This window comes from Zootoca vivipara, chromosome 13, assembly GCF_963506605.1.
Source record: "Zootoca vivipara chromosome 13, rZooViv1.1, whole genome shotgun sequence".
Classification (NCBI taxonomy): domain Eukaryota; kingdom Metazoa; phylum Chordata; class Lepidosauria; order Squamata; family Lacertidae; genus Zootoca; species Zootoca vivipara.
This window is the reverse complement of record NC_083288.1, coordinates 4,144,629-4,404,078: the sequence shown is the minus strand read 5'-3', so window position 1 is coordinate 4,404,078 and position 259,450 is coordinate 4,144,629. Positions and strand designations below refer to the sequence as shown.

At 44.7% G+C, this 259,450-nt stretch overlaps 3 protein-coding genes and 1 long non-coding RNA gene across 7 annotated transcripts; 1 reads left to right on the top strand and 3 right to left on the bottom strand.

Annotated features, from left to right (window-relative positions):
- Nucleotides 1-25,792: 25,792 nt before the first annotated feature.
- Nucleotides 25,793-90,560, bottom strand: DDC (dopa decarboxylase). 2 transcript variants are annotated; one of them, XM_035134977.2, is made up of 14 exons: nucleotides 90,403-90,560; nucleotides 76,477-76,693; nucleotides 71,259-71,372; nucleotides 70,541-70,660; nucleotides 67,336-67,470; nucleotides 65,195-65,338; nucleotides 60,620-60,686; nucleotides 58,727-58,821; nucleotides 55,716-55,783; nucleotides 54,395-54,471; nucleotides 41,044-41,063; nucleotides 40,698-40,796; nucleotides 35,417-35,518; nucleotides 25,793-30,399 (listed from the first exon to the last, which is right to left on the bottom strand). In XM_035134977.2, exons 2-14 carry the CDS (start codon nucleotides 76,675-76,677, stop codon nucleotides 30,193-30,195), a joined length of 1,449 nt encoding a protein of 482 aa, XP_034990868.1. In that variant the 5' UTR covers nucleotides 76,678-76,693; nucleotides 90,403-90,560; the 3' UTR covers nucleotides 25,793-30,192. The 2 variants fall into 2 exon arrangements, with proteins under 2 accessions (XP_034990868.1, XP_034990869.1); XM_035134978.2 differs by lacking the exon at nucleotides 90,403-90,560 and adding an exon at nucleotides 81,618-85,335.
- Nucleotides 90,561-105,995: 15,435 nt separating this feature from the next.
- Nucleotides 105,996-172,869, bottom strand: LOC132593090 (band 4.1-like protein 4B). The gene is made up of 10 exons (XM_060282065.1): nucleotides 172,856-172,869; nucleotides 167,767-167,957; nucleotides 163,141-163,247; nucleotides 159,828-159,956; nucleotides 156,372-156,439; nucleotides 148,656-148,760; nucleotides 143,108-143,228; nucleotides 140,047-140,124; nucleotides 111,746-111,912; nucleotides 105,996-107,957 (listed from the first exon to the last, which is right to left on the bottom strand). The coding sequence occupies exons 1-10, from the start codon at nucleotides 172,867-172,869 to the stop codon at nucleotides 107,888-107,890; spliced, it is 1,050 nt and encodes a 349-aa protein (XP_060138048.1). The 3' UTR covers nucleotides 105,996-107,887.
- A 4,412-nt stretch (nucleotides 172,870-177,281) lies between these two features.
- On the bottom strand, nucleotides 177,282-251,618 carry LOC118094226 (band 4.1-like protein 4B). Of its 3 annotated transcripts, none has more exons than XM_060282167.1 (16): nucleotides 251,438-251,618; nucleotides 205,555-205,659; nucleotides 201,278-201,320; nucleotides 199,657-199,735; nucleotides 195,634-195,678; nucleotides 192,009-192,061; nucleotides 190,678-190,798; nucleotides 189,317-189,404; nucleotides 189,058-189,146; nucleotides 188,787-188,856; nucleotides 188,461-188,630; nucleotides 186,819-186,928; nucleotides 185,635-185,665; nucleotides 184,867-184,900; nucleotides 181,556-181,623; nucleotides 177,282-178,759 (listed from the first exon to the last, which is right to left on the bottom strand). In XM_060282167.1, exons 1-16 carry the CDS (start codon nucleotides 251,588-251,590, stop codon nucleotides 178,612-178,614), a joined length of 1,407 nt encoding a protein of 468 aa, XP_060138150.1. In that variant the 5' UTR covers nucleotides 251,591-251,618; the 3' UTR covers nucleotides 177,282-178,611. The 3 variants fall into 3 exon arrangements, with proteins under 3 accessions (XP_060138150.1, XP_034990289.1, XP_060138151.1); XM_035134398.2 differs by lacking the exon at nucleotides 251,438-251,618 and adding an exon at nucleotides 250,690-251,422; XM_060282168.1 differs by lacking the exon at nucleotides 251,438-251,618 and adding an exon at nucleotides 232,776-246,488.
- On the top strand, nucleotides 250,516-254,589 carry LOC118094227 (uncharacterized). Its single transcript, XR_004693741.2, has 3 exons — nucleotides 250,516-250,566; nucleotides 251,954-252,090; nucleotides 253,503-254,589. It is a non-coding gene; the product is annotated as an uncharacterized LOC118094227 (long non-coding RNA).
- Nucleotides 254,590-259,450: the final 4,861 nt, after the last annotated feature.

The following is a 259,450-nucleotide window of genomic DNA, read 5'->3' as shown; positions in this document are numbered from 1 at the left end:
ACTGACATTTAGAGGCAATTAAGAGAGACTATTCAAAGGCCAGCAACAGCCAGCAATTTTGCTGCTGGTTTCAACAAGAAGCAACCCACATTTCCACATCGGCTTCTAGCTATTATTATTTTTAAAGTCCTCATGGAAGCTTATAAGGGGTTTTAGTGTGAATTTTGCACTAATATATGCATTTTCCTGCACACTTCACTCTAGTGTATGCATTTTTTTTGTACACGTGTGGATTTTGCAGGCTGGCTGTGTTTGGGTTCGCATATGGTTTCAGAAAGTGGATGACTTCCGGTGAGCTGCGGACATGGCAGGGAGCGCGAAACGACCTCTCTGGAGGAGCTTCGAGTGTGACGGGGGATAGCGGGTTCCGCAAAGGCTTAGCGGACCCGTAAACTCAGGGGGCGCTACCCTGAAGCTCGGGGTACCCAGCGGCGTCCAGTGCCGCTCTCCTCTCTTTCGGAAAGTGCACATTGGGTAGGTTTGCCTTTAAATGCAAACTGACTCAAATTTCTCTGCCGTCCCTATGCATGACTAGCACTGCAGCTGGAGGAAGGGGTGGCACATGGAAAAAAAGCTCTTGCTTATATAAAGCTAGCATCTCTTTTTCTTTTATACGCTACATTTCTATGCATAGCATTTTGTTTTGTTCAGATGTGACCAGTATGTGCCGTCTGAAGTGGTACAATCCAGCTAGGCTCCACTATATGATTTTGAGACATACCTTTGGGAAGCATAAAGCCAGACATAAAGTCAACTGACTGCTGGGGTCAATTCGGCTTCAGGGTACCAGGATTTTATGATGGGTGCTCTTGGAGCACAGTCCTGTCTCTAATGTGATTGGTTAACTGATCAGAGATGTGCCATCAACTTTTAACTATTTGATTTGTAAGGTGGACCTCAGCAGAGGATTTCACGCATTTGGCCATGGGACCGAGTGTGCGTGTAAAGCATCTTGCACAAGAGACAGTATTCTTTGGCCACCGCCATTGCTCAAACTCCCTGCATATGTGATTTTTTTAAATCACAGCTGTGGTCTACAGAAAGCTGCTACCTACAGAGGTTACATAATGCCTACACAGCAACTCTAGAAACAAACCCCATAACTTTAGCAAGATGCTTAAAATTCTGATTTTCAAAGAGCAATGACTTAATAAAGCTCCTGTGAATGTAAACATTGCCTCACTATTAGCCATGCAGTCAGACTCGGAAGCTTCTACATTTTGTGGGGACTCAGCATTTAAGAGGAGCACTTTGCACATGCTCAGAATCTCGGCTCAAACAAAACAAGGAATGTAGGGAAACAGAAAATGGGCTTCCTTTGTTCTGTAGAGCCAAGACAATGGAATCACTGAACCAGGAGTTCAGATGCTGTAAGAAGAAACACTCCACAGATGAGTATTCTGCCCTATTCTATGATTAACATCATGTCTGTGTGGCGGTTATTTGGACATATAATATTACTCACAATATTTGCTCATCACTGTAAGTACTACATATACCGACGAACAAGGTTTATAAAATACAGTAATTAATGAACAATGTTCACGTAACAACCCTAAAGTGCAACTAACACAGCATGCCTATGTGACAACCGGCAGGACTGGGCAGTTGAACAAGTCGACTTGCCCTTGCTCTGCTCCCAAGGCCTGTGGATCTCGGTGCGTTTTCAGCTGTCACCCGAAGTGTTGAAGTGGGAGGGAGTTCCGTAAGTGAGGTTCCACTCCTGAAAAGGCTCTCCTATATGTGTCATGGCCCCACAGGCCACACTCAAGGAAAAAGCCACCACCAGAGCCTCCCAGGAAGATTTTAAAGCCTTGACGTGGTCAATGCTGGGGGAAAGGGGAAGAGACACTCCTTAAAGGACTTGGGCCTTAAGGGCATTTGTGCTCTAGTCCCAGCACCTTGAAGAGGGTCCAACAGCTCACTGGGAGCCAGCGCCGTCTCTTCAGGATCATTATAATGTAGCCCCACCTTGCCCCAGAGGCAGGGCCAGCCCACTCATGAGGTAAGGTAAGGTGACTGCCTAAGGTAGCAGGGATCCAGGCAGGTAGCAGATTTGACCTCCGGGGAATGCATTGCGCACTGTCATCGCCACAGGGGCAACATCCACTGGGGCACGCTCCTTGGAGGCTAGGCCACATTGGCCAATTGGAGGCACTGCTGGTATCTGCCCACCCGCGCTCCCAATTTCAATATTTATTCTGCCCCCCTCCCAATAATGATGTAGATTTTCATTCACCCCTTAGAATCATAGAGCTGGAAGAGACCACAAGGGCCATCCAGTCCAACCCCCTGCTAAGCAGGAAACACCATCAAAGCATTCCTGACAGATGGCTGTCAAGCCTCTGCTTAAAGACCTCCAAAGAAGGAGACTCCACCACACTTCTTGGCAGCAAATTCCACTGTCGAACAGCTCTTACTGTCAGGAAGTTCTTCCTAATGTTTAGGTGGAAGCTTCTTTCTTGTAGTTTGAATCCATTGCTCCGTGTCCTCTTCTCTGGAGCAGCAGAAAACAACCCTTCACCCTCTTTCACCCAGCCTTCCCTTCTTTCTGGAAGGCTGGGTAACCAATTTGCGGTTCACCTCAGGAGCCAAAATGTATTGGGCTGGCCCTGTCCAGAGGCAATGGCATTCTGCACCAGACAGTCTACAGAAGCCCATTGCAATAATCCAACCGGGAGCTTATCCGAGAACTCACTCCAGCAGCCAAGTTTTCCCAGCCCAATAACAGCTGTAGCTGCTGAAGCAGTCAAAGCAGCAATGGCACTTTTCACTCAGTGACACTGGAATCTGGGAGTACCCCCCCCAAACTCTGTAGCTGTTCCCCATATCCAGAACAGGCTGTCTAGTCAATTCTCTGACCAAATAATCAGCTCCTCGTCTTACTCAGGACCATCAATGTCCCTAGTCCAGCACTTGTCTTGCACAGCATCCCCTAATTCGGATGGTATGGAGAGGCAGAGTTGGGTGCCACATGCATATGGCATGCATGTGGCACAGCACTCCAATCTACGTCCCCGGTGATGCCTCCCAAGGGTTTCTTAAAGATGCTAAATAGTGTGGGGAAAGAATGGGCTCCTGTGTATCCCCAGAGGACAACTGCCATGGGGCCAAGCAGACGTCCTCCCATGCTGCTCTCTGTTAGCAGCCCCTGCAGACAGGGGCAGAACCGTTGCCACTCCGAATCCACAGAAACACCGCAGGAGGAAGCTGGTCAAGGCCATCGAAGGTTGTAGAGAGGTCAAGGGAAATAAACAAGTGCTGCCTACCAAAGATGAACTGAGGTGAATTGGGCTTTACCAGATCTGCCTCGACTGAGGGGTCTAGGTCAGCTCGGACACCCACGGCTTTGCCCTCAAGCTGCTCCTCCGAGGGGCCTGCTGTTTCTGCCCCCAGGGTGGACCTTATCGGTGGACCTTATCGGTCCATTTTCCACCTGGAAGACCTCTTGCAAGGCAGCCCACTACATGGGCACAAAGATGGCAGAGAGAAAAGGTTTCTTTGCTGCCACCACTGCCACACAGTAGTAGGCACATAAAACTATTAGAAACAGTCAGATAAAATCATTACGCAAAGGCAGGTTCCTCTTCTCAGGATCTTGGAGTTATAGAAACTCCCAGAAGCTCTGGGAGGTGCCCTGAACGTTTATCTTTCCCAGCCATACTTTAAGGCTCATGGATAGCAGAAGGCAGCCGGCAGAGTTGTTCCAGCTGCAAATCTCACAAACCAAGACCGTCCTGTCCCTTGGGAGAAAAGTGAAGGTTCTGGTTTGTAAGCAGCTCAGAAAAAAAGAAAATGGGGAGAGAGAAAAAACACCTCGCAGCAGATCACAGGCTTGGGCTGGCCGGGTGAGGAAGTTAATCAGCTTCGTGCAGCCTGTTCGGGATGAGGCCCAGCAGATGGTTAGTCTCTGAAATGGCAAAACGGGAAGCAGATGTGGGCTCTGCTTCTCCCCATGCATAACTGGGAACCAGCCGGTTGGGGAGGAAATTTGCATAACAGGGATAATTTGGTATCAAAACTACCCCCTTGAAATGATCTGCATGGATCTGGGTGTAGTCAACGCTTTTCACTTCTTGTTTTCCAGTGTCTGAGTCTGGCCAGATTGAATTTTCATTTTCAGCCTACCTAAAGCTAACTAGGTTTAGGGAATCTACTGCTTGCAAATATAAAACTGCCCTCAGTCAGGAGAACAAGCATCCCAGCAGTAGGTGAACTAAAATTCAACCAGATAGAAACTTGCTGTCATTTACCTGCCATCTTTAGCAAAGTGGGCAAGAGGGAACGGGGTCAAGGGAGGGGTCAAGATGGCTCCCCAGCATGCCCTGCCCCTCTTCATTGCAGCTGCAAGCATTTGTTGCGGGTGTCTCTTGTAACAGCAGTCTGGCATAGGTTGTGGACATGATCTGTTCCGGGGTGCCGTTCGCACCCCGAAAAGTCCGTAACCAGAGCGGGGCATCTGCACATGTGCGAAGCGCAATAGAGCACTTTTGCGCATGCACGAACTGCACAGAACGCACCTGTGCATGTGCGAACCGCGTAGAACGCTTCTGCATGTGTGCGCGCAGCGAAACCCGGAAGTAAACACTTCTGTGTTTGCTGCATTCTTAACCCAAAAAAACCACAACATGAATCGTTCGCAAGAAGAGGTATGACTGTATTAGATGCCAGTCTAATTGCTGAGAATGATTAGAGAATGATTAGAGATAAATTCATAACCCCTCTCGCATTTGTTCAGGCCTTAGAATTCCTTAGGCAAAGCAATTGTAAATCTATAGCCTGGGGAACTTGAAATTAGGGAGGGGGCGCGAGAGAGAGACTGTAACACCTCGATTAGATTTTATGGCCTAGCTCTTAGATGACTGAATAATATTCTGGCTATTCAAAGCAGAAGAAATGTACTGGAAGTGTAGAAAATGCAAGGAAGATGTACCGCAGCGGAAAATTGGGTGGGAAATTAAAGTCTCATATGTAGCAGCAGCAGTGGCCTGAGGACTGCCTCTCTGCCCCACCCTGCCCCTTACGGGCCTGTTCAAATATCTTAGTGTTCACTTCAACATCTTTTAAAAACCCAAATAAATACTGCGCTTTCTGAGGAAATAACTCCAAAGCACTGGGTTTGGTTAAGACCACTAACTTGCAACAGAACAAATAAGGAACAAGTAATTTGTACAAATGCTGATAGTTGGAAAAAAGGAAAAAAGAAACCCAAGATAAGCTGCGGGGAAGGAGGTGGGATTTCCAGAAAATAGGGAAGAACCTGCTATACCCTGCCTGTCAGGTTCTGCAGGATTTGGAGAAAAAACAGCAAGAGGATAGGAAAAAATAGCCGACCACTTTCCCCTTTGCTACTGCTTGTTTTAAAACTGCTTGCCTAATTTCCTTTAAAATTAAAGAAATGCTCCAATTTAAAATCCATGAATTCTCTCTCTCTCTCTCTCTCTCTCTCTCTCTCTCTCTCTCTCTCTCTCTCTCTCTCTCTCTCTCTCTCTCTCTCACACACACACACACACACACACACACACACACACACACACACACACAAAACAACCTAGTTAACTTTCTAGAAACCTCAAAAGAAGGAGAATCTGGAAAGGATGCCTTTCTGAAAGTAAGTAGGCCCCTGGTCCAGGGGGGCTGGCTGGCTGGATAGATATATCAGTTTGAGTTCTCTCTGTTTCTTGCTTTCCCTATTTTAAATTCAGTTCGCTACATTTCTGCAACAATTAACTTTTTTTAAAAAAAAACATATGCAAATTCATCCATTTGAATTTCTCCTGATAAACATATTTTCGTAGGCAGTTTGTACTACTGCACAAGTGTGCAAGCAATTTCCCTTAAACTAATACATTTTTATATGTTGCTTTCACTAATATACCCATTTTATGCAGGGTTGCCATATTTCAAGAGGTAAAAAACTGGACACAAAAAGTTGTTGAACTTATTTAGGGCACTGGCCCCTCTGCCGCCGCCGCCGCTGAGACCAAACCATCCACACCACAGCCAGAACCACCTGCGCACAATTTTATTATTTTATGTTATTTTTTAAACCCAAAATCAGGACATTTGCTTTAAAATGTAAAAACCTCCTTGGATGGGTATGTAAGACCCCCAAAAGAGGACATATCTGGGAATTCCTAGACTCGATGTAGGGACGCAACCCCTCAAGGACCGCCTCTTACATATGAACTGCCCAGGACCCTGAGATCATCTTCTGAATTCCTTCTTCATGTGACTCCTCCTCGAAAGAGTGGCAACACCAGTACGGGCTATTTCTGCAGTAGCTCCCCGTTTGTGGGTTTGTGGGTTGTTTTTGTATTTATTTTTATTATATGCTAGCTGTACCAGGCCACACGTTGCTGTGGCCCTATGTGTTAAAGTGAAAAGAAAGGAAAGCGAAAGTTTACCAGGTGGTGGGGATGAGGTTAGGCGAGGCCCAGCCTGCATTTCTGGGTGTTGGTGTATGAGGTGAGGAGTGGGGAGGCCCATCCTGTCTCCCAGGGTATCTGTTGTCCTCTCCCCCCCCCCCGCGGCTATGGTTCTGGAATGGTGAGGTAGGAGGAGGAGGAGGAGGAGGAGTTGGGGGCAGGAGTCTGGAAATATTGTTTTATATTGTTTTAGAGTGTTCTATAGGATCTTTTCCTTTGGCGTCCAACAGATGGCACTATTGCTGCACAAATGGATATTGCATCTGTTCCTTTGACGACCACTGGAGGGAGCTATTTTTTACCCAAAATCATGTTGTTATCTGTGACAGGTGTGACACCTGTGTAATCTAAGCTTATACAAACACTCACATATTGGAGTGGAACGTTGTGTCCAAATTTCAACGCGATTAGTCAAGCAAGTTTCGGAGAAAAGTGGTCGTCCGCGAACATGGAACTTTTACATATATATATATATATATATATATATATATATATATATATATATATATATAATGTTTTTATATTGTGATTTTATGTTGTAACCTTGAGGCCTGTTGTTTTTATATTGTGATTTTATGTTGTAACCTTGAGTCCAATGACTGGCATCCACTGAGTTCACAAACAAGATTGTGACAGGGCTTGATAAATCTGTTCCAGAAGGGGCAGGGAAGAGAATACGGGAAGTTCTGTGTTGTGTTTATAATTTGTTAGAAATCAATAAAAATGTTATTTTAAACAAATCTGGAGAGAACTAGAAAAGAACTAGAAACACTTGTGGGTTATTGCATCAGTTTATGTCACATAATTTTTGTTTCTGAATTTCCTTAGTGTTCTTCCTGTTTGCTTATACAGATACTTAAGGACATCAGTTATTTCCATCTCTCTCTCTCTCACCTCCAGCTCTCGACTTGATGACTCTACAATTCTATGATTCTATGATTCTGTTTTCATGTTAGAACACACACTGGGGAAAAGCAAGTGTTTATTTACTCTTAGGGACACTTATTTAAGTTCCAGCACAAATTTATTTGGGAAAATATCTCCACCTGGTGGCAGACTATTCAAAAATCTTACAATGACCCTTCAATACTGCCATTAAGGAAAAATTCTTATTATTATCATCATTATTATTATTACTACCACTACATTGGGACAGCAAAAGTGAAAATAATTATATATGAACTTCTCCCTAAACTCATCAGAATACCTTGTAGGCAAAACACTGGGGAGTTTTGTGGCACTTTAAAGATAGCTGCTACTGAGGTCAGCAATCTGACCTCTTGGTTGAATAGCCCACCAAAAGAAGAGAAAAGAATGCATTAAAAATGGAGAGTAAAATACATGCATATCTAATCCATCCAGGTATCTATATATCTATATCTATATTGATATCTATGACTGCCATTTTAAAAACCATTTTGAAGGTAAAAGGTAATAAGATAATAATAAGAAAATGTGGTAATAATTAAATGTGGATATCACGGTTTCCTTTATGTGTATTTATAAAGGTAAAGGTACCCCTGACCATTAGGTCCAGTCGTGGACGACTCTGGGGTTGCGGCGCTCATCTCGCTTTACTGGCCAAGGGAGCCGGCGTACAGCTTCCAGGTCATGTGGCCAGCATGACAAAGCCGCTTCTGGCGAACCAGAGCAGCATACAGAAATGCAGTTTACCTTCCTGCTGGAGTGGTACCTATTAATCTACTTGCGCTTTGATGTGCTATCGAACTGCTGGGTGGGCAGGAGCAGGGACCGAACAACGGGAGCTCATCCCCGTCGCGGGGATTCGAACCACCAAGCTTCTGATCAGCAAGCCCTAGGCTCTGTGGTACAAAAAAAGGTAGCCATGCTGGTCCAGTAGCACCTTAGAGTTTGTTATTGGTATAAGCTTTCGTGTGCATGCACACTTCTTCACTGAAACACTGAAACAGAACAAAATAATAATAATCCTTCCAGTCCCACCTTAGAGACCAGGTGCTACTGGATGGATTTTTTTTATTTTGTTTCGACTACAGCTGGCCAACACGGCTACCTACCTGCAACTGAAACAGAAGTCACCAGACCCTTATATATAGTGAGAGGGTGGGGTGGGGTTTATCCCCAGGAGGGTAGTAGGAGATGGGTTAGAAACCTTGCTTTTTTCCTGTAGGACTAATTGCAGCTGTTAACAGTCGTCAACAGGTTTTCCATGCCCATTGAGTCAATCTCCCATCTCCTACTACCCTTCTGAGAAAAACCCCGCCCCACCCTCCCACTATACATAAGGGTCTGGTGACTTCTGTTTCAGTGTAGCTGAAGAAGTGTGCATGCACACGAAAGCTCATACCAATGACAAACTTAGTTGGTCTCTAAGGATCCAAGAACTGGCGATTTGAGGACATTGTATGTTGACATCTGTCATCTTGAAGCCTATAAGTTTTCTTTAACAAACATTAGGCACCAGTTATACTGTAGTTTCTAATAACTTAATTTGAGTGATACTGGAATAGCTTTAGTATGCGGCTAAATGTCTTTTTACTTTGTGATTTAATTTAATGCTCTTTTAAAAAGTATTTTTATATCTAATTCTTACTTTACGTTGCACTTATTAGGGATATCACCTGAATAAAGGCATTATTTGATCCGGTGAGTATCAGTTGTTGAAATGTGCATTAATTTCCCTATGAGATAAAATAATACTTCTGCAGGAAACAAGCTTGCTTTCAGGTGATGCTTACATGCCTACGCAGTCAGGGACCCTCTGCCATCCAGCACTTTTGTAAGTTTCCCATACTAAAATAAGTATTACGAAAAAAGAATCTACTATTTACACAGGAGTACCTTTTAATCTATGGGACGTGAGTGGTGCTGTGGGTTAAACCACAGAGCCTAGGGCTTGCCGATCAGAAGGTTGGCAGTTCGAATCCCCGCGATGGGGTGAGCTCCCGTTGCTCAGTCCCAGCTCCTGCCAACCTAGCAGTTCGAAAGCATGTCAAAGTGCAAGTAGATAAATAGGTACCACTCCGGTGGGAAGATAAACAGCGTTTCCGTGCGCTGCTCCGGTGGGAAGATAAACAGCGTTTCCGTGCGCTGCTCTGGTTCGCCAGAAGCGGCTAAGTCATGCTGGCCACATGACCCGGAAGCTGTCTGCAGACAAAGGCCGGCTCCCTCGGCCTATAGAGCGAGATGAGCGCGGAACCCCAGAGTTGTCTGCAACTGGACCTATTGGTCAGAGGTACCTTTACCTTTACCTACCTTTTAATCTATTCATCAATGGCAATTATAGTTAGGAATGCAGTAACCAGATTGCCAAATTCAAATGAATATAGCAGTAATGAAAAGATAGCTGTCCCTGACACCGTTTTCCTGTCAAACTCTACCTTCAACGGCTTCATCACAGGAAAAAAATTCATCATGTACTCTCTAATTTGGGGCAATCGTTTTCACATTTCAAAATCCAGAAACCCAAGAGTCTTTGTAAAATTTACGCTGAATGCTATTGTGGAAATGAACACTTGTTTTTAGATGCCAAGTACTGTTTTTAAAAATGAACATTAAATTGTATTTGATGAAACAAATTTTACTGTTTCAGATTCATTTTTTAAAATTGTCCCCATTGCCTTTGAGTTTTTAATGGTTTTTTTAATCATTAGAGTGATGGTCATTATCATCCTATAAAGTTTTATGTTTGTTCCCTTTGAACTCTGTGGTATAGTTCTTTTAAATGGAAATACAGATGGTTTTGAAATATGCTGGCACATTGGCACAATGTAAGCTAAATCAGATATGGAAAACCCAGGATGAAAATGAAAATATTTTCCACAACTTTAATTGCTAATGAAGGCTTACCCTTCCAAGGCTGCAGAAATTATTTACTACAATTTAGGAGAAAAGTAGTGTGGGTGAGACTGTATTTGATGTTTCTGAACTAAACAGAGGACGAGGGTTCTGCATTTCTTATCACTAAGTTCAATCAGCCAAAAACAATAAATAAGGTGTGTCTATTTTTGCATCTACTGAACATATCCATTAAAGTAGATTTATCTGCATCATTTGCCTTAAATTGCGGTCATGCCCAACTTTGTTGCAATTGTGTATATTTTGTGGAATTATGTTATATTTTGTTTGGGGTGGCATTTTAATAGGAATTATGGAATTTGTGTGTGTGTGCGCGCACACACACACACATGCACATTTTAGACAGTCACTTCTGCTCTATCATGTTTCCATCAATTTTCAGCAATTTCTGGACTTTTACAGGATGATGGGGAAAATATTCATATTGCCTGAATGTTAATGAAAGAAACAAATATCTGAGAAGGCAATTTTACTCTAAACAACCCATTATTATATTTTACTCCATGAGCAAAATACCTTTATGGAAAGTGTCACAGTGGCCGGAGCGGACTACTTCAGAGTAACGACGCTACGCAGCTCTGCATTTTATTTTTTTATTGGTGCTGCGTATTTACAGTGCTGAAGTCATGCTATTTACACGGAGTGATGTGATCAGTCGGTTTCAGAACCTCCTAATGGCTTTTGGCGCGTCTTTCTCCAACACAAAAGCTTTGGCAGACCCATCCTCTTTCCCCTCCTCTTTCTGCGTAGTTCTGGCGTTGGGGGGATGGGTCTCCCTCCCTTATTCGCCCCTTCCTGTCCCGCCTGGGACCCTGGCTCCTCTACCTTGCCTGAGCCTCGGACCCGACTTCCTGCTTCCCTACTGGAATCGGAACTCTCTCTGCTTTCCCCTGTGCTCGGTGATTGGCTTGAACTCAGGAGGGGAGGGACTTCGCGATATCCCCTGTCCCTCACATCCACCCCCCTCCCAAGCTCTCCTTCACCCCTCCCCAGGTCCCCCCCAGGTGTCGGTGACGACTGGAAGCCTAAGAACTCAGTGCTTTCCGAGCCCGTTGGTGTGAACACCTCCCCCCAGTCCTGCAAGCCCCCCCCTTCCGCCTGGGAGGATGGGAATCCCAAAAAGTCCGTGGCGTCAGAGCTGGTGGGGGTAAAAATGTTCTGCCAATCTGCTCCTTCCTCTGACTGGGTGGATCTCGGTGACACCCATACCTCATCCTCTGGTTCCTCAAACTCCGCTTCCCAGCGCCATGGTGAACTGCTCTCCCGTGCTTCCTCCCCCTCCCCCTCCCTTTCCATGTGCCAGGGCTTGGGTCTATGGGGAAAGAGGGCGTGAAATTCTTCTACCAGGAATTCCTCCTGTATCTGAGTGGCTGGGACCCATTCATTCTGGGACGGTGGAGCATCCTCCCATGCCATGAGGTACTCCAGTCCCCCCACCCCCCACCTTGAATCCAGGATGGCCGTGGCCTCATTGAGTTGCTCCCTGCCTTCCCTCTCCCCCCCTCCCTCAGGGGTTTGTTCGCTGCCTCGGAGCCTGCTGCTTTCCCTGTACGGCGACAGCAGCGATCTATGAAACACAGGGTGCACCCTCATGTCCTCTGGCAGTGCCAGCCTGTATGCCACCGGGTTGACCTGTTGCGTGACCGTGAAGGGGCCCAACCTTCTGGGCGCCAGCTTTTTGCATCGCCCTCTGATGGGAAGGCCCTCCGAGGACAACCACACTTTGTCCCCCACCCTAATGACCTCCCCCGGTCGCCTGTGGCGATCTGCCCCCTTCTTGTACGCTTCCTTGGCTCTCTCCAAGTGTTCTCTGAGCTGCTGGTGCACCGTCTCCAGTTCCTCTGCCCAATCCTCAGCCTGTGGGCCCTCCTCCTCCTCCTCCCCCTCCCTCTCTGGGAAAGATCTGAGGTCACGCCCGTAATTGGCCTTAAAGGGCGACACCCCTGTGGAGACGTGCACCGCATTGTTGTAGGCAAATTCTGCCAGTGGCAGGCGATCCACCCAGTCCGTTTGCCGCTGGCTGACGTAGCATCTCAGGTACTGCTGCAGAATGGCGTTGACCCTCTCCGCCTGTCCATTGGTCTGCGGGTGTCTAGCCGTCGACAAGCTGACCTCCACCTGCAGGAGGTTCATGAGCCGCCGCCAGAACCTGGAAACAAATTGGCGGCCACGATCCGAAATAACCCTTAAAGGTAATCCATGCAGTCTGAATACGTGATCCACAAACAGTTTGGCTGTCTCTTCTGCAGAGACCGCCCTGGCACACGGTATAAAGTGGCACATTTTGGACATGAGGTCCACCACCACCAACACTGCGGTCTTGCCCCTGGACGACGGCAGGTCTGTGATGAAGTCCATGGACACTACTTCCCACGGCCTGTGCGGTGTGGCTAAGGGCTCCAGCAAACCTGCTGGTGGCGCTCTGACCACCTTTGCCCGCTGGCAGGTGTCACAGCCCCTTACATAATCCCTCACATCCTCCCGCACCCCTGGCCACCAGAAGTGTCTCATGACTAGGTGAGTGGTTTTATCCCTCCCAAAATGACCCGCCGTTGGGTTGTCGTGCATCTGCTTGAGGACCGTACGTCTAAGCTGGGTGGTGGGCAGGTACAGTGCACCCTTGTAGAAAAGCAGTCCCCTGCGTTCTGCAAAGTCGTTTGCCTGCTCCCCCCCCTCAGTTCTCTGAAGATGCGGTTGGCAAAGTCATCCGCTGCCGTCAGTGCTGTGAGTTCTGCCTCGCTCACCACTGCTGCTCCGCAGGACCAAGCTGACGGGGGGAAGATGTGCCTGGGTGCCGGTGGCGCCTCCTCCTCCATGTACTCTGGCTTGCGGGAGAGGGCATCCGCCCTGACATTCTGCTCTCCCGGGATGTAGTGTATGGAGAAGTTGAAGTTCGAGAAGAACTCTGCCCACCGTATCTGCCGCTGGTTGAGCACCCTGGCAGTTCTCCAGAACTCCAGGTTCTTGTGGTCTGTGCACACCTGGATGGGGTGCTTGGCGCCCACCAGGAAGTGTCTCCAGTGCTGGAACGCGGCGTGGATCGCAAGAAGTTCCCGATCAAACACCGTGTAGTTTCGCTCTGGCTGGGTCAACTTCCTGGAGAAGAAGGCACAGGGTCTCCACTCTCTGTTGGCGTCCAGTTGCAACAAAATGGCGCCCACAGCTTTATCAGAAGCATCTGTCTCCACGCGTAGGGGCGCGTCCTGAACCACGTGGAACAGGTTCTGGTCTGAGGCGAACACCCTCTTGAGGCTTTCGAACGCTGCTTGCGCCTCTGGTGTCCACCTGAACTTCTGCTTGCCTCTCAGGCAGTCAGTGATGGGAGCCGTAACGCGAGAGAAGTTCTTGATGAACTTCCTGTAGAAGTTGGCGAAGCCTAGTAGGCGTTGGGCATCTTTGCGCGTCCTGGGGCTGTGCCAGTCCAGGATGGCCTGCACCTTGTCCTTGTCCATCGCCAGCCCCTTGTCTGACAGCTTGTAGCCTAGGAAGTCCACCTCCTTGGTGTGAAACTTGCACTTCTCCAGCTTCACATACAGGTGGTTCTCCTTCAGGCGCTGCAAAACCTCCCTGACATCCTTCACATGCTGCACTGGGTCATCGGAGTAGATAAGGATGTCATCCAGGAAGACCAAGCATTTCCTGAAAAGGAGGGACCCCAGGACGTGGTGCATGAAGGCCTGGAAGCATGCTGAGCCCCCTTGCAACCCGAAGGGCATCACCAGATATTCAAAAGAGCCCAGAGGCGTGAACATCGTGGTTTTCCATTCATCGCCTTCCCGGATCCTGATCAAGTTGTACGCCCCCCTCAGGTCTAGCTTGGTGAAAATCTTGCCCCTGCGTGCCGCTGTCAGGAGATCATCCACTCTGGGCATGGGGAAAGCCACTGGCTCTGTCACTGAATTCAGTCGTCTAAAATCCACCACCAGACGGCGCTGGTGCGTGTCTTTCTTGTCCACCCAGAAGACCGGGCTGCCCCCTGCTGCCTTGCTTTCTCTGATGAACCCCCGCTTGAGGTTCTTGTCGATGAAAGCGCGCAGATCCTCCAGTTCCTGGTCTGACATGGCGTACAGCTTGGCTGGGGGTATAGTTGCCCCTGGCACCAGGTTGATCTGGCAGTCAAAAGGCCTGTGTGGGGGTAGGTGGTCGGACTCCGCTTCGCTGAAGACCTCCTGCAGGTCCCAGTACGGCTTGGGTATCGCCTCACCCCCTTTGATGTGCATGGTGGCCACCGTGGCTATCGGAGGCCCCTCCCCTGGTTGGTGCTGCATGCAATGTTCCAGGCAAAAGTCCGATCCAAAAGTGATGCATCTCTGGTGCCAACTGATGGAGGGGTCGTGGCGCGCCAGCCAGCTCATGCCCAAGACGATGGGGGGGTCTGAGATGGTGGTGACGTTGAATGCCAGTGTCTCTGAGTGCCTTCCCACCGTCATTCTCATGGGGGGGGTTTGATGCGTGATGGCCCCTCCCAGCAGCTCTCTGCCGTCAATGGTTGCCACGTGCAGAGGAAAATCCAGCTGCAGAAGCTGGATCTGGTGCTCTTCTGCAAAGTTTCTCGAGAAGAAGTTCGCTGACGCCCCACTGTCAATTAGGGCGAGGACCGTCAGGGGATAGCCATTTGGGAGCGTGAGCGTCACTTCTAGAACCACTCCTGCTCTGGGAGGGGTGGGCTGGCTCTGCTCCTCTCTGTGCGGGTGGGTGGGCTGGGGCTGTTGTCTGCTGACTGTGCCTGGCTGCTGCCCCTTGTCTCCTGCAGCCAGGCTTTCCCGTTTCCCTGCTGTGGTGCTGCGTCAGTGGGGGAGGGCACAACCGTTCCCGCCTTTCCTTGCCACTCCCTGCGATGTGGGCAGTCTCTGACGAGATGCTGGGGGGAGTTGCAGAGAAAGCAATTCCCACCCCTTCCCTCCTTGCGTCTTGGCGCCGCTGGGGTTTGAAAAGCCCGCGCGCGCGCGCTATCAATCTGCATGGGTTCCTGGTCCTGACTGGCCCCAGGCGTGGCTTGAAAGGGTTGTTGGGGGAGTGGCTTTTCCTGCGACCGTGGGAACCAAGCCCGCTTTGCGCGCGTTGCTTGCTTGTCGCTCCACCGGGATTCCTGTCTCACCCCCACCGCCAAAGCCGCTTTGCTCAGCTGATCCATATTACTGGGCTTTGGACCTCTCGAGAGCTCATCCTTCACCTCCTCATGCAACCCCAAGTAGAACGCCGCTTGCATTGGGGGTGACTCGAGTTCCCACCCCAATCTGTGCACCAGCATGGTGAATTTCGCCCAATACGCGCGAACTGTCATATTTCCTTGGCGTAAATTATGAAGTTCCTCCTTAGTCTGGTCCATATGACTATCGGACGAATACATCGTTTTCAAACCTTCTAGAAATAGTTTGACATTCTTCATGCAAGGATTCTTTGTTGCGATTAACGGTCTTAGCCACTCCCTGGCTGCCCCGGTAAGGTGCTCCACAATAAACGCTACCCTGTGCTCATCATCAGGGAACTCAGCGTGGTGCAGCTCAAGAGCATACACAATCTCAGTCTCAAAGCCCTGATATTCCCTCGGGTCTCCATTGAACTTGCTTACTAGCGTCCCGGCTCTCCTTCCTCGCAGCACTTGGACTTGGGGTGCCCCTCCCGCCTTGTTTTTCTCTGCATCCAGCTTGTTTTGGAGGTCTACCGCCACCGCCCTTAATTCCTGCTCTCTTTCCTGTAGCGCTCTCACCTGTTCCGCAAGTTGTAGCCGGTCGTCCTGGACCTTCCTAGTCTCTTCTTTAGCTGCCTTCAATTCCCCCTGCGCCTGCAGCGACAGCTGCTGCAGTTCTTGCTGGGCTTGCTCCGCGATCTGCCGCCATTTCTCCGCCTCTGACACGCTCATCCCGGCAACTCCAAAGTAGCCCAAAAAAGGATTAGGAGGTTGCTGTCACAGTGGCCGGAGCGGACTACTTCAGAGTAACGATGCTACGCAGCTCTGCATTTTATTTTTTTATTGGTGCTGCGTATTTACAGTGCTGAAGTCATGCTATTTACACGGAGTGATGTGATCAGTCGGTTTCAGAACCTCCTAATGGCTTTTGGCGCGTCTTTCTCCAACACAAAAGCTTTGGCAGACCCATCCTCTTTCCCCTCCTCTTTCTGCGTAGTTCTGGCGTTGGGGGGATGGGTCTCCCTCCCTTATTCGCCCCTTCCTGTCCCGCCTGGGACCCTGGCTCCTCTACCTTGCCTGAGCCTCGGACCCGACTTCCTGCTTCCCTACTGGAATCGGAACTCTCTCTGCTTTCCCCTGTGCTCGGTGATTGGCTTGAACTCAGGAGGGGAGGGACTTCGCGATATCCCCTGTCCCTCACAGAAAGGTAAAAAAATACTGAAATAAAGTTTCAGCCAAGAACTTGAAAATACTCCATACAATTCTTTACTTCTACTTTGAGCAGCAGATACTGCTTTGTGCCATATTACAAACTGATCTTCTATACCCCTGAATTTCAAAAGAGGTTTGTGGGGTGTACATGGAATGGGATGGTCATCAGAAAGAAATGCCACCACTTCACTGTGTGTGTAAAAATAGTCCTACAGTTCTCTGGATCCAAGTCAGTGATCCCTGCAGAAGTATAAGTGGATTCAAAGGGACAAACTCTGTAAAAGGTGTTCATTTTGTAAATATGTATTCAGTACTGTATGTCTCTATTTTTGCCAGTATAATGAACACTGTTTGCTTTTTCAGTAGAAAAATATTATTATTTTATATTGTTATAAGTTTGGGAGGAGGGAACCCCTGTTAAACCCAAGTAATTAATGAATATCAGAATCTAGCTTATATTTGGAGCATTGAATGGAAGATTCCAGGCCAGTGGAAAATGCAGGTGAAGCTTCCTTTCTAAGCCAGGGCCCCACCGAGGCAATAACATGACAAAAGGGGTTGATGACAATGTCGAGAGGAATCCTTGGGCCTGGGCTCACAACTGTTGCCAAGGTGAAGGGGGGCAGGCTGTGCCCCCAGGAAAATGTGCCTCCAGGTAGCTAGACTTGGGATAGCAGATGGATGGGGAGGAGTTGCTTGGAGCAGGGGTTTGCTGCAAACAAGAAAGGAGAACCAAGGTCAGAACCATCTGGGCAGGCTGGCTGGGAGAGATGCCTTGGACCTCAGGGAACAAGCCCCTCTTGAGATGACCAGGCCGTAAGAGCTGGACTCCCTGCATGCCTACTATAACACTCTCCACCGAGTCTTGATTCTCACAGGAACACAGACCTGGCTGAGCCCCTGGAACCCCCTGGAGTCTTGCCACAGCTTATCAGAGATTGGGGGCGGCATGCAACTTTTGTAACAACACAATACAACATATGTACCCCACCTTTTCTCCCTGCCAGTTTTATCCTGCCACAGATGTGGAAATTATGGGTCTCTAACAGGGTTGCCAAGGGACGCAGGTGGCGCTGTGGGTTAAACCACAGAGCCTAAGGCTTGTTGATCAGAAGGTCGGTGGTTCGAATCCCTACAATGGGGTGAGCTCCCGTTGCTCGGTCCCAGCTCCTGCCAACCTAGCAGTTTGAAAGCACCTCAAAGTGCAAGTAGATAGATAAATAGGTACTGCTACAGCGGGAAAGTAAACAGCGTTTCCGTGCGCTGCTCTGGTTTGCCAGAAGCAGCTTTGTCATGCTGGCCACATGACCTGGAAGCTGTATGCCGGCTCCCTCGGCCAATAATGCGAGATGAGCGCCACAACCCCAGAGTCGGTCACGACTGGACCTAATGGTCAGGGGTCCCTTTACCTTTACCTTTAACAGGGTTGCCACCTCCTAGCCAATGGTTTTCAACCCGTGTGCTGTGGCACCCTGGGGTGCTTTGAAGGATGGCCTCTGTCCCTCTTTCCTTCCATCCCTCCTCTGATGCCCCCTTGCTTCTCTGCCTCCCCAAGGCTTGCACAGCTGTTTGTTGCAGTGGCCCTGGCTATAAGCGCTGCGGGCGAATGGTGCCCCTGGGAAGCTCCTCTCTTTGGGGTGGGTAGCAGCTGTCCAGAGGACTCCCAAGGAGAGAGGAGAGGAGAGGAGGCTGAGGGAAAACTCCACAAGGGAGGGTGCTTGAAAAAGGGTGAGAGGCTGCCCGCTCTGCAAGCAATGGGTGACATAACCGGGCTCCTGAACCCCACAGGGGATGTACCGTGTTTCTCCGAAAATAAGCCATACCCCGAAAATAAGCCAGCATGTGTTTTTTTTGAGGAAAAATAAATATAAGAAGGTGTCTTATTTTTGGAGAAACATGGTAGTTGGTCAAGGGAGCCACTGACTCAAAAAGGTTGAAAACCTAGGCCCTTTTGGGGGCCCCAATATTTTTGAAGAGGGGGCTGCCCTCCAATGTTCAAATAGGGTGGAGGAGGCCAAGCATGGAGCTGAGCTCAGTGCAGCTTCAGTGGTCGGCTTCTCCTCCTCCTCCTCCTCCTCCTCCTCCTCCTCCTCCTCCTCCTCGCTCCCAACAAAATATAATAACACAATGAGACGTCAACCACTAACAGCTTCCCTATGCAGAGCTGGGTGGCCATCTATCAGGGATTCTTTAGCTGCAAACCCTCCAAATGCCCCTATTTTCCAGGGGTGTCCCTGATTTAGAGAAGCTGCCCCAGTTTCTGATTTGATCCTGGAATGCCCCACTTTTCCTTAGGATGTCCCTATTTCCATTGGAGAAATGTTGGAATGGATGGAGGTATCCAACCCTCTTGCCATCTGAAGGCAATCCTGTATAGAGAAGGGTTTTTTTATTGTTTAATGTTTTATTATGCTTTTTATATACATTGGAAGCTGCCTAAAGTGGCTGGGGCAACCCTGGGGTAGAAAAAGAAAAATGATCATTATGGAATGGGACGTCCCTATTTCCATTGGAGAAATGTTGGAGGGTATGTAGCTGCGATTCCTGCATTGCAGAGGGTTGGACTAGATGTCCATTGGGATCCCTTCCAACTCTACAATTCTATGTTTCCTGTTTTGACCACAGTTCTCATCTGCCACACTTTCAACTTCCACGTTGGCCTGATAGGTCAGTAGAGGTGCTGCCCCCTTTCAGCGTGGTGTAAGAGGCCCCTGCCATGGACGCAGGCCTTGGCCATTGGGAAGGACGGCACTACCTGGCTCTAGAGTCCCTCTCCCACTCTGGAACTTCGGGTCTCCTTGGCAGGTGGGTCCTGCTTTACAGTCTGAGAACAGCTGCGTACAATTGTTGGCTTATGCTACTGCTCCCTTGAGGAATGAGTTCTAAAATCCACCCACCAGTGGATTTGCAGAGGGCACGGGTATTCTATGTACACAAGGCAGAAATGAAAGTTTTATGAAGCCATTTGGGTAGCTGGTTCAGCATAACTGAAACATTCAAAAGCAACTAAGTTTATGTCATGTGCTGCCAGAAAGTAAGAATCTTCTAGAAAAGAAATAGCACTTTCACTGAAAATGCTGATTAAGGAAAAAAAACTCGATTTTGTCCTCTTTTTTTAATGCACACATTATCAGGGTTGTATCCACTATATATTTTTGAAGATGTTTATCCCTTTGTCTTTTTTATGTATTTGGATACATCTTAAGATATTGTCACCAAATTTTGCATGCTGGTTCCCACAGTGAAGAAGCCAGATGTTTCATCTATGTTTGGATACAATTGGATGCCGCTTTTGAATCATAGAATTGCAGAGTTGGAAAGGACTTTACAAAACTGCACTGCCCCCTCCCCTTTCGTAGCATTCCCTAGCAACAATGTCCACTTTCTTCTAGCCTTAAATAATAGCTTTTCTCCTGTGCTTGTTTTACTATTATTATCATTATTGATTAAATTTGTACACTGCCCTTTACCCACAAGTCTCAGGGTGGTTCACGGGATATAATCACAATATAAAAACGCAAAATACATAATCAAAATAGAAACAAAAACAACACAGTAGTGCCCCCATCACATTTTAAATGGGCAATGGGTGTCAATCAGTCAAATGCCCTGGAGAGAGCATTCCACAGATGGGGAGCCACTGCAGAAAAGGCCTGTTCTCGTGTGGCCACGCTCCTGACCTCTGGAGAAGGAGGCACATGAAGAAGGAACTCAGCTGGTGATCTCAGGGTCCAGGTAGGATCATAGAAAAAGATGCTGTGGATACTAAGACCCAGAAGGGGTTTCTCAAAAACCATCTTATTAGACAGGTGGCCACCTGTCATGGATGCTTCCTGCACTGCGGGGGTTGGAGTCCCTTCCAAATCTACGATTCCATGATTCCCCTTAACTCGTGTTTGATTCCAAGTGCCGAAACAATTCAGGTACGTTGAAGTATGCGTTGGAGATTTTGAAGCATTATCAAGATCCTGAAAAACAATAGATTGTACTTGCTCAGGTCTGGTGACTGAAATGTGAATAGCAGGCATCCCCAAACTGTGGCCCTCCAGATGTTTTGGCCTACAACTCCCATGATCCCTAGCTAACAGGACCAGTGGTCAGGGATGATGGGAACTGTAGTTCAAAACATCTGGAGGGCCGAAGTTTGGGGATGCCTGGTGAATAGACTGAAAGCTGCAGGTGAGGCCTAGAGAAGCCTCTTAAGAAGATGGAGTCACATCAGGCCCTCAAAGTCCATTTGGGTTTTTTAGACAAGGAGATCTGCTTCCTTGTCCGTTAGGGAGTGGGGCTCCTTTGACACCAGATGACTCATGATCTGCTCTCTGGCAGAAGCCTCTGGAAGCCTCTGCAGTTTCTCCTGCCTGTGCCCACCAGAGTTGTCGTTTCACAGTTTTTAAACCAGGCGCTCCGTGTGCAATGCATTTGCTTTGGCCACCCTTTGAGGCATTTGCCTTCTGTATTAATTGACTGGTTAGGAATGAAAGCAGAAAATGTATTACTACTTTCTTCTCCGAACAAAATCCCCACCCCCAGTTGCCCATCCTTTCAGAGAAAACAGATGGGGGGCTCATCCAGACTTTCATTTGTCCCATGATTTCTAGGCGTAGGTTTGAGAAGCTTTTCTTTTTGTCCTGGGGGGGGGGAACCCACAGTTTACTGCTGAATTGAAACAATCGTCCATTGGGTTTTCTGCAAATTTATGTTTGTTTCAATTCAGCAATAAAGAACAGGTTTTGTCAGGGAAAGTGGCAAGAACAATAAAACCACAATCCTCTCAGAAGTGTGCCTAGAAATCTTGAGACAAATGGAAGTGTGAATGAGCTCCGAGTGAAAGATGGCGGATTTTGCCTCAAACTAGACTTACTCATGGATCTCCAGGCACTTTTAAATGCTGATACTTTATTTCTAAATATTGGGGTTACATGACAGGTAATAGCAGATTCACTTTTGGGCACAGTTGAAAAATAATGTGCAACTCCTGCCTTGGTTGATAAATTTCGATAAAATTTCACAGCTGGGGTTCTCCCAAGGACATCTACACTCTGATTTATGCAATTCAATGAGCCAGCCACAAACACAGATTCTGCAACCACCACTGCAGAGAGTGAGTTTGGGAAGATTTGAAGCACCAAAGGCAATGACTTTGTTATCAATGCTTCCATCTCCCTGCGCCACCAGACAGCTCTGAAACTTTTTGCCAGGCCCAGCCAACACTTACACTCACACCGTACTTTAATTCCATCACATTATTCATTGTCAAAGCAGATTGCCACTTATCACTGTCATTTTCCTGACATCTTGCCAAAGTAAAAATGTTTATAACATAGTTATTCAAGCCAGCCTCTGCGTTGCTGTCAGAGTCAATAACTGTAGAGCATTTTTCTGCATGGCTTGAACAGGTTGGCTGCACAAACCTGGGAGATCGCTAAGTTTGCCCATGCATAATGCATGCATGAAATCTGTGCACAAGACACATCTGCCTTCTGTCTTGGTGTACAGGTGCCAAAGGTAATTTTTCTGCCATTCACTCAGGTATCTGCCACTGGGGCTACTGGGCTGCATGACATACAGAGAAATGGGGCTACTGGACTGCATGACATACAGAGACAAATATTCAAATGAAAAGGGGGAAAGTTTGCTTTTCACATTAAGTTCAGACTAGGGAAGAGGCAGTCAAAATGACCCCTTATTTGTCCGTCGTAATGTACCGCAATTGACAAATAATTCTGATATTTCAGATTACTGTAGCGTGCTCTACTTGGGGCTGCCCTTGAAAAGTGCTCAGAAACTTCAATTGGCTCACACAGCTGCAATCCCATTGCTGACCAGGGCTGGCTAGAGGGAGCAGGCGACTCCCTTGCCAGGACAACTTTGGAGGGGCCTTTCTTGTGACCCCACCACCCTCCCATGCATGCTGGGTGGGGATGCGGGAGACGGCCTTCTTGGTGGTGGCTGCTCCCAGGCAATTTTGGAACTGCTTCCCAAGAGAAGCGAGACAAGCTCCCCCTTTGTTTTCCTTCTGCCAGCAGGTGAAGACTCAGGGCCGTCTTAAGCGCCCCTCGCTGGGTGGGGATGCGGGAGACGGCCTTCTTGGTGGTGGCTGCTCCCAGGCAATTTTGGAACTGCTTCCCAAGAGAAGCGAGACAAGCTCCCCCTTTGTTTTCCTTCTGCCAGCAGGTGAAGACTCAGGGCCGTCTTAAGCGCCCCTCGCGCCGTGGTGCGCCGGATCTCTCCGGCGCCCTCCCGCCCCGTTTCCCAGCGCGGTGGGCGGGTGGCCAGGCACAGCGTGATCCCTCTGGCACCCTCCTGCCCCGTTTCCCAGCGCGGTGGGCGGGTGGGCACAGCTCGCGGCACCCTCCTGGCAGGCCGGTGCCATGGTGCCCTGCGCCACCCAGCCTATACGTAGGGCCGGCCCTGGGAAGACTTTCTTGTTATAACGGGCTTTGGGGGAGTGACTGCTTTAAATGAGAGGGCTGGTGCTGTATACAGTGGTACTGGGTCGCAGTTTGTAACCCGAAAAGTTCGTAACCCGAAACCGCCATTTTGTGCATGCGCAAAGCGCTATTTTTGCGCTTTGCGCATGCGCAAATGCGTGCGGCGCTTCTGCGCACGCGCGCGGGGCGAAAATACTTCCGGGTCTGCGCAGTTCGTAACCCGAGGTGTTCACAACCCGAGGTACGACTGTATATACACACATATACACATACGGTATATACATATATATATACTTTTAATTCTTTCAATGTTTAATTGTTTATAATGCTCCCCCCATGTTTTTAGCTGTTGTTATTATTATCACCATCATCTGTAAGCCATCTTGAGTCCCAATTAGGGGAAAAGGTGGGGAATGAATGAATGAATGAATAATGTGCAGTAAGCTCACAACTTACAAACATTTTGTTTGTGTGCATTCAGCTTTACGTGCATGGCTAAAAATGTAAAATTAAATTTGTATTAAATTAAAAGGGCTCTGGTTTCCAGGAAAAAATGACTTTGGCAATCCCACCCACTAAACCTGATGTGTTTCCACTAGACGTGAATTTGGCTTTGTATGTGATCTCTGGAACGTAACTCCTGTGTAAGTTGTGGGCTTCCTTAATGTTAAAGTGAAGGTCCTGTTGGTCTCATACCATCTTTCTTCATTGTTGTTGTTTAGTCGTTTAGTCGTGTCCAACTCTTCGTGACCCCATGGACCATAGCACGCCAGGCACTCCTGTCTTGCACTGCCTCCCGCAGTTTGGTCAGACTCATGTTGGTAGCTTCGAGAACACTGCCCAACCATCTCATCCTCTGTCGTCCCCTTCTCCTAGTGCCCTCAATCTTCCCCAACATCAGGGTCTTTTCCAGGGAGTCTTCTCTTCTCATGAGGTGGCCAAAGTATTGGAGCCTCAGCCTCAGAATCTGTCCTTCCAGTGAGCACTCGGGGCTGATTTCCTTCAGAATGGATAGGTTTGATTTTCTTGCAGTCCATGGGACTCTCAAGAGTCTCCTCCAGCACCATAATTCAAAAGCATAAATTCTTCGGATATGGAACAACTGATTGGTTCAAAATTGGGAAATGAGTATGACAAGGTTGTATATTTTCTCCCTGCTTATTTAACTTATGTGGAGAATTCATCATGCGAAAGGCTGGACTGGATGAATCCCAAGCCAGAATTAAGGTTGCTGGAAGTAATATCAACAACCTCAGATATGCAGATGACACAACCTTGATGGCAGAAAGTAAGGAGGAATTAAAGAACCTTTTAATGAGGGTGAAAGAGGAGAGCGCAAAATATGGTCTGAAGCTCAACATCAAAAAAAACCAAGATCATGGCCACTGGTCCCATCGCCTCCTGGCAAATAGAAGGGGAAGAAATGGAGGCAGTGAGAGATTTTACTTTCCTGGGCTCCTTGATCACTGCAGATGGTGACAGCAGTCACGAAATTAAAAGACGCCTGCTTCTTGGGAGAAAAGCAATGACAAACCTAGACAGCATCTTAAAAAGCAGAGACATCACCTTGCCGACAAAGGTCCGTATAGTTAAAGCTATGGTTTTCCCAGTAGTGATGTATGGAAGTGAGAGCTGGACCATAAAGAAGGCTGATCGCCGAAGAATTGATCTTTCTTCATAGACACACACAAAAGATTCCTCCCTCCTTTGTTCTGAAGATTGACCCACTTCCACATTAGCCCAGGTGGGGCTGCAGGAACGATGAACTTGCAGCAGTTCTCATTTTCCTACTCATATTTAAATACTGCCCCTCAATGAAGCCACACTTAGATTCACAAAATGTTTAGGGGTATACGTACTCTTGTGTTTCCCCAGAAAAAAGCACTGTGGGCAAGCTACTACATCACGGCTGGGTTTAAATTCAGGCATGAAATAATTGGTCATTTCCAAAAGATCAAACTTCACTTTTATTCTCTGTTTCATGCATTGCCATCTCCATGTTTGCAACAGTTTTTTGGGGGGGTGGGGTGGGGGTAAAAGTCCTCCAAGGGTGCCATATGCATTATTTTACTGTATAACCCCGGAACTTGTTTATTCATAAATCCTATGAACTTCATTGAAAGTTAGGCTGCAACCCTACACTCGCTTCCAAAGGAGCAGACCCCAATGATCTGAGTGGGATTTACTTCAATAGAAGCCCTTTGGGACGCTTCCGTGAATTCATCCATCTCAAGATCTCTCTTAGCATTTCGGAACAGTCCTAAACCACCCTCCATGATTGAGCGGAGGAGACTGCCCCTTTGGGGATTTCTAGCTTGCTGGACTCAATGCCCTCTTGGACATACACCATTCCCAGTAGCTCCTGCCCTGTCCTCCCTATCGGGTTTGAGATTGCTGCTGGGCCCAGGGCCGGCGCGTCCATTTAGGCAAACTAGGCCATCGCCTAGGGCGCCAAAATGGAGGGGGCGCTGCCCAGCCTGCCCCCCAAACCCCCCAGCCACCGCCCGCCACCCTCGCCTGTGGCTTCGTTTCTTTTTTTCTTCTTCTACCGATGTTGCCGGGCGAGGGGCGGGCTAGCAAGGTGCCACGCTAGTGGCTGACTGGCGTGACGCCCCTCCTCGTTGGCCCGCCCCTCGCCCGGCAACGTCGGGAGAAGAAAAAATAAAAAAGAAGCTGCTGGCCGAGCGAGGCTGCAGCTTCCTTTTTTTCTTCTTCTCCCGCCGTTGCCGGGCGAGGGGCGGGCTAGCCATTCACACTGGGGGGGGGCGCCAGAAGGTGACCTCGCCTAGGGCGCCAAAAACCCTAGCACCGACCCTGGCTGGGCCTAACCACCACCACCAAAGTAAGGGAAAGAGAAGACTCAGCTGACAGCAAAAGGCCCTCCTGTGAAAGGGGAAAAAATGGCCACAAAATTAGATCTAGAACCAAACTCGAATGTAGCTTTGCATTGGTAAGCAAAGCTATGGGCCAGTGTAACAGGGTCCCCTTTCGTTTTATTTCCTCAGCTATGAGCCTATGTATAATAACAACCATTGATTTATTTTTTTAAAAAAACCCAGCCAAACCCCATCAGAACATTGAAAGCAAGAATGAAGAGAGAAATGCAGCCCTACAGCATCAGTTTAATGCAGTCTGGTGTGTTGCCATACACTTTAGCAATACACAATATCATGCACAATAGCAGAATTAACATCTATTTTAAAATATATTAACCAAGAAGGAAGTGCATATATATAATCTCTAGTACACAAATATTATTCTTGTACAAAATGAGGGAACACTGCAATATTAAATCATTTTTCCTCCTTGTACTGTACTTTTGAGGTTTGATTTTCTGCTTAAGTGCATTTATGAAATTACAAAATAACAGCTAACAATACATAATTTCAGCAGTTTTGTGAGGTTTTGCTGAAAAGACACATTGGATCCTGGCTCAGTAACTCTATGAATGAGTGATTATAGGTGGAAAAATAGTGCCAGGCATGTCCAGACATACACATTTTACAAGCAGTGGGTAGGACAATATAAGCACAACAGAGCAGCACTTCACCTATCCACTAAACGAGATTGAATGGAAGAAGCCTTTGCCATATTATATCACTATTGATCGGCTTGTCTCCTCTCCCCCCTGACAGGACTACTGTTACAGGTTTCCTCCTGAATTCCTGCCTGTCAATGCAGCTATAAAACCTCAGGAGACCGGTCAGCAAGAAGAAATAAATAAAATAGCATTTTCTTAAATGGTTGGAACCAGTGGCAACAATTTCACAACAGAGTTCACTAAATAATCAGAGCAGAGAGTTCTTAGGTACCCAGAGCACACAGAAAACTTCAGAAACTTCACATTGCCTTGGCATAAAGCATAATCTACAGCTAATACTGTAAATCAATTATTTCCCTAATTTAGAAATAGAAAGGGAATTCAATGAGATTCTGAATTCTTTCAGATACTGTATAAATTGCAGTTAAAGAAAATGCTCAATGTGATTTATTGTTAAAACCCTGTTGGTATATCAGTGGGGCAAAGAAGATGAGAAAGAACCTCAGAGATGAAACTGTTTATTCTTTTGTCCAGTAAATGTTCACAGGCAATTAATATTATCAGCCATGATAGATGGTGAAATCTGGAATGCCACAATAGCTCTAGGTTATTAAAGATCCATCTGTTGTACAAGTACTATTCTTTTACAATCTGGAGTATACAAATGTCTTTGGTAATGAAAATGTTCTCCCTTGAAATGCTTTTTTTATTCATTTATTATGTTTCTATCCTAGCTTCCCATCAAGGAGACATGCTCAGTTCTCTCTCACCCATTTCTGCACAGGACGCATTTTATTCTCACTGAGAAATAGTGACTAACTAAGGAGTTGAGCCTTCCCTGCCCTCGTCCAACAGCCACACCTCAATGCGACTACTTTATATTGATTATGGTGATTTCTTAACACCAGTACAAAAATGATAGTGGTGATGTAGCCAGGACTTGTTCACAGACAGGAAACACCAGCTGTTAGTCCCAGTACCCTTCAGAGCCAAACATCAGCCCTCAATACTTCAAATACAATGTATTTTAAAATCTCTCCCCCTCCCCTTGTGAAAAAAAAGCTGCCTCTCACCAGATGGGTGAGGCCTCAAAAGCACTGTGTTCCTTTGTTCATTTTTAGAAAGAAAAAAAATCAAGTTGTCTTCATAAATGAGATGCTCTACATATGCTCACATACATCATGTGTGTCCATGTGTTATGTTTCTGCTGTAAGACAGGGAGGTGAGGCACTATACAGATTTTAAAACGTAGCAAACCAAAATACCAATATTTAACAACTTGTATTTACCTAGAGATGGAAATTGGAACACAACGACATGTTTGTTGTTTCTGCTTGAGTTGCACTGCAGGCTTGCTGGATCTTCAGAGGGGATTCTGGGATGTGCTGTGTGCTCTGCACAATCAATCAAGCTCAGCTGGAAGAGCATGAGACTTAATCTCAAGGTTGTGGGTTCAAGCCCCACATGGGCAAAAATATTCCTGCATTCCATGGGGCTGGACTAGAGGAGCCCCTTGCTCCCGTCCAACTTTACAATTCTACAGTTCTACGATTATGTGAATCACTCAATCAACCATTTTATTTGTATGCTGCCTTTCCACAGTTCAAACCATGCTCAAGGCAGCTTAGTCATAAACGATAAATGAAGCATCAAAAAACTGAACAATTCCCACATAAATCATAAGATCCAAAATAAAGATCCAAAAAACAACACCCCCCCCACCCCCCGCAAACAAGGTATCAAAGGCACAGGTGTACTGGTTTCTAATTATTAGAGTTTTGGTGCATTTAGTGATAGAAACTTAAAAGTAAATTAACCATTATTGTGTGCATTGCTTAGCTTAACTAGGGCCTACTTCTCAATGACATAGTAAACTTGTTTCTGGGTTGTATAACTTCCAACTCTAGACAAAGTTTCACATGATTGAAAACTAATTATTTGCACATAGAAAATTAGATACCAAGAAGAACGGTTCTAGACTATTCGTATACTTGCTGTGTGTGTGTGTGTGTGTGTGTGTGTGTGTGTGTGTAGTTTTCTGTGTGGAAATAGCTTTTTGTACGATAGACTATTCAAAACAAGTTAGCCCCACATGCAATTCAGAGAAATACAGCCACAAACCAAGCTTGCTGGTTATTCAGAGTTAAGCACTGAAGAACTTGAGATGGCCACTGGCAACTCCCCATGTATGCAGAGGTTGCATCCTGAGGCACCGTGTGCATCAGTGGGACACATGCCAGGCCGCCCCGTTCCACCCCCGCCCCGTCTCTGTCCTGTGGTGCCCATAACAATGCATGTGTCAGCGGTCGTGTGCATGCCAATCGCGCACAAATGGAGGGGTGCCTGGAGCTACCCAGATACTGAATTGTGAATCAACACAGAAATACACACAAGCACATTTGAGAATTACAACAGCAATCCAGATCAATATTCCAATGAAAGCTACGCAGAAATAAACTTGCTTCACTGTAATATAATTAGAATCAGGGTGTTAGATATATCTGTGTTATTAATACTTTCTTAATTCAGATTTTGTACGTGTCATCAACAGCTTGCTCAATATTAGCAAAACTACCATAATAGCAAATTCGTTTTTTGACATGACTCCAAAGGATGTGTTTATCCAAGAAATGTTCCTGTGTATAACTACCTGTCAATTTGCACCAGGTTTCATATAATCAAAGGGTTCCTTTCACAAAACCAAGGAGGCTGTAGTCACTAGCAAACAAAGATAAAAGACTAGATATTTCTTTCTTTTGGACCAGGAGAAACAGCAAACATTCTGCCGTAAGCAGCAAGCATATGCAGTGATAGATGTGATTCAGGTACATGAGAGGAGCTGGACAAGATTGCCTGTCCAATGAAACAAGGATGACTCCTTCAGGGTAACAATCTTGAAACAACCTAGGAACAATGCAACTCTGAAAATACCCAAAATAAAGTGAGTGATTCAATAGTTCGAAAAAGGGAACAATTAAGTGAACACAAAAAAGAAAAAAAGAAAAAAGTTTTCCATATATTTTTGATTTTCAATCTGAACAGTTATCAGCTTTGATACCATTTCTATTGTTTACTGCCTCCTCTCATATCCTTCACAAAATGATTGTTTATGATTTTTATATAAAAAACACTAAAATTTTAATCTTGTCTGCTTTTCCTGGGTACTGACTCCACCTGCCACAAGCTAAGGGGGTGGCTTAGAAGTGTGGGGCCCACACACTTTTAGGCAAATGCATAGAGGGAACTTTTGTGAGAAATTATTATTAGCCATGATTACTAAATGGAACTGCCAAGTACAGAACCAGTTTATCTTTCTGCATTCCAGACACTGGCAACAAACCACAGGAGGACGCTGTCAGTGCTTGAAAGGCCTCACAGGCATCTAGCTGGCTGGGGCTCTTGGATACAGAATGCTGAGCCATAAGGAACCTGGACTGATCCAGCAAAGCAATGATTAGTGTTTTCATCTACATCCTTCCTGGATTTGGGTTATAGCAGCACAGTTTGATTATGGTAGTTTTGCATGTATCGGTCATGCCAGAAGCGAAATAATTCATCGCTACAGTTTGTCCTTCCTAATTCCTTCAATCTTCAAGTGAATTTTAGCCATTAATCTCGCTGCTTCTGTGCTTTTAGAAGTTCCCCTGCCAACTTTGTAATGTGCTTCCAGGCAAACTGAACATGGGCAGACTCCACTGTGCGGGCACAGACTGCGAAACGCAGCACAAATTTCCCTCTCAGGTTACAGGGAACAAGATGAATCTTCCTGGAATCGTTTATGTTTTTAAGTAGTGCTTCATTCAGTTCATTAGTACCCTAGAATAAAGATAAAACAAGCAAGAGTGGCCATTAACATCACACACGTCATTCTGGTAGCTCTGCCAGGATCATTTTAGGTGGGCAACCTTCAGCCTGCAGATATATGACTCAATTTGGAGTAAGCCACACCCACTTTTATTTACTTTTAGCAACATTTATATGCCGCTTATGCAGACAAAAGTCCTCTAAGCAGTTTACAAAAGGCAACCTAAAATATTCATTAAAAGTACCAAATAAAAACACACATTAAAAACAAGTTTACCTATACAATCAGCCATTTAAAAACAATTATACTTACTAAAATCCCATGTTAAAACTGCATGCTAAAATTACATTCCAGGATAGGCTTAATGTTCATTCTGCTTTGCACAGCCGAGTGACTCAATTTGAAGGTCCCAAATTTAATTACAGATCAGACCTCTTCATCAGATAATGCAGTTTCCAGATTTTGCAATGCAGTTTTAGTGCACAAAATGTATACAAAAAACACATGTTTTATGGTTGAAATGCATTGAAAATATATGTCCGGGGGGGGGGGGGAGGCATACAAAAATGTGTCTTACAGTAGTGTCATCACCAGAAAGTAGTGCTGGCAGATTGTGGCTTTTCATAGAATCATAGAATCATAGAATCATAGAGTTGGAAGAGACCACAAGGGCCATCCAGTCCAACCCCCTGCCAAGCAGGAAACACCATCAAAGCATTCCTGACAGATGGCTGTCAAGCCTCTGCTTAAAGACCTCCAAAGAAGGAGACTCCACCACACTCCTTGGCAGCAAATTCCACTGCCGAACAGCTCTTACTGTCAGGAAGTTCTTCCTAATGTTTAGGTGGAATTTTCTTTCTTGTAGTTTGAATCCGTTGCTCCGTGTCCGCTTCTCTGGAGCAGCAGAAAACAACCGTTCTCCCTCCTCTATATGACGTCCTTTTATATATTTGAACATGGTTATCATATCACCCCTTAACCTTCTCTTCTCCAGGCTAAACATACCCAGCTCCCTAAGCCGTTCCTCATAAGGCATCGTTTCCAGGCCTTTGACCATTTTGGTTGCCCTCTTCTGGACACGTTCCAGCTTATCAGTATCCTTCTTGAACTGTGGTGCCCAGAACTGGACACAATACTCCAGGTGAGGTCTGACCAGAGCAGAATACAGTGGTACTATTACTTCCCTTGATCTAGATGCTATACTCCTATTGATGCAGCCCAGAATTGCATTGGCTTTTTTAGCTGCTGCATCACACTGCTGACTCATGTCAAGTTTGTGGTCAACCAAAACTCCTAGATCCTTTTCACTTGTACTGCTCTCAAGCCAGGTGTCTCCCATCCTGTATTTGTGCCTTTCATTTTTTTTGCCCAAGTGTAGTACTTTACATTTCTCCTTGTTAAAATTCATCTTGTTTGCTTTGGCCCAGTTGTCTAATCTGTTAAGGTCATTCTGAAGTGTGATCCTGTCCTCTAGGGTATTAGCCACCCCTCCCAATTTGGTGTCATCTGCAAACTTGCTCAGGATTCCCTCAAGCCCATCATCCAAGTCATTGATAAAGATGTTGAACAAGACTGGGCCCAAGACAGAACCCTGTGGCACCCCACTAGTCACTACTCTCCAGGATGAGGAGGAGCCATTGATGAGCACCCTTTGGGTTCGGTCAGTAAGCCAGCTACAAATCCACTGAATGGTAGCATTGTCTAGCCCACATTTTACCAGCTTCTTTACAAGAATACCATGGGGCACTTTGTCAAAGGCCTTGCTGAAATCAAGATAGGCTACATCCACAGCGTTCCCTTCATCTACCAGGCTTGTAATTCTGTCAAAAAATGAGATCAGATTAGTCTGACATGACTTATTTTTCAGGAACCCATGCTGACTTTTAGTGATCACAGAGTTTCTTTCTAGGTGCTCACAGACTGTTTGCTTAATGATCTGCTCTAGAATCTTTCCTGGTATTGATGTCAGGCTGACTGGGCGGTAATTGTTTGGGTCCTCTCTTTCCCCCTTTTTGAAAATAGGGACAACATTTGCCCTCCTCCAGTCTGCTGGAACTTCGCCTGTTCTCCAGGAATTTTCAAAGATTATTGCCAGTGGTTCTGAAATCACCTCTGCCAGTTCTTTTAATACTCTTGGATGTAGTTCATCTGGCCCTGGAGACTTGAATACATCTAAACTAGCCAAGTATTCTTGTACTACCTCCTTACTTATGCTGGGCTGTGTTTCCCCTGCTGAATCATCTGCTCCATATTCTTCAGGTCGGGCGTTGTTTTCTTTCTTGGAGAAGACTGAGGCAAAGAAGGCATTGAGGAGTTCTGCCCTTTCTCTGTCCCCTGTTTGCATTTCACCATCTTCTCCTCTGAGTGACCCCACTGTTTCCTTGTTTTTCCTTTTGCTACGGACATACCCATAAAAGCCCTTTTTGTTGCTTTTAACCTCTCTGGCGAGCCTGAGTTCATTCTGTGCTTTAGCTTTTCTGACTTTGTCTCTACACGTGCTGGCTATATGTTTGAATTCCTCTCTGGAGATTTCCCCCCTTTTCCATTTTTTGTACATATCCCTTTTAAATCTTAACTCAGTCAAAAGTTCTTTAGATAGCCAGCCTGGCTTCTTTAGGCACCTTCCATGTTTCCGTCTCATTGGTATTGCCTGAAGTTGTGCTTTTAATATCTCCCTTTTAACAAACTCCCAACCATCATGAACTCCCTTCCCTTTTAGTATTACTGTCCATGGGATTTCACCCAGCGTTTCCCTAAGTTTTCTGAAGTCGGCTTTCTTAAAGTCTAGAATTTGGACCTTAGTATGCTTGGTTGCTCCTTTCCGCTGGATAATAAACTCCAGAAGAGCATGGTCACTCCCACCTAATGATCCTGCCACTTCTACCCCACTAACCAAGTCATCACTATTGGTTAGGACCAGATCTAAAATGGCTGATCCTCTTGTTGCTTCTCCCACTTTCTGGACAATGAAGTTGTCTGCAAGGCCAGTGAGGAATCTGTTCGACCTTATGCTCTTGGCTGAGTTTGACATCCAACAAATATCAGGATAGTTGAAATCCCCCATTACTACTGTCTCACTTCCTTTGGAATGCTTGGCCATCTGTTCCAGGAAGGCATCATCTGTGTCCTCAGTTTGGCTTGGGGATCTATAGTAAACTCCCACAATGAGATCACTGTTGTTTTTCTCTCCCTTAATTTTGACCCAGATACTCTCAATTTGGCTTTGAAGTTTTAAATCCTGGATCTCTTCACAGGTATACATATCCCTAACATATAAAGCTACTCCTCCTCCTTTCCTGTTTGGTCTATTTCTCTTAAATAGATTGTATCCCTCTATTACTACATTCCAATCATGAGACTCATCCCACCAGGTTTCAGTGATGCCTATTATGTCATATTTAGTTTGCTGTACCAAGAGCTCAAGTTCATCTTGTTTATTTCCCATGCTCTGTGCATTAGTATACAGACACTGAAGACCGTTGATCATTCCCCCATGTCTCTTATTTAAGGATATTTTCGTCCCACCACTAGGTCTGCATGCTGCTTGCTCCATTTGGTCCTTGACATTCGGATGATCATCTTCAGCATTTGATAGACTCCTACCTTCAGGACCACTGTCTCCCTCCCCCACATAAGTCAGTTTAAAGCCCTCCTGATGAGGTTTTTGAGTTTCGTGGCAAAAACATTCCTCCCAACTTTTGTGAGGTGCAGTCCATCACTTGCCAGAAGTCCATCTTCAAGAAACTGCAGACCGTGATCTAGGAATCCAAACCGTTCCTGTTTGCACCATTTGCGAAGCCAGTTGTTCACTTCCCCTATTTTTCCCTCTCTCCCTGGGCCATGTCGTTCAACTGGGAGGACAGAAGAGATGACAATTTGTGCATCTAATTGCTTCAACTTCCTGCCCAGAGCCTCATAATCATTTTTGATCTTCTGTAAGCTATGGCTTGCAGTGTCATTGGTTCCCACATGCACCAAAAGGAAGGGGTATTTGTCGGTGGGTTTTATGATTCCTTGCAGCCGTTCTGTTACATCTTTGATCTTGGCCCCAGGTAGACAGCACACCTCTCGAGACATCTTGTCAGGCCCACAGATTACTGCTTCTGTACCCCTCAGTAGGGAATCCCCAATCACCACTACACGCCTCTTCATAGGCTTGGTTGGGATTCTTCCATGTGCTGTCCCTTCCAAGGTTACCTGCATATTCCCAGAGGACTGACTTGGTTGCTCGTCTTCATATTCCTCATCAACTGTGATGAGGGAGAGATCCTCAGGTGGAGTCTGTTTCTCGTCTTCCATGAGCACTTCAAAACGGTTGTGTAATTCTAAGCACTCAGAGCGATCCCTGGGCCTTCTACTTCTATGAGTCACGTTCCTCCATACATCTGGCTGCTGTGTTGGGGAACTGACCTCCTCCTCAGGGAGATCCCCTGTCTCCTCCTTGGTGCAGACAGTGTGCTCTGCTGCATCCAAGAAAAGCTCCAGCTCTTTAATTCTCTGGAGCGTAGATACACGCCCCTGAAGCTGCTGCACCTTCTCTTCCAGAAGGGCAACCTTGTTTTCTAGTAGGGCAACCAACTTGCAATTGTTGCAGGTGTAGCTACCCACATCCTTTGGCAAGAAAACAAACATTGCACAGGAATTGCAGGTGACAACGGTTGTTCCCTCCACCTCCATCTTGAAAACCTTGAGGTCAAGGGAGAAAGAGGAAGAGGCCTAGGTCCCCCCTAACAAACGTGTGAGACTTCCTGCCCTAGATCAAAAAGATGGGTCAAACTGCTCTGACTAGCCCACAGCTAATCACCTGAACTTCCTGACTCACACTTCTAGGTGAAAGGTCACAGCCAGAAACAAACAAGGTCACAGCCAGAAACAAACACCCACACAAGCCTGAAGTCACCCAAATCCAAGAGGCAGCAGCCCTTCTGCTCCTTCCTCAGTCGCTGCACTCCAAGCTCTGACTTTTGAAATTTGAGGCCTCTAAATCGCAACAAATAATATAAGAGCCGGAAATTTCTGCAAGTTTACCTTTAGTCGGAAGCACACCAGTCCCAGAATGACATCAGCACAGATCTCAAATCGATCGTCCTGCAACACCAAGTCCTTAAATTCATGTGCCAGCTTAACATGCTAAAATGATAATGAAAAGTTATAAAACAAAATCCAGCAAAAGAAGCAGAAGCAGAAGAACTGAAAAACTGACATGTTCTTTCTGTGAGATAACCAACTTCATATAACCAACATGTTTAAGTCTCATGAATGCATGAAGGTGATTGAGTGGGTGGTTGCTGAACAACTCCAGGCACGGTGGGAGGATGCGGACCATTTGGATCACTTCCAGTCAGGATTCAGGCCTCATCATGGGACTGAAACTGCTTTGGTCGCAGTGGTTGACGATTTCCGGTGGGCTAGGGACAAAGGTGAGAGCTGTTTCCTAGTTCTGCTGGATCTCTCAGCGGCTTTTGAACCATCGACCATAACATCCTTCTGAACCGTCTAGAGGGGTTGGGAGCTGGGGGCACTGTTATACAGTGGTTCTGCTCCTTCCTCCTGGACCATTTCCAGAAAGTGGTGTTGGGGGATGAATGTTCAGACCCCTGGTCTCTCACTTGTGGGGTGCCTCAGGGTTCCGACCTCCCCCATGATTTTTAACATCAGAAATCGATCATCAGGAGGTTTGGGCTGGGTGTTCATCAGTATGCAGATTATATCCAGCTCTACCTCTCTTTTAAATCAGAACCAGTGAAGGAACTGATTCTCCTGTGTGAGTGTCTGGAGGCGGTTGGCAGCAAACAGAATCCTGACAAGACAGAAGTACTGTTTTGGGGGGACAGGGGGTAAGCTGGAGTGGAGGACTCCCTGGTCCTGAATGGGGCAACTGTCCCCCTGAAGGACCAGGTGCGCAGCCTGGGAGTCATTTTGGATTCACAGCTGTCCATGGAGGCGCAGGTCACTTCTGTGTCCAGGGCAGCTGTTTATCAGCTCCACCTGGTATGCAGGCTGAGTCCCTACCTGCCCATGGACTGTCTCGCCAGAGTGGTGCATGCTCTAGTTATCTCTCGCTTGGACTACTGCAATGCGCTCTACGTGGGGCTACCTTTGAAGGTGACCCGGAAACTACAACTAATCCAGAATGCGGCAACTAGACTGGTGACTGGGAGCAGCCGCCGAGACCATATAACACTGGTCCTGAGAGTCCTGCATTGGCTCCCAGTATATTTCCGAGCACAATTCAAAGTGTTGGTGCTGACCTTTAAAGCTCTAAATGGCCCAGTATACCTGAAGAAACGTCTCCACCCCCATTGTTCAGCCCGGACACTGAGGTCCAGCTCCAAGGGCCTTCTGCTGGTTCCCTCACTGCGGGAAGTGAGGCTACAGGGAACCAGGCTGAGGGCCTTCTTGGTAGTGGTGCCTGCCCTGTGGAACGCCCTCCCATCAGATGTCAAGGAGATAAACAACTATCTGACTTTTAGAAGACATCTGAAGGCAGCCCTATTTAGGGAAGTTTTTTTAATGTTTGATGTTTTATTGTGTTTTTAATATTCTGTTGGAAGCCGCGCAGAGTGGCTGGGGAGACCCGGCTGGATGGATGGGGTATAAATAAAATTATTTATTTATTTATTTATTTATTTATTTATTTATTTATTATTATTTAGTTAATATCATAGAGTAAGCTGTCCTGCCAGGCTTAGCTAAGTCACTCCCCTTCACATTGGGAAGAAGGTAATCAGGCCTATTATTGTACTTCAGTCTACCTGAGAAGCGTAACGTGAGGTCTGAGCTGGTTACACCAATCTCAGACCGCATGCCTCTAACAAGCCTCTCTTGAGTTCCTATAACAATAATTTAGGAACAATAATTTAGGAACTTTCACCACTTTGGAGCTAAACTAACTTTTACTGCCTATGCAACTTTTTCTGAATGCTGTGTGGAAAAGTACATGAACATGACCTTTGAAGAGTTTGTAAGTAAACCACTTTTAACTTCTCAAATGTGTAAATTTTTCTATGTTAGGTGAAGAAGGAAACTTTGGAAGGAACTTAGGAAAGCATATTTTAAAAGTCCAAGAGTCTATACTTTAGGTTTTACTTTGCTACATATTTTGTGATTTTAAATCTCTGCTGGAGTTCTCTCAGTTGCCCGAAACTTGGATTTTAGCATCCAGGAATTATCCTTTTGTGACTATGTGTTTCCTTGCCACCAACCTTTTCTAGCTATCTAGTCCTATCCCCACCCTCCAGTAAGGCTTTAAGATTATTTTCTTGAATGTTGCTGAGGACTGCCAAAAAAATGCCCCTTGGGCTGTTTGTGGGCCATGGGCTGTGGTTTGGACCACCCTGGGCTAGACACATTTTTAGAAGAATTGCATCCGCAGAAGTCTTTGCACAGACTCTGTCACGCATGAATGCATCCTTGGAAGCAGTAGCTACAATGTCAGGATATGGAAACAGGGTCTCACTTTTCACAGGAAGATGACTATGTTCAACAGATCTCAGTGGGATCTGTTGAGGACTGAATAACAGCACAGAATATGGAAATGTCTACAAGATACAAAACTAATTGTCTTCTCTCTCTCTCTCTCTCTCTCTCTCTCTCTCTCTCTCTCTGTGTGTGTGTGTGTACAGTGCTTTTTGTCCTAAAAAAAAGTTTAGGGGTACTCTCATTTTGACTCAAGAAAATCACCATTTTATAGTTCAGATAGGGGGAAATAAATACAGTAAATGGACAAAAATACAAAGATTCACAAAATGTTTAGGGGTATGCACACCCCTGCGCCCCCCCAGAAAAAAGCACAGTGTGTGTGTGTGTGTGTGTGTGTGTGTGTGTGTGTGTGTGTGGTAAATATATTCTGTACCATGTGGTTATTAGTATGTCCCTGCATTGCAGGGGATTGGACTAGATGACCCTCAGAGTCCCTTCCAAACTCTACAATTCCCTGACTCTATGTTGTTTAGCAGGTTCATATGTGGGAAGGTCAGTTCTCACTCAGTATGGCAACCTTTTCGCTATATTTAATTTTTTCCAGAAAGTTAGAACTGTACACTAATCAGGGGCACTGTATCAATTTTTTTGGGGGGGGGGGGGATTCCAAATTGCTACTCAAAACCTCAAATGGCCTCGGCATAGCTTCTATGTTATTAAACTACAAAGGAGAAACTAGATTAAAATGTGGGGCTTTTCTTGCATTATAGCAGCTGTTCTACAGGAAAATAATAGTTCGCTGATGTTTTAAATTGTACCGTAAATCTATTAATCTATATAACAAGTAGTACTGTACTTATTAAAACCACTGGGAGGCGCCAAGAGCTTTGGCTCTTACAATGCTGAACTGAAGTTCTTTCTCTGCAGCTCTGACAAGATACTTTACAGCCCAGACCTCTGTATATTTACTCAGAAGCCACCATAGCTGCCAAGTTTTCCCTTTTCTCGCGAGGAAGCCTATTCAGCATAAGGGGAAATCCCTGTAAAAAAGGGATAACTTGGCAGCTATGAGCCAGTCCCATTTTCTTCAGCGGAATCTAATTTCTAAGCTTATGAACACAGGTGTTGCCTTTAAAAAGTATTGCCTTTTACAAATTAAATATCAAAACCACCCAAAGGTTTGCTGTGTGTGGGCCCTTCAGAATCGTTACTGGTTTTTTTGGTTTTTTTAATAGGAATTTTGTGAACCTGCTCCTTGCCTGCAGGATCCTTACATCAGGCCTAGAAGAGCAGGGCCCAGACTCCAAAAACTGGGTCTGCAGAGTAGGCCCAAAGATCATCGCAGCGTGAGAGGCGGAGGCCACCTCGGCCGTAAGAATGTAGCTGGAAGAAACTGAGATGGCACCAAGGACTGATCTCCATCTCGGCTGCAAGTCTTGTGGGTCCAGCTCCCTCTCCTGTTTTAACTGTTCTAATTGTTTTTAACTTCAGTGTTTTAAATTCAGGGTGGGTGTTGTTTAGTCTGAAGAATGGGCAATTGCAATACAGTGGTGCCTCGCTAGACGAATTTAATTCGTTCCACAGGTCTTTTCTTATAATGAAAAATTCATCTAGCGAATCCCATAGGAATGCATCGAATTTTTTTGAATTTTGTTTTGCCCATAGGAATGCATTAATTGAATTTCAATGCATTCCTATGGGAAACCGTTATTCACTAGTCGAATTTTTCATAAAACAAATTCGTCTAGCGAGGCAATCTCCGCTCGAAAAATCATTTCGTTAAGCGGAAATTTCGTTAAGCAGGGCATTCGTTAAGCGAGGCACCACTGTAGTTCAGGGCAGGGGGAGATGGGGGGGGAGGCCAGGTAAGGGGCACAAGCAGTTGGTGACTGTGCCCTTTGCCAGCCCCTCCTCCAACCTGGGGAACCTCGGGACTGCAGCTACTGTTGTTGAATGCCTGGTTGGCTTGGAGTAAGACCTCTCTCATGCTTGACATCACTGAGACTTGGTGGGTGAGCAGAGTGGGGTTGGTCTCACCCAGCTGTACCCACCTGGGTACTCAGGGCAGACTTGAGGGTCGGGGAGGCGGAGTTGTTGTGGTCTATAGAGATTCATATTCTCTCTCTCTCTCTCTCTCTCTCTCTCTCTCTCTCTCTCTCTCTCTCCTCCCTCCCTCCCTCCCTCCCTCCCTCCCTCCCTCTCCAGTCTCTCTGTCCAGTTGGGGGTAGAATCTAGAGTGTGTGTTCCTGGCATCGGGCAATTAGGACAGCTTAGGGATTCTGCTGGTTTACTGCTCCCTTGCTGCCCAGCAGTCTCCCTGCCTGAGCTGACAGAGCTGGTCCTAGAGGTGGTGTTGAGGACTTGCAGACTGCTGGTTCTGGGGACTTCAACAGGATGAAGAGGAACCGTTAGTGAGCACTCTTTGGGTTCTGTCAGTCAGGGCTGGCTCTAGGTAGACTCCCGGTGGCGCGGTGCGCCAGGGCACTGGGCCGGTAGGCAGGGCGCTGCGCGTCGAAGCCGTGTGGAAACCATGCTGCGCCCTGTGAGGGCGGGGGCGCCATAGCAATCTCCGCCCCTCAGCGCCAGGGCGCCCGACCTGCTCGAGACTGCCCTGCTGTCAGTCAATCAGCTACAATTCCACCTAACAGTTATATCACCTAGTCCATATTGTGCCAGCTTTTCCACAAGAAGATCATGGGGGACTTTGCCAAAAGCCTTACAGAAATCAAGATACACTACATCTACAACATGCCCCTGACCCACCAAGCTTGTACATCTATCACAAAAGGAGAAATGAAATTTGAAAAAAGCCTGTGTTCATCTGTAAAACTCCTTCTCATCTTTTCTTGCCCTTTGAGTATTCAGTGGTAAAATAAAATGTATTCACCTTGCGGATATACTCTTGTAGTCCCTTCACTCCATACATCCGAAACACAAACCACATCTTCAAAGAACGGAACCGACGGCCTAAGGGGATCTGCCAGTGCTGGAGGAGAGATCAAATAAGACTTTTTTTTGATACAGAACAGAATTTGCAACAGAAGAAGAAACTGCCCACACCTTTACAGACTTCACAGTAGAATGCTCAAGAAGCCAAATATGGTGGCTGATTCCAAAGTTCTGAAGGATCAGCACACAGATAGGTGGATAATGAACACCGCTTTTCTCTCCTGAAGCATTCCAACAAGAGTGAGAATTGAAAATATTGTGATGAATTAATGTTCTGTACTTACCCTATAATCTGTAATAAGTCCTGTATGTTGGTGGGGAGAAAAACATATAATGTAATATTATATAAACACACATTCACAACTACAATGTCCTATTATGAGACTGCGGGAAGTGGAATCCTTGGAACCTCTCAGCAGGGAGTGGTTGTGGCGTCCAACTTCTGTAACAATATAAATATATTGCAGGGCACCCATTCCTCTCCTCCATGAACCTAGAATTCAGGAGGGTGGAACTGCCAGGCCACCAGCCACCCATGGGGCCTCCCCACCTGCCTGCGGCCTCCCTGCCTTCCTCCCCCCAATGCTGCAATTAGGCTTCTTAAAATGTCCTTTTCCCCACGCTTGATGTGATGTAAAGAGAACCATTGTTGGGGGGGGGTCACAGCTGTGATCCCCTACTGCAGGCATGGCCAACAGGTACGGTAGATCGGGATCTACCGGTAGATCCCCAGGACGTTTCTGGTAGATCGTGGGTAGATTGTGGGTTCCTTAGTGATCGCCAGCCTAAAAGAAAAGAAAGAGCTCTCCCCCTAAAAAAATACCTGAATAACTCTTGTCTCTCCCCCACAAAAAAGCTCATTAACAGTATGTGTATGACTGTGTTAGTGTGTTGCACAGAATGACTGGATTGCTCCCTGTCCCTCTTGCCTGCCTAGAGCCCCCCGGCTCCTCCTCCCTCATGCCGGCAGAGAGGGAGGGGTATGTGTGAGTTTGCGTGGGTGGGAGGAAAGTGGGAGCCACGACTCACAGAGGGATTTCCCCCCTGTCCCTGTCTCTTTGAGCCACTGGGGAAGAAAGAGAGACAGAGAGAGGTGGATGGGTGCCCCTAGCTGAGGGGGTGGGAGAGAGAGAGAGAGAGGTGGATGGGTGTCCCTAGCTGAGGGGGTGGGGGAGAAAAAGAGAGAGAGAGAGCAACGTTCAAACATGGCAGATGAGCACCTTAAGGATTCCCTGAAGCTGGCCCTGACACAGTACTCGTCTGATATTGAACAGTTGGTTACCAAAATGGTGATGCAGGTGTCACACTAACAATGGATGAAGGCATGTATTTTTTAAGAAATCTTGATAGGTAGGTTAATGGAGTGGGTAAAGGAGTTCGTGCGGCGTACAGTTTTGTGAGTGCTTTTATGCAATTCTCTCCCAATAAATCTCTAAAAGTTTCTGTTGTCCCCCATAAGAAAAGTATTTGGGCAGTGCTCCCCCCAAAAAGGTTACCAAATCTGGTCACCCCCCTTTCCTTCTCCCTAAAAAAATCTCAACAACTTTGAGCCGAACCCCCAAAAATGGGGGTAGATCACCACCAGATTTTGATTCTGAAAGTAGATCACAGCCTCTTGGGAGTTGGCCACCCCTGCCCTACTGAAAATTCCCCCAGCTCTGTGGTTAGGCTTGGGGGGAGAAACTCTTACTTAGCTCCATAAGGCAGGGGTGAAACCAACTTTATTTCACCCGGGTCAAAGGTTTGCATTTGCACACACACACACACACACACACACACACACACACACACACATGACACCCCCTCTGGAAGCTTACCCAGGGCAAACAAAAAACAAAAAACCTGGCTACCCCCCCCCAACTATGACTGCATTAGGAGATTTTCTCAAATCCAAGTGTGGGAGGAGGCATGTTGGGGGGAGGACACTCACAGCTGAGGTTAAGCTTTCCCTTTCCAGCTCTCACTCCCCCTACAAAAAGAAAAACACTCCACCCCCTGCTGGGGGTTCAACCCCCCCCCCACTTATTGGCTCTAAAAGATCATCTTTAAAGCCTAATAGCAGCAAGGGAGGGGTGAGGAACTCAAGGCAGTTCACAGATAAAAATAAGAACAGCTAAAAAGAAAGGGAATAAATAACCGTTTAAAACATTTAGCCATCGATAGAAGTAAAACTGTGTGTGCATATGGTACAGGATTGGATTGGATCTCAATGAACCAGAACTCCAGATAAGCAGCAGGAAAAAAAACATGTTTTCCTCTCTCACTGGTGATGTCAATTTAATGGTTGCAGGGCTTGAGCAAACGTCTGAAGCAACTGGGGATGGATAACTAATTCCATGTTGCCGTAACAGGCCATGTGCCTAATGAGCTACTAGCAACCTCTCAGAAACAAGCATAACGCCACCAGCTATTAGCCCTTGTCACCATGATTATAAGCCTCACTCGTACAGCTCTATCCAGCCCAGATGAACGCAATTAAGGCTGCATATGGGGCATTTATCATACAGCATGAAGGCGAATCCCTCCCTCGCTGCCACCCGACTGCCATCCTTTGGCTGCCAGGAAGTCAAAAACAATCCCCGATTTGAGAATGCAAATTGACACAAAATTACAGCATCATACAAAATATGGATTTCCCCCTCCAGTACAGAGTTGCTTGGCAATTATGGAAGTACACCGTACAAGCAGACAGACAAAAAAGCAACAACAAAACCACCCCACTTTGATTTACCTGCTGGAGCAATGGCTTTCATTATGTCAACTTTGCCAGTTGTAGCCCTCCAATTGCACCTAGAATTTGATTAGGCTCCTGTTGCCACTTCAAAGAAGCTTTCCTGGTTTGGTGTTACTTTCCCAACAAAGAGTACTTTCAAAAGAAGTTGTTATGGCAACTACGAACCCCCAAATTTAATTTGGGATCTCCTCCAAGCCAGTGCCAAACTGTTGCAGTTGGATCCCAAATTTGGGGATTTGTAGTTAAATATGAACCCTGTGTTTGATGTATCATTTGCTCAGTTTGTGGGGTGCTGAAAAACGAGGGGTAAATGCTGCAAAAAACTGCAAAACTTTGGCACAGGTTTGGAGATGACCCCAAATTTGGGTGTTTGTAATTTATTTTCCTTTAAAACATATTTATTGCATGGCTACTGGTCCATCTGGCTCCTTGGTGTATTTTTATAGCACCAGTAAGTGTGCAGGGCACTTTCTGTACCAAGATGGTGGGGCTACCTTTGAAGGTGACCCGGAAACTGCAATTAATCCAGAATGCGGCAGCTAGACTAGTGACTGGGAGTGGCCGCCGGGACCACATAACACTGGTCCTGAGAGATCTACACTGGCTCCCAGTACGTTTCCGAGCACAATTCAAAGTGTTGGTGTTGACCTTTAAAGCCCTAAATGGTCTCGGTCCTGTATACCTGAAGGAGCGTCTCCACCCTCATCATTCAGCCCAGACACTGAGATCCATCACCGAGGGCCTTCTGGCGGTTCTGAGCAAGTTCTGGCTGTCCTGAGCAAGTTTGCAGACGACACCAAATTGGGAGGGCTGGCTAATACCCCAGAGGACAGGATCAAACTTCAAAATGAACTTAACAGATTAGACAACTGGGCCAAAGCAAACAAGATGAATTTTAACAAGGAGAAATGTAAAGTACTACACTTGGGCAAAAAAAAAAAAAAATGAAAGGCACAAATACAGGATGGGTGACACCTGGCTTGAGAGCAGTACATGTGAAAAGGATCTAGAAGTCTTGGTAGACCACAAACTTGACATGAGGCAACAGTGTAATGCAGCAGCTAAAAAAGCCAATGCAATCCTGGGCTGCATCAATAGGAGTATAGAATCTAGATCAAGGGAAGTAATAGTACCACTGTATTCTGCTCTGGTCAGACCTCACCTGGATACAGACAAGCTGGAACGTGTCCAGAAGAGGGCAACCAAAATGGTCAAAGGCCTGGAAACGATGCCTTATGAGGAACGGCTTAGGGAGCTGGGTATGTTTAGCCTGGAGAAGAGAAGGTTAAGGGGTGATATGATAGCCATGTTCAAATATATAAAAGCATGTCATATAGAGGAGGGAGAAAGCCCCATGAATCCCCTAGACGCAATCAAAAAGCAATGGGAGGATGACATAGGATATGAAATAAACCCCACCCAATGGACCTAAATGTGGTCTAAACCCCCCTTCAAATCTTCAATGAAAAGAAAAGAACTCTCCCTGAAACTAACCTACAGGTGGTACCTAACCCCAAGAAAACTAGCACTAATACACCCAGGAACCTCACCAAAATGCTGGAGAGGGTGCACCTCCACAGGAATATACCTCACATGTGGTGGGAATGCCCCAAAATCCAATCATTCTGGACAATAACCATACGAGAAATTTGTAAGATAACTAAGCAAGTGCTAGAAATCCCCCCCAGAACTGGCCTTATTAAACATCTTCCAAGACAACAATGCCCATGCAGAATACAAAGAACTCATAACCCACCTACTGTCAGCAACCAGAAACATCATAACCAGACACTGGAAAGACCTGTCAGGAGCAAACATGGACCAATGGTATCAAGTAGTATGGGAAACAGCCCTACTAGAAAAACTAACCAGTAAGCTGAAAATGACACAGGGACAAACAGAAGAAGACACCTTCACCCCAATATGGTTCCCCTTCATCACTTACACAGCCCAACAAGACAATGACATAAACCCACTGTCAGCATTCAAATCAATATGGTTAAACCCACCCACCCACCCCACTCATGCAAGAAACCAAAGACCACCACAGCCATCCACAAATGAATAATCACACCCTATGCCAATCTCCGACCTCTCTCACCAACAAAGGAACACAAGCAAACAACAGTGAACCCGCATAAACAACGCTGACACTGAATCCCTACATATATCAAGGAAAACAGAAGCATAGGCACCCCACCCCACCCACCTCTCCCCCCTTCTTCCTAATGTCTCAACAAGCAAGATTGATGTGTAACAATGGAAAAAATATGAGACACTGCATTACCTTTGTAAACCAAGAAAATCCTCAATAAAAATTATTTTTAAAAATATAGAGAGAGAGAGGAGAGAGAAAGATTGTTTTCTGCTGCTCCAGAGAAGCGGACAAGGAGCAATGGATTCAAACTACAAGAAAGAAGATTCCACCTAAACATTAGGAAGAACTTCCTGACAGTAAGAGCTGTTCGGCAGTGGAATTTGCTGCCAAGGAGTGTGGTGGAGTCTCCTTCTTTGGAGGTCTTTAAGCAGAGGCTTGACAGGCATATGTCAAGAATGCTTTGATGGTGTTTCCTGCTTGGCAGGGGGTTGGACTGGGTGGCCCTTGTGGTCTCTTCCAATCCTATGATTTTATGATTCTGTGATTCTATGGTTCCCTCATTGCGAGAGGTGAGGTTACAGGGAACCAGACAGAGGGCCTTCTCGGTAGTGGCACCCGCCCTGTGGAACACCCTCCCAGCAGATGTCAAGGCAACAAGCAATTATTTTACTTTTAGAAGACAACTGAAGGCAGCCCTGTTTAGGGAAGTTCTTAATGTTTGATGCTGTACTGATTTTAATATTCGGTTGGAAGCCACCCAGAGTGGCTGGGGAAACCCAGCCAGATGGGCGGGGTTTAAATAATAAATTATTATTATTATTATTATTATTATTATTATTATTATTATTATTGCTTTAAGTCTAAAGTTAGGCAAAAAGGGGGTAGCAAGAGAGGACGTGAGAGAGGAAGGCCAGCAAAAGAAGTGGGAGCAAGTGCATGTGCGAAGGCTTCATTTCAGCTGAAGAGGAGAACTAAGAGGCAAGACGAACGTCTTTTTCAGGTTACAGGTAGGTAGCCGTGTTGGTCTGGATCGAAGTAAAATAAAAAAATTCCTTCAGTAGCACCTTAAAGACCAACTAAGTTTTTATTTTGGTATGAGCTTTCGTGTGCATGCACACTTCTTCAGATACAGTGAAATGGAAGTTTCCAGGCACTTATGTAGAGAAGGGGTGGGGAGGGGTGGGGATGGGGAGGGGGGATCACTCAGAAGGGTGGTGGAAATGGGTGATTGACTGACTGATAGCTGTTGATGACCGCAAACGACTGCAAATGGTTTTGCATGAAAAAGCAAGGGTTGAGATGGCTGAAGATCGCTTATCATGTATAATGAGATAAGAACCCGATATCTCTGTTCAAACCAGGTCCCTCCATGGTTTTGAGCTTGGTGATAAGTTGCAATTCAGCAACTTCTCTTTCCAGTCTATTTCTGAAATTCTTTTGTAGTAAGACAGCTACTTTGAGATCTTGTATAGAATGTCCTGGGAGATTGAAATGTTCTCCTACTGGTTTTTCTGTCTTCTGGTTCCTGATGTCAGATTTATGTCCATTTATCCTTTGGCGTAGGGTTTGGCCTGTTTGTCCAATATAGAGAGCTGAAGGGCACTGTTGGCATTTGATGGCATACACAATGTTAGAGGATGAGCAATTAAATAGTCCTGAGATGGTATGTTGGATGTTGTTGGGGCCAGTAATGGTGTTGTCTGGGTGTATGTGGCAGCAAAGTTGGCATCTGGGTTTATTGCAGGCTCTGGTACCAGTGTCCATATTAAGTCTGGTGGTTGTATTATTGTGGGTGAGGAGTTGTTTAAGATTGGGTGGCTGTCTGTAGGCAATGAAAGGTCTTCCTCCCAGAGCTTGAGAAAGGGAGCGGTCATTGTCCAGGAGAGGCTGTAGATCTCTGATGATGCGTTGTACTGTTTTAGCTTGGGAGCTGTATGTGATGACTAGTGGTGTTCTGTTATTTTCTTTTTTGGGTCTGTCTTGCAGCAGGTTCTCTCTAGGTATCTGTCTGGCTCTGTTGATCTGTTGTTTAACTTCATCAGGTGGATATTTTAGTTCTAAAAAGGTTTGCTGTAGATCTCTTAGGTGAGATTCTCTGTCTGTAGAGTTGGAACAGATGCGGTTGTAACGTAAGGCCTGGCTGTATACGATGGATTGTTTGGTATGTTTGGGATGGTAGCTAGAAGCATGTAGATATGTTTGTCGGTCAGTTGGTTTTCTGTATAAGGTGGTGTCTATACGTCCATCCTGTATTTTTATAGTAGTGTCCAAAAAATGTATTTCTTGCATAGATTGGTTCATTGTTAGGTTGATGGTGGGGTGAAAGTCATTGAATGTCTGGTGGAAGGTTTCCAGGGTCTGTTGTCCATGTGTCCAGATAATAAAAATATCGTCAATGTATCGCAGGTACAGGAGAGGTTTGAGTGGGTAGGAGTTAAGGAAACGTTGTTCTAAATCTGCCATGAAGATGTTGGCATACTGTGGGGCCATGCGGGTGCCCATGGCTGTGCCGCTGATCTGGAGGAACAGGTCATCACCAAATTTGAAGTGGTTGTGGGTAAGGACAAAGTGGCAGAGTTTGGTAGCAAAGTCCGCTGTGGTTTTATCTGAAATGGTGTTCCTTATGGCTTGTAAACCATCATTGTGTGGGATGTTGGTATATAGAGATTCCACATCCATATACCAACATCTCTATATACCAACATCCCACACAACATCCCACAAATCTGCACATTCCAAAGCAATGTAAGAACCAAAACAGAACCAGCCTTCAAAATTCACATTTATCAATTTTTTCACTGCAGTTCTCTATCCATAGAGTCTTTACAAAAATGCAGGTTAGAATAAAATGTGCCTAAAAATGAAAATAATAGTGAAAAGAGTATACAAAATTGGGAGAAATTGCTTGCAAAAATACCTTCATTAATAAACACATGTTTAATGTAGTTTTAAGAGAAATTCACACAAAAACACTAAAGGCTTGGTTTCCAGACACTTGATCACCTTGGTCGCCCTCCTTTACACACCCTTCCAGTTTGTCAATATCCTTCTTAAATGCAATAAATGTTGTAAACTTCAAAATCATATCCAGCTCTTCTTCTCACTCCAGAAAACCTATCACTGTTCTGTGTCACCCACACTTAGAGGGTCCACCAAAAAACCCAAAGTGAGTTGAATCCTTGCTCTTGTATTGAAATAATGTAAATGACACACCTTATTATAATTATTGCCAATCACTGGACAGAAAAAAGGCAAATATACTTTTAGAATAGCCTTTGGCGGTGAAGCAGAAGGTAATCAGTTATCATATGGGGGAAAGCTAAGCGGCCATGCCTTGAGGCTGTGCTCTGCTGCTGTGCTTTTTAACATTTTCATTAATGACCTGTTAAGAGGAAATTAACCATCAAATTGCAAGTGATTTTGTTATTCAAGAGAACAAATTGCTGATTCTCTGAGAACCTGCGCAATAAAAGCCCTGCTGCACAGATAACAATCAATGAAATGGCTGGTCAGCATATCAATTGAGCTCAACCTGGAATAGACTGGTTTCTGTTTTGCATGGCCTACTTAGTTTTTACTGGAACCCCCGAACCCCGTAGTCCTCTGAACCTGGTTGAAATTTACAAGGTGCAGACTTGAAATCCCTGAAGGTTCAGGTCATAATCTATGCTAGGATCCCAAATTTGCATTCCCACTGAAGAACATCAGAAGAACCTTTGATGAGCCCAGTGTTCATGTCGGCTCCTTTTCTTTGGAGTTGTCATCTTTTGTCCGCTCAATTTTTATGAAGCACCCAATTGATGTCACTTTCCTCCTCTTACATTCCAGAGAGTTTTGTGCTCTCCTCCTGTGTTTTTCAGGCCTAATCTAAAGCAATTCCTTTGTATGAAAATTCAGTCTGTGTATGGTCAGAACACGAGTGAAACTTTGAAAGGCTTCTGTGTCCTGAATTCAGCACTTCTTGTTTCATTGCTTCCTGATCAGTTTGATCAGAGGATGAGTAAATAATAGCCTATTAATTACCCTTCAAGTAGCCATTTTTAATTTCCCCAGTGTTAGTTTCTGTTCCCAAAGTGGGGAGGATTAATTCCCAGTTTCCGTTCATTTTTGCCATTATTTTTTCTCCATTTGTTTTATAGTAAAATGAGACTACTTCACAACTAAAAATTGAAAGAAATTACCAGTGGGAATTAGCTATTAAAGCATCTCCTCTGCAAATAAGTAAAAGGTAAAGTTGTTGGGTAATATGACAACTTATTGTTACAAAAGATAGGTGCACCCACACTCTCTGCTGAGTGATAGCAAGATTCCAGGGTGTTCCAGCATCTGTGTTCCTTTGGAGAATTGACACGACGGAGACTGTCTTAGCTTTGAGAAATACAGTTTATTCACCTATTTACACCTTCAGTCTGCATGGAGGGAGTCCAGATCCTACAACCTGGTCATTTCAAGAGGGGCTTGTCCCCACAGCAGCACAATCCTAGAGTCCAAGGCATTTCTCCCAGTCATCTCTGCAGCCAGCCTGCCCAAGATGGATCTAAGGCTGGATCTACACTGATCTGCAAAAACACTATTAAAGGCTATTTTTTTAAAAAAACAAGTTTTTTAAAATCGTATTTTTCAAAAATGCAATTTCCCATTGCCAATGGATCACTGTTCTACAGCGCCCTCTGGTATTACAGTTTTATAATGCATTTTTAAGGTTATAACCAACCAATGTAGATTCACACTGGTCTTCCTCCTCCTCCTCCTCCTCCTCCTCCTCCTCCTCCTCCTTCTTCCCAGAAACCCTTGCTCAAGACTCCCATTTCCTGTCATCTCAAACATACATACACCATCACCTTTGCAACATCTGTCTCCCCAGTCTATCAACACCTTTTGTCATGTTAACAGATTTGCTCTTTGCTAGGCCAGCCAGGCTGGTTTGCATAAGCCAGCCCATGGACTCCTTGTCTGCCACAGTTCTGAAGCTTGTACTTTCATCCATATTCCAAGTAACCAAAATCCTACATTTATTAATTTATAGGGTTTAGGAGGGGTCTCCCCCAAATCTATAACATTATTAAGAGTTTGAGTGGAGCCCTCATTTTAATCCTGCTTCCAGCTGAGTTCAGAAAAGCCATACTTTAGCAGCACTAAAGGGTTCTAGGATGGAAGGAACCTGAATGTAGCATTCCTTGTGAGAATCCCAGCCACAGATGAACAGTAGCTGCTCCACTACTGTCTCGGAGTCTACCTTCTGCCCATCCTGAGCTGAAATGCTTCAAGAAAGATGTTGGAAACATCACTGCTGGCTCATTCTAGCCATCACTGAAATGGACTGAGCCTGTCGTGAAGGCAATAGACTTGTTCATGGTAGAGGAAATGCTACAGAAAGAGAATGAGCAGAAATATGAGGCCTACTGTAAACAGATAAGGACATTAGCAGAAGTAATGTAATAACCTGCAGTTTCATAAGAGTATATCTTTAAAGTAGATAAATAAAAGAATAAGTTAAGTTTATTTAGAATATGCAGGAAATGTAAAAAATAAATTTAAGGAACTTCAGAAAGAGGAGGAAGGAAGACAAGTTTTGAAAGGTTAGGATGATTGTAAAACTATTGAAATGTATATAAATGAAAATCATAAATAAAATAAAAATAAAATATGAGGCCTACTGTTTCTCATTGCTATCCTGGCAATTGTTATTCATCTAGCAACAGGAGCTGCATGTGCAGTACCTGAACATATCAGCGCTGTGTTCACCCCAACAAGATTTTTTCCTACTTTCTGTTGTGCCTGTTGTATATTATGTCAAAGGATTTTATATCTGTACTAGCTGACCCGGCCACACATAGCTGTGGTTCTTTCCTGTGATCCCCACCCCACCCTGTCCCGGTCCATGACGTATCCTGCCCCTCCTCCCTGCACCCCGGCTCATCCCTGTGTTTCGGTAAGATACCCTTCCCTCTGTTGTCCCTGGGGACTGTTGGCCCCTCCCCCATGTATCTCCATACCTTGGCCCCCACCCTTGGAGAAGGAACTGTTAGGTTCTGGGTTCTATTTCCCAGCATGCACTTTTGTCTGAGCCCTCTGTTGTCCCTGTGGAGTGTTGGCCCCTACCCCCGGTATCATCCTACATTGGCCCCCACCCATAGCTGCCAAGTCTCCCGTATTCCCCGGGAAACCCCCGTTTTTCCAGCTGTTCCCAGCCGAAGAAACGGAATTTTTTGTTTTTTCCCAGTTTATTGTGGCGCGGTGGCCATTTTGGAGCTGGGCAGAGCATGCTCAGAAGCAACTTTTGATGCTGCTTTGCCCAGTTCCAAAATGGCTGCAGCGCAACTTCTGGTGTGGCGGCCATTTTGGAACAGGGCAGAGCAGCATCAAAAGTAGCTTCTGAGCATGCTCTGCCCAGTTCCAAAATGGCGGCAGCGCTACTTCCGGTCTGCTATTTCCGGTCCAGTCCCTTATTTCTCAGGCCCGAACTTGACAGCTATGTTTGGAGAAGGAACTGTCAGTTTCTGGGTTCCAATTCCCAGTATTTACTTTTGTGTGAGCCCTCTATTGTCCCCTCCCCCCTGTATCTCCATACATTGGCCCCTGTGCACGCATCATGAACATTTCTATATATTTAGATTAAGGATTGGGGGTGATGATGCGCCCTGGGACCCAGAGAACTACTTTTAAAATCCTGACCGGGGGGGGGGGGTCAAATAGCGAAGCCCCACAGCCCTGTAGCAACAGACAGGCCCAGACAGAAGGAGGGGGATCATATGGGCCACTTGGCGCGGGCCTCCGAATCCAAAGGGGGCCTTGGTCAGCATATTCACAATCAGTAAAATGAAAAACGTAACAAAAGGGTTAACAACAGGGTCACATTATCTACCTGGCCCCGGCCTCTGTCTGGCCCTGCAAGGGCCTGGCAACAGAAGGTGCGTTCTGAAGCAACCGAGTTGTTCAGTTCCATAAAAAAACCCAGGAAGTGGCAAGGGGAAGGTAGGGGATTGTAAATCGAGGGGGTTGGAATTGGGCACTGCAAATATCTGAGGACTTAAACTGGGGAGAGAAAGTGCATGGTTGTTGTTTTTTTTTAAAAAAGACGCAGAGCGTTGCATTCAGTCGTAGTAATTGTGAAATGGAGGGTAATAGCCCCCCTTCAGATCCCCCTGAGCCTCAGAGTCCCCCTGAGTCGAGGCGAGATACTGTGGAGAGGGCAGGTTTCATCCCTGTGTCTCCCCTCCACCCTGTTCTGACCCATTACGTATCCCTGCCTTCTATTCATTGGACCTTGTTGCTGGAAAAGGCCTGTTTTCAGTTGAAACAAAATAAAAATATTCCTTCCAGCAGCACCTTAAAGACCAACTAAGGTGCTGCTGGAAGGAATTTTTTATTTTGTTTTGACTACGTCAGACGTTGTGGCTAATCCCTGTGACTGCCCCCACGTGTCCCGATCCATGATCTATTCTGTTTGTCCCCCGCCCCTCCGTGACCGGCGTATCTCATGACGTTCTGAAGGATGGTATTTATTTTTGTCTTGTGGTTATTTGGTGGGGGTTTGGGGGGGTAGTGGTGCTAAATTGTAAAGTAAAAACTCCTTGCCGTGCCCCCAAGTGCGATGCTGTGGGTTATCCCCCTCCCCGGGCCTAGTGGAGGCCTGGAAGCCTGACAGAAGCCTAGGGGTGTGATAATGGCCGCCTTGCTGGTTTCAGTTGCTTGGTTGATGATGATGTCATTTGGTTTGTGGGTGTGGCTTAGATTTCACAGGAAGGGAGGGGGTGTACTGTGGGAGGAATTCCACTTGAGGGCGCTGTTTGAGTTGGTGGAAAACCAGGTCTGTACCTGTGCTATTTGAGGGATTCTTGCCCCCAACAACGCGCGGGGAGTGGCCTGGATCGTTGTGTCAAAATTTCAGGACGATCGGTCAAGCAGTTACGGAGAAAAGTGGAACCTGGATTTTCACGATTTTTACATTTTTATATATATAGATTACCATTGTATGCATTTGCATTAGGGTAAAGTAACTGCCTTTTGGTTACAGAAGGTACAGCTGCTATTGGTTCATTTAAGCTGCTGTATTTGGATCCTCTGTCTTATTGGTTTCCTCCAAAAGGCAGCACTGTGATTGCCTGATATTGTTCCCTCCAAAATGTATCCCTTTCTAGCTAGTCCCCCGTCCCTATAAATGTAGCTTTCCTCTCCTCAGAGCTCAGTCTTGTTTGCTTTAATAAAGAAGTGTTACTAGAGAACTGTCTACAGCATATTATGTCAAGAGTGCTGAAATCACGAACCGCACGTCACAACAGTGCCATCATTCACCACCTGGGCAGGGGGGTGATTCCAGGCTTCACTCTCTCAACAACAGGCAATCAAACCTGACCGGAACAATGAGCAATTGGTCAAATGAGCTGCTTGGCTGCTCAAGAGAGTCCTACAGTTTGCAACAAAACATATCCCCATGTAATGTACTCTCGGAATCAAAACATTCATCGCTTCACTTCTCCCTTAACATACCCTATCCACCCTTTTTCTGCATCGCGGACATCTTCTGATTCTTTCAAGAGTGACAGTGGTCATTTTAATCCTTGTTATTGACTGAACACAAAATCAGAGAGTCGGCCTGCCCCCCTTTGTCAATTTCTTTGGACACTTGTAAAATTAGGCAATTTTCTGAACTCATGAAAAGTTGATTTACATACTTGGCTAACACGTATTTTGAAGAAAAAATGGGAATCTCTTGAAATACTGCGCTGAAAGTATTTGAACTGAAACAAACTGTGACAGCCAAAAGCTATTTTCAAGTTAGGGAAAAGATAAAATATTTTACCTGATTCTTGATGGTCGTGCTTCAGATAAACAGGATCTATTTTAAAGGCACAGGTTAAATCTGTTCTCTTCTTCACCCTGAAAAAATATTGACTTTGGATTATTTGCCATTGCATTACCAGCTACTTCTGTCTTGATTAAAATATATAAAAGCTTTGATTGCAGGTTAAAATTTGACCCCTCATTAATTTATGTGAAACAGAAGGACCCAATTCATATGCAAGTCATACAAGCACGAGCTGCTTTTCTTCTTGTGTCAGATTTGATTAACGTAGAATTTAACCTAATGAAACATCATTTTTTTCCAACTACTTTGTATCTGAAACTAGCATATACTTTTCCTAGATTTCCTTTCAAATTCATTTCAAGTGTAATAAACCTTGGTAGCACAATGCCGCACAATATGTGCGCTGTTCCTGAGTAATTTCATTAAACTAACAGCGCTAACATCACCGCTACCACATTTCTTCAAAAGAAGTTAAAAAACCCGTCTTGGAAGAAACAGAGATGAGCAATAGCTATGGAAGTGCTATACGTCTGAAGCACATTCAAAGCAAGTTATTTCCCTCAGAGAATTCTGGGCACTGTAGTTTACCTCTCACAGTCACAATTCCAAGCAACCTTAAACAAGTTCCAGTGCCTAGAATTATTTGAGAGGAAAATGTGTTTAGAATGTGCTTTAAAAGAGTAGTGAATTCACAGCCCTGGTCCACACATCACATTACATTGTGATGTTAATGAGGAGTAAGAAACAGGACCTGGCTGCAGGGCCGTCCCTAGGCCCAGGCTGGGTGGCACAAGGTGCCAGGGCACCTGCGGAAGGGGCGCTGAACACTGGAGTCTGCCTCCGCGCGCCTCTGCTGTTGAGCGGCTTCAGGCAGCTCTCTGGAGGCGCGTGGGGAACACGAGCCTGGGGCCGCCTGAACAGCTGAGAGGCGCAGTGCGGCGGCCCCAGGCTCGCGCTCCCCGCGTGCCTCCGGAGCTTCGCAAGGTGAGTGTGAGCCTGGGGCTGCCTTCTCTGTGCCTCTCAGTTTTTGAGCGGCTTCAGGCCGCTCTGCGGAGGCACGCAGGGAGCGCGAGCCTGGGGCTGTCTCCTCCGCGCCTCTCAGCGCCCCTCCTGCCCGCCTCACTCACGGGGGGCGCCGGAGGGATCTTGGCACCAGGGCGCCAGATATGGTTAAGATGGCCCTGCCTGGCTGAACCTCTTGACTTAGTTCCTTTGATTATCTGCAGAATATATTATGGCTTGAGCCAAAGGTTTGTTCATTAAATAATGGTTTAACATTACATGCAAACTCTTCATTTTTGCACTTCATACTTACCACATAGTAGAACAGTCAAAATTTACTAAGAGCCATTTGTGTGGGTTGAAGTTAAATGAATCTGCAAACTGAAAGGATTAAAAAAAACCATCAGGAAAATTATTACAACCACTAGATCAATATTTCTAGCTTGACAGCCTTGGCAGATTTTCCAGTGTGTCTGTGAGGTGCTTTCATCAATTATTGGGATATTTAGAGAATTCTGGTGAAGTTCAACAGCAACATTCACAGACAGGGATTTTGAAGAACAACTCCCTTACTACCATAAGAGTTTTTGCTGGATGGGATGGTGAAGTGCTTTTCATATTCTGAAGGTTTTATTTAGGATTCTATTCATCAATTTCAAAGTACAATACAATCACTTCTTATGTGCATTTAACTTGTGCAATTTCAACCTTGCACGATATACGATGCATCAAAGCGGAGACCTAGTGGAGAAGCTTAAGAAATTAGGAATTCACTCTGCAATTCTGGATTTGGGGAACAACCATGGAGAAAAATGGTTGAAATTGCACAAGTTTAAAGTTTTCCCAGTGCAGAGAGAGATTTTAAGCTCTCCACTCAGTGCACAGGCTCTGGGATGCTCTCGCAAGATCTCTCAGGTGTGTCCGAGTTCCCATGAGATCTCGTGATCATCCCCCCAAGCTTCCAGAGCCAGCATGTTGTGCAGGCTTGGCCTGACAAGAAAAACAGAGAGCTTAAAAGTCCTTACTGTGCCAAGAAAACCCAGACAAAAAGAGCTTTTAAGGTCTCTGCCTTGCTTGGGGGGCAAGGCCTGCTCAGCATGGATGCTTGTAGGGAGGCCGTCCCAAGGGTTGAGTATACGTGTTATACATTTTATCCCATTCTGTAGCGCCACACACCAGATTAGGCTGAATCCTGAACCAAATCAGGCCAATCTGAATTAGGCCAAGGGATCCGGGTTTTGCCTGACTTAGGTGGAGGCAATCCTGGATCACCTCAGGTTGGGTCACGGCACCCATAATGATCTGGGGTTGTCAGGGGCCACATGGCAAGGAGAGGCAGGCACTGGGCAGGAAGAAAGAAAGCTTGTCCTGGAAGCAAAAAAAGCAGCAGATTCCAAGATGAAATCCTCCTCTCACCAATCCTGCAGGCTTCCCTCCTGCCTTAATGAGCCACCTCGACCAACAGAGTTGCAGCTTCCCCCCCCCCCCCCCCGCCTTCAAATGAGCAAGCCTTTCCACATGTGGCAGAGGAAGCTGAAAGAAACTACCCATTCTGCGAAGTTAACAAATAATAATGTAGGTTGATTTTGTGGTTTCTGAAAGCATATGAAGAAAAATGGCGCTTTGCAACACCAGTTTATTTCTGTTTAGCCAATTGCAATCGCACCAGCTTCTCCATTTGCATACAGGCCTTTTGTGAAGAAGTATTGTGCTGTGGAGGGGGAAGGAGGGGAGGCCATATGGCTAGAGGGAGGCCATCTATTTAGACTTGTTGAATGGTTGCCACACTGACGCTTGAAACACCATGGAAGTGATGATTCATTTCCTTCAGGAGCCAGTGAAACCTGCACAGGAAATTACAGCAAGCTTTGCTGATAAAAACGAGAAAGGAGGGTGCTTTATTGGCTAGGGCTTTTGTGCTTCTTTTCATTTATTAGCTCTTACACATTGGCATTATTTAGGGACATTCAGCAAACAGTAATATTTTCCCCCTTTAATGTCAAGGAAGACCAGGAGTTTATCTGACAGTCTGGAAAAGAGACTCAGGAAATTGCATTGCCCTTATCTAAGGATGCACATGAAACGCAGCCCAGCATTACTGAAAAAATGAAAAGTCACCTATCATTTATACAGTTCGTGAAACAGAATGCCCTTTGGTAATTCTGCACATACTATTCAGCTTCCCTGTTCTGCATTTGGAATGTATTCTCCTGTGGTTTTCAAAACAGATGCAGATGGGGAAAGCGGTCACTAAATGATCATGTTGTTTCAGATAATTGCTTGAAAATATTTCCATAGCTACTCAAGATGGAAAGGCAAGCTTCCCCATCTCCCTTCTCCAAGCAGAGGGAGGTTCAGAGGAGACAGTCCAGCAAGAGGGCAGGGAAAGTCTTCCTTTGCTTTTTTGCCAGTCTTTTTATTTGCAACAATTACAGTGGTAGCTAAGAAGCGGCAGGCGGTGACAGCAAAAAGGCAGAATACTGTAAGTGTCAGCAACTGAGTCCAACAGTCTCAGAGCTGACAACGGCGGCTTCTTCTACCCAAACCAGTAATCCAGCCGCTGTCTCAAATCAATGTCTGTTTCATGCACAATGGCTCTTCCTTTACTTCTCACCCTTCCTCTCATTTTGTCGCCCCCCCCCCAATCTGTCAAAATGCAGTTTGCAAGCTCTTTGGCTCCCTTGCAGGTGCCATGTGTAGCTTAACAGCAATAGGGACTCCACGCACCCTCTACAAATTGTACTTCTAGGAGACATTCAAGATTCCCTATGCAACTGACCAGGACCATGTTTAAAGGAGCCTTTGTAATTTGTTTCTTCCAGCTTTAAGAAGAGCATCAGCTACAGCCAAGAGGTTGTTGCCCCCCCTTCCCTGTTCACCCTCCAAGGTTACCATATAATATAACATAACAATATAATATTTGAATAGGGTGTAGATACACAACATCCAATATGCTTAGACCTCAAATAACAAAGCTGATCCACAAGTTTTATCTGGAAGACCGATTGCATAATTCAGGTGTGTGTACTCTGGACTTTAACACTATGGTCATAAAGGGAAAGGGAAAGGACCCCAAGGTACTGGCACAACAGGTGCACCAGGGCAGGAAGGTGTGATCTTAATATACATAGAGGCCGGGAGGCAGAATACCAGGGTATTTTAGCTGCATAAGGAAGAGAAAAATACGGAAGCAAAACTTCGCCAAGCCACCCATTCATCCACTGCATCAGACATGTGCATGATGATAAAAGTGGTAAAATCAGGTTATTAGCAGCTAAAGATTCTGCCTGGATTTCATTTTGAGTTTTCATTGCTATTGCTTACCTCCACTCCATTGAGAAGGTGGCGGAATTCAGGGCAGACGAATGAGCTCCCAGCATAGGCTGCGTCAACATGCATCCAAATATTCTCCTCATTGCCTAGAAGGTGGAGAATCATAGGAACCATTTTTAATAACTCACCTAACTGAACAATCAGTAATGTGGGTAGGGCTGGGTTTCAGGTTTCTAAATGTCTTTTTTAAAAAAAAAAAAAGTATTTCTATATAACGCAGCTAATCTAAAACGCTGCAATGTTCTAAAGGACACATGCTAATTCTAGAGGGTGATCAAAATGGTTAGGAAGTGCAGCAACAGGCCAGCTGTGAGCACAGAGTCATCTTGTGACAATAGCTTATGCCACCTGTCACAGGGGATGCGTTGCGACTACTCTAGAGTAACGACTCTCCAGACCTTTGCCTTTTCATGCTTTTATTAAGTGCAGGCTATTTACAGTGCTAGAGCTATACAGGATACATCCTCTCAGTCTGACCCAGAACCCTGGAATGGCGCGCTCCGCGTCTTCTTCCAACATAAGAGTCTGGGCACCCCAAATCTCCTCCCCCGTTCCCTCCTGCGTAATTCCTGTCCCACGTGCAGCAGGGGCTCTCCTATGCTGCCAGAGCCCCGTCTCCTCCTTCCTCCTTCCTCACTGGACTCTTCCCCCCTCCCCGCTGGCGCTACTGCTGGTGGAGGAGCTGCTCCTCAGGATGGGGGGGGGCTCTCTGTACCCTTTCCCCCTCACACCACCCAAGATTCATGGACTAATTTTCAAGGTGCTACAAAACTCTAATCTTTTTCTGCAACAGAATATCACATTAAAAAGTCGGGGGGGGGGAACCAGTCTTGTTATAAAATAAATACTTTTCCTGTGTTTTTCCAAGTTTGTTTTTAGTCAGTAAGTGGCTTTGAAGGCCTTATGTGGAACTGTGAACTATAAACTGTGATCCTGTGACAGAATGGGAGAAGGCAGAGACTCCAGATAACTATCTTACTTTATTGATTTATGTTAAAGTTACAGAATCCCAAATAAACCAAGCTTTTTTAGTCCTCTGTGGGAGAGCTTCTCATGGGCATAAGATTAAGGGTTAACACACATCCATAGCAAGCACAAGTCATAACTGCAGCAAAAGATCCTAAACCTCTCAGCAGTGTGCATATGAACATACATGAGTGTTGCCATAGCTGCCAAGTTATCCCTTTTTTAAAGGGATTTTCCCTTATGCTGAATAGGCTTCCTCGCGAGAAAAGGGAAAACTTGGCAGCCTGTGAATCCAGGTAAAGGTAAAGGGACCCCTGACCATTAGGTCCAGTTGTGACCAACTGGGGTTGCAGCACTCATCTCGGGTTATTGGCCGAGGGAGCCGGCGTACAGCTTCCTGGTCATGTGGCCAGCATGACAAAGCCACTTCTGGCGAACCAGAGCAGCACACAGAAACGTCGTTTACCTTCCCACCAGAGCAGTACCTATTTATCTACTTGCACTTTGACGTGCTTTCAAACTGCTAGGTTGGCAGGAGCAAGGACCGAGCGGTGGGAGCTCTCTCCGTCGCGGGGATTCAAACCGCCGACCTTCTGACCGGTAAGCCCTAGGCTCTGTGGTTTAACCCACAGCGCCACCCAGGTACACACTTGCAATAGAACAGGAAGGAGCTAACTCAGGGACTTTTTTCAGAGAAGAGGCAGGTCTCCAGGGTAATAGTTTCATTCTGCTCCCAGATGGAACAGGTTTGACAACATACTAAATTCAAACAAACCCAGTTTGTTTATTTGTTTAGTTAAACAATATGAACACATCTCACTGAAAGTATTTAATGATGTGACAAGTGAAATTTATTGGAATTTAAATGGTAGCAATATTTTCCCAACTCTGAGACAAAATAAATAATTGTTGACTTACAAATAGGACCCAGTTCTGACAGTTTGTCAAAGGAGCAGCATGTTGTGGTTCCAAGTGTTGCACAAAACTATGGGACCAAAAACAAAAAGCAGTAGCAGCAACAACATCAACAAAATAAATCTAATTGAAGAAGAGAATCAGCAATCAACACACCAAAACGAAAACTTTCAGCATTCTTTGAGAAGGTACAAGATTAGCTACATAGAACTAATACGAACTACAGTAATTTCATGCAGCATTTCTCAATACAAAATCTGAGGATCTTGAGTGTGCACGCATTTGTGCATGTTTGGGAGTAGTGGTGGTATTTTCAGCTAAAACAAGTCCAGACTGGCTCCATATTAAGTACAACAACAAATCTTTATTGCGGTCAAAGAGAACGAGTTAAAACAATCCATAAGTCAGATATAAGATTAGAAATTTAAATTATGTTAAAAGATTAAAATCCACTTCAAGGAATTAAAATTTACATATGAAGTTAGAATTTAGAATTTTAGAATTTTAAATTAATGAATCTCTACAGCCTATTGACATTAAGAACAGCATTCCTTCCAGGGTTAAACTTCAATTCTCAGTCACTGGTCATTGTTGACACCACGGCCTGTCTTACTCTTGTCGCAATAAAACAAAATTTTGCAAGAGGCCTGGTGATATCCAAATCTTTATCAGCGAGGAGGTGCCTGATATAAGCCTCCTCTGAGCAACCAGGCAATTTCCCCAACGGCGGTTCGATCAGTTCTTTTCTTGTGTCACAGTACAGTGGGCAGTATAAGAGGACGTGCCCGATGGATTCAATCTTATTACAATCACATGGGCACAATCTTTGATTGATTGGTATATTATGATATATGCCCTCTAAAAGTGCTGAGGGGATAGCATTAAAACGAGCCCTGGAAAATGCCCAACGATGTTTAGAGTTATCTAGTGACTTAAGGTAATTTGCTGGTTGGAGTCTTTGGGAATCATAAAGAGATCTGTAAATTATGGAGAGTTGGTTAAAATCATTTTGGGTTTCTGTGTCCCTAATTTGTTCTTTAATTATGTTCTTGGCTCCTCCCAATTCCAAACTTAAAAGATACTCTGGAGAGAGACCATATGTGGATAATTTTCTTAGAATGCCCTTCCACCAGTTTGTTTGGAATTTATCAAGGAGCATCAGGGGGAGCAGCCCAACTGAAGTCTTATTAAGTCTTAGCCAAGTGTACAGAGTGACTAGCCACACTTTGGCTTCGATCCTATATAGGCCCGCTTCTAGTCGCAAAACAGCATTTGGGACACATTTCGGGGTTTGAAAAATTGACCTGAGAAATCCTGATTGAATTCTTTCATAAGGGTCCAAATTAGAGAGGGGGACAAATTGTGCACCATATAATAATTGTGCTGTAGGTCTTGCAACAAATAGTTTAATAGCTTGATTGAAATTTCCTCCCTTAGCTCGGTGAAATCTTAGGATTGCTGACGTGCTTTTTTGTGCTGTGTAGGAGGTGTAGTTAATGTGGGCAGTTTTCTTGCTTGAAGCTTGGAAGACAACTCCTAGATATTTAAAGCATGTCACTTGTTCAATGTCTTGCTTATCTATGCGCCATCTGTAAGTTTTCCTTTTGTTAGGGAAGACCGTGATTTTTGTTTTTTGATAATTGTTAATTGCTCCTCCTTGCAGTATTGCGCTAGTTTCTTGAGAGCTCTTTGGAGGCCGATCTGTGTCTGGGACAAGATAACAGCATCATCTGCATAAAGCAGGATAGGCAACCTTTTGTCTGCTAGTTTTGGGGCATGTATATCTGCCCCTTGAAGATGTGCAATGAGGGAGTTTATATAGATATTAAAAAGGGGGCAATATGCATGCTTGTTTGATTCCCTTAGCTGTTCTAATTGGATTGGAGAGTTGACCTGCCCGGTTACATCTTACTCAGAGTCTTGTGTTGCTATAGAATTTAGATATTAACAGCAGCAGACGATGGTCTATTGTTGACTTTCTGAGTTTGTCCCATAAGCGAGTTCTTGAGATAGAATCAAAAGCTGCTTTAAAGTCTACGAATGCTGCAAATAAATGGGGATTATGTTGGGTCATGTATTTTTCAGCCAGATGTTGCAAAATCAAAGAGTGATCTATTGTGGATCTCCCCTGCCTGTGCATCATCGAGTATGTTCTCATTTTCAATCCAGTCACAGAGTTTCCCACTAAGATGTCTAGCATATAATTTGCTTATTATATCCAGAGGCAGTGATGTCATTTGGAGCCGTTTGGGCAGCTGAGAACTATCTCAGGTGTTAGAGCACCTGAGCAGCAGGTCTGTTCTGTTGTGCAGCTGTCTGCCTCAGAGTTAGTCCATCTCTGACAGTTTTTGTCTTAGATACAAATCTATGTAAGATGTATCATTAACATAAGAAACACCTCCCTGCCTTGTATATTTGACCCACCAAGTGCAAGTACAGGCAGCCCCCATTCACGTGCATTCATTGTATGTTAATATTTTGTTGGAAGCCGCCCAGATGGGCAGGGTATAAATAATACTTTATTATTATTATTCAATCTGTGTGCGACCATATATACGCACATTGTACCAAACCCAGAAGTGACTCAGAAACATCATAAAAACATCACTGAAACATCACTAAGAGGGCAGAGCGGGGCGGAACGGGGTGTTTTCAGGCTTTTTCAATGGTTTTCAATTATATGTGATTTCACCAATGTGTGCGGTGCCCTGGAACATAACCCCCAGATAAATGGGGGGGCTGCCTGCACACAGCGTAAAAGTTATTTGTTATTTAAACTTTAAAAGACAGCGTCTTGTGTAATTTTTGTAGGAAGGGAACAAACCAAAGGGTTAAACAACTCAGTCTCTTCCTTTCCGTAGCTCGCTAAATGGGACCGAGAATCTAATTCCCACATTCCTCTGAGGAGACTCCCAACTGGGGCCAGGCTGAAACCTGACATTCAATGAACTATTTTTATTGCTTTTGTTGCTGCTTCTTGGTTTGGCATAGTCTCTTTTCCTGCCCAACTGTCATCTCCGCTCAAACAGGTTTTGTATAATGCTCCAACAAGTTTACTCGCTAGAGATGACAAAGGGGCAAAGGATTTGGCCCAGCAGTGGCTCTACCATGTCTCTTCAGTGTCCTGCTCCAGTCATGGGACCCCCCTCCTCAGAGAGGCTTGCCTAGAACCTACGTTGTGGTCTTTCAATGCCAGATAAAGACTTTTTCATTTCCCCAGGCTTTTCAATCTCTTCATTTTTATGAATTTTAAATGACTCATAGACCCTTTGGATGGCTCTGAAGATCAGATCTTTCATTAATGGTGTCCGTTTTTTGAAATGGTGGTTATCTTCTACTGCTGGTTTTATGCTCCCTTAGATTTTATGGGTTTATGGTTTTATTTTTTTTAATAAAACTGAAAGCTGCCCAGAAAACCTTAGTTATTGGACGACATAAATACTAGGGCTGTGTACAGACCACTTGTTCTGCCCTGTGGCTTCAATCCGGGTTGGCAGCAAGCAGGTCAACCCACCCCAGATCCAGTCCCAAATTAATTCAGGAAGTTTGGTTAATATTTAATTTTATATATATATATAGAGGCCCTAATTTAACACAGGGCCAAGAGGAGGGCAGAGGAAAGAGAAGTTGCATTTTCTTCTCCCTCCCCCCACCGAGAGCAAAGGAGGTGAATTATGTGGGGTGCTGCTTTGCAAGTGGGTTTCCTGTAGGGAAAGATTCTGGTTAGTGAGGAGCGAGCTTAACCGTTCTATCAATCATTCTATCAAATTAAACATTCAATGTTCAATTGTTTTTAATGACTGTTTTCCCTGTGTTTTAGTGGTTCTTTATTTTTATCTGTAAGCTGCCTTGAGTGTCTGTCAGGGGAAAAGGTCGGTTATAAACACATCATCAACAACAACAATAACCATGAATCGAAATTTGGGTAGCACTCGGAGCCAAATCCTGGCTTAGTTCATGGGCACAAAAAGGACCAGGGAGCAGCAACATGGCTGTGACCTCCTCTCCAGGAGTCTACACTCCTGGTAGGCCAAACCAGACCAGACACTGATTTCAGTGGAAACAGCTACTGTAGATCCAAATTAAAGCTAAATGCAGTAACACACACGCCTCAAGAAGGAGCTCAGGCTTTAGGCCTTATCACAAGAGATGAAGCTCAGCTATACTTCATTCTCCTGGATGCCTTTCCTGTGACCTTGTGTGTGACCTTGAAGCTCCTTTTATCCATAGCCAAAAGCTAAAAAACATCTGTTGTCCTGGGAGGGGGGAGGTTGTTTTTTTTATGCCGAGTCTGTAGCAGCCAATGACTCTAACCCAATTTGTAACCCGTATTACAACATTGTAATCACATCAGGAGCAGGGACAGGTTGCCTCTTGCAAATACAGCTGGCAACTTAGAGGGGGCCCTGAGCTTGCTTTTCTTCAAATGGCAGCATGACATAGAGCGCTGCTGCTCTCCTTCTGGGTGCTGTTAAAGGCACAGAGAAGCAGGCCAGTTCCCGGGTTGGCAACCCTAGTTGTCTACTTAATTCATTGGGCATTACAGCCATTAACTAACATTGAGCTCTCAGAACTTACAAAGAATGGAATGAGGCCAGCGGCTTTATCTTTGTCTACAGCTTTCCTTAGGGCTGACCCACGTACAGCGAATGTGTCATCTGTGGGGAGCAGCTTGATTTGAACTCCAGCAATCAAGCCATCCTTTTCAACCGATGAATGAGCCTGCAATTAAATGGGAGAAAATGTGTCTTTAAAACATATTTGCATACAAAGCTTAGTTTATTGGATTTACTTATTCCTTCACACAAGTGTTTGTTCTTATTGCTAAAATTAACTAACTAACTAACTTACTAATTAATTAATTAAAAAAGGGAAGAGCCATCACACACAAAACATGTTAAAGTTTAAACATGCAAGAACTGGAAGTCTCATGAAATACCAACAGTTGATGAGTGGCAGATGAATATGATGGAGTATATGGAATTGGCTGAGATGACCGGAAGAATCCGCAACCGGGGAGAAGAAGCGACAGAAGAATGGAAAGATTTTAAATTGTATTAATAAAAAATATGCTAAAGTTGTTTATTAAGACCAGATATAGGATATAAAGAAGCTGTGGAATTAGAGATTAAGTAAATTAGATAGATGTACAATAATTTCAGAAACTGTTATTAAAATGTTTTGGAAATTGCTAAATTTTAAATTGGCAAGGATGCGTAGCGGGTGGGAACCCGAGGAGGTCCCTATAGTCAATGTGAAAAGATCAGGATTAGGTATCTAAATTTTGTGCTTTTCTTTTCCTTTTCTCTCTTTTTTTCTATATCTTTGTTATATGTTTGTATTGTTTTGTATTGCTGTATTATTTTTCATTATTGTAAATCCAATAAAAATTTAATATAAAAAATAAAAATGCAGAACACAACACCTCTTTTAAAAAGAAGACAGGCAAATAAATCCAAGTCTCAGTCTCCCATCTGCAGCATAAGTTAGTCATGCTTGCAACTTCAATAGGTCTACTCTGAGTAGGATACAACCCCAAAATACTAGCTGGAGATGCTCCGAGGAGGCGGCCTAAAAGGGGCAAGTGGATCTGCCTCAGATGGAGCAAACACGTGACAAGTGAGAAACTGGAGTACAGACACACATGTCCTTCTTCCAAACATTGTTAAGGAAGCACGCAACCATATTCAGAGAGAAAGAAAGCAATCCCGTTTATCATATTTTTGAATTCTCCTAAACCATCTTACCTTTGCTAAACCTGATATTTATCCTTAGGTTGGATTTTCTGTCTCTTCTTTTGGATTACTGAGTCACCCAGTTATGAACTTAATGCAGAAGAAGCTGTGAGCTCAGCAACAGGCTGCCTTAAAAGGTCAGAAACATCTTAAGGCAAATCCTTGTGCAGACAAAAGAAAAATCCCCTGACCTTCAGCAGGCGAGTATGACTGTCATCCCTTATTGAGGATCAGGCATTTACAATCCCAAGTTGGGGGGGGGGGCAGGTGTACTTGATTTCAAGCTGCGTGGCTGGGACTGCCCAGGAGGAATTCAGAGAACAGGAGAAAAGCTTCGTTGCATACATAACGGTCCTGTTTCTGTGACCTTAAACCTTATATCTCCCCTTCATCAGCTTCTTTTTCTACCAGAAAAGAGTAGGTAATTTCGCACACTTGTTTAAAAGTATGCTTGTCCATTCCCAAGGAGCCACTTCAAAAGTGGATAATAATAATAATAATAATAATAATAATAATAATAATAATATCTTTATTATGGCCATAGACCAGCAAAAAAGAAAAAGGAAACCAATAATACATAAAATAGAAGTCACAATGCAGCCATTTTGGAACTGGGCAGAGCAGCATCAAAAGTCGCTTCTGAGCATGCTCCGCCCAGTTCCAAAATGGTCGCCGTGCCAGAATAAACCGGGGAAAAAACGTTTTTTCAGCTAAGAACAGGCTGGAAAAACAGGGATTTCCCGGAGAATACGGGAGACTTGGCAGCTATGAAAGGGTGCCTGTACTTTTTGCTTCATAACTTTATTTTTAGCAGGCACAAAAACTATATCTTTATTTGTATGTCTATGTATCTATGTCTACTCTATATGAAAGCTCAGGGTCTAGGGCCCCTGCCTAGAGGTGCCACTGAAGCTCTTTGCAGGCGCTACGGCAGCTGCAGGTGCTGGGCTGGTGATTCCCGCTCCAGAGTGTCTCAATACTCACTTGGTCCGAGGTATAAGCCACCAGCCGGCCAATGATGTCTCCCTGAGTCAGCGTTCCATTTCCTGATTGTGCCCGATGGATCGCTTTGCTTCTAGCTGCAAGCAGCGCAACCAAGGTAGCTTCGCTGGCCGTGCCCTGCAGTAAAGGAGAGAGAGGCTCAGTTGGGCAGGACAAGCCAATGGAAAGTGATCCAGGACAGTGACTGAAGATCCACTGAGCTGAAGAGAACATGTTGAAGATTTAGGGTGCTGCAAGCCAGGGGAAAGGAAGCACAGCGAGGAGTCTCTCATTAAACAGGCATTACTCATGGAAAACAATTTAGAAACAGAGGAAGCTGCCCTCTACTAGGCCAGACCACAGGCCCTCCATACTTAGTATTATTATTATTAAATTTATACCCTGCCTTTTTTTCCCTGACGGGGACTCAAGGCAGCTTACAGATAGAAATAACTGCTAAAAACATGGGAATAATTTAAAAAAAAACAATTAAACACAGATTGAATTAAAACCAGTGCAATTTTTCAAGAAAAAGAGGTGCCTGAACTCACCATGAACACCTCCCTTGTTTTCATATAATGGCCCATCTGGCTTAGCACTGTCTACACCAGGCTTCCTCAACCTCGGCCCTCCAGATGTTTTGAGACTACAATTTCCATCATCCCTGACCACTGGTCCTGCTAGCTGGGACTCATGGGAGTTGTAGGCCAAAAACATCTGGAGGGCCGAGGTTGAGGAACTCTGGCCTACACTGACTGGCAACAATGGCTCTCCCAGGATGCCATTGTAGATGGAACCTGGGACCTTCCACTAGTGCCTTTCTGACACAAAGACATACATTCCTTTTCCACTATGGATTCTGCTAACCTTTGTGGTCTAGCAGCATTCAGAATAGCATTTCACATCACCCCCAGTCTCTGCTGAATGGCAGCAAGATTCCAGGAGGTTCCAGGCACTCACCCAGGGCTGTGTTTCTGTGGGGAAATCAAGGTGCAGCAGAGTTTGCTGTGTATTAGAAATATGGTTTATTCACACTTTCAAACCTGAATTTATGGAGAGAGAGTTCGCAGCATTTACTTCCCAAGAGGGGCTTGTCCTTCCCAGCAGCCCAGTCTTGGACTCAGGCACATCCTCTCTCTCTGCAACGCCTGCTCCAGGCAGCCAGCCGGCATGACTGCTGCCCTTCTGTCCCCGCATGAGGTTGTGCCCACTTCCTGCTCCTTCTCCCCCAAATCCCTTTCTCCCCAAACCTCTGCTGGAATTTTCCTGTGGTGACATCATGATCCCTCTACACCTGGCAGAGCCTGGGGACATTAGGAGTGTTATTCCCAGCCCTTGCTCAGCTCAGGAGTTTACTCAAACTCTGACCATCCACTGAATGTTGATATCATGGGGAGTCTGTCCCCCACTCAAATTCACAACATTAGGAATTCCTTCTCTCTGCTGCAGGCGTCTGGCTTGCTGACTGGTGCTCTGGTTTAGATAGGGTTGCCAGACTCAATAGAGGTCAGGACTTCTGTGCCTTTAATTGCCCTGCTCCCTTTTGAGTCTGGAAACCTTAAAGAGAAACCAGCAGACCCTTTGTTTAATTTCCAAGCAAAGTTGTCTGCCGCTTTCTCTTTAAGGTTTCCAGACTCAAAAGAGAGCAGGGCAATTAAAGGCACAGAAGTCCTGTCCTCTATTGAGTCTGGCAACCCTAGGTCTAGAGGGAAAGCACCTACACCAGTTCCAGGAGGAGAAGGCCAACAGGCGTAGAGACAAGGAACACTTTAAATGTAGTTAAAGTTAAGCATTTTTGAACACTATTGATTTCAGAGGCCATTAATCACTTGCCTAAATCCCTCCCATTGAAATCAGTGGGCCTTAGCTGTGTAATTATGGCTGGATCAGGCCTCTATAAAATGTGGGGAAACTGAGGAGCCCCCATTGAATGCGCTGCTGGGAAAGATGGTTTTTATGACACACATACTAAGCAAGCTGCCTATTATACTGTTTACTTCACAGCAAGCAAACAAAGGTTACCATGGGGATGAGCAGCCTCAAGAGGCGACAGAAGCATTGGTGAGTCAAACAGAGCCCCAAGCGGAAATTTTCTTTCGTCTTTGGATTTTTCAAGTGTCACCTTTGAGGCAGCAATATAATTCCCTATTGATTTGGTCCTTTAAGGGTAATTAAGCACCCATTTCCACAGGCCAATATTGCAATATTCATTTAAGATTGGCAGTCTAATATAAAGCCCATCTCCGCCATGTTCTTTCTTGTTTTTACCATTATTGACACACGAATGAGGCAAGAAGACCAACACTACAAATTGCTTCATCTCCAGCAGCAGCACAGATATCACCCACTCTCAGTGCCCCCAAATTATAGTCCATCAAGAATTGTCAGCTTAAAAGGGCAGCATTTCCCATTGGCAAATAGACATAATTGCTCATTGGTCCTCAGCACAAAACTGGGGCTATGGTGGAGTGAAGTAAAACAACATTTGCACCCTACATGTAAAAGCAATTCATCCTGACATTAGGCTTCAGCAGCTAGCAAGTGTTCAAGCAGTTATTCCAGATTTAACACAGTGGAATTGGAGGCAAGGTCTGTGCTGGTCTGTACATTCTAGAATTCCAATTAGCCATGAAAAGGGGCAAAGTCATTACAACCAGTATTATTTTTCTAGAAAAGATGGTTCACATGGGCATAGTGTCTGCATTCCTCAGATATCAGACGATGACTTGAAAGCGTGATGGCATGTCTTCTGCACCTTTGTGGGGAACCAGTGCTGGATGAGAGTCCCATGGACTGCAAGAAGATCAACCCTATCCATTCTGAAGGAAATCAGCCCTGAGTGCTCACTGGAAGGACAGATCGTGAAGCTGAGGCTCCAATAGTTTGGCCACCTCATGAGAAGAGAAGACTCCCTGGAAATGACCCTGATGCTGGGAAAGATTGAGGGCATTAGGAGAAGGGGACGACAGAGGACGAGATGGTTGGACAGTGTTCTCGAAGCTATGAACATGAGTTTGACCAAACTGCGGGAGGCAGTGCAAGACAGAAGTGCCTCGCGTGCTATGGTCCATGGGGTCACGAAGAGTCGGACACGACTGAACGACTAAACAACAAAATATTTTAAAAATCAAAGATCCATATCAGTTTCAATCCAGTTTGAACAGAACATACACCATTCAGGAACTAAGACCACAAGCTTCCATCTTACCTGGATCACTCCACCCCCCTCTCCATCCTTCTCGGCCAGAAATGATGGTGGCAAGTTGATCATCTTCCCTAGCCAGTCCAGCATAACTGTCTCCAGCTCTGTGCAAGCTGGGCTTGATGCCTAGAATAGAGAAATGTGGTAAAAAGAAACTACAGGAGTGTGGTAGCTTCTCCTCAATATTTAAACAAAGAGTTATATAATACAGGAAACCCACAACTATAGCATCCCTGATAGATGGCCACACATCTCTGCTATAAAAGTTTATCATGAAGCAAAGTCCAGCGCCTTCCAAGGCAGTCTGTTCAACTGTCAAACAGCGTAAGCCCTATCCTCTGGAGCAACAGAAAATGAATCTGCTCCATCATATGACAGTCCTTTAAATGTTTGAAGATGGCTATTCTATTACGTCACTTCTTAATCATCTTTTCTCCAAGCTAAACTTCTTCAATCTTAATCTGTGTGTTTTAAAATATTTATATATCTCTGTATTAAAACAAAAGCAAAAACCTGAAGTGGTTCACAACAGTAAAACGCAAAACACTTGGGTCTCCAGGCCATGGATGTGGGAGGCATTGCTAGTGGGTGATAATTAGGAACACAAATAATTGGGTGTGTGGTTGGCATATGGACTGCAGGGTGAATTGCCTGCCTGGTGCGAAGGCTGCGGATGTCGCCCGTCCCCTAGGTAGCCCAGCAGAGAGGGGTGGAGCGCACTTACCCATGTAAACCCAATGCACCCTATGCCCCCAGAGAGCATGTCAGCCAGAAGAGCTGGGAAGGAGTTGGCCGTTGGGTAGTAGGCAAAGAAGTAGGGGCTGTGCCAGTGAGTCACCTGCCGGAAAAACCAGAAGCAGGCATACATCAGGGAAAGAAGCTGGAGTGAAGAATTGTTTTATTTATTAGATTTCTATGCCTCCCTTCATCCAAGGATCACGGGTTTTTACAGTTTAAAAACAAATACGTAAGTTAACAACAAACAGAACAATACAAAACAAAACACAGGCCCTTGATTGTTTAATCAGCCAATAGTCTGGAAGAAGGAGATTCTCAGATGAAGATTACAGAGTCTGGGTTGGTTCATATCTATATCATCTATATCTATATCTATCTTATATTGCCTATAAATTGATAAAATAATAATAATAATAATAATAATAATAATAATACTTTTTTATTTATACCCCGCCCCTCCCAGTTCAGAAACCTGGGCTGAGGGCAGCTAACAACAAATTTTAAACACTTAATTGTAATACAACATAAAAGCAGCATAAAAGCATGGATAACAATAGAATTCAAAAATCAAAACTCAATTTGGGTGAAATCCATCCAATAAACATTAGATAGTCACCAGGGCTAGCTGGCTAAATTAGGCCTACTTGGGCCAGCAAGGAGGCCAGGGGAGAATTAGCTGTGGGGTCCCAGAGCAGGTAATCTTCATAAAATGGGGAGGGAGGAAGAGAAGGGAAATAAAAGACCAGGCTTAATTCAAATTAAAGGCCAGGCGGAATAGCTCTGTCTTACAGGCCTGGCAGAAGGAGGTTAAATCCTGTAGGGCCCTAGTCTCATGGGACAGAGCATTCCACCAGGTTGGAGCCATCACTGAAAAGGCCCTGGCTCTGGTGGAGGATAATCTGACTTTCCTAGGGCCCAGGACCTCTAAACTATGGTTATTCAGGACCTTAAGGTCCTCTGTAGGGCATACCAGGAGAGGCGGTCCCATAAATATGAGGGCCCTAAGCCACAAAGGGCTTTAAAAGTCAAAACCAGCACCTTGAACCTGACCATATACTCCACTGGGAGCCAGTGCAGCTGGTAAAGCACTGGGTGAATATGCTCCCATGGCAGGGACCCCGTGAGGAGCCTCGCTGCAGCATTCTGCACCTGCTGGAGTTTCTGGGACAGTTTCAAGGGCAGCCCCACATAGAGTGAATTACAGTAGTCAAGCCTGGAGGTGACCATCGCATGGATCACTGTGGCCAGATTGGGGCAGGAGAGGTAAGGGACCAACTGCTTAATGCGGCGAAGATGGAAAAATGTCGCCTTAGCTGTCGTTGTAACCTGCACCTCCATGGAAAGGGAGACGTCAAGGATTACACCCAGACTCTTAACGGAAGGCACTGGCACTAATTGGGCCCCTGCAAGAGAAGGGAGTTGGTCCCTCATATGCCATCCCGACCCAGACAGAGGACCTCTGTCTTCAAAGGATTTAGTTTCAATTGGCTCCCACGAAACCATCCAGCCACAGCCTCCAAGCATCTGGTCAGTGTGTCCGGGGTTGAGTTCGTGTGGCCATCCATCAGCAGATAGAGTTGAGTGTCATCAGCATATTGATGACAACCCAGCCCAAAGCTCCAGACAATCCTGGCAAGGGGGCACATAAAGATGTTAAAAGGCATTGGGGAGAGGATTGTGCCCTGTGGCACTCCACACACCAAGGAATGGCACGACAACATCTCCCTCCCTCTGTCCCTGACCAGAGATAAAAGAGCATAGCCATTGTCGGGCTGTGCCCTGTACCCCCACGTCGGCGAGGCGGTGGTCCAGAAGATCATGATCGACCATGTCAAAGGCTGCTGACAAATCTAAGATAATCAGCAGTCACGACCCGCCTCAATCCAGTTGTCTACAGAGATCATCCGTTAGCGACCAGAGCCGTCTCGGTCCCGAAACCAGGACAGACAGTGGTACCTCTACTTACGAATTTAATGCGTTCCGAACGCACATTCGTAAGTCGAAAAAATTTGTAAGTCAAATCCCATTGGAATGCATTGGGAGAAAAAATACGTAAGTTGAAGCAACCCTATCTAAAAATTCGTAAGTAGAAAAAATCCTATCTAAACCGCATCCAAGATGGCTGACGGAGCTCCATTCGTAAATAGAAACATTCGTAAGTAGAGGTACCACTGTAGATCTAAAGCCAATGTTTCCTCCCGAAACCTGCCAAGCTGTTCAGCAACAGCACTCTCAATTATCTTACCCAGATATGGAAGATTCGAAACTGGGTGGCAATTGGATAGATCTAAAGGATCTAATGAAGTTTTCTTTAAGAGCGGACACACCACTGCTTCCTTCAGCTCCCCTGGGAAGCTGACAATTGAGTTTATGTGGTGCTGGGTATAATAGCTCTGTGATGAGTGAACTACAGTTCCCATGATCCTTTGGGGGAAATCATGTGCTACAAATGTATGCTGTAAAGGTAAAGGTAAAGGGACCCCTGACCGTTAAGTCCTCATCTCTAAAAATCCCTCCCTCCAGGTGCTGCAAATACATCCTTTCTTTATCTCAGTTTGAAACCAGAAATGCAAAACAAACTCTACAAATTGCTATACGAAGTGCATTTGGTGCTTCTGGGGAGAAGATCTTCACTCTGATATTTAAATGAAAAGGGCAGTTATTACAAAGAAATCCGGGAAATGTCAAGGGCTTGAGAAATGGAGAGGCGGCTGACCACAGACCCTTATGAGGCACACTGAGGCTTTGGATGAGGCAGCAAGAAGCTGTTTATCTTGATCAGCCTGTGCAATAATACTTTAGTCAGTGACACATTCTGAAGAGATTAATCAAATGTGACCCTCCTTCAGGCTATTTCAGGATGAAGCAAAAGAGAGCAGTCTGCAAAGAGGCGGATTATGGAGAAAGTCAAAGGGACAATCACTTTCACACTCATTGGCTCTGACACCAGCTCAGCACAGATGGCATTTTCTATATTGGAGTTGGGGGAGAGGCTGGGTTTGTGCCCGCTGACCCTCCCTTTCCTTAATTTACCTGCTTTCCATTCACTGAAGATCATATCTAGTAGTGGATGATTTACGGATTTTCCAGTCTAGACATTGCCTTTTTCTAGTACTGGATCACAAAATTGGAGAATGGCAGATTTTATGTGCTGAGGCAATTTCTACAGATGTGGAAGAGCCATTCCTATATGGACAAGTCTCTACTGATCAGAATTATTGCCTCAAGAACTTTGTTACAGCTATTTAAAAATTAATTCATATTGGATTTGTCCACATTTGTTAATCCACTTTCCGCCCTTCAAATTAGACTGAAGTAGACCACACTTACATGTGGATGTTTTTTGCCATTGTTGCATGTGAATGGTTTAACTTATTTTCCCCAACATTCCCCCTTGATTTTACTACAAAGGTGGCCATGTAGCCATTCTCTTAATTTGTCAACAAAATTGGATGTAAGGGGACACCTGTTTGTAGAAATATTGAGGCCCATATTTCCCACAGTGGTAGCACCATAGTGACCTAGAGATTAGTTGCATGGATAAAGTCCCGCTGCACAGAATAAAAGCATTCTGGATCTTCAAAGCCTTGGGAAACTTTTATATTGTGATTTGTATTCTGCCATGTCTAGGTTTCAGACATTTTTATACCACAGATATATTTGCAAACTCTGCAAAGTCTTCCATTTTTCTGCTGTGGATAATCTTAGCTATATTACCATTTTTTATTGCAGTCTTTGAGTAGGGCTAACCCACATACAGTATATTGAATTTGTAAATAAGGAACTACTTTCACATTTGTACCAGCAGATACGAATTTTGTACAGGTTCCCTTTCATAGCTGCCAAGCCTCCCGTTTCCCCCGGGAAATTCCCATTTTTCCAGCTGTCCCCAGCTGAAAAAATGGATTTTTTTGTTTTTCCCCAGTTTATTCTGGCGCAGTGGCCATTTTGAAACTGGGCGGAGCATGCTCAGAAGCAACTTTTGATGCTGCTCTGCCCAGTTCCAAAATGGCTGCAGCGCGACTTCTGGTGCGGTGGCCATTTTGGAACTGGGCACAGCGGCATCAAAAGTCACTTCTGAGCATGCTCCGCCCAGTTCCAAAATGGCCGTTGCGTTACTTCCGGTATGCTACTTTCGGCCCGGTCCCTTATTTTTCAGAGAGGAACTTGGCAGGTATGTTCCCTTTTCTGTTTGTCCTTGCCTTCTGATTTCATACTCTCCAACATTTCTCAGATGACAATAGGGATATCCTATTCTAATAATAATAATATTACACTCTCCCACCTGACTGGGTTGCCCCAGCCACTCTGGGTGGCTTCCAACATGTTTAAAAACATAACAAAACATTAAACATGAAAAAACCTCCCTATAGAGGGCTGTCTTCAGTTGTCTTCTAAAGGTTGTACAGTTACTCATCTCCTTGGCTTGGGGTTGGCATATCTCCACACCCTCCAACATTTCTCCTATGGAGGTAGGGACTTCCTAAGGAACAGTGGGACATTCCGGGATCAAATCAGAAACCGGGATGGCTTCTGTAAATCTGGGACTGTTCCTGGAAAACAGGGACCACTTGTGATTTGTTAATATTATTATGCTGATTGAGGACCAACGAGTCATGTGCACGGATAGCAATGCACACACCTTGGGCGTTCTCTTGTTTTTAAATTCCCAGCCCAGGAAGTGTGCAAAAGCACAGAGTCAGGCAATTGTAAATACTCAGCACACTATGCTTGTGTAGTTTTCTGGTTTGGGACATATCTGAGGGAACTACACACACAGAGAGAGAGAGAGAGAGAGAGAGAGAGAGAGAGAGAGAGAGCGCTACAGTCGTCCATTCAGGATCATGCCAGCTATAGTCATGGGCATAATTGGAAAAGAGGTTAAAGCATTGGGGAAGTAGTGAATTTGGAAAGGGAAGTAACAGAGAGTGACAACTGATCTACCCACCCAAAACCACCACAGCTAATTGTCTGAGGCTCCAGGTGGAGTGGTTCGTTCGGGGCCTGATTTCTCCCAATTTAACAGATTATCCCAGTGTTGGGTAAACTTAAATTTACAGCAGGAAAGCATCGGGACTGCTGTCTGAGGCTGACGTCACATGTACTACACAAATTAAATGGGAATGCAAACAGCTGTAAACACACAGTAAACCTCTCATGTAGACAAACCCATTCTTTAAAGCTCATCTGTAGTTTAATATTACCCCAGGCATAATGATATTTTCAACATCTTTAAGGATATCTTCAAATCTCTCAGGTTCTTCAGGAGCAGAATCTGGGATGTGGGGCCTCAGGTAGCCAGGCTCCACATCAGGATAGACCTGTCTTTTCTCTATCGTCTCCAGGTAATCTGCAATATAGTCCACCATTTCTTTTCCTCTTTTTCGGAACTCTGTAGAATCCATGTCAAGATTTCAGACTCTAAAAGAAACAAATTGGCATTTTTTAAAAATTGCACACCTGAAATTGGCCAATTTCCCTCATAAGTGAAGTCTGATGCATACAAAAACCGGGTTGTCAACCATTGAAAAAGACAACAACAAAAATTATCCCAGGGCAGAGCCCGGCATCAAAAGGAATGGAGTCAGAAATGTGAAAGCTTTTAGGGAAATTTACAAAGGAAAAACCGAGGAGAGGGGTTGAATTAAAAAAATATTCAGTGCAATATAGTCTCATTCAAAACAACAAGTTGTATACTTTTTAAAGTAATGGGGTCCCCCCCGGTAGTATTACAGTCAATCATACTGCTGCAATAGTTCTTGGTCAAGGTTCTAGTGCTCATGCAATTCAGTCACTCAGAAGTAAATCCTGCCCTGTTGGAATCCCAGAGACAGCTACCTCCTTCACGCAGTTCTGGGGCTTTAAAGAAATGGGTTGCTCGCTATATCTAGATGATGCACAGAAAGATAAGCGGACACGGAACAATGGATTCAAACTACAAGAAAGAAGATTCCACCTAAACATTAGGAAGAACTTCCTGACAAAATAAAAAAATTCCTTCAGTAGCACCTTAAAGACCAACTAAGTTTATATTTTGGTATGAGCTTTCGTGTGCATGCACACTTCTTCAGATACACGCCCAAAACCACCACATTAAGTGTATCTGAAGAAGTGTGCATGCACACGAAAGCTCATACCAAAATATAAACTTAGTTGGTCTTTAAGGTGCTACTGAAGGAATTTTTTTATTTTGATTCGACTCAGACCAACACGGCTACCTACCTGTAACTAGAACTTCCTGACAGTAAGAGCTGTTCGGCAGTGGAATTTGCTGCCAAGGAGTGTAGTGGAGTCTCCTTCTTTGGAGGTCTTTAAGCAGAGGCTTGACAGGCATATGTCAAGAATGCTTTGATGGTGTTTCCTGCTTGGCAGGGGGTTGAACTGGATGGCCCTTGTGGTCTCTTCCAACTCTATGATTCTATGATTCTAGATAACTTAATTACAAATGTGGATAATTTATGTAGAAATCATTCTCAATTTACTATTATTTTATGTTCCATTTGTTAAATCAGATAACTCTTTTAGATTGTGAGTGGTTACACACACACACACACACAAAATTTATTTAATAAAATTTATATAATGTTTGATTGGAAAAAGCACACACCTCAAAGCAGTTTACAAAAAGAATTAAAGAATAAAAGTATTGGCAAAAAGAGTAAAAAAATAACCATTAGAAAAATTAAAATCAGCAATAAACTAAAAGCAAACACAAATCAGTCTCCTACCTATCTGGGTAGGTTGGTCTAAAAACAATAATGTTTTTTGCTGGCGCCATGATATCAACAGGCAGGGAGTTCCAAAGCATAGGTGCTGCAACACTTAAAAGTTGATTTCTTGGGCACGTAGAATGGGTATAATGTAACAGTGCCAAAGTGTGTGGGTGACTGAAAAGGGATATTGTTGCACGGTCAGGCGGAGTCCCCCAAAACCCTAGGCAACCCCCGAGCGGAATAACGACACCAGACAACGTTCTATGGGATTAAAATTGGCCACAACTTTATTAAGCATTCGGATGTAGGGAGACCTTGGCTCAGGCATTGGCCGTTTATCCTTCCCAGCCCCCTTCCCAGCTGGGGGTCTGGGTAATTTCCGGGTTATCCAGCATATGTGGGGGTTGGGCCAGCTCTGGAGAACGTATGTTCAAGCTGATAGCCCGCCCCCATTTTCACCGCCGCTGGAGGGGGAGGGCAATGAAGACCTCTGGGCGTATGGTCAATGCCTCCCCCCTAGACCCCTTTAACGGGAACCCTGGTATTTCCACTGCAATGGGGGCGGGGTCACCTCCCCACGCCCCCCCATTTTGGTAAATGACAAAAGGATTCTGCCCAAGGCTTTGGCTGCTTCCCAGGTATGTCTCGCCTTCTGCTGTGTGCACTGGGTGGTTACCTCCTCCTACCTGTCCAAGCCCCCCTGGCAACACCTTTCCCAGCTGGATTGGACACCTGGCTGTGTGGGCGGAGACCACAGGTATCCAACCCGGGAAGGTGGTGCCAGCCTCTGAACTGCTGAGGGCTGTCCCAGGGCTCCCAGGGGCTGCGCGCGACCGCGCAAAATGTGCACCCCTTTTTATATGGGAAACGGTCATTGCTCTGGAGTTCTTTGGCTTCAAACCCCACTGAATCCTGGAACTGTTCCTGCAGCAAGGGCATTGTGAGTTTTGCAGAGGAAGCGGGGTAAGGTGCAGTAAAGCCCTTTGGGATTTTATGAATTAGTGGCATATAAACAAAGGAACTAAACTTTGGGGCATTCGTTTGTACTCAAACACCTATGCTCAATCAGCCTATCTAGATGTGTAAATAAAGCTTGTATCACAAAATACCAATAAGTCTTCAGTGACCTTTCAAAGGAACTGGGCTACACATAACAACATTAATATGGAAGAACTAGTGTCATTCAGCCCGTTAAAAAACGGGTGCTAGAACATACTGGTATGTGAGAGGAGTGGCGGGGCTGCGGCCTTCCTTCCCTTTAGCAGTGGGCGCTCCGCTGAGCCCATCTGGGCAGCGGGCGCCCAGGAGAAGGCCGTGATGCGGCCTGTTTAAGGGGCGGCAGCGCGTGGGAGGGCTGGCTGGCCCACCCTCGGCCACCGCTTCCTCAAGGGTGCTCCGCTGAGCCCATCTGGGCAGCGGGCGCCCAGGAGAAGGAAGCGATTCGGCCTGTTTCGGTGGCGGCAGCGTGGGGGAGGCGGCTGGCCCCTCCCACGGCCGCCGCTTCGTCGGGATGCTCCGCTGAGCCCTGCCGGGCAGCGGGCACCCAGGAGAAGGCTGTGATTTGGCCTCTTTCTGCGGCGGCACGTGGGGGGCTGGCTGGCTGGCCCCCCGCGCGCCGCCACCACCGAAACAGGCCGAATGGCAGCCTTCTCCCAGGCGTCCGCTCACTCGCACAGATCGTGCTCGCTCACACGGGGAGCGGCGGTTGGCTGCCACAAGTAGGTAAACCGTAGGCAGAGGGGTTGGGGGGGAGAGCGCGCATGTGCGTTCGCGTCTAATCCCTGTGTCTGTGGGGCACATGCGCAGTAGCGCGGACACAGGAACTGGACGCAGAGACACTTGCACATTATTATATAGGATGGGCCTGTGGCCTGAGTGAAACCATCAGTTGGGTCAACTATCCCATCCCTGGGGCCAGCTAGAAATGTATTAGAATGCTAGAACTGTACAAAGTGAATAGACACTTCAGTCCCATCTTTTAGAAAGTTAAGAACAAGAATAACTAGCCAAGTATTCAATGCAATTCAAGATTGCATTGAATGTATATATGAAAGTTAAAAATCATCTTGAAAACAATATGGCTAACACAAATTATCCATTCTGAAGGAAATCAGCCCTGAGTGCTCACTGGAAGGACAGATCGTGAAGCTGAGGCTCCAATACTTTGGCCACCTCATGAGAAGAGAAGACTCCCTGGAAAAGACCCTGATGTTGGGAAAGATGGAGGGCACCAGGAGAAGGGGACGACAGAGGACAAGATGGTTGGACAGTGTTCTCGAAGCTACGGACATGAGTTTGACCAAACTGCGGGAGGCAGTGCAAGACGTGCCTGGTGTGCTATGGTCCATGGGGTCACAAAGAGTCGGACACGACTAAATGACTAAACAATAACAACAACAACACAAATTACACTGAAAGGTCTAATGGGAAAAACATATCTACTTTTGCTTTAGATGTGCAGGGGTTTAACCATATTCAAAGAGAGAAACTGAAATGGAGTAAATATCTTCATTTAGAGTATTTAAATGGTGAAATGTGATTGGAAACCTGATTAACATTAATATGAAAGTAAACTTACAAAACATAGCTCCATTGGTACTTGATTCTCCTAAAATCAAAGCATGCCTATTCTTCCGCAGCATGCTAATTCTTGGTGATCTCATCTACTGTCTGGACATCTCATGTACTTTTATTGACATTCTTTGGAAGCAAATTTTGGAAGATAAGGCAGGTGCTCCTGAAATATAGTGCTACTGGAATATTTAACAGATTCTATGGCATATGAAAATCCTGAATTAGTAATTTGCTTACTAACAACTGCAAAAATATGAGATGCTTTTTACTGGAAATAACTGAGCCAGAATCAGATTTAAACAAGTGGTAAATAAACCAGGTCTGGGCTGTAACTGACTGAGCTACTGTAACAGAAGAGAGCCAAAGAACAGACACATTAGGACAGATTTGCTGGGGAATTAATTTCATTTACTATGCACCGAAAGAGTACATTTCAAGATCAAATACAACTTTATGCATTATTTTCCCTTTTGAATTCAATAACTATACTACATAATAATCTTGTTTGTTTTTAATGATTTAATACAATTTAACAAAAATCATTTAAAATAACTGGCGGGGTTATGCCCTACATTAATACTAACAAAAATACTAATAAAGTTTGCTGAAACTTTGTATTTTGTCCTGTCATTTTCATTTAAATAAGAATGGGTTCTTCTTCAGTTCCTATAGAATGGCTCCTTTAAGATCTGTTGCTTATTTCTAATAATTAAGTGCCTGTTTGAGCCACTTTATTGACTGTCAATGCAGCTAACTAGTATATTTGCTTTAACACAGAGACTGAGTTACATGAACAGTATTTATATTTTGATCCCAAAATATTATGCTGAAGACACATGTTTGCAGTAGTTTCATGTAATGATAGGATCAACACCTTTCAAGTCTATTTTGTCATATTATGCAACCTCAAAGAGACATGTGCATGCCAGGTGTATCAAAAACACCATGACAATTTTGACATGTTAATAAAAAATATTAATTGATATGTGTATCTGCACACACATGCATGTGTGCCATTTCTATACTACTTAAGCTAGAAAGTTAGGACTTTTACTTACTGTTGGTGAGATTTTGTCCTTCTCTCTCTCTGTCTCTCTCTCTCCCGTCTGCTTTCTTTGTGACAGTTATAAAGACCAGAGGATGCAGTTGCTAGTTTATATCTACAGTATCCACTTTCCATGAGCCAATCAGAGGGTAGTGCTTTGCATTTTAACATTCTGCATGTCACACTCTCCCCTCCCTCTCCGCATCCATTCATTCACAAACACTACTTTAAACATCTCTTGAAAACACTGCTAAATGCAGTACGGTATTCACCCTAATATCAAGAAGATTTCATTACTATTGAAGCCACTACAGCAATTTTTATTTACACATCCGTGCTACAATTATTGAAGTAAACATTTGGCACTGACGGAGTTTTGTTACAGTATGTCTAGAATATGCCTCGCCGAGCTTTGCTGGGTACACATCAGTGAAAGGCCAATCTGTGTACACAGGATTAATGCATGCAGTGAGCTTTAGGAGAGCTGCTTTTAATACATGTGTGTGGAAGAACTGAAAGCAACCAGCCAACAAAGGCCATACAACCCTCAACTCGAAAAAGCATTCTTGAAATACATTGTGGGCGTGTTTTCTCTATTATTTATAGGGTTACAAATTCCAGTTAACTTGCTTTATCACTGGCACAGAGGAGGGGGTAGGTTTGGATGGATTATGCCTGAAATAATCACTTCAAGGTTTACTTAAGGATGCTTATCAAGTACTTTGACCTGCAAGAAAGCTAGTGCTGTGAAAATTGTCAGGAGGAGATGAAGAAAACTATGAAGAGGCAGCATGGTGTAGTGGACAGAGTGATGGGTTGCCAGGATTCTTGAAGGTGCAGACATGTGCATAAATTGTATGGTGTGTATGTGCTAGCAGCTCTTGCAGTTTGGGTGAATTAGATTAGAATAATCACTTACAATTTCTGGAGTCTTTGGGGTTCAAAGGCTTTATTCATGCAGGAACTATTTACAGGATGAGCGGAGATGTGAGAGAGAAAATAGCGGATATCTTGTCTCAACAAGTTGGGAGAGAGCAACAAAATGCACCAGCATTTAAGGGTGAAGTTTATTTTGACAGAGAGCTACAATCAACATCCTTCTTAAACTGTGGTGCCACAAGACTCCATGTGTGGTCTCACCAAGGCAGAATAGAGTACTACTATTATTTCCCTTGACCTGAACAATATATTTTTGTTGATGCAGCCTAGAATAGCATTTTTAAAATAAAAAAGATTTGCTGCTACATCACACTGTGGACTCATGTTCAGCTTGTGGTCTATTAATATCCCTAGATCCATTTCACATGGACTACTGGCAAGCCAGGTGTCTCCCATATTATATTTGTGCAGCTGGTTCTTCCTGCCTAAGTGTAGAACCTGACATTTGGCCCTACTGGATCCTGTTCTCCAATCTATTAAGGTCATCTTGAATCCCAAGTCTCTCTCCTGCGGCATCAGCTACCCCTCCCAGTTTGGTGTCATAAACTGAAGCGAACTTTCCCATTGAAAGTAATGGAAAGTGGATTAATCCGTTCCAGACAGTCCACGGAGTACTTAAACTGAAGCGTTCATAAACCGAAGCAAACTTTCCCATTGAAAGTAATGGAAAGTGGATTAATCCGTTCCAGACGGTTCCGCGGAGTACTTAAACTGAAATGTTCATAAACTGAAGCATGGGTGTAATTGAGTCCGGAAGTCTGTTCATAAACTGAAGCGTTCATAAACTGAAGCGAACTTTCCCATTGAAAGTAATGGAAAATGAATTAATCTGTTCCAGATGGGTCCGCGGCGTTCATAAACTGAAAATTCATAAACCGAGGTGTTCATAAACCGAGGTTCCACTGTACATACATATCTATGTATCTATCTATCTATGCTGGGTCTTAGTAATCAGCATCCTTTTCTAAGTGTTCACAGACCAACTGTTTAATTATCTGTTTGAGGACCTTTCCTGGTATCGACATCAAGATGACCAGTCAGTAGTTTATGTGGTCTTCTTTTCCCCCTTTCTTTTTTGGGGGTCTGGGGGGTCTCATCTACCCATGGTCAACCCTCCAAGGGCTGCTTGTTGAAGTGCAACAGTGAGCATGGCCTTTCTTTCTTTCTTTTTAAGGATAAATGTGGGGTCTTAGAGGATCACAGAAAAATATTTCGGCATCACAGCATTGTATCAGGGACCTATAGGAGCAATTAGCTTTTTAAAAAAATACATTTTAATTTTTAAAACTAAATAAAACTTGGAAACTTTTTGGGAGGGGCTCAAACTGCAGGCTACAGTGACACCCATAATTATAAAACATTAAAAATATTGTCTGCTCTAGGCTTCTAGCTGTGATGTTTTGTTTAGTGTTCTATGTTTTTTGGAATGCCAAGTGAGTCTATGAAGTATTTTACAGAACAATATAATTTAAAAGCATTATATGTTTGGACAAGACTATAAAGGTTGCAGCATAGATTATGTAATTTATATTGTGCTATGCTTTGGTATAAGTGTATACGTATTCTGATGATTTTGTAGGTACTGTATCTCAGTTCAGCCATTTACTGTTTCTCTCAAGCTCCTACCGTTATATGGCAATGGAAGCATAAGTTCAGGGCATCATTTTGGATGCCATCTTGAACTGTGGGCTTCCAGTTCCATAATCAGTTTGTGAGTGGTGATGTTCAGATTAATCATTGTTAAATTAGTCTGGATAAGTGGCTGTCCCTTATTAATTGTTCTTTTTTTCTGTAATGAAAACACACACACACAATTTTAATTTGGAATTGGTGACAGAATTACATTTTCTTTCAACAGTCATCCCTCTTTTGATGTGATCCCAGTTGATCTAATTTTAGATTACCTGTTATTGAGAAAACAAAGAGGAAATTGGGTCCCCTGAGCTAAGCTCATGTATGTATAATGAAGGCAGAAAATCCTTTTTCATGTGGTAAAAAGACCAAAAAGAAAATTCAGATTTAACATACTCAACAGTTGCAAAGATCAAAGGATCATAGACTTTTCAGAGTGAATGAACTACAAATAAATCTGAAAGTGTAATGTGCCAGCAAAAGGAGTAGCAAAACCTCAATGGCAGATACAGGGAACCATTTGACATAGTTCCTACTTGCCATGGATCTTGACTTTTCTCTTTCATTTAAGGCAGACTGAGCACAGCTCTTAATATTGTGCTGCCAAGCCTCTGGGCAGGCTGCCTGCAGGCTGCAAAGAAGAGCACAGGGTCCAGCAAAGTCCTGCTTGAGGCAGGTGGCCCTTTTCTTCCCCACTAACCAAGACCTGGATAGACTGAAGCTAGAAATGTGTAAGCCCCATTCATTCATTCATTCATTTTACTGCCCTTCATCCTAAGATCACAGGATGCTTTAGAGTATAAAAACATAAAATAACAATAACATGAAAAAACACAATGAAATAATGACCCCCCTGATTCAGTGATGATTCTGACTGGGAGATTCAGAGTGGGAGGCTCTGGTGTGTGTATAAAATAGCAGTGTAATTAAGGTGAATGCATAAAAAAGGTAAAGGGACCCCTGACCATTAGGTCCAGTCGTGACCGACTCTGGGGTTGCACGCTCATCTCGCATTATTGGCCGACGGAGCCAGCGTATAGCTTCCAGGTCATGTGGCCAGCATGACAAAGCCGCTTCTGGCAAACCAGAGCAGCACATGGAAACGCCGTTTACCTTCCCGCTGTAGCGGTTCCTATTTATCTACTTGCATTTTGACGTGCTTTCGAACTGCTAGGTTGGCAGGAGCTGGGACCGAGCAACGGGAGCTCACCCCGTCACAGGGATTCGAACCGCCAACCTTCCAATCAGATAAAGATAAAGATAAAGATAAAGCTGAAACCACACACATACGACCCTTGCTTATTATTTCTGTTTGCTAAATTAATTGCATTATACCACATGTCTCATATTTCGTTGTGCTAGGGATTTTCAGATAAATGTTATCTGTGGTGGCAGCAGGAATAAAGGGGAATTATTGACATGCCCATCCAAAACCTAGCTCAGAGCTGTACAAATTGCTCAGAGTAGGAAGGTGGGGCAGGGGAGAGCCAGAGGACCTCAGAGAGGGGCAGGTTGGGGATGCTGGTACAACAGGCACCAACTCAGTTCAGATCATTTTGGAACTGATCTAACCCGATTCAGACCTGGAATCAAAAACAAAATTCAGAAAACCCCATCTTTAGTTCTCCCACTGATTTGCTTCCCCAGAAGTCAGGGAAGTTCACCCTATTTTTTAAAAAAATTGTGGTACTGTAGATATACCGGTATTTTGAAACACAGGGCAAACAGCTAGCCACTTAAGATTCAGGCAAAAAACACATCATGGGGAAAACAGGATTATAAAAGGAATCTTGACAAGTAAAAATCATGCTGAAAATCCCAGCTGAATACATGTAATTTCCAACAAGCATGTTAAGGGAAACATTGCTAAATTATTAAATGTTTTTGTTTTGTTTTTTTTGCCTTAGCTGTTAGAACTGAAGAAGGGATAGTAGATGGATACCAACATTAAATATACATTTCCTAGAGGAATGAAAGAATACTGACACCGTACTGGATCATGCCTGGAGAAGAGACGCAAGTGCAGAATGGGAAGGAAGCAAAAACAAATCAAGAATGGAGCGTACAACAGAGCAGAAACTGAATTTTGGAAGAAACATTTCAAGTAACAGCCAAAGAGAGAGAAAATATCCCAGATGTGTGATGTACTTTCAAGAGCTGTACACCAATTCTGGACATATCCCAGATCCTGCATTGCAAGAGCATAATATGCCATCTAGTCCAGCATCCTGTTCTCCCAACCTGATACCTGGTGAAACTGGGAAGCAGAACATGAGCACAAGAGCAGCTCCCCCCCCCCCTCATGAGTTCCAGTGACTGGTCTTCAGACCCATTGCCGCCTCCAATTGCAGAAGCAGAGCACAGCCATCCTGGCTAGGAGCCATCGATAGTCCTCTCCTCCTCCATGAATTTGCCTTATCCTCTGTTGAGGCCATCCAAGTTGGTGGTCATCACTGCAAGTTCCACTGTTTGACTATGTGCTGCATGAAGAAGCATGAGAACAAATAAACTGAGTCTGAATCCTGGCAAGATGGAGGCACTTTGGGTGAGTGGCTCCTGTGTCTGAGAAATTTGCCAGTTGCCGACCCTAGATGGAGGTTGCACTCTCCTTGAAGGAGCATGTAAGCTTCGGTGGGTGTATCTGGATCCAACACCCGTTCCTGGACCAGGAAAATTTGATCACAGTAATCCAGTCACTGGTAACTTCAAGACTTGAATACACTCTGTGTGGCGATTCCCTTGCACTTGGCAGCATATCACACCATTGTCCAGAGATCTGCAATGACCGCAATTGGTTACCGGGCCAATTTCAAGGTGTTGCTGTTACTAGATAAAGCTCTTCAAAACTTTGGACCAGTCTAACTGAAAGGTCACCCCTAAATGCCCATACCACCACTTCAATCTGCAGGACGGGCACATAATGTCTGTTCCACACCTGCAAAGAATTGATCCTTCCGTAGTGCAAGGTAATCTTGGGTTAAACAGAGAATGAAATTCAGGCACACACGCATCCCACTCTCACACTGATTGCCACAAAATGAATAAATAAATAGAGTGGCCTTCCCTCACTTGGGGCTGCTGCCTGAGCGAGGGAAGGAGGCTGATCTCCCCATCTGCTCTGCTGCTCTGCTGCACGGCACACCCTGGAGGCAGGCTGGCTCAGAACAGGCAGGTCAGCTGCCCCGAGTGATTTTCAGGGTGAGTCTCTCTCTCTCTGTGTGTGTCCTCTTGCACATCCTCCTTTTTAAAGAGGGGTGTTCCTCACTCTACATGATTTCACTTACGCATGCGGGGTAACCCCCATGAATGTGGGGGAAGCCAGTGTAAGGATGCTCAAGAGTGACAAGAGTCAACTTATAGGCCATGTGCACAATGCTCACTGGCCCTGCGTTGCTCAGCCTCTAATAAATGTAGCCCATATCTGAATTCTATAGCATTATGGAAGAGCAGCTTCGTTATATTTAAATGTTTTGGCATCTAGGACTCTTTATGGCAGATTTGCCAAAGTTTCCTTTAATGATAGGCAGTGTCCTTGCAACCACTAGAGAGCTTGTAACAGTCCAGATTTTATCGAGGGGTCAGAGAACACAAAATTTATATAAGGCAATTCGATAGTTGATCCTTAAGAAACGGTTCTAAATAACTTTCTTGAGAGGTCTAATAAACCTATTACTCAACATATCTAGTTCTAGTATCTTTGAGACCTCCTGGCTTGCTACCTGTAATCACCAATAATTGGTGGCTGTGAAGTGTACTTTACTACAATCATTCAGCCATTAAATAAACATTTTATTGATTGAACCAGTTGGTTGATAAAGAAAGGCAAATGTAGCAGACATTGTAATGCCATCAAGCTTAGATGTTAACTACCAGTAAGACTGACAGGAATGGCATGTGTCTTTTGAGCTATGGTTTAATTTAAAGATTATTTGGTCAGCAGAAATCTGTATGTTTGTTGCACGAATATATGCCAATATGCTTCTTCCTGCAACCTCACTTACTTACAAGCCGACCTGTGTTATTTTGTGATAGCTTGGGGTATAAGAAATGCCAGGCCTTTGTTTCCTTTTTCCTATTCTCTGGGTGAATAAAGCAGGCCATGTTTATTCATAACACTACCATGTTTGCTTCTCTGTGTTATCATTCCCCTGCACAGACAGAGGAACTGGAAGAAATTTACTGCAAACTTACAAGAGGTAGAGACAGTTGTTATTAATCAAAGAACATGTGATTTATTATTGAAACAATTTTTAAAAAAAGCAGGTGCCATTTCATTTATTTGGCTACCAATGTGATGCAGGTAAAAGGTAAAGGACCCCTGGATGGTTAAGTCCAGTCAAAGGCGACTATGGGGTGCAGCGCTCATCTTGCATTCAGGCCTAGGGAGCTGACGTTTGTCCGCAGACAGCTTTCCGGGTCATGTGGCCAGCATGACTAAGCCGCTTCTGGTGCAACAGGACACCGTGATGGAAGCCAGAGCACAGCACGGAAACACCGTTTACCTTCCTGCCGCCGCAGTACCTATTTATCTACTTGCACTTTGATGTGCTTTCAAACTGCTAGGTTGGCAGGAGCTGGGACAGAGCAATGGGAGCTCACCCCGTCACAGGGATTCGAACCGCCAACCTTCCAATCACCAAGCCCAAGAGGCTTGGTGGTTTAGACCACAGTGCCACCCGCTCCCCAAAACCAATGTGATGTGTATGAATATAGTATCCTTTAGAGCTTGTGCATGCCTGTTGCACAAGCTTTCCATAAAAATCATATACCTGTATGTTTGTAACAGCAAGGCACTAAAATGGCAAGAATGTGTATGTTAGGACTTTAAACCTAAGACGCTGGCAAAGTAGCAAGGTCATGTGATTTAAGTTAAGTTGTTAAGTTGTTAAGGTGCTCAGTATATATAGAGTGTTTGTTTTGTTTGCTTGTGGGGTGTGGAGCAGTCATGTCTGAAAGCACTGGAGGTATTTCTGTTATCTGTCTGCAGTAAACCTGTCTGTAGAAAGTTGGGCTTCCATGGGTCGTTTCTGCTGCAAAGCTACAAGAAGAATCCAGCCGCTGTGCTAAATGCTCTGCAAAGAGAACGGTTTCTGGTCTGCGCAGTGCAAGCGTTTTACTGGACCAAAGCAGAAAACCTCTTAGTGTATTTATTTATTTTTCAGCCCACCTTTCCTTTAAGGAGTGCTGTGTGTCATACATGGATCTTTAAAAATACAAGCTTAAAATGCACCATCATGCTGTGTCTTTATCAGAATACTACAAAAATCAATGCATACCAAAAGGCTCCGACTTTATTCTTAGACACAGAGAAGTTTAAACAGAAATAAGTAGGCATTATGAATAAATGCTCCAAAGATTTATTGCTCTTAGTTATAGACAAGGTCACCCAAGAGGAACAGAGATTGGAACTAGAGATTGCGAATTGGAGAAGAGTTTAAAGCAGGCATCCCCAAACTTCGGCCCTCCAGATGTTTTGGACTACAATTCCCATCATCCCTGACCACTGGTCCTGTTATCTAGGGATCATGGGAGTTGTCGGCCAAAACATCTGGAGGGCCGCAGTTTGGGGATGCCTGGTTTAAAGCATAGCTGTCAAGTTCTCCCTTTTTAAAAGGGAAATTCCCTTATGCTGAATAGGCTTCCTCGCGAGAAAAGGGAAAACTTGACAGCTATGGTTTAAAGGGACAGGTAGACAGGTGTTTGGCAAAATAATATCACAGACATTGAGGAACGACTCAGGAAATTTCAAGATAAGGTCAGGGCTTATAAAACCAAGAAGTTCAGCCATGATAATTTGGAGTCCAATGTATATGCATGGTTCAGCCAAGGCATTCAGATTAAGAAAAAAGTGTCATGGAGGGATGATAGCCTGAGTCTTTTCAATATTGCATTGGGACATTCAGTTACATTATACATTTGTTATATACAGAGTTGTGTTTGACAAGAAAGCAGGCAGGCAAACAAACAAACAGGGATGATCAATCCCTCACAAATATATGGATCATTTAAATCATTATAGATTAGTGTTTTCCAAAGATTTGATTTTAAAAAGGCAAACATGTTCAAGAAAGCAGCATTTATTAAGCATGCTCTGATCATGCAAAACAGTAGCCTTGAAAACATGGGATCAAACTAGTTGATTACAACAGTGCAGAGTTTACACTTTTCAAAAGCCTGGTACAAAGGTTAAGATTCCCAGTCCTGTAACACGTTCGTTTTTTACTTACTTTTTTCTTTCAACTTTCAGGTGTTTTGAATAAAGTAGATAGCACCATGCAGAGTCCTGGAGCCACAAACAAGCCGATTCAAGAAAATAAGATTTCCAATGGGCAGTAAGACCAAGTTGTTTTACTCTATCAATCTCATCCACAACGAAGCACACCAATCATTAACCTCTGCCACATGCAGAAACTCCTCCCTCCCCAACCACATTCTCCCATTCCTTCAAATCATTTGATCTGCTGTGCCTACAAGAAACGTGGCTTATAGATGCAAATGATATTCAACTGCAAGGTTTTAAAATAGTGGTTCTTCCAGCTTTTAAACAGATGTACAAATGGGTATGGGAGGGAAGGTCTGGCCTCCCACCTTTCTAGGGATAAGCAAATAGACATAAAAGATAGGCACCTAACAGATAATGAATATATTCAGGCAGTATTAGCAAATATTCCTAATTCTAATCCAGTTGGCTGCTTAAATGTCTACATGTCTCCTAAATCTACAAATCACCATTCTAAGTAGGTCTGGTGTGATTTCTAATTAGCATTACAATATAGAACATCGAGGAACTATTTCCAGAAGTACTGCTGCGGGGGGGGGGGGGGGGAGGCACTTTAATACCCAAATTGATGAAAATAATGTGGAGATGAGTAAAATTGGGGTTTTTAAACCCGCCCCCACTTCACTATCTTAATATTTTCTTTTAAAAAAAAGAGAAATAGCTCTTTGTGAAGAAAACATCTTTCACCCCAGGTGCAGGCCACAAGGTGCTTTGTCAAATCACAGAATCCTAGAGTTGGAAGAGACCACAAGGGCCATCCAGTCCAACCCCCTGCCAAGCAGGAAACACCATCAAAGCATCCTTGACATATGCCTGTCAAGCCTCTGCTTAAAGACCTCCAAAGGAGACTCAAGTGTGTCCTTCTTTAAAAAATGCTGAACGTCTTTTCCTAAGAGTAGACCGGCGATGTGTTCAACAGCCGAGGACCAGCACATGAAGTGATGGCAGATGGGGCTGGGCATTTGGAAAAGAGGAGCAGGCAACTCAACTACTCCTCTACCCTCCCCCTCCCCTCTGTGTTTCCTCTGCAAACCGCTTCACACAACAGGAAGTTCCAAGGCGTGAGGGGCAGCCAAAGGAGTAAAAAAAGACCAAAAGGTGGAGGGAGAGAATGCAGAGCTCAATGGGCAGATTCTTATGCACCACCCCCACCCCCACCCCACCCCCGGGTATGTCATGGGGAACCCCCTGGTGTCTCCAAAATGTGCAAATCCAAGTGAATACTAAAAAAGAGCTGAAGAATTCCAGAACTGATCCTGAGGTAAGTAAAAACGATGCAACAATGCCATTTTGCGGGGAGGGAGGGAGGGAGAGAAAGGCATAAACCCTTTTCCTCTTGGCTAGCTAGCTTGTTTTTTAAAAACAGGAATCCCACCTGAGATTTCTTCTCCTCCTCTGTCCCAAACTGCATTTGCTCAAACCCCCAAACCCCAAAACTAAACTCATGAGCCAAACTTTGTCTAACACCTTGTGTAGCTATTCATAACTATTGTGAAGTATGGGAGCTCCCTCTGTTGAGCAAATGAAGGCAGAGCAGGACAGCAAAAGGAGAAGACGCCTCTGCAGTCTGCTCTCGATGGGGTTACCCTCCCTCTGAAGGAGCAGCCATGTCTTTTGGGGATCCTCCTGGATCCTTTGCTGTCTCTTGAGGCTCAGGTTGCCTCAGTGGCCCAGAGTGCCTTCCATCAGCTTCAGCTGGTGGCCCAGCTGCGCCCTTATCTGGACAGGGACAGCCTATTGATGTCTATGATCTGGTAACCTCAAGGGTAGATTACTGCAAAGCATTATGAAGCCCATTACGCTCATAAAGTGTAGTGGGGGTTGCGGACGAGCTCAAAAGAAATCTGGCAGGGGGTGGGCTGTAGTTAGGCTGAGTCATGGGGCGTGCCATTGATTTGATTGACAGCAGCATTTTACTTAACGCCCATGTTACTTTCGTTTCCCCTCACTCTCGGCAAGCCTTCGAATCTCCTGCCCACCCGCCACTGCTTTTAGGCTTAATCGACACTGCTTGCCCATTCGCGGGGGTCGCCTGTATTCAGGGGCCCAGTATGAATTTTGCCACTTGGCTGATTGGCTGTTGCCATTTGGTTTTTGCCTACTGACAAGCAATTTGTCACAACTTGTTAGGTTGGCCGTTAGGCTTTGGTTAAAAATTGGTATAGGAGGGGCATGGCATAAAAATGCCTACCCCCCCCTTACTTGCTCCTTATAGAAGCATTCCGTTAAAGGAATCCTGGGGCTCAGGGACTCTAGTCCATTCATCCTGCCATAGGCAAGGATGGTGCGGCCATTACAGAGCCGAGCCTTGGGGAACACTCCTTGGGGGAGGAGAATGCCTGTGAACAGTACCTCCAATCCCTTGGGGTGTTTACTTGACTTACCTACCATTGGGTAAGTCGGAGCTGGTCCTGACCCAAAGGGGTCAGATGGAAATGGTCCTGTCCCTTAGAGTGGACAGATGGATTAACCAAAGCCTAAGCCAACACTCAGAATTAAAATGTATTTTGAATAAAGTTGTGGCCAAAATAATGCCAAAAACCCAAACCTAAAATATCGTGTCAGTTGTGAGTTATTTTGGGATTTCTGGGAGCTTTGTCACGCAAGTAGGGCTGCCTCTGAAGACTGTTCTGAAGCTTCAGCTGCTGCAGAATTCAGCGGTTGCTCACCAGGGCAAGACAGTTTGAGGATATTGCACAATCCTGGTCCAACTGCACTGGCTGCCAATTAGCTTCCGGGCCTAATTCAAAGTGCTGGTTTTGACCTATAAAGCCTTACACAACTCAGGACCGCAGTACCTCAAGGACTGCCTCTCCCCGTATCTATCTACCTGGACCCTGAGGTCATCTTCTGAAGCCCTTCTTCATGTGCCTCCTCCACAAGAGTTCCAGAGGGTGGCCAAACTAGAATTGGTCTTTTCTGCAGTGGCCCCCTGTCTGTTGAATGCTCTCCCCAGGGAGGTTCGGCTGGCACCTTCATTATACACCTTTAGGTGCCAGGCGAAAACTTTCCTTTTTAACCAGGTCTTTGGGTGATTGACATCTGATGCCCTTTTAAAATATTTTGTGAAGTGGGGATTGTGTTTTTATTTTGATTATGTATTTTGTGTTTCTTATATTCTGATTTTATGTTGTGAACTGCTCTGATTCTACAGTTATAACGTGGTATACAAATTTAATAAATCATCATCATTTTGAGCTGCTGTTTCAACACTTCTCCTGTGATATGTATCTTGGGTAGGGCTGGGCAATAGATCAATATTTTGCCCAAAACAGGTTTGAAGTCCATAGGGGGAAGTGGGGCAGATTTATGTAACAAAAATTAGTCAAATAATAAATAAAATTGGCTTGATGCATGACATAACTAATCAATATTATAATAGCAATAAAAAAGAACCATTAAAGTTAGAAGATAATGAGAATATAATGACTTCAGTAAAAAATGGGTTTTGTATCATTCTGTCCCACCAACAGGGCACTTTGATACAAAGCGTAAATTGTATGAGAATGGTAATTATTTGCAAAAAATTAATGAAAAAAACATTTTTTATTGTGAGAGATCATAATCAGCCTTACAATTTGTTACTTAAAATCTGTGTTTCAGTTCCCATAGAGTTTGGAAGGGGGGCTGGCTGGGGACAGAGTCAAAGCTCACTTTCCCTTGAAAATATGAAACTAATATGGATTTTAAAAGTTGGCCTAATAAAGGTATGGCCCTAATATGTACTATGGAGGAAATTGAATCCCTTTTATTTCCCGTACAAAAGCCTCCAGATCTGCAATTAAGACACTCTGGAGCAGGCATCCCCAAACTGCGGCCCTCCAGATGTTTTGGCCTTCAACTCCCATGATTCCTAGCTAAGAGGACCAGTGGTCAGGGATGATGGGAATTGTAGTCCAAAACATCTGGAAGGCTGAAGTTTGGGGATGTCTGCTCTGGAGGCACTCTTGTGCCTACAAGTTTCATCTGCTGCTGCTGTTATATCTTTTATACCCCTAACAGGACTCAAGGCAGCTTGCAGATAAAAACATAGGGCGGAGGAATCATTAAAAAATAATTAAACATTAATAGAATTAAAACTACATATGACAAACGCCGGCTACCTCGGCCAGTAAAGCGAGATGAGTGCCGCAACCCCAGAGTTGTTCGCCACTGGACTTAGCTGCCAGGGGTCCTTTACCTTACAATTAATTAATTAATTAATTAATTAATTATACTGCGCTATGCCCATAGGTCTCAGGGTGGTTGACAACACAAAGTTACACCACAAAATAATTAGAATAATTAAAACAATGAACAATACTAATGTATACAAACTAATAAAAAATACACTCCCCAACCAAAGCCCCTAGCCCACCAATACAAATTCCAAAATCCAAATTAACATACAGTCGCACTCTGGAAGTTGAACAAAATCCGTTCTGGAAATCTGTTAGACTTCTGAAAACGTTCAGAAACAAAAGCGCAGCTTCCAATTGGCTGCATGAGTGTCCAGCAGCCAATCGGAAGCCGCACTGGACATTCAGCTTCTGAAAATCGTTCAGAAACCAGAACACTCACTTCCCGGTTTCGATCGTTCAGGAGCCGATTTGTTCAGGAACCAAGGTGTTTACGATGCAAGGTACGACTGTATAACAATTACCAAAATTCAAATTAACATTTAGAAACAATTTAAAACAACCCCAGCACCCAAATAAAACAATGCCCACCCGAGTTTAAACACCCACACCCCGGTTAAAACAGCTACCTGGATGCTCGGATAATTTCTATATAGAATGGCTTCTTTCCGACACTAACTCTAATGTGTCAGCGAAGGTAACCAAATTCTGTGCTAAAAAATTCGGTCTAATCTAATTAGCAGTGTCCAAATATCTTCAGAACATCTTCAGGACTAGCTAAAGAGGACCCAGTGTAGTCTACCTCCCTAAGTAGTAACACTCCTTTTAATCAGTTTTCTTTTAAACAATTGTTAAAACCTATATTTATTGCCTATTTTTACTGTTTTTCTTTTATTGTTTTATGTATTGCATATTTATGTGTGCTGGTCAAGAACCGTAATCAATCAATCAATCAATCAATCAATACAGTGGTACCTCGGGTTACAAACAGTTCTGCTTACAAATGCTTCGGGTTACAAACTCCACAAACCCGGAAGTACTGTAGATGTCCCTGGTTGCGAACTTTGCCCTGGGATACGAAAGCAATCCACTTCTGGGGCCGCGGGAGGCCTATGTAGGGAATGCGTGACTCGGGTTAAGAACGCTTCGGGTTAAGAATGGACTTCTGGGACGAATTAAGTTCGTAACCCGAGGTACCACTTTAATGGGTGGTTCGTGGGGGTGGTCACTGTCCTCAGGATTGCAGTGAACTGGAGCAAAGATTTAATCTTTCCCCAGCCATTATAGTGGTGACCCTCCCACATGCAGTGCTATTAGCAATGAGAAGAAAGCAAACTATCACCCCCCCCATGATAATTGCTATGTGGGGTATTCATTTTCATTGATATACTGACTGGGGAGGGGAAGATTGAACATCACCCCTGGTATTTAATATTTTAAAAATCCACAGGATGATTGCTAATCTTCGCATTAGCATCTCCTATGTAGGTAAGCCCTTAGCTGTATTTCTTATTTATTGCAGTGGGACTTGCTCAGCGTTAAATTTTTCTGCCCACAATATATATATATATATATATATATATATATATATATATATATATATATAATACAAACAAGACAATGCCATTTGCTCCCACTAGGAGGCAGCACGTAACCAGTGTGAACAGCACAACATAAAGCAAACCAGAACAGTTTCAAAAAACCAGAAAACAGAGAAGCGGAAACCACCCAGAATATTCATTAACATAAATAAAAGACAGTCTAAGGGCTAAATTGGGCCATCACTCCACAGAAAATTTAGCCAACCAAAGGCAGTTGGCCCCATGCACGGAGGAAGAAAACTTTTCTTAATATTGTAAATGAAATAATCATGATGGTTAGGGGAAACAGCTTCTAAGAAGCTTCAGTAAAACAGGATATGAGCATCTTGATGTTGTTGTAAAGGTTGTAAAGGATGTTGTTGTAAAGGGATCCCTGACCATTAGGTTCAGTCGTGACCAACTCTGGGGTTGTAGCGCTCATCTTGTGTTATTGGCCAAGGGAGCCGGCGTACAGCTTCCAGGTCATGTGGCCAGCATGACAAAGCCGCTTCTGGCAAACCAGAGCAGCACATGGAAACACCATTTACCTTCCCGTTGTAGTGGTTCCTATTTATCTACTTGCATTTTGACGTGCTTTTGAACTGCTAGGTGGGCAGGAGCTGGGACCGAGCAACGGGAGCTCACCCCATCACAGGGATTCGAACCGCCGACCTTCTGATCAGCAAGCCCTAGGCTCAGTGGTTTAACCCACAGTGCCACCTGGGTCCCAGGTGGAGAATATCAATTACTGGAAAAGAAAAGAAAACAACCTGTGTTGTGTGTTTTGGGAAAAGGAGTTTAACAAAGCAGTCAGGATTCTGGAGTCCTGCCTCACTATCTAGCACAGGCATCCCCAAACTGCGGCCCTCCAGATGTTTTGGCCTACAACTCCCATGATCCCTAGCTAACAGAACTAGTGGTCAGGGAGGATGGGAATTATAGTCCAAAACATCTGGAAGGCCAAAGTTTGGGGATGCCTGGTCTAGCAGCTTAAGCTGCCTGCTGAGTCCTCTTCAAACAGTAAATAAGCATCTCTTCCCCCTCCTAGCCTTGCAGTGTGGGAAGAAAAGAGTGAGGGGAGGGACTCCTCAGCCTGAGCCAAGAGGCAGCTTAGCACCCTCCTCCCTCCTCCTGAGCTTTGTTGCTGCGCAAGGAGGAGGAATCATAGAATCATAGAGTTGGAAGAGACCACAAGGGCCATCCAGCCCAACCCCCTGCCAAGCAGGAAACACCATCAAAGCATTCTTGACATATGCCTGTCAAGCCTCCGCTTAAAGACCTCCAAAGAAGGAGACTCCACCACACTCCTTGGTAGCAAATTCCACTGCCGAACAGCTCTTACTGTCAGGAAGTTCTTCCTAATGTTTAAGTGGAATCTTCTATCTTGTAGCTTGAATCCATTGCTCCATGTCCGCTTCTCTGGAGCAGCAGAAAACAATCTTTCTCCCTCCTCTATATGACATAAGCCCAGGGCATGCCTAAACCTCAGTTTCAAATCCTAGTTAATAGCAAATCTTGGAAAAGCAAGATACAGGGCTCATCTACACTTCTGCCTGTCCTTCTGCTTTCCCCCAGGGAAACCTCTTTATCACAAATGTCTGTCCGTTTTATAAAGATTGATGTTTGCTCCAATTCAGCAGTAAATAGTGAGTTTCCCAGGGAAAGTGGCTGGACAAACAGATAACTGCTCAGACCTATCCCCAAAAAGCATGGGACAAGTGGGGAAACCTCTTGGGCCCCTGCTTTCAAGGCACAGAAGAAGTGAAGTGTGGGTGAGCTCAAAGTTCAAGTGTTTTTTGCTCTCTTCCCAATTCACCATTTTAAAAAACTAGGGACACTGTATGTGTTTTAAGTTCTTGAAAAAACAAAAACAAAATTGACTTCTGTTATGTGTTTCCCCAGTGTGATGCTGTGATGCCAAAAGGTTTCTTTTTGGTAGCCCCTATAGATGCAACTAACTACTCCCAGGGTCCTTAGCTGTGATGCCAAAATGATTTTATGGCCCCTGCTAGAAACAAGCCAAATGTGTACTTTAAAATATATACAATTGACATGCTTGGCCACTTCCGCTTTTACACTTTGGTCATACCCACTTTGACACGCAGCTTGCAGAAGATATCCCATAGGTCAGCCAGAGAAAGCTTAGCCACCCTGAGTCAAAAGGGATTAGGCTCTTCGCCTACTCACAGTTCAGGTCATAAATGCACTGTGTGCTTATACTATCTGGCTACTGCAGTGCACTTTAAATGAAAGCAGAGGAAGGGAGGATATCTTAACAATGTTCTGTGATAACACTCCAGTTGTGTTATGCCCTGCGGAGTTTAAAGACCCCTGCAAAACAAAACCCCAAAATCACCACCACCAGTGATTGCATTGGACAATGCAGGGGCTGCATTGGGGCAGAGCCATTCTCTCTACACTGGCTTTGCTTCAGTTTGCCTGGATGGCATAGCGGGGTTGGGGGGGGGGCAAAGAGAGCAGCCGTGAAGCTGGGGTTGTGCAGGTCTACCAGTGGGAGTGTCACATTGGTTGCCAGTGTCAAGAGGGTGGCCCCATAACCCCCCACGCCATGGTCTGCTAACTGTACACATTGTGTGTTTCAGATTGTTTTATTACCATAGAATCATAGAGTTGGAAGAGACCACAAGGGCCATCCAGTTCAAACCCCTGCCAAGCAGGAAACACCATCAAAGCATTCTTGACATATGGTTGTCAAGTCTTAAAGACCTCCAAAGAAGGAGACTCCACCACACTCCTTGGCAGCAAAGCTCTTACTGTCAAGAAGTGCTTCCTAATGTTTAGATGGAATCTTCTTTCTTGTAGCTTGAATCCATTGCTCCCTGTCCGCTTCTCTGGAGCAGCAGAAAACAACCTTTCACCCTCTTCCATATGACATCCTTTTATATATTTGAACATGACTATCATATCACCCCCTTAATCGTCTCTTCTCCAGGCTAAACATACTCAGCTCCCTAAGCCGTTCCTCATAAGGCATTGTTTCCAGGCCTTTGACCATTTTGGTTGCCCTCCTCTGGACACGTTCCAGCTTGTCAGTATCCTTCTTGAACTGTGGTGCCAGAACTGGACACAGTACTCCAGGTGAGGTCTGACCAGAGCAGAATACAGTGGTACTATTACTTTCCTTGATCTAGATGCTATACTCCTATTGATGCAGCCCAGAATTGCATTGGCTTTTTTAGCTGCTGCATCACACTGCTAACTCATGTCAAGTTTGTGGTCTACCAAGACTCCTAGATCCTTTTCACATGTACTGCTCTCAAGCTAAATAATTGGGAAAAGGTTCTAGGAAGGCAGATGGGAGATGGCTTTGCCAAACTGTGGGAAAAGGTACTGTAGCTGTGTAAGCTGAAGTCTGTCTTTAAGCCCAACTAACTGCTAGTTCTTCATCTCTTTGTTTTTTAAAAAAGGATACTGCATTTTTCCATAAGAGGAAAAGGTCAGGGAATATACACAGTAGCTTTTTTCAGTGAATAAGGTTTTGCTCTTGTGATATTTCAGATGTATAGCATACTAGCATAATATTGTACAGGGGAGTCTGATGGCATCAACTACTGTTTGGTGGTTGATGCCTTCTTGGTAGAAGGGTCTGTCTGGACTGCAGTGGATGGTATAGTTACAGACTTAAAGGTCAGAGGGGGCACTGACATCTGATACTACCAGCTGCATAGCCTGTTCTGTAGAACCTTCCTACCTCATACTGTAAGGATGAAACAAGCAGTCTTTAAATATTGCTCTGGATTCCTTGGATGAAAGGAAGGATATAAAGTAAATACGCTTATTGGTTGAGATGTTCATTCCTGGTTGTTTTCCGTGCCGTCTGTCTAGGAGGCGCATCATTTTGCTTTTCCCCCCTGACATGACTTGTTTTTCAGAAACCCATGCTGACTTTTAGTGATCACAGAGTTTCTTTCTAGGTGCTCACAGACTGTTTGCTTAATGATCTGCTCTAGAATCTTTCCTGGTATTGATGTCAGGCTGACTGGGCGGTAATTGTTTGGGTCCTCTCTTTCCCCCTTTTTGAAAATAGGGACAACATTTGCCCTCCTCCAGTCTGCTGGAACTTCGCCTCTTCTCCAGGAATTTTCAAAGATTACTGCCAGTGGTTCTGAAATCACCTCTGCCAGTTCTTTTAATACTCTTGGATGTAGTTCATCTGGCCCTGGAGACTTGAATACATCTAAACTAGCCAAGTATTCTTGTACTACCTCCTTACTTATTCTGGGCTGTTTCCCCCCTGCTGAATCATCTGCTCCATATTCTTCAGGTCGGGCATTGTTTTCTTTTTCGGAGAAGACTGAGGCAAAGAAGGTATTGAGGAGTTCTGCCCTTTCTCTGTCCCCTGTTCGCATTTCACCATCTTCTCTTCTAAGTGACCCCACTGTTTCCTTGTTCTCCTTTTGCTACGGACATACTCATAAAAGCCTTTTGTTGCTTTTAACCTCTCTAGGAAGCCCGAGTTCATTCTGTGCTTTAGCTTTTCTGACTCTACACGTGCTGGCTATTTGTTTGAATTCCTCTCTGGTGGTTTCCCCCTTTTTCCATTTTTTTGTACATATCCCTTTTAAATCTTAACTCAGTTAATAGTTCTTTAGATAGCCAGCCTGGCTTCTTTAGGCACCTTCCATGTTTCCGTCTCATTGGTATTGCCTGAAGTTGTGTTTTTAATATCTCCCTTTTAACAAACTCCCAACCATCATGAACCCTTTTAGTATTTCTGTCCATGGGATTTCACCCAGCATTCCCCTAAGTTTTCTGAAGTCGGCTTTCTTAAAGTCTTGAATTTGAGTCTTAGTTTCTTTGGTTGCTCCTTTCCGCTGTATAATAAACTCCAGAAGAGCATGGTCACTCCCACCTAATGATCCTGCCACTTCTACCCCACTAACCAGGTCATCACTATTGGTTAGGATCAGATCTAAAATGGCCGATCCACAGCCCATTCTTCTTTAAAAAGCAGTTCCCCTTCTCCTTGGAGCATTTTGTGTCAGAGTAACCCAGGAGACTCCATATCCCTGCCCTTAAGTAGAAGGAGCTTTGGGGGCCTGACCTGGATCCTAGTGTGGAGGGTAGGTGGGCTTCCAGTTTGAATCAGGCCCTCCAGCAATTTGCATAGGGTGAAAAAGCCAGTTTCATAAATATGTCTTTAAATGTCAACTTTTGGATTTGATTATGCTGTTGTTAGATACCAAAACATGTTTCATGTTCTTAACTATATTTATAGTTTGATGTTCTGCCATCTTATTTCTCGCATTATCTTTGACAACAGCTGTCCTGGATCTCTGCTGACATGATATAATGAGATATTTTAAACCTCACAAGATTCATTGCTGCTCTCTTATTCTAGTGAAATATCAAAGGAATTGAAGCTTTGACATTTGCTTCCATCTGATATGTGGCATCAACTAGACAAGTCACCTTTAATGCAATCTACAAGATTACTCATTTGGCTTTTGTTGCAAATGATAAGTTTTTGAAAAATTCCTATGACTAACACATTATGTGCACTTTCAAGGTCCATTGAGGAGGCTTAGCATCTACAGCTTTAACAGAGAATTTAAGGAGCCTCTTTTAGAAGTTTAGAAATAGTTTATAGCTCATTCAGCCCAGTCTTCAAAGCACCCAATGAGCAGCAATTGTGGCGGAAGTTGTTTGAAAACTGAAGCAATGTATTTTGAAGGGAAACTTATCAGATTAGACTTGCTTCCCACCTGTTGCATTCCTTTCTCTGGAAGATTTAAGAAAGACATTTAAGGGATTTAAGAAGAAGGAACTTGGTTAAGATAGATTTGGTAATACTGCTTGCTAACGAGAAAAAATGAACATATAACAGAAATATCCTTGGTGCATCAAAGTAGAAAATTCAAACCTGACCTGAACTCAAGTGTCCTGATTGATGGCAGAAATGTGTTGCTTAGGAAATGCTGATGTAGATTTGACTTCAGACAGTTCATTGTTTAAGAGTACAGTGGTGCCTCGCTAGACGAATTTAATTCGTTCCACGGGTCTTTTCTTATAATGAAAAATTCGTCTAACGAATCCCATAGGAATGCATTGAAATTTTTTTGATATTTTTTTTTTGCCCATAGGAACGCATTAATTGAATTTCAATGCATTCCTATGGGAAACCGCGATTCGCTAGACGAATTTTTCATAAAACGAATTCGTCTAGCGAGGCAACCTCCGCTCAAAAAATCCTTTCGTTAAGCGGAAATTTCGTTAAGCAGGGCATTCATTAAGCGAGGCACCACTGTAACTTCAAGAGAAAAGAAAGGAACATTTCTGAACTTCAAACAGGTTAAGATTATAATCAGGGAAGAGACATGAAAATGAAGCAAATATTGACCTTAGGTTAATTCAGAACCTGAAACCTGAAGTTGTCCCCACCAGCTGTCTAGCTACAACATTTTGCACCAGCTGGAGCTTTCAGACTAAGCCCAAATGTAGCCCCACATGGAGCACACTATGACATTCAGGTCTTGAGGTTACCAGTGCCTGACTACTGTGGCCATCTACCCCCATCCAAGAATGGCCATAGCTGGCCTACCAGCTGTGGCTGGTAAGAGGTGCTCCTGGTCACCGAAGCTGCATCCAGCAGCAAAGATGGACCCGGAAGCAACTATGAGCCTATTCTTTCAGAGGGACTGCAACCCTATCCAAAATATGCAACTGACCAATTTTCCAGACACAGTGAGGTATTTAAATGCTGTTGGAATCCCTGATGTGAAAACAAATCACTATGAGATTGTTCTTTAATTTTCAGTTCTTTTATTGCAGGCATGAATACAGGAACAGGTAAACAGTTCAGCCACAAAAAAGCCTCCCTCAACGCATGGTCCACGAACATATGCCATAACGTGCTGCTTCTGTTCCAGGCTGGATCAGTTGGTACCATGCTGGTGTAAGTTACCCGGCTCTGCAGCAGAATCTCCCAGAGATGTCTCCCTTCTCCCAACATTCTGGGATTCATGAACAGCACTCAAAATTACAAAACACACATTAGGGGCTGATCTTGCATGCAAAACAACAGATCAGTCTCAATATACTTATTGCAAACTCCTTGAGCATCAGGACATTAAAAAAACGAAACAGCAATATTCCACTGTATAAGTATAAACTCTCTGTTAACCAGGGGAAATAGCAAGAAACATATGAAAATGAGCCTCCAAAAACAAAATACTGTATATATATTTGGCTGGCACATTTAACTTTGTTTTGTTGGTCACATGTAGCTGGGAGGACAATTTTCTCTTAACATAAAATTTAAAACAGAAACCTAATGCCAGAATAATAAGTTTAAAACTTACATGGAGCATATCCTGATGCTGATTTAGAACTTTGCACAAGGTTTACAAAGGCAGTGTCTGTTAATTTCATGAGATCCAATGCTAGACCATACAGGGAAAATTACAGTCCTTTGGCTCCCAGTGAAAATTGGAGAATCCCTTTTACATTGTTTCTCTTGTTGCAACTGTTTTAAACAAATCAAGAAGGTGCACCCCGATTAAGCAAATTCATTAGGGTCTGCCAGTAAAATATTGGGAATATTTTATTTACATAAAAAACACCCCACTCCACCACCTCAAAAACCCCTACCCTGGAATAATAGATTGATCTCATTGTCTTGGATAAGCTGTTATGAAAAAAGCCCTTCTTCATTGAATGAGCATCTTATGACTCATGGCTCATGCAAATATGGATCAGGGTTCAATTATCTATCATGGGCGTAGGGTACTGTGATTTACAGAACAGTGCACCCATTGCCTTGGGACTACTGTAAGCAGCTCTGAATAGTGGTAAGAATATTGGCAAACACCAGGCGATAGAAAATCTGACTATGATATAGTATGCTTACTGTGGGAGGAAACAGAAGCAAACGGAGGTGCATGTACCGTGATTCCCATCCCAGAAACCTGTGGGTGCTCCTGAAACTCTCCAAGATCACAGATTAACAAGCTAACACAAGTCAGATTGTGGGGAGGGAAAAGAAACATGACTTAACAGGAAAATACTGTCCACAATATTTCTAGACTCAAAAAGTCTCCCACAATGAGACAAGTGGAAATGCAATTATTTAAAAAGAAACTGAGCATAGATTTCCAAGCCCTGAGCGTACTTCCAAACAGGCTACATTCAGCCCAGATAAAACTGAACTTGGGCTGTTATAGAGGCCTCAGGGAGTGCAAATTTGCATTAGCTTCCACCAGAGTCCATTCAATATGGGCAAGTCTCCATGGCTCATTGGCACTACTCTTTTGCCAGCCCCAAAGCGGATTCGCCTTGGTGATTCTCAAAGAATGAGCTTTATGACTTGTGATGTATGCAATCAGTCTGTGAGGCATCTGATGTGACATTTGGTCAGTGGGAGCCTCTGTTAGTAACTCAAAACACACTAGACTACATGCAGAATTAAGCCTGCTTGGGTGATAAGGAGTTTCTAGTCTCTAAAAGACTGGAAATGAAAATTTCCCAGTCACTTGTTCAACTCTTTCAGAGCATGTGTAAAAAGATGCGTAATGATAATGTTTTATCAAAACTTCCGTCCTGCAATTTCAGACAGTAAAGTTATTATATACAAGGAGCACAGTGCTTTGGCTGAAGGTCAAATATTTAGCATCTCAGAAAGGCTGTCACTATTGTAATGTTCATTCAGTCTTGGTATTTGTCTGCCAGGCAAATGTGGCTGTTATCCACTAGGCATAGGCCACCAGGGTAGGGTATAGTCCTTCCCCCTTGGGTCATTCCAGATCAAGGGATCCAACATTTTTGCCTCATGCCATCCAATTTTCTGCATAATGTGTACACTTGTTGAATGATCAAAACTAAGTTTAAATCTAAAATTTTAGCTTTTTATCTCATCCCGTTTGTGATTTATAAGGGTTTGAAATTTCAAATATTGAAATTTTTGGACTACACAAAAATCTTAAAAGCTCAGACCAACATTGAGATACATGAAAACTAAAAACACCAATCTCTTCAGAACCTCATGGGCTTTAATATGATATATCACAAGATGGACTTAATTTAAAATTTAAATTTAAGTTACACAATTTTAAAAAGTGATTAAAAATTAATATGATTAACCATTTTTAAAAGATTGTATTCATTACTTAATATTTCTAAGATCTACCTGCAAAACTTCAACTTGGGATCTCAACAGGATCATAACAGAAAAAAATACTTTGTACATACATATCTGCCTCATTGGGTTCTATTTAGGATAAATGGGTCTTCATGCAGTAAAATATAACAGACGAAACAAGACTTTGAACTATAATATCAGTTGCTTCAGGCATTTCTTTAGAAAGTTATGCAATTAAAAGGTATCTGAAACGCTAGTCAGGCTTTTCTTTTTAAAATGTGTTTCAAAGCAGAGTGATAGAATTACTGCTTTGAAAGAATTATTGTTAATTATTGTTAATTATTCATTTCATGATCATTAAAACAAAATCCATATAAAACAAAATTACGTCCCTATAAGGGAGACATGTATGTACAAAATATTTTTTCCAGTGTGATCCTATTGAGATCCCAATATGAAATTTCACAGGTAGATCTTAGAAATATTAAATAATCAATAATCTTAAATCATATTAATTTTAAATCACATTTTAAAATTTTAAATTTTGTAACTTAAACTTTAAATTAAGTCCATCTTGTGACATATTATATTAAAGCCCATGAGATTCTACAGAGATTGGTGTTTTTAGTTTTGAGCTGGCCTGAGCTTTTAAGGTTTTTGTGTAGGCCAAAATGAAATTTCAAACCATAACTCACAAATGGCATGAGATAAAAAGCTAAAAAAAAAGGGGGGGGGAGATTTGAACTTAGTTTGATCATTCAACAAGCGTACAAATTATGCAGAAAATTGGATGACATGAGGGGGGAAAGTTGGAACACTTGATATGGAATGACACCCCCCCCCTATTGTGTGCTTTGTGTAGTAGGAGTAAAGCCTATTTAACAGAGTTCAGACACACAGCAGTTTAATATAGTAAGTGGCAACACCTATTTAATACAGTTCAGGCAAACAGGAGTTTAGGAGACGCTTTACATTACTGGTGCCTATTTTGAAATTTATTCAGGTACCACAAATCACAGAAGCCCTCCCAACACTTATGCCATTTTATTTTTATCACAAGTTCTTCATCAGTAGATTTTCAAAAGATATTCAGTTTTAACTCCTTACCCTAGTGTGAAAGACCTGGACCTGTTCTACTTATTGGCAGTCTCCAAGGTTTGGGTAACCCAGTGCTTGTTGGACTACCAGAATAATTGTTGATGTTAAGAGTACCAAGAAAAAGGGTTATATCTATAACAGAAAAACAGAGTTACCAGACCATATAATGCAAACATTTCTCTAAGTGGTGACTAACGGTAGTTTCAGAATTGAACTACACTTTTAGGCACTGCTTAAAATTGGGAAGACAAAGTTTTCTAAGAAACTTGACCTTTAATAGTGTATGTTCTTTAAGGCCTTAATATTCACCAGCACTTACATACGTGCTTAACTTATATGCATGTAAGAATTTCAAATGTGGTTTTCCACAGAATGTCATGTGATTTCAGAGGAAAGCCTTGCCCTGCCCTCTGCTGTATGTTGTAAAGGCCTTTGGCTATGCACAATAAATTGATTGAAGTTGAAATTTGCATGCAGAAGTTTGCAGGATTAGAATTTCACTTAAAAATCTAATTTTCAATTGTATTTGGTAGGATAACATGGGGATCAATGGAAGCAAACTGGAATAACTGAAAATTGTATTATTTTAATATAAAATTGAATTAACAAGGTTTTTATTTCCTGAAAGTGTAGGTGGGTTTGTGCATTTCCTCCTTATGTGATATTGAAATTTGGAATTTTAAAAAAGCAGCTTTTATTTTTATATGGAAACTAACAGTCCTAGGGTAAGATGGAATCACATCTCCTCCCCACCTTTCCCCTGCAACCATGTAGAAGTATTATATAACAAACAGCCATTATTTGTTTAAAAAACAAAACAAACGAACAGTAAACTCCTGCAATTTTCAGATCTACAAAATGACCTTTTGTATATGCTATCAAAATATTCTGCATAATATTTATCCCTGTGCAATTATTAACATATATACAGAATACTGTTTCTGAATAGAAAGCAATATACACATAGGAGAAATCTAGGAGAAAAAGAACACAGTGTGTGTGTGTGTGTGTGTGTTCCTAAGTGTTCCTCTTCATTCCAGATTTACCAAAAGTTAGCCTCAACTCGATTTTGTAGTTTTTAAAAATCCTAACATTCAGCAGAAATAAAAGACAGTCAGAATCATAGATTGGGATCTGAAGAGATGCTTAGATTCATGGAGGGGCTGATACCAATCCATTCGAGTTCCCTCTTACAAACAGCTCTTGAAACTTCTCTCCATTTGAAAAGCTGTTCGCCATGCGGAAGAGAGAGGGGCTGCTGTCTGAGGTAAAAGATTGAATTCTAAACCCCTTTTTCATGGGGTATAGAACCACTAGTTTCATGGTTCTTTGGATCCTCGCCATAGTAACAAATATACAAAGAAAGTCCTTGAATTAACTCTTTTAGCCAACTGATTAATCCAGGATTGTAATATATCATATTGTAATGATACATTATGTTGCGCACGCACACACACACACGAGCAAAGGAATGTAAACAGACGGAAGGCACAGAAAAGGCCCCAATCCATTCTCTGAACGAGACAGAAGTGAGAAGTTTCATAATTCTGTCATCAGCAGTCTTTTCATCAACTTTTCTCGCTCAAGTTCCCGCCGTAGAGTCTCAGCGCTGTGGAATTAATGAACACACAAAGCAGTTATGGGCAGAAGATGCTGCATATTTCCGTTAAAATAATTAACATTTCAGTAACGCCAACCATAGAGAAAGGTTGCTTTTTGAACATCCTGAAAATATTCCACTGCGTAAGAAGAAATGCGACTGACATTGTGAGTTTAGTAACAACTGCACACTCAATCAAATCTTTCAGTAGCTTCTTTCCCCTGAGGTCTCTTAATGATCTACTGAGCATTAGGATTCACTTGGGATTCTGGCCTCCCCCCCCCCCCCGAATATAACCTCTCACAATCTACCTCTGCAACAGGGCCACCCTTGGCAGGAAAAGAACAAGATTCCTCACCCCTGATGTTCATGATACTTCACAAATAATATAACAGACATGTCCAACAGGTAGATCGTGATCTACCTGTAGATCACTGGACGTCTGCGGTAGATCACTGGTAGAGCATTGGCTCCCCCCCAAAGAAGCTGAACAACTGTGGCTCCCCTAAAAAAAAGCTCAACATTTTACCTCCTCCCTGGAAAAACTCAACAACTTTGACCCAAACCCCCCAAACATGGGCCTTCCTCCTTCCTAAAAGAAGCTCAACAACTTTGACCTGAACCCCCCAAAAGGGGGTAGATCACTGCCAGTTTTTAACTCTGTGAGTAGATCGCAGGCTCTTGGGAGTTGGCCATCCCTGTAATCCTATATAATAATGTCCATGTTGTCCCTGCGTCCAGTTGTCCCGTGTGTCCCTGGGGTACTGCGCATGTACCCCAGAGACACGGGGATTGGACGGAGGGACAACGGCCAACCGCCGCTCCGCCAACCGCCGCTCCGAAGCCCAGTCTCATGCTGGAGGTGCGCGGCGAGGCGGCGGGGGAAAGAAGCGCTCCCCCCGGCAGCCTTGCCGCGCACCTCCGGCATGGGACGGCGCTTCCTCGGCCGAAGCGGCAGCGGGCGCCGAGGGAATCCGGCTTTGGCTTGGCGGCGGCGGGAAGAAGAGGAGGAATTCCTCCTCTTTTTCCCGCCGCCGCCAAGCCAGTCCCCAAGCCGAAGTGCGGCGCGGCGGGGGCTTTTCGCTGTTTGACTTCCCGGAGTGAAGGGGGAGGCAAACGGCGAAAAGCACCCGCCGCGCCGCACTTCAGCTCGGGGACTGGCTTGGCAGCGGCGGGAAGAAGGGGAGGAATTCCTCCCCTTCTTCCCGCCACCGCCAAGCCAGTCCCGGAGCCGAAGTATGGCGTGGCGGGGTTTTTCGCCGTTTGCCTCCCCCTGGGGGGAAGGCAAACGGTGAGAAGCCCCCGCTGCGGGGTTGCCGGCTCTGTCGGGTGGGGGGGAGGGAGAAGCAGAAGATCTGATCGGTCTTCGGCTTCTCCCTTCCCCTGCCCAACAGAGCCGGCATTTGGCTCTGTCAGGTGGGGGAAGGGAGAAGCAGAGGATCGGATTGCTTCTCCCTCCCCCCACCCGACAGAGCCGGCAACCCCGGGATCTGTGCTTTCTGTCGGCGGTGGTGGGAGGGGAACGAACGGAGAGAAAGGGCTGCTTTCTCTCCGTTCGTTCCTCTCCCCTCACCACCAACAGAAAGGGCTGGCGGCGGCGGAGGGAGAGGAAGGAAGGAGGAGAAAGGGCTGCTTTCTCCTCCTTTGTTCCTGTCCCTCTGCCGCCGACAGCAAGGACAGGTCCGCGGCGAGGCGGGGGGGGTGAGAAGCGGGGGGGGTGCTTTGGAGACCTCCGAAGCTCCGGCGCTGCACGAGAGCAGCGTTCTAGCGCCCGTTTCTAAACGGGCTGAATTCCACTAGTATAAGAATGCTTCTAGAAAATGACACAGAAGAAGGAATGACATCACAGCAGAGGTAAACAAAGAAAAATATCTAGCTAGTGCAGTTCTACCGGTAAGTACTTGGCATCAGTTACCATACGCTATGGAGATAAGGATATTGTGCCAGGCAGGTCACAGAAAAGTAAATGAGGTGGCAAGAATTCTGGAAGGCAGTTCCATGGAGGCAGCAGGTGAGAAAAGGTATAGTTTGAGGGGGAGAGAGACCTTAAGTCCCTCAGGTGATGGGAATTGGACAAGCAAACATCACAGGGATATCTGGGTAGAAGAGATGGGACATTTTAAAAGCTAGAATGAGAAATATGAGCAGGAGAGCATTGATACAGATAAGAAATCCATATAAGGATTTAAGGAGGGTTAGAGGAGAAACAAGAAAGGTGTGGCACTAAATTGCAGCTAGAAGTGAGTGGACCAAGGTGAGAAGATGGAAGAAAAGAGAGGCAAAGATTTCAATCGTTTGAGAGTCATTTAGAATGCAAATCAAAGGCGATAGAATACCATCAAATAAATGATGTGCTTAAAGAAGATAGAAAAATAGGTTTTGAGGATAAAAGATCCAAATTTCAAATAGAAGTGCTAGAAGGCAAAACAAAGCTTTTGGCAAAGATGTATGATTTGTTGTTGGAGTGGTATACAAAAGATGAGTTGACAAAAGAAGTGATGATTAAATGGGCAAAAGATTTGGGGCATAATATTGAATATGATGCATGGTTGAAATTATGGAATCAAACTTTAAGATTTACAGCATGTACTGCCTTGAAAGAAAATGTATATAAGATGATGTACAGATGGTATTTAACTCCAGTTAAATTAGCTAAAATGTATAGAATGAGTGACAAAAGTTGCTGGAAATGTAAAGAGAAAGATGGTGAATTTTATCATATGTGGTGGACATGCGAAAAAGTTAAAAGATTTTGGGAAAGTTTATATAACGAATTGAAAAAGATGTTTAGATATACTTTTCCAAAAAAACCAGAAGCATTTTTGTTAGGAATAATGGGAGGAGAGATTAGAAAAGAAGATCAAACACTGTTTATGTATGCAACAACCGCGGCTAGGACTTTGTTAGCCCAAAAATGGAAATTACAGGAATTACCTACAATTGTGGAGTGGCAGACAAAAATGATGGACTATGCTGAACTTGCTAGATTGACATGCAAGATTCGTGACCAGGGGGAGACAAGGTTTCAAAAGGACTGGAGTAAATATGTGGACTATATGGAGAAAAACTGTAGATCATTAAAAACTCTCGCAGGATTAAAATAAACCTTACGAATTGACCAATATGTCAAAAAAGGAACTGCAAAAAAGGGAATTAACAAGAAACCCGCATGAAGGGAGGGGGGGAAGTCATAGCTCGGCGGAGCAAGGTAAAAGATGTGGATATAAGATTTTGTATAAAAGATTGGTTTTGTTAATTTGTTGAATTTGGAAAATTGGAATAAAATGTATTTAAAAAAAAAAATAGAATGCAAATCAAAGGCTTCACCGAGACAGAGAAGAAGGCCTGTACTTTTGTGTAATGTTGTAAAGGGATAAGTTAATATGGGAAAGTGTGGCATGTGTGGGCATTTTGAAGGGTTATTGCTACAGTAAACAATGATTAAATACCCATTTGTATGGAAGAAATCAAGATTTTCATTGACATGGAAACACTCCCCTGATTTAACATCTTCACACTATCCCTTATCAGTTTTCTCAGCTGACAGCTAGGTTGCCGTAGCAACTGAAACATAATTAAGCATGAACATTCTGAAGAAGAGACAATGGCTGATGAGGGCTTGAGCATGTGGGAAGCCCAGGCAAAACAGCAGCACCTTCCCTCTTCCTTCCCTGCCCCCAGGCTCTTGCTTCGCTTCCTCGACCTACATCTGAAAACTGGTCCCATGAGACATGAGACTGGTGAAAGACTTTAGAAAGTAAGCCACATAATACTTCCGTGGAAGGGTTGAACAGTACCTGTCTGCCAGAGAAATTGGTTTGTGAGATGAATAGATGGTCTGCACGGTTGGCGTCGGAAAGGTTCCCACCAGAGACTTTGTCCCAGATGCTGGGGCGACTGGAGATAACATCTTGGGAGATGACTGTACTACACAGCATTGTAGCTTGTTGTCTATGAATTCTGCCTACAAATGAACATAAAAGAAAAAAATAGATATTGCTGCATCTTTCCCCGTTCCCATTTCACCCACACATTCAATATCAGCAATGGTCTTCTAAAAAGGGGGGCAGTGAGATGTCAAAAGGCCATTGAAGAGCCATAATGATTGTGGTGAAGAGGACCATCCATATTTCTAGGCAAAGGTTCCTCGGCATAGTGCACTTGTTGAGGATAAAATTCAAGTTCATTAGTTTTTACAAACCTCTACAGAGTGCTAAGTATAAAGTCTTCCCTAAATTCTGTAATAAGTTCTGACACTTTTAACTGACAATTTTGTCAGGCTTAATACTGATTTCCCCAAACCACCTACTACAATGAACCCTAGGAGTAAGATGCTATGGGTGGTTGTCAGCTACCCTGTTTTACTCAGAGTAGACCCATTGAAATGGAAACATGAGCAAGAGAGGCCCATTGATTTCAATACGGTAGGTCTACTCTGAGTAAACATAGTTGAATACCACACCCTATATCAACATGTAGAATTTGAAATTTTAGACTACTGTAGTGTCTAAGCAGTTCAGATAAACAGTGTCATTTATGGTACGACCTTGGGAATGTATGGGGACAGCATTGAGGTTATGGCCTGGAACGTAAGGTCTGCATGAGGGTTTCTCCCCTGGCCATTGCAACCTGCTTGTTCATCTGCCTCTCAAGTTTGGCCTAGGCAACAGTGGTGCAGAAAAAGAGCAGAAGTTGCTGCTACTACTTCCTTGCTCATTGTCACTCTGCCTGGCAATAGAGGAAGTGGAACAACAATGAGGAAGAGGAGCAACAGCAACCGGTGATCATGGCAGTGAAGAGGTAGACTTGCCAAGAGAGAAGGGCCCTTGGCAGGTGCCTTACCCAAAGGCTTTCTAAAACCCGGATCCAGCAATGCTGCCACTTTTAAGAGCCGGCACCTTGGGGGTAGGGGGAGGATGTGGAGGCGTTCTTGCAGATGGCGCACCCAGGTGACAGCAGCTGAGCTGCAAGCCCAACGGCAGCTTTCCACACCCTTGGCATGCTCAAGAAGTTTCTGCTGTTTTATCTGAACAAGGCCGAGATATTCTCTCTGCTCTTCACACCTTATTCCAAAGTATATCAAATGCTGAAGCTGGCCAATGTCAAAGGAGAGGGAAATCTGAAATTGTGGGGCACATGCACAAACACATAGATACATGCATGGCCAAGCAACCCTTTTGGTCCCAAGGACACATTGGGTGGTGGGGACTCAGCACTCATAGATGTATACCAGGCATCCTCAAACTTTGGCCCTCCAGATGTTTTGGACTACAATTCCCATCACCCCTGACCACTGGTCCTGTTAGCTAGGAATCATGGGAATTGTAGGCCAAAACATCTGGAGGGCCGCAGTTTGGGGATGCCTGATGTATGCAGTACACACATATAAAAGCACACAACACACCTGCTCACCCTTGCAGACACGCGCGCACACACACACACAGAGAAACAAAGGCAGGTGTGCAATGGGCAGGGATATTTTGTGCCTGCCCTGATGACCGGTGCTGGGGAGAGTTTAGGAGTGTGCTGATCCTACCAGCAATCGCATCGCATATCTCCCCTACTCCTCAGCTGATTGGTGCTGGCAATTGCACTTCTCAGCCTGTTTGGTGGGCTGAGGAGAGCATGGTTGCAATGAGAAGGAAGACACCAGGAGAGAGTCATTCCCATGGACATAGCTGCCAAGTTTCCCCTTTTCTTGCGAGGAAGCCTATTCAGCATAAGGGAAAATCCCTTTAAAAAAGGGATAACTTGGCAGCTATGCCCATGGAACTTCCTAACCACGTAAATCACGTTCCCACAGCCAGCCCAAGAGCAGCTCATTAGAGCAGCTGCCTTGCTCTAATGAGAAGCGAGAAACGGATTATGTAGTTCTGGATACTTAGTGATCTGACAGTTATTACAACAAATGTACAGTAATTGCAATTTATGAATTGTTTTCTGAATGTTTCAGAAAAGCCAGCAGCCAGTAACTGTTAAAAAACAACAACCCATCCCAGTTTTTTTTAGTGATCATCTGTGCAATCCCACATATGTGTGCTGTGCAAGCAACATTGTTTGTAGATTTCTAGAGCTAGGTTAGCATTTTGACCAGAAACCCAACTCTACTCTCTATGCATGTGCTCAAGGGGGCATGGGTCCTGTCTTCCTGCTAAGTTCCTAACAGACTGTAGCCCTGGCTATATACGCAAACACAGAGGAAGAGCAGGACAACAGCGCCACCTGCAGCAGGAAAGGAGGGCTTCCAACCAGATGATCAATACTTACAACAAGCCCACCCCGTTTTCAGCTGGGCTACAGAGTTCCCAATCAGGATCCCTTTATGATGACTGTTGTACAGCAAGCAAGTGCAATTTGGGGGAAACAGCCTCCTGGGCCAAACTGGGACATATGCCAAGTCTAATTTGGCCCATTGGCCAGAAGCTCTCCATCCCTGGGTTTGAAGTTCTAGCCATGGAGTCTGAATTTGCTTCATTTATTACACAGGGTCACAGTCTAAATATGGAATATAGTAGGGTAGCAGACTGTCAAAGCAGTCTTTACAAAATGCCACAAAGGCTGCTCCTGGGATTGCCAGGGTGCAGAAATATACAATGGTGGATTCAACACTTCTGAAAGCATATGATATGTTGCCTTGATCCGTCCCCACCCTTAGGTGAAACACACAGGTTCCTTGGTAGGTGGGAAACAGATGCAAAGAGGAACTGTGCGGTTTTTATATTAATAAAGCTGGGCATTAATTTTAGGCGATGTATTGGATTTAACAAGGTCAGCGGAAGCCAAATTGGAAGCCAAACCAGATAGCTTTGCCTAGTGGCTGAAGAAAATGCTCCCTTGGATAATCAAGTTCCATCATAAGATAGAAGAAGATACTCTTTGTCCATTTTGGGATCCTGCTGTTGAATAACTAAACAACAAAAAACAAGCTCAAACTCAGCCAGATGGGCGGGGTATAAATAAATTATTATTATTATTATTATTATTATTATTATTATTATTATTATTAAACCACATCCATTTCATATTTAAGAATCGTGTGATCATTTGAGAAAGCCATCATGCATGTGCAGATTAATGTGCACACACAGATGACAGCTTTGTGAATGGAAATTCGAGGTGGGCTGTTGCAAGGGGACCCCTGCTCCCTCTGCAACGTTGTGCAAATGTGTCTTGAAATGCAGCAGGGAAAAACTGTTTTGCTGTGTTTTAAGCTCCTAATGTCAACATGCCCTCTGTGTCATATAGTGTTCTCATTCTAATCCTTGAGGCCATGCCAGAGTCGATCTAGGCAGATTAAGAGACAAAGCAGGAGAAGAAACCAGGGTGTGTTTTTGCCGCCAGAAAGCAGAGACACCTGAAAAAGAACTATTTAATTTGGGAAAACTGAGCAGCAGAAACATCTAAACACACAAAGAAGAAGTCAGGGTTATAACAGATGAGTCCACATATGAAGTATACCAGGCATCCCCAAAGTGCGGCCCTCCAGATGTTTTGGCCTACAACTCCCATGATCCCTAGCTAACAGAACCAGTGGTCAGGGAAGATGGGAATTGTAGTCCAAAACATCTGGAGGGCCGAAGTTTGGGGGTGCCTGAAGTATACTATAGGATGGGGGGCATCTACAAGCTGCATAACATAACAAGCAGCCAGGTATTGACTTCAGCACGAAGGACAAGATTCTTCTAGCAGATGGAAAATCATAATCACAGAGATTAAGTTGCAACACACCATCAAAGCAGACAGATCCGATTTCCATGAAATACGTCTTCTTTGTCCCAGGCTAAGAGGGAAACCCTCTGTCAGGGAAATGCCTTATTAGCAACTGTCTCATAGTGCAGTGGTCTTCAACCTTGGGCCTCCAGATGTTTTTTGCCTACAACTCCCATGGTCCCTAGCTAGCAGGACCAGTGGTCAGGGATGATGGGAATTGTAGTCTCAAAACATCTGGAGGCCCAAGGTTGAGGACCACTGTCATAGTGCACTCGCTTCCCATATAACTGGACTCAAGGGTGTGTGTTACTTGTTTAGCCATGCTATTGAGACTCTTAATCCTTTATGGCAGGCATCCCCAAACTTCGGCCCTCCAGATGTTTTGGACTACAATTCCCATCATCCCTGACCACTGGTCCTGTTAGCTAGGGATCATGGGAGTTGTAGGCCAAAACATCTGGAGGGCCGCAGTTTGGGGATGCCTGCTTTATGGCCTATGTACCATTATGGGTGCAGCCAGGATTTTTTTTGGGGGGGGGAGGCATTATGCTGGGGGGCAGAACTGAGTTATCTGTGATGGAATTGGTCAGTTAGTTAAGATGAGGGGCAGCTGCCCCCCTGGTTACCATACTGATTTCAGCATTAAGTATTTTGGCAGAAACTATAATCTGAGTTCTTCATGCTCCAGTAAGAGACAGGACAGCTCCCACCAATATTTCAGTATAACCCCTAAAAAAAATGCCCTCCCTAGTTAGGTGCTTTTGCCTCCATCATTATTAATTTTCAGGATGAACTTGTAAACAGCCTTGGCAGCTGAAGAAAAAGTGATTGAGATGCAGTGGGAAAAGGGATATAGAGAATAATCCATGTGAAATTGCAACTGTCAGTAATTAAAGACAAAAAAGGTAAACTGGCTAAGTGGGTATTGATTGGGCTGGAGTTGCCTCCACCACCCTAGAAGCAAGGGAGAAAGACCTAATAAACGCCTGCCTAGTTTGAGCTCTGAGAATGCAGCCACTGTGGGGGTGCAGGATCCACCTTGAGCATAGCTGAGCATAGCTTGGCTTCCCCCTGAAGTGTTAGCCTAGCTCCATGAAGTTCTGGTGACATCATTTGCAGGCACAGAGATAATATGTGAAACTGCTCAGAAGCTATGAAGAAGAACGAGAGGAAGAGCTATTTCCCTCTTTATAAACCCAGTTCTTAAAGGAACATAAGATGAACATAGAAGAAAAAAACTCAGGCTGGTTTTTAAAAATTTGCTCTTTAAGAGCAACAATGTTATAACAATGTTATTACCAAGCTTAAAACCAGGGAGAGACCAGGTCTGAATAAAGACATTGGATTCTTATCTCATTATACATGATAAAGCTATCTTTAGCCATCTCAGCCCTTGCTTTTTCCTCCAAGACCAATTGCAGTCAGTCAATCACCCACTCCCACCACAAGGAGGGAGCAATACCCCTCCCCACCCTCTCACTATATATAAGCATCTGGTGACTTCTGTTTCAGTGTATCTGAAGAAGTGTGCATGCACACGAAAGCTCATACCAATGACAAACTTAGTTGGTCTCTAAGGTGCTGCTGGAAGGAATTTTTTAAAATAATGTTATAAAAGGAAAAACCACAAGAGCTTTTTGTATCAGCCAAAAATGAGACACTTTAAATAAACAAGCATTGAAAGCATATAGACACATATTGGAAACCAAATGTGACTGAGCATGAGAGCAAAACATTCAGACTGGGAAGATGAATTGCAGGATCTGTCCATCCTTTAAGTACAGTTATTTTTAGCAGGGGTTATGAATGCTGTTGAGCATAGAACAATTTGGGTGTTAAGAAAACTGAAAGCGAAAGTCCCCAATTCTGGGCTTCATGTATATTATCATATATGTATACATACCATACATGGTATATGTTTGGCAGCAGCATACCCCCCCCCCCAAGACAATAAGGCTGACAGTCCTTCACTCTAATCCAACCAGGCCTAATTGACTGGTTGGGGCCAAAAGTAGATAGCGTGCCCATTGAGATGTGCATCCAAATCATATTCATTCATTTGATTCGATTTTCATAATTTCTGTCCTGCCACATAAAACACAATTAAAAACAGCACTATTACAGAAAAAGGAACCAAGATAAAACACAGAGCAGCAATATGAGCCAGGTTTAAGCTTTGCTTGAAATTGCAACAATGATAAGCCTTGTGTGATTTAAACGTTCTTTCTCTAGTGCCAGAAAGACACCAGGAAGGCATTTCAAAACTGAGAAGCCACAACTGAAAAAGCCCTTTCATGTGTTCACATCCACCTGAAGTCTAGACTGAAGCCACTGGTGTGTGTATGTGTGTGTGTGTGTGTGTGTGTGTGTGTGTGTGTGTGTGTGTGTGTGAAATGAAGCTCAGAAAGGCCTGGGAAACAAGGTTTTTAGCCAGTGGGCTTATGTGGGAGGTGTCAGTTCTTAAGGTAGTCTGGTTCCAAGGTGTTGAGTACATCTGAGGGCGCATCCCACTGAAAGTAATGCATCTGGATGCAGATCCAAATACGAATGCCATTTTACATTCAGTGGAATATGCATCCTTATCCATATTGTGCCCCAACTAGTCATGCAAAACTGCATGAGGTAGAACAAAACCACCCCATCATGGCATTGGCCCAGGTGCATTTTCTCTTCTGCCCAGAGTGAGCCAGTTGCCCCTGAGGCTGCCCCATAACCACCAATGTATAGTGATGTCTTTGCAGGGGTGCTGACTGTGCAGGGCCCTGGGTCTAAGCACCCACAAATTTTAAACGAAGGGGCTGGGGCCACCCAAGATTCCACTTGTGCATGCCCTGTAGTGTCTGCACGCTACCAGTTTGCCCCACAGCATACATGTGTGACATCAGCATGTCGTGGGGCGTGTGCACACCACATCAGCACACCCCACAGTGTGTGTGTGATGTCGGGGCATGTGCACACCACGTTAGCAGTCCCCTACGATGTGGGCAAGTGACGCCAACATGCCACAGGCCTGCCAATGCCACGCACGCACACTGGGGTGTGCCAACATGGCTCGTGCATGCTGCGGGACATGCCAACATCACTCACACACACCCTGGTGATTTCGGCTTGCCCTGGGCACCCGCTGCTGTGGGGCCAAGGGGGTGTGCCTGTGTCTTTGTGTTCACTATGTGATTCCTGAATGGATGGAATCATGCAGTGAAAAGGTCCTTGCCATTATCTTTCTTAAAAATGGCACCAAAATAGCTGAATGGGGGAGAAACAGGGTTACAAAGAGGTGTGAAAGAGCACAACTTAGCATTTTTTTTTGCAGGCCCTTTTGCACCTTAACCCAGAAGGAGCACATGTCCTCCACCAAAGATACTACCGGTATGAATGGCAATTCTTCCATCCAAATTTCAGCATAGTACTGCCATAAACTGAAGAAAAGAACATGGCCACATGCAGTCATTAGAAATGGCCAAAGTTGAGGAGATGTTGCCCCTTACATTGGACAAGATGGGATTGCGCCTCTATGTTACATATCACAAGTGTGTATCTGTATCTTTCTTCATGGCTGCAGGCTGTTGAAGGAACGGGAAGGGTCTCTGGCAACCACGGCCATAGTCATGTTAATGTTAAATGCAGTTTTTCAGTTGCATTTTCTACTTACAGAAAACTGTGGTAGTGTTGGAAAAGGATCGAAAAAGGGTTTGGATGTAGCAGCAGGGAATGTCTTTATCTTTAAGGAAGATAAAGAGAAAGATGTTACTTTCAGAACACACAAAGAAAAAAACGAAGCGAAGCACTGCAAGCTCCAGCATGATGTCCGACATACCAGAATGGTTTATAACAGCACACAAATTAACTCTCACACCCTGACACACATGCAAAAGCTAAGGGTGGGGATTCAGAGGTTCACAGAAAGAGCAGTTGCCCTGCTTTTATTCATGCAACCTGTTTGAGAATCACTCCTTGAAGTACACATTATGTACGCCACAATTGTAAACAGTTTTGTTCTGCTCAAGAATAATAACAACAATATTTTAACATACCAAGAAGGTCTGCAAATCCTGTCATGCTACAAACCTGTTTTCACTTATTTTAGTTAGGGGGGAAAACAGTGCAGAAGGCAGGTTCTCATAATGCTAGAACTCCTGGCCATCCAAGGAAGCTGAATGTTGGGAAGTTCAGAATGGATAAAAGAAAAGCACTTATTCACATGGCACATAGTTAAACTATGGAACTTGCTGCCACAAGAGGCAGTGATGGCCACCAACCTAGATGGCTTTAAAAATGGATCAGATAACCTCATGGAGGAGAGGGTTCTCCAGGGCTCCTAGCCACAGGGGCCAGACTCTGCCTCCTGGAAGCAGTCATGCTTCTGAATCCCAGTTGCTAGAAACCCCAGTAGGAGACAGTTGTTCTTGTGCATAATGTTCTGCTTGCAGGTTTCCCACAGCTTCTGATTGGTCATTATGAGAACAGAATGCTGGCCTAGGTGGTCCTGCAGGGGCTCTGCTTCCAGTCAGACCTGGAATGGTCCCTTCTCATAAGAGGAAATGTGAGAGAAAGACTTAAAAATGCACATACCTAGCACCATACCATTGTGGTGTTACAAATACAGTGTTTTGCACTGTAGCAAATGACTTCAACCTCAGACAAACTCAAAGATTTATATATCAAAGCTCCTTGACCAGACAGAACATACAGGATTGAGTCTAAGAGCCATAAATCCAGAATAAGGATGCAGTTGGCAGATTTATACATGAACTCCACCCTCACCTGAAAATACAGCTTAAGACATGAAAAAGTGACTCAACACTTTGCTTCAGAGGTGGAGAAGATGAGCCCTCCAGATAGTATTGGACTCCAACTCCCATCAACCCCAGTTGCCATGGCCAATGGTCAGGGAAGATGAGAGTTCTATTCCATCAACATTTGGAGGGACACAGGTTTACATGGCAATTTTGTTTGCCATGAGAACACTGTTGCTATCCCAGTGTTTCCTTAAGTATATAATCTCTGTGCAAGTGCTTAAACAACCCTGATTGGAATGAGGTTCCTAGGTGTATACACACAGAGACTTTATCTACATACATGGTTATTCAGGCTTTGTATGTTTGCTGTAGGAAACAACAGTGTCCCTTCCCCACAGCAAACTTCAACTCAATGCCAACACTTCTTTGAGCACACAGAGATGCCCCAATGCAGCTACATTGGTGAAGATCACCTATTGGGATTAAGAAGGATATTAAATAGGGGCAGGTACCAACCCTTTCAATACTTAAGGGGGGAAGCAAGATTCAGCTCGAAGCACTTTGGAGGCTGTTCAATTTAGCTCGTGTGGAAACAAACCTTTGTTTCTTCCTTTTAATTGTTTAGCAGAATTGCATAGAATTTGCAGGTATCTGCCAAATGTCAAATGAACAGCAGAACTGCTTTCTCGGCAAGGGCAGCCTTCCTGTTTCGGGGTGGTTTAAAAAGGATTCACTTAATCCTTAGTCCTAGAAAGTTAATGGTAAGATTTGAATTAGGAACTCATTGATTCATAGCTTGGAGGGGATTCTCTCTCTGCCACTATTTGACCTTATACAACCTGTTTAATTGCATCCCATGTGAGTTAGCAGTACTGTAGTTGGAATCTCATGTAACACAAGCTCTCTGACATTTTCAGTGCTTTAGTAAAGGTGTTTGAAAATCAGTGCCTGTAGTTTAAATAAACGTGGCCTTTGAAGAAATAAACATACTAAGTAGAAAGTGAATTCAATGAGTTCCTAATTGAAATCTTGCCATTAACTTGATTTTTGAATCTGTAGATAATCCAGACATTTTCTTCGTCGTTCTTTTGAAAGGACAATTTAATTGCAATACATACAATACCTTATTTCTATTGCAATCACCATCTTTTAAACTGATTTATGAGTGGAGGCATACTGAGGGGGCAGACACTGGGAAGTGAGGACACACTCTGAACAAAAAGTGTGTTACCAGCACTACCCCGCAAGAGGTACCCCACCTGAGATGACACTCTTGCAAGGCATTCCTCCAACCTTTCCCCACAGTGCCCGTATTTTCAGATCAGGTGAAATATTATTCAGATCCGAGTGAGCTAACATCCTGTGAGGGACAGGGGATATCGCGAAGTCCCTCCCCTCCTGAGTTCAAGCCCGTCCCCGAGCAAAGGGGAAAGCAGGGAGAGTTCCGATTCCAGTGGGGAAGCAGGAAGTCGTGTCCGAGGCTCAGGCAGGGTAGAGGAGCCAGGGTCCCAGGTGGGACAGGAAGGGGCAAGTAAGGGGGGAAGACCCATCCCCCCAACTCCAGAATTACGCAGGAAGAGGAGGGGCAAGAGGATGGGTCTGCCAAAGCTTTTGTGTTGGAGAAAGACGCGCCAAAAGCCATTAGGAGGTTCTGAAACCGACTGACAACATCGCTCCGTGTAAATAGCAATGACTTGAGCACTGTAAATACGCAGCACCAATAAAAGAATAAAATGCAGAGCTGCGTAGCGTCGTTACTCTGAAGTAGTCCACTCCGGCCACTGTGACAGCAACCTCCTAATCATTTTTGGGCTACTTCGGAGTTGCCGGGATGAGCGTGTCCGAGGCGGAGAAGTGGCGGCAGATCGCTGAGCAAGCCCAGCTAGAACTGCAACAGCTGTCGCTGCAGGCGCAGGGAGAATTGAAGGCAGCTAAAGAGGAGACTAAGAAGGTCCAGGACGACCGGCTACAACTTGCGGAACAGGTGAGAGAGCTCCAGGAAAAAGAGCAGCATTTAAGGGCGGTGGCGGTAGACCTCCAAAACAAGCTGGATGCAGAGAAAAACAAGGCGGGAGGGGCTCCCCAAGTCCAAGTGCTGCCAGGAAGGAGAGCAGGGACCCTTGTAAGCAAGTTCAATGGAGACCCGAAGGAGTTTCAGGGCTTTGAGACTGAGATCGTGTATGCTCTTGAGCTGCACCAGAATGAGTTCCCCGATGATGAGCACAGAGTAGCGTTTATTGTGGAACATCTCACCGGAGCAGCCAGGGAGTGGCTAAGACCATTAATCGCAACCAAGAATCCTTGCATGAAAAATGTCCAACAATTTCTAGAAGGTTTGAGGACGATGTATTCGTCCGATAGTCATTTGGACCAGACTAAGGAGGAACTGCATAATTTACGCCAAGGAAATATGACAGTTCGCGCATATTGGGCGAAATTCACCATGCTGGTGCACAGACTGGGGTGGGTTTTGGATTCGCCTCCCATGCAAGCTGCGTTTTACTTGGGTTTGAGCGAGGAGGTGAAGGATGAACTCTCGAGAGGTCCAAAGCCCAGTACTATGGATCAGCTGAGCAAAGCAGCTCTGGCGGTGGGGGTGAGGCAGGAATCCCGGTGGAACGACAAGCAAGCGACGCGCGCAAAGCGGGCTTGGTTCCCACGGTCGCAGGAGAAGCCACTCCCTCAACAACCCTTTCAAGCCACGCCTGGAGCCAGCCAGGACCAGGAGCCCATGCAGATTGATAGCGCGCGCGCGCGGGCTTTTCAAACCCCAGCGGCGCCAAGACGCAAGGAGGGAAGGGGCGGGAATTGCTTTCTCTGCAACTCACCCCAGCATCTCGTCAGAGACTGCCCACATCGCAGGGAGTGGCAAGGAAAGGCGGGAACGGTGGTGCCCTCCCCCACTGACGCAGCACCACAGCAGGGAAACGGGAAAGCCTGGCTGCAGGAGACAAGGGGCAGCAGCCAGGCACAGTCAGCAGACAACAGCCCCAGCCCGCCCACCCGCACAGAGAGGTGCAGAGCCAGCCCACCCCTCCCAGAGCAGGAGTGGTTCTAGAAGTGACGCTAACGCTCCCAAATGGCTATCCCCTGACGGTCCTCGCCTTAATTGACAGTGGGGCGTCCGCCAACTTCTTCTCGAGAAGCTTTGCAGAAGAGCACCAAATCCAGCTTTTGCAGTTGGATTTTCCTCTGCACGTGGCAACCATTGACGGCAGGGAGCTGCTGGGAGGGGCCATCACACATCAAACCCCCCCCATGAGAATGACGGTGGGAAGGCACTCAGAGACACTGGCGTTCAACGTCACCACCATCTCAGACCCCCCCATCGTCTTGGGCATGAGCTGGCTGGCGCGCCACGACCCCTCCATCAGTTGGCACCAGAGGTGCATCACGTTTGGGTCGGACTTTTGTCTGGAACATTGCATGCAGCACCAACCAGGGGAGGGGCCTCCGATAGCCACGGTGGCCACCATGCATATCAAAGGGGGTGAGGCAATACCCAAGCAGTACTGGGACCTGCAGGAGGTCTTCAGCGAAGCGGAGTCCGACCACCTACCCCCGCACAGGCCTTTTGACTGCCAGATCAACCTGGTGCCAGGGGCGACGATACCCCCAGCCAAGCTGTACGCCATGTCAGACCAGGAGCTGGAGGATCTGCGCGCTTTCATCGACAAGAACCTCAAGCGGGGGTTCATAAGGGAAAGCAAGGCAGCAGGGGGCAGCCCGGTCTTCTGGGTGGACAAGAAAGACACGCAACAGCGCCGTCTTGTGGTGGACTTTAGACGGCTGAATTCGGTGACAGAGCCAGTGGCTTTCCCCATGCCCAGAGTGGATGATCTCCTGACAGCGGCACGCAGGGGCAAGATTTTCACCAAGCTGGACCTAAGGGGGGCGTACAACTTGATCAGGATCCGGGAAGGAGATGAATGGAAAACCACGATGTTCACGCCTCTGGGCTCTTTTGAATATCTGGTGATGCCCTTCGGTTTGCAAGGGGGCTCAGCATGCTTCCAGGCCTTCATGCACCACGTCCTGGGGTCCCTCCTCTTCAGGAAATGCTTGGTCTTCCTAGATGACATCCTTATCTACTCGAATGACCCAGTGCAGCACGTGAAAGATGTCAGAGAGGTGTTGCAACGCCTGAAGGAGAACCACCTGTATGTGAAGCTGGAGAAGTGCAAGTTTCACACCAAAGAGGTGGACTTCCTGGGCTACAAGCTGTCAGACAAGGGGCTGGCGATGGACAAGGACAAGGTGCAGGCCATCCTGGACTGGCACAGCCCCAGGACGCGCAAAGATGCCCAACGCCTACTAGGCTTCGCTAACTTCTACAGGAAGTTCATCAAGAACTTCTCTCGCGTTACGGCTCCCATCACGGACTGCCTGAGAGGCAAGCAGAAGTTCAAGTGGACACCAGAGGCGCAAGCAGCGTTCGAAAGCCTCAAGAGAGTGTTCGCCTCAGACCAAAACCTGTTCCATGTGGTGCAGGACGCGCCCCTACGCATTGAGACAGATGCTTCTGAGAAAGCTGTGGGCGCAATTTTGTTGCAACTGGACGCCAACAGGGAGTGGAGACCCTGTGCCTTCTTCTCCAGGAAGCTGACACAGTCTGAACGCAACTACACAGTGTTTGATAGGGAACTTCTTGCGATCTACGCTGCGTTCCAGCACTGGCGACACTTCCTGGTGGGCGCAAAGCACCCCATCCAGGTGTGCACAGACCACAAGAACCTGGAGTTCTGGAGAACTGCCAGGGTGCTCAACCAGCGGCAGATACGGTGGGCAGAGTTCTTCTCGAACTTCAACTTCTCCATCCACTACATCCCGGGGGAGCAGAATGTCAGGGCGGATGCCCTCTCCCGCAAGCCAGAGTACATGGAGGAGGAGGCGCCACCAGCCCCAAGGCACATTTTCCCCCCGTCGGCATGGTCCTGCGGAGCAGCTGTGGTGAGCGAGGCAGAACTCACAGCACTGACGGCAGCGGATGAATTTGCCAACCGCATCTTCAGAGAACTGAGAGGGGGGAGGGAGCAGGCAAAAGACTTTGCAGAACGCAGAGGGCTGCTTTTCTACAAGGGTGCGCTGTACCTACCCACCACCCAGCTTCGACGTACGGTCCTCAAGCAGATGCACGACAACCCTACAGCGGGGCATTTTGGAAGGGACAAAACCGCTCACCTAGTCATGAGACACTTCTGGTGGCCAGGGGTGCGGGAAGATGTTCGAGACTATGTAAGGGGCTGTACCACCTGCCAGCGGGCGAAGGTGGTCAGAGCAGCGCCACCAGGGTTGCTGGAGCCCTTAGCCACACCACACAGGCCGTGGGAAGTGGTGTCCATGGACTTCATCACAGATCTGCCTTCGTCCAGGGGTAAGACTGCAGTGTTGGTGGTGGTGGACCTCATGTCCAAAATGTGTCACTTTATACCGTGTGCCAGGGCAGTCTCGGCAGAAGAGACAGCCAAACTGTTTGTTGATCACATTTTCAGACTGCATGGATTACCTTTAAGGGTTATTTCGGATCGTGGCCGCCAATTTGTTTCCAGGTTCTGGCGGCGGCTCATGAACCTCCTGCAGGTGGAGGTCAGCTTGTCGACGGCTAGACACCCGCAGACCAACGGACAAGCGGAGAGGGTCAACGCCATTCTGCAGCAGTACCTGAGATGCTACGTCAGCCAGCGGCAAACGGACTGGGTGGATCGCTTGCCACTAGCAGAATTTGCCTACAACAATGCAGTGCACGTCTCCACAGGGGTGTCGCCCTTTAAGGCCAATTACGGGCGCGACCTCAGATCTTTCCCAGAGAGGGAGAGGGAGGAGGAGGAGGAGGAGGGCCCACAGGCTGAGGATTGGGCAGAGGAACTGGAGACGGTGCACCAGCAGCTCAGAGAACACTTGGAGAGGGCCAAGGAAGCGTACAAAAAGGGGGCAGATCGCCACAGGCGACAAGGGGAGGTCATCAGGGTAGGGGACAAGGTGTGGTTGTCCTCGGAGGGCCTTCCCACCAGAGGGAGGTGCAAGAAGCTGGCACCCAAATGGCTGGGCCCCTTCACGGTCACGCAACAGGTCAACCCGGTGGCATACAGGCTGGCACTGCCAGAGGACATGAGGGTGCATCCAGTGTTTCATAGATCGCTGCTGTCGCCGTACAGGGAAAGCAGCAGGCTCAGGGACAGCGAACAAACCCCCGAGGGAGGGGGGGAGAGGGAAAACAGGGAGCAACTCAATGAGGCCACGGCCATCCTGGATTCAAGGTGGGGGGTGGGGGGCCTGGAGTACCTCATGGCATGGGAGGATGCTCCACCGTCCCAGAATGAATGGGTTCCCGCCACTCAGATACAGGAGGAATTCTTGGTGGAAGAATTTCACGCCCTCTTTCCCCACAGACCCAAGCCCTGGCACATGGAAAGGGAGGGGGAGGAGGAGGAGGCACGGGAGAACAGCTCACCATGGCGCTGGGAAGCGGAGTTTGAGGAACCAGAGGATGAGGTATGGGTGTCGCCAAGATCCACCCAGTCAGAGGAAGGAGCAGATTGGCAAAACATTTTTACCCCCACCAGCTCAGACGCCACGGACTTTTTGGGATTCCCGTCCTCCCAGGCGGAAGGGGGGGGCTCGCAGGACTGGGGGGAGGTGTTCACACCAACGGGATCGGAGAGCACCGAGTTTTTAGGCTTCCAGTCGTCACCGACACATGGGGGGGGCCTGGGGAGGGGTGAAGGAGAGCTTGGGAGGGGGGTGGATGTGAGGGACAGGGGATATCGCGAAGTCCCTCCCCTCCTGAGTTCAAGCCCGTCCCCGAGCAAAGGGGAAAGCAGGGAGAGTTCCGATTCCAGTGGGGAAGCAGGAAGTCGTGTCCGAGGCTCAGGCAGGGTAGAGGAGCCAGGGTCCCAGGTGGGACAGGAAGGGGCAAGTAAGGGGGGAAGACCCATCCCCCCAACTCCAGAATTACGCAGGAAGAGGAGGGGCAAGAGGATGGGTCTGCCAAAGCTTTTGTGTTGGAGAAAGACGCGCCAAAAGCCATTAGGAGGTTCTGAAACCGACTGACAACATCGCTCCGTGTAAATAGCAATGACTTGAGCACTGTAAATACGCAGCACCAATAAAAGAATAAAATGCAGAGCTGCGTAGCGTCGTTACTCTGAAGTAGTCCACTCCGGCCACTGTGACACATCCCAATCTGCTTCATCCAATCTGTTCCTTCTCCTCTAAGGATTCACCCTCCCCTGCTGAGATGGACATCAGGTGCACTAGGCGAAAGGAAGCAGCTGAGCCATTAATTCATGCAGAGACCACTCACCTTGATCACGGGAACCACTGATGCAAACATGACATCAGTAATGGAAAGCATGGGAACCATGCTGCAATTATTTTTAATGGATCACATAGCCCAAGACACAGCAATAAATGGCAAAACCCAGCTGTACACATATATAGTCATCCCTCACAGCTGAAATTTCTATGAAGTCAGATGATTGAAGCTTAAATTGCTGGTTTTTTACTGACTTTAGAATAAGAATTGTGGAGGAGCAGGAATAACTTTAAAAGGTAATGTGTCCCATTTAAGGTCTTGTGGGGGAAGTGGAAGAGGCTAAGAGTGTATTTATTAATGGGTCAGTTGGCAACTTGAGGTTGTTACCACTCTGAACAAAGCTTTGGAAAGCATTTCAATATCACAGCCTGTTAAAAGTGACACCCAGGTTTCCTGAAAGATCGTAATCTACCTTTATGAATCTTTCTAGGTGCTAAGATCTTCAGGTGAGAACCTTATCTCTTGCCAGATTACGATCTTTCAGGAAACCTGGGTGTCACTTTTAACAGGCTGTGATATTGAAATGATTTCCAAAGCTTTGTTCAGAGTGGTAACAACCTCAAGTTGCCAACTGACCCATTAATAAGTTATCTCTTGCTTGGACTACTGCAATGTGATCTATGTGGGACTACCTTTGAAGGTGACCCAGAAACTACAACTAATCCAGAATGCGGCAGCTAGACTGGTGACTGGGAGCGGCCGCCGAGACCACATAACACCGGTCTTGAAAGACCTACATTGGCTCCCAGTACATTTCCGAGCACAATTCAAAGTGATGGTGCTGACCTTTAAAGCCCTAAATGGCCTCGGTCCTGGATACCTGGTCTCCACCCCCATCATTCTACCCGGACACTGAGGTCCAGTGCTGAGGGCCTTCTGGCGGTTCCCTCACTGCGAGAAGCAAAGCTACAGGGAACCAGGCAGAGGGCCTTCTCGGTAGTGGTGCCCGCCCTGTGGAATGCCCTCCCATCAGAGGTCGAAGAGATAAACAACTACCAGACCTTTAGAAGACATTTGAAGGCAGCCCTGTTTAGGGAAGCTTTTAATGTTTAATATATTATTATATTTTAATATTCTGTTGGAAGCCACCCAGAGTAGTTGGAGAAACCCAGCCAGATAGGCGGGGTATAAATAAATTATTATTATTATTATTATTATTATTATTATTATTATTATTTATCTCAACATCAGAGGCAGGGTTAATGGTGACACAGAGAGAATCTTTTCTGTGGCTGCTCCCAGATTGTGGAATTGCCTCCCAAGAGAGGTTACAGTGCCTTTCTAAGGACTTTCCCATTCAGAAAGGCCTTTGAAAATCCACTGGGCTCCCATCATGGCAATTGCTGTCTTAATGTTGCTTCTAAATGTGTTCTGTTATGTTTTGACCTGTTATTATTATAACTATGCTTTTAAAATGTTGTAAGCCGCCTTGAGTCCCAACTTTGGAGAAAGGTGGGATAGGTAAAGGGACCCCTGACCATTAGGTCCATTCGTGACCGACTCTCGTGTTGCGCGCTCATCTCGCGTTATTGGCCAAGGGAGCCGGCATACAGCTTCCAGCATGACAAAGCCGCTTCTGGCGAACCAGAGCAGCACACGGAAATGTCGTTTACCTTCCCGCCAGAGCGGTCCCTATTTATTTACCTGCACTTTGACGTGCTTTCGAACTGCTAGGTTGGCAGGAGCTGGGACTGAGCAATGAGAGCTCACCCCGTTGTGGGGATTCGAACCACCGACCTCCTGATCAGCAAGCCCTAGGCTCTGTGGTTTAACCCACAACGCCACCTGCGTCCCTGTAGGATACAAGGTGGGATACAAGTACATTAATTAATTAATTCAAGATTTCTCACTGTTCAGGGAAATGGGGAACATGTGCAACAGTATGTATAAACCATTCTCAGGTTGTAATAGACTTATTGTTTCTGTTTTTTGTCTTGATGAAAATTATGTTTTATGTTTATGATTTTTGTCCTACATAATTGTAACAGTGAGAAGACAGGCAGCATATACTGGATGCAGAGCTGTTGTTTCTCTACTGCAGTAGGAGCAAAAATGCACTTTGGCGTCTTATTCAAAACGTCTGTCTCCTAGAAATTTTTACTACCGTAGGAACCAGAAATTCAGCAGCATTTCTCCCGCCTTTTTTATCAATAAGAAATTAACTTCCACTAATATTTTTCATTGTTGGATGACTCAGTAATGCAGCAGCTGTTGTGGTGGTGCAAGGAGTCATTTCAGAGTCTAGGCAACATGCTAGCATCACCAAACTATTTTGTCTGAGAAATGCACATGCTGGGAAGAAAACCCGTCATCATTCAGTGGACTCCTAAGTACAATAATAACTAATTACAATCAGGAAATGAGAAATCATGGTTACCATGGGTGAGAAAAGAGGATTGCATCTATATTGTATATAAACAGAGCTGGAGATTAGGTATTTAACACACATGTGGATGCATATTTAAAAGCACATTGGACTCCATATCCCATTTAAAGCAATGACCATTTCCCCAACATAAAAGGGGAGACGCATTTTGCGCAGTCACGTGCAGCCCCCCTTGGGATCCCTGAGGCAGTGCTGCAGGTTGGAAGCTGGCACTGCCTACCTGAGGCTGGAGGCTGCAGTCGCCGCCCACTCAGTCAGCCAACTAATCCAGCCAAGGGGAGGCGTGCCAGGGGGATTGGCCAGGTAGGATCAGGTAGGCTTACCAGCACACAAAGAAGAGGAGCCATTCCTGGGAAGCAGCCAACGGATTCAGAGCTTTCCCACCCTCCACTCCCTAATTTTAAGTTTGATTTACAGGTTATTTACTTCCACAGGCTGCTTGCTTTACAGGTTATACTTCCACAGGCGTACACACACGCAGGCGCTGCTACGACCGGTCGCTGTTAAAGGGCTGGAAAGGACTTTCCCTGCATTGGCAGGTTTCGCCTTTCCCGTAGCAATTTGTCACAACTTTGGCGGATGCAGGCCTTGGGCGGAATCCTTTAGTCATCTACATAAAGGGGAGGGGCGTGGGGGCGGTTGAACAGGCTTCCCGTAAACGGGGCACCGGGGGGGGGGCATTTGGCGATGCCAATTGGCTGTTATTGCCCTCCCCTTCCAGCAGCGGCGATTGAGGGGGGCGGGCTATCTGCTTGAACATATGTTCTCCAGAGTTAGCCCAACCCCCACACATGCCGGACAACCCTGTAGATCACCCCACCCCCGGCTGGGGGCTGGGAGGGATATATGCCCAATGCCTGCGCCAAGGTCTTCCTACATCTGAATTTGTAATAAAGTTGTGGCCAATTTTAATCCCATAAAACGTGGTCTTGTGTCATTATTCCGCTCGGGGCTGCCCTGGGGACTGGGGGGGGGGGGACTCCGCCTGACTGCGCAATATCTCTTGGATGTATAGTGGTACCTTGGTTTACGAACTTAATCCGTTCCTGAAGTCCGTTCTTAAACCAAATCCATTCTTAAACCGAGGTGCGCCTTCTCTAGTGAGGCCTCCTGCCACCAGTGCCCTTCCACCATTCGGCTTCCATTCATACACCGAGGTAAAGTTCACAAACCGGAACACTACTTCTAGTTTTGTGGAGTTTGTATACTCAATAGTTGATAAACAGGGCTGTTTCTAAACTGAGGTGCCCCTGTAGTCAGAGTTGCACAGAATCTGTATTATCTTTATATCCATGGCTTCCAACCCAACTAGTAATATGTTTCCATAATCTTGTTTACACATGGAGTGCCTTAGCTGGATTACAAAAATTATATTTAATTTTTGCAATGTCAGTGAATGCAAATTAGCATTGATTCATTTTGCTAGACTTACCATCATTTCCCAAATAAAATGCATTTTCCATTCTTCCATATTATACTTTTCACCACATCATACTGGTTTATCAAGAGACTGGAACGTGCTGTTCTCTCAAGAAATGACTACATACTTTCAATACAAGCATTACCTCCTCCTATTTTCACACATGGGGGGAGGGGACACACACTTACATTTCTAGAGAGAAAACCACAGTAAATGTTCATGGCAATCATTATGTAAGTTAGTACAGTGTGTGGTGTTTGTAGCCAGGGATTTGCGCGTGTCCTGATTCTTAAGGAGCTGAGGGGGTTTGGCATGTCATATGCGATGCCATATGCAATGGCACAGATATCCATCAGATACAGAGCAACAAGCAGCTTTTATAAACTTGAAACCAGAGCTCTAAATCTACAATGGAAGAAAATCCACATTCTGAGACACTGATGTGCATTGATTGTTTTGCTATTACCCATACAGAAGGACAGGATCACACTTCAAAATGACCTTAACAGATTAGACAGCTGGGCCAAAGCAAACAAGATGAATTTTAACAAGGAGAAATGTAAAGTACTACACTTGGGCAAAAAAAAATGAAAGGCACGAATACAGGATGGGAGACACCTGGCTTGAGAGCAGTACATGTGAAAAGGATCTAGGAGTCTTGGTAGACCACAAACTTGACATGAGTTAGCAGTGTGATGCAGCAGCTAAAAAAGCCAATGCAATTCTGGGCTGCATCAATAGGAGTATAGCATCTAGATCAAGGGAAGTAATAGTACCACTGTATTCTGCTCTGGTCAGACCTCACCTGGAGTACTGTGTCCAGTTCTGGGCACCACAGTTCAAGAAGGATACTGACAAGCTGGAACGTGTGCAGAAGAGGGCAACCAAAATGGTCAAAGGCCTGGAAACGATGCCTTATGAGGAACGGCTTAGGGAGCTGGGTATGGTTAGCCTGGAGAAGAGAAGTTTAAGGGGTGATATGATAGCCATGTTCAAATATATGAAAGGATGTCATATGGAGGAGGGAGAAAGATTGTTTTCTGCTGCTCAAGAGAAGCGGACACAGAGCAATGGATTCAAACTTCAAGAAAGAAGATTCCACCTAAACATTAGGAAGAACTTCCTGACAGTAAGAGCTGTTCGGCAGTGGAATTTGCTACCAAGGAGTGTGGTGGAGTCTCCTTCTTTGGAGGTCTTTAAGCAGAGGCTTGACAGCCATATGTCAAGAATGCTTTGGTGGTGTTTCCTGCTTGGCCCTTGTGGTCTCTTCCAACTCTATGATTCTATGATTCTAATTCAGAAGCTGCCATTTTAAAGGATGCTTCATTGGTGAGAGGCACTCCACAGAAACTCCATAGAAAAGATGAAGAAATATGCCGCGACACAAATGAAGCGAGTGAGAATAAGCCTCTATGTTCCAATAATTTTGCTCCCTCCACTTATGGTCCTTTATGATACAGTGGAAGCTTTTATTGAAAAGGGCTGGTAAGGTCTAATTGCCTATTATGCATGGGTGATAGAGTTAGTGTCTGCAGAAAGAGACGGAGAAACAAAGGAATGCATTAGACAAACTGTTTGCAAGGTCAAGAAAGCATTCTATCCATATAATTGTACAATGATGGACCGATACAGTGACGCTGCAGTCAACAGACGTCACTGAAGGGTCGCTTGCTTGCTTTTTTCTAATGAATTTTAAGGGAAGTGAGGAACTCGAGCGTGGTTGATCTCCTTCCTTACCTTTAATCCCACAGATCATGTGGCAGAAAAATGTTTGTTGCCAAGTACACTCTCAACAGGGAGCTGTAATCAATCATTGCTGAGTGTACCTGTATGATGGACTCATTTCAAAACATGTTTGCCTCAGGAGCCACAGAAAAGCTTCCTTTTGATTTTGACTTTTTTAAAAAGGAAAAGCGGCTTCAGAGAGATCAGTTTAGCACATGGGTAGGCAAACTAAGGCCCAGGGGCCAGATCCAGCCCAATCGCCTTCTAAATCTGACCTGCATACGGTCCAGGAATCAGCGTGTTTTTACATGAGTAATGTGTCCTTTTATTTAAAATGCATCTCTGGGTTATTTGTGGGACATAGGAATTCGTTCATTTCCCCCAAAAAAATATAGGCCGCCCCCCCCATAAGGTCTGACGGACAGTGGACCGGCCCCCTGCTGAAAAAGTTTGCTGACCTGCCCCCTGGTTTAGCATGAAGAAATGGCAAGATAGCAATTGGCCCTTTCTGCATCCAAGTGTTTCTGTTCCCCAAACTGTATCCTCAAGCTTTTCTAGAAAAAGTTATGGTAATGAGGATTTTATTTGTACATTTTGCACATACATACAGGCTGTCCCAGGTTCCTTTGGGAGGATATGCTATAAATGGGTGAATGAAGTGGATTGAATCTAAAATGCCCTTTATTAAACAGCCTTGGCCCAGTATACCTGAAGGAGCATCTCCACTCCCATCGCTCAGCCCAGACACTGAGGTCTTCCTCTGAGGGTCTTCTGCTAGTTCCTTCAATGTGAGAAGTCAAGTTACAGGGAACCAGGCAGAGGGCCTTCTTGGCATTAGCGCCCTCCCTGTGGAACACCTCCGCATCAGATGTCAAGGAGATGAAGAATTATGCAACTTTTAGAAGACACCTGAAGGCAGCCCTGTACTGGGAGGTTTTTAACGCTTGATATTTTTATTATGTTTTTAGATATTCTGTAAGCTGCCCAGAGTGGCTGGGGAAACCAAGCCAGACAGGTGGGGTATAAATATAGTGGTACCTCAGGTTGTGGACTCGATCCATTCCAGGGTGTTGTTCGCACCCCGAAAAGTCCACAACCCGAGCGACGCTTTTGCACATGCACGAAAGCGTGATAGAGCACTTCCACACATGCACAACGCGTGCAGAATGCTTCTGCGCATGCGCGAAGCACACAGAACACTTCTGCGCATGTGCGCACGGCGAAACCCGGAAGTAAACACTTCTGGGTCCGCCACGTTCGTAACCTGGAAAAACCCAACCCACAGTGGACACAACATGAGGTATGACTGTGATAAAAATTATTATTATTATTATTATTATTATTATTATTATTATTAGGCTGAAAGCCTTCTCCGCATACAGAAGGGCTGCTTCTGACTTAGCAAAAGAGCACAGTATGATAAAATGGACCAACTCTGTTTTCCGTTTCTGTTCTGCACCAGGAATGGATGACTCCCTCAACATCGCAGGGAAACACAGACAGAGATTAAGAGAATAATGGGGGTAATATCATTCTCTGAATTCCTCTCAGGTTGTGGTAGGAAGAGGCTTTCGCCCGCAGTTTGCCCTGTGGTGTGGCACTCGCTTCCCCATGAAATGCAAGAGCAGGCAAAGCACTGGGTGCAAGAGAACTCTGTCTGCTGCAACCCTGGAAGCAGAGGTTATCATATTAATTGGATTCTAATTGGCTATTGAAGTAAAGGCACGTGCTAGAAGAGATGTGACTACAAATTGTGGGACAATCAGCTGCGTGGATTTAAGATTGGAACTGAGGCAAGATTTCATTCAGTGCCAAAGACGGTTGGGGAGAGGGAAACTCACGGTTTGTTTATTCTAAGTTTTTCTCTACATTTCTCTACATGCCAGAGTGAAGTTGGAGGAAGTGGATTTGTAACTGGCTGACTGACCGAACCCACAGGGTGCTCATCAATGGCTCCTCTTCATCCTGGAGAGAAGTGACTATGATATTCTTGATTTCAGCAAGGCCTTTGACAAGGTGCCCCATGATATTCTTGTAAAGAAGCTAGTAAAATGCGGGCTAGACAATGCTACCATTCAATGGATTTGTAACTGGCTGACTGACCGAACCCAAAGGGTGCTCATCAATGGCTCCTCTTCATCCTGGAGAGAAGTGACTAGTGGGGGTGCCACAGGGCCCAGTCTTGGGCCCAGTCTTATTCAACATCTTTATCAATGACTTGGATGATGGGCTTGAGGGCATCCTGATCAAGTTTGCAGATGACACCAAATTGGGAGGGGTGGCTAATACCCCAGAGGACAGGATCACACTTCAAAATGACCTTAACAGATTAGACAACTGGGCCAAAGCAAACAAGATGAATTTGAACAGGGATAAATGTAAAGTACTACACTTGGACAAAAATAAAAAAATAAAAAATAAATGAAAGGCACAAATACAGGATGGGTGACACCTGGCTTGAGAGCAGTACATGTGAAAAGGATCTAGGAGTCTTGGTAGACCACAAACTTGACATGAGTCAACAGTGTGACGCAGCAGCTAAAAAAAGCCAATGCAATTCTGGGCTGCATCAATAGGTGTATAGCGTCTAGATCAAGGGAAGTAATTGTACCACTGTATTCTGCTCTGGTCAGACCTCACCTAAAATACTGTGTCCAGTTTTGGGCACCACAGTTCAAGATTGATACTGACAAGCTGGAACGTGTCCAGAGGAGGGCAACCAAAATGGTCAAAGGCCTGGAAACAATGCCTTATGAGGAACGGCTTAGGGAGCTGAGCATGTTTAGCTTGGAGAAGAGAAGGTTAAGGGGTGATATGATAGCCATGTTCAAATATATAAAAGGATGTCATATAGAAGAGGGTGAAAGGTTGTTTTCTGCTGCTCCAGAAAAGTGGGCATGGAGCAATGGATTCAAGCTACAAGAAAGAAGATTCCACTTAAACATTAGGAAGAACTTCCTGACAGTAAGAGCTGTTTAACAGTGGAATTTGCTGCCAAGGAGTGTGGTGGAGTCTCCTTCTTTGGAGGTCTTTAAGCTGAGGCTTGACAGCCATCTGTCAGATATGCTTTGATAGTGTTTCCTGCTTGGCCCTTGTGGTCTCTTCCAACTCTATGATTCTAGGATTCTAGGAAGTTGGATTAATATTGAAATTAACAAACAACAATGGAGACTGAGTGTGATTTGAAATGAAGAAAGAGGGAAAAGGGGAGAAGCTCTAGTTTTTGAACAGGTTATGCTGGAAATACAGAGCCGACCCCCACCCCCACCTACACTATTTACAAAGGAAAGGGGGAAAGACTGGGATGACTTAATCTAAAATGAAGGCTAAATCACAGCTGTAAGGATGAGAAAGGAATCTGTGGGCTGCGGAGGAAAAAATAGTGATGTGGAGCCTTTTTCATTAAATTATCTGCAGCTCCATTTGAAACCAGACCACTCTTTCTAGGCTGGGGGGGAGGTGACGAAAAATGGGCTCTAAGAGGCAGTTGTCTGTGTTGAAATATCACAGGGAAACCTTGGGACAACAGTTTCACCCCAAGTCACGATAAGTAACAGCAACTGCAAGATATATCACCATCTGGTCAGAAAGAAACATCATGGAGACAACAATCTTCACACGCAGGAAAGAACAAAGGTAATAGTTAGATTTCCTCACTTGAAGTTTTACAAAGATAAATAATGTTACAACATGAATGGAAATAATTAAGATTGTAGCTGTCGTATAAGGGATTTTCATTGTAACTGGAACTTAACTGAACTTAGTAAGATTTTGGAACGCAGAAAGAAAAGATCAGAAATCCATCAAATCTAGCACATGGGGGGCCACTTTAACTAAAGTGTATCATTTGGTATTTGAATAATTGTATTAATTGGGTATGAATTGGCATTCTTGCAATTGGGCTATTATTGGATTAATGTTGGAAAACTAATAAAAATGTATTTGGCTCTTAAAAAAAGGGCCAACTCTTGGAGTTAGATTTGTCCTAGCTTTTCTGTAAGAGTCTGTAAAATTAGCATGAATGCTATTTGTACAATGCAATTGCATTTTGAAGTCTGGGGCTTTGGAAACACAGGGCTTGCAGTTCAGCTGTGGCAGTGGTGTTATTTGCACTCCCTTGCTTGCATTACTGAGGTATTTTGTATTTTTTATATATACTGTATAATCAAGACAGGCAAAGGGAGATAATGGGTTTGGTGTTTTTTAAAAGAAAAACAACCAACCGTTTTTAAAGCTGTTGTGGAGAAAATGTGTGTGTTTATGGGGGAGTGAAACTTAAGTGGAGTTACTTTTTGGAGTTAACCTCCTTAAGGGCTCCTCCCTGAACTCAGAAGCATTAACAATTATCACCCAGTGGCAAGTGTCCCCTTTTGGGACAAGGTGCTTGAAAGGCATGCTTGGAAAATACTAGTTATCTGGATCCATTTTAGCATGGCTTCAGGCCTGGTTATGGTGTGAAAACTATCTTAGTTGACCTGGCTGGTGACCTTTGTTGGGAGAGACGAGGGAGAGACTGAAGCCCTGTTCATTCTTCTTGACTGCTCGGTGGTTTTCAGTACTGTTAACCAATGTAGATTTCAGGAGCAACTCAGAGAGGTGGGGGTTAGGGGCAGTGTACTTCCAGGGCCGGCCCTACGGCAAGGCTGGGTGGCGCAGGGCGCCAGGGTGCCAGGGTCGCCAGGGGGGGCGTCGCGCTGCTGTGCCCATGGCAGCTACACAGCGGGTGCTGGGATACGGGGCGGCGCGGCGCTGGAGGGATCTTCGCACCACGGCGCCAGGGCACCAGATATGCTTTAGACGGCCCTGTGTACTTCAGTGGTTCTCCTCATAATTCCAGTGCCATTTCCAAGAAAGTAGTATTGGTGGGCCACTGAACAGCATTCTGTCTTGTCCTCTATGCTCTTTAACATCTATCTGAAACAGCTATGAGTGGTCATCGGGAGATCTGGAACAAGGTGCCGCCAATATATGAATGGCATTTAGCTCTCTCTCTCTCTATTCCACCAGAGTCAAGTGAAAGGTTCAGGTACTAGAATGCTTGGAGATGGTGATGGGCTGGCTGGATGTGCACCAATAAAGTGAAAATGAAACTTGGAAAGACAGAGGCATTACGTGTTCTTGTTCTCAAGTGTGGGAGCTATACCAGGCTCACCAGCTAGGGCCCTTCTCTGAGATGAATGTAAGCCATGCTGCAGTCACCTCCAGATTGGTCTGTTGCAATGCACTCTACATGGGACTGCCCTTGAAGGCAATTCATAATTTTCAAATGATCCGAAATGCAGCACCCAGATTACTGGCTGGGGTTCCATCTAGAACTCGTATCATCCTTATTTTAAAGCAGCTGCAGCAGCTGCCAATTCCTTCCTTCCTTCCTTCCTTCCTTCCTTCCTTCCTTCCTTCCTTCCTTCCTTCCCAGAACCCATCTAGCCAGGAAGTCTTCTCCTGGTTTGGGCCCTACAGTCTGGTCTGCACACAATGGGGAAATTAAGAGAAAGTTAGTAAGTGTTGGGCCCCTTGGGCTTAAACTCGAGCACACTTACTGCTGGATGACCTTGTTAAATTAGGTATATACTGCCTTTTGAATATAGAGAAAAATTAAAACAAAATGGCAGTTATCTGGTGAAGGCTTTAAAGAAAAATAAGAGAGGGTGGTGGTCCAAGCGCCTACTCATGCTGCCTCCTCTTATCCCAATTCCCATCATCCACAGCCTTGCAAATGCCATGCCATATCCCCTTCTCTTTAGTCTGTCCATTTGTCTGCATTGCTTTGCTTGCATCATTAGTGTAAGCGTGGATGGTACAAACTATGGGCAGGGGGGGAAGGGTCAGTCAAATGTTGAGTGGAATATACACAGCTCCTTTGATCGTTTGCTCACAAAGTCAAAGTCACTGACTCTCGCAAATGAAACTTGCAGTATTTTGGAACAAAGAACAAGGAACACCGGTCCATGAAATTAATAGGCATTCCAAAAGAGCTGCTTGCAAATACAGACATACCAGAATTGCGTAGTGCAATGCACAGCCTGATGGTATCCCACAGAGGAAATGATTCTAAGTTTAAAAAAAAAGCAGACATTAACAATGTGGCAATTACTACTTGGTCTGGTTGTGAACATGGAGATAGAGGCTGCAAAGATGAAGACATGGTCAAAAGTTGTAGTTTATGGCATTTGTTTTATGAGCACTCACTCTTGACAACATTCTTAATAGCCCAGGATTCTGTCAATATATATTCAAAAGACAATATATATGTGTATGAATTAAATGTGTGACTCCTTCTTACTTTAAAAATAAAGCAAAAAGCAATTGCCTTTAGGGTGTGCATGTGTGTGAGCAAAATCATGAATGCTGTTCACAAAATTATCTTCCCCTGTGCAGTGGTTTAAGTGAAAGCCCCCCCCCTCCCCAGAAGCTATTTTCTCCAGGAGAGAATCTGCCATTGGTGACGAGACTGCTGGGGCAAAGGCAAGTCCAAACCTTAAATTTCAGAACAATCATAGTGTCCTGTTACAAAAAAAGAGAAGTAAATGCATTAAAAAATCAGATCACTAGAATGATACAATTTTCTCCTGGCTTGACAGTATATGAGCACTTGTCAGCAGTTTCTTAAGCTGGTTTCAAATAAATAGGTCAGGAATCAATACAGGTTTAGTCTAATTTATGAAAACCAGAATCACAACAGAACTAAGATAATGATATTGTGTTCTGAATTATTACAACACAAGCATTGTAGCTTTTCCCTGTGCAGATTTAAGAAATTCTCTGAGACTTAACTTCCAGGGCTGCAAAATGAAATCATTTACCATAGGTGTGGCTTCAGTGAAATCCATGAGCAGATCTCCAGGCGCCAAGGCAAATGTACCTCCAGTATCTGTAGGGCTCTGAAGCACAGTAAAAAATTAGGAAGTGTTAATGGAGCTGAAATGTAAAAAAAAATATGTCATTTAAGAAGATGAACTGCAGGAAATCTAAATTCTATATTCACTAGCAGTGTCAGAACCACAACAATGACCGTAAGAAAGGCAGTGCATTTCTCAACTCTTCTTTGGCCTCCCAATTCAGATGCAAAACAAAGCCTAGCTCAGCCACCACAGTCCTCCTTATGCCTGACCCATGCAATACAATGGGGCTGTGGCGTCTTGTGTTAACCCCCATCCAAATATTTCAGTGCTCCTCCTGCTCTTGTATGTGTTGTGGGATAACTTCTTTTTTAAAAAACTGTTTTAAAATTTTATTTTCATGGTACAGAAGATAAATTTCGAGAAAACAATTGTTACTGTACAACAGTAAACAACAAATAACTTGTCCTGATGAAATTACAGACTTTTATCAGGCCATGTGTTAAAGTTTCATTGGATTACTCTAAGATCCTGCCACATTTCCCCATGAGTGCTCGGTGGATTCCTGCCACTGCCTGAAGAATTTACGTATTCAATAAACATTTGCCATATCTTATAAGAGGGGACCCAGGTGGCGCTGCGGGTTAAACCACTGAGCCTAGGGCTTGCCGATCAGAAGGTCGGCGGTTTGAATCCCTGTGATGGGGTGAGCTCCCGCTGCTTGGTCCCAGCTCCTGCCCACCTAGCAGTTCGAAAGCACGTCAAAATGCAAGTAGATAAATAGGAACCGCTACAGTGGGAAGGTAAACGGTGTGTCCATGTGCTGCTCTGGTTTGCCAGAAGCGGCTTTGTCATGCTGGCCACATGACCTGGAAGCTATACGCCGGCTCCCTTGGCCAATAATGCGAGATGAGTGCGCAACCCCAGAGTCGGTCACGACTGGACCTAATGGTCAGGGGTCCCTTTACCTTTACCTTTATAAGAGGAATATGGATTGTGTTTGCCCTTTGCTGCTCTCACTTGGCATGTTAGTTTCTCAGCCAATGCTATTGACCATACACTCTTGTTATACCAACACCGTTTTCCAACACCTGGCTATCTCCATATGGGCAGCAGTCAATAGAAAGGCTCAGAGCTCATCTTTGGAATAATCTTGAGCAGGCAGGATCCTAAGCCCAAGTAGTGCTAGTGCAGGGGACATTTCCATTGTTTTGTTGTATATTCAGCTTATTTCTTTGAAGACGGCATTCCTGAAGGGTTTGATGACGTCACGACACCATCACATATGGAAATATGTACCTTTGACTGGGTATTCCCTCTGACAATTGGGATTGACTTCCTTACATATTTGGGACAGTCTTTCACCGGTGTATAATGCCATTATGCAGAAGTTTTAAAGAGGTTTCCCTTATTTTTGCGGAAACTATTTGCACATCTAGGTCCATTTCCCATGGCATTTTTGTGAACAATATTGCCATATTCTATCCCAAGTTTCTGAGTACTTCCACTTCATCCATCAGTCCCTCCCTGTCAGTGAGGACCAGGTCCAAGATAGATTGTTGCTTCTTCCACCTTCTGGAAAAATGAAATTGTTAGTGAGGCAATGGGGTAATTTATCAAACCTTGCAGAGCTTCGGTTGCAACAGATATTGGGGAAATTGAAGTCCCCTATGATTGCTATTCAAGAGCATAATTCAAAAGCATCAATTCTTCAGTGCCCAGCCTTCTTTATGGTCCAGCTCTCACTTCCATACATCACTACTGGGAAAACCATAGCTTTAACTATACGGACCTTTGTCGGCAAGGTGTTGTCTCTGCTTTTTAAGATGCTGTCTAGGTTTGAATTATGGTGCTGGAGGATGCTCTTGAGAGTCCCATGGACTGCAAGAAGATCAAACTTATCCATTCTGAAGGAAATCAGCCCTGGGTGATCACTGGAAGGACAGATTCTGAAGCTGAGGCTCCAATACTTTGGTCACCTCATGAGAAGAGAAGACTCCCTGGAAAAGACCCTGATGTTGTGAAAGATTGAGGGCACTAGGAGAAGGGGACGACAGAGGACGAGGTGGTTGGACAGTGTTCTCGAAGCCACCAACATGAGTCTGACGAAACTGCAGGAGGGAGTGGAAGACAGGAGTGCCTGGCGTGCTCTGGTCCATGGGGTCACGAAGAGTCGGACACAACTAAATGACTAAACAACAACATGATTGCTATTTCTCTCTTTTTTGAATGTTTGGTAATGTGCTCTAGTAAGGCATCATCCAAGTCTTCAATCTGGATTGGTGGTCTATAGCAGACCCCCACAGTAAGGTCACTGTTGTTTCTCTCTCCTACAATTTTTACCTTTATTTTCTCAATCTGCTTCCCATGCTCCAGGTCAAGGATTTCTTCACAAGTGTACACATCCTTCACATATAATGCTACTCCCCCCCTTCCTGTTTGCCCTATTCCTTTTGAACAGGTTATACCCCTTTCCTCAATCCCTACATTTTAATCATGAGTTCCATCCCACCAAAGTTCACTAATGCCTATCAGGTCATATTTGCCACCCTGAATTAAAAGCTCCAATTCATCTTGCTTGTTTCCCATGCTCTATGCATTTGTGTAGAGACAACTGAAACCATGAGTTGTTCCCTCTAGCTGCTTCCTTCTTGCAGTTTCTTTCCTTTAGCGGGTTTCTGGAGCACCACCTCAGGTTTTTTTTGCATCAGTGAAGCTATTATCCCCAGTACCAACTTGTCTGTTGTCTGTAATGTTCTTTCTCTCCCTCTCAAAATCTAGTTTAAAGATCTCCTGATCAGGCTTGTGAGACTCTTTGCTAGTCAAGTTGAACATGGGACAGAAAGTTGAACTTGCAGGGACTCCTTGGCATTTCAGGCTTGGATTAGGAGAGGGGAGATTTTCAATAACAGCAAGGAATGTGTACCAAATATGCTTATCGAAGGCAACCATGAATTTATGAGTTGCACCCTTACCTGCTGCTGAACCCACATTTTAACCCACCCTTCCAGTTATCTGTATGTACCTTTGCACATGATGGAAAGTGTCCCTCCGAGTTTGTTCTCTGTGACCCAGGAGATGCTGAGGAGAGTGGTGGCGATGCCCCAACTGCTGCTGCAAGCGCTGGAGGAAGGTCATCTTCATCACTGGGTTGTTAAAAGTACAAGAAACTTGGCTCACTACAATATTTTAAAGTACTCCTTTTCATGGGGAGGATAACCCAGGAAGCACTTTCAAAATGTCTACCACTCGTTTCTGCTTGCCTCTTCACTTCTGCTATATTTTCATTTGTGTTTTCCTGAAAAGTGTGTCACACACGCACACACACACACACACACACACACACACACACACACAAAAGTTGCTGGTACAGGAACCTCCTAATGCACATACAGAGTTGTACATATGGGGAGGATGGGTGCTGAGGGTGCTCCGACTGCTGCGTTAGAAAGCATCTACAAACCACAAAACCTTTGAAAAAGCATTTTGTTCAAGAGATTATATCAAAAGACAATATAAAACAGTAAAGCTTCCATATTGGTTGGATTATTTTTATTTTTATTTTGTATTTAAAGCTCCACTTACCATATCTGTAGATTACTGTATATATTTATGGGTGACAAAAATTGAGGTGCTTCCTTTCTGATTCTCACTAAATGCATTAATTATACAGCTATAACATGACTTCAAATGGTTTGGGGAAACCCTTCGAACTCCACCCACCTTGAATACATGAATCCTGCCACATACAAAGCCACTCCTAGCTGTGTCTGATAAGTCTCAATCTCCAACAAAAATCAGGTTTCAGGGGAACCAATAGCTGCTTCCAGTGGGAGTATTTTGTGATTCACATTCAAGAGGCTGGGGAAGCTCTGGCTGCTGCTGTACTGTACTTTCTTTCAGGGCCAAGGGCAGCTCCTGGCTGCCTTCCTTACCCCTCAGAGCACACAATAACCCATTACAACACCCTCTTTCCTAGCTTATTATAAAACAAAAAGACTCTTTTCTGTGTTAATGAGGTGCTATGTTAATGCAAATGGACAGGTTTTAGTTCCTTGACGTTGCTAATCTTTATTTTGCACCAAGGCTGCTGACATTCTTTTAAACTTTCCCCTTCATACGCAGCAGGAATAATTTGGCTTTCTCCCCACTCTTGCTAGGTAAATTTGTTTCCTTGTACTCATTTGTATGGAAGTGGAATTTTCTCATGTGGCTTGCCAGTTGAGTAAATAGTCTCAGTCACTTGAAAATAACAACTGCAGGTTGGAGCAGAATTTTAGTTTCATGCAGTCTGGCTGCAAGCTGGAGTACCAGACATTTGCCCAATTAATTTCCTTTAAAAGAGGATCACCTGCATTTTAACTAAAGGCAAATTTTGTAAAATAATAATAATGAGGGCATGGTCACTGTTTCTTGTATGAGAAACACTCTGTCATGTTCAATAGGTGTGAAGGAAGCTTCAAAAACTTGCATGTTAACACTTAGATTTGCATTCTGCTACTTGTATCAGTCTAATTTTAACTTATATTGAAATATGTTCCTTTTCATACTCATTAGAGAAATATGATTATAACAGATGGCTAGTGAAAATAGTTGTGATGAGCACAAGAATGGCAATTCCAGAATCGTTTTCATTGCAGTTTAAAACAAAGCCAACCATAGGAGCCAACTCTGAGGGGGGCGAGGGGTCTTCATCTCCCAATAAAACATCAGAGGGGGCTGGGGCCCCGAATTTGATGGGCATTGCTATTCAAATGGCGTGCATACACTGTGTCATGCAATTGATTATGTGGGGTGGGGCTCACCTGCCTCCCCCCTAATATTTTATTCAAGCTGGCACCCCTGAAGCCATCATGAGTCTGGAAACTAGTTGCACAGTTTTCGGGATTCTTAATAACATATTGAGGCAAACAATATTACTTCCTTCCATTGTTCGTTTTGTAATTTTTTTAGCAACAAATCATAATAAAATTTCAATCCATTACAAACATTCAGCCCTGTTTAGGGAAGCTTTTAATGTTTGATGGATTTCTGTATTTTAATATTTTGTTGGAAGCCGCCCAGAGTGGCTGGGGGAACCCGGCCTGATGGGCGGGGTATAAATAATAAATTATTATTATTATTATTATTATTATTATTATTATTATTATTTTATTCAAATGCTCCATGTCAAGCCTTAATCCAAAATAAAATAGTACATGTGTAAGTGTGTGTAAGTGGAGACATAACTTTAAACCAATAAACAGATTGCGTCAATGTAACTAGCTTATGTTATTGTTACATTCAAGCAACAGCAGAAGAAAAATATGTTAATGTACCACAAATATACCCTTAACTCAAACCAAAAATGTTGAATGTGTATCTGTAGCTGCTACAATGAATTGTGTTGCTCTAAATGTAATGCATGTACTGGCACTCTTGGCATGCAATAAATACTCCTAATTTTTAGAGCTAAGTCAAAATTCCCCAGAATACATATTTTTTGAGATGTTTCTTTTCCTCCCTCCTCCCCCCTACTAAAAAGCCAAGAAACATCTCCAAATATTCTCCCCCATTCTCCCTCTCTGCCCCGCGATGCCCTGGCAGAACACTACTTGGCTGGAGCTACATTGATCTTATAAACATTATTAAACATAACGTTCTATAACAGAGGTCGGCAACCTCCGGCCCATGAGCCGGATACGGCCCATGGAGGCCATTTATCCGGCCCACGAGCCGCCCGTGAACCGAGCTGCCCGCTCAGCGAGTCCCCCCCCCCCTGCGCTAAACCGGCACGGCACGGGGACTCGCCGAGTGGTGCTGGAAATGGCGTCTGCGCACGCCCAGACGCTGGAAATCGCTTCTGCACAGGCATGATTTCTGGCATCTGCGCAGCCACAGAAGCGATTTCTGGCACTGTGGACATGCGCAGATGCCATTTCCAGCGTTGCGCAGCGCCCGTCCGGCCCATGGACGATGTCTGTGGGAATAATCTGGCCCATGGCTGGATAACCTTGCCAGCACCTGTTCTGTAATGTTTAATGGCAGTTTCCCTTTGCTGGTGGCTTGCTGCTCTGCAGTGCCCTTTGGTGTCACATTTTAATAACACATTTTAAGTTATAAACATTTTACGTTATAAACTTAGATCTGACCTAGGTCTGAGGTATTATGGAGGGTGCAAAATGGAGGTCAGGTAGCCCAGCCAACAAAATAGACAGTTCCACCAAAAAATAAAGATTAAATAAAATAACCTTGGGGTGGGAGGGGGATGACGCTGTACCATGGTTGCTGCTCATGGTGAGCCCCACTGGGAGAAACTGTTGGAGAATGTGGCTGATATGTTCCCTCCCGTTTTTTCTGCGCACAAACAGAGCAATGAATGTTGAGGTGCCATTTGTGCACAGCTGTACATTAATTTCACTGGAATATTCACAAAGAAACTTAGTCTATTTAATCACCATTCACAGCACTCAATTTATTCAAGGATTCTCAGCTCTCGAAATTCTCTTGTCTTGCTTCTAGACCCCAGTAAAAAAAATATCCCCATAAATAGTATTATTTTTCACAGTGGGAAAACGATGCTCATTGAATTATTAAGATGCTTTGCTTAAAGAAAGAAGCTAGTAAGTTAGCAGGTACACAGTTTGCTGCCTGGCTTGCTGTGCACACAGACTCTGATTTATTCTCTCTACTGGACATGCTCAACTGACAGTAATAATCAGGAATAATAATGAGCAGGGGGCTGTGGCAATGGCAATGGCAGGGCATCAGGTGCCAAAAGTGCAAGCTAAGAGTTCGTTTGAATTTAGGGTTTTTGAAGCAAAGCTAATCCAACAGTTCTGGTTGCATTCAGAAAACATTGGCTGCATACAGAACTTTGGGGGTGGGGGGCTGCTTAGCAACCAGGAAGATCCACAGAAAATTCATCCAGTCTATCTTCACAACAATGCTGAGGTGCAGAAGAGGGGGAAAGAAGGGCTTGACCAAGGTCATTCCATAGGCTTCAGAGCTGAGAAGGGATTTGAATGGTGGCGTCACTGTTCCACTCTTTTAAGCAGGGCCATCTCAAGCACCTTTGGCGCCCTGGTGCCATGGTGTGGCGGATCCCTCCGCCGCCCCCCGCTGCCCCGTTTTCCAGCGCGGCGGGTGGGCGGGCTCAGCCGCCGAAGGCACTGCTGCACGGGGGGCGGGCTTGCTGCGCGGCGGAGCGGCCAGTGGGCCAGCAGGCGCGGCTGCGTGGCGCCCCCCCCTGGCGGGCTGGTGTCGTGGCGCCCTGCGCCACCCAGCCTGGCTGTAGAGCCAGCCCTGCTTTTAAGTCAGCACTTTTTCCAAGTGGTTGTGAAACAACCTCAGTGCAAAAAGACTCCTCTAATTTTATCCACTTTTTTATTCCTCTTCCTCTTCTTCTTTGTTTTCCTCACAGCTACCTTCACAGTCTCACTTTTCTCCTCCCTCTCCTATCACTTCTCCCCAACAGCAAAGCAGCACCCAAATGCTCCCGATGCCTAGGTGTTTCCTGAGCCAGGCTGGCCTGTCATGTTTCACCGCCTGAGGCAAAACAGGAATTGCCACCTCCTTCCCTCCCTCTGCTGCTGCCCCCCACTACCATTTCCACTATCACCGCTTTCAATTCACAGAATCATAGAATTATAGAGGTGGAAGGGATCCTGAGGAATATCTAGTTCAGGGACGTCCAGCTCCCAATACACTGTGACCTACTCACAGTATAAAAAAACTGGCAGTGATCTACCCATTGTCATTGGATAGGAACACCCCACGATCTACCAGTGGATCACAATCTACCTGTTGGACATGCCTGATTCTAGTTCAACCCCTGCAATGCTTTGAGGACTGCCAGGGCATGGTGGTGGCAGAAGTAAGGGGGCTGGGGGTGGCCCTGGTTCTTGCCAAACTCAGTGGGAGCTGGAGCACTTTCTCAAAGCATTGCCGCTTGGCTTCTTTGTGGAAAATGGGTTAGTAATGTCACCTGATGGGACACCTCCTTTTCTGCTTCAGAAGTGGTGGGGCGGGCAGAGAGCCACCTCTTGCACTTCCACTGCCTGAGGCAGGCACTTCACCCCCCGTCACGGGTGGGCACAGCTCTGTTTCTGAGGGAAAGGCCTGATTGGGGGGGGGTAACCTCTTGGACTTAGGAGGATGGATTGGGAGAAGGGTGGGAGAGGTGTGGAGGCATGTCTGTGAAAGGAGATAGAAAGAGAAAGAGGAGTGGCAGAGAGTTGAGGGACAGCTCTCCACACTCACTCTCTGACCCCAAAAGGACTTCCCATGGGTCAACCATTGTCACTGCAACAGCATTATTGTGTGATTGATCAATATTGTGTGGTCTTCATAATCAGGACCAGCGGGACATTGCTGACTTCTCATGGCAAGCCTGGAGTTGTCTAGGGGGTGGGGGAAGCAGCCTTGATGAGACTCTTAATTTTGTATTATGCCACATCCCGAGGCTGCCATTTTGCACCCACAGCACTCAAAATGTGCCTACTGAACCGGAGGATTGACAACTCCTGAAATGGACCCATAGGGAAAACACATCTAAAACAGCGTGCAGCAGCCATAATTGGAATTATACTCACAAGCTGTACTGCCTCATCAGTTTCCTCACCCGCGGTGCTTTCACTTCCTGCTTCTCAGGTACACTGCTTGTCTGTGTTGTCTCTGGCCATAAAGGGGCTAGATTTCTAAATGAAGAAGAAGAAAGAAATGAAAAAAATTAAGAAAAGACAACGTTAGGACTTTTGGGAGATGATATTTGCGCGATTTAAATTAAAGTAGGAAGGTAGGTAAAGGTAAAGGTACCCCTGACCATTAGGTCCAGTCATGACTGACTCTGGGGTTGTGGCATTCATCTCGTGTTATTGGCCGAGGGAACTGGCATACAGCTTCCAGGTCATGTGGCCAGCATGACAAAGCCGCTTCTGGCAAACCAGAGCAGCACACGGAAACGCCCTTTACCTTCCCGCCGGAGCGCTCCCTATTTATCTGCTTGCACTTTGACGTGCTTTCGAACTGCTAGGTTGGCAGGAGCTGGGACCAAGCAACGGGAGCTCACCCCGTTGTGGGGATTCGAACCGCCAACCTTCTAATCGACAAGCCCTAGGCTCTGTGGTTTAACCCACAGCACCACCTGCGTCCCAGGTAGGTAGGTAGGTAGGTAGGTAGGTAGGTAGGTAGGTAGGTATCTCAAGTGTTTGTTTGTTTGTTTGTCTGTGTGTGTGTGCGCGCGCGTGTGTGCGTGCGCACCCACACCCTACTATGATTTTATTTAATTGTATGAATGAATTGTTTTCATGAATTTGTTATTGTTTGCTTTATATGCTGTTGTGTTTGTTGTTATAGGCTGCAATGTTTGCTGTATTTTAATGCTATTGTGAATATTGTGAGTTGGTTTGAGCTCACCATTCGTTGTTGGAAAAATGAAATACAAATATTGAATCAACTCAAATCAGCCTCCGAAGATTATCTCTTTTCCTTTCTACACTCCACAGATCCCTCTCTCTCTTCCCAAGAGCATCTTTTTCTCCTCCATCCTAGACCACCGGTGCTCTTCTACCTCTCTTTCTGCCCAAGCGCTTTCCAAAAGCCCACAGCTTGGGAAGCTCACCTCCTCACTTCTCTCTCTCACTCCCAAAACTCAAAGAAAACCCCATGCAGACAGGCAGGTCCATGGAGCAGCTGGGGAAGCCCTCCCCCTCCCCGCCCCCGGTGCTTCTCTCTTCCACACACCCCATATTCAAGGAAACTCCCGGGATTCCCATCACTCCCACTCCCACTAGGCAGACCTATGGTCAGAGGAAAGCCATCTCCACCACATCTCCTCCCTGTATAAAATACTTCATCTCTGCTCCCTGTCACCTCCATCATGCAGAGGGGCAGGTATTGGCTATGCTGCTGCATCTCTGCCCCCCCCCCAATGCTGTAAACGTATTAGTTAATATCCTAGAAGCCATTTCCTGGGAAATCAACCTGGACCAAAGGAATTTAAATTACGAGAGAGGAGATTTCAACTCAACATGTGGAAGAAATTCCTGATCATGTGAGCAACTAGCAACTAGATAACCTTTGAGGTGCCTTCTAACACCAGATTTTACGTAGTTTTAGCAACCAGTTATCATACCATTTCAAGGTGGGTTTTTTTTTTTTAAAGTCATCCAGCTATTCAGTTTCTTACATTGAGTATTACTCCTAGGGTTGCCACCTGTCCTGGATTATACAGGATTGTCCTGCATTTCAATGTAAAATGTTATGTCCTGTATTTCAGGTCTTCTCTCTCTCTCTCTCTCTCTCTCTCCCCCCCCCCCCCCCCGGTTAGGAATCCTCTCAAATACATGTGTTTGAAAGGGTGTGTGAAAGGTCAGGTATTTAAGCTCTGGAAAACAGACAGATTTACAAATTCATGTTTGTGTTGTGTATGTGCATCCTGTTAGGCTGCAATAGATTGTAATGGATTGCTATGAAGTCACTTCAGCACCAAATGAAATGAAACCCCCACCCCCCACTGCCATGCTCTGTCCTGTGTTTTGCCAGAACAAATGTGGCAACCCTACTCCTCCCCACCCCACAAAGGAACACACAAACTAAGATACGGAGACATGTTGTGGAGAAAAGCAAAATACAGATAAACATAACAGAGAAGTCTAGTTTAATTTTGCTATGGTCCAATATATATTCCAAGCTAATGATGTCAGAAGTGCACCTTCTTCTAGATTCATTAAATTGTGAGTTGTTTTTCAAAGCTTCTACAACAGAAATTGCTATTCTGCATGTGACCTACCTACTCTAAAGGTAAAGGGTAAAGGGACCCCTGACCATTAGGTCCAGTCGTGACCGACTCAGGGGTTGCGATGCTCATCTCATGTTATTGGCCAAGGGAGCCGGCGTACAGCTTCCAGGTCATGTGGCCAGCATGACAGCCGCTTCTGGCAAACCAGAGCAGCGCACGGAAACGCCGTTTACCTTCCTGCTGTAGTGGTACCTATTTATCTACTTGCACTTTGATGTGCTTTCGAACTGCTAGGTTGGCAGGACCTGGGACCGAGCAACGGGAGCTCACCCCTTCGCAGGGATTCGACCCGCCGACCTTCTGATCGGCAAGCCCTAGGCTCTGTGGTTTAACCCACAGCGCCACTTGTGTCACCTACTCTGCGGTAGAATATATTTAGATGATAGTTCCATTTATATTTCGCAGACCATTAAAAATGTGTAAGATTCTCCACTGCTAATGAATTTCAAAAGCTCATTCCAGCATTGGGGGGAATCTTTCAGTGCTGTCTGACAGGGCGAGCACATTCAAACAAGTTCATTTAAAGAGAACTCTTAGCTCTCTCTGCATCAGATGTTCAACATACTGGGATATCTGAACAGGAGTAATCATGATATTGTCGGGAGTAAAGCAGCAGCACTTGTTATATCTTACCTGAACCTTGGTGGGGGAGAGAGGGGAATAGACAGAAAGGCAACCTATTCCTCCTCTACTGATTTCTTCTTCAGTGACTACTTGTTGATATGTAGATTGGTTTTTCTCATGGAAAACGCTAGTGAAGCAGCACAAATAAGACTGAACTTTGTTATTTCTTTAGCCGTATTTTTCGCTCCATAAGACGCACTAAGTTTTCAGAGGAGGAAAGGGGGAAAGCCCTGTTTTGGGGGGGATCAGCTCACCGTTGTGCAGCTTCTTTTGCAAAGAGGAAAAGCCCCGTTCTTGAAGGATCAGCTCAAAGTTGTTGAATTTGCTTTGTGTCAGGAGTATGGACAGGAGTCAGGCTCTGGGGCCTGTAGTGCTTTGCAGGACTGGGGCCTGCCTCAGCTTGTGATGGAGAAGCAGGGAGTGGCCACTCAGGTGAGGCCTCAGCTTGTGCTGGAGAGGCAAGGAGTGACCACTCAGGTGAGACCACTTGATATCTCACTGCACCTCTTGGCAGGAGCTGGGAGGGATAAAAGCTCAGCATTTCCTTTCAGCTCTTTGCCACAGCAATGCTATCCCTGCCTGGTTGCATCTGGCCTCTTGCTCCTTGCACCCTTGCCTTGCTCCTTGGACCCTTGTCTTGCCGACGCCTTGCTCCTTGGACCCTCGCCTTTGCCGACGCCTTGATCCTCGACCCTTGGACCTTTGCCTTGCCGACGCCTTGCTCCTTGACTCCCAGACCTTCGCCTCTGCCTTGCTCCTTGACCCTGCAACTGCCTGCTGCTGGACCCTCAACCCTGCACCTGTTCCTGCTTCTACACCACCATCTTGCCTCTGGTCCTGATGTCCTCAGCCAGGGCTTCAACCGCCCGCCGACCGGACCATGACACTTTGCAAAGGGAAAAAATCCTGTTCAACTCACAGTTCTGTAGCTTCTGATAACCTAATCAGCCAGATAATCCAATCAGTGAGTCCCTCCCTCTGCAGAACATTCAACAATGAAGGCCTGGGCAAGGGGGCGGCTGGGAAGGGGGCTAGCGTCCCTTATCTCCCTCCCCGATCTCTTGCAATCAGCTGCTGAGCGGCTCCTTTTCAATACCCCTCTTTCCCTCTTGTTAGCCTTTATCTCTTCCTAAAAAAAAAAAAACTTGATCTGCTTTTTGCCCCTGGGCAATTCGGCTCCAGGGACCACACATTCGCCCCATAAGACGCACAGACATTTCCCCTTACTTTTAAGGAGGAAAAAAGTGTGTCTTATGGAGTGAAAAATATGGTATATACCACCCTTCATAATACTATCTTAGGGTGGTTCACAGACTAATAGGTAGTAGTAGTTTGGGGAAATGGCCTCATAGGCCAGTTTAGACCCCTTAGTGGACCAAGACTGGCCTGTTGTCCAGGGTTTCACCACCCCTGGGTTAAAAAATTTAAAATGAATAATGATAGATACCATCACTGGATAGAAGCTGACTATGCTGAGCCAACAGTTTGTTTTAAAAAGAATATTGCAAGCACATGTTTGAACATTTGGCATTCCAAACAGCCCAGACGGCTGTAAAATGAATGTGTGTGTGTTCCATGAAAGTAGTGGCTCAACAAATGTACCACATGACAAGTGATATTAAAAACAATGACAGTCGGGAAAATCAAAATAGGCTGATCAGAAATGTGGAGCAGCAAATGTTTCCTTTCTTCAACTTCACAGCTTTTGGAGCACATTTCAATCCACACATGCACACATTGGCAGAGGATTTTTATTGCACACATCCAGTAAGGGCAAGGCTCCAGTAAAAGGTAAAGATAAAGGGACCCCTGACCATTAGGTCCAGTCGCAGACAACTCTGGGGTTGCAGCGCTCATCTCGCTTTATTGGCCGAGGGAGCAGGTGTACAGCTTCCAGGTCATGTGGCCAGCATGACTAAGCTGCTTCTGGCGAACCAGAGCAGTGCATGGAAACACCGTTTACCTTCCCCTTTACCTATTTATCTACTTGCACTTTGACATGCTTCCGAACTGCTAGGTTGGCAGGAGCAGGGACTGAACAAGGGGAGTTTACCCCGTCATGGGGATTCGAACTGCCGACCTTCTGATCGGGAAGCCCCATGCTCTGTGGTTTAACCCACAGCGCCACCCACGTCCCAAGGCTCCAGTAGGATTGGTTAATTATCATGATTTATGTATTTGTTCCATTTGAATTTCTCATTCTCCCATTCTCCCAGGAGCCAAAAGAGTGGCATTGTAATTTTATGAATTCTCATATTCCATCCTTTCTCCAAGGGTTTTTGGGCAATATATATGGTTCCTCTTTTTATTCCCTGTGGTAGATTATGTTGGCAGGGAGTGACTGGCACAAGATGATCCAGAAAGCTTTCTGGCAGAGGAGAGATCTGAATACAAATCTCTACCATCTCAATTGTCACAATAACCCTGCAAAATAAATTAGTCTGAGAGAGATTATGTCAGTAACTTAACAAAGGCTATTGAACAACTATTCAAAAGCTATTTTGCAACTCAGTGTGGATTTTAACTTGATATCGAAACCAAACATTCTACTAGCCAGTGCACCACATTAAAAAAAAAATGCCTCAAGAATAATGTTGGCTGGTCTTCCACAGTCCCAGTGTATTGTTATGAATTTGTGGATGCCAGATCCTCCCTTAAATTCCTGGGTCTAGTGTGTGTTGGAGTTTAATCAATGTTTGGAGTATTAAAATAGGCTGCCAGATGCTGAATTTAGCAGTGTCGATATACAGGCCAAACCAGTTTTTCTGTGTTCAGAAAACCCCCTGGCAGAAAAGCCATCATCAGGGAGAACAAAAGGAAGGTAATGAGTGATTTACAAAGCAGATAGCAGAGGGGGGTGAGCCCCCCCCTTTAGAGAGATAGCTAGCAGAGAAAAAGCGTCTGTCTGTTAAACACAAGGGGCTGAGCAGAGGGCCGGTGGTCAGAGCTGATTTCTGCTGCATCCAAGACTGTGGCCATGGGAGAAGCAATGCTATGAGCCCCTCCATCACAGGTGGAGACCTTGTGGTCTCTTCCAACTCTATGATTCTATGATTCTATGATTCTAGGATCAGGTTATAGATGTGGGCGTAAATAAACTGTATATCATAAAGGCAGTCTCTCCACTGTGCCTTACAAACCCTGGAATCTCTTACCACTTAGAGATTGGGGAGGCATGGAAAAGTATATTACACTCTTCCCCCCAAAATAGCCCCAGGTGTATCTCAAATGGGGAGGAGGAAACTGACAGTGGAAGCGTAGCCCTTAGAAGGACCCTCTTTGTACATTGTGAAGAAAGTGGTTATAGCTATATGTACTCTAAGAATTCATAGAATCATAGAATCGTAGAGTTGGAAGAGACCACAAGGGCCATCCAGTCCAACCCCCTGCCAAGCAGGAAACACCATCAAAGCATTCTTGACATATGCCTGTCAAGCCTCTGCTTAAAGACCTCCAAAGAAGGAGACTCCACCACACTCCTTGGTAGCAAATTCCACTGCCGAACAGCTCTTATTATTAACAGCTCTTATTATTAACAGCTCTTATTACAGGTATTATGTTGGAAATGGCCCCAACTATCACTTAAAAGCAACCATTTCCTCATTCCAGCATCAATCTGTTTTCTTTATTGCGCCTAGTCTGTGCCAGATTCTAGCTCTGCCAGATTCTTGTTTTGCCAGAGCTTCATTTACAAGACTCAAATCTGTCTGGAAATCCTATTTCTCCATTTCTGCTTCATCAGTCCAGTATGAATTAGGGTGAAGTACAATGAAGATGTGGCAGTTTCTCCACCTTAAGCCGTTCTCTCCCCACCCTTTGACATAAATAGAAAGCATTCCAACTAGTAATGCATTAATTGACAGCTTCAATTTCTGAAGCAGCTGTTTTTGATTAGGCACTGAAAACACCCCAGTTCTATTGTAGTTAATTATAAAATAGTCATAAACTAATTCCATAATACAAGTGACAGTGACCCGAGGACACAAATTTAGATAAATTTGGTTTGGACCTCTGATTCTTCCAAGTTAGACCTCTCTGGCCCGGGCAGTCAATTAGGGATAGGACACACACACACACACACACACACACACACACACACACACACACACACACTAATTAGATTATATTTACAGGGAGGAGATACAAACACTAACACTGGATATTCTTGAAAACTGGCATGCAGACTGAAGGTGTAAATAGGTGAATAAACCATATTTCTTAAAGCCAGACAGTCTTTGCTGCATCTTCTATTCTATTCTATCTCTACTTGTCAGAGAGAGGGGCAGGCATCTGACTTTTGCAACAATATTCAAGGTTTACATATTGGACCCTAACAAGAGAGATTTCCACCATTTATTTATTTTTTCAAACTGTAGCCCTAAATAATAGGAATACCCCCCCCTTCTCTCTCTGTGTTAGAAAACTTGGGGACGATGGGAAATTAGTTTGCATACCTCCTACAGTGGAAGATTCCTGCCCTTTGTGAAGAACAGTGGTACCTCTACTTACGAATTTAAGGCATTCTGAACGCACATTCGCAAGTCGGAAAAAATTGTAAGTCGAATCCCATAGGAATGCATTGGGAGAAAAAAATTGTAAGCCGAAGCAACCCTATCTAAAAATTCGTAAGTAGAAAAAATCCCATCTAAACCGCATCCAAGATGGCGGACGGAGCTCCGTTAGTAAGTAGAAACATTCGTAAGTAGAGTTATTAGTAAGTAGAGGTACCACTGAACTTGCTTTTGGGGGGAGAGGGAGCATCTAGGACATGAATAGTTGCAACTGTCAACTAGATTTGTATCCTTGATAGGCATGTATTGCATTCTTTGATGATTCCAATAACTTTCATTAGTAATCTCAACCCTACGAATAAGAATCCACAGACCTGACATTAGGGTCCTGCAGGCTGGAAGTGTTAGGAGGATTTGTCAAAGAAGTTTCTTCTTTTCCAACCTGTTGAAAAATAACTGTACTTTAGTACAGTGCAATTTAGTATAGTACGTAGATTCCGTATACAGATACATTTTGCAGTGAGTGCTTACTTTTGAATCAAGGCTAAAACCGTAAAGGTCTTCTCCTGTACTTTCCAATGAGAATATTTTGTAAATGAATCGCCAGAAATCACAATTGTGTTGTGTAACAAGAACTGGGGGCTTTCGAAAATTGTAGGCATATAAATACTTCAAGCAACAATAACTGAGAAGTAGTGATGCCATTAACATTTACCAAAACTATAGCACATCAGAAATATCACACAACGTTATTTTATTTCCAGATAAAATTAGACTCATTTTTGTTTGCATTATTCTTTAGGCAGCCATTCTAGGCCAATCTACAAAACAATAAACTTCTAGTCAGACTCTCACACCCAGCTCATTATACAAATGCAGTGATCTACGGGAGCCTGTGAGGAGCACACAGTGATTGCTGCTAAGCTCATGATCCATTTATGGTCCATTTGCCTTCATGCAGAGGGGCTATTTGTGCTAGCAACATCACTCACATGCCTCCAACTCCCCACAAATCTTCCATGACTGCTTTGGTTTGCAGCCCTCAACTGGAACAAGACCTCATACCACAATACAGTGGTACCTTGGTTCTCAAATGCCTTGGTACTTAAACAACTTGGAACCCAAACGCTGCAAAACCAGAATTAAGTGTTCTGGTTTGTGAACTTTTTTCAGAAGCCGAACGTGCTCTGTTTTGAGTGTTACGCTTCCAATTTGAGCGCTACACTTTCGTTTGAGTGTTATGCTGAGGTCTGTCTGTTGTTGCTATTTATTTTGCATTTTTGTTTTTGTGGCTTTTTGGTTTGTTTTTGAGACTGTGTGGAGCCCAGTTCAGCTACTGATTGATTGATTATTGTGTGACTCCAGTACATTGTTTATTGCTTTCATTTTATGGATCAATGGTCTCGTTAGATAGTAAAATTCATGTTGAATTGCTGTTTTAGGGGTTGTTTTTAAAAGTCTGGAATAGATTGATCCATTTTGCATTACTTTCTATGGGAAAGTGTGCCTTGGTTTTGGAACGCTTTGGTTTTGGAACGGACTTCCAGAATGGATTAAGTTTGAGAACCAAGGTAACACTGTATATAGGCTATGATGAAAGGAAGTTATGGGTGCCATTTTGATGATCCTCACCAAACATACTCTGTCCATTTCAGTCTCACCATACCCCTAGGTTTCTTACATTAGTAGGAATTAACCTTTCCCCGTTTAGACAAACTGAATTAACTGTTACAAACAACAAGGTTTTTCAAGGTAACAGTGATAGTGGTCAGTGTTGCAGATTTCATAATAATGTCTTCCAAGTTAATTTGGGAAAAAATGTGACGGCTGAATATGCTGCTGAATATGCTGCTCTGTGAAGACATACTCCACTCTGACAGGACCAGTTTCTGCAAAAGAGAGGGAACAGAAATAGCTATTCCCAGTGCTTTTTTCCCTTAAAAATGTTTAGGGGTACTCTCATTTTGACTCAAGAAAATCACCATTTTATAGTTCAAATCGATAAAAATAAATACAGTAAATGGACAAAAGTACAAAGATTCACAAAATGTTTAGGGGTATGTGTACCCCTGCGTCCCTCCAGAAAAAAAAAAGCATGGGCTCTTCCTCTAGGAGGAAGGAGCGTCTCCACCCCCATCATTCTGCCTGGACACTGAGGTACAGCTCCGAGGGCCTTCTGGCGGTTCCCTCGTTGCGAGAAGCCAAGTTACAGGGAACCAGGCAGAGGGCCTTTTCAGTAGTGGTGGCCGCCCTGTGGAACACCCTCCCATCAGATGTCAAAGAGAAAAACAACTACCAGATTTTTAGAAGACATCTGAAGGCAGCCCTGTTTAGGGAGGCTTTTAATCTTTAATCGATTATTTTATTCTTCTGTTGGAAGCCTCCCAGAGTGGCTGGGGAAACCCAGCCAGATGGGCGGGGTATAAATAAATTATTATTATTATTATTATTATTATTATTATTATTATTATTATTATTATATTGGCCTTTTATCAAGAAGACAAACATCCCTGTAATGTAGAAGTAGCAGGCTTTTCACCTGGGACATTGAGATCTGGGACTATTGAGGCCTTGCAAGGCAAGCGTTGGTAACACAGTGTCTGAGGAAAATCAATAGCAGGCATCCCCAAACTGCGGCCCTCCATATGTTTTGGCCTACAACTCCCATGATCCCTAGCTAACTGGACCAGTGGTTGGGGAAGATGGGAATTGTAGTCCAAAACATCTGGAGGGCTGAAGTTTGGGGCTGCCTGGCCAAAAGAAACCATATCTTGGAGACCATATCTTTCCTTCTTCATTAAACACCAGCAACCTCCAGCTGATCTCAAGCTGTCACTTAGCTGCAAAAGCTGCCCTGGTTCATCTCTTGCCGTTGCAAACCCCTCCAATTCAGTTAAAGGGCCTGGGTTGAGAAGAGAAGCAAAATAAACTTCTACCTTGCAGAAAAGAGTGGCTCCTCAGAATATGCAAATGGACATTCCCTGATCTAAGCTCTCTTGGTGTTTTGGATAAATGGTGTTTGGGACCATAGGCTTTAATCTTAATATAATTGGATTGGTTTCAATCCTATATTTTGCCAAAGTGATTTATCTTTCATCTGAAATCTGTGCCAAGGTGAAAGAGGGAGAATGGCATAAATCACAGACCAAATATCATAGCTGCCAAGTTTTCCCTTTTCTCGCGAGGAAGCCTATTCAGCATAAGGGAAAATCCCTTAAAAAAAGGATAACTTGGCAGCTATGCCAAATATTTGAAGGCACACCTATTATTTTCCTTGCTATTAAAGAAACACAATGTAAATGTTGCTATTTTTAGGCAACTGCAGTCATGAAAATTGCACCATCCCAAATTATTTGTAACTATGGTAGACTAAGTCCTTAGGCACAGTTGACTATTTCTAACACATTGCTTCTTTTTGGTCTAGGCATCTGTGTCTGTGCAGAAATTGTTTGTGCTACAAATTCAGGCAATGGGGACCAAGGTAAGAAAAGAAATCCAGGCACTAAATGACTTCAGAAAGTAGGGGCTACCACTAGTCCATAACCACATGGGATGAAAATGCCTCCAAAGAAACAACTTTACAGTAAAAGGACTCCCTCCCAACACAAGGCCGCTTTTTCAGCCCACCCCCACCAGCGCTGGAGTGGGCAAGGTTGGAAATGCTGGTTTTGTGCATGCACACACACATACCCCTTTGCACATGTGTGTGTGAGAGAGAAGGTATGTATGAGTGCTTGAATACATGTACACCTTTCCACATGCAGTGAGTGTGCATGCTGTATGTGTGCTGAATGTGCAGTGTGTGGCCTGTGTGTGTAGTGCATACCTACCTGCGGACCCACACGAAAAGCCGCTTCCACCTGAGCCTTCAGGATGTTACATTTAAAGTGGTCAGGTACTGAGGAAGGTGACACGGGAGGAGGATGAAGGCTCTTCTCTGAAGTTTTGCTATCTTCACCCTGTCATCCACAAGAGGACACACATGGCTGAGCAGGGAACATACTGATTTGAGAGAGATGTCTCTTCACTCTACAACCTCTGGTATGTGAAATAAACAATGACAACCTAAAAACACAAATGCTGCCTTAAACAAATGTGGAGGAGACAGGCTACTCTCAACTTATGTAGGGGTTACATTCTAGGGATAGCATGCAAAACCAAAATTGTGTATAGTCAAATCACCTTGGGTCCAATGGTGGGTGGGATTGCCAAAGTCTTTTTTCTCAGGTGCCTGCCCCCACTTTTTAACTTGTGAACCGTGCAAAGCTGAATACGCACAACTTAAATGCACGTCAGTTGTGAGTTACCTGTGCAGATTCATTAATAACTTCTTTATTTAAAAAAAACCCAGTGATCTACTAAAGATGAAATCAATTTATGGTGGGCATGGGGAGGAAGGAGAGGGTTGTGTTTATTCTAGTGATAACAGAAAGGGGGCAACACAGCGGAGGTAACTGGCCAGGCCAGTTAAGGGCAAGAGGATCGAGACTCTCAAGGTGTCCTCCTGCTCCCAGCTCTCTCCATTCCCCACAGTAACCGAGAAGTTATGCCAGGTTGCCCTCAGGTCATGTGCTGTTGCTAAATACCAAGTCTGCCTGTAATAAAACTGCAATTATCCATGATTTCATCTTGGAAGAGGAAGCCAACCTGGATTGCATCACTGAGATTGAATCAGTTCCAGATGTTTCCAAATCAGATCTCAGGACAGCACCAGCGCAGGACATTGGGGGATTCTGTCTTCCTTACCCAACCACCCATCAAATCGCACCTGGATCCCAATATTTCTACGTAGTTTATGGCTCTTGTGGATTACTGTAACATGTTCTACGTGGGGCTGCCTTTGAAAATTGCTTGGAAACTTCAGCTGCCCCAAAGAGCTGAAACCAGATTGTTATAGGGAGCAGACAACTCTCTTGCTACAACAACTCCACTGGCTACTGGTCTGTTTCTGGGCACAATCCAACGTCCTGGCTACAACCTATAAAACCCTACACAGCTTAGGTCCTGCCACCCTCCCAGGCAACTTTGAAACTCCCTCCCTAGAGAAGCTAGACTGGCCCCCTCCTTGTTGTCCATTTGCTAGCTGGTGAAACCTTCTTCCAACAGGCTTTTGGGTGCATTCAATGAGGGGGACTATTATTATTTTTATGATTTATTTTCTATGTTTTTAGCTGTTCTCATTTTATCTGTAAGCCTCCTTGAGTACCTGTGAGGGGAAAAGCGAGGTATAAATATATAATGATGGTGGTAATAATAATAATAATAATAATAATAATAATAGGGACTTGTGGGTAATTCTGTTGGTGTAACCCAACAACCTCCCTTTCTGAGCTGACTGAGGTGGTCTTGGACCTCGTGTTGAGCCCCATCCCTGTGGTGATTAGCAGTGGAGGATATTAACACACTTGCTATTACACTTTTCAGTATGCGCACTGGAGGATTATACTTAAAATGCTTAAAAACTGAGGACATACCCTAGTTTCTAATATTTTATGGTTTTGCTAGGTCCACCATCTATGTAAGCTAGATCATAATATTTAGTCAGTGGAGAAAATGTCAAGAGGGAGGCCTACCCTTTTAATTGGTCAATTTTTCCATTATCTTGCTCTTGCAAGCAAATTTTCTATCAGACATATTGATCTGCAAGCAGGATACTACTGCCCACTAAAATGTCTTAAGAAATTTTAATCTGCTGACTTGGATGAAGCTTAACAGCTGCCACCATCTGTACAATGTTGTAGCCTTAGTGTCCATGTGAAAACCAATCTTTGGCTGCAGGAAAAAAGTGATAGTGGGTGGCGCTGTAGTCTAAACCATAGGTGTCTAGGGCTTGCCGATCAGAAGGTCGGCGGTTCAAATCCCTGCGACAGGGTGAGCTCCCGTTGCTCGGTCTCAGCTTCTGTCAACCTAGACAGTTCGAAAGCACATCAAAGTGCAAGTAGATAAATAGGTACAGCTCCAGCGGGAAGGTAAACGGTGTTTCTGTGCGCTGGTCTGGTTCGCCAGAAGCAGCTTTGTCATGCTGGCCACATGACTTTACACTGTCTCCCTCGGCCAGTAAAGTGAGATGAGCGCTGCAACCCCAGAGTCGTCTGCGACTGGACCTAATGGTCAGGGGTCCCTTTACCTTTACCTTTATAGCTATACATGGGTATGATGTTAGGCTACAATCCAGCAGCTCCCCACCTCTATGGTGCCTTCAGTGCCCTCCCAGGGCTGATTCCCACTAGTGCCCATCTAGCTAATCTATACAGATAGGAAATGCCTATGACATTCTTCCAAACAGAGACCCCACAACAGCTTCCCAAGAGACTTCACCCCTCTTCAACTGTGTTTTTAATAATACTGTACTAGGTGTTGCCTCTTATATGCATATAATAATAGCCAATTCCAATTATCTCTCTTTGTCACAAGGAGTCCTGGTCACAAGAGAGATGGGCAGGCTCAGATTTCAAAGGTTCCCATTGAATTCCATAGGATAAAGCAAATGCCTTGAAATGATGAATGCATCTGAGATTAAGCAAATCTACTAGGGAGCAGGGCTGTGTTCACACTATACATTTAAAACACATTTATCACACACACACACACACACACACACACACACACACACACACACGATTCCTGGGAGCTGTAGTTTGTTTGTTTTTCAATGATACCACCAATAAAGCATAAAATCAAAACAAAATGAACTTAGACTACTGATTGCAATATTGAATTGAATATTAGGTTTGTTAAGGGTGCTGGAAATTGTAGCTCCGAGAGGAGTAAGCAGTTCCCAGGCTTCCTTGCGGAAGACAATGTGTTCTAAATGTATGGTGCATATGCAGTTTACCTTCACCAGGGGGAGGGGCTAACTTCCTATTTAGATATTATTGAATAAGCCTTTTTACTTCCTCCCACATAAATTAATGGCTGCAATTTCTTCCCTGGGGTGGGGAATATAGCACTAAACTTGAGATTGACATTTCAGTGAGGGATAAATGTGCCCAGGGTTCTATGCAGTGCGCACATGCGCACAAGGAAGCTTTACAAACCCATTCCCTGGTCTCTACCTCTAGTCCATCCTTTGACACTCTGCACATTCAAATCCCTGTCACTTTGCTAAGCAAAGAGTTCCAGGCATATCTTCCTGAAACGTACCTTGTTCATGCTGATGTGCAGAGCTGACCAAGGCCCTCCTACTTTCGCAGTCTCCACCTCCATCTTCTTTAAACGGGGAGAAGCATCCTCATAATGCCGGGATACTCCTGGATGTCCAAAATGAGGAAAGAAAACAGCCTGAAAGCAAAGTACAAAAGTCCCGCAAGGAAAACCACTCTACAGATTTCCACGTGTTCTTTTGGTAGATGGTTTCTAAAGTTCAGCTCTTCTTCCCTTTCAGAGCTGCATCTATCTTCCTAAAATGGATGATATAAAGACAACTGTTGCCAACCTAGCAAGGGGCATTATTGCTGTTCCTGGGACTGGTGAATATAACCAGGAGATTCATCTCCTGGTCCTGGGGTCTGTGGCAGTCAGTGGTACTAGGACCTAGACAATGGTACCGTATCTAGGATCACCCTCTTTCTGGGCAAATCTACAGTACAGAGTTGGATAAGTTTTACTGTTTAATCCTTAAAGCACAGTGGGCTGGTTCAGGTGTTTTGAGTAATGGGGGAGCCCGCCTGAGGCAAAACAGAAAGGTGTCTTTGTTGTCCTTCCACTGCAGGCTCACTACCTGGGGTTCTGCTACTGCAGAGGTTTCTAGCAAGATCTCATGGAACTTGCGCAAGATCTTGTGGTATCTCACTGCTGCTACCACACAAACCCAGTGATTGGGGTGGGTGGGACACACCACCCCATGGGATTCTGCCACCCAAGGCAGTTGCTTAACTCTGCCTCATGTCAGGCTGCCCTTAAAGTAAGCCTCTTGCGAGATATGACATAATCCCCATAAACAGCACCATGGAAGTTTCAATTTGTCCCCCATTCTCCCCTCCCCCTCTGTAGTTAATTCGACACCCAGGTCCGATGCTTACTGGCGTAGGAAGCCGCTCGGGCACCTGGAGCGGCAAACATGACACGCACCCAAGGGTGGGGTGTCACTACGTAGCATGCATGTGCAGTGTTGCTACGTATGACGCATCGACGCATGCATCGCTACGTAGCATCGCTGTGCATGCGCGCAACGTAGCAGGGTGCTGGCAGCGCCACTCGCGCTGGCCCCCAAAAGACGGAGCTGGGAGCGGCAGGTGGGCAGGAGGGGATGCTTCTCCCCGCCAGCCTCCAGCCTCCCGGTGAAAAGCTTTGCTCGGCGTGGCGGCGGCTGGCTTGCTCACTCACCTGCTCGGCCGGTGCGCACTTTGCTTCTTCCTTACTGCTGGGCGGAGTCATGGAGGCGAGGGGTGGGCCAGGGAGGCCACACCTCCATGGCTCCACCCAGCAGGAAGAAGCAAAGCGCGCGCCGGCTGAGCAGGTGAGTGAGCAAGCCAGCCGCCACCGCGCCGAGCAAGGCTTTCCACCGGGCGGCGGGGTTTGGCTTGGGAGTCACGGCGGGGTGTGTGTGCACCGAGTGTCACCGCCCTCCATGGTGGCACCTGGGGCGGCCTGCCCCCAATGCACCCCCTTGCTATGCCCCTGCCAATGCTGGGGTAGACTAGGCCAGTGTTTCCCAACCTTGTGCCTCCAGATGTTTTCGGACTACAATTCCCATCATTCCTGACCACTGGTCTTGCTAGCTAGGGATAATGGGAGTTGTAGTCCCAAAACATCTGGAGGCACAAGGTTGGGAAACACTGGACTAGGCAACGAATGCTTCCTCCCTGAAACACTTTTGTGCAGTCACATTGAAACTGCAACTGTTCCAACTTCTTTAATTTTTAGAAAACTTGTATTAACATACAATATAATTTACAACAAATAAAAAATAAAATGCAGAGAACTCATGAACCCTGCAAGAACTCTATTCATATAGTAAATCCTTTAAAGCAGCCAAATCAGTATCTAAGCATACAAAAAATGACTTCGTATCCATATGAAAACATTGCACTTTAAATTTTGCCTTCAAGGATTTAACTGCAATTCAGTAATAGCCTGAGAATGAAGAAAACAAAAATAAACCTATTTTCCCCCAACCTCATGATTTACTCCCATTTTTCAAGTTTTTGCAGAACACCTAGGTTTTCCATACTTCTAGATAAAAAAAGCCTGAATAAGCATACTGTAGGCTAATGCTCCAACCACCGCACAATTGCGCTCATTTCACACGCTAGCAAGGTTATGCTTAAAATTCTACAAGGCAGGCTTAAGCAGTATGTGGACCGAGAACTCCCAGAAGTGCAAGCTGGATTTCGAAGGGGCAGAGGAACCAGAGACCAAATAGCAAACATGTGCTGGATTATGGAGAAAGCTAGAGAGTTCCAGAAAAACGTCTACTTCTGCTTCATTGACTATGCAAAAGCCTTTGACTGCATCGACCACAGAAAACTATGGCAAGTTCTTAAAGAAATGGGAGTGCCTGATCACCTCATCTGTCTCCTGAGAAATCTCTATGTGGGACAAGAAGCTACAGTTAGAACTGGAAATGGAACAACTGACTGGTTCAAAATTGGGAAAGGAGTACGACAAGGTTGTATATTGTCTCCCTGCTTATTTAACTTATATGCAGAATTCATCATGCGAAAGGCTGGACTAGATGAATCCCAAACTGGAATTAAGATTGCTGGAAGAAATATCAACAACCTCAGATATGCAGATGACACAACCTTGATGGCAGAAAGTGAGGAGGAATTACAGAACTTTTTAATGAGGGTGAAAGATGAGAGCGCTAAATATGGTCTGAAGCTCAACATCAAAAAAAACCAAGATCATGGCCACTGGTCCCATCACCTCCTGGCAAATAGAAGGGGAAGAGATGGAGGCAGTGAGAGATTTTACCTTCTTGGGCTCCTTGATCACTGCAGATGGTGACAGCAGTCACGAAATTCAAAGACGCCTGCTTCTTGGGAGAAAAGCAATGACAAACCTAGACAGCATCTTAAAAAGCAGAGACATCACCTTGCCTACAAAGGTCTGTATAGTTAAAGCTATGGTTTTCCATAGCTGGACCATGAAGAAGGCTGATCGCCGAAGAATTGATGCTTTTGAATTATGGTGCTGGAGGACACTCTTGAGAGTCCCATGGACTGCAAGAAGATCAAACCTATCCATTCTGAAGGAAATCAGCCCCAAGTGCTCACTGGAAGGACAGATCGTGAAGCTGAGGCTCCAATACTTTGGCCACCTCATGAGAAGAGAAGACTCCCTGGAAAAGACCCTGATGTTGGGAAAGATTGAGGGCACTAGGAGAAGGGGACGACAGAGGACGAGATGGCTGGGCAGTGTTCTCGAAGCTACGAACATGAGTTTGACCAAACTGCGGGAGGCAGTGCAAGACAGGAGTGCCTGTCGTGCTATGGTCCATGGGGTCACAAAGAGTCGGACATGACTAAACGACTGAAAAACAACAACAGGCTAAGAGCAACATGTATTTTGAAAATGACAATGTCCATTAAGAATATATTAAATTGAGGAGGTGTTCAGAAAGAGATTAGAAGTAAAGTGCAAATAAAAGGGCAAGTATCACAATGCCTTTAATCTACTACTATCAAAACCTTTATTGGGCATTTTACAAACAGAATCACAAGAAAAAGAATCACATTCAAAAGTATTTAAAATGCATACAAAGAGGCAACAGTAAACTGCATATACTAATTGTATGTGTATATATATATATAAATAAAATCTGAAATTTCTTCCTATTAAACTACTCCTTGAGACACTGCTGCCAAAAACTCAGCTACTCCCGCAGTCACCTTATGATCAATGTCAGACAGGCAGAATCCAACATTTCCACCATGCTGCGGTGTCAGAGCACCCAGAAGGGGGGACAACACACGTTCACGCAGCATAATGCCTTTAATCTATGTTGGGGTTGCATAAGAACTTCTGAAGAGCCCCGAAAGATCAAGGCAAAGGCCAATCTAGTCCAGTCCTCTGTTCTCACAACTTGCTGGACAATTTGTGAACAGAACCTCAAGCATTTGGAACTCTGTGTACAGTTCCAGTCTGTATTACTACAAATGAGGTACTGGCCTGGGCTATTATGACAGGCTAATGTGATGGGTACTAATGTTTTTACAACAGAACACTGTAAAGCCAGGATCTTGAGCCAGTAAATACGAATCGAGCTCTTGAACCTCCCATTAGCCCACCCCTTTGACTGATTCAGTCAATCAAATCAATCTGGAATGACAGTTCCCACATTTCAAAAACCTATTTCCAGATCCATTAAGAAGAAAATGTGCACTGAAATTTTTTGAGGGGTACCAGTGAGTCAATAACAAATGTTACTTGGATCTGGAGAAGCTTTTATACATTTCTTCATGGGGAATGGGGCTACGCACTAACAGAAGCAGCCAGATTTTACTACAACCCACATTTTCATAAGCTCTACTTTCTTTAAAGGCAAGGCCCTGTGTAAAGCTTCAGTGAAATGTATAGCTTCCCTCATAAATATATTTCCAGTGCAGGCAAATTTGCTATATAAAAATATACAAAATGGTATTAGCAGTCTGAGTATAACAAAGTGATCTTCTTACGATGTCTGTGACCAAAGGTAGAAGCCCCACCAGCTTTTGGTGCTTACTGTCCCTTATTGCTTGTCTCACTGCAATCTCAGGTTAGAAAGGTCAGCCTTCCATTGCATCCCGCCCTAATGCTGAGACGGAGTTAGTTTAACAGACTTACTGTTTGGACTTTGCATGCCAGCCACGCTGTCCTTGTTGTCAGGAGGAGCAAGTGCCCCATAGTTGGAGTGGTGGTGGTGGTGGTGGAGGTGGAGGTGATGGTGGGGTCTTCCAGGCATTTTTGTAGTTGATGGTGTTCCACCGTTTTCCTCGATATTAAATGGGTGAAGCTCTGCACTGTTCAAAGGGTAGCTGTGAGACACAAGTGTGGGCCCAATGAGAGAATTAAAAAGTGATATTTGAGATGAAAAAACATTAACAAATAATCTATCAAAAAAACAAGCCCGGATATGTACTGCATTAATATCCTGCACTTCCTCCGAGTTCACTTTGTCCAGAACAGCACACTAAGCTCTTAAATTAGTGACCACTAAAATTTGGGGATAAACTATTATATTAATTAAATTATTAATAATATTAATATTAAGATATTAATTAGATACTATTAGATTATTATATGGATGTATATAGACCTCTATTTTTTTATTAAAAAAAAAACCTGGGAGATGTGCTCTTTACTGGCTCTAAATCTCACTTATTTCCTCTAGTAGGTTCAAGCCTTGTCCTTACAGAGATGATGGACCTTTGTGTATGTGTAGTCTGCACCCCTTCAGAGTGCAAATGGTGGTCCAACGACTTAATGTACCTCCATGAAAAGAAAAAAAATAAATCCCTGCAAGCTAGTATACTCAGAATATGGGTGCTGGCATGGTAATTTTCAATGCTGGGAATCTTTCAGTAGATAGCAGTTGTTTGTTCTGGTGAACCCCTAGTGCAAGATTTTGGATTCATGGGTTTATTTGATATTAGTCCTCTTCAGCACATATCTTTAGTTACTCTGGGCTGATTATTCCCCTAACATTTTATATTAAACCCTGTGAGACCCACTTGGGTTTTAAACTGAACAGGATAGCTTAAAAGCTCAATATTTTGGGGAAAAAGCAAGGCTTGGAGTCCCAGCACCCCTGACTCTACCCCTGACTCATTGCCCCCCCCCCAGTCCCCAGGGCAGCCCTGAGCGGAATAATGACACAAGACCACGTTTTATGGGATTAAAATTGGCCACAACTTTATTAAAATTCAGATGTAGGAAGACCTTGGCGCAGGCATTGGGCGTATATCCCTCCCAGCCCCCAACCGGGGTAGGGTGATCTTCAGGGTTGTCCAGCATGAGTGGGGGTTGGGCTAACTCTGGAGAACATATGTTCAAGCAGATAGCCCACCCCCCTCGGTCGCCGCCGCTGGAAGGCGAGGGCAATAACAGCCAATTGGCATTGCCAAATGCCCCCCCTGGTGCCCCGTTTACGAGAACCCTGTTATCGCCGCCGCAATAGGGCAGAGGTCACCGCCCCCATGCCCCTCCCCTTTATGTAAATGACTAAAGGATTCCGCCCAAGGCCTGCATCCGCCAAAGTTGTGACAAATTGCTACGGGAAAGGCAAAACCTGCCAATGCAGGGAAATTCCTTTCCAGCCCTTTAACAGCAGCCGGTCGTAGCAGCGCCTGCGTGCGTGTACGCCTGTGGAGGTAAATAACCTGTAAAGCAAGCAGCCTGTGGAAGTAAATAACCTGTAAAGCAAGCAGCCTGTGGAAATAAATAACCTGTAAATCAAGCATAAAATTAGGGAGTGGAGGGTGGGAAAGCTCTGAATCCGTCGGCTGCTTCCCAGGAATGGCTCCTCTTCTTTGTGTGCAGGTAAGCCTACCTGACCCTACCTGGCCAATCCCCCTGGCACGCCCCCTTCAGCCGGATTGGTCGGCTAACAGAGTGGGCGGCGACTCCAGCCTCCAGCCTCAGGTAGGCAGTGCCAGCTTCCAAACTCCAGAACTGCCTCAGGGATCCCAGGGGGGGGGCTGCACGCGACTGCGCAAAATGCGCCTTCCCTTTCATGTTGGGGAAACGGTCATTCTTACCCCCAGAGGCTTTGGTTATGCCAGTCACACAATCTCCTGTTAAGGTGGCTCAGTCAAAATCACAGGCATAAACCAGGGACTAAGGAGCTGTGTGACCAGCAGTCATTAATTCTGACAGCTACCTGGTTCCTCACCCAATCAAAGGCACAGTTGTAGAAAAGGTTATGAAACAGCGCCCCCTAACAAGGACTACGCAGGTACTGCAGCAGTCAAGGCAAGCTCAGCTAAGGTTTGCAGAGGAACCCTGCGGAGTGTCAGTGAAAGTGTGGAGGAACTTTGCTATTCTGTATCCAGTTTGAATTTTAGTCTCTTTTTAGTAGGAATTTTTAGAAATTAATATAATAATTTTCATCATTCCAACGTTGTTTTACTCAGGGGAAAGATGGCTATCAGAGGAAGGGCTGGAGGAGGAGGAGGAGGAGGAGGAGGAGGAGGAGGAGGAGGAGGAGTTTGGATTTGATATCCCACTTTATCACTACCCGAAGGAGTCTCAAAGCGGCTAACATTCTCCTTTCCCTTCCCACCCACAACAAACACTCTGTGAGGTGAGTGGGGCTGAGAGACTTCAGAGAAGCATGACTAGCCCAAGGTCACCCAGCAGCTGCATGTGAAGGAGCTGGGATGCAAACCCGGTTCACCAGATTACGAGTCCAACGCTCTTAGAGACGAGGCCTAGGTCAGCCAAAATCCCTGAAGTGTGTGGTCACATTCTCACCAACCACACTGCATAGGCGTTAAGTCTCAGCATCCTGTCTCTGGAGTGCCAGACTCAAAACCATTCAGAAAACAATGTCCACTCAGCCTCAGTGTATTGGAATACTGGTCGAGACAAAGGGGGTTATTTGACCGGACATGGGGAGTTGGAGTTCGTGAATATTTTCCTTTGTCTTAACAAGTACAGTGGTACCTCTGGTTACAAACGCTTCGGGTTACAAACTCCACTAACCCAGTAGTAGTATAAAGAAGTTCCTTCCAGTAGCACCTTCGAGACCAACTAAGTTTGTCATTGGTATGAGCTTTCGTGTGCATGCACACTTCTTCAGATACACTGAAACAGAAGTCACCAGATATATAGTGAGAGGGTGGGGAGGGGTATTACTCAGAAGGGTGATGGGAATGGGCAGGTGTGGTAAACCTGTTGACGAAGTAGTACCTCGGGTTGAGAACTTTTCCCCAGGATGAGAACGGAAATTGCACGCCGGTGACACGGTGGCAACGGGAGGCCCCAATAGCGAAAGTGCGTCTCAGGTTAAGAACAGTTTGGGGTTAAGAATGGACCTCCGGAATGAATTAAGTTCGTAACCCAAGGTACCACTGTAACAGGAATGTTGAGTATTTCTGATTGACATGGCATCAGTTTTCAGCCTGGATGCCACTCCTATTTTATGACATGCTTAGGACATATACAGTATATGACTTTTCTAACAAGGTGTTATAGGGAATAGACGTTATCCAGGGAAACGTCTAAAGAAGAGGAGCACACATTGTTTGGGGCTTCTCTCTGCTTCTTCAATGTTGTAGTTTGAGGTCTCCTTGCGACAATAAAAATCAGGCCTCCTGGCCATTGTTTTGCTTCTATTTCTTGACCATCCAAACTAAGCCTGCGTAACTCACTGCAGCACACTAAGGAGATGGAGGCTCTAATAAGATGTCTGAATAATGACTAGGAAGGATACTAAAACAGCTGTTTTTAATTATGTTATTTAAATTTCTGTTCCACCTTTTAAACTAACATTCAAGGTAAAGGTAAAGGGACCCCTGACCATTAGGTCCAGTCGTGACCAACTCTGGGGTTGCAGTGCTCATCTCGTGTTATTGGCCGAGGGAGCCGGCGTACAGCTTCCAGGTCATGTGGCCAGCATGACAAAGCTGCTTCTGGCGAACCAGAGCAGCGCACGGAAACGCCGTTTACCTTCCCGCTGTAGCGGTACCTTTTTATCTACTTGCACTTTGTGCTTCCGAACTGCTAGGTTGGCAGGAGCAGGGACCGAGCAGTGGGAGTTCACCCCGTCACGGGGATTCGAACTGCCGACCTTCTGATCAGCAAGCCCTAGGCTCTGTGGTTTAACCCACAGCACCACCCACGTCCCAATACTCAAGGTTATTATTCCATTCAACCACTAAGGAAAAAAGTGGATGCAAGTACTTTTGAGTGGTATTTAGCAGTTTGAGTGTTTTGCTTAAAACTTGCAGATGAACAGCAAATGTGGGTTGGTAAACCTTTTATGCTGTTCCAGACTTTCTATAACCATTTTTCTTTGCTCATTTCAAAAAGCTTTGCATAAAAGTTTTTCTCCAGATTCTCAGAGCAGTTAGCTAACTTTTACTATTAAATGTTCAATTGTGCATTGAATATGGAATATATTCTATCTATGGTTTAGTTTTGAATTAACCATTTTATGGATGGCCCAGATATCAGCTATATGAGGCATTATTATTATTATTGTTATTATTATTATTATTATTATTATTATTATTAAAGTTAAAGTTATGTAAAGCTGTGCTATAAACCCATTTGACTTGTGTTAAGAATTGTGACAAAAGTGGTTATTCAGAATAAAGCCTGTCCTTTTTATGGGATAGTTTGCATGTATTATTTGTCTTTGTGTGTCTTTTTTTAATGCACAAATGGCATGTTGATGTTTCCACTATTTGTTTCTATTATTTATTCTGAAAAGTTGTTTGTCTGCATTGCATTTAGACCCCTCTTAGATATTGTAACCAAGTTTTGCATGACGGTTTCTGAGATTGAGGAGGTTTTCATTCATCTTGGAGGGGCTGTTTGGATCAGGCGGAAGGTTCGGGGCTCAAAGAGCTAGAGGCCAACAATCCCAGGTGTTTGGAGATGAGTTTCATCCAGACCCCACTAGCTAGAAGTTCTACAAGGGGAGATGTTGCAGTGGGAGAACCAAACCCCAAAGAAGTACTCATGGGGCTGTCATCTCGCCAGCCCAAACCAGCTTCCTCAGAACTGGCTTCTGCACTGCTGGAGTAGCCAACTCCCTTCCATTCCTACTGGCCAGCCTTGCCTACAGGGAAGCACCAGGTGCCAAGCCTGATGCCAAGCCAGAGCAGTCTCCTCCTGTCACGAAGAAATGCCAGCGCTGCTGCAAACACACGGCTCAGGTCCAGCCCACCAGAAGGTGTTTCCCTGTCCAAAGATATGCCCTGCTTACCATGCTAAAGCCATGCCCGCCCCTCTCCTTAACAGCAGGAATCCTAGGTGGGCCAACCATTGAAGGAACATCTTAGCCTGCTGTGTTGACCTCTTGCCTTTCTTATGTACCACACTGATTTGAGTGTTCAAGTTTTTGGCAGGAACTGTAATCTGAATAGGAGTTCTTCATCCAACAGAGGGCAAGACGGTTTGGATAGAATTGGCTGCCATTTTGAATCAAGATGGTGAACTGAACCTTTCAAAACTGCCCTGATTTTTGGTTTCTTAGAATCCTGAGTGATTCCAGGTACAAGGCTGCTAGTAAATTATGTAAGGAAGGTTTATACAATGTAATAATTTTATAGGTGAGGTCTATTACATTTACAGATTCTGCTCCATTACTATTTGTAAATTTCTTCATAAACGGTTCTCAGCTTTTGCGTTTTTTCTGTGGTATCTAAAGTGATAACACATTACGATTGGAATGGTCATTAGGTATAATAGATATACAGTTGGAAACTTTGATCTCTTACACAAGGAAGTGTGATGGCAGTGAATAAATCAGTATTAGAAAGTATGGAAGATTGAAAGAACAATTGCAGTACATGCAATTACTTCTGCAAATGGCTCAATTCATGGTTTGAAAAAACAATGGCTGAAAAGCGAAATGGCTGAAAAATCATTTCAGTCCCTCTACTTAGACATTTTTTAATCAACTACCTTAAACACGAACAGGATCTACCAGGTTATGGGAACAAAATTAAAGTGCAGTCCATCCAATGTGCAGATTTGCCACATTCATCTGCAAACTGATAAAGAAATTCTAACACAATGTTACCTCTTTGCTGCCATGCAAGGCTACACATCCTCAGTCTTTCTATGAAGGCATGAAAACCTTTGGCAAAAGGATCCTCAAATGTATGTTGTGATGTATAGGAAGCACTTCCTGACAGTAAGAGCTTTTTGACAGTGGAATTTGCTGCCAAGGAGTGTGGTGGAGTCTCCTTCCTTGGAGGTCTTTTAAGCAGAGGCTTGACAGCCATCTGTCAGGAATGCTTTGATGGTGTTTCCTGCTTGGCAGAGGGTTGGACTGGATGGCCCTTGTGGTCTCTTCCAACTCTATGATTCTATGCCTCACCTCTTCAGTATAGTATTGGCTCGTTTCACGCCTGTTATGAAACCCATATGTTCTAAATTCATGATGCTTTGCTGCCCTTTCAATACTACACTTCCAAATGAGGTTGTGCAGAATGGTAGCTTCTTGTACCATCACTGCACAGTATGTGCTTTCAAGACATCCATTCTTTGCAGGAGCAACCACAGGTTGACTCCACTCACTTTGAAGGGAAATGGGGGCTTTACAAGGAGATGCCAGGAACTTAACTGTGATACATCTCAGGTTTTATACATGCAGAATCAGCTTGTGCTGGAAGCTGTGTTTCTGGCATTGTGTGCCCTTAAAGTCTTAAAAATTTATCATGAACAAGGTGTGAGATGAAACATTACACACCTTATCTGCCATGTTGGCCATGGAGCAAGAGGAAAAATGACTCCACGTGATATCCCCCCAGTACAATCAAATTTCTACTTCCCTCTGTGCCTGCCCAGCCTTAGCAATAAAACCTCTGTAAAAGGATGGCTAGCATCCTGCAACCCGTATTCCAGAGTGGCTGGGGAAACCCAGCCAGGTGGACAGAGTATAAATAATAAAATTATTATTCTTGTTATTATTATGCAGCTCGGATTGTTGACAGGAACTATGAGGGGAAGCTCTCTCCCTCTCCATGCGGCTCTGGACACTCTGCCAGGCATAGCAGGCACGTTTGCTGAAAGAGGTGAGGCATAGAATCATAGAGTTGGAAGAGGCCACAAGGGCCATCCAGTCCAACCCCCTGCCAAGCAGGAAACACCATCAAAGCATTCCTGACAGATGGCTGTCAAGCCTCTGCTTAAAGACCTCCAAGGAAGGAGACTCCACCACACTCCTTGGCAGCAAATTCCACTGTCAAAAAGCTCTTACTGTCAGGAAGTGCTTCCAAATGTTTAGGTGGAATCTTTTTTCTTGTAGCTTGAATCCATTGCTCTGTGTCCGCTTCTCTAGAGCAGCAGAAAACAACCTTTCACCCTCTTCTATATGACATCCTTTTATATATTTGAAAATGGCTATCACATCACCCCTTAACCTTCTCTCCTCCAGGCTAAACATACCCAGCTCCCTAAGCCATTCCTCACAAGTCATCGTTTCCAGGCCTTTGACCATTTTGGTTGCCCTCCTCTGGACATGTTCCAGCTTGTCAGTATCCTTCTTGAACTGTGGTGCCCAGAACTGGACACAGTATTCCAGGTGAGGTCTGGCCAGAGTGGTACTATTACTTCCCTTGATCTAGATGCTATACTCCTATTGATGCAGCCCAGAATTGCATTGACTTTTTTAGCTGCTGCATCACACTGTTGCCTCATGTCAAGTTTGTGGTATACCAAGACTCCTAGATCCTTTTCACATACAAGCCAGGTGTCACCCATCCAGTATTTGTGCCTTTCATCCCTCCCCCCCCAAGTGTAGTACTTTACATTTTCCCTGTTAAAATTCATCGTTTGCTTTGGCCCAGTTGTCTGATCTGTTAAGGTCATTTTGAAGTGTGATCCTGTCCTCTGGGGTATTAGCCACCCCTCCCAATTTGGTGTCATCTGCAAACTTGCTCAGGATGCCCCCATCATCCAAGTCATTGATAAAGATGTTGAATAAGACTGGGCCCAAGACAGAACCCTGTGGCACCCCACTAGTCACTTCTCTCCAGGATGAAGAGGAGCCATTGATGAGCACCCTTTGGGTTCGGTCAGTCAGCCAGTTACAAATTCACTGAATGGTAGCATTGTCTAGCCCGCATTTTACCAGCTTCTTTACAAGAATATCATGGGGCACCTTGTCAAAGGCCTTGCTGAAATCAAGATATGCTACATCCACAGCGTTCCCTTCATCTACCAGGCTTGTGACTCTGTCAAAAAATGAGATCAGTTTAGTCTGACATGACCTATTTTTCAGAAACCCATGCTGATTTTTAGTGATCACAGCGTTCCTTTCTAGGTGCTCACAGACCGTTTGCTTCATGATCTGCTCTAGAATCTTTCCTGGTATTGATATCAGGCTGACTGGGTGGTAATTGTTTGGGTCCTCTTTCCCCCCCCCCTTTTTGAAAATAGGGACAACATTTGCCCTCCTCAGTAGGGGGGGTGCTCAATAGGGAGGGACCCACTGAGGGGGGAAACAGCAAGCAGAAATCTGAATAATTTAAAAAGCTCTTCAAGAAGGTCTTATAAAACATGGTTCCTATCAGGTGGTGTGTGTGGAAGAGAGAGAGAGAGATCTACCAGGTGGCAAAAGAGTTGCAGAGCCAGGGCTGGTTCTTCTCACAGAGGTGGTAACAAGGCATCGATGGCAGTACCCCTTGGACTGCAGTTGAAGGCTCGTGGGATTGAATACTTCTTTGAACACAATAAAACTGGCAAACCGGGCTGGGCTGAAACTCTTTCTCCTTCTCCTGGGATGCATGTGTAGGAGTTTTCCTCAGCTTGTACGAAGCCCTCTGACTGCAGTCTAATGTGGTAAAGCTTCAGATACCGTTTACAATCTGAGAACTAGACCCGAGTTCTAGCCCAGGAGAACCAAGCTCAGCTCTACTCCTCCCTTAGGTAGGAGGAATGACAGCGGGCATGGCATTTGCTAGCAACACTGGATTGCAGGAAATGCACACTTCCCCTGAGTGAAGCCTTTTGCATGCCATTTGCACAAAGATAGTTCCTAGGCAACCCTTGAAAAATCTTAATTTGGACACTCCCAATCTTATGAGGAACGGCTTAGGGAGCCGGGTATGTTTAGCCTGGAGAAGAGAAGGTTAAGGGGTGATATGACAGCCATGTTCAAATATATGAAAGGATGTCATATGGAGGAGGGAGATTGTTTTCTGCTGCTCCAGCGAAGTGGACACGGAGCAATGGATTCAAACTTCAAGAAAGAAGATTCCACCTAAACATTAGGAAGAACTTCCTGACAGTAAGAGCTGTTCGGCAGTGGAATTTGCTACCAAGGAGTGTGGTGGAGTCTCCTTCTTTGGAGGTCTTTAAGCAGAGGCTTGACAGGCATATGTCAAGAATGCTTTGGTGGTGTTTCCTGCTTGGCAAGGGGTTGGACTGGATGGCCCTTGTGGTCTCTTCCAACTCTATGATTCTATGTGTGTGTTTTCTTTAGAAGACTGGACCTGTTTTCTGTCTGTTGAATACATCTCCCATCTTATTTCCAAGCCACTTTGTGTGCATGTAGTAACCATAAGGTGTCCCCCCCCCCTTAAAAACTAAAATGTATAACAAATGTACTGTGGATGTATGCAATCTTCCTAGTCTGAAGACTAAAAACATGTCCAGAATATAAAAAATGCAAAGACAACAGAAAATATTCATATTTATTTTTTTGTACTCAGCACATACAAAGATCAAAACAAATGTAATAGCATTTGTAAACATACTTTAAATTAAAAAAATTAAACTATCATGTATTTGCTCTCAAGGAGAAGTAGACTTAACCTCATTTATAAAGTTAGATTCTGTAAAATCATATGAACAACACTAGCACTTTAAAATATTCCCCAAATAGCAAGATATTCCTTGTTTCAATCAATTTCAAAAGATCACAGCTTGAAGGCCAAATCAACACGTGAACCAAAGCTGGCACTGTTATCTCCATATTCAAGAAAACCAAAACTATCACAAGTTTAGCCTGTTTTGTTTAAGGAACCTGAGTGTGTAGATAAAGAATGTATATCCAACTTTGTAGAAGCTGAACTTGTTTACCCATATCTCATATCAAAATACATAGGTCTAAACTATCTCTTGGGATGCATTCAGACAGCTGGCTGTCCTTGCATGATGAGCTCAGGATTGAGTCTTAGGTGCTCATATAAACCTTCTCTCTGCTCCCCACACAACCCAATGCAAAAATGAATGACTACAGATAGGAACTGTGGTTGGAATGGAATGTGTGAGCCTGGGACTCCTGAACATGTAGGCCAAATAAATTTGGGACAGAGAAGGAGAAGTAGCACCAGAAGCGTCACCAGGCTAAGGTGGTTTTTCTTTCAGCAGTTTTTCTATCATCTAAAAACACAAGTCTACTGAAAGACAGCACCCACCAGTTATTAAGGCACCATCTTAACACCCGTTCATTACTTTATAAGCTGATCAATAAAATCCAAAGCGTCAGATGCGCTATATAAAAATATATATATAAACTCTAGTGATTTTTGTATAATTGTTAACATGGTGCAAAAACCTATTTGTTTCAGGGATAAACAGATTTTTTAAAAGCATTTCATTATTAGTCATCTGGATCCCTTTATCACTGGCCATTAAGTCATATTTAATAACTACAATTATATTGACTCCTGATTTCAGTATAACTCAAAAGAAAAAAAGCGAAAGACTATCATTGCTGGATTTTATTCATAAATGAAACCACAGAACAGCTGCAACTGTGTGTAAATGAAACAAAACAAACATTAAAGGGCTACAGTAGTGAAAAAATAATGAGAGTTTTACAAACTACCTGCAACATTCCAGAATTTTGGGCATATTTCTTAGCTTTTTCCAAAGTAACGGAACTACAGCTTGCAAGTCTTTGTTTACTACACCTTATGTTCTATGGATTATGACACAATTTTAAAAAACTTATTTGGAATGTAATGAGTATGTGAGATGATGCATAAAGCGAGAGATGGTTCTTTCTCAAAGGGCTGTCATGAGCTTATCCTGATACAACAGGCTCTGGATCCCAACTAAGTTCTTCTGGTTCTGGTCCTGAACATACCACAAATTGCTGTCCTCTCCATTTGGGGATTGTTTCCAACAGAGCCTGTCATCATGATAGGGTGGCCTGAAGCACATGCAGAGTGATGGTGAATGAGAAGCAAAAAGGAAAAACACAGTTATGAATGACAAAATGCATGAGCTGATCACATACATGCAAAATGAGACAACAGTGGGGGACTATATGGATGGAAAGTATTAGCAGGGGGGAAACCTAGGTGGGGAATGAAGAACTGAAACCACAAATGGAGTACAATCCTCTGGAAAGTTCACTAAGTCCCACTTCAATGAATGGGGAGAAACACATTGTCCATCTGTGGAAACCAGGCTGTGCAGAACTCCCCCCCCCCCAAAAAAAGAGGATTATGTGCCATGTTTTTTCCTACATTGCATACACAGACCCTTGCAAAGTGCCATACGAGTATTTATTCTGCCTCATGTATACCACTTAGAAGCTGTTCACCAGGTTTATCTCAGAGATGCGCTCCATGAAGAAAAATGGTGAAGCGGCCCTAAGGGATTTTCAATGCTTGAGAGCTGTTTTGCACATTAATGTAAAAAACAGGTTAGCTGCACACTGAAAATGTGCTGAAATCATGTGTAATGGTCTATGTGCGCATTGTGGGTAATGTGGAAATGCTACCTGAACGTGGGACTCCTTTTTTGTTTTTATTACTTAATTCTATAAAAACATTAAGACATAAGGGAAAAAACACACATTTAGACAAAACACTAAAACATACAACATATAATACAGTACACAAATTACACAATACATTTCTACCAACACTTTTAGAGAAGAACAGAGAAAAACAGAGGGCAGGGCAGCACCCCCCCCCTTTTCCAAGGTTCATTTTTTATGGAACTTCCATTGTTTCCATTTCATACACCAGCTCCCCCCAATTCAGGTATGAGATCCTCACTTTCCACCAATCTGCCTCCAGCACATCCCCTTTTTTTGCCTCTACTGATGTTGGAGGTCTGGTGGTGCTAAGACAAGGTTTCCACAATGGTGGTGATGGCGGGGCTCCCAAACTCAGATCTGCCTCCCTATTCTGTGACCTCTCCCTCCACCCCTGGAGAGAATGATCCAAAACACCCAATGGCCTGTGGGGTACCCTCCCAGAAACAGGGGAACTGTGCAGCCAAAATCTGTATACATGGCATGTACCCATTTCATTTACACCAAGTTCATTTTGTATTTTTTGATGAACTCTAAAAGGCTGTAACTGTAGTCAGCTACTCCAAGGCTGAAAATGTAGCTCTCTCAAAATGACCCATTTTTTTAAAAAAATCAGTACTTGAATTTTTCTTTAAAAAAATATGTCTTCCATAATTAGTTCTTGTTTGTCCATCCAATGGTAGTTTTAATGATATTCAATAAGACTAATGAAGTTTCAGGCTCTCATTTTAATTGAAAAAAATCTCATTAACCATCTTCTGAATTATTTGTGCCACCATTTCCCTTCTCCTATCCTAACTAGATGGTAGATGGTCCATGCTGTTTAATTTTATAATAGTTTTCTCTATCAATAACTGTCTCAGAAAACCAGGATTCCTTTTAAATAAAAATGTCCCATTCTTCGATGGGCATTAAAATCTTTACTAGATTCAGCTTCATTTTTAAAGAAAACAGAATTGTTTGTTTTTAAAATGACAATATGTTTTTGACAGCAACTTTCTCCCTGCAATGTTGCTTCTCAAATTCTGATTTCTCACAAGCCATATTGCATTTTTTTTAAAAAAAATTCTGGCTCTTCAAAAGGAGAGTTGATTCTGCTTTGAGGCCTCCCTTTCCCATTAATGCAGGGTTGGGGAGGCTATTTCAGCCTGGGGGCAAAATTCCCTTCTGAGGGTCAAGTGCCAGTGTTGGCTGGGGCCAGAAAAGCAAATTTTATATTTGCACAGTAAGCTGGTTACTGCACATACACTCACACACCAATCATTCCTCCAGTCAGGTAAATGAGGCATTGGCAGTGCTCAAGGATGATGATGATGATAATAATAATAATAATAATATAATAATAATAATAATAATAATAATAATAATAATAATAATTACTGTAATAATAATAATCAAGTGTTAAAAACAATACAGCATTAAATATCAAAAACTTCCCTAAACAGGGCTGCCTTCAGATGTCTTTTAAAAATAGGATGGCTGCTTATTTCCTTGACATCTGATGGGAGGGCGTTCCACAGGGCAGGATATTTTCCAGCGAGGCAAAAATGCTTGTGGTGTGAAGCCTCATCTGTCCCCCAGGCCTGAGCACCCCCCCCGCGCATTAATGTGTAGTCCTCACATCACACACTTCTCCACACTTGGCATCCAATAAGAAGGGTGATGAGAGGGTTGTGTTATGCACCATTCTCATATCACAGATTTCATAAACAGATTTCATAAAGTCTACTGATTTCTCTTTTTTCTACAGGCTTGGGTAACCCCAAATATAGAGCCAAGTTTTGTTTCTGTGTTGCCATCTCCAAAATCACAGGTGCCTCTGAGAAAAATTCCTTCACATCCCCTCTTTCTCAAATAGCATTTCTTCCCCAGGATTCAAGCTATATACACTATCTCTGCAATCCTTACCTTTAAGACAGGCTAGAATTATTGAGGTGCTGATACTGCAGATGATGGCTGAAAATGAGAACAGTGGTTTGCCTATTCTCATACCGTGAGATCATAGATGAGCTGAGGATTTCCTGGCACTCCGCTCATATGCTTAGCCCCTAAGTGACACCAGATTAGGAGCAATATGTTGTACACACAAACTGTCTTGTTTCCCAACTAGTGAGATCATCCACCCCACCCACCCCAAGACTGAATAACTTTTACAAGCATCTGCACAGAGCAATCACTTACCTTAGATTTACAGGAGGATGTGGGTGCCAGTGTGATTGGCCAGGGTGCATATTTGGGTGATACGGAGGCTGGAAATAAAATATGAACCTAGGTTACTGAAGAATTTGTAACCTTACTTCCGTAAGTTAAAATTTCCACAGCAGCCATTTAAGATGGATGGATGGATGGAAGGAAGGAAGGAAGGAAGGAAGGAAGGAAGGAAGGAAGGTACTGAAACTGCTTTACACACTGGCAGAGAACTTTATAGTTGCCTATAAGGCAAATATTGATTCCAATTCTGAGCAAAAACACATTCAAAAGTTTACTTTGACTTTCGAGGTTCCCTTTCACATGTAGCCTTTGCAACTTCAGAAGCGATTCAGATGTTTCCTTGACTAGGAATAAAGCGGAGAGTCCTGAGATCTAAGAATGAACTGTATCACCTCAGACGCTGGGTGATCATGTTTTGAATGCAAAATAAACAAATTTAAGGCTTCCCTACAACTGGATATAGTAGTAGGGGAATTAGGCAAGAATATTTCTTTCTTCTGTGCTAGTTTTAGATTTGCAGTGGTGGACAGGCATTTTTAACAAAAGTGATTCCCTCTCCTGTAATCTGAAATAGTATAGGCCTTCCGCCTCCTCTGGATTTCACAGTTCTCTTATGCTGTATGTATCAATCCAGTCTGAAATAAACCTAATTCTTTGCTGAAAGTGACACCACTCATACCACACATTTATCGGTCTAGATGCATACTGTACTTCTGATTTGTTGCAGTACTCTAAATGAAACACTGATACTACTTTTGTGGCTAGAGATCTGGTCAGCCATCTATCTCACTAGGCTGCTGGGAACATTTGTCACTTCTCTTTTTTCTGAGTACTTGAGTTTATGTACCTACAGACATCTGTATGTATCGCCACTGCATCCAAAATGGAACCACACAATTGGTAGACCAGGGGTCAGCAACCTTTTTCAGTGGTGGGCCGGTCTAACCTCCCTCAGACCATGTGGTGGGCCGGACTATATTTTGAAGGGGAAAAAAGAACGAATTCCTATTCCCCACAAATAACCCAGAGATACATCTATATATATATAAAATGTTCCCACTGCATGCACGGATGTAACACCCTTCCTCCGTAACCGCTGAACTGAATTGCATCAAATTAGGACACAACGTTCCATGTCCATCAGGGAGGGATATGGCATAGTTTCCCCCCCCCCAAAAAACCCCCACACCTTTCATACCTAAAATAATGATTAAACACAAAAAAGTGGTGCACAAATTAGATGTCACCAGCCAAAGCTCTGAAGACTCCAGCAGCATCCAATAGAAAGGCAAATCTCTGAGGGCGGGGCCAAATCGTTACATCATCAACCACCATCCAACAACCGCCAAAACCGGCCATTCCACACCCAAAGCCCAAGGATGGACCCCAACATCACTACACCCACTGCATGACCAGGCCCTACCCCGACGTCCCCACCACCTCCGCCAAAGCCACAACGGCCATTCCACCCCCAAAGCCCAAGGACGGAAACCACCAAGACAGCCATTACCAGACAAAGGCAAAAAGCCAAACCCAGAGCCACAGCCACAGGACACCACAGCCCACAGCCACAGGACGCAACCCAAAAACACCCCACACACACACACACAAACGCTCACACAACAAGCAACGCAACTAGCCCAAACCCTCATCCGCAATAACCCACAGAGTCAGGCCAGGGCCAAGGAATGGAGGTACAGGGCACAGGCCTTGGCACACATTTACATACTAGCCCAAGCCAAGGCCAACAGACTAGGCCTCGGCTCTACTTTACAGCCTACAGACTAGTTATTCCTGCTGCGCTCACTGGAAGGACAGATCCTGAAGCTGAGGCTCCAATACTTTGGCCACCTCATGAGAAGAGAAGACTCCCTGGAAAAGATCCTGATGTTGGGAAAGATGGAGGGCACAAGGAGAAGGGGATAACAGAGGACGAGATGGTTGGACAGTGTTCTCGAAGCTACGAACATGAGTTTGACCAAACGGCGGGAGGCAGTGGAAGACAGGAGTGGCTGGCGTGCTCTGGTCCATTGGGTCACGAAGAGTCAGACACGACTAAACAACAACAACATTCCTGCTGCACTATGAGACAAGATGATCTACTTTCCGCCTACATGCAGATTCATCACCCACCCGGATGAGCCCAATAACTGTTGTACCATCCGCAAATTTCAAGATCTTAACCAATGGATCAGTTGAGGTGCAGTCATTAGTGTATAGAGAAAACAGCAGTGGGGAGAGCACACACCCCTGGGGAGCACCTGAACTGATGGTATTATTACTTGATGTGATTTTCCCCAGCCTCACCTGCTGCCTCCTGTCCGTTAGAAAGCTGCATATCCATTGACAAACAGAAGCAGGTACATTAAGCTGGAGTAATTTAGAAACCAATTTGGATGATATTGAAAGCTGAGCTAAAATCCACAAACAAAACTCGCACGTAACCCCCCGGGGAGTCCAGATGTTGCAAGATGTAATGCATTGCCCTGTTGACCGTATCATCTACTGACCTATTAGCTCGATAAGCAAATTGCAAAGGATCCAGCTTCAGGTCAGTAGTATCCTTCAAATAAAGTTAAAGGTAAAGGGGCCCCTGACCATCGGGTCCAGTCGTGTCCGACTCTGGAGTTGCGGGACTCATCTCGCTCTATAGGCCAAGGGAGCCAGCATTTGTCTGCAGACAGCTTCCAGGTCATGTGGCCAGCATGACAAAGCTGCTTCTGGAGAACCAGAGCAGCGCACGGAAATGCCGTTTACCTTCCCGCCGGAGCGGTCCCTATTTATCTACTTGCACTTTGATGTGCTTTCGAACTGCTAGGTTGGCAGGAGCTGGGACCGAGCAATGGGAGCTCACCCCGTTGCAGGGATTCGAACCGCCGACCTTCTGATTGGCAAGCTCTAGGCTCTGTGGTTTAACCCACAGCGCCACCTGAGGCCAACACTAATCTTATAATCTCACTTACTCATTGCTCCCTAATAAGTGTATGTGCACAATGCATAGATTTGAAACATAAATTTAATTTAAATCAAACTTTCTAATTTTCTTTTTTAAAGAAATCCCCTTGAATGCCAGCTTTCAGATATGGCTTCACTTTTAGCTGGAGTCCAACATACTTCACAAACATAGGAATATGAAAGGCACATGACATTAGCACACCAAAAATATTCACAATCACAAATGGTAGAGCAAGGGTAGGCAAGCAAGCAAGTCACTTTGATCACGACATTGTTGGTGCTATAGCTAAGGTAACAGAAAAATAAGAATTCAGTATTCCTCTTACCTGATAGTTATGGACTTCTTGATTATTTTTAGTGCTAAAACAAAAATGATATTATTCTTATTTGCATAGTTCTCATAAAGTGTAACACACAAGCTTATCTTATTAATGAACAAGCCAAGCTAACGCAAGGGAAAAATGCCTTTAAGATCTTAGTGAGCAGGTTTGAATTATGTTTTAAGTAGTGTAGCTATTAGGATGGCAGCTCAAGAGACTGCAACGTGCGGAGGTTGAAGTTTCCAAACATTGCCTGCCTCTTCCCTCTTCAATCGCTCTCACGGAGCTGACCAACAGCCTATTGCCTCAACCTCCTGAAGTGAAACTCCTGGGAGAGATGGAATATCCGCAAACATTCCATATTTGCCTCAGTAGCTCATCCAGTGGCTATGGAAGACTGATTTATTAGATGTATACACCTCCAAGGATCCAAGGACAGTTTGCAGCATAAACAATTCCCAACTGAATTCAGTTGCAATGGTTCAAATCAGTTTTGAATGTTGGGGAGGGAGGATTCAAACACTGGAGAAGCACAGGATCTTGCTGCCTGCTTCTGAACCACAAATTAAGTGCTCAGGAGCATCATGCCTGTACTCTGAGTTAAGAGATGAGGAGCATCACCGCTTGTAAAATGTTTTCTGTACCTATTCTTATCCCTTAATGGGACATATTAGGAGTTCCTGCACTAGGAGGTTTCTAGTACATTTATCTAGGGGCAGCTTGGATAGCAGGTGCCAAACCAAATAATTAATGTGAAAGATGGATAACACTTACCAAATCTGGGGTGCTTTGAGAGTGTTGCTTGCTAAGAGAGGGCACAGAAAAGCAAGGGTAAACATCACTACTTTTGGGGAAAAAACACAACCCTCTGTTTTTTTATACAGGGTAACATTCCAGCATTACATAAGGGGCAGCAAGTGATGGGAGGGGGAATAAATAGGTCTGTCTGCCCCAAGTTTCCATGTACGGTACAGCCCACATGGTCTCCTCTCCATCCAACTCCTACTCATGAAAACAGTGTGGAGATGAATGATAAAGGAAATTTAATGTACAGCCCACTTCTGTGAGTGAAAAGGAGATTCTGTGACTGAAGATTGTGCCAAAACACTAATGCAGCTATGCTTGGGGTCCACCTTCAAGAGACGTTGGTGGTGTCTAGATGTCACATTATGCCATAGCCTAGCATGACAAGAAAAAGCTGCAGAGAGCCTCTGACTTGTGTTCCACCCTTCATGCGTATCCTCTGGTGAGACCACAAGAGGTTCAGAAGCTTTCACTTCCCACTTATTAATCTCAACTTGTTGTGTCAATCCAGACACAGCATGAATCTTAACTATTATTCATTTGAAACGAACAAACTTCAAACCAGGGGTTATAAAGTTGACCTGCTTAAGCAAGCCATAGCCAACATTACCCACAATTTAGGGTTCAGGTGTCATGCTGAATGGAAATTAGAACGGAAATCATCTGAGCTCTTCCTCGCAGGTGTGCAGAAGGAGAAGAGGGGAGGGGAACAAGGCTTGCTGTGCCTTGCTCTCATCATGCTAAACTATGGTCTGTCTCAAGGGTGCTGCTTCTTCATAACTGTAGGACTTCTTTAAGGCCTCTGTTGTATTTGATGAACAACATACAGAGGAGTACTTTCCCTGAACTTGGGGCTTCTCAAGTGCTTCTGAGAAGTAATAAACCAGAAAAATAATGAGTGCGTGAAGGGAAACTGACAGAAACAAAACAAAACAAACAAAAAAGAATTGGGAGGGGAGATTTAAGAACAAACTAGCAAACAGGAGCACTACAAAGTGGAAGGGGAACTTTTAGGACATCTCCTTGCATTTCTTCATGGTGTGATGAAACAAAGCCATTATGGTATGTGAGATGCAATGGAGAAAATAAGCTCTAATTTTAGTCAAGCAGTTTGCTTAATGAATATGGCATGCAAGTTAGCTGCAAACTTTAACCTTTGAAAGTTGAATGCCTTCGGGATGGGTACCGCTTGCTGGGCCTCCTTTCAAAGGTACTGGCTCTGCGTAGTCTGGATCCACGCGTTGCCTGGTACTCGGTTCGACCACTTAAAAGAAGAAGAAACGAAGACTTACAGTGCATTTCTATATGGTCTACTTGAAAGCAAGTCCCAGCAAGTTCAACCATGTTTTCCTCCAGGTAAGAGAGCATAGGTTTTCAGCCTTAATTTGCTTCACTAACAGCTCGCATCCTCAAAACATAAAACCTACACACCGTCATATAAATGCTGTATGCAAAACCAAGACTTTAGCTTAAGTCAGCTGTAGTTTATGTCTATTTGTGGTTTATTTGTACAGTATAAGAAAATTAAAGACATCAAGGGCACTTCATAGCAATCGATAGAGCTACAAGTATGGCTATCACCCAGTTTCAGAAATCTTAAGTGGATAAATCTTGAGTCTCAACTGACCAATTGATTCTGCATAAGCCCGCATATCATACTGTGAGTGACACCCGTCAAGGATACAGGTGCTGCTACACTAAAGGAACAACACCTCACAAAGCAGAATGGGCATCACTTGTCACTTGTAAAAGTACAAGTTCCACAAATAAAATGATTGGATGGGCTCATATGGGGAAAGGCAACCTTAAGAAAACTGGACCCAAGCCATAAAGCACTTTACATAACAATAGCAATAGCATGAACTTGGCCCAGTAACAAATTAGCACCCAGCGCAGATTTTTGAGTATAGGTGTAATTAGCTGACAGTATCTCACTCCTATAAGCAATTGTGCTGCAGCATTCTTTATTAAGTGAAGTTTATGGAAGCCTCACACAGAGTGCATTGTAGCAATCCAGTCTTGGAAGTTGCCAAGCTGAAGCTGATAAAAAGGGCTCCTAGCCACTGAAGCCACTTGGGCCTCCAGGGACAAAGAGCCCCCCCCCATGGCTGTGCAGCTCCTCCTCCATGGGGAGTGCAGCCCCACCCAGAGCAGGCAATGAACCAATTTCTCAGACACAGAACTGAAGCATATTTTGATCTGCTGGAGGCAACTTGGTAGCCAATCAAAATGTTTTTATTTGTTTAATTTAACCAACAAATCAAATACAGGCAACCCTTGCATTTACATGCATTCAATATGTGTGCAACTGCGCACGCACACACATTGCACCAAACCTGGAAGTTACCCCAAAAGCCACAAAAACATTGCAAAAAGGGTGGGGCGGGGTAGAACATTTTGTGTTTGCAGGCTTTTTCATGGTGTTTCAAATACACACAATTTCACTTGGAACATTGGGGGGGGGGTTGCCTTTCCTGCAACCCTAAATTACCAGATTACAAAAACCTCAGCCTCAAAAGAGTCCTCAGATTATAGCACTCAAAATATGTGCAAAGAGCTGCCTTGCAAAAGCAGAAGCGAAGCCAAGACCTCCCGGACCTCATGAGGGTTTTCCTACTCATGCTCACCCTCGCCAATTGCTAGAAGGAACCAGACACCATTCCTACTTATCCAAACCTGCCAATGTGTCTGGCAGGAGAGAGACTCCTATTAAAACAAGCAAACAAACAAGCCAGATTTTTGTGACTTAGCAGCTTCTGTGGCCTTATTTGCAAGGGTGCATCTGCAACTAGGTACCTGAATCGAAAGCGGGATCCCAGCCTGATAAAATCTGACCGGGTAGATTTACTGTTTGCAGGTGTGCGCAACCGAAAGAAGGCATGATGCTCCACTGCACATTTCCAGAGGTGCTTGCACGTTTTAGCATTGTCTAATCTGAAAACAAATGTGTGCTCTTGCTCTCTACCCTGTAAGACAAAAAATGGAAGCCTTGTAAGTTTTCGTGCAATCAGCTTAACAACCAATGTCACAGAAAGAGAGCTCGAACTGTCAATGGGCTGAATATCTCAGGGTCAACTGCTGAACTCCTGGGACTCTGGATACTGCCAGGTCGGATTCATTACCTGGTCATCATCTTCGACCACCACAAGGGTCAGCTTGCTCTTTTTGAAGTCCATTTTAGTGATTTTAGGCCTGGTCACATAGAAGAAAGATGATGTAAACAGTTAATTGTCAAGAGAAACAAAACATTATGTAACATATTTGTATATAAATGCTGTTTTATTATTCTCATGCTAATCTGAAGAGCCGGGGACGACGACCAATCGCTCCCTTTTTGGGGGGGGGAGAGAGATTAGTATTGAATAACAGTAAGTGTAAGTAGGAATTACTCACCAAAAAAACAAACCTATTTTGTTTGCCCCTTCAAAGATCAAGATCCCTGTTGGTGTCAAGCCAAGAGCATAGTCACAACCATCTCTTCCCTACAAGCAAACAAATGATGTTATATCAAACACAGAAAATCATCTGCAAGACGTACATTCAGAAAGTGAAAAAGGTGAAAGGAGTTGCTTTTAAGCACAATGCCTTGGAGGCAGACTGTGACCCTCGTTCCCACCCTCTGCATAAAGAAATTGCAAGGAGAAGCTCTTACCTTAACTACATGCATATCCACCCCATACATTTCTAGCCATTTGGCTTTGTTCAAGTAGCACATTTCTGCCTGTGCAGGGCTCTTTCCCCTATGAAAATGAAAGGGAGAAAAACAGTTCTTAATCAGAAGTATTGCTTCTTTCCTTCCACCAATCCTTAAGGATTCAGTTTTGGGTTTATTCACATTTCCTCTGGTCCCGATGCTTTCCTTTGGGAGAAACTGCTTTTTAGCGCTCAGTCAGAGCAAATGGCAATTCTAGTTTTTTCCCAGATTGGCATTTGCTCTGATTTAGAGCCAAAGAGCAGGTTTTCCCTGGGAAAGGAGAGGAGCCAGGGGGGAAATGCTTGGACTCGGGCCTAGAAAGTTTGAGTCAAGCACAAAACCCACTTGGACCCATGCTTTCTAGGCATGAGACAAGCAGACAAGCCCTTTGCATGTCTTAATACAGGGACCAGAAGCTGTTTATCTAGTGGGATGGAGCTGTAGCAATACCTTCCCAGCACTGGTGCTGCTGCCATTTGCTGGGTGGGAGGTGAACGAAGCGGTGGGGAGATTAATGTGGGAACACTAGCACCAGATTGGCTTTGCCAGTGTGCCCACACCACACTGACCTCCCCGCCACCTTGCCCCTCTCCCTCCTAGCAGGGATGGTCCATCCCGTTTCACCACCTGAGGCAAAATGGGAAGGTGCCATCTTCACCACTTGCCCCTCCGCCACAGCCTTGCTTATTGGGGCAGCACAGCGGAAGCTGCTGGCGTGGTCTTGCTGGAAGCAGAAACTGCAGCCGCTTCTCGTTTCTCCAGTGATAGTGGTGGGGCAACCACACCCCGACACAGGAGCAGCAGCGGCAGTGGTGAGATCTAGTTAGAATTCCGTAAGATCTCCCCGCTACTGCTGCTTCTCCTCTCTTCTCCAGCAGCAGCAGGGGCAGGCAGGTGCCCTTCGGGGCTTCCTCAGTCTGCCTCGTGGGCAAGCCACCCCTGCCTGCTGGTAGGGAGGCTAGAGTTGTAGCTCTGCACACACTGGGTGAGCCAGTTCTGACAGAGAGCTCAATTTACTTCTTTGCTGGTATCTCTCTCTCTCTCTCTCTCTCTCTCTCTCTCTCTCTCTCTCTCTCTCTCTCTCTCTCTCCCTCCCTCCCTCCCTCCCTCCACAGGGCAGGCTCTAGGTAGACCCCCGGTGGCGCGGTGTGCTAGGGCGCCGGGCGGCTTTGCCGCGCGGAAACCATGCTGCACCCTGCAAGGGCGGGGGCGCCGGAGCGATCTCCGCCCCTCAGCACCAGGGGGCGTGACCTGCTCAAGACTGCCCTGTCTCTCCACATGCTAAATTGCAGATAAAATCAGGTATCTTCCCACCATACCTGAATTCTTTCCACTTCTGAAAGATTTCAAATTCCATCGCTTCAGTTTGATTAGGAGTAAATAGGAATTCTGAAACAAGTTCTGGAGTGTGTTCGGGGAGCTCACATTCGCCAAGCTCAGCTGTCAAAAGTTGGAAATTCCAAATAAGATATCGCATGGAAGTAGATTATAAACACTGCTATCTTTTCCAAGATAAGGTGTTATTAAAAAACACCTTCTCCATTTAAGTTTTCCAGCTTAAACAAATTCAGAGCAAGAGAGCAATAAGCAACAGAGAAAGTTAGCATATAGATATTCTGGTCTGTGGGGAAAGGTCTTATTTGGATTTGTAACACAAAATCATTGGGTACTCCTGGATTTGTTATGAGTATTAAGAACATATAAAAAATAAATAATTTCACTTGAAAGAAAGCCATTAGATTAAGCGGAACAACCTCTTGTCCTAAAGAGGAACATCCATTGAATGCTAAGGGAGGGAGCAGGTTTGCTTTCAGTCACCATGCTCCCTGCTGCTCATGTGCCCAGGAGCCATGCCACGCCAGCTGTGCATTCAACCTTGCACATATGAGTTGATTTGGATCCCACCCCCTTGTACGAAAGAGCCCTATGTACCAAATGCACAGGTGTCAAATGCTGGGTGCTCTTTTCCAGAGGCGGGGAGAGAATGTAAAAGAGCAACTATGTGAAAAAACATCACATTTTTTCTCTTATTTGAAAGATCTCTAGAACAACTGCATTTTATGAACAGATCATTTCTTAATTTCCTTGGTAGCAATATTCATTCTTTATCCCAAGAGTTATTGGCATTGTATATATATTCTCCTCTCTTGTTTCCACTAAGCCAATTCATATTATTTCAAATGAACAAATTTAAGTATTACAACCAAGCCATTTACTATTTCTGTGAAAGCATTATTTCATAGAAACATGGTTAGCAATTTGGGACAGGAACTGAAGCCTGACATACATACATACATACATACATACATACATACATACATACATACATACGAGTTTTAGCTGTCAGTCCCCTGTCAGCAATTAACGTGTAACTATGGGAGAGTTTTCACAGGCTGCAGACTTTCTGAGAGGCAAAGGCTACTGGGAAAGAGAAAGACTGCCTTCTCTTGGAAGGCAAGAACTACAGAACCCATTACTTTCCCCCCCCCCTTAAAGTTCAGTTCAAATAAAGTTCAAACAGGCAGTATGTAGGTCTACGCTGTCTGCAGTGGTTCCAGGCACCACCATAGCTCCGACACGTGGCCTTTGGCAGCCATATGTGAATGAGCAACCAACACTTCGAACAGACTTCAGTTGTTAACGGACATACCTTGGAGACACAAAGCAGAGAGTTCTACAGCTGTTTCATAAGGGCATTTCAATCTGTAAAAAAAGATACAAATATTTCAGTAAACAACAATAATCCCTCACAAAGAAGCCCCCCTCCACTCCATCAATTAAACTCAACATTATTATTTATTAATAACATTTCATATTATTTCTCTTAAATGATATTCAGTGTGGCCAACTGCAAACGATTTGATATGCAATCCAATTACAGTAGTAACAAGTGAAACCATTTTAAAAAACATTTTATGAGTTCTCCTGCAATGTTAAAACGCCATATCCATGAACTCCATATCCATGGAGTATGGAATGCTTAAATAAATAATTTTTGGCTGGCCATGGCTGTGGCTGCCAGAGCATGCAAGTCCCCCGCCCCTAGTTTTTGCTGAGGGGCTAACTCTATGCTTGGGTATTACCACTTCGTGCACACAGAAAACTAGCATTCAAGGGAAAACGTTTTTGGCCTTGCAGTCTCCCTATGCTAATTTTCTATGTGCAGGAAACTGCTCTATGTAAAGAATCATTTGGCCATATGAGCTCCCACTGACAGGATGGAGGAGTACAACCTAGAGACGGATTACCACCCTTGTAGTGGTAAAGCTTGGTTAAACAGCAGGTACAAGCCTTGCCGTTTTCCCATTCTGCACGTGCCAGATCAGAAGTGAGGGTGACCTGCCAAGCCCACTTAATGGACCCCGATTCATGTTTCCCTTCTATGGAAAGGGGGTTGGGAAACAGAGCAAACTCCTATTACACCAGTAATTCAGACCTCCCCACCACACACACCATTATACAGTATTTACATGCGTAATAGTGTAACCACTGCCAACCCTAATCTTAGCATGTAAGAGCTTTTCATGCCCTTTCAAAACGACAGGTGAAATGCTTACTATTAGCTGCAAATATAACATGTTACTTTGTTTATTTCCATGAGGAAGAAGGAAGTCGATCAAAGGATTTTACACACTCCATGTAACAATTAACCAATCAAAAAGGAACTCTTTCAAAAGCTCGTGAAGAAAGATCAACTTTCCCCCAAGGACTCTACAGAGAAAGGCTCTCTGTTGTTGATCAAGGCTGCAATCCTTAGCACCTAGGGCTCATCCACACATTCTAGTCACAGGTCCAAGCTTTCCACTGACAAAACTGCATTTTGCCACTGAATCAGAGCAAATGGCAGAAAACCCAATTGCCATTTGCTCCTGTCATGGATTTAGGCACAGAGCATCATGGGAACTGCAGAGATTCATGGGACTTTGGCCATCGAGAGGGAGAATGGCCTGGGAAAGTAAACTTCTGAACCTTAAGAGAAAGATTTCTGACTCCTTTGATCCCGTGTAACCTTGCAGCTGTGAAATCTCCCATTCCTGTGCGATAAGAAATTAGGGAGGAAACTCTGTCCGGTGTGCTCTGAGAACTGAAGGCGTTAATTGCCCTGCAGGTTGATTAATGGGTAAACACAAGACATCTGTGTAGCCTCTATTTGATTGACAAGACTAACGGTTGTGGGTCCTTTGATTGGATTATTCAAACCTCAACTCTAACATAGATTGGATAATGATCCATAAGCCCATGTGGAACACCTTAAGAGTTCTGGGGATTTAAGTCTGTTAGAGATGAGCTTCTTTGGTTCCTTTTGTCTTGCAAAATGGCCCAGCAAGGTACTGCTGTCCTGTTCGTCTTCAAAGAGCCCGAGAGAGACTGAGGTCTGCTGTTGGCTCTTGACTGCAATTTGCCGGGATGGAGAGATGCAGTCTTGGATCAATCTTATTCCAAGTTTGTACTTGTAAGTTAGCTATTCCTTTCTTGTTTTATCTTTGTATTCCCTTTATTTGAGAACTGCTGCATGTTACTTTGTTTATGCTATTTTATAATAAATAGTTAAAAGAGATTTTTTGTGGATTTTGGTCCTTTCTGGTCGCATTGCTAAACCCAGTCCTAGGCTGCTTTGCCCTCTACCAGGCAGAACGTGTATTTTTGTCCCGGAGGTCTGTAAGGGGACCTTCCCGGGTGGTGGCAGCGATACCGGTTTAAAGAAGTGTTTTGAAACCCCGTTCGAGCCATAGAGGTACAGCCAGACCCTTCCCCGGGTAATAGAGCAGCCCAGCAGCCTCCGGAGGGAGAGTGGGCAGTGCTAAGGGGAAAGAGGTTGAGGGTACTGACGGGCACGAACATCACAGCTCCAGTTAAGGGGTACAATGTTTTCCTGGGGAAACACTGGGACCAAAAAAACATCAAAACCACTCGGACACGGACCTGGAAAGCCTGGTCCTGTGCCTAGAAGCACGGAGTAAAGGAAAGTATGAATGAGCTCTTACAAGGGAGAAAGGTTTATTGCAACCCTAAACATACTTACATAGCTAGGAGTAATTCCCACTGAATTCAGCAGGACTTGCTTCTGAATAAACTTGGTTAGGATTGCATGCTGTGTGTCCGACTGGGCAGAATGGGAATAAATACACTCAGGATTGCTCTGCAAAACTCTCCACTTTCATCGGATACAGGTGGAAATCAGTTAAACTTCCATTGGCTTTTATTAAGGCATCACTTCCTTTTCAAAAATACATTTTGGAGCAGAGAGTTGGAGTTAGAAAAGGCATGTGAGCAGGCTCCATTTGGGATGACATCTGCTATTCATGTTGACAGTAAAACAGAGGGACAAAGTTTCACTTGCACTATACAACTGCTTTCTCCTCCATTGAACTGGTCTGTCAACTCAGATCTTCATCTGAGGCTCGTGGCAAGCTGCTACGTCTTTCAAACAGTTGGTAGGGGCATGGCTTCCAGAAAGCAAGCCTTTCCTCTGGCAATGTCAAGGTTCAGGGATTAAACCACTTCTGTTGCAACGGGACACCATGACGGAAACCAGATCACACAGAAACACCGTTTACCTTCCTGCCACAGCGGTACCTATTTATCTACTTGTGCCAGCATGCTGTCAAACTGCTACGGTAGGTTGGCAGGAGCTAGGACAGAGCAATGGGAGCTCACTCTGTTGCAGGGAGTTGGACCGCTGACCTTCTGATCAGCAAGCCCAAGAGGCTCAGTGGTTCAGACCACAGCGCCACCCGCTCCCCAATATGCAGAGCAGTGATGTGCAAACTTTCCTTTCATCTTAGCTCAGATTAGTGTCATCTGAGTATGGGAAGGTACTTAACACAGACACATACAGACACACCAGAAGAGGAAGATGGAACACTTTTGTCTTCTGTTCCCAACATCCCAGGTCACTGGCCATGCTGGTTGAGAATGACAGAGACCAACAGCAGGTTCCTCACTCTTGTCAAGTGACTTGAAGTGTTTTTGCATAGGTGGGCTAACTCATGGCTCCCAGATGTTGCTGGACTCAGACAGCCCATCCGCATGGACATCGGTGGTGATGGGAATTGGAGTGCTGCAACATCTGGAGGAACAAAGATTAGCCACCCTTATTTTATTACTTAATGAAATGTTATGTCAGGTGACAGCAGTGCTTTGAGTGATTAAGAATTTGAGTTCTCCTTTCTTATTAGGTTTTGGTTTCCAATTGATACACTTCACTTTGAGCATCTCCTCCAGAAAAATGGGACTCAGGTTCAAGAAATACAAAAAGAAAAATAGGAACGTACTTTCCTGAAAGAACATCTTGCCGCAGCTGTAATACAAACAGGTACCTAGCAAATACACAAGAAAAAGAAAAAAAGATCAATCATGTTTCCCAAGAGTTCCCCAGCCTGTGAAACAATAAAACCCTTTTGGATCACAACTTTTTAAAAAGGTCCTAGCAACAGTTCTCATACCGCACCAAAAAGCACTTCAAATAAAACCAAATGTATTATTTCAGAGTAGTGTATGAACTGCCTGCATTCCATGACTTCCAGAATATTTGTATGTTCTTGGAAAGAAGAACCAGAACTTATTCCACTCATGGATGTTTCTTACTGACCTTGTTATGTATGAATTAGTTATATAAACATTTGGGTCAGAATAAAGCACCCCTTTCCTCTTACTCCAGTAGATGTTGAGGAGATTCAGCAGCCTCCCGTATCCCCAAAGCTGTGAAGTCCAACTGTAGAACCCCAGTTCACCATAATAGCACACAATTTATTTTATTCTTTGACTACTGAAGTGCCAGCCACTGTGGCAGGTTATCAGCATGCAGGGAAAGTGACTCTGTACAGTGGTGCCTCGCTTAACGAATGCCCTGTAAGACGAAATTTACGCTTAAAGAAAGGATATTTCGAGCGGAGGTTGCCTCGCTAGACGAATTCGTTTTACGAAAAATTCATCTAGCAAATCGTGGTTTCCCATAGGAATGCATTGATATTCAATTAATGCGCTCCTATGGGCAAAAATTTTTTTTTAAAAAAAATGCAATGCATTCCTATGGGATTCGCTAGATGAATTTTTCGCTATAAGAATAGACCCGTGGAACGAATTAAATTCGTCTAGCGAGGCACCACTGTACTGTATTTCAAGGGCCCAGGCTTTACCCCCACCTTTTAGGTGTGTCCCACCTTTGCTCCACATAATTCAATGGCAGTCACTGGTGACAGAGCCCACTCTTATTGGCAAAGATCAAGGATGGAGAATCTGTGGCCGTCAAGGTATCATGGGTCTCCAACTCCCACCAGTCCCAGCCAGCATAGTCAATGGTTAAGGATGGTAGAAGTTGGAGTTTAACACCTGGAGGTTCCTCACCTCTCACTCTGCTTTTTTTGGTCACGCTACAGTGTGACAGTATCTTAGGAACTTGCATATACCTAAAGCTAAATGTTCATCAAATTTGACAAGTTTAGGAACATAACACTGCAGCTCTTTCCTCCTTCCCACTGTACCCTACTCATCCAACAATGAAGTTACTGACATGCCAAATCTGGCCCTCCCTTCTCTTCCAGAAACCAAACATAGCCAGGCTCTGAGGAAGAAGAAAGAAATATTTACCCACACGCCTGAAAAAGAAGGTACACATCAGGCGAAGGTGGGGAAAGAGGGGATTCTGCCCAACCATCTGCCGCACTGCCTGTTCACTTGTGGAGTCTCTGGGTGAGTGAATAGGGAGAGTTGGGTTTCTTTTTGGGCCAGTTAGACTCTAGCTAGCTAGGCCTCAGAGAAGAAAGAACGAACAACCAAGCCATGCCAGCTGCTGGAGATGAGTCAGGGGCTTCACACTCCAGGTGAATCAAGAGGACAACTCTCAAACCCTGACAGCTTTTGCAGGAGTAGGGGGTGCTGGGTAAGGCAAGAGGTATCCAAGTTTCCTTATAAGGAACCAGAACCTAGGAGACATCTCAGTGTACTATAATGGAACTAGTGAGGAAAAAGTCAAGGCACAATGAAACTAGGTAGGGAGAATGCTACTGTACCACCTTTTCCAACATGACCTGACCTGAAAATGCCACTCCTAGATGCCTCTCTCATGGTTTGGACTCCAGACCAGGGTGGGGTGGATTACCTGTCTTTGGAGAAGACAGACAGAAAACCCATCAGTCAGGTTATTTTTCTCTCTCAACCAGATGGCAGATGAGAGCGAGTGTGTGAGCACCATCCCTTTAAAGAGGGAAACAAGACCCTTCCTATCTGACAAGGGTGATCCTTGCTCCCTGTCATGAGGCAACAGCACCATCCCATCCAACCTCTGACATAATTAAGCCTCCAGTTTTAGAATTACAGAATGCAGGAAGGACAAGACAGCATCTTGTGTGTGTTTTCCAGAGACTATGTAGGAAAAAATAAGTCAAAATCTTATAAGAAACTGGATACCAACTGCTTCATAAGACTCTCTTGATACAGACTGTGACCCAGCATCCTTTAGCCATGTGAAAGATAAGGAGATCTGAGAGCTGCCCTCCTTAGCTGTTGGCAATGGCTAGTTATTCCCAGTGTCTGTGTTTAATGAACATGGAGTCTAGTGTCACAGATAAACCAGGGAGAAAGAAGGTACTCGAATGAAGCTTAACCACAGTTAAGACAAAACCATTCCTTGATATTCTGAAGATACAGTCACAAGCACAGAATTGTTTTCAACCATTGCTAAATCGTGTCAATCCTCCATGAACATGGTCCCTACAGACACCAAACTCAATAAGAATACAAAAGATCCCGTACTTTGTGACAGCCCGCTTAACACACATTTAGGCAAAAGTTGCAACATAACTCTATTAAACAGAACATTGTTAATAATGGTGGGCTTGATTTAAATCAAATAGATTTAAATCACAATTTAAATCATGATTTGAATCGCTAGTCAGTAAGACTTGATTTAAATCTTTTTTCCCCCAGAAAGACTCATTCTTGCTGGTATAATCTTAATATTTACAACCAGATGAAGGTTTCATTTTTGGAATAATAAATGTTCAAAGTAGTTTTTACAGTTATATCAAAAATTACTGATTTGGTTATACTATTAGAAATACATAGATAATTATGAAAATATTGTGAGGTTTAAAAGTTAAGTGTTTATGTTTCGACAACTCTTCTGCTGAACTTTATTGGAAGGGAAAATAATAATCATTTCCTTAATAACAATTTAAACAATTTATTTAACTAAAAAATTAATATTATAGCATATGTATCCATGTTTGTTAACTGATGTGGTGAGAGATTTGAGTGCCTGGCGTGCTATGGTCCATGGGGTCACGAAGAGTTGGACACGACTAAACGACTAAACAACAACAAGGCGAGCCCCGGGAAGAAGGGCCTGGAACCAGTGAACTCTTATTAGTTGACCTGCAGGCACTTCAAGGTCTTGCCAAGGACTTACAGTTCCCAGTTACTATTTCCACAAACCCTTTGGATTTGCTTCTACATTCAGGTGCCTCTTCTGTACAGTGAAGTGTCAGTGCAGTTGCTGGAACCCAGTGGGATTGGGAAGAGCCTTCAGCACTTGCCTCAAGTCTGAGCTGCACAGACATGCAACTGACTTGCACAATTATTACACAAAGATCCCAGGACTTGCGGAATATTCTGCTTACAAGGTTGCACTTTCATTTTCACTGCTTCACACTTAGCTACTTGGGCAGATCTATTCCACTCCAAACAATCTATTCACTGAACCTCTTGGAACTTAGCATTTAAGAGGTATGGGGTTGGTTCTGTGTACTGCATATAAATTTGCAAAGGAACAATGGGATTAAGGTTTTCTCCTGAACTCTGTATGTTTATTTTATAACATTTTTCCTGTGAAGAAAATGCATGTTATCTCTGCAGACACAAATTCACACTTTTGAGAACTGCAGAAACAAGCATCTGTGATAATATCTTCTCATTAGAAAAACTGCCCCAAATAATCTTACAGAAGCCTCTGGAAGAGCATGACATTGTGAATGGATTAATGGAATTCATTTACCGAAAAAAATTTAAACACTGCATATAAAGCCTCATGCTACATAATTAGAAACAAATCCTAATTTCTGATGGACTATAATGTAACTTAAATAGAAAACTATCTTTAGAAAGATTTTTCCTCCAAAAACATTTTATTTAAAAAAATCTGATTTAAATTTAAAAATTCATTTTTAAAATCTTTTTTTAATTAAAAAAAAACCCCATTTATTTTTATCCACCCTGGTTAATAAAACCAACCCCAAATTTATCCTCAACTCTACCCTCCTTTCCAGATGTTTGGGTTGCAACTCAAAATCACTTCCTACCTTGTGAATTCCTCATGGAGGTTGTTTGGCTCCGATGAATAGTATTTGATTCGAAAGTGCAACGTATATGGTGGCCCAACTATATGAAGAAATGTTTTTAAATGTTAAAAGCCAGAAGCCATGCAGTAACTAATACAATAATTCTATTATAATGAAGGAAGGTCTTTGGTGAAAGTGCTGAAGCCTTTGGCGTGAGCAGGGCTGATGTCACAAAGGCTGAGCAGTGATGCTGTCAGTCACAGACAGACTAAGCAGGATAGGGGAGCAGAGGTGGCCATGGACAGAGAAACAGGAGTCTGAGAGCATAACTAGATGTAATTATGGCAGCTGTGTTTGTCTCATCACAGATTTGCCGGGGGGGGGGGAGCAAAAAAGCTGCCTTAGTAGCATTTGGAAGCAGCCCCTCTGATTCAGATCCACTCCATTCGCTAGTCATCCCAATCTGATCCATTAAATCGGAAGCTCCATCTCTCTCCCCTCCTTGACTATAAATTTCCTTTTCAAACAGAGTGGATTAAGCCTGCCAAATTTCAGGCAGCTCCATTCAGTGGGGGTTTATGCAGGAAACCTTTTATTTTAAAAAGTGGATTAAAATTGTAGGTATGGTGAAATTTCAGGTGGCAGCACAGCAAAAGTGGACTCCGTGCTGTACAGAAAGTAAGTTGGGTTGCTACTATTACATCTTGTTCTATCTTAAGAAAAGGAAAGGTGGAGTGGAGGAGGCGACAGCTTGAAGTAGAACGGCCGAGGGGGGCTTGAGGAAAGGGCAACACAGAAGGCAGGAAGCGAACAATGGTGGACAGACTGGACCATAGGTGTAAGAACTAAAGGAGAAGAAATAGATCATGAACATCACTGGTTGAAATATGCTTCAGCTGGGAGACTTAGGTAGGTACTCTATCGTAAATGCCTTTACGGAAAATTTGTGTGTGGTAATGTGCTCTAAGAAGCAGTGTAACTTTTTTATTTAAGGGGCTCATCTCAGTGCACATTTACATTGCATATAAATTACTCTTCCAGTGTATATTCACTCCACATCCACATTCAACTAACTATTAACAGAGCACAGAAACACAGGACATTTCAAATACTCAGTAAATACGGAGTAAGAAGAGCAGAGGTGGACTAAAAGACTGCACTTCACTACAGAACTACCAGTCAATTGCTAGTCCAGGGATTAGCCTGATTCAACAAGGCACTTCTTGAGTTTTAAATCAAGAGTGCACACTTGGGATCTATGTGATCAGATCAGCCAAGCCAATCAGAAGTTTGCATTCTTGCTTATCAGAAAGCAGTCTGAAAGCCCTTATCAAACTTAATTAAGAGCTCTTGGTGGACTTCGATCAGGCCAAAGGTGATCAAGTTCATACCTGTTTACGGTAGTTTCATCAGCTCTGTATTGTGGTCCCAGATGGGGAACTACCAAATAGCATATCATTAATCTGATCAAGAGAAAACTACAGAAAGAGGCAGTATGGGGGGGGGCGAACGTGCTTAGGGACCTTACACAAACACCTTTCAACTAGTGAGCAACATGGCAAATTGTGGGCAACGTGAATCTGTAATTTGAAAAATATGAAATATTTAGCAACGACTCAAGAATTAGATTCACCATACTTACTTTTGATTTGCTTCTTAATGGGTTTTGAATGGTCTAGCCAGTGCTAGGAAAAGAAAATCGTTTTTTAAAAAAGGAAGGACTCTGCTTGTTTTTAATAGCTCAGAAAGAAACATAGAAAGAATACCATATTCAATAAGCATTTGCACCATTTCCATATGCTGCTTCCACCCCAATCATTTACAGTGGTACCTCTACTTACGAATGTTTCTACTTACGAACGGAGCTCAGTCCGCCATCTTGGATGCAGTTTAGATAGGATTTTTTTTCTACTTATGAATTTTTAGATAGGGTTGCTTCGACTTATGAATTTTTTCTCCCAATGCATTCCTATGGGATTTGACTAACAAATTTTTTCGACTTACGAATGTGCGTTTGGAACGCATTAAATTCGTAAGTAGAGGTACCACTGTAGTGTGGAATAACTGCACTTTTTAAGTGTGGCATGTACAGAGCACCACTGAATAATACCATCCTTCATATCGCCTGCATTTCTTACTTTTTACGCCACAGAAAAATCTAATATTTTTTTAAAAGTCCAGAACAGTAGCACCATCAGTCCCTAGCAGTGCTCGTCTGTTTTTCTTGAGAGATGTGACTTTGGCTTGGGTAATGTCTGGAGCTGATCCTTATATGCCACAACTGTTAAGGGATGGAGGAGGCTCAATTTCCTCTTTTAAAAAGAAAAATAACCTTATGACACATGCGGATATGATACGTGAGAGGTACTGAACTGACTCAGTGGTGTGTCCAAACTTTTTTCAAAGAGGGCCAGATTTGATGAAATGAAGGGTCATGAGGGCCAACCAAAAGGCCGACCAAAGTTGTTATTGCATTTAGGATTGAAGTTGTTGAGGTTGCCAGAGGGGGGCCGGATTACGCCCCCAAAACAGACTTTGGACATGCCTGGCTTAGAGCATAGGTGGGGAAAGGTTTTACCGGTTTCTCAGTACAACTACTGATCAGCCCCACTTCCCACTCTAAAGCAGGGTGGGGAAGCCTGCGGCCCTCTCCATGTTGTTGGACTGAAACTTCCACAAACCATGGCCATTGGCTACGTTGACTGGGACTTATGTGAGCTGCAGCCCAGCTACACTTTGGAGGGCCACAGGCTCCCCACTCCAGCTTAGAGCTGGAAGTGGGGGTGATCAGAAGTTGTATTGAGAAACATGTAAAGCCTTCCCCTCAAAAACAGGAGAACTGAAAGGGAAATCTACCTTGGAAAAGCTTCAAAAATAGGGAGTCCTTTCACTGTTTGCATACTATGGGGCTGAGTGCCTGCCCCAACTTCCCTTCCCTATACTAGTCCACTCCCCTGTGCCTCCCCAGCCTCTGGACCAAGCCGAGTGAGGTTGCCTGATGGATAAAAGCTCCATCCACATTAGATAGGAAGAGCCCAAATATTTTGGGGTGTTTTTTTTAAATCCCCATTCTCATTGTGCAATGAGCTCCTCTTCAAATCTCAACAGATAAATCTCACCAAAAAAGGGAAAATAAATATAAATACTGTAAATAAATAAAAATGAAATATAGGTGTGTTTGCATTTATTTATTTTAAAAACTGAACACACAGAACAGAGCACTAAAATAGCATGACAACAGGGAGGAGGAAACAGCCTCAGGAAACAATGAATAGAAGTAGCCACTTCAAATTGGGGTGTGTGTGTCCACTTTTAACACACACGCTCCTTTGAGAGGTGGAGGTGCTTTACAAGATCTCCTGTATACAATTCACCCAGGGAGCAAGGAGCACAGCTATTTGCTGTTAATCATTCAAAGAACATTGTCACTTCAGTTACCAAAAAGAAGCCATGGATAATTCAGGCAACTTCTGGCTTTAGCAAATCTCTATTGTGTCATCTCTGCTAGATGATACAAATTGAATTCCGAGTGTTTTGATTTCTTCCTCTGTAGAGTTGAAGCCTGATAATTAAAAATGTTATTGCAACTCAAGTAAATGACTTCTCTATTCAGAAAGAAGCTAGTATGGTATTTTGGAAGTGACAGTTTCAGATAGTCTCAGATTACCCTCTAAGCATCAATTCTTCTAAAATGCCAGCACAATTTCCATTTGATACCAAGGGCAATTCAGTCTGCTAAAGAAACAGAACTATTCTGTACTCAAAGCTAGTTTGTATGTGGGTGCAATTTCTCAGCCTTGAAGCCACAATAACCCCAAAAGAGACAAGCCTAAGAGCTTTAGGTCTGCCAAAGCCATTACACTGTGAGAAGGATTTCACCCCTAATATTTTGCCACACCTTTCCTTGACACAAAAGTTGTTCAATGTGCAGGAAGTTTTAAGTGGAGGCTTGACAGCCATCTGTCAGGAATGCTTTGATGGTGTTTCCTGCTTGGCAGGGGGTTGGACTGGATGGCCCTTGTGGTCTCTTCCAACTCTATGATTTTATGTGTGAGTGCCTGGAGGTGGTTGGAGGATGGATGGCGGCTAACAGATTGAGCTTGAATCCTGACAAGACAGAAGTACTGTTTGTGGGGGACAGGAGGCGGGCAGGTGTGGAGGATTCCCTGGTCCTGAATGGGGTAACTGTGCCTCTGAAGGACCAGGTGCGCAGCCTAGGAGTCATTTTGGACTCACAGCTGTCCATGGAGGCGCAGGTCAATTCTGTGTCCAGGGCAGCTGTTTATCAGCTCCATCTGGTACGCAGGCTGAGACCCTACCTGCCTGCAGACTGCCTCACCAGGGTGGTGCATGCTCTAGCTTGGACTACTGCAATGCGCTCTATGTGGGGCTACCTTTGAAGGTGACCCAGAAACTACAACTAATCCAGAATGCGGCAGCTAGACTGGTGACTGGGAGCAGCCGCCGAGACCACATAACACCGGTCTTGAAAGATCTACATTGGCTCCCAGTACGTTTCCGAGCACAGTTCAAAGTGTTGGTGCTGACCTTTAAAGCCCTAACTAAATGGCCTCGGTCCAGTATACCTGAAGGAGCGTCTCCACCCCCATCATTCTGCCCGGACACTGAGGTCCAGTACCGAGGGCCTTCTGGTGGTTCCCTCGTTGCGAGAAGCCAAGTTGCAGGGAACCAGGCAGAGGGCCTTCTCGGTAGTGGCACCCACCCTGTGGAGCGCCCTCCCACCAGATGTCAAAGAGAAAAACAACTACCAGACTTTTAGAAGACATCTGAAGGGAGCCCTGTTTAGGGAGGCTTTTAATGTTTAATCAATTATTTTATTGCATTTTTCTGTTGGAAGCCGCCCAGAGTGACTGGGGAAACCCAGCCAGATGGGTGGGGTATAAATAATAAATTATTATTATTATTATTATTATTATTATTATTATTATTATTATTATTATTATGATTCTAAGTTTATGATACAAACAAGTGTTCCAAGCATGTGCACTAAAAGCACTACTCGGAAACGGTTCTGTAATGAAGAGAGCTGTAATTTGTTTATCTACTGAAGATGGAGATTTGCCCCAAGTCACATATGACTTCCTGGCAGACTTTGAAAGTGACAGATTCAAGCGGATTTTGAAGTGCCTCCAGTTGGAGGGGAAAACCATCCCACATAACATAGCTCAGATTAGCCCTCAACCTCATTTCTATACCTTTTCCTTTGTAACATGTCTACTAAAAACCTCTATAACTTGATAGGCAGATGAAAGGGGAGCACAAATTGGTGGAAAGATCCCCGGGAACGACCACACCAAACCAATCACCGTACAGTTAATAAGAAGGCTTCTTTGCAAGGATCAAAAGGGGAGAAAGAGAGTGAGCCTCAGAGCACAGATCAGTCTTGCATATCTGCAGGAAAACAAGCAAGCTCTGCTCAGGTGGAAGGAGGTGCTAGCAGTATTGATCACTTCCCTCACTAGGTGGAGGGTCCTGGAGAGCAAATTTGTAATGACATACTGTCTTTCTCATTTGAATCCCTACTCTCGGGCTTCATTCTTGTACTACTTATTTGGCTTCTTACATCCCACTAGAGGAAATATGCAAAACACAGCTACACAGCCAATAAAGAATACATTTCTATACCGTAGCATCCCATACCCTCTCTCAGTAGAATGCAGCCAGGATGTAAAAATGCTTCTCATACCTCTAAATGCAAGATATATCTTATTGGCATAAGAGCCAGACCCACTAGCTGCCACAGGGCAATTCTGAAACTTGTGCCAGTTTTCTGACCTAGTCGAGAAACAATGGTCTACCTGGCACACAACATTATATAAACAAGCTCTTCCTTATCAGAGCTTTTAGTATATGCTTCTGGACACCTTAATTACCATAAAACAAAGGTCATTTACATACCAAAATCTGGGATGTGTCCATGAACTGAAGGCCAAAGTAATCCGTTTCCACAAGGTCCAAATGGTACACAATCTGGTCAAATAAATCCTGCCCTTTTGCATGTTTCTACAAGAAAGGATTATATAAAAAGGAGGAAATATAGTTACATGCCTGTTTCATACAAGCAGTATTTATTTGCTGACATCTGACAACTTCAACATAATTTTGTGTTTTCAGCAGAATGGTAGTAAAGAAAAAGTACAACAGCATAACAAACTCGTTAATACAGAAAGTTAAAACAAAATAAAAAATTCCTTCCAGTAGCACCTTAAGATACCAACTAAGCTTGTCATTGGTATGAGCTTTTGTGTGCATGCACACTTCTTCAGATACAGAAAGATACAGAAAATTAAAGCAACTGGAGCAGCAACAGCCTGTTCAAATAGACAGTAAAAGCAAACTACTCTGAGTTAAAGATGCTTACAGTAGCAGTTCTTAAATGCCAGGGGGTGGGGTGGGTTTTGCCTAAATCAGGCATCCCCAAACTGCGGCCCTCCAGATGTTTTGGCCTACAACTCCCATGATCCCTAGCTAACATGACCAGTGGTCAGGGTTGATGGGGATTGTAGTCCAAAACATCTGGAGGGCCAAAGTTTGGGGGTGCCTGGCCTAAATGGTAGTAATGAGGTCTGGACTTCCTTGAAGTAGGCATTCCAAAGGCAAGGAGCCACCAAAGGATAAGGCATAATCTCTGGTCGCTCCTCACTATATTTCAGAAAGCAAGGGCACCCCGCAAAAAGTGCCAGGCGATACTTTCAGGAAGTGGACAGATCAAAAGAGCAGATGGCAGTCCAATAAATATTTGGGTCCTGATTTCTTTGTCCAATCCCTAGGTCCAAACACCTAGCTACAGTGTTCTGGACTAACTGCAATTTTGGACTCTCTTCAAAGGCAGCCCCACATAAAGTGCATTGCAGTAATCCAGTCTCAAGGTTACTGGCCCTCCTGATAGGAGTGGAAAATCACAGAAAAATGGTGTCTCCAGTCCCCAGCCCAAGAACTTATCCAGAAGCATATCATGGTCAAGGATATAAAAGCTACTGAGGGATCCAGTATAATCAACAATCTGTCTTCCTCCTGGTATAGATCATCCAACCGGGCAATTGAAGTGGTTTCAATAGGCATCTCCATCACAAGTTAACTCAGGCTCTGCCACTTACTTGAATGAAACCACATTCAAAACAAATGTTACACTGCATTAGATCCTCTTACTGAATTGGGATTTCTCCCCAGAAAGCAGTAAGTGAACAGGTCAAAACTCTCAAGGGTCTTTTGTTGCCTTACTTGCCACTTGCAAACCCCTGCAAAGGTAGCCTACCTTTCGTGCTTAACTTACTGGTGTGAAAAATATCCAAGTCTTCTCCAGGAAGGGATATTAGAAAACCAGCATATCAAGAGCATGCTTTGTTGACATCTGGTTTCCTACATCAAGTGATTTTAATTTTATTTACCGGTATTTTAAATATGAAGGGATATTCAAACATGTGAGCCCTCTAACTGCATTCTAAAGCAGTACAGTCCACATATTCTCTCTCTCTCTTTCTCTCTCTCTCTTTTGCACGCTCACACATACACTCATACAAAAGCCAGGGCATCTGAACAGGGTGGCACAAATGGCAATTATGAAAAAGAATATGAAGCACACATTTTTAAGGTTAACAAAAAGACCAATTAATTCAGCTAAAGCACTCTGTTTCAAGCTAGTCCCTATAAACAGGTCAGCTATCAAAGAACACCAAGTTCAAGGAAAAAATCTTCACCAGCCTTTGAGATAGCACATAACCAGGAACAAAGGGAGAGGGTCTCAATTTTCAATAAAACTCTAAATATATATAATTAGTAGTTCTGGCAAAATTAAGCCTTATTAGCCTAAGAAAAAAACATTGCAAACCCACAATACAACCTATCAATAGCAGGACACAATGAAAGAACTCTGTAAAATCACACTACCACATGCCTTAAAACAGTGGCGAATGCAGCCTGATGCAAGACAGGCGTTTACTACATAGGTATTTTTATCAGTATGAACAGCACCTAGCATATATGTGTGCTCAGAATGTTCAATGCATTTCAAGCTTGTTTTTATGATCAAAATACTTTATTATTATCACCATTTCAATGCATTCCTACTGCCCTTCATCCAAAGATCTTAGGGCAGTCCACAAGATAAAAATACAGTGGTGCCTCGCTAGATGAATTTAATTCGTTCCACGGGTCTTTTCTTATAACGAAAAATTAGTCTAGTGAATCCCATAGGAATGCATTGAAATATTTTTGAATTTTTTTTGCCCATAGGAATGCATTAATTGAATTTCAATGCATTTCTATGGGAAACCGTGATTCGCTAGACGAATTTTTCATAAAACGAATTCGTCTAGCGAGGCAACCTCCACTAGAAAAAACCTTTTGTTAAGCGGACATTTCGTTAAGCAGGGCATTCGTTAAGCAAGGCACCACTGTATAGGATAAATGCACAAAATAGTTAAAACAGAAACAAAACAATAACATGCCTTCCCCCAAATAGATTTAAAAGGCTGTAGAATATTGACCAGCCAAAGGCCTGGTTGAACAGGAACGTTTTTGCCTGACACCTAAAGAAGGCGCCAGATGAAACTCCCTGGGGAGAGCATTTCACAAACGGGGAGCACCATTGCAAGAAAAGGTCCATTCTCATGTTGCCCCCTCCAGACCTCACACGGAGGAGACACACGAAGGAAGGTCTCCGATTATGATCTCAGGGTTCAGATCTGTTCATATAGAAAGAGGCGGTCCTTGAGGTATTGTCGTCCTGAGCTATGTAAGGCTTTATAGGTCAAAACTAGCACTTTGAATTGGGCCAGAAACTAATTGGCAATGAGTGCAGTTGGGCCAGGATCGGTGTAATATGCTCAAACCGGCTTGCCCCAGTGAACAACCTGGCCAACAAATTCTGCACCAGCTGAAGTTTCTGAACCATCTCCAATGGCTTCCTTATGTGTAACACTTTGAAGTAATCAGACCTGGAGGATACCACAGCATAAACAGAAGTTAGGCTATCCTTGTCCAGATAACCGTCTTCAGAGCCAGTCCCACTAGAACACGTTTCGGTAATCTAAGCTGGAGGTTACCAGAGCACAGGTCACAGGGGTGAAGCTGGCACAAACAAGATCTTCCTACCATATGTGGAAAAGAAAACTATCACCCCCTCCCACACCAATGCTGCATATGGTAGGAAGCTCTTGTTTTGATTTAAATCAGATTTTTAAAATTTTTAATCAGATTTTTAAAAATATTTTTCTATTTAAGTTACATTATAGTCCAAAGGCTATTCATCAGGAAATAACCTACAATTTTAATCCACTTTTTAAAATAAAAGGTTTCCTACAGAACCCCCCACTGAATGGAGCTGGCTGAAATTTGGCAGGCTTAATCCACTCCGTTTGAAAATTTTTCAATTTATAGTCAAGGAGGGGAGAGAGATGGAGCTTCAGATTTAATGGATCAGATTGGGATGACTAGTGAATGGAGTGGATCTGAATCAGAGGGGCTGCTTCCAATTTTTTTTGCCGCCCCCCCCCCCCCGCAAATCTGTGATGAAACAAACACAGCTGCCACAATTACATCTAGTTACGCTCTCAGACTCCAGTTTCTCTGTCCATGGCCACCTCTGCTCCCCTCTCCTGCTTAGTCTGTCTGTGACTGGCAGCATCACAGCTCAGCCTTTGTGACATCAGCCCTTCTCACGCCAAAGGCTCCTTTCACCAAAGACCTTCCTTCACTTTCACCAAAGACCTTCCTTCATTATACTAGAAGTATTGTATTAGTTACTGCATGGCTTCTGGCTTTTAACATTTAAAAACATTTCTCCATATAGTTGGGCCACCATATACGTTGCACTTTCGAATCAAATACTATTCATTGGAGCCAAACAACCTCCATGAGGAATTCACAAGGTAGGAAGTGATTTTGAGTTGCAACCCAAACATCTGGAAAGGAGGGTAGTTGTTGTTGTTTAGTCGTTTAGTCGTGTCCGACTCTTCGTGACCCCATGGACCATAGCACGCCAGGCACTCCTGTCTTGCACTGCCTCCCGCAGTTTGGTCAAACTCATGTTCGTAGCTTCGAGAACACTGTTCAACCATCTTGTCTTCTGGCGTCCCCTTCTCCTAGTGCCCTCAATCTTTCCCAACATCAGGGTCTTTTCCAAGGATTCTTCTCTTCTCATGAGGTGGCCAAAGTATTGGAGCCTCAGCTTCACGATCTGTCCTTCCAGGGAGCACTCAGGGCTGATTTCCTTAAGAATGGATAGGTTTGATCTTCTTGCAGTCCATGGGACTCTCAAGAGTCTCCTCCAGCACCATAATTCAAAAGCATCAATTCTTCGGCGATCAGCCTTCTTTATGGTCCAGCTCTCACTTCCATACATCACTACTGGGAAAACCATAGCTTTAACTATACAGACCTTTGTCGGCAAGGTGATGTCTCTGCTTTTTAAGATGCTGTCTAGGTTTGTCATTGCTTTTCTCCCAAGAAGCAGGCGTCTTTTAATTTCGTGACTGCTGTCACCATCTGCAGTGATCAAGGAGCCCAAGAAGGTAAAATCTCTCACTGCCTCCATTTCTTCCACTTCTATTTGCCAGGAGGTGATGGGACCAGTGGCCATGATCTTGGTTTTTTTGATGTTGAGCTTCAGACCATATTTTGCGCTCTCCTCTTTCACCCTCGTTAAAAGGTTCTTTAATTCCTCCTCGCTTTCTGCCATCAAGGTTGTGTCATCTGCATATCTGAGGTTGTTGATATTTCTTCCGGCAATCTTAATTCCGGCTTGGGATTCATCTAGTCCAGCCTTTCGCATGATGAATTCTGCATATAAGTTAAATAAGCAGGGAGACAATATACAACCTTGTCGTACTCCTTTCCCAATTTTGAACCACTCAGTTGTTCCATATCCAGTTCTAACTGTAGCTTCTTGTCCCACATAGAGATTTCTCAGGAGACAGATGAGGTGATCAGGCACTCCCATTTCTTTAAGAACTTGCCATAGTTTGCTGTGGTCGACACAGTCAAAGGCTTTTGCATAGTCAATGAAGCAGAAGTAGACCTTTTTCTGGAACTCTCTAGCTTTCTCCATAATCCAGCGCATGTTTGCTATTTGGTCTCTGGTTCCTCTGCCCTTTCGAAATCCAGCTTGCACTTCTGGGAGTTCTCGGTCCACATACTGCCTAAGCCTGCCTTGTAGAATTTTAAGCATAACCTTGCTAGCATGTGAAATGAGCGCAATTGTGCGGTAGTTGGAGCATTCTTTGGCACTGCCCTTCTTTGGAATTGGGATGTAGACTGATCTTCTCCAATCCTCTGGCCATTGCTGAGTTTTCCAAACTTGCTGGCATATTGGGTGTAGCACCTTAACAGCATCATCTTTTAAAATTTTAAATAGTTCAGCTGGAATATCATCACTTCCACTGGCCTTGTTATTAGCAGTGCTTTCTAAGGCCCATTTGACTTCACTCTCCAAGATGTCTGGCTCAAGGTCAGCAACCACACTACCTGGGGTGTACGAAACCTCCATGTCTTTCTGGTATAATTCCTCTGTGTATTCTTGCCACCTCTTCTTGATGTCTTCTGCTTCTGTTAGGTCCTTACCACTTTTGTCCTTGATTATGGTAATCTTTGTACGAAATGTTCCTTTCATATCTCCAATTTTCTTGAACAGATCTCTGGTTTTCCCCATTCTATTGTTTTCCTCTATTTCTTTGCATTGCTCATTTAAGAAGACCCTCTTGTCTCTCCTTGCTGTTTTTTGGAAATCTGCATTCAGTTTCCTGTATCTTTCCCTATCTCCCTTGCATTTTGCTTGCCTCCTCTCCTCCGCTATTTGTAAGGCCTCGTTGGACAGCCATTTTGCTTTCTTGCATTTCCTTTTCCTTGGGATGGTTTTCGTTGCTGCCTCCTGTATAATGTTACAAGCCTCCATCCATAGTTCTTCAGGCACTCTGTCCACCAAATCTAAATCCTTAAACCTGTTCCTCACTTCCACTGTGTAAGGAATTTGACTTAGATTGTGTCTTACTGGCCCAGTGGTTTTTCCTACTTTCTTCAGTTTAAGCTGGAATTTTGCTATAAGAAGCTGATGATCTGAGTTACAGTCAGCTCCAGGTCTTGTTTTTGCTGATTGTATAGAGCTTCTCCATCTTTGGCTGCAGAGAATATAATCAATCTGATTTCGATGCTGCCCATTTGGTGATATCCATGTGTAGAGTCGTCTCTTGTGTTGTTGAAAAAGAGTGTTTGTGATGACCAGCTTGTTCTCTTGACAGAACTCTATTAGCCTTTGCCCTGCTTCATTTTGAACTCCAAGGCCAAACTTGCCAGTTGTTCCTTTTATCTCTTGATTCCCTACTTTAGCATTCCAATCCCCTGTAATGAGAAGAACATCCTTCTTTGGTGTCATTTCTAGAAGGTGTTGTAGGTCTTCATAGAATTGGTCAATTTCACTTTCTTCAGCTCCGGTAGTTGGTGCATAAACTTGGATTACTGTGATGTTAAAAGGTCTGCCTTGGATTCGAATCGAGATCATTCTGTCATTTTTGAGATTGCATCCCATTACAGCTTTTGCCACTCTTTTGTTGACTATGAGGGCCACTCCATTTCTACTACAGGATTCTTGCCCACAGTAGTAGATATGATAGTCACCCGAACTGAATTCGCCCATTCCCTTCCATTTTAGTTCACTGATGCCCAGGATGTCGATATTTATTCTTGTCATCTCATTTTTTACCACATCCAGCTTACCTCCACTCATGGTTCTTACATTCCAGGTTCCTATGCAATATTTTTCTTTACAGCATCGGACTTTCCTTTCGCTTCCAGGCATATCCGCAACTGAGCGTCCTTTCGGCTTTGGCCCAGCCGCTTCATCAGCTCTGAATCTACTTGTACTTGTCCTCAGTAGCATGTTGGACGCCTTCCGACCTGAGGGGCTCATCTTCCAGCGTCATAACTTTTATATGCCTGTTGTCTTTGTCCATGGAGTTTTCTTGGCAGGGATACTGGAGTGGCTTGCCAGTTCCTTCTCCAGGTGGATCACGTTTAGTCAAAACTCTCCACTATGACCTGTCCATCTTGGGTGGCCCTGCATGGCATAGCTCATAGCTTCTCTGAGTTATTCAAGCCCCTTCGCCACGACAAGGCATTGATCCATGAAGGGGAAGGAGGGTAGAGTTGAGGATAAATTTGGGGTTGGTTTTATTAACCAGGGTGGATAAAAATAAATGGGGTTTTTTTAATTAAAAAAAGATTTTAAAAATGATTTTTTAAATTTAAATCAGATTTTTTTTAAATAAAATGTTTTTGGAGGAAAAAACTTTCTAAAGATTTAAGTTACATTATAGTCCATCAGGAAATAAGGATTTGTTTCTAATTATGTAGCATGAGGCTTTATATGCAGGTTACAATTTACATGAGTCCTCTCACTAGGTACTATACAAGTTCAGTGAATGTAGTCCTTCAAGGAGGCTGGACGCTTGGAAACTCTGCCGGACCGCCGGGGGCCAGTACCAGAGCCCTGCCCGATTCCTGCTGAGATTGTGGTGCAGCCCAAACTGGCATGGAGTCCGAGTTCTCAGGCTCCACAGGTGTAGCCAGTTGCAGTGCTGCTGTGGACACCAGCACGAGATTGTTCTGCTTAGGTGTCTCGGGCGGGGAATCCTCTGTTTCCCCACTTGTCCCAGTTGCTGAGTCGCCAGCTGTTTCTGTTGTGCTGCCCTGTAGTTCTGCTGGACATACTAGGTTAAGAGATGGTCTGATCTGGTCGAGGTGTCTTTTCCAAACCAGTCCACCCTCCAGCCCAGGCATCCCCAAACTTTGGCCCTCCAGATGTTTTGGACTACAACTCCCATCATCCCTGACAACTGGTCCTGTTAGCTAGGCATCATGGGAGCTGTAGGCCAAAACATCTGGAGGGCCGCAGTTTGGGTGTGCCTGCTCCAGCCCCACCTCATAGGACACCGGGCCTGTACAGCATCCTAGGGTCCCCGGTACCCAACTCTGTCCTAGCCCATAGTTCCGGACATATACAGGATCCCCTGGGGCAAACTCCTTAGGTGCCTTCCACTCCACAGTAGATGGTCGCTGCTCTAAGGCCTTGTCGGGATGTATGCAATCCAGGAGAGTAGTGAGCCCTATTCCCATTAGCAACTCAGCTGGGCTACGGCCAGTTGCTGTGCTTGGAGTTATGTGTTGGGCCAGCAAAAACTCCGCTATATGGAGGGTCCAGTCTCCCTGTATTATACGCTTGAGCGCATCTTTAGTTGTGCGTACCATATGCTCAGCTTAGCCATTAGTGGCTGGATGAAAGGGAGCTGACCTGACATGGTGGATTCCATTCTTGGTCACAAACTCTTGGAAGTCCGCCGACATGAAAGCGGTTCCATTGTTACTCACCAGAGTGGCAAACAGCTTCTTGAGTGCATTTATGATAGCTCTGCTGGACATGGTTGAGGTGGGTGTCACCTCGAGCCATTTGGAATGGGAGCCCACCTGGAAGGGCCCTGCAAAATCTACCGTGTTTCTCCGAAAAACAGCCATACCCCAAAAATAAGCCATACCCCAAAAATAAGCCATAGTGATAGGCAGTTTATAAGACATCCCCTGAAAATAAGCCACCGCGTTGTTGTTTTTGAGGAAAAATAAATATAATAATAATAATAATAATAATAATAATAATAATAATTTTTATTTATACCCCGCCCTTCCCAGTCAAGACCGGGCTCAGGGCGGCTAACAACAAATAATATCAACACAAATATAAAAGAAACAATTCAGTTAAAACAACAGAATAATACAATGTTAAAATTCAATTTTAAAATTAAAAATCTACGAATAAGATAAAACCATTATAAATAAAACCTTAGGGGAGGGTAACCGTGGGGTCAGACTGCGTCAGTCCGAAGGCCAAACGAAACAGCTCTGTCTTGCAGGCCCTACGAAAAGATGACAAATCCCGCAGGGCCCTAGTCTCCTGAGGCAGAGCGTTCCACCAGGTCGGGGCCAGTACTGAGAAGGCCCTGGTCCTGGTCGAGGCCAGCCTAGCCACCTTGTGACTCGGGATCTCCAATATGTTATTATTTGTGGACCGTAATGTCCTCTGGCGGTCCCGTAGGTACGAGGGTCCTAAGCCGCATAAGGTGTCTTATTTTTGGAGAAACACGGTATGTGCACCCTTGACCATGGAGACTGTGTGGATTCCCAGGACTGTACTGGTGCCTGGGGGGGATCCGGCCATGACACTTGGCAGGGCACACAGTTTGACCCATCCTTCTATCTCGGCGTCTATGCCGGCCACCAGACGTAGCTTTGGGCCAGTGCCTTCATCCGGACTATCCCCGGGTGAGACACGTGCAGGCCCTCTAAAACCTTTCTCCTAAGCGTGGGAGGGATTATGACTCGGCTACCCCACAGTAGACACCCCCTGTGTGTGAATAGCTCGTCCTTGCGAGCCATGTAGCCTGCGAATTCCGATCCTGGCTTCCCCGGCCACCCCCTCCCCACCCACTCTGCAACACGGGCCAACAACCTGTCTTTCGCTGTTGCGGCAGCAACGTCTTTCACATGCAAGGGCTGGTCCGGTAAGTCCTCCAGTAGCAATATCTGATGAGCCGGGGCAGGATCTGGTCCGCTTTCTGGTAGCAGTAAGCGGCTGAGAGCATCAGTGTGCCCCATGGCTTTCCCGGGTCGGTGCTGTAGCAAGTATTGGTAGCCGGCCAAGGAGATGGACCAACGCAAAACATGGGGAGAGAGCGTCTGGGGTGTCTGGCAATCCGGGGCTAGTCCCAACAGGGGCTGGTGGTCTGTCACGATCGTGAAGGGCCATCCGTAAAGAAAGTCATGAAATTTTAAAACTCCTTTAACAATGGCTAAACCCTCTTTGTCTATCTGGGAATAGTTGCGTTCCGCTGGTGTGAGGGTTTGAGAGAAGTACACCACTGGGACTTCTCTCACGTCTGATAGTTGGTGGCCCAGTACCCCACCCCCACCCCACAGGCGGAAGCGTCACAAGCTAGCACTACTGGTAGAGTCTCACCGAAGTGCGTCAACACCGAATTAGATATAAGCAGTTCTTTGACCCCTTCGAAAGCTTTTGCCTGTCGTGGGCCCCAGACCCAAGGTGCTTTTTTGTCCAAAAGCTTGTGCAGAGGCTTGGCCACCACTGCCTTGTGTGGTAAAAATGAGGGAACACTATATACACCAATACATAACAAGTCCTGCAGCAGGAATCCTTGAAGTTCTCAGCTCTCCCTTTCCAGCTTTCCACCCACCTGTTTCTCCTCAGCCTGCTCCTTCTGCAAGCCTGTTCCAGCCTAGGTCTACCAACGTTACCTCTCCTCCTCCCCCCTCTCCTCTCAAAAAAATATAGCAGAAAAGTTGTCCAAATATAAACAGTTAACTTATGAAACCTCACCATAATTTCATAATTATCTGTCTATGTATTTCTAATGGTATAACCAAATCAGTAATTTTGATACAACTGTAAAAACTACTCTGAAAATTTATTATTCCAAAAAATGAAACCTCATACCAGCAAGAATGAGTCTTTCTGTAAAATAAAAAGGATTTAAATCAAGTCTTACTGACTAGTGATTTAAATCAAATCCACCCTGTTTGCACTGGCAGGGTAATTCTTCAAATCGAATCGAAGCACTGGCATAGCCCCACCCACCTGCCCCTGGGGGGGCCGGAGGTGCGCTTGCGTCTGCTGTGCCATGGGATGGGGCATCCAAAGTGGGCAGGGTGAGCCACCTGACCTTGTCTGGTCCTCTCACCATTGGGCTAGGCAGGGCTGTCCAAGATAAGTCCACGGTCTGGTTTCAGACTAGGCTATTGCTCTGGGGTGCTGGGTTGGGGGGTGTCTGTGCACAGAGGGTGCCTGGAGGGGCCGCACAAAGTTTTCCCCAAAGCAACATGATCAGGAAGGTTCACTAATGCTTTACATTTCCATGGGAAATTGTTCATTGAATGTGTTTGTTTAGTAACAGTGAGGAAGCGCGAGTGTCCTGCACACTGAATCCCCGAGGGCACCCCTGTCTCCTGGGCGCCACCTGCCTCCCCTCCCCTCCCCTCTTTTCCTGAGGTTCTAACCCAGTTCCTTCTCGGAAGAAGGAAGGCAGGAATACTGGCATAGAATCCCCTGCCTGTGCCATGGAGGCAGGGGGTCCCAAGTGGGCAGGGGGAATCACTCGAGCAAATGCGTCCCTCCCAGGAGAAATGCACCTGACATGCACCAGCCCTGCGCTTCTGGAAAAAGCAGTGTGGGGCGCACTGCCTTGAGGGCATCCGGGAGGGATGCGGCTGGTGTGTGCCAGCCTGCAGAGGACCCCAGCTGCTTTCCGCGGCACACCCTGTGCTGCTTGGGTCTGCTGGAGGGCGCCTGGCAGGGATGCAGCGGTTTGGGCTCCCTGCAGCCCCAGTGCTGTCCAGGGTGCCCCGCCTCCCCACCCTCCCTTCCTATGCTACTAAATTGGAGAAAAAATAAAACTACCACCACCACATGGAATAAAACCAGAGACAGAAGGATCATGAATTCATACCTTTGCTGCTTGCTGCCTTTTGATTTATTTATTTTACTTAAAAGGGGTGGGGGGAGGGTAGTACCGCTGGTGGGGGGCATTTTGTGCTCTTTCTGGAGTAGTCGGTCCACCTTTGGTCTCTACACTCAGTTCTCACCTGTGTTTCGTAGAAGCTGTCAGCATATGACAGCGGCCACATCGCAGGAAACGGCTTTGACCCTCCCCTGCATGCAAAGACAGGCTCAGGTGGACTGAGTAGTAGAACCTTACAATCCCACCAACATAAGGAGGAACTAGATCTCAGCTAATTTTTTGAAGGTGGTCCACTGCTGGTTTTTAAACTCCAGTCCGCATTTAAAAACTTGCAGTGGACCACCTTCAAAAAATTATCCCGAACGTTAGCAGACACAGACCTAAAGAGATGAGTGGACCACATCTTAAGCTATTGAGAATCTTTCAGTTCACCAACTGAGTCCGTTTTACACACCGATTTCAAAGTAGTAAGTGGTCAGGACTCTGATTGTATCAGTGGGGGATGTATCACATTGCAGTGGGTTGGAATAGATTACCCTTGTGGTCGCCTTCCAATTCTCTGATTCAAAATTAATCCTATTTATATATGAACATATACATAAACAGAGAGGCATGAAAATTCATATTCATATTTTCAATTACCTCCCCCCCCCAAAAAAAACAATGTCAGTTGCTTCATTTAGAGTTATGAAATATTTTTCAATTTGCATGTTTAATGAGTAACCACAGCCTGGACTAGAGAACCCTGTTGAGCCTGTTATTCCACATAAAGCACAGATGACTGTAATGAATTTGCAATTTTAAAAGTGTAAGATTACTGCCTGATAAAGTTCAAAGTATGACTCACACTGTTGACTGACTTGGAGGGCAAAAGATGCATTTTCCAACATTATGTTGAGGGTTAACTCGGTTTTACAAAGCCTTGAGAAGTTACAGTCACAGAACATGAACACCAGTAGCTTTGTGCATCTAACGCTTAACTAAGTTATGTAAGAGAATGATTTTCTTAGATGAGTAATAAATTCTGAAGTATCTAAAAATCAGCCAGAGAGGAACAACTCATGCTTCTAGATTTTCCCTAAAACTAAGTGCATGACGGTGGGGAGAAAATATACCCCTTGTACTTCAGTCACGGGGGGCAGAAGGAGTGCAGGTGCTAAAAACTTCTGAATTCTGCAAGAATTTTGTGGCTTTCAAGCTGTGCCCTCTGGGCCCTTCTCATTACTTACATGGTATTTGCTCATTTCTGTGGCATGCACAGATTTTCTCAAGTTTAATTAAAGTGTGCAGAGTAACGTGAACATATAATTCCAGATGTGGCTCCCAAGGACAACACATCCTATTGAACAAAATGCAATTCAGCGTACTCAAAAGTTGAAGCCCCCATAGGAGCATGAACACACAACTCCAGTTTTCAGCATTGCGTTTCAACACCCCACACCAAGGAGGTTTGTAATGATTATTCCACGCTTGCTACTGTTAACTAGGTACTTCTTGTTGTACAAGTTATAACTGGTACAAGGCTGCTTTTTTTCTAGGACGCTGAACACTGTAGAGCTTGTGTTTCCTGTAAACAAGAGGAGTGAATCTCAATACACTAGGCCAGGTTGCCTTGCACTGAGGGACTCCGCTTTTCCTCTGTTCTGCAGTCAGCCATGCAACCAGATCTATCCACTTTACACATTCTGAAAGGTGATAAAATTGTTGCATTTAGGATTGGTTTACAGGACTTACATTGGGACTTTTCTGTCCATTTACTAACTCATCTTTTGGCCGCCTGCAATGCACTGGCAGCAGTCATAGGAAGGAAACTTTTATTATTGATTGGGGGGCATTTTCTGGGGGCCACTCTATTCTCTTTACAGTATTCTGTTGGCTGAAAGTTAACTTTAGAGCTGGAAGCAGTGGCAAAAGAAAGGAGGGGACAAGAGAAGGATAAAGTGAAACTAGACACAGAGGGCTGCATAAAGGACAAGGTTACAGTGAATTTTATATGTGAACTTAATCAGATCTGCAGCTGGGGGGGGGGAGAGCCAGGATTTCTGCCCTGGGTGAAGCTCCCTAGAGGGCACGGTTGAGGATCCCAGCCTCCCTGCATGTCTGTGCTTTAAATGGAGTGAAATATGAAAAAGTGAACAGCAGCCATGAAGCTGAAGGTGGCATATTTAGCGTATTTTTCGCTCCATAGGAAGCACCTGACCTTAGGACGCACCTAGTTTTTTTTAGAGGAGGAAAACAAGGAAAAAAATATTTTGCCTTCTTGAATTGTCCTAGGCATAGCAGCCAACTCCTAGATGCTTAGGTGCCTTTGCCCCCCATTAAATATTTGAGGAAGCTTATTTTGCAAAGGGGGAAAGCTCAATTTTTTTTGAGGATCACCTCAAAGTTGTGCAGCTTTTTTTGCAAATGGGAAAAGGCCCGTTGGGGGGGGGGTGTCAGCTCAGAGTTGTGCATCTTTTTTGCAAAGGGGGAAAGCTCCATTTTTTAGGACCAGCTCAAAGTTGCTGAGTATCCTTGCAAAGGAAAAAATCCTGTTTTATAGGGTTCAACTCACAGTTCTGCAGCTTCTCTAGGAAAGGAAAGGGACCCATTTCTACAGTTTCCAAACAGATAATCTAATCGGCCAGTCACATGTCTCCCTCTACAGACAACAACTGAGGCCTAGGCAAGGGGCCGGGAAGGGAGCTAGCTCCCTTATCTCCCTCTCCGATCTCTTGCAATCAGCTGCTGAGCGGGTTCCTTTCAACACTCTCTTTCCCTCATTAGCCTTTAGCTCTTTCTTAAAAAAAAACAACAACAGCACGATCTGCCTTTAGCCCCTGGGCAATTCGGCTCCAGGGACCACACATTCGCTCCATAAGACACACAGACATTTCCTCTTACTTTTTAGGAGGAAAAAAGTGTGTCTTAAAAAAAAAGTGTGTCTTATGGAACGAAAAATATGGTACAATGGGATGCAGGGAGAGGGAGAGTTGGAAAATCAGGAGAGGCTCTGTGCAGTGAAGCAGAAGATAGGCTCCCTTGTGAGAAAGAAATTCTCGAGGGGCGGAGGGAGGGGCGGGAAGCGGAGGAAGAGAATCAGTTGCAGAGTTGGAAGGGACCTAGTGCCCTAGCCCCCAGAAAGATCCTTTCTCCTTTTGCTTTTCCCTCTTCTCCATGTCTCTGAGATCCATTAAAAGTGGTGAAGAGATCAGATCTCCTCACCCTGTGCTCTTTTTTGAAACATGATTAAACCATTTAAATGGCAAGTTCACAAGATACGCACTTTGGAGTATTCTTTGTTTATGTTGTTCTCTCTCTCCCCCCCCCCCTGTGGAGGGTCTCTTGGGTGTTATGCTCTGGATGCCAGACCAATCCAATTTCTTTCTTTTTTTCATGGAATTACAAACTTGTTGGATCAGGGGAATGCTGTGGACATAGTGTATCTTGATTTCAGCAAGGCTTTTGCAAAGTCCCCCATGATATTCTCGCAAGGAAGCTGGTAATATGTGGGTTGAATGAGGTAACAGGTAGATTTGTAGCAGGTTGACTGACCAAACCCAGAGAACTCATTAATGGTTCCTCATCATCCTGGAAAAAAGTGACAAGTGGGCTTCCGCAGGGCTCTATCTTTATAAATGACTTGGATGAAGGAATTGAGGGGATGCTCATCCAATTTGCAGGTGACACCAAACCGGGAGGGGGAGCTAATGCCACAGAAGACAGAATCAGAATTCAAAATGACCTTAACAGATTGGAGAACTGGGACGAATGTCAGACTCTGCACTTAGGCAGGAAGAACCAGATGCACAAATATAGGATGGGCAACACCTGGCTTACTAGCAGTACGTGTGAAAAGGATCCAGGGGTCTTGGTGGACCACAAGCTTAACATGAAAGTGTCCTTCCACCCACTAGAATACTACATAGCTCAAAATAGGAAGTCCCAGGGAGATTCAGCTGGCGCCTTCATTACCCACCTTTAGGAGCCAAGCAAAAACATTCCTTTTTAACCAGGCCTTTGGCTGATTAACATCCTATACCCTTTCAAATGTGTTGGTGGGAGCGGGGTGGGGTGAGGGGGTTATAGGTTTGTTTTGTACTTGTTTTTATTATGCATTTTGTGTTTTTATCTTGTATTTTTATGCTATGATCTGCTCTGAGATCTAGGGATGAAGGGTGGTATACAGATTCAATAATCATTATTATTATCATCACAGTTGTAAAAGAAAGTAGAGATACTGGCACTCTCAAAAAGGTAACTAAGGACACCAAGGCATTAGCTGGAAAAGGAGAAGAGGATAACTTTATAGTGGCATTCTTTTATTACACACACAACTGACTATCACTCAGAATGAGGTCCACCAGACTCACATCTGACACTTTGGAACAATGTTTTCCCATAAGGAACCTGTATTTGGAGGGTGGGGTGTGTGAAGTGGGTAGTGTTGGTTGGGAGATTGTTATTACATGTTATTTTGAAAAATCAGTAAAATATATTAAGCACACACGCACCTCTCAACATTCTACATATCTGGGTAGGCCACTCTAATCAAAAATGCTTTTAGCCTGATGTCAATAGATGCACAAAATATACATGTAGACACTGTGTGTGTGTGTGTGTGTGAGAGAGAGAGAGAGAGAGAGAGAATATGAAATCCAAACACAAATTTGAGTTAGAAATGCCCTGTTCAAAGTTTGGTTGGCAAAACTGACAGACTGAGAGCATCCCAAATATTTACCTTGGCTTGATAATCTGATAATGTTAATATTTTTTACTTGAACTTTGTTATTTTATTTTATTGCATGTGTAACTGTACTCATCCTTGCTGCCTATGTTTTTATATTTTGGTTTTCATCTGTTATAATTGTTCTCTCTGTTTTATAACACATTATAAAATGAAAATTTAAAAGAAATATTACGAAGAAAATGCCTTCCTCCTCGTATCTCTCCAGGTTAATTCAGAGAGTTGAATTACTCCTTAATTACGATACTCACACTCTGCAGTTTTGCTCAGTTCTCAAATATTTATGTCTCCATACCAAGTATCTGCTTCTCAAGTGGAGCCTGGACAACCATCTGTTAGGGATACTTTACGTTTGGTTTCCCCACACTGAGCATGGGAGTCAATAGAACAGCTTAACAATGCACCCTCCAATTCTATGATTCAGCCCATGGTATGCTATGATAACACCATAGTTGCAGGTTCAATCCCTGTGAGGGACAGCTGCATATTCCTGCATTGCAGGGGGTTGGACTAGATGATTCTCAAGGTCCCTTCCAACTTTATGATCCCATGATCTCTGGGGACTTGGTGTCGACTTAAAATAGAATATGGATTGCAAATAGCCTCATTTGGAGACTTTGTATGGGTAAAAAGAGATAGGCAGAAGTCCACATTTTGAAATTTAAATAAACAGTAGTTTTCTTATTCAACATTCATATATCAGCCAAATGCAGTTGGACATAAATCATGAGCCCAGGGCTCTTTACACATGCATTCAACTTCATGGAAGCCTCTTCTCTGTGAACGAGCTCTCACATGGCTGGGATAAAATTTAAATGACCCAATCACACAGGGCGATTGTGTGGATCACATGCACTAAGTCTGCCCCCTACCAGATGCATTGATTCCATGTGAAAGACCCACATGTCTGCCTCAACTCGAAATAACACTTATCCCAGCACTTCAGGAACCCCTCATGGAAAAGTATCTGCGGGATCTGGGGAATGGTGACGTATGTCAAAACACCAATATGAGTTTCTAGTACACTAGAATTTGTTGTATTTCTAAAACACTAGAAGCATTATATTTCTGAAAATTACATTATCTGTGAGACCTGCAAAATGTGCTCAGCAGCTGGTTGTTATGCACCTTAACATATACATAATGCATGTGCAGGCATGCACATGGGTGCTAAACTCTTCTGAATAACATAAAAGTTACATTTAGGGGCAAATCAACATGTTCTGATGATTCCGTCAACCAGTTAGTAGGCACATGCTAATAGGAAATGTGCAAGCTTGGAATAAGAAATTGTAGCGTATATCAACAGTTTAAGTTTGCTTTCTGCTAATTTACTTCATCTTTATTAAAGCCAATCAACTCTGCTACACAAACTTGTCACAACATCAACAGAATTAGACAAAAGTTAAAAATAGGTCTCAGGAAGGATGGAGAGATGGATTCTGAATGGACAGCTGAATACCTGCAGTATATACCATCTGTTTCCTAGGCAAACTTGGAAGAGGACTGACGTCTGAGAATTAGGTACAAGGGACAGCTGCTTCACACAGCATGCAATGTCATGTGTGCTTTGCCCCCACATGTCTACATAGCAATGAGCCACAGCATATCCCAAGTCCTCTGTTGATTGTACCTGTAAGGTGCACATAGCAAAACATGTTTGTTGCAAACTGCCCTTGGAGACAACAGTAAAAAACAGTATGAATTATAGCAACATGGTACACTGTAATCAGGAATTAAGAATCCCTTAGCTGGGCCAGAAACAAAGTCTATATTGTCCAGGATTCTGTGTCCAACACTGGCCCCTAGAAGATCACGAGCAGGGCATTGTTCTGGCTCCCACTTGGACATAGTACTCTTGGCTCACTTTTCGCCAAACGCGATGGCTAAACAAAGATCAGGTTACAAGGTGTGCAAGTCAGCAGTTATATCAGAGTCCTAATGCTCATGGCGAGGCATAAGACATTGTTCCAACGCTTCATATGCCCCTGCAGCTCCCCTTTTGAAGAGCTCACTGGGGCAAGCAAACAGGCTTTCTGGAGAGTAGGCTGGATCTGCTTGTGCTGGCACAGCTAGCACCACATCCTTAGATATGGAGATGGAGTCTCACAGCTAATTTCCTGTCTGTTGTCCAACTGCCAATCAGCGGCCAATCCGGAGGCAATGGGAAACAGGGCTGAAGTCAAACCAGGGGCCTCCTCCTCAGCTCTTGGGTTGTCCAATTGTACTGGGGATGAGCCCTCCATTTGACAATCAACCTCGTCCCTCCCAAGATCAGCACCTCCCAAGCCAATGGGCCTCTTCTCAGGATCCAATTCCACAGTCCTGTCCTGTTCCTTCTCCCCGTCTGACCAGCTCTGCCAAGAAGTCTTCATGTGGCTCATGAGATTGAACCTGGGACCTTTTACATGCACACCATGTGCTTCTCTACTGAGTCACAACCCCAAGCCCTGCACTCCACCCTTGACTAGGGCTGGATGGTATCTGGCTTTCAACAATATAACACCAGCTAAACATTGCAGTACATCATGATGTCTGAAATAAGGATGGAGCTGGCTCCCTGCTGGGCCCACCTCCTCCATCGCAACACGCATACATGGTTGGGTAGGGCCTGCTCTGGGAGGAATTGGGCTCGGATCTCTCTGCCCCTTGGTCCCCCATGGCGGTGCCAGCGCTTCTTCCCTCGTCCCCACTCTCCGGAGCCCACCATGACCTGAACTCTTTGTGTGTGGCTGAAGAGAGACTGGTCAGTATTGACCTAGCATATACCATCCACTGCCTTGACAGTCCAAGCTGTAAGGTGAAGTTCATGACCGAAAAGCTGTTTCTCAGAGAGCTGCCTTACCATGAGTGCTGTATTCCAGAGCATACTGCCACTGGGCCAATGTGCTCCCTTGAGCCCCAAAGAAAGAGACACGCTCACTGGGGAAATGGCGAGGTTCGTTCCACGATGGAGCTCTGCCCAGCGTTGGTAGAGAGCGAGGGCAAACTGCGTGTTCAGGTTCTGTGTTTCATGGTTGTGCTCACAGCCTCTGACGTTCGAGGAACCAAGCGACAGAAGGAGGGTAGTGCTGGAAAACGGCAGCATGACACAGGCTGGGGTGGGACTGCCAACTTCCTGTTTTACGGCGGATCGAAGCGGGTGTGCATCTGAGCTCCTCGGAGATGAAGCAGTCAATGAAGGGGTCTTTTGGGGGCTACGCAACCCCAGGAAAGCTCAAGAGGGGATCTTGAGCCATGAGTAAGCAGGAGCGGCGTCAGAAAAAGAAATCTTCTATCCCCTTTCGTAGTTTACTACAAAAGGGGAGGGATCCTTAGGCGCAAAAGAACCACCACTTCCCCCCCAGTGAAAAGCCTCAGACCCGGAGTGATCTCAACAGCGGTAAAATTTCCTCAGAGAGGCTCACCTGGCGCCTTCACTACATATCTTTAGGTGCTGGGCTAAAACTTTAACTATCTGTGGCCTTTTGAAAGTGAGCAGAATATTTTAAATGTATTCCCCCCCCTTATTTAAATGTATCTATGTGGAGGGGTCCCAGGCGCTGTGGTTAAACCACTGAGCCAAGGGCTTGCTGATCAGAAGGTCGGCGGTTCGAATCCCTGTGACGGGGTGAGCTCCCATTGCTTGGTCCCAGCTCCTGCCAACCTAGCAGTTCGAAAGCACGTCAAAATGCAAGTAGATAAATAGGAACCGCTACAGCGGGAAGGTAAACGGCGTTTCCATGTGCTGCTCTGGTTTGCCAGAAGCGGCTTTGTCATGCTGGCCACATGACCTGGAAGCTATACGCCGGCTCCCTTGGCCAATAATGCGAGATGAGCGCGCAACCCCAGAGTCGGCCACGACTGGACCTAATGGTCAGGGGTCCCTTTATGTGGAGGGGTCTGTCTGTTTGGGTGGTTGTAAGTCACTCTAGGTTACCCTTGGCAAAATAAAATGACTAACAAATGTAAATCATAATAATAATTTGGCCCAATGGATGATATGGAAACTATAAAAATACTCACCATAAACGGTCTCAACTCACCGGTGAAACAACAAAAAGTCGAGCTGCTGCTCAAATGGGAAAAACCTAAAATAATATGCCTACAGGAAACACACTGTAAGAAGCAAATGGATAGAATTCGTTGTCTCAGAGGCTTCAATGTCCAAATCTCATCTCCTGGCACATCAAAAGCAAGAGGGGTAGCGGTGCTGATTTCCAACAGACTGATTTTTACCCTCAAGGGAACTTTGACAGACAAGAGAGGCCACTGTGTCAAAGGTCCAAGAAACGGCATCACACCAACTATAGCCTCACTTTACAGAGGACAGTTACAATTTCTCCGACTCACTCTGCAAGAACTATCTGAATTCCAGGAAGGCATGGTGCAATTAGGAGGGGATTTTAATCTTGTACAAGATCCCCAACTGGACAGATCCCACTGTAACCAACTCATGTAAAACACCCTCAGCATTGGAAGCCATACTTCGTGAACACAACCTGATAGACATATGGAGAGTGCTCCCCCCAACTACTAAGGACTTTTCATTTTTTCAAGTTGTTACTCATCATACTCCTATCTTGATTTTGTCATGATTTCAACATCAGACTTTCAAAGAATTGTTGGATCAAAGTTTGGTTGTCGCACTGTTTTCGACCACGCTCCAGTGGGGGCCACCTTACATCTCCAAGAAAAACCCAAGTCTTCACCTTGCTGTAGATTTCCTGCAATTCTCCTACCAAATAAGCTGGCAACAGACCACCTCTTTTCAGAAAAGAATAACTACCTGGATATTAACACCACAGAGAGAATGCCTCTTGGAACAGTCTAGGAAGCTATGAAGGCATCATCAGAGGACCCAGCTCCTGCCAACCAACAGCAATCAAAAGAAAGACTGCCAGAGAATCAGATTGCCTCCTACTGGAAATAAGGCAGCTTGAACTAAAGCACATAAGAGGTGGCGGGAGGAAGACTTTAAGGACCTTGAATGCTAGGAGAGCAGAAGACATAGCCATGGAAACATAAAAAATCTCTATAAATTTGCTTTTCCTCAACCAAAAATATTATGAAGATGGTGATAAGAACTCTTAAGATGCTTGCTAACCATATTCAGAAAAGAATTAACATTAAGAGAGTAAACCAGCTAAGGGATAAGGCGGGTACCCTTAAATATGATGATAATGGTAAGTGTAATAGGTTTAGAGATTTTTATGCCTCCCTATATGCTGATCCTATTACCTCCTTCCCAACAATTACAGAATACAGTGGTACCTTGGTTCTCAAACTTAATTCGTTCCGGAAGTCCATTCCAAAACGAAAGCATTCTAAAACCAAGGCGCACTTTCCCATTGAAAGTAATGCAAAATGGATTAATCTGTTCCAAACTTTTAAAAACAACCCCCTAAAACAGCAATTTAACATGAATTTTACTATCTAACGAAAACATTGATCCATGAAATGAAAGCAATAAACAATGTACTGCAGTCAAACAATCAATCAGTAGCTGAACTGGGTTCCACACAGTCACAAAAAGAAAAACGCAAAATAAATAGCAAAAACAGACAGACCTCAGCGTAACACTCAAAACAGAGGTGTGGCACTTAAATCGGAAGTGTAACACTCAAAACGGAGCATGTTTGGCTTCTGAAAAAAGTTTGCAAACCGGAACACTTCTGGGTTTGCAGTGTTTGGGTTCCAAGTTGTTTGAATACACAGCCGTTTGAAAACCAAGGTACCACTGTGTTTGGAAAGAATTCCATTACCTAAACTAAACGACACCCACATGGACTATTTAAACCAGCCTATAGATGAGGTAGCCGCAGTAATCAAAAAACGGAAGGGACACTGCAAACTTCTATAAGTGATTCAGTGAGATTCTGATGCCAAGATTAACCTCTCTGTTTAATGATATTCTTTCAGGTGGTCAAGTACCAACTCCTGGAAACACTCTAAAATAATAGTTAATGGTATATAGGGTTGCCATATTTCATATTTTTGGCAAAGTTTTTGGGCTCTTTCCTTTCTTCTTCTTCTTTTTGCCAAAGTTGTTGAGCTTTTTCTTTCCTGGACGTTTCAGCGTTTTCTGCCCAGATGCTGCTTCCAAGAGCCAAATCCTGGCTATGTCCAGGAAATTCAGGACGGATGCCAGCCCTAAGTTATACCTAAACCAGGGAAAAATCAAGATGCTAAAATCTTTACTGCAAGCATCAACACATTTATTTCTTCATAGATAAAAGCTGGGTCCATACCCCAGATAAAGATCTGTGACCCACTTTTCCTTCTACAAAATGTTACCCATTCAAGCAAAAGCAAAAATTTACCACTAGCAGTCATATCACTAGATGCATATAAATCCTTTGTTGTTGATGTTTTTAATTGTTTACATATAAAACACATACATTGTCACAAAACACATACACAACACACTACCTTATATTCATAGCATAAAACATACCTAAAAGGGACCCCTGACCATTAGGTCCAGTCGTGACCGACTCTGGGGTTGCGCGCTCATCTCGCATTATTGGCCGAGGGAGCCGGCGTATAGCTTCCAGGTCATGTGGCCAGCATGACAAAGCCGCTTCTGGCAAACCAGAGCAGCACATGGAAACGCCGTTTACCTTCCCGCTGTAGCGGTTCCTATTTATCTACTTGCATTTTGACGTGCTTTCGAACTGCTAGGTTGGCAGGAGCTGAGACCAAGCAATGGGAGCTCACCCCGTCACAGGGATTCGAACCGCCGACCTTCTGATCAGCAAGCCCTAGGCTCAGTGGTTTAACCTACATTACTCTATATCAGGCATCCCCAAACTTCGGCCCTCCAGATGTTTTGGACTACAGTTCCCATCCTCCCTGACCACTAGTCCTGTTAGCTAGGGATCATGGGAGTTGTAGGCCAAAACATCTGGAGGGCCGCAGTTTGGGGATGCTTGCTCTATATAATACCTACCTATACTATATACCTACACACCTACCCCACATGGACACCCACCAAGAGACTTGACTTCAAGCCGTTCTTGTTACGCTACGCAGAATGACTTTCAATTGGGAAAAGAAAAAAGAAGTACTAATGTAGCATTTTTTTCAATTTTCCCAAAAATTTCCATTTCTTTCTGAAAAAACCAGGGGGGGGGAACCGTCCCCCCCCCCGAGCTTCAAAATTTCCGGAAATTTTACATCTCTAGGGAAGCCTCATTAAAACTTCTGCATTGTGGCATTATACACTGGTGAGGCTGTCCCAAATATGTAAGGAGGTCAATCCCAATTGTCTGAGGGAATACCCAGTCAAAGGTACACATTTCCATATGTGATGGTGTTGTGACGTCATCAAACCCTTCAGGAATGCCGTCTTCAAAGAAATAAGCCGAATATACAACAAAACAACGGAAATGTCCCCTGCACTAGCACTACTTGGGCTTAGGATCCTGCCTGCTCATGATTATTCCAAAGATGAGCTCTGAGCCTTTCTATTGACTGCTGCCCATATGGAGATAGCCAGGTGTTGGAAAACGGTGTTGGTATAACAAGAGTGTATGGTCAATAGCACTGGCTGAGAAACTAACATGCCAGGTGAGAGCAGCAAAGGGCAAACACAAATCCATATTCCTCTTATAAGATATAGCAAATGTTTATTGAATACATAAATTCTTCCCCAGCACTCGTGGGGAAATGTGGCAGGATCTCTTAGAGTAATCCATTGAAACTTTAACACATGGCCTGATAAAAGTCTGTAATTTCATCAGGACAAGTTATTTGTTGTTTTCTGTTGTACGGTAACAATTGTTTTCTCGAAATTTATCTTCTGTACCATGAAAATAAATAAAAACTGTATTTTTAGCAGTAGTAGCAGCAGCAATAGTCTCACACTGAGGAGAGCAGGGACATGCAGTCCCTCTCCATCTCCTGCAGTCTTCCCTTCAGAGTTTCGCCCTACTTGCTTGTCCCAACATTTTGTTAGTTCATAATACAGAAAGGCTACAAGAGTTCAGGTGATTAGAACAGGCCCATGCATTGGGGTGGGGGCCAGACCCTGCCATTTATGCCGGACTTACTCTCTTTTACAAAAATAGGCACAGCAGTACAAAGAATTTAGTGAATTGCCTCTTTTGTATGCAATTGTCATCAGCTGCATTTCCAACATCAACGTAATCCTTTCATGTGTTAATGCTTAACATTCCATCTGGTTAAAACCAAATATCACTAAGGTAATATCAGTTTAGCCCAGTCTTTGACTACTGTTTTTGTGCCAAGATTACATGGTTTAACCTCTCAGCCAGCAGGCCCCAAATGGAACACTTTGTTCACATGGTTATAAAGGAGCCCTGGGTATTATTATTTCTTAACACTTGTTAAACCTTTTTCTTGTAGCAGCAATGGAAAGCAAATATTGTGTGTGACAACGAAGAAGGTTTTGAAGGAAATGAGCTTATTAAAAATGCACCTTGCCTTAAACTCATGTAGTCATTCTGACATGGAGAAATGCTGATATGAACAGACTTTAGTAAATAAAGAGGTTGTGCAATTGCTAATCTAGCTTTCAACAGCCCAAACATGCTAAAATGAAGCCGGCTGGGCCACAAGCTGGATGCATAGCTAAGCAACCATGTCATCTATTCACCACATGCCAAACTGCACTGTGGGGGCTCACCAAACAGCCTGGGACCTGAGAACGAATCACAAGCAAGGCAATTTTGGGTGACAGGCTCTGCATCCAACTGGGCGGCTGTGTGCTGCTTCTGGCATTCATGAGCAGGGCTCAGATCAAGAACTGAATGGGATCTAAGGGCCAGCTAGGAATGCAGCAGCTCCAGAAATATTCTGATGCAGATCACCTCTGGCTTCTTTGGGGAGATGATCCGCGTCTTCTGAAGCCAAACTGCCAGCCCACAGAGGCAGGTTGCTGCAGCCAAAATAAGAATTTGCCTCTTCCCAAAATATGTTTTGATGTGTCTGTTACATGGATCTCTGGGAATGATGTTGCTAATGCAGGGATTAAATTATTTGGGCTGCAAGCAGCAACTCAAAGCAGGGAGTCTCCAGCACTGACAGGAGGAGCTTGGAAGTGACATCCATCATCTTCAAGGCTGCCAAAGAGCCTTCCATCTGTCACAAAGAAGACCTATCAAAGAAGTCAGGAAGTTGAACTAGTTACATTAAGAGATATAAAAATGATGAACGGCAGAGTTTTAGCCATCTTCAAAATAAGAGTTTACTAAAGGCTCTTTTTTGCAAGCGCTGTGTGGAATTTACTTCTTGAGCTAAATGCTTTCACAAAAACATTTACAGCTTTCATATCACTCCATGTTAGCCTGGAAGCAGGAGAACAAATCCCACATATAAATCTCCATAACACTTTCCCAACCGTCTAGCCAAATGCATATACGGTATCCTGTTCTTCCAATTCCCGAACCTGCTTCTCTTACCCATCCTTGCATGGGAACATTTTGTTCCTCCACTGAAACTAGCTTATACTTCAATGCAAACAAAAATGTGATAAATTCATCAGAATCCGCAAACCAACTATGTGAGCTCCCAAAAATGCAAAATGGCAGATTTCACAGCGAGCAAGCAGGTATCTTACACGGCTTCCAGTCAAATCACTGAATTGTCTTGCCGCAGCTTGGAAAACTCACATTGGACTAATCTGGAATACCTTCTATTACATGTGAGAAGAAAATTGCAAAGAACAAGAAAAGAGAAGAGAAGAGAAGAGAGCAATTATAATTCCAAATAAACTTTTGGTTGGTTTTGCTCTCAACCAAAAAGGTGTATATATCCTTATGTCACAACATACCAGCATGCCCCCCCCCATATAATGCACACTGGTTCCACTTGCTTCCAGTCCAGATAAAGACATTTATATCCCCCTATATATGAGTCAAGCCCTGACACCTCAATCCTGTTGTACTCCTATTTTTTGTTGAAATACCTGAACTCTCTGATCAGTTCTGAGTATTTCCCCCGGTAACTCCCTTTATTTGCCTCTGGGAAGTTCCGGACCCTTGCTACAACCCAAACTTGTGCATTTTTACTCAGCAGTTCTACTCTGTTCAGTGGACTTGTCTTCAAATCAGGCTGCAATCCTATACCTCATGGGTGGCAAACATTTTATGGTTCGAGGGCCATACCTGCCGGAACCGGCAGCCACGCGACACCAGAAGTTGCGTAGACGCAACTTCCGGTGTCGCTTTGCCCATCTATGGGCACCAAAAATGGCCACTGCCGGCTACAAAAGTCGCATCAACACACTTCCGGACATAGATGGGCAAATCAGGAAAAAAATGGCTGCCGGCAGGAGAATATAAGGGAGAATAAGTGAGACTAAGTGATACAGGGGACCGACGGGAAAAGGTAAGAAAAAACGGGGGGTTCCCGGGGAAAACGGGGTACTTGGCAGCTATGTCGAGGGCTGCGGTCACCCTTATTAGGTGCTGCATCCCAGTAGTGGCTGTGGGTGGAAGTGGCTGTGACCACCTCACACTATCTCATGCACTCTTGGGGGGGGGCACAGACACACAGTCCCCTATCCTCTGCCAACCTCTCCACTCATCAAATGACCCAAGCGAGGAGTGAGGAAGGGGTGATTTGCATCTCAATCAGGGCATTGTGCTTTATTGCCTCAGTGCTGGGATGTGTTAACTTTATTTTTGTTTCTGCCACTGCCACCAAAATTGGGGTGGGAGTGTCTTGGAAGGCCGGGGGGGAAATGCTGGTATGTGTGGATCAGGACCCCAAACTGGAGGCTGGCCACTCCTGCTATACCTACCTAAGTGGGCAAGATCACTTACTTGAAATCTTAGTAACACTACTTAGCCTTGTCGCTAAGCAGACTTACATAATTCTACTGTATATATAGGAATACGGACAAGGTTTTGAATCATAAGAAAAGGAACACTTACAAAAACAATAGGTGACATGTCCACTTGTAGACCCACACAAACAAATGCAGCATTTTTAAACGATGCCAAAATCCAAATGAGGAATTTGGAAGGTATGTGGTAATCTTCAGGCAGTTGTTCTAGTTATTTTTTTCAAGATAACCCCTTTTAATATTTGCTTCAAGGCAGATGTATCTTGTTACAACAACTTAAAGGTCTTGGGTGCAGGGTCTCATCTCACAACCAGATGGTCCTCCTCTGATCACTGAAGATTAGAAGATTTAGGAGAGAAGTATGTATGTCACCCTTTATACAACTAATTCAGAAAAAGAATTTGTCTGAAAATAACTTCAGAAAGCATTTTTAAGTCAACTCAATCTTCCTAATCTTTATGAGCCTGTACAGACTCAGACATAGGAGATAAGGATTCAAATTAAGTTCAGGCATCAACTCTAGCAAATCATTGAATTACAGCTGCCGTTTCTTATCATTAAAACTATGCTGCCATTTAAAAAGTTTGCAAGGACGAGTAAGATTGTACAGTCTTGCAACTTATGGACAGGGTGAACTATAAATAGAAATGTATTCCAAAAATACTATTTACAAATATATATATATATTGGCTTCCTTGTTTTTTTGCCTGAAGGTCTCTGAATACCTAAACTATGGTCAAGTATTGGCCACAAACCATGCTTTGAGCTTCCTAGTCATGACTTGTAGTGTTATGTCGTGACCTTAGAAACCATGATTGAACCAGGGTGGATAAAAATCAATGATTTTATTTAAATAGGATTTTTTAAAAAAATAAAATGCTTTTGGAGGAAAAATATTTCTAAATATTTCAAGATATTTCTAAAGATAGTTTTCCATTTCAATTACATTATAGTCCAAAGGCTATTCATCAGGAAATAAGGATTTGTTTCCAATTATGTAGTATGAGAATTTATATGCAGTGTTTAAATTTTTTGGTAAATGAATTCCATTAATCCATTCACAATGTCAAACTCTTCCAGAGGTTTCTGTAAGATTATTTGGGGCAGTTTTTCTAATGAGAAGATATTATCACTGATGCTTGTTTTTGCAGTTCTCAAAAGTGTGAATTTGTGTCTGCAGAGATAACATGCCTTTTCTTCGCAGGAAAAATATTATAAAACATACAGTGGTTTTTTGTGGGGGGGGGGGCTTGGTTGGGAACATACTCATGAACTTTAAACCCCCACACACAAAATTCATTGCTGTTAAATATTTTGGTTACATTCAAAGCTACTATCTCCACTTCACTGCTCAACATACAAATCAGTGTTATACCGTATCACACTAACTTCTGACAGCAAAATGCAGAGTATAGAATGAAAGAATCTTTATCTTGTGCACAAACACAGAACATAAGCGCAAGGACTGGATAAACAGTTAGCCAAGGTTATGTAAATGCCGCAAGTCATTTTTCAAGTGACACAATGGTGAAGAAACCCAGTTAATTATTTTTGGGGAGCAGTGTATTTCATTATTTTATTTTAATTATTTCTATGTGAATTTGTATCTATGGCTGGAGGCAGAAGTGCTTCTCAATCCCAGTTGCTGGAAAGTGCAGCTTTTTCAACATCACGTTATATTGCCAAACCGCAATATTTTGCTGGCCATGCATCATAATGTTGAAAACCCAACATCACCCAGCCCTAGCTGCAAGTAGGTGGACAGAATACAGTGGTACCTCATTTTACGAACTTAATCCATTCCGGAAGTCCATTCTTAAACCGAAACCATTCTTAAACCGAGGCGTGCTTTCCCTAATGAGGCCTCCCGCCACCCATACCCTTCCACCATTCGGATTCCATTCTTAGACCAAGGTAAAGTTTGCAAACCAGGACACTACTTCCGGTTTTATGCGGTTCATAAACTGAATCATTCGAAAACAGGACTGTTCTTAAACAGAGGTACCACTGTACTAAAACATGATAAAACATCAAACATTAAAAACTTCCCTAAACAGGGCTGCCTCCAGATGTCTTCTAAAAGTCAGTTAGTTGTTTATTTCCTTGACATTTGACGTGAGGGTGTTCAACAGGGAGGGCGCCGCCACCGAGAAAGCCCTCTGCCTGGTTCCTTGAAACCTCACTTCTCGCAGTGAGGGAACTGCCAGAAGGCCCTCAGAGCTGGACCTCAGTGTTTGGGCTGAACGGTGGAGGTGGAGACACTCCTTCAGGTATACTGGGCCGAGGCCGTTTAGCGCTTTAGAGGTCAGCACCAACACCTTGAGTTGTGCTTGGAAACATACTGCAATGAAGCTTGGTGTCAAGGAGCTGAGGGGGGAGGGTCTCTGGAGGGACAGCAAGGAGGTTCTTGGTTTCCAGTGCCCTGCCAGTCCCAGAAGGAAACTCCCTAAACATATTAGTGTATTAGTGCACAGGATTGTTGCTCATTTGTCTAGCTGGAGCTTCCCTCAGTAGCACCAACCTATTGTAGCCAGGGCCAGCCTGCCCCTAAGGCCGACTGAGGCACCTGCCTCAGGCAGTGGAATCCAAGGGGCACCTCTGAGGGCATGCATCCCTCTCACTAGATCCTGCTGGAACCCAGAAGGCTGGTTCCCCCTACAAAGCCTTCTCCAACCCCCGATTGTTCCTATTGTTGGACAACAGAAGCTCTTCAAGAGTCTTGGCACACTGACAGAGAAAGAAGTAATTTGGCAGAAGCCGGAGGTCCCTCGAAAAGATGGGAAAGAAGCACTAACCATGACCTACATCTTAAGTGGTAGAGGGACTGTTCTATTCTTTCTAAGAAAACAATGATATGCCATGGGTTAGTAACTACATCATCTGTAAGGGATTGATTCAAAATATTATTTCATCAGTGCACAGGGCTGGAGAATGTCATGCTATAACCTTGGGCAGGGTTCCATACGGAAAGGAGTTGAAGTCAAAGTATAGTTTCTGTATTACATTCCAAAACATACACAGTAAAAGCCTTCAGAGTGAATATACAATTATTTAGATCACCTTGTTGCATGAGTCATGTACAGCAAAGCCATTAAAAATACACACAGTCAAATCTTGCCAAAAAATAGTAAACCAAGTCCGTATGCTACATGAAAATACATCAACAAACTATAAATAAAACTGATACAGGAATGCTGGCATGTGCATGTATGAATTAGGTAACAATTAAAGCTAAGCCAAATGATGGCTTAGTCAATGCAAATGAATGGGTTCCCAGAGAGGAAATTTCCTCCTCTGGCTCTCTTGCTGCAGCACTGCACTGAACTAAGCTGCTGTTTAGCTTGATGTGTCATCTGAACCCAGCCTCGTGGGGTGCTGTCCCCCCAAAAAACCAGAGGACAAACCGTGGTGACACCTTGTGGTTTGTCTGGAAGAAAGCCAAACCATGAACCTGAGCTTAGACGATATGCTAAGCCAAACTGTGGCCCAGCACAACAGCAGCAGGACCAGGAAAGAGCAAAGAGCCCACAGCCTTCTTTCTGGTAGCCTACAGCATATTTGCTCATTTGTGGATTGATGTAGAATCATAGAATCATAGAGTTGGAAGAGACCACAAGGGCCATCCAGTCCAACCCCCTGCCAAGCAGGAAACACCATCAAAGCATTCTCCAAAGAAGGAGACTCCACCACACTTCTTGGCAGCAAATTCCACTGCTGAACAGCTCTTACTGTCAGGAAGTTCTTCCTAATGTTTAGGTGGAATCTTCTTTCTTGTAGTTTGAATCCATAGCTCCGTGTCCGCTTCTCTGGAGCAGCAGAAAACAACCTTTCTCCCTCCTCTATATGACATCCTTTTATATATTTGAACATGGCTATCATATCACCCCTTAACCTTTTTCTTCTCCAGGCTAAACATACCCAGCTCCCTAAGCCGTTCCTAATAAGGCATTGTTTCCAGGCCTTTGACCATTTTGGTTGCCCTCCTCTGGACACGTTCCAGCTTGTCAGTATCCTTCTTGAACTGTGGTGCCCAGTACTGGACACAGTACTCCAGGTGAGGTCTGACCAGAGCAGAATACGGTGGTACTATTACTTCCCTTGATCTAGACGCTATACTCCTATTGATGCAGCCCAGAATTGCATTGGCTTTTTTAGCTGCTGCATCACACTGTTGACTCATGTCAAGTTTGTGACTTAACGTCACATGAATTCCAGTAAGAAACAGAAAAAGGAAGGAATGTTAATTTTCCCCTTGGAAGTTGTTCATTTATATGTTGCTTTCTTACCTGCCTGGATCTGACAGCATTAAAACTGACCAGTTTTTTTTTTTAAAAAAACCCACATATGTCTCAAATACTTCCACAGGGAAGTATCGATATAAGGCCACCATGCACCCCTCTTAAAAAGGAAGGGAGTCCAGCGTCAAAATTTTGTTTCTTGCCACAACTATAAGGGAGAGACATTTTGGCACCTGAGGCAAGCCACAAAATGGCACCAACACCCACCAGGGAAGAAGCAGGGAATGAAGATCGGGAACAAGGCAGGAATAAAATCAACCTAACCTGATGGTTGAAATGGGACTCAAAGACCGTCGGGCAGGAGGAAAGGACCCGCTCTGAGTCAAGCTAGGAGAGTGCAGAGCCCAGCAGACACCAGAGAGCAGTCCCCGCCACTTGCTTCCTAGGGGTGGGAGGAGAGCAGCATTGGCAGGGCTGCTGAGGCCCCATCCTGTGAGGAGTGTGCCACAGGCCCCTGTTTTTATCATGGCAGTGGCAGCAGCAATGGCCAATCATTCCTTGGAAGCTGGATCTGCTGTGCCTGTGGATCCTGCCACCCGAGGCAGTTTCTTCACCTTGCCTCATGGGTAGGCAGGTCCTGAGGCTAATCAGCCAATAATGTTCCTGCAAGTAACAGCACACTTTTTGGGGAGAAACACCCGTTTTTCTTCACTCTGACTGGCAAAGCAAGCAACCATCCCAATGCAGTTGGCGCCTCAGGGAAAACACTCAGCCAAAGTCAGCTAATTATGAGGTATTCAATGAAAACAGGTACTGGCCAAATATATAAAAACTAAGAAAGTCGTCCATAGGAAAATACCATTGACAAACTATGTATTAGAATCAACCAAAGTAATTGCAAAAGAGTTAGCAAGCTTTCAGGTCCCAAACTGTATTCAGTGGCAGGGCCCTTACATTCCACGCTTGTACTCAGTAAACTGCATTATATATAGCAAATTCTAAAGGACTCACTTCACACACAAAAAATTAGGGCAACAAAAAACTAGGAAACACCTGTCACCTTATTTACAAGGTACAAAATAAGATCCTGCTTACAAAGCACCTCCTAAGGATTATAACATACTCAGCAGAAGCCTTCTAGGATGAAAACAGAGGAAGGAACAATTATGGCAAAAATAAGGATAAAAGTTTGTTGGCAAGATCCTGAAAATTCAGCCACATTTGCCAACTTTCGCACACCTCAAATAGCCCTCTTACAAAGGCCACTGTCAACACCCTGAGGGAGAGAAAATGAAAGTAACTTGCTTTCTATTTGCACACCTAAGTCCTGGATGCTGAAGGGCAACTTCCTGAATCATGCAAACATTCCACACACTGCAAATAGCAACAAAAACCATGACAGATGAGCAAGTTTCTGCAACCTGACAATGCCTCCTGAGTTTCGCTGACTCCCGGAAAGCTGTCTTGCCTCATTTTAGCATCTCTTTTTTTTTATTTTAAGAGGAAGCAATTGCAACATTTCTTCATTTGTATCTGAAATGCAAAAGGTTCACTGAACTCTGAGGGCAAAGTTCATGGTTTTTAAACATGTTACAGAAAATACATCGCTGGAAACCGTAATGAATTGATTTTTTAAAGAACTAAAGCTGCAAAATAACTAATTTGGTTGGGCGGCAAAATTTTAATTAGTAGGGCTGCAGTAAAATGCATTTTTATTTATTTTTGGAGCTACTTTGGTGCTGATGCTACTGTAAAAGTAAAGGTAAAGGGACCCCTGACCATTAGGTCCAGTCGCGGACGACTCTGGGGTTGCGGCGCTCATCTCGCTTTACTGGCCGAGGGAGCTGGCATACAGCTTCCGGGTCATGTGGCCAGGGAATAAAAAAAGAAAGCATTCTATATCATTTATTGCAAATGGTGAGATTTAACATTACTGTTATCATTGCACTTCCTCCAAAATCTAAGAAGCAGGTCTATAGTGAGGTATGAATATGCATATGTACATCTAAACGAACTAATTGATTAAAAGGTAAAATGACCAACCGAAATGTCTTTAACTGATGGTACAGCCTCGATTTTAACTCCTTGAAAATGTTGATTCAAGGTTCCCACATGAAGAATGTTTCATTATGATCTCATCTTCCCATTGCAACATAAAACTATCCAGAGTCTAGTGAAATGTCATTATGATTTTAAAAAGCAGTCATTCTCTGAAATGCACTTTGCTGTTGTAAGAGAGAAGCATTATCATGAAATCTGAACAATAAAAGGGTCCTGTACTTACTTAAACCTAGAAGGTCCATGAAGCTAGTCTAATGCTAACCTAATGTTGCAATTTTCAGGCTATTGGTATGCTTATAAGCAGGCAGGCAGTGTTAGGACCGCAGCCAAAGAGCAACAGAATTTAAATTAAATTCTCTGGCGCTATGAGTAGCCAAGATCCAAGCTGGGCAAACGAGTTTGAAATAAACTACTACCCTGGACTGAAAAGTTCAGCATCTACATGAAACAGTGGTTCTGCTCATTCCTGCTGGGCCGTGTTCAGAAAGTGGTGTTGGGGGATGAGTGTTCAGACCCCTGGGCTCTCACTTGTGGGGTGCCTCAGAGTTCTGTCCTCTCCCCCATGCTTTTTAACATCTATATGAAGCTGCTGGGAGAGATCATCAGGGGGTTTGGGCTGGGTGTTCATCAGTATGCAGATGATACCCAGCTCTACCTCTCTTTCAAATCAGAACCAGTGAAGGCAGTGAAGGTCCTGTGTGAGTGCCTGGAGGCGGTTGGAGGATGGATGGTGGCTAACAGATTGAGGTTGAATCCTGACAAGACAGAAGTACTGTTCGTGGAGGACAGGAGGCGGGCAGGTGTGGAGGATTCCCTGGTTCTGAATGGGGTAACTGTGCCCCTGAAGGACCAGGTGCACAGCCTGGGAGTCATTTTGGACTCACAGCTGTCCATGAAGGCGCAGGTCAATTCTGTGTCCAGGGCAGGTGTCTACCAGCTCCATCTGGTACACAGGCTGAGACCACTGACTATCTCACCAGAGTGGTGCATGCTCTGGTTATTTCCCGCTTGGATTACTGCAATGCACTCTACATGGGGCTACCTTTGAAGGTGACCCGGAATCTACAACTAATCCAGAATGCAGCAGCTAAACTAGTGACAGGGAGCAGCCGTCGGGACCTTATAATACCAGTCCTAAAGGATCTTCACTGGCTCTCAGTACATTTCCAAGCACAATTCAATGTGTTGGTACTGACCTTTAAAGCCCTAAACAGCCTTGGCCCAGTATATACCCCCATCGCTCAGCCCAGACACTGAGGTCCATGTCTGAGGGCCTTCTGGTGGTTCCCTCCCTGTGAGAAGTGAAGTTACAGGAAGCCAGGCAGAGGGCCTTCTCAGTAGTGGCACCCTTCCTTTGCAATGCCCTCCCATCAGATGTCGAGGAAATAAAGAACTACACAACTTTTAGAAGCCATTTAAAGGCACCCCTGTATCGAGAAGTTACAGTGGTACCTCTACTTATGAATTTAATGCGTTCCAAACGCACATTCGTAAGTCGGAAAAATTTGTTAGTCGAATCCCATAGAAATGCATTGGGAGAAAAAAATCGTAAGTAGAAGCAACCCTATCTAAAAATTCGTAAGTAGAAAAAATCCTATCTAAACTACATCCAAGATGGCGGACGGAGCTCCATTCATAAGTAGAAACATTTGTAAGTAGAGTTATTCGCAAGTAGAGGTACCACTGTATTAATGTTCGACGTTTTACTATGTTTTTATATGCACTGTAAGCCACCCAGAGTGTTAGGGAAACCCAGCCAGATAGGCGGGGTAATAACAATAACAATAACAATAACAACAACAATAATACAAAGTACAGGTGTTGAGGGAAAACCTCTATCTGAGAGCCTGGACAGAGAAGAATTCAGTCAGAGTTGACATCACTCGGCAAGATGGACAAATAGTCTGATCTGGTAAAGGCAGGTTCCCAGGCCTGAAAGGAGCAAAGCATCTTCACCAAAGCAACAAATGGAACCAGTGGGTTACTAGCCTTAATGGAGAACCACTTTGCTCACTTCATGCAATCCAAACATCATAGGAACAAGCATATTTCCTAAGTAACATATTCGCCTAATTGACCGCAACTGTGAAATGGTGAAGCATTATTTTTTTGTAGATCCACTTTATATTTGATGAATAGCATTGTTTGAGGAGGGGAAAGCCCCAGCTTTATTTTTAAAATTAGCTGTTGGGTGCATTAGCACAGCTTGTGACCTACATGTCAAAGCAGCCCTCAAGACACGCGCTGTGGCTTGCCAGGAGCTTCTCCCGCCAGGCCTTTCAAACTATTCAGTTCCAGTTCAGTAATGAGGGTGAAAGGCAACACACACATTCAAAACTTTCCTTTTGGCAGCACAGGTACTCAGGGAGATGAAGCATTTAATTCTACTGTCAGACACAATCCAGTTTTGTTCATGCAATAGTTTCCACTAGCCCAAGTTGATCTGGTATACAGTACTCTAAAGTTTGATAAGGGACACAGAGCTCTACAGGAAAGAACTATTATGTGGTAATGGACATTTCAGAGCCACTGAAAGAAAAGCTTGCTACCCTCAACACTGTAGCTGCTCCAATAAAGGGTATCCCGAGAACCTGGTTCAAATTTCACCTCTTCTTTGAACTCACTAAGTAACTTGAAGCAAAGCCTCTTCGAAGACCACACACATAACCCTGTAATCAGTGTTAGAAACTCAGGTATAGAAGCTAGGTGCCAATTGGCTCCTTAAACCAGGATTACAGTTGCCAAAACAGAATGCCTAGTTGCCATTTTTGGGCCAGATGGCTCAAAAGTCATATTTTTCAATACAGTGGTACCTCTACTTACGAATTTAATGCGTTCCGAACACACATTTGTAAGTCGAAAAAAATTGTAAGTCTAATCCCACAGGAATGCATTGGGAGAAAAAAATTCGTAAGTTGAAGCAACCCTATCTAAAAATTCGTAAGTAGAAAAAATCCTATCTAAACCGCATTCAAGATGGCGGACGGAGCTCCATTTGTAAGTAGAAACATTCGTAAGTAGAGTTATTCGTAAGTAGAGGTACCACTGTATGTCTTTTTGGTGCTGTATTCATTCTGATTGTGCAGATAAAATATCACAGATAGAATGCTATAGGATGTGTTGCTAGTGTTTGAAAAATAGTCAAGATCCAAGAATCCCCAGGTAGGCACCTCCAGGTGGTGGAGACGTCAGGTGCCATCCTGGTGCCCAGGCATCTTCACTTTAGTCACAAGTGGCCAGGTGAAAAATGCACCTAGCAAATTTCACATCTGCTAATAATGTGGGGGTCATAATCCTTACCGAATGAGGTGGAAGCTGATTCATTAAGACAACCAGGGCTCACCTTACCAAGTGAAATGCCCAGAATTATTTTTTAAGTCCTCAAATCTCAAAGCCACACGCTTTCCTGTCCCACACCTCATTCCACAATTGATTTCAATGTAGAGTGTGCCCTGGGTCTCTCATTCTATGGCTAATGAGCTCTCTGCACCACTCAGTTAATCTCAATCCAAAACTATTCCCAGACCAGGGGGTCATGATCTGCCCGTCTGTCTCTAGGCACCAGCCCCAATTTTTATCTTACCAGAAGTACTAGCTATTTGTCTTGGATGTGTAATCTCCCCTCCTCACTATTTCAATCCAGATAATGCATCTAACAAGAACTACTGTAGTCTACTTTTCAGGTAGACCCACCGGCTCTTCTGAACATGCTCAGAGCTGTTTCTACATCTGCAAACAGCTCAAACTGCTAAGTATAAAATGCCAATGTTTAAATGTCCACTGTTTCTTTGCAAGGAGGAGGACAGGGAGAGTACCAAAACAGATGGGAAAGAAGACAACTTTTCTCCCAGCAGAGATGCACCTCTGGCAGAAGGGATGCTTTCTCTGCAGCTCAGACTTGAGGCAAGTGCTGAAGGCTCTTCCCAATCCCACTGGGTTCCAACAACTGCACTGACACTTCACTGTACAGAAGAGGCACCTGAATGTAGAAGCAAATCCAAAGGGTTTGTGGTGGTGGAGGAGGAAATCGCAACTGGGATCTGCAAGTCCTTGGCAGGACCTTGAAGTGCCTGCAGGTCAACTAATAAGAGTTCACTGGTTCCAGGCCCTTCTTCCCGGGGCTCGCCTGACTTTGTCCAAACAATAAAGACTCTACCTGGAACTTCAGTCCTGCAGCTGGAATCCTTGAAGTTCTCAGCTCCCCCTTTCCAGCTTTCCACCAGCCTGTTTCTCCTCAGCCTGCTCTTTCTGCAAGCTTGTTCCTGCCTAGGTCTACCACTTTGCCTCTCCTCCCCCCCCTCTCCTCTAGAAAAGGGAAGGCCAGCCTCTCCAATGCCAGGGCTGCTGGGAGATATAGCCCCTATAAACAGTTAACTTATTAAACCTCATAATAATTTCATAATTATCTGTCTGTGTATTTCTAAGAGTATAACCAAATCAGTGATTTTTTATATAACTGTAAAAACTACTCTGAAAATTTGTTGTTCCAAAAATGAAACCTTCATCTGGTTGTAAAAATTAAGATTATACCAGCAAGAATTATTCTTTCTGTAAAAAAGAGAGAGATTTAAATCAAGTCTTACTGACTAGTGATTTAAATTGTGATTTAAATTGATTTGATTTAAATCAAATCCACCCTGGTGCTAAATATTTGTAAAACAGCAATGCTTAAGTGTCCACTTAAGTATTTATGCAAGGGAGGAAAACAGGGAGAAAACCAAAGGTTGGCCACCACCCCACCACGACCTCTCAGTAGATCCACCAGGTTCTAGAGGTCACTGACTTGACCAACACTTCTTATAGAGTTAGTGCAAGGATTACAGGATGGTGTACTGAAGTTCTAGGCATTATTACCATATTTTCCAGGACCAGTCTAAAATAGAGAAGCAGTATGAAGATGAGAGCCAACATTTTCATTCATGAGCTACACTCAGGTATGAACTGCCAGTGATGAGCCATTTCTAACACTCGTTTAAAATGAAATATTTCAGACTTACACTAATTGTCAGATGGGTTTTAAAAAGAATTAATGCAAGCTCATGGAAAAGGAGTGTATCAATAGCTATTAACTATGACAACCTAAATGGAACGCGGGTGGCACTGTGGGTTAAACCACAGAGCCTAGGGCTTGCCAATCAGAAGGTCGGCGGTTTGAATCCCCGCAACGGGGTGAGCTCCCATTGCTCGGTCCCAGCTCTTGCCCACCTAGTAGTTCGAAAGCACGTCAAAGTACAAGTAGATAAATAGGTACCGCTCCGGCAGGAAGATAAACAGCGTTTCCGTGCGCTGCTCTGGTTCGCCAGAAGTGGCTTTGTCATGCTGGCCACATGACCTGGAAGCTGTACGCCGGCTCCCTCAGCCAATAAGGCGAGATGAGTGCCGCAACCCCAGAGTCGGTCACGACTGGACTTAATGGTCAGGAATCCCTTTACCTTTTATGACAACCTAAATTAAATCTCTGTATTTGGAGGCAGTACACCTCTGAATAGTGCAAGCTCTGGGCTGGGCACAATTATGAATTAGAATCATAGAATTGTAGAGTTGGAAGGGACCCCATGGATCATCTAGTCCAATCCTCTGTAATGCAGGAATCTCAACTAAAGCACCCACAACAAGTGGCCATCCAGCCTCTGCTTAAAAACCTCCAGTGAAGGAGAGCCCACAACCTCGAAGGAGACTGTTCCACTGTCTAACAGCTCTTTCAGTAGCAAAATGGCAAGATGGTGTTTGGATGTAATTCAAAAATTATACGATATAATTAATTCATTAACAGAAATGTGGGTTTAAAGAATATGTGGACATATCTATATAAAGAAATCATACCAATGAAGCAGAGAAGCGAGCTTGTGTAGTAGCAGTCTATATGGCGTTTTAAAAATAGGATTTCCTTTTGGTTAGCTGCTCTTCATCAAAGGCTCACCTGACGCTCATCCAATGCTGTGAGGATGCAGCTGCCATTGACCCACCTTTATTCCATGCTGGCCCTCAAAGATTCCTGATTCCTGCAATGCAGGGGGTTGGGCTACATGGCCCTCAGGGACCCTCCCCACTCTACAATTCTGAATCCTGCCTTTGTTGGTTGCCTTCTCACACCTCTCATTTCACTTCCTTCCTTCCTACCTACCTACCTTCCTTCCTTCCTTTCTGTTGCATTCAGTTTAGTCCAGTGCTGTGGCTACATTAATTTTTTTTTTTTGGCACGGGGGGGGGGGAGGAATCCCTTCATAAAATTAACAGGCAGACACCAAAAACTCCTCCCTCCCCCCCCTACCTGCTTCTGCTGTGTTAGTTGCTAGGTATGAACATTTCTCTTGAGCTGAAGGAGGGAAGTGTTGTCATGACTGCTGATGTCACAAAGGCTTTCCTCCTGGAAACAATAGTGGGCTTGGAAGCAAGATGATTCAACAAGTTCCCTGAATATTTTTTCAGACTTGGAGTGCAATACCCGTTGGAGTTTGCGGGTCTCTCTCCTAGCTAGAGGAAGGGGCAGATTTGCAATTTTAATTTGAGAGATAAGAGAGCGGCAAGCTTTGAGCTGGCCCAGACACTGAGGCAGAGAGAAGGGTTATGTTCCAGAACAGATGCCAAGTGCTCCTCTCACATCTCACTGCTCTGGAAAAGGGTTCATAGGGAATCACATGATATCAGGTCAACGGGAACTAACGGCTACATTTACACCCTCCTCGCCATAGGCAATCACTCCACAGCAAGAGATGAACGGACATTGGTGTCAGAATCTGTGTTGTTCAGCATGGAACACCCTGAGGAGTTCTAGCTTTAAGAGGCTAGAGGAGCGCATCACTCAATTTAGAAAGAAGAGAGAGCCCTTTTGAAAAAGTGCACTGTAAAGACTTAAAAGCATAGGACGAGAACATGAAAGCATTACGAGATCAAGACTTGAAAAGCCTGATGAGGAAACCGCCTTTACATTAAAAGGCAAGCGCAATTTCTAGTAGCCTTTTGAGGTTTAAAAGGTATGCAGTTCAGAGAAGAGGGAAACAATAGGGTCTTTATTTTTTTAAAAAAAAATAGCTGCAAAGTAAAATGAAATGCAAGAAAGTGGGCAAAAATAAAATCAATGGATATTTTGAGCGACTCATCTAAAAGCAAAGGCCTGAAGCCAAGGATGCCTGCTTATTTCAAAGATCAGTCAATGAACTTCAACCTCCCAAATCTCTGAAGTTCCTGGTTCATGTGCAATGACCCTGGCAGTCCTTTCTTCCTCCTATGGTAGTCTTGCTTTCACTCTGTCCTTCCACTCATGCCCTTAAACCAGGCATCTCCAAACTGCGGCCCTCCAGATGTTTTGGCCTACAACTCCCATGATCCCTAGCTAACAGGACCAGTGGTCGGGGAAGATGGGAACTGTAGTCCCAAACATCTGGAGGGCCGAAGTTTGGGGATGCCTGCCTTAAACTAAATTCTTCCAGAACCCAGGGCCTTCGTCTCTTATGTCTCTTGGACAAGCCAGGGAACCCCTGCACCCTTCTTCCCCCACCCCTTTCCCTAAGGTCCATCCATGGCAGGGAAAGAGGCCTTTTGTCTGCCCCCCCCCTTCTTGCAATGGCTCCAGAGTAGATTAAGCTTGCCAAACTACAGGCAAATACTGGTAGGTCTGGGTGGGGTTGCAGCAGAAGTAAATGAGATTCACTTTTCTCCATAATTCGGAGCAGGGCATGGGCTTGGCACTTACTCTTTCTTACTCAAAAATAATAAAGCGGCAACTGAGGAGTCTGTATTATGGCCTGCACATTTTTTAAAAAAACACTTTGGGGCATCCCATTGGCTTTCCTTCCTAGCATCCCATTGGCTTTCCTTCTCACAGGCCTTACAACATTACATGCTTATGATGTTGCCTGTGGACTTCTGAAGAGTCCTGAGCTTTGTGTTGGTTAAAAAGAGCAACAATGAAATGGAGCTTTGAACTTTTTTTTTTTAAAAAAAGGTATCCACCACTGTCCTTTAACTAAAAATAAAAATAAAAATCTAGAGTGCTCTGCAGACAACATTTTGGAAAGGCTCAGATCTTACAATGTCCGTGGATGTAGAGAAACACAGTGATGTGTATGAAAGCTTAGATTACACAAAATAACAAAATTAACTGTGGCAGAGCAAAATGAGCCTTTGTGGGAGCCCTGATTTTGGCGTAGGGGGCTCCTGGAAGTGGTGGGGGATTCAAAAATCACCCTGATTCTAGTGTTGCCATATGTCCAGAACTTCCCAGACATGTCCAAGATTTAAGCAGTGAAAATAGCATCTGGGGGAATTTTGGGGAATCAGCAAAATGTCCAGGATTTTGAAGCTGATTGCCTAAAAAAAGCTCAGTAACTCTGAGATTCTAAAAAAAACCAAAACACCTCACACCTCACAACAACTTTTTGTTTCCTGAATTTTACTTCTTGAAATATTGTAACTCTACCCTGATTCATTTGGCTGAATACCTAACCCTACCTTGATAAGCACACGGCTATCAACCCTGGCACACATCCTGAACACTCAACACAACACAGTTAAACACACATCGGACACGCACATGCCCCCCCCCCACAAAACAAAAATCACACAATCACACACAAATAGAATCACACACAGCATCCTGTGATGGGAATAAAAACCTTCCACTCCACTGGATTCACATCAGTGGAGATAATGTGAGATTGCAGGGCAATATTCTTCCTGATCCTTGTGTACATGGTTCAAACATTACACCAAAAAGGGGAAGAAACTCCTCCCCTCCAGCTGATGGTTGGCCATTATTATTATTATTATTTCTTGATTAAATTTATATACAGTGGTACCTCTACTTACGAATAACTCTACTTACAAATGGAGCTCCGTCTGCCATCTTGGATGCAGTTTAGATAGGATTTTTTTTCTACTTATGAATTTTTAGATAGGGTTGCTTCGACTTATGAATTTTTTCTCCCAATGCATTCCTATGGGATTCGACTTACAATTTTCTTCTACTTACAAATGTGTGTTTGGAACGCATTAAATTCATAAGTAGAGGTACCACTGTATTGCCCTTTATCCAAGAAGGGTGCTATAGAGCAGGCACTTCCAACAGGTGGATCGTGATCTACCGATAGATCACTTGATGTCTGTGGTAGATCACTGGGCCCCCCCAAACAAGCTCAACAATTTTGGCTCCCTTAAAAAAAGTTCAACAGTGTTGGCCTGCACCCCCCCCCCAACAGGGCTTTCACTGCCAGTTTTTAACTCCATGAGGGAGATTGCAGTGTCTTGGGAGTTGGCCACCCCCGGTATAGAGTATAAAAACACAAAAAATGCATATTATAATAACCAAACAATAACCTCTCACACAGTCACTTTAAAAGGCCATAGAATGCACAATCAGCCAAAGGCCTGGTTACAGAGAAACAGTTTTGCCTAGTGCCTAAAGGTGTATAATGAAGGCACCAGGTGAGCCTCCCTGGAAAGAGCATCCCACAAGCAGGGAGCTGCTGCAGAAAAGGCCATCTCTCGTGTTGCCACCCTCTGGACCTCTCATGGAGGAGGCAGGCAAAAAAGGGGCCTCAGCTGGTGATTGCAGGGTCTAGGCCAGCTCATATGGGGAGGGATGGTTTATGGCATGCAAAAACCTGAGAAGTGGGGAGGGTGTGATCTGCAACCAGTGCATGTTGGTCACAGGGAGCGGGTGGGAGGGAAAACAGCCTGGGAAGAGGAGGAGGAGGATTAGGCCCACAGGACAAAGATTCCTCAGCATTGCTTTATGTCTTTTTGTATTCCTTTACCCATTTTACTGTAGTTTTTGTTTGAAAATGATCTGATAGTTTTAATTGTGTTAACTGCCTTAGAAACATTTATAGTGAGGGGTAGAACTTTAAAAAACAAAAACAACAGATGCAAGTTCCAAATCCTATAACCACAGACCCTCCAAGTGTCCCTATTTTCCAGAGACAATCTAGGTTTTACAGAAGGCTCCCCAGTTTCTGATTTGATCCCAGAATGACCCTCTTTTCCTTAGGACATCCCTATTTTCATTTGAGAAACGTTGGAAGGTATGGAGTTATGCGACCCCCCCCCCCAAGCTAAGGAGATAAACTGCCCAAAGTGGATAGGGGAAATTATTATTATGGAATAGGACGTCCCTATTTTCATCAGAGAAATGTTGGAGGGTCTGTAACCATAAATCTGTTTTGCATTCCCTCTAGTAAATTATTTCTGGGCCCTCTGCCCCGTAATCATTCCTTTGGGACCATTTGCCCTGCTTTAGAAGAACATATTGCCTCCTGAGTATCAGAATTAATCATGGCAGACCTATTTAAAATAACCAGCCTAGGAATCTGAGCACAAATACTATCAGAACAGAAATACTATATGCAGGAAAACTAGCATCATATGTGCTTTTAAGGTATTGATATTTGACACAGAGGTCTCACGATTTCTGGATATACAGACGCACCAGAAATCATATGAGAGATCTTTGTGTTAAAATCTCCATAAAACAGGTCACCTGCTTGTTCTGATATACAAATAAGTGACCTACTGTATGGAGATTAAACACAGAGATCTCTCACATGATTTCTGGAGTGTATTTTCATGCAAGACTAATAACTATTACACTGGTAATCTGGTGTATTTGAGCATTGTCCAAACCACCTTAACACACACACAAACACACACTTACTCTAAGGTCATTATTAGTAAAAATACACAATCAGATTCTACACAAATTCATATGGAATTCTGATGATTTGGGGGTTTAAAAGAAGTTTTGCCTTGCTTACATTCCGTATTGTTTTAAAATCATATCTGCTTTGCATTTCATTTTATTTTTACTGAGAGCAAACAGTAGCTTGTCAGGCCAATTTCTGTGGCTGAATTCCATACTTTGAAAGCTACAGTTGCTCATGTTTCTTTAAAAAATAAATCTAACACTTTAGAAATCCAACACACTGTAAAGGCAATTTCACAAGGAACCCAAGAAGCATAAAAACAGGGAGTGAGGGGAACACCTGCAGGAAGCAGAAGCAACAATTTTGGACATGGGAAGGGGAGGGGGCTTGTCTGAACATCACCTGACACTCATGCCCCAAGAAGGATTCTTTCTATAGGGAAGGCAACGTGGTGCCTTTAAGTGAATCCAACTAACCTAGCTGCAGACAGTTAAGAACTGGATCCTGCCCTGGAAAGGGCAATCCTCTGCTCTAGAGCCAGCCCAATCACAGGTGGAATAACCAGGGACAGGCATAACTGGTATTGTGAAAACTCAAAAGGCTCTTGATCCAAGGGTCAGAAAACTCTCTTCCCTGGGGACATGGACGCAACCAAAGGAGGACGGGGGGAGCAGCTCCCCCCCCATTAAATCAAGTAAATCAATAAAAATACTTAACTAACTGAGGTTCTGCCCCCCCCCCGACACACACACACACATAAAGTCTGGCTATGCCCATGCCAGGGGAACAGGGTCATGGCCACAACCTGTAGCAAAGTTCACCAGTGCCAGGAATTCATTAGTGCCAAGTGGGCAATGCCTGTCAAGTCAAAGATGAAAAAGAAACAAGGCAGGTCTCTCGGGTCCCATCTGCCTCAGGCAAAGACACACACACACCCCAGGTAAGAAAAGAAAAAAACAGGCGCCAGCTCTACTACCTGTACATAGAGTCCTAGAAGGGTAGAGTTGGAAGGGTCCCCAAAGGTCATCTAGCCCAAAGCCCTTCCTCCCCTCGTCCTACTCACCGGGAGCTCCACGCTGACCTCGGTGCCGTCGAGCAGCTGCACCCGACACTGCAGCGCAGCTCGGCCGCCCGTCGCGGCCGCCTGGATGTGCGGAGGCGCCGGGGCGCCGCCGGGCGCGGCCAGCGAAGCTCCCACAGAGGCCACTCGGGGCGCCCCGTCGCGCTCGTCTCCTTCGCCGGCTGCTCGCCCGTAGCGCTGCATCGACCGCCGGCCGAAGGTCCTGCGTAGGAACCGCAGCATGGTGCGCCCTCGCTCCGGGGGAGGCGGGCGGGACTCCGGCTCCTACCGGCCCCGCGCAGACGCTACTGCGCGGACGGAGCTCCCCCAGCCGCGCCGCCAGCCGACACCCGCCCGGGGAGCCAGGCAGGCAGGCAGGCAGCGGTGGGTTCGCCGCCGCTGGGCGGGGTCCCCGTCAGCCGCCGCGCAGCGCCGCGCCTCCTCCCTTCCTGCCGCAGACGGCGGCAGCTGCACAAAGCCGGCGGGCAGCGGCGACCTGTCGCTGCGGGCGCCGTCGCTCTCGCTCGGCCGGGGCCAAAGGGGGCCGCGCTCGCCCCGCAGAGCCGCTTCCCTCGCCCAGCGGCGGCGGCGGCGGCGCCTCCTCCGTCCCCGAAGGCGCCACCTCTGCGCCGCCGCCTCCTCGGCTGCCTTCCCTCCGGGGACGCTTGGCGGGAAAGGGCGCCTGCGCTGCGCCGCGGGGCTGGCGGCTCTACCTGCGCCAGGGCTCGCCACCTGCTCCACCTGGCCTTACCTGGGGCGGAGGAAGAGGGGTCGGAACAGCGACGGAGATGCCTCGCTCCTCCCCGGAAAGCCGAAGAGGCCCTTCTGCGTGCCGTCTGGCGCCCTCTCTTGCCCGCGAGGGCGTTGGAGGCGTCAGGAGTCCAGCGAACGGGGGAGAGCGCATCTGTTACTCCGAAGACGTTAGAGTTACTTCCGAGTAAGTTCTGGACAAGGAAGGCCAAGCCGACAGGAAGGGGCCTGGCGACGCACTCTTCGATCTCGGCCTGAGCAACTGTTACCGTATTATGGGAATGACTGGTATTCCAGTCTGTGCTCTTGTTTTCTTTATCACAGGATTGTAGTGTTGGGAAGGGTCCCCCAAGGGTCATCCAGTCCAACCCCCGGCAATGCAGAAATCTCAACTAATGAGAGCCCACAACTTCCCGAAGAAGCCCCTTTCACTGTTGTATTTTGTGCTTTTATTTTGAATTTAATGCTGGGAACCGTCATTCCATCCATGATTTAATGGAGATTCCTACTATTCTAGGATTACCATTACAAGAGCCCTGCTGGATCAAGCCAACTAGCAATCTGTTCTCCCAGGAGTCAACCAGATGTCAATGGGAAGCACCCAGGCAGATCCTGAGCACCCTGCAGCCCCCCACCCACCGCTCAGAGCTTAGGGTGAGGCCAGTGGAAGGGAGTGCGGAATGAGGGTTTCTGTAAAGCGCAGAACACACTGAGGCTGCACCCTTAATTGTTTCATTTTCATTTCATTTTTAATTTGTATACCAGCTTTTCTATCTTGCTATATACAAGGCAGTTTACAAGCTGAAGAAACAACAATATACAAAGGTCACATGTCTTGTAATAATCCAATCCAATACAAATGTCGCAATGAATATATGACTTAAAATAAACAACTTATTATCCAATACATGGGCGTAGGCAGGGGGGGCAGGAGGGGGCAATTGCCCCCCCTAGAAGCAGGGCCACTGGCCAGCCTGCCCCACTGCCCGCCCGGTGCCGTCTCCCTTCTTCCTGGCTGGCTGTGGGGCGGGCGGCGGGAAAGCACCAGAGCCGCGCAAAGCGTTTGGCTGGCTTTCCCTCCCTCCGCCCCACAGCCAGCAAGGGAGAAGGGAGACCTCCCTTCTAGCCGGCTGGCTGTGGGGCGGGCGGAGGGAAAGCCAGGCAACCGCTTTGCGCGGCTCTGGGGCTTTCCCTCCACCTGCCCCAGCGATTGCAGAGGCGGAGGAGGGGATCGGAGCAGCCCGATTTCGGGCTGATCCTGGCTCCCCCTCGTCCCTTCCGATCGCGGAGGGGGAGGAGGGAGTCGGAGCAGCCCGATTTCGGGCTGATCCTGGCTCCCCCTCGTCCCTTCCGATCGCGGAGGGGGAGGAGGGAGTCGGAGCAGCCCGATTTCGGGCTGATCCTGGCTCCCCCTCGTCCCTATCGCAGAGGGGGAGGAGGGAGTCGGAGCAGCCCGATTTCGGGCTGATCCTGGCTCCCCCTCGTCCCTTCCTATCGCAGAGGGGGAGGAGGGAGTCGGAGCAGCCCGATTTCGGGCTGATCCTGGCTCCCCCTCGTCCCTTCCGATCGCGGAGGGGGAGGAGGGAGTCGGAGCAACCCGATTTCGGGCTGATCCTGGCTCCCCCTCGTCCCTTCCGATCACGGAGGGGGAGGAGGGAGTCGGAGCAGCGCGATTTCGGGCTGATCCTGGCTCCCCCTCGTCCCTTCCTATCGCGGAGGGGGCGGAGGCAGTCGGAGCAGCCCGATTTCGGGCTGCTCCGATGTGGCCCCGCCCCTTGGCCCCACCCCTTGCTCCCCGCCCCTTGCCCCCCCCTGATTTTCATCCTGGCTACGCCCCTGATCCAATAAAGTAATATTCAATAATCCATTAGAATATAATAGTATACAGTACAAGGAAATAATGTCAACATATCGGCAAATATTAAACAGAAATTCACTCTCAACAATTACAGTAACTGTTACTTAAATTGTAAAATAAAGCAACAGCAAAATACATAAAATAGCACAATACATAAAAAGCCATAAAGTAATGATAGTGTTGTTAATTGGTGGTGCCCTTTCTTTAGGTGTTGGTGTCCTAGAGAGCAAAGCCAAACCCAGATGGAGGACCTTCTTGCATGACCAGACAGTCTGAGATCCATGTGTGAACCAAGAAGATTTAACTGCAGCTGATTTACCCTGTCCAGGAAAGAAAACAGTTTATGGCTCAAGTGTTGAGCTCTTCAGCACAGAAGGCATCCATCATAACACAGTTTGAACTATGCTATGCCATGGTTCAAAGCAGCAAGGCACAACACAGACAAGTGCCAGTTGTCTCACTTTCCTGTCTCTGTCATTGAGCCCTGCAAGTTGCCAAGTTTCTCTCTGTCCAGTCCAAGTGACTAGCACATTGCACAAGCCGCAAGGAGCAGTTTAACTCAGACTCCAGTAATGTCCATGAATTGCAGCCCTTGACTTCCAGAGAAATGAAAGGTTGCCATCACTCCAATGGAGAAAAGTCAAGTTCTGCACTGTTAAGATGAGGGCATACCTTGCTCTCTACCCTGGCTGGCCTGGCAGGGAGAAGGCACCTTTACACAATCCACCTCTATATGTTCCCATCACCCACCAGAGATCCTTGCAAGGTACAAGTCTGCCCTCCACATAAAACCTGCCTTTCAGGATGGTGTGCATTTTGCAACTCTGAAAAAAACTGGACATATGAACTAAGTACAGAAAGTGTTAAAGGGTTGTGCAATTCATAGGGAAGGCAGGTACATCAACAACTGGCAGAATACACTGGTTTCAGTGTATCTGATGAAGTGTGCATGCACACGAAAGCTCATACCAAAATAAAAACTTAGTTGGTCTTTAAGGTGCTACTGAAGGAATTTTTTTATTTTGTTTCGACTCACACCAAGACGGCTACCTACCTGTAACTAGAACTGGCAGAATAGTTCTGTAAAAAACAAAAACCTGATCCTCAAAAGGTTCTCATTTATAATCGCCCAAGCCACCTTGGGAAGAATATACCTGGAAAGGCAGCCTAGATATTAATATATATATATATTACAGCCCTTCTGTGTGCTTTACCTTGCAACAACCAGGCCGGGAATATATGATATTGCAATAGTTGCAAACTCCTTTTGGCCTTCTGGAAGCCTAACAGGCACACCCTACCTCAGTATGTAAACAAAACATAATATCAAAAGAACTCTGGATAAGAGAAGAAAGAGAAATAAATTGGGAAATGTAACATTGTTCAAAATTAGGGCAAGAAAGGAAAATTACTGGATTAGAGGAAGGCTGCAATGCCTGTTGGAATAATTGGGTTAGGTCAAGGTATACAAGAGGAGATTTCGTGAAGTCAGTTCGCTAAAAATTCACCCTACTAGAGGGAGGGAGTCTACTGATCGCTCAAATAATTTGCAATACCAAATTACACCTCTATATATAAATGAGTTATTTTCTTTAAAATGTATTCCAAGATGCTTCACAGCCTATTCCTATGGAAATATACTTGGCTAAATTCTTTGAGATTATCACCCAGTAAGTACCATATTTTTCTGTGTATAAGACGATGTTTTCCCCCTAAAAAGTAATGTCAAAAATTAGGGTGCATCTTATGCATGGATAGTGTCTCCACCCAGTTTCTGAGTCCCCAAAAATACACCCAGTTTCTGAGTCCCCAAAAATACATGTCTTATACATGGGGGCATCTTATACACGGAAAAATATGGTATATATTGGACTTGCGGTAATAGGAGCTTGATAATATTGATACTCTGTTCTCCTTTAAAAATACAGAGTTTCCCTTTCAGTGCCAACTATAGTTTTGAATAAGCAAACAGTCTTACACATTCACCGTCCCAGTGAATGAAGCAAGATATAGTCTGCTTTTCTTCCGACCAGAAGGAAATAGAGTTCTAATATAAATCTAATCACAGTTGTTCAAAAATACAAAAGTAAACTTTTGCTCTTGATGAGCAATAATAATAATAATAATAATAATAATAATAATAATAATAATAATAAATTGTTGTCCTTTTTACAAGGGGAGAGGTATTAACGTGGTCTGTATGGCAGCATTCCAGATTCATTCATTATAGCGTGCCTCTTCTCTTCCATTTCCAATGGATGTGCCCAGAGGCAGAATTGTACTTCTGTGTGCTGTTAACTGTCTGCTGTGATCTGACCTTAAAGTTAGTTGTGCCACTCACTTGTGGGAGGCATTGTCCCTTTTACCTGCTCAATGATGGTGAAAAATTCAGTTAGCATATTTTTGTGTTGAGCTGACTTGCAGAGCTACAGGAAGAGACCTTAAATCAAGCATCCCCAAACTTCGGCCCTCCAGGTGTTTTGGACTACAATTCCCATCTTCCCCGACCACTGGTCCTGTTAGCTAAGGATCGTGGGAGTTATAGGCTAAAACATCTGGAGGGCCGCAGTTTGGGGATGCCTGCCTTAAATCAAGATACCCAAGGGTTCGCTCATTCTCCAGGTAAGCGGTTTAAAATTCATGCCAGTCAATGAAGCACGATTGGCTTGTGTAACACTACTTACTGAATGCCATTTACTGGTGTCTGCCCAAATGCAGCTTGACCAAAAAATGATACCTGTTGCCAAGATGGGACTTAGTTAAGTCTATACACAACCCCACTTTCCTCCTTGCTGAACCTTTGTCCACAAATGAAGATTTTGTGAGAATTTCTGCAATCTTCATGGCATTCCCATGAAAACCAAAAAACTTTTGGATGGAAAGGATACCCGCTTATTTAATAGGCGAGTGAGTGACCTTCCCATTTCCTTTTATTTTTATTAATGTTAAACAGAGCCAAGCCACTCTCCTCAGCAGCTGGCTACTAGTCAGTTTAAATATCTATTTGAAAACAGTACTAGGAATATTGTACAGGATGCCACAGTGTGGAGTTCCTCTTGCCTTGTACAGGGAGTTGACTACCTTCATTCTCAAGAGGTTTTCGAACCGAATAGCAGCCATATGCTGGGTGCAGCAGCTTGCCTTTAACGCATTTGGGGGAAGTCAACTCACCAAATACTACTCATCCTACCATCTTGAACTTTCTACCGTCACCCTACCTGAACATCTACCGGCCAGACTCATCTTTAGATGAGTTTTTGCTCTTCATATAATCTGACTAGGGGATGCGGGTGGCACTGTGGGTTAAACCACAGAGCCTAGGGCTTGCCAATCAGAAGGTCGGCGGTTCTAATCCCCGCAACAGGGTGAGCTCCCATCGCTCGGTCCCAGCTCCTGCCAACCTAGCAGTTTGAAAGCATGTCAAAGTGCAAGTAGATAAATAGGTACCACTACAGCGGGAAGGTAAACGGCGTTTAAATGTGCTGCTCTGGTTCGCCAGAAGCGGCTTTGTCATGCTGGCCACATGACCTGGAAGCTGTACGCCGGCTCCCTCGGCCAATAACACAAGATGAGCGCCGCAACCCCAGAGTCGATCACGACTGGACCTAATGGTCAGGGGTCCCTTTACCTTTACCTTTACGATCTGACTGCTGAAAAATTCAACTGGGACAGACATTTGAATGAGCCCTAAGCTAAATTAAATTCATAGGGCTATGTTCCAGAAAGTGCCGTGGTGAATAAACTCTTAAATTCATTAGTTTCAAAGTTACTCATGTCCATTAACTTTAATGGGTCTATTCTGAGTAGGACTGACATTGACTACCACCCCTAATCTTAGCTAAATCATGTCCCCTATAGTCTCTGACCAGCAGTACACTAATTAAGGAGGCTGCCTCAAAGGTAAGTAGGCCGGGATCCCGCTGGCCCACTTGTAATTTGAGCACCGCAGATCACTAAAGTGTCCTGTGAAATCACAGAATTGTAGAATGCTAGAGACTGAAGGGATCCCGAGGGTCCCCTCCTCCAACTCCCTGCAGGACTCTTGCCCAAAGTGGGGCTTGATCCCAGGGCACTGAGATTAAAAGTCTCATACTCTACCAACTGAGCTATCATGTACAGTTTGAAGCTTTTCCCTATTCCACTTCTTTTGGACAAGAGATTGCCGACGTGGGGAAAGACTGCCCTCCTTTATGGAAGAACATAAAGAATGGTGTGAAGTTATGACACTTTTATTATGAAATTAGACATATAAGATGTCTGGATGAGAGCACAATATGTCCTCAGCACAATATGTAACTGGGCCAGACTTATTCTGACTAGAATCAGGAAGACGAAGACGAAGAAGAAGAAGAGGAGGAGGAGGAGGAGGAGGAGGAGGAGGAGGAGGAGTTTGGATTTGATATCCCGCTTTATCACTACCTAAAGGAGTCTCAAAGCGGCTAACAATCTCCTTTCCCCTCCTCCCCTGCAACAGACAGACACCCTGTGAGGTGGGTGGGGCTGAGAGACTTCAGAGAAGTGTGACTAGCCCAAGGTCACCCAGCAGCTGCATGTGAAGGAGCGGAGACGCGAACCCGGTTCCCCAGATTACGAGTCTACCCCTCTCTTACCTTCCAAGTCCCGGACTGCAGAATCCGGGACTGGCAGCCGTGTGACACCGGAAGTTGCGTCGACGTAACTTCCGGTGTCGCTTTGCCCTTCTATGAGCACCAAAAATGGCCACCGCCGGCTTCAAAAGTAGCTTCTGCGCATGACCGGAAGTGCGTCGACGCAACTTCCGGTGTCGCCCCGCCCATCTATGGGCACCAAAAATGGCCACCACCGACACCGGAAGTCGCGTCTATGCACTTCCAGTCATGCGTAGATGTGACTTTTGAAGCCAGCGGCGGCCATTTTTTGTGCCCATAGAAGGGCAAATCAGAAAAAAATGGCCGCCGGCAGGAGAAAATAACGGAGAAAAACGGGAGACGAAGTGATGCGGGGGACCACCGGGGAAAGGTAAGTAAAAACGGGGGTTTCCCGGGGGAAACGGGGTACTTGGCAGCTATGACCCCTCTTAACCACTACACCACACTGGCTCTCAACAGTGGAACGGATTCCCTATGAAGATGGTGGGCTCTTCTTCCTTGGAGGTTTTTAAGCAGAGTTTGGACTGCCAATGTCAGGAATGCTTTAGTTGAGATTGCTGCACTGCAGAGGGTTGGACTAGATGACCCTCAGGGTCGATTCCAAGTTCATGATTCTATTCTAACTAGCCAGAGTGAGGCAACCAGGCAGCGACAGTCGCCCTGAGCCTACTAGCCATTTCCCTTTGTTGGAGGACAGAGCTGTGGGCACTACAAGGCCTGCCCTCCTCCCCCTCCCTTAAACTAGCTCACTTCACTCTGATGGGGTGGAGGACGCTGTCCCATGGCCAAACCTTCTGTATGGGTCGTCTTCACCTTAGGCAGCACAATGTCTTGGACCAGTCCTGATATGGAAGGCAATCTGTCTCCCTAGCTGGTTTGGGGGTCACCCCTGGTTCTGGTGTGGGTCAAGTAAATGCCCCACCCCACCTCCCTTGTTCTCTTGGATTCAGGCAGAAGAGCTAGGGCAGCTCGGAAGGGCACTCAACGCAAACGTGCGTGTGCAATGGCAGAGGCCTGGCTGGAAAGCTTAAATCCTGCCACTGGTGCATGGGAGATGGATTGAAAAAAAAGGAAATACGAATTGGCTCCACCCTGTAGCCTGACCAATCACGGCTAGGAGTTAGGTGGAGCCATAGATCTTTAAAAAGTGTAGGGGGTGCCATGAAGTGACCTGCCATGAAGTGACCTGGCCACCTGAACCTCAGGGCTAGGATGTACGCTTGATTTCCCACCCCCATGTGAGAGACATGACATCACAACAGGATTTCCTTTGTTATCCACATACTCACCCTTTCCTCAGACAACTCTTGACAAGGGCAAGTTGAAACCGTATGTTTTTTAAATACTGGAATGCAACTGTGCCTGAAAAACCAACGGAAGAGATTGCCACCCCAAGTTTCACCATTGCAAAGGTGAAACATGCCCCCAGTGCTATATTGCTCCATGGAGTTTTGTCTCAGCTGAGGAACAAGAAGGGGCTCTTTGTGCTGCTTGCAGCACTAGTGCCTAAGTTTGGCAGGGAGCACGC

Coding starts and splice junctions, on each gene's coding strand:
- DDC (XM_035134977.2), bottom strand. CDS start 76,677: ATGGATTCTACAGAGTTCCGAAAAAGAGGAAAAGAAATGGTGGACTAT. Junction 70,661..71,258: donor GGTGCATTGGGTTTACATGG/GTAAGTGCGCTC, acceptor TCTCTATTCTAG/GCATCAAGCCCAGCTTGCAC. Junction 30,400..35,416: donor TGGTGTGCTTCCGACTAAAG/GTAAACTTGCAG, acceptor TCTTTATTCTAG/GGTACTAATGAACTGAATGA.
- LOC132593090 (XM_060282065.1), bottom strand. Junction 159,957..163,140: donor TGCACATCAGCATGAACAAG/GTACGTTTCAGG, acceptor TGTGGATGACAG/GGTGAAGATAGCAAAACTTC. Junction 156,440..159,827: donor CTTTTCGTGTGGGTCCGCAG/GTAGGTATGCAC, acceptor ATTTTTCAACAG/GTTGGAAAAGAAGAAACTTC.
- LOC118094226 (XM_035134398.2), bottom strand. CDS start 250,929: ATGCTGCGGTTCCTACGCAGGACCTTCGGCCGGCGGTCGATGCAGCGC. Junction 195,679..199,656: donor CTCCATGAGGAATTCACAAG/GTAGGAAGTGAT, acceptor TGTATTTGCTAG/GTACCTGTTTGTATTACAGC. Junction 192,062..195,633: donor CAAGATGTTCTTTCAGGAAA/GTACGTTCCTAT, acceptor CTTTTTTTACAG/ATTGAAATGCCCTTATGAAA.